The following is a 246,923-nucleotide window of genomic DNA, read 5'->3' on the forward strand; positions in this document are numbered from 1 at the left end:
ACATCAACAACCTCAGATATGCAAATGATACCACTCTAATGGCAGAAAGTGGAGGAACCAAAGAGCCTCTTGATGAGGGTGAAGGAGGAGCATGAAAGAACTGGCTTAAAACTAAATATTAAAAAAAGTAAGATCATGGCATCCAGCCCTGTTACTTCATGACAAACAGAAGGGGAAAAGGGGAAGTAGTGACAGATTAAATAAGTTAAATAAGCAGGGTGACAATATACAGCCTTGACATACTCCTTTTCCTATTTGGAACCAGTCTGTTGTTCCATGTCCAGTTCTAACTGTTGCTTCCTGACCTGCATATAGGTTTCTCAAGAGGCAGGTCAGGTGGTCTTGTATTCCCATCTCTTTCAGAAATTAAAAGATGCTTACTCCTTGGAAGGAAAGTTATGACCAACCTAGATAGCATATTGAAAAGCAGAGACATTACTTTGCCAACAAAGGTCCGTCTAGTCAAGGCTATGGTTTTTCCTGTGGTCATGTATGGATGTGAGAGTTGGACTGTGAAGAAGGCTGAGCGCCAAAGAATTGATGGTTTTGAACTGTGGAGTTGGAGAAGACTCTTGAGAGTCCCTTGGACTGCAAGGAGATCCAATCAGTCCATTCTGAAGGAGATCAGCCCTGGGATTTCTTTGAAAGGAATGATGCTAAAGCTGAAACTCCAGTACTTTGGGCACCTCATGCGAAGAGTTGACTCATTGGAAAAGACTCTGATGCTAGGAGGGATTGGGGGCAGGAGGAGAAGGGGACGACAGAGGATGAGATGGCTGGATGGCATCACTGACTCCATGGACGTGAGTCTGAGTGAACTCTGGGAGTTGGTGATGGACAGGGAGGCCTGGTGTGCTGCGATTCATGGGGTCGCAAAGAGTCGGACACGACTGAGCGACTGAACTGAGTGACAGATTTCCTCTTCTTGGGCTCTAAAATCACTGCGGATGGTGACCGCAGCCATGAAATCAGAAGACGATTGCTTCGCGGCAGGAAAGCTATGACAAACCTAGACAGTGTGTTGAAAAGCAGCAGTGTGTTGTGTCAGCATCTGCTGACAAAGGTGCATATAATCAAGGCTATGGTTTTCCCAGTGGTCATGTATGGCTGTGAGAGCTGGACCGTAAAGAAGGCAGAATGCCAAAGAATTGATGCTTTTGAACTGTGGTGCTGGAGAAGACTCCTGAAAGTCCCTTAGACAGGAAGGAGATCAAACCAGTCAATCTTAAGGGAAATCAACCCTGAATACTCATTGGAAGGGCTGAAGCTGAAGCTCCAGTATTTTGGTCATCTGATATGAACAGCCGACTCATTGGAAAAGTCCCTGATGCTGGGAGAGATTGAGGGCAAGAGGAGAAGAGGGTGTTAGAGGATGAGATGGGAAGATGGCATCACTGGGAAACAGGGAAGGACGGGGAAGCCTAGCGTGCTGCGGTCCATGGGGTCGCAAAGAGCTGGACACAACTGGGCAACTGAACAACAACAAGAAGAGGAAATTTAATTCCAGATGGATCATCCCCCACCCAGCAAAAAACGAGAGAGAGAGACAGAGAAACTATTAAACTATTAGAAGAAAACATGGAAGGTTAATAATAATCGCAGTGTGTTGAAGCATGACATTACACCTTTAATGATTTAAAAGATTAATAACTGACTACATACAAATATAGAATTCCTATACACACACACAAAAACTAGAAGGGTCAATAGATTAAGTCAGAGAAACTTTTCCAAGACATGATAGACAATACAACGATTTCCTTAATATGTAAAGAGCTTTCGGAAGTCAATGAGGACCAAAAATCCAATAAAAGAGGCAAATGATATGAACAGTTTCTGAAAAGGGAATACAAATGTCTTCTAAGCATATAAAAGGGAGTTCATTCTCATTTGTCATAAGCTAAATATAAAATAAAACTACCACAAAATACTTTAAAAAATATCTATCAGGTTGCTAATGATGAAAAAGTTTGATAATTCACCATGTTGCTGGGGTTTGGGGAAAAGAGCAGTCTCATGCACTGGGGGTGCATGTTCTAATCTCTCTGATTATATGTGTGAAATGTTCTAATCTCTCTGATAATAGCTATTAAAATGAGAAACTGCTGTATCCCTTCTGGGAATCTACCCAGGTGCCCAAGGACAGATTATAGCACAGCACACAGGCTGAGCAATTTACATGTAATCCACAAGGAATCCTGAGGCTGGTCTCACTGAGCAAAGGAGGGAAACTGAGGCCCAGAGGAGGGAGAGAATGAGGGTGCAGAATGCTGGTCGCACTGTCTCAGGCAGGGGTGGGGTGGGGCTGACTTTACCTGTGGTGCTGGTCACCACAGCCCCAGCCACCTCCCTTGTCAGGCCAGCCTCCAAGTTTCAGGCAACACACCTGTCGGTGTGCAGAACAGACCAGAGCAGAACCAGAGATGCTCAGCTTTAACATATGGAGGCCGAGCCGGCCACGCCGAGCCCTGCAAGTGCTGGGTGCCAGTTCCAATTAATTCTGACTTTCTCATTAAGCCATTAGGAAAAGCCAGGTGGCCTCAGGCGGTAGGCCCTCGGCCTTGGCCTCTGGATTAGAGGGATCATGGTTTCTGCCTCGAGACACTGTATTATCTGTCATGGGCAATTATGGGAGACCCGGGCAGGCAGTGCCAAGCCTGGTGAATCCCTGAGTTCTAGGACCTGGGCAGATCTGAATTGTGGAATCTCTGAAATCATGGACACCCAGAATCTAAGACTGCCTGGCATTCTAGATCTTCAGAATAATCTCCCCTCTTCCTGAACGTTCTAGAATCCTAGTGGGAATTCTCTGGCGGTCCAGTGGTTAGAACTCCACATTTTGTTCACTCCCAGAGCCTGGGTTCAATCTCTGGTCAGGGAACTAAGATCTCCCAAGCTGCACCATGTGGACAAAAAAATAGAATCCTAGAACCAGGATCCTGAGTGGCAATCAACACATCACTCTGCCTGTCTTGGCAGGGAGAGGAATACGTGGGCAGTCAGAGGCAGAGGCCTGAGTGTGGATGGAGGCCTGCACCCCACCAGTTCTGCAGGTAGATAGGAGGGGAGAATGCTATGCTAGCTTGCCCCAGCCTGTGACATAGTCACTGAACTTGGCATGGCCAACTTACGGAATCACAAATACTTAGCCTCTTGTGACACAGATTTCTTGGCGAAACTTTTCCCTTGGGTCAGAGGGTCTCTCAAACTGGAAGCCCAGGGGCTGAATCTGTTGTTTCTGTTGTTTCTGATGTTGTTTGGTTATTTTGGCCCACATAATGTTTACAAGAACTGGTGAATGAATTTTTTCCATATAAGAGCTCCAGTGCATACAGCGGAATACTACTCAGCCATAAAAGGAATGAAATTATGCCATTTTGCAGCAACAATGGATGGACCTAGAGATGATTATATACTAAGTGGTGATGTAAGTCAGACAAAGACAAATACCACATGGTTTCACTTATATGTGGAATCTAAACAAGTGAACATATCTACAAAATAGAAAGAGACTCACAGACACAGAACACAGATCTATGGCTGCCAAGGGGGAGAGGGGATACAGGAGGCATGGAATGGGAGTTTGGGATTCAGTTCAGTTCAGTCGCTCAGTCATGTCCGACTCTTTGCGACCCCATGAATCGCAGCACACCAGGCCTCCCTGTCCATCTCCACTCCCAGAGTTCACTCAGACTCACGTCCATGGAGTCAGTGATGCCATCCAGCCATCTCATCCTCTGTCGTCCCCTTCTCCTCCTGCCCCCAATCCCTCCTAGCATCAGAGTCTTTTCCAATGAGTCAACTCTTCGCATGAGGTGCCCAAAGTACTGGAGTTTCAGCTTTAGCATCAGTCCTTCCAAAGAAGTCCCAGGGCTGATCTCCTTTAGAATGGACTGGTTGGATCTCCTTGCAGTCCAAGGGACTCTCAAGAGTCTTCTCCAACACCACAGTTCAAAAGCATCAATTCTTCGGCGCTCAGCCTTCTTCACAGTCCAACTCTCACATCCATACATGACCACAGGAAAAACCATAGCCTTGACTAGACAGACCTTTGTTGGCAAAGTAATGTCTCTGCTTTTCAGTATGCTATCTAGGTTGGTCATAACTTTCCTTCCAAGGAGTAAGCGGCTTTTAATTTCATGGCTGCAGTCACCATCTGCAGTGATTTTGGAGCCCAGAAAAATAAAGTCTGACACTGTTTCCACTGTTTCCCCATCTATTTCCCATGAAGTGATGGGACCAGATGCCATGATCTTCGTTTTCTGAATGTTGAGCTTTAAGCCAACTTTTTCACTCTCCACTTTCACTTTCATCAAGAGGCTTTTCAGTTCTTCACTTTCTGCTATAAGGGTGGTGTCATCTGCATATCTGAGGTTATTGATCAGATGCAAGTTATTATAGAGAATGGATAAATGACAAGGCTCTACTGAATAGCACAGGGAACCATATTCAACTATGCATGAACATGCTCAGTTGCTAAGTCATGTCTGACTCTTTGGGACTCCATGGACTGTAGCCTCCCAGGCTCCTCTGTCCATGGGATTTTCCAGGCAAGAATACTGGAGTGGGTTGCCATTTCCTCCTCTAGGAGATCTTCCCACTCCAGGAAACAAACCCATGTGTCCTGCATCTCCTCGCATTGGGCAGGCAGATTCTTTACCACCGAGTCACCTGGGAAGCCCATATTCAACTATATCCTGCGATAAACCATAATGGAAAAGAATATTAAAAAGAAACATGTATAACTGAGTCACTTCGCTGTACTGCAGAAATTAACACAACTTTGTAAATCAACTATACTTTGATTAAAAATGAAAAAAAAAAACAAAAAACAAAAAAAGACACTCTAAGGACTTCCCAGGTGGTCCAGTGGCTGAGACTCCTTTCTCCCAATGCCAAGGGCTGGGGTTTGATCCCTGGTCAGGGAACTAGATCCCACATGCTGCAACAGAAGATTCCACATGATGCAACAAAGATTGAAGATCCCAAAGATCTTAATGTGCTGCAGGAAGAGTCAATGCAGCTTTATTTGAGTCTTTAAGACGACCCTCAGATCCCTAGTGGTGAGTGGAGAATTCTCAGGGGATCCCACTGACCCACAGGTTAATGGATGTGCTTGTAGATATAAGGATCAAAGAGATGGTTTCTGAAACTTACTGAGTCCTTAGGCTGTGTGCCAGGCAGGGTTCAAAGAGCTTCACAAACCGTAACTCAATCACTGGACAACAAATCTATGAGGCTGCTATCATATCAGACCCATTATACAGATGAGGAAACCGGGTCCACAGCATGAAAAGCAGCACCAAGTAAGTGCTTGGGTTTAGCAGAACCTAAAATTTGCTCAGTCGCCTCTGTGGACACCCATTCTTGTCTCTCCAGAGAGCGTTGCTTCTGGCATCCCAGGAAATTTTCCTGAATGTTTTGGTTCTCCAGTTTCTTGGGTGACTCCATGAAGAACTGCTGGGAAAGATGAGGGGAGAGGAGAGTGTGGCAAGTTTCTGGGTTCCTGGAAATATCAGACACACAGAGACACCCCCCCAGCCTCTGACACATACACATACACACACACACCACATACCTTGAGACAACATGAGACCGAGACTGGCTGGATACACACTCCCAAGATAAAACCAGACACACCCATTTCAAAACACTTGTGCACACACACACACCCAGACCAATGAAAACACACCCCGGGACAAGCAGTGCTATGCACAGGAGATATGCACAGGACCTTGGCATGGGGGTGGCAAGGTTACAGGGATTCTGGACATCCTTGATTCCTGTGAAGCCCCGCTGCAGCCTTCATCTCCATCTCCACCCTGGGGTCGGGCCTCCCGCTAACGTGCCAGTGGACCAGTAAGGGAACCGCAGGCAGAGAGAATGGGACTGGGGCTTGCCAAGAGGCCAGGTAGGGACAACCGCGGGGCAGAGTGTGGCTCTCTGGCACCATCCAGTGGCTATGTGGTGGGGGGGCAGGGGTCGCAGCAGCCCCTGAGGTTCAATATCTTTGCGTCTCCGAGTCCCTCTGCATCTGCTTTTGTCTCTGTCTGGATCTGTGTGTCTCTCTCTGCGTCTCAGTCTGTCTGTCTTCTCTGTGCATTGCTGTCTCTTTTTCCTTCTGAGTCTGTCTGTCTCTGTTTCTCTGAAGCTCTGTTCCTTCTTCATCTCTCCATCTTTTTTTCTCTCTCCCACTCTTCCCGCTCCCCCCTCCCCCAACCGCTCTTCCATGAATTAGCCGCCTCTCTCATTAGCCCGCAGCTGTGACTCAGTCCAGGTTGGGCATGAACTACCAACCTTATCAGCTCTGCTAGCCAGCGTGCTCCTACCACCTACGTTCAGGTCTTTGGAGTAGGGGTGGGCGGACCTCATGCCTGGAGTCTGCAGGAGGTTCCCCCTGCTGTTACCTTTGTCCAGATAACTTGGCCATGAGCCCACCTTGGCTTGCCCCTTCTCCAGGACTGGCTGCTGCCAGTTCCCTAGAGACAGAAAGTGCTAGTTTCCTTTCTGGGATAACAGACACCTTTATCCCTACTAGGAGCCTGAGGATCCCTTCAACTGCTAAAGCCTGCCATCCCCACCCCCAGTGCCCTCAAATTGCCTGTGTCTGCTGGCCTGATCCCTGACCCCACTGGGACCTCACAGGTCACTCTGAACCCAACTCACACACATTCCTGCTTGCTAGGTTCCTCCCAGATTGCCGCACCCATTCCTTCCCAGGGGCTCCTGCACATTCTGTTCCCTCTCCTGGGATGTCCTTCCAGTCAGCTCCTTCAGGAAGCCAGGCTCACTCCACCTCCTGCTTGAAACATTCCCCATGGGCTCCACAGAGCAAATCTGTCTCGGTCATGGTCACTGCTGTGTCCCTAGCACAGAGCCTGGCACACAGGAAATGCCCTGGAAGCCAATGCTAAACAGAAGAGCTCTCTCCGGCTTCCTTGGTGGCTCGGTGGTAAAGAATCTGACTGCCAATGCCAGGAGACCTAGGTTCCATCCCTGCGTCCAGAAGATCCCCTGGAGAAGGAAATGGCAACCCACTCCAATAATTTTGCCTAGGAAATCCCATGGACAGAGGAGCCTGGCAGGCTACAGTCCTTGGGGTTGCAGAGAGTCGGACACGAGTGAGCGACTATGTCAAGCCCAGGTCACATCTTGTGTTGCTGAGGGTGTGGGCCTTGACCTAACAGACTGCATTTCACCTTATGTCCTGTTTTCCCAGGGACAGGGGGCGAGGAGACTTTTTCTGGGCTGCCTGTGAAATTTGCCCTGCTGGGTCTCATTTCAGCCGAGTCTGTAAATATTCAGTCTGCCGGGGCCGGCAGGGGAAGCTTCAGTGTGTTTTACGAGCCTCCCCGTGGGGGCCCAGCGCAAAGTTTCTGTGGCTGGCTATGTGGGGCGCCCGGCAGTTTCACGGCTGGCTGGCACGAGGTGGGTCTGACTGTGAGATTGGAGGCAGCCGCGAGGCATCATCAGCGGCTGCTGGCACTTAACCCCTCAGCGTGCGGCTTTCAGACACCTGAACAGGGCCCCTTCTTTGAAAAACTGCTAACGCAAGGTTATAGATCACAGTTGTGGTGGGCATGGGGGCAGATCCAACCCCCTCCCCAAGACTGCAAGGAGGCAGAAGGCCCCAATTTAGACCTGTCTCTTCTAGAAGAATTGACTGCAACCACAATCACTGGCTAAGCACCCACAGATGCTGGGTCCTGTGCAAAGCACTTTATTTTTGACTGTTTAAAAAAATACTTTTATTTTAGAGACTTCCCTGGTGGTTCAGTCACTAAGACTCCATGCTCCCAATGCAGGGGGCCCGGGTTCAACCCCTGGTCAGGGAACCAGATCCCGCATGCCTCAGCTAAGAGTTTGCATATACCTACTAAGACCTGGTACAACCTAATAAAAGAAAATAATAATAATTTTATTTATTTTTGACTGTGCTGGGCCTTTGTTGGTTGATGCACAGGCTTTCTGCTAGTTGCGGCGAGTGGGGGCTACTCTTTAGTTGTGACGCACGGGCTTCTCGTTGCGGGGGCTTCTCTTGTTGTGGAGCACAGGCTCTAGAGTGCTGGCTTCTGTAGTTTCTTCTCCTGGACTCTAGAGCACGGGCTCAACAGTTGTGGCGCAAGGGCTTAGTTGCTCCGCAGCATGTGGGATCTTCCCAGGTCAAGGATCAAACCCATGTCTCCTGCACTGGCAGGCAGATTCTTTACCACTGAGCCACCAGGGAAGCCTGCAAAGCACTTTAAATGCATCAGCTCCTTGCATCCTCAGAAATCCCCTAGCCCGTTTTACAATGAGAAAACTCAGGGACTTCCCTGGAGATCCAGTAGTTAAGACTCTGTGCTCCCAATGCAGGGGGGCACAGGTTCCATCTCTGGTTGGGGAGGATCTTATATACTGCATGGCATGGCCAAAAAAAAAGACAGCAGGAAAAAACTCAGGCGTTCAAGGTAACTGGTTCCAGGTCATCCAGGTGGCAAAGGGTAGAGCTGGGATAACATTCTCCAGCCTGGCTTGGTCTCACATTAAGTCACCCAGCCTTCACGGGGGCCTCCCTGACAAGGACCATGGTGAGGAGCCCCTGGAAGCCACTTCTCAACAGTCAGTCTCCCAGGGGTCAATGGGTCAGTTGGGGCTGGGAACCTGCATTTTAAAGAAGCCCCTCCCTGGGAATTCCCTAGAGGTCCAGTGGTTAGAACTCAGTGCTTTTGCTGCCATGGCCCAGGTTCTCCCTGGTCAGGGAACTAAGATCCCACAAGCCACCATGGTGGTGTGACTAAAAAATAAATAACCCCATCCCTCCACCGCCAGGTAACTCCTACTAGAGGTGTTCCTTGGACCTTCCTCAGGAATAGCAGCAGCCTTACTACTGCACATGTCCGAACATGCCAGGTTTCCTCCCAATCTCAGTGGAGATGGTCTGCCACCTGGTGTTGACTGAAGACACTACAAGGCTTGGTGTCCCTGTCAGACATTCTAAGCTAGCATTCTGCTGGGCCCCAGAAGACCCAAAAGGCCAGACCAGGAATGAAAACACGAAGACAGAGGATTTTAAGGATTTTTTTTTAATGTAGACCATTTTTGGAGAAGGCAATGGCAATCCACTCCAGTACTCTTGCCTGGGAAATCCCATGGACGGAGGAGCCTGGTAGGCTACAGTCCATGGGGTCGCGAAGAGTCAGACATGACTGAGCGACTTCACTTTCACTTTTCACTTTCATTCACTGGAGAAGGAAATGGCAACCCACTTCTTGCCTGGAGAATCCCAGGGATGGGGGAGCCTGGTGGGCTGCCGTCTATGGGGTCACACAGAGTTGGACACGACTGACGTGACTTAGCAGCAGCAGCAGACCATTTTTAAAGTCTTTATTGAATTTGTTACAATATTGCTTTGTTTTATGTTTTGGTTTCTTGCCTGTGAGGCATGTGGGATCTCAGCTCCCTAACCAGGGATCGCACCCACATCCCCTGCATTGGAAGGCAGAGTCTTAACCACTGGACTACCAGGGAAGTCCATAAGACACAGGATTATTGTGTCCTTTCTCTCTTTCTCCTCTGCATAGATTTGATAAGAATTTACTTTGTGTCTACCATGCTGGCTCCTTGGAAGAAAAGCTATGACAAACCTAGACAGTATATTAAAAAAGAGAGACATTGCTGTGATGACAAAGATCTATATAGTCAAAGCTATGGTTTTCCCAGTAGTCACGTATGGATGTGAGAGTTCGACCATGAAGAAGGCTAAGGACCGAAGAATGAATACTTTCAAACTGTGGAGCTGGAGAAGACTCTTGAGAGTCCCTTAGACAGTAAGGAGATCAAACTAGCCAATCCTAAAGAAAATCAACCCTGATTATTCATTGGAAGGACTGATGCTGAAGCTGAATCGCCAATACTTTGACCACCTGACGTGAAGAGCTGACTCATTTGAAAGGACCCTGAAGCTGGGGAAGATTGAAGGCAGGAGGAAAAGGGGACAACAGAGAATGAGTTGGTTGAATGAGAATGAGTTGACAGAGAACGAGTCAATGGCATAATTGACTCAATGAACATGAGTTTGAGCAAACTCTGGGAGACAGTGACGGACAGGGAAGCCTGGTATGCTGCAGTCCATGGGGTCACAGAGAGTCGGACAAGACTTAGAACAACAACAACCGCGTTCTGGGTGTATTAGTTAGACATGGATGTGTTACCCATGTCTTTATTTTGTTGTTTCTGATGCTTTGACATCTGGGGCTTCAGCCCCTCCCAGGACCAGCTAATTCCCAGAGACAGCAAACAAGTCACCCTAGGGTGCCTTTCACATGCAAACCAGCCGACTCAGAGCTCACATCCCAACTGGCTCCTCTCACACTCGGCATCACTATCCCCCTGCCCTAATCACCCCAGGGTCAGTGCCAGGCAGCTTTTTCTTGCGTCTGTCATGTCCCTTTGTGACCCTAGGCCATAGCCTACCAGGCTCTTCTCTCCATGGGGTTCGCCAGGTAAGAATACTGGAGTGGGTTGCCATTTCCTCTAAACAGGAATCAAACCTGGATCTCCCACATCACTGGCAGATTCTTCACCATCTGAGTCATCAGGCCACAAGCCTGAGGCCACAGGTAGCCACTGTCTCCCTTCCTTGGTCAGTACTCATGCCTGTGAACCTCCGCCCCCAACACAGATTCCCATCCCAGTGGGACAGGCAAAATAACGCCCTCTCCCCCTACCCAAAGAAGTCCACATCAGAGATCCCTTCCTGACTGTGATCATGTACCAGGAAGGGAGGGAGACCCTACCAGGGCCCGAGAGTGGGCTCTTGTCTAACATTCAGAAGTAAATTGTCTGAGGAGACACACGGGCTGACAAAGCAAGAGACTGTTGGGAAGGGGGCGCCCGGGTGGGGGTGGAAAACAGCAAATAAAGGAACCCAGGAGAACTGCTCTGCTACGTGGCTCGAAGGCTCAGGGTTTATGGTAATGAGGTTGGTTTCTGAGTTGCCTCTGGCCAGTCATCTTGTTTGGCCCACATTTAGTCTGAGTCACCAGGCTTAGAGCTTCTCTGGTAGCTCGGTGGTAAAGAATCCACCTGCCAATTCAGGAGATGAAAGAGACTTGGGTTCGATCCCTGAATTGGGAAGATCCCCTGGAGGAGGAATTGGCATCTCACACCAGTATTCTTGCCTGGAAAATTCTCTTAACAGAGGGGCCTGGCGGGCTACAGTCCAGGGGGTCACAAAGAGTTGGACACAACTGAGTGACTGAGCACACACACACACACACACCCCTGGTTCTTCCGGGTGGTGTGTGCATCTCTTGTTCAAGATGGATTCAAGCATGAAGGATTCTGGGAGGTTGGTAGGACATATTATGGGCTGGCATCTCCTCCCTCCTTTTGGCCCCTCTCAAATTCTTCTGGTTAGTTTTCAGAGGCAGCACCACTTTGCTTTTCAGGACCTGCTGTTTCGAGGCAATTCAGGCAAGCAGGCCTGGCCAAGGCTCATGATTTCAGAAATTGTCCCCTAATAGTCAGAGGGAGATGTGACTGTGGAAAAAGGATGAAAAATATGCTGCATTCCTGGCTCTGAAGCTGGAGGAAGGGGCCAGGATGCAAGGAGTGTGGGTGGCTTGGAGAAGCTGGAAAAGGCAGGGAATCAGATCGCTCTCCTAGTGCCTTGGAAAGAAACAGCTCTGCAGGCACCTTGAATTGGAGGACTTCAGGCCTCCAGATTTTGAGGTGAGAGGTTTATGTGAATTTGTTATGACAGCCAGAGGAAACACACACCTAATTCTCTTGCAGGTATTGTGTGAAACTCTCAAATCATAAAATCAGTGCAATACTGGGAATTCCCTGGTAATGAGTGTTTAGAACTCAGCACACTCATTGCTGAGGCCCCAGGTTTGATCCCTGATCAGGGAACTAAGATTCCCACAAGCTGCATGCCAAGGCCCGCCCCCCGCAATCCCCCCCCCCAAAAAAAAAATCAGCGCAGTACTCTGGGGAGAGAAGATGCTGAGAAACTGGCATCTTGCTGAGCCAATGAGGCCTCTGGCTCATAAGGCTGGACCTGACATAGTCACCCACCAGAATCTGCCCAGCGACCTGGGGTGGAGGCATCATGCCCATTTGAGAAATGACAACTCTGAGAGCTCCAGAGAGGGTAAGTCACTTTCCCAAGGACACACAGTTGACAAAAGAAGAAGAGTCTGAGATGTGAACCCACTGGCCTCACCATCCTGTGATCTTGTGACCAACGAGGGAGGGATGGGCTAACCTCTGGAGGGTTGGGGAGGGGCAGCACTGGGAGGTCTCAGTGGAGACCCCGCCCCTCGATCTGCAAACCAGTGAAAAAGCACCATATCCCCAGGAACCAACAACTCTGTGCCTGTGTTTTTAAAAACTCAAAAGTCCTTTTTAGAGCACTGCATGTGAAAATATTTAACGAAGAGGAATGCGTGCAATTTGAGACTGGCAATCATTGTGCAGGCTGGGGAATTCCTGCAAAGTGAGAAAATTTAACCTAGGAGCTGTTTTGAAATGTAATGAAATCTTTATGAATACAGAATTTAGCGGTTGATGGAGTTGACACATTTTTGTAAATGTGGAGACATGTGATAAGGTATTCATTCTGATTCTGCAGTTTTCTCTTTGCATTTTCGGAGCTGATCATTTCTGCCCTCTTTCTCTCCGGGCCTCAGAAAACATTTTATGGGTCTCCCGGAGAACATGAGTACCTTAGGCCCTATTCCTGTAGGCCTCCCAGTGCCTGTTAACATTTATTGAGCACTTAACATTTTCTAGGAGCTTTTTACGTCTATTAACTAATTTAATCTTGGCAAAGGCCCTCTATAACAAATACTGTCCTATTCTCAGTTAACAAAGCCAAAACAGAGAGGAACTAGTAACTCCTATGGGCAGACAGGTAGGTTGGATTCCAAGTCTGTCTCCCAAGCCTAATGCCGTGGTTCTCATTCCTATGACACCCAACCGCCCCTACCCTGACCTTTAAAACATTTTTTAAAAATCGTGGCAAAATATATGTAACACAAAAATTTGCCTTTGTATGGACAGGTGCACATTGCTATATTTAAAGTGGATAACCAACAAAGACCTACTGTATAGCACAGGGAACTCTGCTCAATGTTATATGGCAGCCTGAATAGGAGGGGAATTTGGGGGAGAATGGAGGAGGGCATGGCAACCCACTCCAGTATTCTTGCCTGGAAAATCCCATGGATAGAGGAGCCTGGTGGGCAATGGTCCATAGAATCGCAGAGTCAGACACAACTGAAGTGACTTAGCACGCATGCCTGGTTACCATTAAATACATATGGCTGCGTCCTTCTGCTGTTCACCTGAAACTATCAAAAACACCATTACTCAGCTATACCCCAATAAAAAATAGACAGTTTAATTAAAAACTCTTGCCATCCTATACATGTACCTGTGTTCACAGCAACACTATTTACAGTATCTATGACACAGAATCAATCTAAAAGTCCATTGACAGAGGAATGGATAAAGATGTGGTACATATATACAATGGAATATTACTCAGCTGTAAAAAGAATGAATAATGCCAATAAAAGAATGAAATGATGCCATTTGCAGCAATATAGATTGATTATTATGGAGAAGGCAATGGCACCCCACTCCAGTACTCTTGCTTGGAAAATCCCATGGGTGGAGGAGCCTGGTGGGCTGCAGTCCATTAAGTCGCTAAGAGGCGGACACGACTGAGCGACTTCACTTTCACTTTTCACTTTCATGCATTGGAGAAGGAAATGGCAACCCACTCCGGTGTTCTTGCCTGGAGAACCCCAGGAACCGGGGACCCTGGAGGGCTGCCATCTATGGGGTCACACAGAGTCGGACACGACTGAAGCGACTTAGCAGCAGCAGCAGCAGAGATTATTATACTAAGTCAGACAAAAAATGAAAATATCATATCACTTATATATGGAATCTAAAATATGACATGCATGTATCTATATAACAGAAATAGATTCACAGACATAGAGAGCAGACTTATGGTTGCCAAGGGGGAGGGGGATGAGGGAGGGAAGGATTGGGAATCTGGCATTAGCAAACTAGCATATATATATAAGATGGATAAACTACAAGGTCCTACTCTATAGCACAGGGAACTATACTCAATATCCTGTGATAAACCACAATGGAAAAGAATATAACTGAGCGACTAAACAACAAGCAACAACAACATTCCACTGTATGGCTGGACCACAATTTGCTTATCCACACTACTAACACACTCATTGGTGGTGGTGGTCAGTCACTTCAGTTGTGTCCAACTCTTTGCTACCCACTGGACTGTAGCCTGCCAGGCTCCTCTGTCCATGGAATTCTCCAGGCAAGAATACTGGAGTGGGTTCCCATTTCCTTCTCCAGGGGATCTTCCCCACCCAGGGATCGAATTCCCGTCTTCTGTGGCTCCTGCATTGGCAGGCAGATACTTTACCACTAAAGATAAAGATACTTTACCATTAAGCCACCAAGGAAGGCCTAACACACCCAACAGAATGGCTATTATTTAAAACAAGAAACACACTCAGAAAACAAGTGGTGAAGATGGGAGACACACTCGGAACTCTCGTGCAGGGCTGGTGGGAATGTTAAGATGGGGCAGCCGCGATGGAAAACAGCCTGGCAGTTCCTCAAAAGTTAAATGTCTAGAATTACCATAGGAGCAAGGAATTTCACTCCCAGGTATACATTCAGGAGAGTAGAAAACAGGTGTGCAGAGACATCCAGGCACACTCATCTTCACAGCAGCACAAGTGACAGCAGCCAAAAGGTGGACACAGCCTAAGTGTCCCAGGTTCTTTTTTTTTTTTTGGCCACACTGCATATCATGCTGGATCTTAGTTCCCCACCCAGGGTTAGAATGTGCACCCCCTCCATTTGAAGCATGGGATCTTAACTACTGGACTGCCAGGGAAGTCCCTGCAGATTCTTTTTATAACAAGTCTTTTCTTCCACCTCCCTTTTGTCTTCAGAAATAAAAATCAGAGCTAATATGACTTGTGCGCTCCATTGCTTCAGTGGTGTCTGACTCTTTGCAACCCCATGGACTGTAGCCTGCCAGGCTCCTCTGTCCAAGGGATTTTCAAGGCAAGAATACCATGGGTCGCCATTTCCTTCTCCAGGGACTCTTCCTGACCAAGGAATCGAACCTGTGTGTCTTGCGTCTATCTCCTGCATTGGCAGGCAGGTGCTTTACCACTAGTGCCACCTGGGAAGCCCATTATGACTTAACCACATACAGTTAAAAAAACAACAAAACAGCAGCCCAACCATATGATGCTCTATCAGATATAAGCAGAAGAAATAAAAAGAAAATAATGTCTGATAAATACTAATTCAGCCTGTGAATGCTGGGCACCAGTCCTGGTTACACTGAGCACAGGATGAAGTGCTCAGACATGTGGGCCTATTGAGACAGCTCATCTGAGGCAGAAGCAGCAGGGGGGATGTTTAGACCCTGCAGGTCTGTTCACAGAAACGGTGAACAACTCTTTGTGAGGTTCTGGACTAAATGACAAGCCATTTTCCTCAATTTTCCCAGAAGTTGCGCTCCTGAAAAATCTGTGTTCTCTTTGAAAACTGTGACCTCTTTTCCCTGCCAAATTCACATGTTGATGTCCTGGCCCCTAGGACCTCAGGAAGTGACTGTACTTGAAGACAAGACCTGCACCGGGGTTGCTGTTGTTCAGTTGCTCAGTAGTGTCTGACCCCACGCACTGCAGCACGCCAGACTTTCCTGTCCTTCACTATCTCCTGGAGTTTGCTCAAATTCATGTCCACAGAAGTAATCAAGTTAAAATGAGGTCATTAGGGTGGGTGCTAATCCAACATGACTGTGAGCTTATAAAAAGGGGAATTTGGACACACAAGCACGTATACACACACACACACACACACACACACACACACAGGGAGAAGGCTGCATGAAGGACGCAGAGAGACATTTACAAGTCAAGAGATGCCAATGATTAGAAACTTCCCTGGTGGTCCAGTGGTTAAGACTTTGCCTCCCAATGCAGAGGGTGTGGGTTCCATCCCTGGTTGGGGAGCTAAGATCCCACATGCCTCTTTGGACAAAAAAATAAAACATAAAAAAAAGTATTGTTTTTTTTTTTTTCTCCCTGGCTGCTTGAAGATCAGCTGCCATCGTGAATGACACAGTAACTATCTGGACCAGGAAGTTCATGACCAACCAACTACTTTGGCAGAAACAAATGGTCATAGATGTTCTTCACCCTGGAAAGGCAACAGTACCTGAAACAGAAATTTGGGGAAAACTGGCCAAAATGTGCCAGACCACACCAGATGTCATCTTTGTATTTGGATTGTGAATCCATTTTGGTGGTGGCAAGACAACTGGCTTTGGAATGATTTATGATTCCTTGGATTATGCGAAGAGCGAGCCCAAACACAGGCTTACAAAAACATGGCCTAAATGAGAAGAAAAAGACCTCAAGAAAACAGCCAAAGGAACTCAAGAACAGAATGAAGAAAGTCAGGGGGACTACAAAGGCTGATGTTGGTGCTGGCAAAAAAAAGGAGTAAAGATTCTGCAGTGGCTGTATCTGTGGTGACTGCGCAGATTTTTCTTGAGAGAATAAACTAAGACCTTTTACAAAAAACACACAAAACAGTAATTAATTCAATAAAGACTTAGAAAAAAAAGATGCCAAAGATTGCCAGCGACCATCAAAGTCTGATGACCACCGGAGTCAGGGGGCTTCACAGCTGGCACTAATGGTAAAGAACCTGTCTGCCAATTCAGAAAATACGAGACACAGGTTTGATCCTTCAGTCAGGAAGATCCCCTAGAGAAAGGAATGGTTACCCACTCCAGTACTGCCTGGAGAATTCCAAGGACAGAGGAGGCTGGTGGGCTACAGTCGATGGGGACACTGTGTTGCCAAGACTCAGACATGACTGAGTGACTAAAGCTTTCACTTTCACTGGACTGGATTGGAGTCTGGGAAAGGGCCTGTAACAGAACCCCCTCAACAGCCTTAGAAGAAATCAGCTGCGCTGACACCTTGATTTTGGACTCCTGGTCTCTACAACTGGAAGAGAATAAATGTTTCCATCACCTATCCTGTAGTGTATCCAAGTAACATGGAGTCTGGTGTTAGGTCTGGGTAATGAGGAAGGGGCCTGTCTTTCCTCACAGGCTGTGGGGTGATACTGGCCCACACTCTCCACACTTCCTGGGGCCCCCTCGGGAGCACCAGTTCTGAACTTTAGGACTTGCTCCTACCTTTTGACAAGATCTGTGAACAGGTGACACCTCCAGGTCCCAATCCCAATCTGGCTTCTCCCGGCCAACTCTGAACCCCCTGGACCCTGGTTTCCAGACTAGTTTGTGGGGTGCAATGAAGCTCTCCGTGCAGGAGGAAATATGCCACACTGGGCCCCAGTGCAGCATGGAGATGGCATCCTGTCAACTTGTCATTGGAAAATGACTCTAAAAGCCCCCGTGGTGAGGAAGGCGTTGATTTGGGCAATTCAGACAGACAGGGACCGCCAGATGCGGGCTTCAAGGCAAGCTGGGTCGGGTTTTCAGATTGCTCTTTTAAACCCTTGCTTCACCAACCCAGCAGGAACACAGGGGACTCCAGGAGAATTGGCAATTGTTCTGGGGCCAGTGGGTGGCTGTCCTAGTTACAGAGAAAGGGGAGGGGAAGGAGGGAATCATGTTCCCAGCAGGCTGCACACAGGTTAACTCATCACTCGCCAGTCCAGACCACACAGGCCCAGGGCTGGGACTCAGGGAAGCAGCTCTCCCTCTCTCCTCCAAGCCCTGCACAGGTCCCCCAGGGTCAGCCTTATGGCCACCAGGTCATCTCATCCCTGCCTGAGAAGGGCAGGGACAGCGATCCTTCCAGAGACACGCCTCGCTGTGGTGTCACACCGCAGGGGCCCAGATGGAGCTGGGAGAAGCTCGTGAACAATCTCTTTGGCGTCAGGGGTTTTCAATGAAGGTTGCTGCTGTGAGTGTGCTAAGTCATGTCTAATTCTTTGAGACCCCATGGACTGTAGCCCGCCAGACTCCTCTGTCCATGGGATTTCCCAGGCAAGAATACTGTAGTGGGTTGCCATTTCCTTCTCCAGGGGATCTTCCCGACCCAGGGATCGAACCTGTGTCTCCTGAATTGCAGGCAGATTCTTTATCACTGCGTTGCCAGGAAAGCCCTTAATTAAGATCACTGCTATTTATAATCACAAATGAGATTTCACCAATGAACTTGCATTTCCAGGAAAACGGGTGGATCCAGTACCGCTGGGCTCATGCCAAGCAAGGGTTGCCCAACCCTGCCCCTCAGCCAGACCCACAAATCGCACAGATCCGTCAGGTAAAGTGACTGGTCCCAGGGGCCCCGGATGAACACACCCTCCCCATTGGTGAAGAACTCCTAATTCCTTCCCAGCTCTGCCACCTAAGGGCTCTAGGACTCTCGTGAGCAATGTGACCCCTGCACCCATTTCCTTCACTGTAAGATGGGGACAGGAGCTGTGAGAATTCAGGAATGTGAGCTGGCCTCTGCTTTCCGAACAGTGATGCCGCCGAGGGCTGACCCTCTTCTCTGCTCTGTAATCACCGATACATATACACGGGTGAGAACCATAAACTTTTATTAATGGAAAATGGAATGCCTCATTAACAGAAACCTTGTCTTAAAAATGGCAGAACAAGAACACATTTATTAAAAAAAAAAGTGAATTCACATTGGATTGAGCTACAACACGGTGGCAGGATTTGCTTCTGCTTCTTAAAAGATTCCACAAGTTCAAGGTAACTCCGCTAAGAGTTCAACAGTACGTCTGTCCGCCTACCAGGACGCGTGGACGGGTGGGGTCTAGTAGCTGCGGGTGAAGTGGGGGTACTGGTGGGGGTGGGGGTCTCTGTCGCCCCGGTCCTGGCCAGCCAGTCCGTCGCTGTCGAGGCCTCCGGCAGGCACCACATCACCTTGGGTGTGCCCGCTGTGTGCAAAGCCGCCTCGCCTAGGAACAAAGGCACGCATGTGTTCTCACCGTGTCACCTCGCAACAGCAGGCTCAGAGCCCCCTGGCTTTTTCCAGAGGAGAAAATTCACAACCACAGGTTGCCTTCTGGGGAGGACTGTTAGTTGCATAAGTTGTCAAGGGCTGCTATGGGAGTGTTTTCAAAACACTCAACCAGAAAGCTGATCAAGGATGCAGAAAGTGAGAGGAACTGAGGAGCGAGAAGAAATCAGCTTTATGGGCAGATAAAACTTACCCCGATATTCCACCCCGATCTGCCATGTGCCCGGGGCCCGAGGGTCCAGACAGGCCCCTCTCACCACCTGGAAGAGAAGGAAGAGTCTGCTAACACCCCCTTCTCAGAAGCCCTAGGAAAGCTGGGGGAACCCTGGCCGCCCCTGCCCAGAAGCCCTACCAGACCTGCAGGCGGGGGTCAGCCAATACCTTGCCACCGCGAGTGCTCCCGGCCCGCTGTGTCCACGTCCACTGTGCCCGGCCAGGTGCGCTCCTGATGTTCCTCCAGCCTCTGGCTGTGCTCCGACCAGTCACGGCCACCCCTTTGCCAAAACAAAAGGCAGACACACAAAGGTCCCACTATGCCTCCAGGGAGAGGTTGTGGCTGTGGCTGGGCGATTGTGCCCTCCTGTCAAGAGTTTCTGAGAGAAGTGGGCAAAGAACAGGAAGCGACACTTCCCCAGAGAAACACACGTGGCCAGTAAGCACATGAGTAGGTCTTCAGCACAGCTAACGTCACAACCACCTCACCCGTCAGGATGGCTACTATCAAAGAGACAGATGACGGTGGCAAGTGCAGGTGAGGACATACAGACACAGGGATCCTCACGCCGGGCTGCTGGCAATGTGAAACAGTGCAGCCCCATTGGAAAATAGCACAGTGGTCCCTTGAAACGTTAAATGTAGAATGGCCATGTGACCCAGCGATTCCACTCCAAGGTGTCTGAGACCGGTAAACCTGCACTTACACAAAAACTTGTACACCAACCACCCCAAAGTGGAGACCACCAAAGTGTCCATCAACTAACTCATGAACAGATACAAAAAATGTGGTCCCTCCATCAACTGGGAGATTCATCAGCCTGGAAAAGGAGAAAAGCCCAGACATTCTCTCCAACACGGATGCACCTTGAGAACATGATGCTCACTGAGAGAAGCAGACACAGACAGACAGTGTGTGATTCTACTGATGGGAAACATCTAGAACAGACCAATCCAGAGAGAGAGACAGTGGGTTAGTGGTTGCCAGGGAGATGGGGAGGGTCTGCTGATGGGGGTTTCTTTGGGGGGTGATGTAAATGCTCTGAAATGGGTTGTAGGGATGGATGCATGGCTCCATGGATCAACTGAAAGCCATCCAACTGTGCTGTCGACAACGAACTGCACAGTGCACCCTGAAACAGCTGTTTCAGACAGAAACCCTGGGAGCTGACGATCTAAACCCAGTCCCCACGTGCAGGTGCAGCCACCTGGTCCCAGGCTGTGACAGCCGCCCGGTCCCACGGTGACACGGCTCCACACAGCCTGCTGCCAGAGCACGAGCTCGCCCCTTTACACTGAAGACAGTGGCTGAACAGCCTAAGAGAACTCGGTGTTAAGCAGGTCACTATCTATCCAACTGGCACCCTAGTCTCTGATCAACATCCGAAACACCCCTAGAGATGTGGCGGAGACTTCTGGTGATTGTGACACCAGCCTGACAAGACACCTAGACAACTCTGGAGCACACGGCCGACTGAAGCTTCTCTACTATTGACAGGGGACAAGCCTTAGACGGCCTCAGGACTACCTGCTTCAGCAGCCAGGCCTGTGATAGGGACCTTCACACCTAGGGCTGACACTGTTCCAGGTGACCTGGCGGGCACATACACCTGGATCCCTTGCACAGAAGCCAAGCTGGGACCAAGTGAGGGCAGTGATGCCCCCAGGGAGGCTTGGCGTGGCCTGCCCGCTAACCTGGGTGGAGGTGGTGGCCCCCGGCCCTCGCTCATCCTCTTGTCGGAGCCGTAGCCGCCCCAGCCGTCTCGGGAGTCGCGGGCGTGGCGCTCTGGTGGTCCTCCATGGCTGTGGCGCTCGTCTGAGTAGTGCTGGAAGGCGCAAGAGGGACAGGGCGACTCCAGCCTCATGGTTCCTGGATAGGCCTGTGGCAGGCCCACCCTCTGGGTCTGGTCAACCTGCAGAACCTGCCACCCAAGAGGACCTGCCCAGGCCCCTTCTGACACTTCTTGATCCCTTCTTCACTTGAGAACCCCGAGGACCCCTAACGCTCTATCACTGATGCACATGAAGGACCAGCAGAGGTCCCCTGGCCCTGTGAGCAAGGAGAGTCCCAGGCTCTGGGTCCACCAAGGCATCACTCAGACCCGTCTTCCCTGAGACGACAAACACCTGCACCTTGCTGGTGACAGGAAGCTCCCCCTACACCACTAGGGCAGGCCAGCGCCCTCAGACCCCTAGCTCAGTACTGTGGAGGCCTGGAAGCCAGCAATGCTGCTGGGAGTGGTTCAATGCCCCTGGCCAACCAAGTCAGTGCTCTGGAAGGCAGCACATCTTGGGAGCAAGAGATGCTATGTATTCTTTCACCACCCCCTCTGCCCCCCGACCCCATTTAAACAGCCACGACTCTGACGCTGCCACCACCTTTCTCGTGGGGGTGGCATCAGCTCTCCTCTGAGCTGACACCCTAGGGCACCCGCAGGCCCTAAGACAGAGGCACCCACCCCAGTACCTGACAGGGATGCCCTAAAACACAGGCTAAATGACCCCGGCAGCCTGCTAAGCCCGTTTGGGACGTCCCACGTGTCTAGACTGGAAGGCATTCTACATAAGCAGACAATCAATCCTCTTTATTCACTTCCCATTGAATAAGATGAAAAACAAGCCCTATGTATTTAATGTCCACGTCTGCCCACTGCACAGAAGCAGCCACGCTCTCAGCCTGAGGTCTGGCTTTTACTCACCTGCCCATCTCGCTCTCCCATCACTGACCTTGAACCTTCCCTCCTGCAAAACAGAAGTATCTCATTCCAGTGGCAGCTGACGGCTCTCTCTGATACTGCTGCAGACCACATCGAAGAGTCCAACAACTGGGGTACCTTATCCTCTTTCACCACATGAGAACAGTTAATTGACTGACAGGCCTGAAAAAAGAGCTGGCTGGCAGCTCCCCGGGGGTAGGAGTGAAGTCGGAGCCCAAGAAAGTGGGGAGGAAGGTTTTACTGAACTTAAGTCCCTCACAGGGATCTCAGAAGTAGAGATCCAACCCACGAAGCCAATGCCAAATTAATCTGTGGCCTGGTGACAAACTGGGTAATAAGAAAGCCTTGGTGGTCTTAACCTCTGGTATGATCTGACCCATGTGACTAACACATTGGAAACCAAGTCCGGCCATGATTAAATAAATGAGTGGTATCTCAGCCTGTCTTCACCCCCATCTCCCTTCGCTCATGGAGGAGCTAATGAGCAGTGAAATGGCTCAAGGATATGCAGCCTGGGCGAGCACAATGAGAAACTTAAAGAGAGAATGCTTAAACTGGAAAACCAAGGGCTGCCTTTCTAATAAATGAGACAGTCTTCATTAAAGAGGCACTGGCAAAAAAAACTACACCCCCAGACCCTTAAAACACAAAGCAGGCCTGAGAGGGCCACTGCCACACCCTGCAGTCACCCCCCTTGGTGCCAGCTGGCTCAGGCCCCATGCGGGTCAGTGACCCCTGAAGATGGCTCCAGTGGGTCACGGCCTTTCTCTAAACCACTTCCTCATCCTTAAGAACAAGGAGGCGGGGCCATGGCCTCCCCTCCTCAAAGACCTGTGCTCTAGTGCAACTTCTGCCGGGGGAGGGGCAAGAAGGAAGAATGGCCACGGAGACCCCAGGGAGCTTCGCAACCCAGAGCCTGGGACCCGCCCATCGTAAGAGGACAGTGCACGAAACACACACCATGAGGCCTTCCCCATAGTCAAAGCGAAAATGCCCTAAGGGACCACCAATTCCCACATCCCGCTCAAGGTCTGTCTCTAAATTCCACATATGGCAGTCACTAGGAACCTCCAGCATGAGAAGAGATGGAGACCCACCCCTGCTGGAGAGGGATGGGGCACCGACCTGTCAGCTACATGCTCCTGGTACCGGCCCCGGTCACGGTAGTCGAAGTGGTGGAAACGGTGATCAGGCCGAGGGAAGTCCGGGCGGTACCTGTCCTCCATGGCCATGCGCTTTCCTTCTGGCCAATAGGCGTCATCTCGCCTGTTTTTCATTTTAAAAAAGATGCAAATTTCACTTATGAGAGAATGAGCAGAAAAAAAAAGAGGGTGGAGGTAGAATGCTCTCTCCAGACACAGTATCGTTTAAAATGTCCTGCAGGGCTAATCTCTAAACATTCAGTCATTATCGCTTTGACTTGATATATTAAAAACCCCAAACTACCAAAAGGCACCCTGGCATTCTCATTTGACAGTCCTGAAAGAAGAACCACTGTGAACTGATTGTATCACAAGGCTGTTAATACCTTGATCCCCACAAGAGCTCAAATGCAAGTGAAATGAAATATTTGATTCTCCAGAAACAATATTCTGAGTTACCACATTTCCAACTCGTCATCTATGGTAACCCGAACTTCCCTCCGCGCTTTTCAGAAGCAAAGGGAATTAGATCAGGTGACAGCGAACTACACACAATTTGGGATGGTCTCCAATTATCTTCTTCCTGATTTTTACTAGAAAATTAGGCTCAAAGGTGGTGGCGTGATGGGAGACAGTCAGTTAAGCAGCTCAGAGAAGGCGGAGAGAGAGAAACCTCCTTTCTTAGAGGTAAGGCAACCTACTTTTCCACAGCACCGACTCTGTGCCTCTCACTCCAGGAGGACATGTGAGCCCGAAGGAGATGGCAGGGAACACAGCCTAACACATGCCTGCCTGTATGTCTCCTCCCCACTAAACAGTGTCAAGCTCCCCCAGGAACCACAGCGCCACCGAAAGGACTGCCAAGGCAAGAGCATCACCAAGCCTCCAGCAAGTGGCAGCTCTGGAGATACTCTATTAGCTGCGGAGGCGGCAGCTACGAGCTCTGCCCAGGTGTCCATCTTCAGCACTCCCGACTCCCCACACCAAGGTGGACGCAGCCACTCCCCACTCTGGCTGCGGCCTTACCGCCCAATGTCGTAGGGCCTCCTGACCACCGACCGCCGCTCCTGCTCATAGCGTAGCTGCTCCTGCTGGTGCCGCAGCTCCTCACGCTCACGCTGGATACGTTCCTGCTCACGCCGGCGCTCCCGTTCCACGCGCTCCCGCTCCCGCTCCAGCCGTTCGCGCTCCAGGCGCTCCCGCTCCAGGCGCTGCCACTGGCGGTCAAGCTGCTCGCGTTCCCGCTCCAGCCGCGCCTTCTCCTTGCCCTCATGGAAGGCCTCCAGGCGCTGCTCCCGCTCCCGCTGCTCACGCTCTCTGCAGACACAGGAAGGCCACCCTGACTTTTCCACATGGTGGCGCCCAGTCCACATGGTGGCACTGAGGTCCTCAGAGGGAGCCTGGACACATCAAGCTCCTGGATGTGCCCTGGCTGGCCCCTCACAGGCTCCAACCTGCCCCTTGAACTGCTCTGATCGTCCAGAAACCCCAAACTCCATCCTTTCCCCTTCTCTAACTAGCAAAACCAGGGTGAGCTGGGAGGGAGGGATGATGGCGAGTGGACACAGAGCCTCAGGTCCAGACCAGTAGGACCTGCTCAAAGAGCACCAGAATGAAACCACAGGTAAACAAGGGCAGAAAAGTAAAAAAAGCAAAGGATAACCGCTACCCTGAAGTTCCTGAGCAGATAAAACCCTGGAGACACGGATGACAGCCACTCTCCCTGAGAGGCAACTCATGCTCCTTTTTGTCACCCCTTCCCTCTCCGAGGGTGTACATTTAACATGTGGCATTTTGAAAGGGACCTAAGGTGGTGTGGGGACAGGAGAAAGCCAGGCACCAGTGAAGGAATCACAGGTCTTGCCCCTTGGCCACCACACATAGGAGCTGGCGAGGGAGCTGGGTATGCCCCCCTGCTCTCCTCACTCGCTCCCAGGGTGCCAGGGAAGGCTCTACACCAAGGGCAAGCCAGCTAGAAGTGAAACATCTTCAAATGGGTCAAGAAACTCTGACTTTCTAAAGCCCACATGCAGAAGCTGAAGTCACACTATTTTAGAAAAGCAAACTGGAGAAGCTGGTGATCCAGTTTGGTGGGGAAGACGGAGGTCTCAACCCCAGAGACCCTCCTCTGTCAAAGCCACAGGTGGCCTGGGTACGCGTGCTACCTGGGCCAAGGCACAACTTCAGCCAGAGGAGATGCTGCTAAGCAGAAACAGGCTTGGATGACTGTGCTGGGACAACTACGTCGTGGGGTGGGCGGGTGCAGCACAGACAGCAGGAGGCCAGCAAGCCCAGGTGGCTGGCTTGGGAGGAAGGGCAATCCCCCTGAGAAGAGACCCCGCTCACCGCCGCCTCTCTGTCTCTCGGATCTCCCGCTCCCGCTGCCTCTGGCGCTCTCGCTCCCTCTGTTCTTTGATTTTATCAAACGACAGGATGTCTCTCTTCTCCTTGCTTTCCGACTTGCGATCCTGACTCTTTGAGCTCTGTGGACCAAAACTGGCTTATGAATGTCAGGGAACTGATGATGAGAAACATACGAGGCAAGTGAAATTAGCATGTCTGGACTAGACTGAGAACCTTGGGTCCCCTGGGGTTTACAGGGAGGCCCCAGCATGGGTTGCCTCACACTGCCTGAGTTTGGATGCTACAGCCTTGCTTTCAAATCTTGCAAAGGGCATTAATGAAAGAGAAGGGGTAGGGTAAAACCTCAGCAAGCAGCTTCTCTGGAATCGCAGAGCCAAGCTCTCTGCATTATCTACAGCAAAACTAGGCTCCCCAGAGGCACAGGGCAGGCGCACAAGCCAGGGCAGCAATCACTCTGCTCAGTGGGGTCACCCCTCGACTGCTGGTTCAGGGCTCAGGCAGGAGGCCTCCATACAGAGCAAGCCAAAGGCCTACAAGTGTAAACCAGCACTCCAGATAAAGCAGAGTACTGTGGGCACTTCTGTGCTCTTCCATTTCTGGGAGAAGGCAGGAAACACTGACAAATGACTTCCATTCTGAGGCTCTCCAAGGCTTGGGTTCCCACACTGGCCACAAGCCAGCCTCTCCTGGAGGGTTTCGTGTAACTCAGAACCCAGGGCCTCCTGTGGACCCACTGCCTCACAATTCCCAGGGAAGGAGCCTGGGACACATTTTTTAAAAAGGTCCTCAGCAGTCTTTTCTTAACTGGCTCACAGAGGGGCAAAATATCAATGAAAAACAAAGCAATCCAAAAGAAAGTCAAAGGTCATAACCAAACATTTTATTGAAGAGGGAAAAAAAAGGAGGGGACACAGAGACCTGTCCACGCTCATTACAAGGACACGTTCACAACCCCAAACACAGCAATGATCTGCACGGAGGGCAGAACTGGGAGTCTGAGCACATTCTGCAGGCTGGAGAAGGGAAGGACAGACGGCCTGCATCCTGAGGTACAGACATCATCTGCTGGGAAGGGTGGTGTGGCAGTGGCAGGGGGAGAGGTGTGTGTCTCACAATGGGTTCCCAGGTCCACAGCCTGCCCTAGTCACTTCTTAGTGGCCTGGCACATGCCAGTGTCCTCCATAACCTTTCTGAAGGGCAGTCAATGAGCATCTACCACAACAAACAATGTGTCTGCAGCTCTGGACCTGCCCTGACAAATAGTATACCCACAAATGCTGCATCCAGAGAGGACATGGAGACAGCCAGTGTCTGCCAGCAGGGGACTTGGTCAAAATGACCGCAGTATATCCACAGCTCAGTAATAAAGCTTTACGTGGAAAAGGACACCCCCCCACACACACACCTGGATGGATTTCAGGGATACTATGCTGAGGGCAAAGACCAATCTGAAGGTCATGGTTGTATGATTTCATTCACACACATTCTCAGGACACCATGCTGGTGACAAAAAACTGCTTGCAGGCTTCCAGCATTGGGGATGGACTGGTGGGGTGGGGCAACGTTAGGGGGGTGTCCAGGAGGACATCTTTGTGCTGAGGGACCAGGTATACGTGTGGACTGGAGCAGCGGGACTCAAGTCTACACTGGTGACAGTGTCCTGGTGCTGCCCCACTTCCACAGCTAACTGGGACAGAGCCACCGGGCAGGTGCTTGGGACCTCTGTACCATCTCTGACAACTTCCTAACCATCTATAATCACTTCGAAACTTGAACTTTAAAGCCGACCTTTTTGTCTCATACATAAAGCTCCACAAGACAGCACCAATGTGCACAGCACCAAGTCCCAGGAGCGCAGGCCCCATGGCGCTGTGCGTGTAGATATGCAAGTGGCGGGTGCACTGGCCGCTGAGAGGGGCCCATGCAGAGTGGAGGCTTCCACGTTGCTTACCTCATCTCTTTCTGGACTAGCTGTATTTCTCATCAAGTTTACATTTTTATTTGTTTAACATCAGAGTTATCTGGCTGGTGAGATTATTGGCCTTCCTTGGTTTTTCTCTGTATTTTATGATTCTCCTCAGGGGAACACAGCATTGGGAACTGCCGCTTTATGGACCCCAAGTGCTCATTTCAAAATTAAGCCTCAACATCATAAAGTGCTCTTGGGTGAACACTGCTAGCTCTATACTCACTAAAAGGGAACTGCTCTCCCCGCTAATGTTTTAGTTAGAACCTTCAGCTGGGAAGCAAAGGGTTCAGTTTGCCAGAGTAGAAAAAGTAAAACAAGAAGCAATAAGCTTGTCCTGTGGTGCAGGACACATAGGCAACAGAGCTCACTCTCTGATTGTGGAAGAGAGGCAGGTGGGCTCAACTTGTCTTTTTGGTTAATTTAATAAAAAACTAGAAAAACAGCTACAGAAAATGAGCAGAACCTGCCTTCCAGCCTGACAAGCCCTAGGCCTTGCCCATTCTATCCAGTTCATGAATCAGCTCTCCTGGAAGATTAGGTATAGAGCAATAGGATTGGCAAAGGGTCAACACGTTTACGGGCTACCAACGTAGTTAGGGATTGTTTCAGAGGAAGTTTCAGAACTTAATCCGTGTCTGTGCACAGTCTAGTTATTAATAGCAACATGTCTCCTAAGTACTTCAAAGAACCTTAACATTTCAAGGGTGAAACAACGCTGTTCTCCTAACACAAATTAATGTGATTGTTAAACCATCACTGGAACCGGCTGGACTCGAGAGGGCAGGGGCAATACTCACTCTCTCCTTTGACCTGCTTGTGGTTTTCACACTGATGACAGGCTCCCCTTTGGATTTATCCATCACAACAGTTCGTTCCATTCCTCTGCTTCCTTCAGGAAAAAAACACACCGTCTATGAGCGCATGTCGACACCCTCCCTCCCCGACCACAGGTGGGCCCCAGGCTGACTGGGGGCTCTGGACACACCTTCCATGGACTGCTGTTAAGCTCTGGAGCCTTGGTGCCCCCACTCGCCTCTCCGATGTGATAAAAAGCGCTGCTGACATGGCAACATTGGGTGTGAGGTGGCTAGTGTCCCCCGACTGGCCTTTACTCATCTGGGGTGATCTGTTCGAATCTTACGGCATAAATGAGGATCAAAGTGCATTCTGCAATATGGGTGCAAACATTTGCCACCTGCGGGCTTCCTTCACCCCCACACTAAACCCCAGCAGCTTCAAGGTGAACCCACTCGGACGTGTGTTCCGCCCACACATCTTGGGGAGCTCTGCACAACCCAGGGCCCCATATTCCAAGTCATATGCTGTCTGCGGGCTCATGCGCCCTGCCAGATGGGTGAGCTTCCCTCATTCATCTCCCACAATGAAGGCTTCCAAACTGATTTTCCCTCAACGACACAATTAGCAGGCTCTAACCACCCCAACAATTACTGATTTAGGGACATTTACAATACTTGAGGAACGTCTTAAAAAACATGCCTGTCTTTAAACTGCTGGCAAAGTATCCCAAACACTTGAGATGTAACTTGTAATGTGCTGTACCAAATTCCTAGGCTCCAGCTGGCTGGGTTTTATTTGTTTTAATGGGGGCGGGCGGGGGGGGAGGGTGCACACGTTGGTTTTATTTTTTCAACAAAGTGCTCTGTGGACTCATGTAAACCCGAAGGTCAGAGCACAATCAACTTTGATAAAATGACAACAGAGGTGACGTGCCCCAAGTGTGGCTGCTGCAATGGTGCAATGGATGTACATCCTCTGAGGTTTCCGTTTTCTGTTTTTTTCTTCTTTTTTTTAAAACTATATCTAGTGTTAACATAATTGCAGGAAAAACTTGATGAGAGAAGAGCAGAATCTCACGGAATCAGTCACAGGAACCCAGGACACCTGGCTCTTGCAAATCCCACACTTTATTCTGCCAGAGACTCAGGGAAAGCAAATACCCAGGTCACTGAGCCACCAATAAACACAGACCCTGACCAGGAAAGCTCTGGATCTCTGATGCTGCAAACTCCCTTCAGCCACTTCATCACCGAGGCTCTGGTGCTCTCAGCGCCTCCTGTACACAGCTCAGCTCAGCAAAGGGCACCTGCTGGGCCCTCGCTCCACACGCCTACTCGCCGCCCTTGTCATCTCTTCCCGTCCTGTCAACACATAACAGACTCATCACCTGATTTCGTGACTCTGGACCGATTTTCAGGTCCTGATTTCAGCTCGTTTTCATCTTTCTCTTCCTTTTTAATGTCTTCAGGCTCTTTTTCCTCCTTTTTCTCCATCTTCTCTTCCTTCTTAATGATGGTTCTGTGTATAAAGAAACAAAGTTACCACACCTGAGCTCCTGAGAGTCCCTCAGGGGCAGGTCATACTTCCACACACAGCAAACCTGCCCGCTGGCAGTCAAAGGGGTAGAATTATTTGAAAACCATGGGAAAGATAATACCCTCTTCAGATACAGCCCCTTCCCACTGAAGTTCCCTGCTACACCTAGAAACCTGCTGGATGACACTGAAGGCTCACAGAGTGTTTTTCCCCAAGGCTAAATGCACCAGTACATCAACAGACCCACAAGCAGACACAAGAAACATTCCAACTGTATAAAAAAGCCTGTTAAAGACTAATTTCAAATGCTTCCTTTTGTATTTGTGGAATATTATTTTTATCTTTTGTAGGAAAAAAACACTTTTCCCACTAAGTAGAGTGTAAAACCGAATGGAGGTTCAGCACAAGGATGGGTGGTGCCTGCCGCATGGAGCAGCGGCTCCCACCCAGACCACCTGCATACCACACTCTGGGGGAGGCACAATGCCATGTGATGTGCCAGCAAACATGAAAACCATTAGTGCTATTTCAGCTGAAGGCAATTTCCTGCTAAGCAGTCAAACACATCACGGCTGCCATTCAAACATGTCTCCCATATCCTCTACTAGTGTTTGTCTCAGTCCACGCTTACTGAGTGCCCGCTGCATGCTAGGGTCCAGGCTGGGAAAACCAGGCCCCATGAGGTCTGCTAACAGGCACCCCCTGCCCTCTCTTCCCACCAACCAGGCAGAGTGTGGGAGGCCCGAGGAGTTCTCTCCCAGGTGCCCCTCAGCTCACCCTTCCCTCCTCCTAAACTTCACGCATGAAGCTGTCATCTTTAATTGGAACCATTCACTCTAAATGCTTGTAATGTACAACACAAAACACTGTAGATACAGCTCAAGTCTGCACCCTGAGACAGCCACCACGGATGCCTTTACTGTCAATCACGTGGCTCCACCTCTGCTGGCTTTACTGCATGTCCCTATAACCATGATGCCCTCCAGCGATGCTCTAGGTTTCTTAAGAATGACACAGCAGGATGGTCCTTGTGCTGCTCTATCACACCTCCCAACCCATGCTCTGCCCATCAAGCTGTGTAGACACACCGCACAGATGTGGGTCTTTTCACCTGCTGCACCCCAGTCCTCTGTTATTCACCTGGTTCTCCTCTGACAGACTAGAGATTGCTTCCTAGTCACTATGTGACTGCAAGAGAAGTCCCCAGGAAGCACCTTTGACATGCTTCTTCCACTCTTGGTGTGGGAACCCTCTCCCTCCCAGCAGACCTAAAAAACATCTTGAAAGGAGATGCCTCCTACTTCTTCCAAACTCACATGCCACCTCCTAGACACAAAGGGACTTCTCAGTATCACAAAGTTAAATGATTTCTTTTCTTCTATTTTTTTTTGGTTGCGCTGTGTGTCTTGTGGGATCTTAGTTCCCCGGCCAGGGACTAAACCTGGGGCCATTGGCAGTAAAAACACAAGAGTCCTACCCACTGGACCAAGGAATTTCCTAAAAAGCAATTTCTAAAACACTAGATGCAATATACACCAAAAGTGTCAGCCCTGGGTAGTGGGATTATACTTGACATCTGAGTGTACTTTCTAAATGGCAATTTCATAAAAACTCATCCAAGACCAGCCCCCTCTTCAGGAAAAGCTTCTCTATGTCCCTTAGGCTGATTACCAAACCTAGAAATTCTCAAAACGAGAGGTCAACAAGGGTGTCCACTGAAGAAAGAGTAAGATTAAAATCAAATTATAAAATGCTCCTACATCACCTATGTGAGAGCAGTCTGGTTTCAAACAACTTAAGTTTGTCACCCAGTTAAGTGCCCCTATACAGGGGGAAGAGCCCCTGCTTGCTACAGGCCCATTCCACTCCTTTCCCAGCTGCGCCTCCTTCCACGCAGAGCACAGGCCTCACAGCATCATTCCATTGGTTGTGGAATCCACCTGACAAGGGCTCACTAAGGGGGCTTGCACTCCCTTCCTTGCCCCCGTGGCTTCCCGTGTTCTACCAGAATTGGTTTTCAGCACCAGTGACAGGATGTGTCTCTTAGGAGAAGTTGCTGATAAAATTACCATCTCACCCCTAATACAAAAAGGCTCACCTGACATGCATTTCTCCAGGGTTTATGAATTCCAATTTGGCTATTTCATTTCCAATGAAGATCAACAGAACATCTTTAAAAACTAAGTTTAACTTATGAATATAATTTTGCCCCTAAGCATGTTTACTTAACCATAAATTTTCTTAAATGAAAAAAAAAGGAGAAGAATAGAATTGCAGAAGACTGACATTCTCAGCAAAGGATTCAACTTTTAGAGTGTAAGTGGACCTAGAAATGAACATAAATTGTGCTGCCAATACAAACTCACGGCAGATACTCTACCTTCTGAGAAAGGCACCCTGTCAGGCACATCAACAGTCTACCTCCTCAAAAGACATAAACCTACTGTTTTGATAAAAGTATCAACAGGGAATGCCTGCTTTGAAAGATCTGTCCTTGTTTTCATCTTGATTAAAGATGCAGATCACCTCCTTTATAAAAATAGTACCTCAGACCTGCAGTTCCCAAACTATAGTTCAAGGTACACCAGGATGGGTCAACTCACAAGTGCCCTGGGATATTTTAAATTCTGAAGACAAATATTCGCTATATGTCAGATGCGAGGTGAACTAGGAGCTTTTGGTTACTCATCTCAATATGAAATCAGGCTATACTCCTTTGGGTAACACTGGCTTTGCAAAGCTGGGCTTCTGCAGTTACTGTGATAAAATATAAGAACTGCACAAAAATCAATGTGGATCAGGAAGGATTTCAAAGTTTGCAAGGCCGTGCAACAGCTCAGAATGTCAAGAATGAAGTAAAAATATAGCTGACTCTTGAACAATGTGGGGTTTGGGGTGCTGATCCATCACCTAGTCGAAAATCAACTTTTAACTTCATAATCAGCCCTTCCTATCCACATGGTTCCACATTTGCAGTTTCAATCAACTCTGGCCCCACAGTGCTGTCGTTATTTACTCCTGAAAAGGCTCCCCATGTAAGTGGACCCACTCAGTTCAAATTTGCCTTGCCAAAAGGTCTTTCAGTCTGTTATTTGTTTCAACAGATAACTAACTTATTTGAACATAAATCTCTATGCTGTGCTCAATTGTGTTTGACTCTTTGCAACCCCATGAACTGCATGCAGCCTGCCAGGCTCCTGCGTCCATGGGAATTTCCAAGCAAGAATACTGGAGTGGTTTGTTACTTCCTCCTCCAGGGGATCTTCCTGACCCAGGGATCAAACCCTCATCTCCTGCATTGGCAGGCGGATTTTTTATCACAGCAAATCGCTGGCTCAGTGATTTGAACATGAATATTAAGACGCAAGAACTACCTGAGATTTAAATGAGGAGCTGATGACCCTGCAGCTGCCACTTGGTGTCCTCCCAAAAGAAAGGTTTTTAAAAAGCACCTTACTTTTCAACTTTGATCTCCACTGAATGATGTTTGTCAACACTAGACAATTTTTCCTTCTTCACTTCGCACTCTTTTCTGTCAGACAGCTTTTTCCCAGAAGGTTCGTTTTTGGCCTAAAACACAACATAGATAGAAATGGCTCAGGGACCAGGTCTTCTGGCCTGTGAATCCTGCAAGTTCCAGCGGCAAGGACGGCCTTACCTTCTCAACAGAGATCATCCTTCCATGAAGCTCAGTTCTGTGGAGATGGCTGATACACTTTGTGGCCTCGTCAGATGTTGACATGGTGACAAACCCATAGCACCGGGCCCCAGGACTGCGGGCATTGGTCACCACTTTGGCTCCAACAACCTTCATGAGAAAGGGTACTCTAATTTTCTCATAAAAATAACCACACTATGTGTCAAAAATTACCTGCAATTAATTGATCATCAGAATTATTTCTACTTGTTTGCACTTTTCTGAAACTGTTGTTCCTTGCAAGGATTTATTAAAGTACTTCTAATTAATCCTGACCTATCAAAATACAATTGCTTTTGATACAAGATCAACTCTCACAGTGACAATATAAATAAGAAAAGCTAAAGACAGACATCAGTAACCACAACTTCAGTAACCTCGAGACAAATGCAACTAGAAATACAACAAGATGCAGCAAAAGAAGTTCTAAGGGAAAAGTTCATTGCAATGAATGCCCACATCAAGACACAAGAAAAAACTCTAATAATGAAAGGAATCAGAATGCAAACTAGTCACATATACCAGATACAGCTAATTAGCCATATATCATCAAAAACACGTAATGCAAAGTCAAGTATATAACACAAATACAAGCCACCCCCCCACCAAAAAAAAAAAAAAGAGGGCACAAAGCAAGATGACAGATTTAAAGCCCACTATACCAATGTGTCAAATGTAAATATTCCCAAAGGACATTCAAAATGAGGGTTGGGACACACAGAGAGCCTGAGACACGTGAGCCTGGGCTTTGGCTCTGACCTCCTCTGACTCAGCTGGTCAATGAGAACAAGTTCGCCCCTCTCTGGACCTCCTGTATCCAGCTGTAAGATGATGAGGGGACCCATGCTTCCTAGGGTCCCAGCACACCCTGACATTCATGGTTTTCCACATAGGGATAGAGAACCACTGCCCAGCCTGCAAAGGGAAGCCCGGATATGTCCAAAGCACCCCATACAGGGCCAAAAGGGAAACAGCCTTTGCTGAGAGGGACACAGATGTCAGTTCTCACATCAGAGATGAAGTTCTGCCTTCTCCCCTCTCCTCAAGGTGAGGGGCTGGGTCATTTGAGCATTCCATCCAACTAATTAGCCATGCCAAGGCATCACTTCTGATGGCAGGTAAGCCCAAGTGAGAAAAGACACCACAGAAAGCACCCAGTTCCCTGTCGGTGCCCCTTCCCCGATTCCTGCCCCCAGCCATCAAGCTTCTTGAAGATCAAGCCTCTGTCTGCACACCCAGTTCCAGGGCCCAGTTCCACTGCAGGGCCTTCCTGAGTCCTGTTGCCCTGGTCCAACGGCCAGGCACACTCAACACTCAGGTCTGGGCCTAAACATCACATCCTCAGTGATAATCACTGAGTCCACCTTCCAAGTCTAAAATAGGTCCTTCCACCATACAATGATGGCAGACGGTAATCTTCAATATACTTAAAAATACATACATATGACATGTTGCAGTAAGTTATTTTCCAGCAGATGTTAAGACCTAGAACAATGCCTTGTTATCTGTTTCAGCTTTACAATCAGTGCAAGTCGTTCAGTCATGTCTCTTTGAGACCTCATGCAATTTTCCAGGACAGAATACTGGAGTGGGTAGCCTTTCCCTTCTCCAGGGCATCTTCCCAGCACAGGGATTGAACCCAGGTCTCCCTCATTACAGATGGATTCTTTACCAGCTAAGCCACAAAGGAAGCCCAAGAACACTGGAATGGGTAGCCTATCCTTTCTCCAGTGGATCTTCCCAACCCAGGAATCAAATCAGAGTCTCCTGCATTGCAGGTGGATTCTTTACCAACTGAATCATCAAGAGAAGCCCAGTGCCTGACTGTAAATAAGTGAATAAATAGGTTTTGGCATAGTAGCATTCTACGTCCTTCCAAATGCTTCTTCAGGGTCTTGTCCGCTTCAGTCCCTAATTTCTCATCAAAGAACAAAGTCCTGAGCAAAGGAATGATGACCGGGCAGCCAGGATGGCACAGTGACCTGGAAGCCCTGCCACTTCCTGCTGCTGAGTGGTACTCTGCTGACTTCTCCCACCCACCACGGACCCCCAGGAGACCGCTTCATTAGCTAATTCCACGACAACAGAATCGTTCTTGAACGTTCCTCAGAAGTTTCTGAATTGTAATATTTTCTTCCTGCCTCCGTGACCAGGAGTTGATTTATTTTTAAGCCACCATCCTGTTCAAATTCTCCAACTATGTACTTAAGATGTTAGAAGATATATGGAAACCAACTCTTCACTTACTGTTAAGGGGGAAAAACTCAGCATGCCAGCTGCCAGTGTCTTTTTCTAGTTGCTCCACAGCACGTGGAATCTTCCCAGATCAGGGATCAAACCTGTGTCCCCTGCATTGGCAGGAAGATTCCTAACCACTAGACCACCAGGGAAGTCCCAGTTTCCAGTTTGGTATTGGCTAAAAGACAGTTTGTTCAAGAGATGCTGGAAAGCACAGCAGGGACACGGAGACTGTAGTTTTACACACCTTCTCTGAGCAGCACCTACAAGCTGTCTGCTCCGCCTGTCATCCACTCTCAACCAGGAGACAAGGTTTACTACCCACAACTGGTTAGGTTCCACTCACCTCCAAGTTTTTGTTCTTGTCTATTTCTTTTCCCCCAACTGGAAATGAGAACCTATATGCCAAGCCCAGGTGGGTGGCAGCACATTAGGGGAGCGTACCTTTCCATATTTGCTGAAGAGGTTCTTCAGATCTGTTGCCCGAGTTGTGGAAGACAGTCCACTGACCCACAGATTCCTTCCAGAGCTATTGCTGATTCGACCTGCAGGAGGGAGATGATTATGCTTGGCCTCCTGAGACTGCAGCCCTGTCTTAAACCCTAATGCAATCCAACCTTGATTCCTCTGACTCAAGAATTTAATTACTGCCAACACATGGGACAGAAAATGAAAAATCTAGATCACAAAAACTGAATTTTCTTACTCGAGGAATAATCACACCTATGTCAGTTACAAAGTGAAATGGCATTCAATGATCAGCTCATGACCAAGATAGCAGTTTCTAAAATTCTATCATTTTACAAGTAGGAAAATCCTTGTCCTATAAAAGGACTTTCACCATTCCATAAATGAGTCTCAACAAAAACATACATTCAGAAGCTCACCAACATTTAAAAATTAGTCTCTCAAGATACAATTAGCTAGCTGATTAATTCTCGTAATCCATAATAAAACCAAGTACTGGATCCAAATTGTGGATTCCTGCAGACCCCTCCCTCCCAAAATAAGAGATCCGAAGGTGACTCCCTGACATGTAAGTTGAATCATACCTTTTTCATCTTTAACGATTGGCTTTATATCTTTTTCTTCCTTAAAAGAGCTAGAGATAAAAGTTAGTATTACTCGTACAGAAAAAATAAAAGAGAACTAAATCAAAAGTATGGTATGTGCTAAGACTGAATACCTACCAGAAAATTAGTCAGAAATAAAATTTTAACAGGCACCTTTGCAAGCTTATATTGGAAATCTCACCTCCCCCCAATACAATGTCAAGATTCTTAAAAATCAATTCTATTTAGCTGACGATAACACTTAACAATTTAAGAGCACAACCATAGCAGGTTGAGGAAAACAAAAGGAATTGAAATCACCCATTAAAAATACACAAAGAGAAATCAAACATTCTTTAGAGGTAAACTACAATTGCATCAGTCTGGCTGGCCAATTGCAGAAAAACAGCTCATGTGTGTCATTAAACGACCAATGAAAAGGAGATAGCGTCTGGTCTAAAACTGAGAAAAAACAAACCTCATTTTCTGATCAGCGCCCTCACTGGCTGAGGACTCTTTAGGAGCCGGAGGGACTTCATTACAAGCTTCAAAAGCAAACTTCTTCACGTCTTCTTTGCTATCCCCGGGGTCCGGGCTTGAGGCTTCCGGGGGCGCTTCCGCGGCCTCCTCGCTACAGGCTTCCGTGTGCTCTGAGGCTTTACTACTCTGCTCAATTGGCTTCTCTAGCCCTACAGGCTCACAGTCCGTCCTCTCGTCATCGCCTGTCTGCTCCACGGGCTCCCTTTTCACTACCGCTAACAGGGTGTCTGCCTTGCTCGACTGAGCGTGTGCTGTTGACTCGTTGGCCAAATCTAAATCACCCTCCTCCGGATGGGCGCTGTCAAAAAGGTCCTCTTCCTCCGCAAGTTTTCTGTCTGGCCCCACGCTACTTGTTTCCTGTGCAAATGGCTGCTCCAGCTCGGAACCTTCTTCTTTTACTGGCTCAGATTTACAAGTTTCCCCCAAAATGTCGAGTATTTTCTCATTTTCTACGGATTTAACAGGAATAGAATGGCACAAGGTTTAATTACCAGGGAAATAAAGCAATCACAAATGCGGAACTGGCACGGCGGCCACACTAACACGAAGAGAACTGCTAGCTACACAGAGATTGGAAAACCCGCGGGTACACACACTCAACACTGGTTACACTACCTGCACTCCGACCGACTAGAGAGTAAGCCTCTACGCTACATGGGAGAGAAAAGGCCCCCACAGATTTAAACACCTACAACAGTGTGACAGCTTCTCGACAGTCTCGTTCATGTTTTTGTTCAAGTATGGGTCTTCTCCTTATTTTTCCAGTGTCCAAGGTGCTGAATTGAACGCGATCACCATTCAAGGACAGCTCGACCTTCAAATTTCTTTGAATTTCTTTTAACAGAACAGTCCAATAGGAAAACCAGAAATTTCCGCCGGAGGAGACCAATGCAGTCCAGAAGGGGACCAACACGTTGGGAATTTTCGTGGAGAAACTCTGGTTCCTCTTCTGGAATTCAGTCACTTCTCAGGCAATCAGTGCCCTGACCATCGCTTTGTCCTACCTTCACTGCATTAATCTAAACGACTGCAGGAAATAATACAAGATCTGCTTCATGTGTAGAAACACATGGAAGAATCATCGGGGAAGGTGGGGCAGGGGAAGTACTTAAATGCCACTCTACATGGTTAGAGAGATGAAAGTCATCACTACATCTCACTTAACATATCTGACCTCCAGAAACCAGAACAGCACTTCCATAGATCTGGTGATACGAATGGGTTTCCAATCTCTGATCCTTGTACGATCTGGATTGTCCACCATTAAAATAATTCATAATACCATAAAAAAGCTTAAAATATATAAACAGCTTTAAAAGGAAAGTGGGAAGACTTTCAAACCATAACTGTTGTGTTTCTCTTATCAGTACCTGGCTCCAACAGAGGTTCTTCAATATCCTATTGAGAAAAAGAAAAGACAAAACTCACAGAGCACTTTAATGTTAGCCCGTCCAATCCCCCCTTGTAGTTAGGCCTCTGCAATTGGCAACAACTTCCCAGTCCAGGCAGAGATCACACAGATGACTGCTTTAGACACCACACGAGATGTGAGAAAAATCTCTCTCCCAACATGGAACTTTATGTGTAACTGGAACGTGTCAACAAAACCATTTCTCCACCCTGCTGGACAGCTCTCCCTAACTCCACCCTGGACTGAAGACACTAGCTCTTGCGCTTTGGGAGTCCGGCCCACCTATTTCTGCAGCCCTCCACCTCGCTTCCACCTTATTTTGTCCATCCTTGCAACAGGCCCCAAAGTCTTCTTTACCCTTTCAACTGGCTAATTTGACTGGCTCACCAGACCTCAACTCTGACAGAGAAACTCCTCTGGGAAGCCCTCTAGTGTTTGTGTAACCCAATCACCTGCACTTCTCCCTTCTGGTTACATTCTCGTTGGTCATTAACACCATGCCCACTAGGCTGCAAACCCTGACCCTGACAATTTAGCTCACCCACTTATGCTAAGCATCCCGCAGGACCAAAGTGCAATGGGTTGTTTACACACACACACGCACGCTCACTCATTCTTTTTCACTGTGGAAAATTCACCACTCATGTCAGGTTTCTAGCCATGCAGAACCAGACAGTAACCTACCGGAGGCACTCTGAAGTCCAATGATGAAGCATCCAAAGTGTTCTCCAAGCCTTCGCCATCAACCTGAAAGAAAAAACACCAAGACCTCTTTGCAGAGACAGAATTATGAGTGCCAAGGCCTACACCTCACCACTTTCCAGGCCACCTACAGATCTGTTTTCTTCACAATGCCAAAAACCATCTGCAAACCCACTGCTGGATCCCAGTGGCTGCCCCTTAGCCATAGGGGATATGTCCCCAAAGTCCAGTGGCTATCTAAAACTTCAGACAGCATCATGTTTGTCCATACCAACGGACAGGGAGTACACACACCATGGATACACTGGACAAAAGCATGATTTCTGTCCGGGTGAGGATGGCGCAAGGTTTCATCATGCTATTCCAAATGGCGTGTAATTCAGAACGTAAGAATTGTTCATTTCATCTAATATTTTTAGACCCCAGTTGACCACAGGTAACTGAAACCTCAGAAAGCAAAACCATGGGTAAAGGGGGGACGATGTTACTCTGTTGATCACCTGCCTCCCTGTTTCTAGGCCCGCTCCAGGATCAGGCAGCCCCAGCATCTCTGACAATGGCTCACGGCAGCGGGCACTCTGGCAGCATCAACTGAACAAGTGAGCAGATTCATTCTCCAGGCAGTTTCCCCACACTGGTGGTCAGCATACACTACCCAGCCTCAGATTTCTGAAGCTGACTCAAAGGGAAAGTGAACTTCACATTCCTCTGATTTTACTTGGTAGCAATTATTTTAAAATAACAATAACCTGGCACTTTCGCCTAGTGTACTTTAAAACAAATATTTAACTTGTTTTCTTTTTATTATCTACTATACTAAACAAAGGGTTTCCCTGGTAGTTCAGCTGGTATAGAATCCGCCTGCAATGCAGGAGACCCTGGTTCAATTTCTGGGTCAGGAAGATAACGTGGAGAAGAGACAGGCTACCCACTCCAGTATCCTTAGGCTTCTTTGGTGGCTTAGATGATAAAGAATCCACCTGCAATGTGGGAGACCTGGGTTCGATCCCTGGGTTGGGAAGATCCCCTGGAGGAGGGCATGGCAACCTACTCCAGTATTCTTGTCTAGAGAATCTCCATGGACAGGGGAGCCTGGCGGGCTACAGTCCATGGGGTCGCAAAGATACGACTGAGTGACTAAGCACAGCACAGCATACTAAAGGAAAACTAGTATCTTAAAGGTTATTAAATTTGAAAGCTTTCTAATTTTTTAAGTGAAATACAAAAATATCCCTCCTTAAAGATTTTTTTCTTAGGTTTGAAACTTTTTGGGGGGCAGGGTGGGAAAGGCAAGTCATGCAGCATGCGGGATCTTAATTCCCCAATCACATACTGAACCCATGCCCCCTGCTCTAGGAGTACAGGGTCCTAACCAATGGACCACCAGGAAAACCCCAGGTTTGAAACTTATGACCAGGATGTTTCCATTAACCAAGAAGTCAAGTCTATGCTATGGAAATAATTAACACACAATATGATCATACAGAGAGAATAAACCAAAACTCTATGCTAACCTATGTCAAGCTGTGGCAACATGTGGAATCTGTGACTTTTGACCTTAAAGGTTTAAAGCTCAGTCCTATAAGGGTACTTCTTTTCCAGTTTAAAGCTAGAATGCCTTAAATAAAACCAAACTAAGACTGCTGGGCATGCCAAAGTGGTGAGGTTAAACCGGCAACCAGTTCCAGGAGGACCACCACGAAATTTTATGCCAAAAAGACAAAGTGAAAAGCTGGCACTATGATGTTGCTTAAGAGAATTAAAGTCTTCCCTCATACACAGGAAGTTTAACAGTGGATCCCTTTAACTGGAGGGATTCTTCTAGGCGACCAAGACTTTTCTTCACTGTATTTCACATCCTTTAATTAACAACTGTCAACTCATACATGGAATACATATTTAAACTATCAACAGGATTATCTGCATGGTGAGATTATGAACTGTTACTGTTTTCTTATCTTTCTATAGTTTTTTTAAACTTCTTTTCTTTTCAAAGAAAATACTTTTAACAACAGTGTCAGACTTTTGACTTATGCTAAGAATGTGTCCCCTACCTAATTACAGAAATATTCTCCAGCATTACAGAAAAGTTATCCATTAGTTAACATCTGATCTGTGTTGAGTTTAAATGGATGCAATTTAACGCCAAGATTTAGACACCAAATGGTGATTTAGCTGCGTGTTATTTAACCAACCATCAGCGTGTTCCGTCTTGGCTGAAGCGCACACAAACAGTGAGGAGCCCCAGGGCTGTAGCGTGTTGCACCGCAACTGCGTTACCTACAGCGTGTCCTGTGAACTGAGCCGGGAGCTCCCTCAGCTGCGTGGCCACGTAGTCTTTGCTCTCACAAAGGGATTCCAGGATGCTGTCAGTGCCATCCTCCCCGAAGTCTGGAGCAGCGCTGTTCTCAACTTCGGTTTCTTCTAACACATTAACGTCCATCATGTCAATACTCTGCAAACCCTCCAAACTTGCTTCCATATCCTCCTGTAACGAGGGACGACGAAAGGCGTCAACTACCAGGTGGACCGGGATGCAGAGCTCCTGCCGCCCCCTCTGTTGTCATGGCATCTACCTGCCCATCTCTGGAATCTTCTTCCAGGCCATTGTCTTCAGTGCCTTCCTCTTCTGCCTTTTGTTCTAATAACAGAAAAATTGTTCAGTCAGAGAGCACTTGGGTTCTGGCCTTGTAATTAGCTTCTGCAGGACGACGCAGCTCAGTCTTGGTGAGAACATGACACAAGGAAGCTGAATGTGACTGTTCGTCTATCATGTACAGTTTTGTCTCAACTGGAACATAAGATCTAGAATTTCTGTAATACCATCAAAGTATTTTGATTCTGCACAAAATAGCCAAAGCTTCAAAAGATTTCCAAACCACTTCAAACTAACACAAACATCCTCAAACAAAAATGAGCAAAGGATAAAAACAGGCATTTCCCAACGAGTAAATTAAAAAAGTCATGTCCATACAGCACCCAAAGAACTACACCCTAAGAGTGTGTGCCTGACAACAGACCTGTGAGTTCCCCTTCGCTCCACCCCATTGCATCAAGCCTCTGGCTTTCTGACATTCTTCAGCCCAGAAGCTTTTTTCCACTCAAGGCAAAAAGGCAAAGGCTACCATAAAGTCTATTTTCACCCTGGGCTCTGCGAATGCAAAAGGACTATTGAGACCGATGCCAGGTATTCCCAATGGGGCTGGAAGGGAAAGAAAGTGGAAACTCTTAGAAGGAAAGTAAAATCTTTGGGCTCCCTGTTATCAACAGCTTTAAAAATGTACATACCTATATGGCAGAAAGTGAAGAGGAACTCAAAAGCCTCTTGATGAAAGTGAAAGTGGAGAGTGAAAAAGTTGGCTTAAAGCTCAACATTCAGAAAATGAAGATCATGACATCCGGTCCCACCACTTCATGGGAAATAGATGGGGAAACAGTGGAAACAGTGTCAGACTTTATTTTTCTAGGCTCCAAAATCACTACAGATGGTAACTGCAGCCATGAAATTAAAAGACGCTTACTCCTTGGAAGGAAAGTTATGACCAACCTAGATAGCATATTCAAAAGCAGAGACATTACTTTGCCAACAAAGGTTCGTCTAGTCAAGGCTATGGTTTTTCCAGTGGTCATGTATGGATGTGAGAGTTGGACTGTGAAGAGAGCTGAGTGCCGAAGAATTGATGCTTTTGAACTGTGCTGTTGGAGAAGACTCCTGAGAGTCCCTTGGACTGCAAGGAGATCCAACCAGTCCATTCTGAAGGAGATCAGCCCTAGGATTTCATTGGAAGGAATGATGCTAAAGCTGAAACTCCAGTACTTTGGCCACCTCATGCTAAGAGTTGACTCATTGGAAAAGACTCTGATGCAGGGAGGAATTGGGGGCAGGAGGAGAAGGGGGCGACAGAGGATGAGACGGCTGGATGGCATCACTGACTCGACGGACATGAGTCTGAGTGAACTCCAGGAGTTGGTGAGGGACAGGGAGGCCTGGCGTGCTGCGATTCATGGGGTCACAAAGAGTTGGACACGACTGAGCGACTGATCTGATCTGATCTGATCTGATATTCTAGAATTCCCCTTAGGACATGCAAAACAAAGGTGACCTGTTCTAAAGGGCATATACAGACTAATATACCGAAGAAAAGCAAACCATGGCACATATGTTTACATGTGGGAGGCCAGTATGGGGGGGTCAGTGGGGATGTGGGCTGCAACAGGGTGATGCCTGGAGACATTTTTAGTGTTACGACGGGCAGTGCTACAGGCATGTAGTGGGCAGCGGCAAAGGATGCTGCCCAGCACACGGTAACACAAAGGATAGCACCCTACCACAAAGTTCAAACTATCAACATTGCTGAGTCTGCAAAATGCTGTGGCATACCACAGTTTTGCAACTTAAGAAGCCTCAGTCTTTATTTTATAGATGTTTAGTTGATTTACAATGTTGTGCTAATTTCTGCTGTAAAATAATTCAGTTATACACACACATATATTCTTTTTCACATCCTTTCCATTATGGCTTATTAAAGGATACTGAATACAGCTGCCTGCACTATACAGTATGACCTTGTTGTTGATCCAACCTATACATGGTAGTTTGCATCCGCTGATCCCAAACCACCACTCCATCGCTCTCCCTACACACCCCACCCTCCACAACCATAACTCTATGTTTGTGAGTGTGAAGAAACCTCAATCATTGATTAAAGATGCCAACTGCAATATCCTAAATATTTCATTTCCCATTATTATCAATGATTACTCAAGAAATGTGGTTTTATTACACACTCCGCTCTTCACATTATTTAATACCCCTCACAATGCTAGCAGGTTTATTGTCTGCATTTGACAGGAGAATTTGGTTCTGCTCCAAAGCTGGGACTCAAAAACTGAGCTGTCCCACCTCCCATTATATCTGAACTGGGTATATCCTTTTGAAACACACTATTTAAAATGCTTGATAACCGCACCCAATTTCTCAAGCCTCAAACAGTAGCTTGAAGTGCCCAAGAAGAAGGTAAACAGGAGAGAGGCAGACCAAAAAAACCTCACCAGAAAGCACCCTAAGTGGGAGTGACAAAGATAAACGCTGGGCACACAGGCTGCACCCCAATCCCAAGGGATGGGTCTTGACTAAAAACTGAAGGGTGGGGGAACAGAACAGGGGAATGGCACAGACTATCCAATTTTAATCCCAAATGTAACCTAATGTAGAATGATCTTTCAAAACACACCCAGTTTTCAGCAATTCTGCCCATTTAGATGAGCTGGGGAAAAGGACTCAAGTTCTGACTTGCAATGAAACTTTCAAAGTTCAGCTTCCTTTCACTTTTGAAAGGCAGTGGTTACTCACGAATTCCCAGAATCAGTCCAACTTTGTGGCGGACTCTGGAAATCCATTGGCTGAAGCCTAGTAACCTTGACGACCTAATTTTCAACCAGGACACCATGAGGACCTAGCACTTCGTATAACTAACCACATGCCCAGACCCCTCTGGAGAACACACTAGCTCTACAACCTGGGGGAGCTCTTCTCTGCCCCAGGATCTTGGGCTTTGGGGACTTCTGTGAAAAAGAAAGGTACCAGTGCCTTTCTGACCCCAACCTGTACTGGTACACTCACTTTACACCAAAAGTAATTATTATCAAGGCTTCCCTGACACAATGCTAACTCCAAGTAGCTTTGAGCTGACCTATGCTTTAACCCATTCAGACCCATTGGAAGCAGTCAACTAAGTTTTTCTAATGATTCAAAGATTCCTTATAGGAGCCAAAATCATTCTGATGAATAAGCCTAACCTCACAGTTTAAAATGAGCACCTACACACAAAAAAGTTTAAACTTTCAGCTATTCAAAACCAAACTTTCAGATATGGGTAACTTAACAGAAAAGTACAAACAGGCTATCTGTATGTTTCCTGCTGTAGACCCATCCCTCATGATTGGTTTGTTTCAACAGTCCATGTCTACTGCTGAAATACAGTTTCACGAGCACTGAAAAGATACCAGTGTTTTAAACGTAAACCCCTTTAAACGTAACCTAACTCAAAAATTTAACCTTTCAAAACACGTGCATAAGATTTAAACAGTTCACTGAGTTGTGGAAAAGTCATCCTGTTAGAAAAAGCTGTGAAAAATATAAATAGAAGTTTCGGAAAAGACAAAGTCTTTTCTTTTTACTTTCTGAGCAGCTGTATCCCACTGCCTGAAATTAGCACTTTTTTAGGTGAATGGGACATGGACAGCTGTAAAAACTTTCGTGCAGCACCCTTCAAGACAACGAGCCCATCGTATGGGAGTTGCAAATTATACCATCCTTATCACAGTAAACTCTGAAAATGAGAACCACTGTTAGTGAGGTTCCCAAGCTTTTGCTGTCAACCATAAAAAGGAAAGGAGCACTGATACATGTTATACCATGGATAAACCTTAAAAACACGATGCTCCATGAAGGATGACAGACATGAAAGGTCACATGCTGTATGATTCTACTTACATGAAATGTTTAGAATGCGCAAATCCTTAGAGACAAAACCTCAATTAGATACTGCTGGGGGCAGGGGGATGTGGGAGCTGACTGCTAATGGGGGATAGGTGATTCTTCTTGAGATGATGAAAATCTTCTAGAACTAAGAGTAGTGATGACCTCATAATCTTGTGAATATACTAAAAAGCACAGCATTATACACTTTAAACACGTGAATTTTACATGAATTATATTTAGATTTGAAAACAAAATATCACACTAGTAAAACATGCAAATGTTCCAACAACCTATTTTGGACCCTAAAGAAGTTGGGTTCTATTGGGTCTCTGCCTGCTGTCATTTTCCTTGGTTTAAGTCCTATTTTTTGAACCAGGAAGACAAGTAGGTGCATCTGGTTGCTCAGGTCAGCCGGGGCAGCTTTTAAGACTGTGCCTTACGCTATTTCTTTTTTAATCCTAGAAACGAAAGCTGTAATGTTTTCAATTGTTGTTCAGTCACGAAGACAAGTTCGACTCTTGAGATCCCATGGAATGCAGCCTGCCAGGCTCCTCTGTCCATGGGATTTTCCAGGCAAGAATACTGGAGTGGGTTGCCATTTCCCTCCGCCAAAGGATCTTCCTGAGTCAGGGGTCGAACCCACATCTCCTGCATGGGCAGGCGGGTTCTTTACCGATGAGCCACGGGTCTTTTACTTGGCACCTACAAATCCTCCTCAGCACCCTGACAGTTACACGTTAGGTGCTGGAAAAGCAACCTGTTAGATGGAGGACAGTGAGGGCCAAAGGAGCTCTTCTGACTTGAAGGGCTAGAAGAATGCTAAAAAAACAGTTCTCTATATAAGCTCTCTTGCTGTAGCTACCCCAAGCAGCAATAAGCTAAAGTGGATACCTTTCACGAATCTCTTTGTCTTCTTGCTTGTGGCTTCCAAGGCAATGCCAATTTCATCAGGATCCTGCCCTTCTTCCTTAACCGCCTGTTGGGAAGAGACAAAGTTGACAATACTGTTAAGAGCTGTGGGGCACACACTGCTCTGTCTCTGTAACAATTTCCCAGCAACAAAGGCAACCCTTCCCTGCAAAGAGCAACTCTGTTTCTGCCACCTGGGCTGCCAGGTCCCCAGGCAGTAGGTGAACCCAGTACCACTTGATTCTCTCTGGGCCCTTCACCCAAAAGAGCCTGGGGCTCACAGTCAGGGTTGATGGAGTTCCAAAATGGTCCCTAACCTCCACACTGTCTCAACTTTAAGTCAACAATGTAACAAACAGGTTACACTTGGTCTGGCAGTGGGCAAAGGGCTGAGCACTGCAAAAGGCCACCTTTGACCCAGGGCAGGGAAGAACAGAGAACATCCTGGGTAGTGGGGGAGGTTGGTGGTTCACGGCAACAGTGTCTTCTTACCCGTGCTTCGGGACTCCCTGGTGAATTCACCAGGTTCCTATCCTCAAGAGCCTGATTCCATGAGAGATGACCACCCGCCATACCCAATTCTGTGTTAAACGCTGAGAAGTGGGACAATGAACACAGGATGGTGCGATACAGGAAGTCATGGACTTGGAGCAAGTCTTCACTTGGGGGGGGGGGGGGGGCGGAGCGAGACATCTCAAGACAGACCCCAAAATGACAACAAAGCGCCAGCCAGATGGAGACCTGGGAGAGAAGCCGCCAGGTGCAGGGCACGGTGAACGCAAACGTCCTGGGGCAAAAACGGGCACATCTCCCCTTCCCGGGCAATGTCAAAGGTTCTTCAATCATCCGTTCCGTAGGGGAGAAAACTGAGGCGCTGGTAGGGAACAGCACCTGTCCAAGGTCACACAACCCTGGGGAAAATCCAGGGGCTACCCTACGACTAAGACGGGCTTTCCCAACACTGAGATGACTGAATGGAAGGAGGCGACAAGGCACAGAGAGGGGCGGTGTCGGGCCAAGGTCACACAGCCGACCCGCGGTTCCTGACAGTTCGGACCGGAGTTCGCAACGCGAGATGCAGGCCGGGGGCGCCTCGCAGTAGGGAGTCGCAGTGACAGGCCCGCGCGGGGGCGTTACTCAGTCTCTGGCGGCACCCCAGGGCCCCGGGCCGCCTCACCTTCTTGAGCCGCTCCATCAGGACGCTCTTGTTGCCGCCCGTGTCCAGGTTCCGCTTCTTCAGCTCCGCCCGCAGGTCGATCACCCGCAGGTCGCTGAGTCGCCGCGTCCCGACCTCTGAGACGCCCGAGACGACAGCGGCCGTGCCAGAACCCGAGTCGCTGGACCCTGCTAGAGTCTCCGCCATCCCGGGTGTGCTGTCCACGCCAACTACTTCCCACACCGCCGGCGGCTGTAGCGGCTCTGAGCACAAAATGGCGCCGCCAGAGAGGAAAACGCACTCGCTTCCTCCCGCCCCCTTTTCCGGCCGCGCACGCGCGCCGCCCGAATAGGCGTTCTTGGCCGCTGTCTGACGCTCGCGCATCGACCAACCGCAGGCCCTCGGCAACAGTGCGCAGGCGCTGTAACTGCTGTATGCAAGCGTCTTGGCAGTTCGCGGTGGGAGGCCGGCGAGACGTAAGGCGCCTTGTACCTCACTCACAGGGCTCTCACTGCGCATGAGCAGAAGCGGCCCCGGGCGTTGAACCCGCGCCGGGTACGCCTGCGCAGAAGAGAGGAGCGCCGTAGCCGTCGGAACGGTTCTCTTACTGGCGGCACAAGTTCGTCCTGAGAGCTGCGGTAAACCCGGCCCAGTTCTGTGTGAAGTGGTAGGCAGAGCCAGGGCCCCTAGAATGGCGGAGTCTCTGTCCGGCTTAGGCGATTCTGGTGCGGCGGGCGCAGCGGCTCTGAGCTCCGCCTCGTCGGAGACTGGGACGCGGCGCCTCACCGACCTTAGGGTGATCGATTTGCGGGCGGAGCTGAAGAAACGGAACCTGGATTCGAGCGGCAACAAGAGCGCTTTGATGGAACGGCTTAGAAAGGTAGAGCTGGGACCCTGGGGTGTGTGGGAGGTGGGCCGGGGAACCCCGGCGGCCGCGACGAGGGGCCTCCTGGCCTCAAGGTCCCGTCCCGCCCGCCCCCCCCCCCCCCGGCCCGGTCCCGTTTGCGGCCTGCCGGGGGCCTGGCGCTCCGGGCCTCTTCACGCTTCTCTCAGGCCCGAGCGGGATCGCCGAGCCCCGGCGGGCCCAAGTTCAAAGCCCAGCGCTGCATCGGAGAGAGAACAAGAAAATCTCGACGCGAACGGGGGAAGTTCGAGGTGGCGGGTGACATCGACCGAGGGCTTGTGTTATCCGCATCAGCCCCTGCTTTTTAGGGCTTCCTTCGGCTGCTTTCGTCCCGATCTCTGAGAGTGGACGCGGAACCTGAAATCCTCGCTCCGCCCGGGGAGTCAGGGAATTCGGCCAAAGTCCCTCGGCCGGGGAGGGGAGGTCGAGATTTGAACCCAGGCCGGGCGATTTTCTGAGCGTGTGCTGGTTGCGGGGGCCTCCTCTAGAGCGATAGATGCTGCTTGATCCGTTAGGGCCTAGAAGTCTAGAATAGGGGGGTACTTTACGAAGTAACCTTATTAAGAGGGTATTGGGAGCGGGGTTGAGGGAGAATGGCTCGGCGACTCAGCCTGGCAGGAAAAGTGCTGCTTGTAATAAAGACCAGAAATGAAACCTACAGTTAGACTTGAAGAAAATCTAAGGGCTCTGCCAGTCTCTTGACCCGATCTTGAGCGTGAACGACATTTATTTTAACCCTCTCTGGGTCTGTTTCTCCTTGTGTCCAAAAGAGAGAGATATTAATTCTTAATCGTTAGAGTTAAGGAAGATGGCCCAAAATGTGCTTGGCATGCTACCTATAGCATATAAACATTCAAAGTGCGATTGCTGTCACAATTAACTTTTCTCTCTGTATGCACTGTGTGGCATTTGCAATCTGGGTGTTACTGATCCCTGCCTTGGGGGTTTCTGAGGGATGCGTTGGAAAGCCGAGAGTTAGGTGTGCTTTTCTGCACTCCCTGTTCTATGTGATTCTGGTGGCTTCTTTCTTTCACTGTCTCTTGTCTTGGGACTTCTCTGTGATTTCTAACTACTCCTTGTCACCTATCCTCCCGCCCCGCCCCGCCCCGCCCCGCCCCCTACTCCCCCAAGCAGTGCAGTTTGTGACTCATTCTACCCTCTCCTGCCTCCCAAACAACAGAGGATCGGGTTTTTGTTTGTTAATTGCTGTTTAGAGGAAGTGGGGATTATTTCCTATTATCCAGATAAGGAAACTCAGGATGGAGAGTGGTGAGTTACTTGCCCTAAGTCAGTAGTGCCTTTGTAACTCGAGTGTGTGTGTCTTTCGCTATGGACGCTAACTCCCTCTAAGCAAACAGGGCAGGCAGTTCACCCGTAGAAATGTTACCTGAAGAAGATGCAAGGAGGGGAGAGTTGGCACCCAGGGACCTGTGATCCATGGTATTACTAGCCATAGGGCCTCCTGTCAGTAAAGGAAAATTGGTGGCGGGAGGGTGGTGGGAGTGGGAGGCTTTAGCCATTATTCCCCCAGATAGTCCACAAGCCTTCGATGCTGATAGGGTGGCATTGAACCTTCCTGTCAGGCTGTTGGTTGAAGCTGTTATGATCTTCCACCAGCATCTCTGAGGGGAAAAACCCATTCCTTCTTCCTCTCCTCTTCAGTTTCTTAGGGATGTGCTCAAAAATGCACAAACGCCACTGGCGTATATACCCATCTGCCATCTTACGTGAGCAAGTCTGGAAGTACTGGAGCTCTTCTCTTCTTCTTCTGCCACCTGTTGTTTTGTCCCTTCTTTGGTTTGTGTATTTATTTATTCTTTTAGGAAGAACAAAAGAGGGAAAGGTGGAGGTAACAACACACAAAGAGTAGTTTGGCCAGGCCTGTAAGGATGACTCATAGCCTGTAGTCCCCCAGGGTCCACCCTGTCAACACTGTACCTGGACGAGATGACCTGAGGGGCAGACTGGGCCACCTGTCTGAGGTAGTTGTTGCATTCTCCTGCTGGTGGTCCAGAATCTTTTGTTTCTAGAAAGAGGGTAGGGACTTTCTGTTTGAACCCTCCTTCAGGCCAGGACATAACTCCAAATCTTCTTTCTGGCTCTAACTTCAGAGAGAAGGGAGAGGTTTTTTTTTCTCTTAGTACGGTTTAGGTGTGGAGCCCCCAAGCCTCATTCTGAACATTACCAAGCTAGAATACTCCTGAGAATCTTTGAGACTTCTGAAACTATTTACAAATAGAGCTCCATTTGAAATGGATTTAAACAGAACATGGGCTCCCAGGACTATGCAGTAAAGAAAGGGTTTTCAAAAATCTGATTTTGAAGCCTGGTGTCTGGGTATATCAGCATTGACAGGCTTGGTCGGTGTTCCTTTGATTGATTGATTGATTGATTTGTGGCTTTTTTTTTTTCCCTCCTCTGAGTGCCTCCTTGGTGGCCTACACAGTGCTGAGCATAAGTGGGAGCTAGTCAAGTTAAGGACAGGCTCTTGGGATGAGAAGCGGGACTTGCCAAGAGATCCTTATAATTTTCTGTTCAATGAAGCAGGTTCCCTGGTGGTTGAGAGCAAGACCTCGGGAATCTGACAGAGAGATGAATGAGGGATGTTGTAGTCCGTGTCCCATCCCATGCCATGTCCCATATTCTGTCCAGATGGTGCTAGTGCGGGTGTTGAAAAGGGATCAGGGAGAGAGATGAACAGTACAGTGTTGAATAATGTCATAGGTAGTTTGGCCCAGGAATAGGGTCAATCAGATTGTGGTGATAATATTAAAAATAAGTCAGATGTCTGGTGAGTGCTTGCTTTATGTGACTAACAAGAATTTTCACAACAGCTTTCCAGGGTAAGAACTTTAATTAGTCCCTCATGCCAGAGTGAAAAACAAACTCGGAACAATTAAGTAAGCCTGCCTGAGACGGGGCAGCCAAAGTACGGTAGAATCTGTCTACCTCTGGGGCCCTTGCTGCAGCAGAAAGATGGAATGAATAGGTGGGGAGAGGCCCTTTCCAGATCAGTCCCGGAAGCTTCTGTGGAAGTCAAGTCTGTGTGCTGCCTTTTTGGGTGAACTTTTCTTTTCCCTTCCCTTTAGGCAATTGAAGATGAGGGAGGTAATCCTGATGAAATTGAAATTACCTCTGAAGGAAATAAGAAGACATCAAAGAGATCCAGCAAAGGTATGGAGGGTGATGCTAGGAACTTCTTTCAATCTGGCTTCCTCTGCTAATGTGCCTGTGGACTGCCCTGTGAATCTTTGATGGACCTTGAATGAAGGTGTGCATTTTCTTTCAAGATCTCTCCAGTGTATTTTTGTTTCCATGGGCTTTGGGAAGTCTCAGCATGGAAGAGGTACTGACACCTTTACTTATTTTTTCTGTAGGTTTCTCGGCAGCTGTTGCTTATCCAGAGTCTTAACCGTCTTGAGGTAGAGAGTGTTTAGGAGTACTTGAGTCTCAGACCTATTGCTCTGACTTGTGGAAAATAACTTGCCTTTTAAATACCGGCTGGCCAAAACAGAGTTGTCACTTTTACAGATGCTGCCTTCGAAACTGCCTACCTCATAAAAGCCAGATTCCACATGGCATTAATGACCCTCACCATTGCCCCAGATGGTCCCTTCCCGCTTCCGCCCCTACCACCTTCCTCTATTACATCCACCTGCAGTCAGGTCCCAGACGTGTGGTTTACTCCACCCACTCCTTTTGCCCATCTGTCTGCATTTGAGTCCTAGTTCATCAAGAGACAACTTCTGATCTCACCAGTAGCAAGTCTTCTCTCCTTAGGTCCTCTGCACTGCCCTGGCCTGAGTTTCAGGTTGTTGAGGACAGAAGCTGTGTCTTCCTTGTTTTCCTACTTAGTATTTGCTCATGAATTACTTCCTAATTGAATTCAATGACATCCAACTACTGTTTTAGGAAAGAATCAGCTAAAACTGGGCATTTGGGCTATCCTGAAAGTTCTCTAGGTAATTGGAGGTTTTGTTGCTCAGGCCCCAAAACAAAATGAAATACTTTCACCTGGCCAGTGGTGCAGACCTGGGTGTGAAATGTCTGAGAGGCAGGCACCAATGTCGACCAGGTTGTGTGGTGTATTAGCTCTGGGAGAAGAGCAGTCAGTGACCTCACTTTGAAATGAAGTCACTGTGTGGTCCACAGTTAATCGTGCATTTTTCAATTTGCCCAAGTCAATGTTTTTTCCAAAGCAGAGTACTTAAAAAATCAACAGAGAGCACAATATTGTAATTATCCTTCAATTAAAAATAAATAAATTAAGGGAAAAAAATTCAACAGATAGACTATTTTGGGGCAGAGGAGAAATAGAGCCTGTGGAGCTCCTTTTTTGCTTTCTTTTTCTCTAACAAAAAAAGAAATCCTTGTGTTAAAAGTTTTTAGGAACACAGATAAGCATTAAATAAAGGAGGCAATCCATTATTAAGATTATGGGCATATTTTCCCAGACTTCTGTGTGTCTAAAGTCACCTAAAAACAAATATAGAAGGATTTTCACACACCTGTGTACCTTTGTCTTTCCTTAAAAAACTGTTCCTACTCCCCACAGTATTCTTTACTTTTTTTACTTAGCCTGTAAAGGGCATTTTCAATAGTGCTGAAAATAAAAACCTCATTTATTTAACAGTGAATAATCATTCTTTGTATGATTGTACCACAGTTGAGCTCCTCAGTCTTATTACTAGACTATTTGTTCCAGTTTTCAGCATGGCCGTGAACCAGAATTACTTCTGCTGAAGGAATATGTTTTTGTTAACTAGAAAAGTAGAATTCTTGGCTCAAAAAATATGTGCATTTTATTTTAAAAATAGTTCTTAACAAATAGTTCTCCAACAGGCTATACTGGTTAATAACTAGCAACATCAGGGAATGGCAGAGGGTGCCTGTTTCTCTAAATTCTCACTTAATGCTGAATATTATATCTTTTTAATGTTGCCTCATATATAGAAGAAAAATATCTCATTGTATGAATTTCTCCACAGCTAAAGTTTTTATTTATATTTCTTCACAGGTTAAACAGTTTCTGATAATCGACTGCCTTTATTTTCTGAATTGCTTTTTCATGCCTGTTGCCTATTTTTCTGCTGGGTTGTTAGTCTTACTGACTTTTGATAGTGCTTTCTCTCTATAAAATGTTACAATTGTTTTTTCCCAGTTTGTTATTTGACTTAACTACTTTGTGGTGTTTTGGTCTTTAGAATTTTAATCTTTAATACATAATACAGGCAATGCAGTCAACCTATATGGTTTCTAAATTTTATGAAAGTCGCTCAGTCGTGTCTGACTCTTTGTGACTCCATACAGTCTATGGAATTCTCTAGGCCAGGATACTGGAGTGGGTAGCCTTTCCCTTCTCCAGGGCATCTTCCCAACCCAGGGATCAAACCCAGGTCTCCCTCATTGCAGGTGATTCTTTACCAGCTGAGCCACAAGGGAAGCCCAAGAATACTGGAATGGGTAGCCTATCCCTTCTCCAGTGGATCTTCCCAACCCAGGAATTGAACTGAGGTCTCCTGCATTGCAGGTGGATTCTTTACCAATTGAGCTATTGGGGAAGCCCCACAATAGAGGACAGCACGCCTGCACAGGGACTTGAACCCTGGACCCTCAGATTAAAAGTCTGATACTCTACCTACTGAGCTATCCAGGCTCCTATTTTAGGAGCTGTCCAGGCACCTAGATTTTTTCTTGTATATTGAAAGACTGTCCTTTGCTTTAAAATTGCTTTTTAAAAAGTCTGCATTATGGAGTAGTATTTACTGTTTTATTTTGAGTTCGTTTGGAATTTATTTTTGCATGTGATGTGAAGTAAGTAGGGATCAAAATATGGATTTTTAAAAATATATATATTATTTATTTATTTGGCTGTACCGGTCTTAGTTGTAGCATGTAGGATCTAGTTATCTGACCAACAATTGAACCTGCATTGGGAGCATGGCGTGTTAGCCCCTGGACCACCAGAGAAGTTTCAATATGGGATTTCTATTAAATTTCTTGTGCCCTTGCCCAATCAATCATACTACCTACCTGTCCCTCAGGGGAAAAAAAAAGTGATTACTTTGACCATAGATGATTAGTTTTGCCTGTGTTAAAACTTCATCTAGAACCATTCAATATAAAGTTGGGCAGGTGCATGCCACTTGTGGTAATCTTAGTTTCCTGACCAGGGATTGAACCCAAGCCCTCAGTAGTGAGAACATGTAATTCTAATCACAGGACTGCCAGAGAATTTTCAGTACAAACTCTTCTGTGTCTGGTGTCTTAGCTTAGAGTAATTATATTTTGCAGTTAAGATTTTAGCTGAAAATAGAGGTGTTTTTTTTGTTTTTCCTGCCCTGTTTGAATAAATTCAAAATTATTTGAAATCTGGTTGTTTTAATCAGAATCCTGGAAAGCATGAAAAGTGGAAGTGTTAGTTGATCGGTGCAACCCCATGGACTGTGGCTGGCCAGGCTTCTCTGTCCATGGGATTTCCCAGGCAAGAATACTGGAGTGGGTAGCCATTCTCTTCTCCAGGGGATCTTCCCCACCCAGGGATCAAACCCCAGTCTCCTGCACTATCAGGCAGACTAGAAAGCATACCTCAGGTAATTTCAGCATTCCTACAAAGTAGTTTTACACCAGTACTTTGTTTAGCTCTTCTAGACTCTTTTGAAATAATTAGCAACAAAGTAATTTAACTAGAAGAGCAAAGTCAACATGTTTGCTTTTTAAACTATTGCCTGATTGTGTGTTGCAAGCACGCATGCTAAGTCACTTCACTTGTGTTCGACTCTTTGTGATCCAGTGGACTGCAGCCTGCCAAGCTCCTCTGTCCATGGGATTCTGCAGGCGGGATTACTGAAGTGGGTTGCCATGCCCTCCTCCAGGGTGTCTTCCTGACTCAGGGATCAAACCCACATCTCTTACATCTCTTGCATTGCAGGTGGACTCTTTACCTCTAAGCCACTGGATTATTGGGTTGTTTTGTTTCTTTTGACATGATATCCCTTCTTTCTTTTTTAAAAATGACTATCAAATACATTTTAATTATTGGCAAAATTTTGAATAGATTCTTTACAAGAAAATATAAATGGCCAATGACCACATCAAAAATTGCTTATCATTAGTTAACAAAGAAATGAAAATTAAAGTGATTTGAAATACTAGAAAACAACTGTTTAAAAGATATAGAAAAACAAACTTCCATACCTACTTCCACCTACTCCTGTAGAATATGTAAAATGATGCAGCTATTTTGGGAGAAAAATTGGCACATACAAAACTAAAAATTCATCTAAAATGTTAATACAACCCAAATTATTCAGCTCCTGTATCATTAGCCAAAATAAATGAAAGTGTAGATCCACAAAATGATTTGAACATGAATGTACAGTATATCTTTTTTTAGGAGACATAATTTCATGCTTAGAAATGATGTAAGAATAATACAAGAAATTCTCATAAATCCTCACCCAGATTCCCCAGATGATGTCATTTTTACATTTGTTTTAACCTTTTCTTTCTCAACGGAGAGAGGGAGGACAGAATAGAGGGATGGAGGGAGGAAGAAAAGGATAAAACAAGTGCAATATATATATTTTTCCTTTTCTGCTGAACTACTTGAGAATAAGTTACAAGTACATGTGCCCCTTTGTCCCTACATTCTATAGTATTTTCTAAAAACAAGAAAATTGCATAACTATATATGTAGCTATCGAAATTAATATTGATATAATACTGTTTTCTAGTCTTATTTAGATTTAGTCATTTAGGGTCTTGCATTGTCTTCAATTATCATGTCCTCTTGATCTCCTTTAATCTGCAGCACTTCCCAAGACTTTCTTTGTGTTTGTAACAGTACTATTTTTTTTTTTTTTAAGTACAGACCACCTATTTTGAAACCTGTTTTTCAATTTGGGTTTTATTGGGGCGTTTTGTTGGGGGGGAGGTTTCCTCTCATGATTAGGTTCAAATTATATTCTTTTATCAGAAATACCACCGGAAGTGTGATTTTTCTGTTTCCCTCCTAGGGGCACATCCTGACAATTTGTGCAAGTGACTTAAGGGTATTGGTTGGGTTTCTCCACAGAAAAGTTTGTAATTGTATCTGCGGGGACGGTACCATATTCTGTGCAGTGCAGCCAAATTTTTTTTTAAAGAAACTGTAAAGAAAAATAAATTTAGCTACTTGAAAGTTTTAAAGTTTTAAGTCTTTCCTAATAAAACATACCATAAATAGATACAATTGGGAGAAAATACTGCAATGCACTAATATCTAGAAAGCATGAAATATTCCTACAAATTAATAAAGAAAATAGACAATCCAGTAGAGAAAGGACAGAGATGATGAATAGGCAGGTCACAGATGAAAGGAAAACAAACAAGGCGTATGTTCAAAAAAAATTTCCTTAAAGCAAATAAAAAGAGATAATATTTTTGCCTATTACACTGGTAAAAATTTACATAATTCTCAATATCCCACATTGACCAGGGGGTGAGGAAATGGGAAGTCACTGGAAATGGTAAATTAACAAAGCTGCTTTCGGGACAGGGGTGACTAAACTAAGGAACTCTATAGCATGAAATAAATGATGGGGCTGAATCAATGTATAAGGGCAAGACTTTTCCAAGGCCTTTATTGAGTAACAGACTATATACACAATATGATTCCATACATAGCAAGTTCATTTCCTTTTGAATGGTATATGTGTAAATCTGAAAGAAAATGGTTTCAAGGACCACCAAACTGCTGTCAATGGTTACCTCTTAGAAGTGCAATGGAGAGAAGGGAGAATAACTTTGTCATGTATTTATTTAGGAGGGTAGATCTTTTATTAGTAAACTAAAATTTACCATGAAGTGGTATGAATCTTTTAATGAGTTCAGTTGAGTTCAATAGGTCAGTTGTGTCCGACTCTTTGCGACCCCATGGACTGCAGCATGCCAGGCCTCCCTGTCCATCACCAACTCCCGGAGTTTACTCAAACTCATGTCCATTGAGTTGGTGATGCCATCCAACTGTGTCATCCTCTGTTGTCCCCTTCTCCTCCTACCTTCAGTTCTTCCCAGCATCAGGGTCTTTTCAAATGAGTCAGCTCTTTGCATCAGGTGGCCAAAGTATTGGAGTTTCAGCTTCAACATCAGTCCTGAACGTTCACACATTGAACGTTCAGGACTGATCTCCTTCAGAATGGACTGATTGGATCTCCTTGCAGTCCAAGGGACTCTCAAGAGTCTTCTCCAACACCACAGTTCAAATGCATTGATTCTTCAGCGCTCAGCTTTCTTTATCTGCCAACTCTCACATCCATACATGACTACCGGAAAAACCATAGCCTTGACTAGATGGACCTTTGTTTGCAAAGTAATGTCTCTGCTTTTTAATATGCTGTCTAGGTTAGTGATAACTTTTCTTCCAAGGAGTAAGCGTCTTTTTATTTCATGGCCGCAGTCAACATCTGCAGTGATTTTGGAGCCCAAAAAAATAAAGTCTGCCACTGTTTCCCCTGTTTCTCCATCTATTTGCCATGAAGTGATGGGACCGGATGCCATGATCTTAGATTTCTAAATGTTAAGCTTTAAGCCAACTTTTTCACTCTCCTCTTTCACTTTGATCAAGAGGCTCTTTAGTTCTTCTTCACTTTCTGCCATAAGGGTGGTGTCATCTGCATATCTGAGGTTATTGGTATTTCTCCCAGCAATCTTGATTCTGGCTTGTGCTTCCTCCAGCCCAGAGTTTCTCATGATGTACTCTGCATATAAGTTAAATAAGCAGGGTGACAATATACAGCCTTGACGTACTCCTTTTCCTATTTGCAACCAGTCTGTTGTTCCATGTCCAGTTCTAACTGTTGCTTCCTGACCTGCATACAGATTTCTCAAGAGGTAGGTCAGGTGGTCTGGTATTCCCCATCTCTTGAAGAATTTTCCACAGTTTATTGTGATCCACACAGTCAAAGGCTTTGGCATAGTCAGTAAAGCAGAAATAGATGTTTTCCTGGAATTCTCCTTCTTTTTCTGTGATCCAGCAGATGTTGGCAATTTGATCTCTGGTTCCTCTGCCTTTTCTAAAACTTGAACATCTGGAAGTTCACAGTTAACGTATTGTTGAAGCCTGGCGTGGAGAATTTTGAGCATTACTTTGCTAGCATGTGAAATGAGTGCAATTGTATGGTAGTTTGAGCCTTCTTTGGCATTGCCTTTCTTTGGAATTGGAATGAAAACTGACCTTTTCTAGTCCTGTGGCCACTGCTAAGTTGTGTGTATGAATGTATTTGTGTAATCAAACAAATTTTGAAAAATATTCACCTGCTCACATCCAGCCAGTCACACGGGGTACTGGGGGTTAATCCCAGCAGAAGAGAAGGTTGTGGGTGAGAGGTTATGGAGACAAACACCATGCAGTCCTTTGGTTTGGAGATTGCAAATGTGGGAGGCCTTTTTACTCTTTGGAGGAAGAATTTGAGGGGTGCCTTTTCTCTTAGTACCAAAAACAGTTGCTTTAGTTTGTGCCACAGTGGTATTTCTCATTCACATTAATTTTGGATTCATTGAGACACATTGTTTTTCATCTTTGAAAAGCAGGGTATCTTTGCCAAATAGTGATTGTTGGTTAGCATCCCAATGGGGGTGTGCTTTCCATAGTGAAGAGGGGATGTTCTTAGGACTGCACGTCCTCTTGGCATTGCTTGTTAGGGCATTTCTTACCTGGGAGAATTCTCCCCTGGGAGGGCTTCAGGCTGCAATGTACCTGTGTGCACTGGTTGTGGTGAGATCTGGATCTGCCTGATGAAAACCTGCTGCCTTTCTTGTGAAAGGGAGAAAGACAGTAGAAAGGGTGGCAAGTGTCTGGTAGTCTACTTAGATTTTTCCTACTAACTCAATGGAATTGGGCAAAAGCCAATGTGCATATTCTGGAATGGTACGAGTCTGTGGAAATGTTGCTGGTGTATCTTCGTAGCATATTTATAAAGACCACTGGGTTGAGTTCCAGATGTTTTTGAAAGCTTAAGGTGCGTTTTGCCATGGGAATATTATACAGTGGCACTGAGATTCCCAGCCAGCACGAGACTGTTTACACACAGTGTGTTGTATACTAGTATTAGTGCCACAATTCCTTGTGTTCCTAAATAAACTCTTTCTGAAAACCTGAGTGAAATATAGAATATGGAAAAATCAAGTACATATAGTGTAAGAAAATTCTCAAGTGTAAATTTTGGTATAAATGATTTAGGGTTGAGCTTTTTCTCTCCCTCTATCCCCCCCGCCACATTTTACACATTCTATGTACACTTAAGTTTAATCATTAAATATAGGTGGATTAATGTCTAGTACTTTTATATTACTTGAAAAGTACTTAGTGACCTTAAAAAATCGATCTTCACTTTGCGGGGAAATGATGATATCTCCATATAATGCTATGAAAGAATATAGAAACATGTTCACAAAATACTAAGTGCAAAGATTATAAAATGGCAGTACCATTTTCAAAACCAGCGTATGTGTATGTATGTAGCCCAGTATGGGAAGATACCCATCCCCCACTGTAGGACAGCTCCACTGCTCACTCTAGATGGTAAAATGCTGAAAGGCTTTTACTTTCTTTTTGCTTTTCTGTGTTTTCCTTTTATGTGATTGTCTCTGGGAAAACACATTTCACATTCCTTAACTAAAAAGCAGCACTTTGTGGTTTTGTTTTTCTCTTTGTTTTGATTTTTGTGTGTTTTTTGTTTGTTTTGGTTTTGTTTGTTTTTTGCCATGCAGCTTGTGGGATCTTAATTCCCTGACCAGGTTTTAAACCTGAGCCATAGGCAGTGAAAGCACAGAATGCTAACCACTGGAGTGCTGGGGAATTCCCCACAGCAGCACGTTTGTATGAGATACTCTTCTCCCCATAACCAAAGCCACTTAACAAGAAGGGCAGGCCTGGAAAAGGTCTGGTTGCCTTCACCTTATTAAGAAGCCTTTTCCATCTCCTCAAACTTCCAGTTGATAAGAACAGAACCACTTCTAATAGCTCCAGTGCCAGCTCTAATATTTTGGCCACCTGATGAGCTGAGCCAACTCATTGGAAATGACTGATTTGGGAAAGATTGAGGTCAAGAGGAAAAGAGGGTGGCAGAGGATGAGATGGTTAGATAGCATCACTGACTCAGTGGATGTGAGTTTGAACAGACTCCAGGAGATAGTGAAGGACAGGGGAGACTGGCATGCTGTAGTCCACGGGGTGCTAAAGAGTCAGACACGACTTAGCAACTAAACAACAACTTCTACTAGGGGTAGATTGGCCCTACCATTCCTGGATTACTGTGTTTCTAAATGGAGAAGAGCCATTTAGAAGGCCATGGAGAAGGGTGTTTTAGGTTGTCATCTTTCTTCAGTGCTTAGGGCATATAAAAATGAAAGTTGTCACTTCTGGAAAATGCATATCATTGATCTCATGCCATAAACTATTCCTTCAGGCCGCAAACCAGAAGAAGAGGGTTTGGAAGATAACGGGCTAGAGGAAAATTCTGGGGATGGACAGGTATGTGAACCTCGTCAGTGATCAGCTCCGTGCATGGACCAGCGACCATCATCTGATGCTTGTATTTTTCTTTGTCACAGGAGGATGTTGAGACCAGTTTGGAGAACTTACAGGTCATCGACATAATGGATATAAGTGTGTTGGATGAAGCAGAGATTGATAATGGGAGCATTGCAGACTGTGTGGAAGATGATGATAACCTCCAGGAGTCCCTGTCTGACAGTAGAGAGCTAGTAGAGGGGGAGATGCAAGAGCTTCCGGAGCAACTTCAAGAACATGCTGTAGGTACCTTGGCAGGGTCTCCAGGATGTATCCTAGGTGTCATAATTCCTCAAATAGCCTAACAGATGATAAGCTTTATATTTGGAATTATGTTCTTTTAATGCCATTTCAGTACATTTGACTTATCCATTCACATGTAAAAAATTAGATGAGTTTGAAAAGCACACTTTGTTTGATTGAAAAATGGTGTCTTGTGAGGAGTAATTGTATCTGCTCTCCATTTGAATAGTGTAGCATTAAGCTACATATACAATTCATACACCACATTATGTCAGACCTGTTAATTTAGTGGATTATGTTATTTGTGTGAGGATGAATGTTTCTCAGGTAGATAGAAAAGACAATGAAAAATGGAAACTAGGAGACTTCTTTGTAGGAATGTCTAGGGGTTGGTCCTAGGCAGCACCTCATTTTCATAGCTGCCTCAGTTCTTTTATGGAGTGTCTCATGAGTGCTATGGGAGAAACGAGACCATGTGCTCCGCCAGTCCATCCATCCACGTATCGGATTCCTTGAAATGTGTTTGCATTTCTTTTGGAACTGATCTCAGTACCCTTCACAGTAGCAGGTTGTTGTCTTTGAATGGCTGTGGCAGGGATGCGGTGGCGCAGGTTATTTGGACACAGATAGGGAGGGTATGCAGTTGTTTATCTTTTCATGAGTCTCAGTCACTAGCTTCCTAAGAAGGAACACCAAAAAATGAAACTGTGAAACCCTTCCTAGTGACTGCTTCTTTAAGGCTGTTTTATTCCCTGTGATTAGAAAATAATATATTCAGTAACAAAAGCCTGAAAACTCATAAATGTCTGTCAGTAAAGGTTAAATTTTAGAAAAGGCAGAGGAACCAGAGATCAAATTCCCAACATCCACTGGATCATCAAAAAAGCAAGAGAGTTCCAGAAAAACATCTATTTCTGCTTTATTGACTATGCCAAAGCCTTTGACTGTGTGGATCACAATAAACTGTGGAAAATTCTGAAAGAGATGGGAATACCAGACCACCTGACCTGCCTCTTGAGAAACCTATATACAGGTCAGGAAGCAACAGTTAGAACTGGACATGGAACAACAGACTGGTTGCAAATAGGAAAAGGAGTACGTCAAGGCTGTATATTGTCACCCTGCTTATTTAACTTATATGCAGAGTACATCATGAGAAACGCTGGGCTGGAAGAGGCACAAGCTGGAATCAAGATTGCCGGGAGAAATATCAATAACCTCAGATATGCAGATGACACCACCCTTATGGCAGAAAGTGAAGAGGAACTCAAAAACCTCTTGATGAAAGTGAAAGAAGAGAGTGAAAAAGTTGGCTTAAAGCTCAACATTCAGAAAACGAAGATCATGGCATCTGGTCCCATCACTTCATGGGAAATAGATGGGGAAACAGTGGAAACAGTGTCAGACTTTATTTTTTGGCCTCCAAAATCACTGCAGATGGTGATTGCAGCCATGAAATTAAAAGCCACTTACTCCTTGGAAGGAAGATGACCAACCTAGATAGCATATTGAAAAGCAGAGACATTACTTTGCCAACAAATGTCCGTCTAGTCAAGGCTATGGTTTTTCCTGTGGTCATGTATGGATGTGAGAGTTGGACTGTGAAGAAGGCTGAGCGCCGAAGAATTGATGCTTTTGAACCGTGGTGTTGGAGAAGACTCCTGAGAGTCCCTTGGACTGCAAGGAGATCCAACCAGTCCATTCTGAAGGAGATCAGCCCTGGGATTTCTTTGGAAGGAATGATGCTAAAGCTGAAACTCCAGTACTTTGGGCACCTCATGCGAAGAGTTGACTCATTGGAAAAGACCCTGATGTTGGGAGGGATTGGGGGCAGGAGGAGAAGGAGACGACAGAGGATGAGATGGCTGGATGGCATCACTGACTTGATAGACGTGAGTCTGAGTGAACTCTGGGAGTTGGTGATGGACAGGGAGGCCTGGCGTGCTGCGATTCATGGGGTCGCAAAGAGTTGGACACGACTGAGCGACTGAACTGAACTGAAAGGTTAAATAACTATGGTTTAGTGGAACCAGTTGTTTAAGCGGTAACAGCATTGACTAGAGGCTGGTCACTTAACTTGCTATGTGACCTTGGATAATTCACTTAATCTCTCTGAGCCTCATTTGCAAAAATAGGTTTGAGGAAGTCTAATTAGATGAATGTTTATTGCTAACTTAAAGCAGAAGTCATCAAGCTGGCCCAAGAGTTATTGGAACACAGCCACACTTATTTGTGACAGTTGTCTATGGCTGACTTCTGAGAACAGTAGCAGAGTAGAGTAGTTATGACAGAGACTGTCTGGCTTACAAAACCTAAAATATTTACTATCTGGCCCTTGACCTCGGTTTAGAGCAGTGTCTAGTGTATAGCAAACACAGTAGGGCTTTTGCTACTATTACTAAGACATTTATTATGACTTCCAGTAATACAGTGACTATTCCTATATACCATATCAGTGAACTAAGCTTCTTTGTGTGAACTAAAATGATAATCTCTAAGATGGATGCAAAAGTAAGGCAGGAACCAGAATAATGTGCTATTAATCAGGTAGACAGAAGAAGGGGAGATGGTCTTTGACACGAGTGTGTGTCCATGCCCTTAGGAGCATGCATAGAATGTCCTGAGATGATTGTGTCAGGGGAAGGAAGGAGTGGTGCAAAATCTTAGTCATGTAAAGGTAATAACAGTACATGCTCATAAAATATTTGAAAAATATCCTCCCCCCCCAAAATAAACTTAACATTCTGGACTTGATAGCAAACAGTCTAATTTATTGAGTCACACAACAATGATTTTATGAACCCCCTTTCTGTGTTGAGGAATCCCTCACCTCACTGGACAGAGCCCAGCTCATACCAGTGATTCTTCCCCTGCAGGTGGGGCAGTGATGGGTCACCTGGGGTTTGCCAGTCCTGTGCTCCTGTCCCCTACATTCAGTTTGAAAGTTGATGATGCTGGGAGGCAGGAGTCCCAGAGATGCCATTCCCATGTGGGCCATAGCCGCCCCAGGGGCAGCAGTCCCAGCAGTGGAGGCATCCTGGCTTTGGGAAGTCATGTTGGCCATGAAGTCCAAGAACACCCTCTGCAATGTGATTCTAGACATTGTTCCTGGAAGAGCAGCCCCAACCCTGGTGTTCCGTTCTATTGGGAGAACGTATGTACTACCCAGCTGTACTTTTTTGCTTGACTTAGACTTTTGTTTTTCTTTGTTTGACTTGTGTCTTGAGAACCCCCACTGATACCATTTAAGTGGGTCTCCTAGACTGTCTGCAGGTATATGTTTATGTACAACATTTCTCTCAGTTGAAGTGGAATCACAATGTAATGCTGTTTTGATTCGTGCTCTGTGTTTAGAATGTCACCTTAAGTGACTTTTCACGGCTGTAACTGTTCATTGTATAGATGTAGTTATGTTACCTTATTATTGATGTCATGAGTTTTGTTCTCCATTTGTTTTACAGGTAGAGGACAAAGAAAGTATAAACAATTTAGACACTTTATCACCTGACTTCACTGTATTACAGGTAAATTGTATGTCTCAATAATTTTAGAATCAAAGGTTAGACTACAGTTTTTGGAGACTACTTCTGATATCTTACGGCAATCCCAACTAAAAGTTACCGGAAGGTCTGTTTCCTTTTTTGGCCTCTGAAGAGGGGGCTTTGCTTTCAACTTTCCCCGAATAAAATGTGTTAGTGAAAAGGGCTTGTCATCTCGGCTCCCCCACCAGCACTGTGGACCCATGCAGCTAAGACCCAGGCCATTTGGGAGACTCTTGTTAATATGATGGCTAGGAGGACAGCCTGTGGGATCTGTCCTGGAGGGCCTCCTCTGCAGCAGAAATACTCTTAGGTGAGAAATGAGATTGCAAGGGGTGGGCACCCCCTCCCCAGGAGAGATAAATGGGGCACAGATGAGGGTGCAGGAGGGTGAGGAAGGCCTGACACTGACATCGCAGCTGGGAAAGGTGGATTCTCAGGGTTCCTGGTTCTCCATTTGGGAACTTCTCAGAAAGTACACAGATTTCTCTTGATGACTATAGCATCTTAGTTGTTTGACTGCCACCTATGTAAAAGTTAAATGTTAGATGAGAACAAATGAGATGTGCACTGACTTTCAGGTGTAGTTTGCATAAATGTGGATCTTGAGTTTCCTTTTACTTTTTCTGTCAGCCTTTGTAGGTATAAATTGTTGGAATAAACCTGAGTATCTGATTTCCAGGAGAAGGTTTTGTGAGGAAATGAAAATACAGTCAGCTTATTCCAGTCCTTGTTTTTTGTTTAAATAATGTCACCTGTGCTGATTAATTGGAAACTATCTTTCAGACAAGATCTTCATTCACTTCTTCCAGGCGGGGGCCAGGTGTGTTATTAGTGAGCCAGAAGTCAGATTCAAGGAGGGTGCAAATGTCAAGAAATCTTGGTGAAACCCAGTTGATGTCTCTCCAGAGTTGATGTCTCCTCAGGTGACACAACCTGTTCCTAACATAGGAAGGAAAGGAGGAGTGGGGCTTGTCATTTTCTTGAGTGTCTCCTCAGTTCAGAGACTCCTGTGTATATTGTCTGGTCAGGACAGTACACACAGCCGGTCTCAGAGACAATGGGAATGTATACATTTCCGTCTAGGGAAAGTTAAGAGAATCATTCTGCCTAAAATGGTTGTTTCCTTCTGTGTAGAATCTTTAATTCCCAGCATGAAATGAAAAAAAAATTTTGATTACAAATGAAACTGTTAGGAAAATGACCCGTTTCCTAGGGCCCCCAAGACTGGCAGGTCAGTGCCCGATGGACTGTGCAGACCGTTCATGTGCATGTAGCTTGTGCCGTCTCAGGCATGAGGAGAAAGCTTGGTTGCCATCCTCCCTGTGTAAACAGAGCGGTGGGTAGATACAGACTGATAGACTCAGTTCTCACACTCATTGCTCAGATCTTGGCTCTGCTGTGTGTCCTTGAGTGAATTTGTCAACCACAGTGTGCCTGTCTCCTAATCTGGGAAAAGAAGGATGATACTAATAGAACCATCCTGCTAGGGCTGTGTGATGATTGGTTAATATATGTGTATGTAAGGTGGAATTTCTGCCTGGAACCTAGACAGTGCTTAGCAATGTGTGCTAGAGTTCCAGAATATTGTCACTTATGCAGAGGGAATGTAGGTTGCAGGAACCACATTCCACACTGAGAGAAAATCCCTTCCTGTAGTTGGGCAGCCTCTCTGTGAGGAAGTGGTCCATGCACTAAATGCTTAGGCATGTCTAGGACTTGGCCTGCTTTGGAAAGAGGTTCAGATGAGCCTGTTTAGCAGGGAGGTGGAATAGGGGTAGTAAAACCAAACTCTCTTGTTGGTGAGGAGTAGCAATGGTGTGACTTCACAGGGGTTCCTGGGGGTTGTTGAGGAATTCGAGCTGGTCTGGTGGATGGGTGGTTGGAAGAGATAAGGAGGCATGTGTGATACTGTAGGGCTCTGATTGACCAAGTGGGCAGGGACGGTAAGAACACTGTGCAAAGTAAGAACAGGGGTCAAGCCACCCATGCCTTCTTTCCCTCCATCTTTTGAGTTTTTGGAAACGAATGCTATGTTAATTATGTGAAAAACAATTTCCTAATATATGTTAGGCATTCTTTTAGAAACTCAATGTAGAAAAATGAAAGCACTGATCTCCAGGCATATAAGACAGTTTAGAAGGACAGATAAGCATGTGACGGGTTCATCACCGTTAAACATGATACTGTTGCCAGGCACTGGGAACTGCAGAAGCAGACGAGAGTAATGATGGACAGCAATCCCCCTGAGATGAGCCTGGGACGTGGGGCCTGGGGCTAAGGTGGATGAAGTGGGGTGGCAGCTCTCCTGCAGGCTTTTGCCTGGTAAAAGCAGGTTCCTCCACCTGTTGCATTTGTGAGGCTCCTTGTTTGTGTTTTTAAAAATTCCCTTCTTAGTTACTACACTTTAGGGTGTGAATAAACTCTAGGTTTCATCCATCTGGCACAATTTATTTATGTTTTTTGTTTCAGGAAATCGAAGAGCCATCCATGGAGCCAGGTACTGTTAAATGAAAAACTTAGCATCGCGGGGTTTGGAGTCATTCTAATTTTCCACCTTCTCTAATTTGGAATCTTTAATTTTAAAAAGTTACCTTACTGTAGTATACATTGTTTTAAAGGTTTACGATCCAGAACATACCAGGATCATAGAGATTGGAAACCCAGCCATATCACCAGATCTGTGAAAGTGGCTGATTTCTCATTTTGTAGAACGTATTGGTGAGATGAGATTATCTCATGCCTTTTTAAAGGAACACAGCACTTAAACAGATATAGAGAGTTTGGATGCCTCTCAAAAGCCAATACCTCTTTACCCCACAAAGCAGATCTTGTGATATTAGGCAGTGTGTTAATTTTGTGGTTTTTAATTCAGGCAGTGCAGGCAGTGGTAGGGAGATACCTTTTAAAACATTAAGACATAACTGGATTCCAGAAGAAGAAAAGGTTTCTTCATGAGAATTCCAAACAAACACTATTCACTTTCTGGACTACAAATATCTCAGAGCACCGGTGGAAGAGATTCTGGTTTTCATGTCGGACTGTTCTGTTAAAAGAAATTCAAAGAAATTTGGAAATTGAGCTCTGTTCAGTGAATGGTGATACACTGAGTTAAGCAACTTGGACTTTGGAAGCTAAATTTGGAAGAGTCATATATACACGCCGACAGAATGAAGACTGTCAAGAATCAGCCAGAAGGTGTTGGGGGTTAAATAAGTCTCTGGGATGCATTCATTTCTCTTCCATGTAGCGTAGAGGCTTATTCTGTAGTCGGTCGGAGTGCAGGTAGTGTAACCAGTGTTGAGTGTGTGTACCCGCGGGTTTTCCAATCTCTGTGTAGCTAGCAGTTCTCTTCGTGTTAGTGTGGCCGCCGTGCCAGTTCCGCATTTGTGATTGCTTTATTTCCCTGGTAATTAAACCTTGTGCCATTCTATTCCTGTTAAATCCGTAGAAAATGAGAAAATACTCGACATTTTGGGGGAAACTTGTAAATCTGAGCCAGTAAAAGAAGAAGGTTCCGAGCTGGAGCAGCCATTTGCACAGGAAACAAGTAGCGTGGGGCCAGACAGAAAACTTGCGGAGGAAGAGGACCTTTTTGACAGCGCCCATCCGGAGGAGGGTGATTTAGATTTGGCCAACGAGTCAACAGCACACGCTCAGTCGAGCAAGGCAGACACCCTGTTAGCGGTAGTGAAAAGGGAGCCCGTGGAGCAGACAGGCGATGACGAGAGGACGGACTGTGAGCCTGTAGGGCTAGAGAAGCCAATTGAGCAGAGTAGTAAAGCCTCAGAGCACACGGAAGCCTGTAGCGAGGAGGCCGCGGAAGCGCCCCCGGAAGCCTCAAGCCCGGACCCCGGGGATAGCAAAGAAGACGTGAAGAAGTTTGCTTTTGAAGCTTGTAATGAAGTCCCTCCGGCTCCTAAAGAGTCCTCAGCCAGTGAGGGCGCTGATCAGAAAATGAGGTTTGTTTTTTCTCAGTTTTAGACCAGACGCTATCTCCTTTTCATTGGTCGTTTAATGACACACATGAGCTGTTTTTCTGCAATTGGCCAGCCAGACTGATGCAATTGTAGTTTACCTCTAAAGAATGTTTGATTTCTCTTTGTTTATTTTAAGCTGATTACATAATCTTTTTTCTTTTCTCAACCTATCATGGTTGTTTTCTCTAATTCTTCCTAATTATCTTTAGCCCAGCAGAATTAATTAACTCCTGTGGGTCTGAAATCTTATGGTTAGGTCAGATTTCCAATACACCTTTGTAGGGGTATCATTTTTTTCAGAACTAAATTTCGGGTAGGTATGCAACCTCAGCACATATTTTATAATTTTGAGTTAGTTTCCTCTCTGCTTCTTCCTTCTGGAGTGACATTGTCTTTTGTCTCTAGTTCTGTCGAAGATGACTCGGATACAAAAAAGCTTTCCAAAGAGGAGAAGGGTAAGTCAGCAAGGTGGCACCCCCGGGAGCGATGGTTCTAGTTGGCTCTAGCCGTCACACACCCATTTACACCTCACAGGCCTGTGAGCCTGTCTCAAAGCCTTTCTCCACTCTGGCCACCTGCTTCCTCACTGTGCGGGTTCTGGGTTGCAGGGCGGAATTGTCACTTTGATTTGATTTGGACACTTGATTTTGCCAGAGTCCTTTGAGCTCCTCCATCCTGACTTTCTGATTTGTGAACTTCTTGGACACAGTGACACACGCAGATGGAGAAAATGCTTTGAGTTTTCAGATACTGGGGTTTGGTGGGCCCCTGGTGTGGCAGATTTATCGACACCAGAGCCCTTTATTAATGTGCTGATTGAGAAATAGTTTTGCTGGCTGCTCCAGACTCATCCTTAATCGGTGTTCAAAGAAGGCCAGAAGCTGGGGAGAGGATGTATCTCAGGCTCCACAGTGACAGCTCCTGTCTTACATTCCAAAGTCACCTCACTGGGATGGGTGATGCCATCTGGTAGCTGATGGCTACACCAGCCACGGGCCCAGTGGGCCCTGACCAGTCATTAAGGGACATTGCCACTGGTTCTGTCCACCCTGTGGGCAGCCCTAGAACTCATGTCAGGACAGCAGGCTGGCCTCCAGCCCCAGCCTTCTCTGTACTGCTGGCCTCTAGAGCAAGCAGGGAGAGTGTCTGGTTGGGAATGACTCTAAGATACTTAAGACTCAGGATTTTGTCTGTATCTTGTTTTTGACCGGAACTTTCTTTTAAAATAGGTCGTAGCAGTTGTGGAAGGAATTTCTGGGTTAGTGGACTTTCTTCTACCACCAGAGCTGCAGATTTGAAGAATCTTTTCAGCAAATATGGGAAGGTAAGACCAGGGGAGGAGACTTGTGAGCTCATGCAGTATGGCCTCTATGTGGCAAATCATTGTCCCTGGCAGTGAGAGCTTGGAACACCTTGCAGTTCTTTGAACTCGCAGGTGCGTAGGCCTATGCTGGGTCCACCTCCACTCAAAGAGATGTGAGGCCAGTGGGAGTTCCCAGAGCCCACATCCACTTTGTATTTCTTTTGCTTCCCTGGCCTCCAAGCCACCAAGTCATTTGATAGTTTCCTGAGTCCGTTTCTCTGGCTTCCAGCCTTAAACCTAGGGAGGGAAGAATGTGGCGTGGGGAGTTCTGAGCAAAGGTACAGTCTGCCTTCTTCTGAGATGGTGATGATTACAGAACACCATGAAGCTGTAGAGAAATTTTACGAACAAGGCCTGTGGACCCGACCCCTATGGGCAGCCTTAGGCCCCAGCTCTGCCACATCAGGACAAGTTGCTGGTCCCATGGGAGCCTTGTTTCCGTACGTGGGGTTCACAGAGTTGCAGGAGCCCTGTCTTTGCTCCCTGTTTTCACCCCGTCCTGGATACCTCTGCCTGTGTCTATTCTGCCACACCTGCTTGTTTCGCTCTGTCCCTTGGCATGAAAAGGTGGGCATGATGCCCAGGTGGACAGCCCCCCCCAGCACACACACACACACACACACACACACACACACACACATTGAGTGCTGCCTTTCCTTCCTCCTTTTTCCACCTCCTCCTTCCAGTGCTTCTTGGACTCTTCTCCAGATAAGCTGCCGCACCCTTACTTCAATCAGTTTTTGACAAGTCAGACTTAGCACAGGCCTTGGGCCTTCATTCCCAGGATTAAAAAATGATAATGGAGAAAACCAACATCGTTTACCTTGGCTGTTTATGTTGAGGAACTAACAAGGAAAACTAAACTTGACTTAACTTAAAATTAAACTTGCTTCTCATAGACACTCATGAAACCCTGGCCTGTGTAACTCCGTAGGGCCCATCTCTTGATTCTGCAGTGGCCATTGGAGCAGACATCTGCTCCCTGCAGGGAAGTTTCCGTCTGGAACCTGCAGTGTCTTGGGTATACTGCAGGCTTATTGCAGCTTGAATAGGGCACCAGGCCCCTTGGAAGCCTTCCTTTGGGGCTAAGACTCCATGTGGCAAAATGAAGACGAATACCAGCCACTATTCCTGGCTTCAGTGGGACCTCTTCTGAGCTGTGGGCCTTCTGCCATTAAAGGGTGTCCCTAGCATCAGCTTGCTGCTGTGGTTGGGCCAGTTAACTAGCATCTAGCATGTACATCTAGCATCTAGGATGTATCTGTAGCACCTTAAACATCTCCTTAAATTTTGTTTTGTGAGTATGGTGGGCTCTGCATTCCAGAGTGCTCTTTGTAAACCTGTCCTGTGTCCCTCTCCTTCTGTAGGTGTGTCTTCCTACTTCACTGTCCGTCTGACTGACTGCATATTCAGAAACATTCCTTTCAAGGTTTACATTATTAACGGAATTCTGACAGGACACTGCCTTCAGCTTCACTCCTCTCTCCACCTTGCTGTCATCCTAGTCCTCTAGAGAAACAGTCAGAATGGAGTAGGAGCAGTCAGGCCACAGCATTACCCTCCCCAGCCTTTAAGTACCACTTGTTGTCAACCTGTTCTCAGTGTCTCTGAGGAGTGGGGTGAACTAGCATGAACCACAATTGGGGTCTGTGTGGGGTCTTCATGTCTGAGCTATACTTGTGTGTTTTCCTTCAAGGTGGTGGGCGCCAAAGTTGTGACCAATGCCCGGAGTCCTGGAGCACGCTGCTACGGCTTCGTTACCATGTCCACAGTGGAAGAGGCCACAAAATGCATCAACCACCTGCACAAAACAGAGCTCCATGGGAAGATGATCTCAGTGGAAAAAGTAAGGGGCCATTTTCTTCCCGGGATAAAAAGTAAGGGGCCATTTTCTTCCTGTGATGTGACCATGTTACAAAATCAGTTAATACTCCCAACTGATTCTTTTTCACCTGATTCTCTTTCCCAGGTGATAAATGAACCTGCTGGGAAGAAAACTTCTGAGAGAAGAGAAGGGGAGAGGAAAAAAGAGAAGTCTAGCAGTGCTGACAGGTATGAGTCTTCTCGAGGGGATTATGGCCAAGATGACCTTTCTCTTGATGTCTTGTTCCTCACTTTTCCATGGGTGGGAAAGGCTGTGAGGCTTTTACCCCCTTGCCTTCTGTGCACTTGTTGGAGGATTTTCCCTCCAGTCCTCAGAGGTGTCTCGAGTTCCTCTCCTAGGCTGCATGTTCTCCGTCCTGTGGTTGCCTCCGAGGCAGCCCCATCCTCACTCAGTGCTCATTGCAGGAGTCTTGGCTGGGTTGTTCCCTCAGTGTTTCATCTCACACATATCTGTATCTGCATGCCATTTACAGATCTGCCAACCTCAAGAGGGAAGAGAAGGCTGACAGAAAAGATGACGCTAAAAAGGGTGAAGACGGGAGTGGAGAGAAGAGTGAAGACCAGGATGATCAGAAACCTGGCTCTTCAGAGCGCTCTCGAGCCACAAAGTCAGGTAGCTGACCAGTGGGTGTGAGAGATTGCACCCTGGCTTCTGTTCCTGGCTGGTGTGGTTAATGGGCAACACAAACTACATTTGTTTTCCTTGAAGTTGAGTAGTTTTCTCTCAATACGAGGTGTCCCTTCTTACCTGACTCCTTTCTTCCTATAGGAAGCCGAGGAACTGAGCGGACAGTGGTGATGGATAAATCTAAAGGTGTGCCTGTTATCAGTGTCAAAACCTTGGGATCCAAAGAGCGAGTGAGTATTCTTTTCCTGCCTGGGTTATTTATTTCCTTTGACAGTTGTGTGTTTTAGGGGATTCTTGAGTGTAATTTGAGAAAAGCTTGTCAGTCTTCTGAAAACGGAGGGTTTTTCTGAACTTTAAAATTGAGAAGGTTTAAAGGCTTTCCTTCATAGTTTTGGTAAGAATTACTGCCCTTTAAAAAAAAAAAAAAAAACTCTTTCGAAATTCATTTATGGATGTGATTAGCTTTATTTGCCTGCATCTGGGCACAGCAGTCCACGTTCATTGCCGGCCTCAGGTTTCAGCAGCTCTCCATTGTGCGTTCGTAACCCACACTTGCCAGAGCCGGCCCTCTGGCTGCCTCTGCGCCCAATCTCCATCTTACTCATTCCGTGCATTGTCTCCGTGCAGACGCTCCATAGAGCCACAGAATCCACAGAGTCCCCATCTTAGGTTCTTACCACTTCACTCTGCCTGCTGTTTTAGGGTCACGGGCAGCTCTGGATGTTCATAATTCAATTCTTGACAGCCTTACAACTAGGATGGATGTGGGCCCAGGTCCCCAAGACTACCCACATTTCCAGAGCCATTCAGGGTCCACTGGGCTCAGCACGTAGTTGTAGTTATGCCTAAGGTTGGCTCCAGTGATGCAGGGAGGTCACACAGCCAGGCAGGTGGGGAAAGCCCCAGACAGAGTCTGGAGGGAACTCTCCTGGCTCCCTGTGGTCTCCTTCCCGAGATGGCTCCCCAAGCAGGGACAGTGCAGCAGCACAAGGGTCATGCTTCTGCCCAGGGAGCCCCGTTACAGCCTCAGTTCCCAGGCTTTTTACTGAGGCTAGTCACATACGTACCTTCTCCTGACTCCCAGAAGGAAAGCAGTTGTTCAGCATAAACCATCGTTTGCATGGTCAGGGCACAGTGAGCCATCTTTGCCAGTTAACTGTTGGCTCTTGCTGCTGCTGCTAAGTCGCTTCAGTCGTGTCCAACTCTGCGCGACCCCATAGATGGCAGCCCACCAGGCTCCCCCGTCCCTGGGATTCTCCAAGCAAGAACACTGGAGTGGGTGCCATTTCCTTCTCCAGTGCATGTAAGTGAAAAGTGAAAGTGAAGTCGCTCAGTCGTGGCCGACTCTTAGTGACCCCATGGACTGCAGCCCACCAGGCTCCTCCATCCATGGGATTTTCCAGGCAAGAGGACTGGAGTGGGGTGCCATTGCCTTCGGGTACTCTAAATACCAAGGTTCCCACCACTAGCCTCAGGCCTGCCATGTTAACCTGTGCTGGCCTGATGACCAGCCATTTAACTTAAGCTCATGAATGTTGTGGACTAGTTACAAGCTGAGAGTTCTGTTACGGCATTTCATTATTGCACTGTGTTTCTACCACTGTTTTACTGTGTCAGTGTTTTCCCCTTTGTTGTTGTTCTTTAGTTTCTAAGTCATGTCTGGCTGTTTGGGATACCATGGGTTGTAGCCCACCAGGCTCCTCTGTCCATGGGACTCTCCAGGCAAGAGTACTGGAGTGGGTTGCCATTTCCTTTCCAGGGGATCTTCCCGACCCAGGGATGGAATCTGCATCTACTGCATTGGCAGGCAGTTTACCACTGAGACCTGGGAAGCTGGATTTCCACCCAGGTCTCCTGAATTGCAGGCAAATTCTTTAACTACTTTATAGTAAATGATGTAAAATGGCAAAATAGAAATGTACATTCAAGGGCTAAGAACCACCTCAAAAATGAATGCACTCGGCAATCCTTAGACTTAACAGTAGCGGCCTCCTTAATTGGGCATCACTGCGTGTTTAATATTGAAGAATGTGTTTTGAATGGAAAAGAGAAAGTGAAAGGAAGTTTGTTTGTTTCTAATATATGGATTCTTTCTGAGAAAATCCTGTTTTGCGTGTTGACTACTGAAAGTACTCGATGGGTCCCACTTTAGAATTAAATGGTAATGAGTCTGTGACTCTGGATTTTAGTGAGCCAAGGTGAGGTTCTCTGGAGAGAAACAGTGTTAACCTGATTGTTTCATTCACTCTTCAGCTTCATTTCTGATCTTGTATGCTTAGGCCAGGACACATTTGATTTCTTCCTACCTTAACTATTCAATGCTTCTTGGTAAACCAGGTATCCAAGAGTCAGGATCGAAAATCGGGCAGCATAGAAAAGCAGTCTGTTGGTTCCTTTGATAAAGTCAAAGAATCCAAGAAGTCTAGAGAATCAGAGTCATGCAGGTGAGTCAGGATCTAGGAATGATGGCTGGTTTGGGTGTTGCCCTAGACTGGTGATAACTCTATTCTGGGAGGATTTTTTTCATGTCCCGGAGGGCGGAATGTTGCTTTAAACCTTTGCTCCTTGGCTTTATCTTCAGATGTCCTGTGTACAGGCTTTCTTCTTGTGATTTTTTTTCAAACTATCTTCTCAGGTAGATATTCTCAAGATTCTGGGAGGTAGCAATGACAAGGAGATGGAATGCCTTCCTGGAGCTAGTTAACACAACATACCAAGTTTGCTGCAGAACCCATCAATAGGGAAAAAACAGTGGCACAGACCCAGTCAGAAAACTGAGAGGTCCCACCCTTCAATAAGCCCAATACAAGATCCTCATAATTTTAAAAAACTAAACACAAATCCTGTCAATTATATTGAGCAACAGTTAATGTTTTTTGTAAAAAAAAAAAAAATTAAAACCATTAGTAAAAACTCTAGTAGAAGAGTGAGAAAGTAGAAGTGAGAAAGTAGAAGAGAGAGTAGAAAAGTGAGAATTTTCTCCTGAACAAGCAAAGGCAACAAGCAAAGAAAAAATAATGTTTTGGTAAAGAAATTGACAAATAGTTCACTAGAAATGATGTAATTGGCAAATAGATCAGTGTGCATGTGGGAACTTAACATGATAAAAGTGACATTTCCCATAGTGAGACAAGGACAATGTCTCTCCAAAATGGCTTCAGGTCATGTGGCTGGCTTACATCACTGACACAGTGTCAACATAAACTGCTGGCTGCACATAAAATTAAAAATTAAAGCTATCCTCATGATGCAAAAGTAAGTGAATTTATGAACTTGAGCTTTTGAAAGGACTGACAATTTATAATGGTGAAGTAGACTAAATTTAAATTTCACTTCAGTGCACTGAGAGACCAAAGAGAAGGTCCAGAGATGTGTGACAGATGGGAGTAAAGATGATTTGAAATAAATAAGCAAAAATTAATCTGATAGCAAGAATGACAGAAGGGGCTTTTCAGCCTTACCAGGGATCAGGAACATGCAGATGAAAAGTTCAGTGAGACTGGTTTTCCATCTGTGGGTTTGATGGGAATTACAGTAGGGGAGATGGTGCTTGTGGTGGTAGGAGAGGCGTGTTCAGGGGCAAGTCAGCCTGGAGAGTGTTCCAGACCCAGTAACACCACAGCCCCCCTACCTGAACCTGTGTGGACGATAATGGGGGTGGGGCAGCCATGTCCCTGAGGCTGGGAACAGCCAGAAGGCTGACATCTGCAAGTGGTCATGTGGACCCCCACCTCCCCACTCAACGGGCTCCTTCCCAAAAGCATAGTGCACCTGAACAGATGGTGCTGTATGGGGTTCAGGCCATGGTACCTGAAGCAAGGCAGCCACATAATAAAGAGAAGATTAGACATTCCTGCTGGTACAATTCTGTGTCTGCAAACACAAAGATGAACAGATCACCTGGCAGCTGTGCAGTCAGGAGGAGACTGTGATAGGCACCATCAGTGTCACCTGCAAAAGGCCTGTCAAGTGTCCCTCGCGTGAAGGGGGGTCCTGCACAGCCTGCCTCCACCAGCGGTTGGCCCTTGCTTGTTACCAAGTGTACCTTCAGGGCTAGGCTCCCCCCGTCCTGATCCCACTCCGGGGCGCTGCCCGCACTGCTGCAGCTCATGAGCCCTTGCAGCCTCTACTCTTCGCCTGCAGGGTGCGAGAGCTCGGTGATCGAGAGCAGTACGCACAGGCAGCGCTGGAGCGGCAGGAGCACGAGGAGCTGCTATTCGCCCGAGAGAGGCTGGCCTTCCAGAGACGCCTCCTGGAGAGGGAGCGCATGGAGCGGGAGCGGCTGGAGCGCAAGCGCATGCGCGTGGAGCTCCTGCGGCGGCGCCAGCAAGACCTACACTATGAGCAGGAGCGGAGGCCCTATGACGATGGGCGGTAAGCCACACTGCACCTCGCTGCGACCTCTTAGGTGTCCCGTGGAATTTAGAACTGTGCCTTGCTCTCCAGAGCCTTGTTAACATGGGCTTTTTATTTAAAAAGCACGAGTATTTGCTACAGCTCAACTTGATACTCTGTACTTTATTTGGAAACCTGAGATGGTTTGATGTTGATGGAGAAACGGTGAAAGTTGTGCTTATTAAATCATTAGGTTCGAGTCCCAGTACAGGCTGTCCCCCCAGCCCCCCGAGGAAGTTCAGACCCCCACAGCAGCACATAACACAGGGTGCTGGTCAGGTGATCAGGGACCAAAATGTACCTCCTGGGCACCTTCCATGCTTTGAAATCATTGTCGTTATTCGTGTTGGTTCATTCTATTAATAAGGTTTATTTTAATTCCCCAGACATACTGTTTTGACACACAAATACTAAAACACTAACCACCAGTGAAAGGCCTGTTTGAGACCTTGCTGTGAGGAGTCTGGGGCAATAATCCTAGGGCTGATCCTATGAGAGCTTTTCCACATGGATGGTGACTTGGGGGAGACTGCATGGTGTGCGTTTGTTCGTTTTAATCTGTCCCTGTGTAATGTAACATCGAGACTTCTGTAAAGGGTTTTTAAGATGTCTTAGGATTTTTGTGCATTTTACAAAATATTGATGGGAGAGTTTGTGAAGATCATAGAATGTTTTTGAACAGTTATATCTCAAGTGCTACTAGTCCTCTGCACTGGGTGTTTCCTGGGTCAAGTCTGCATGGGGCAACTGTCCTAGTAGACTGGCTGACCCTTGTGGCTGTGAGCGGTTCCCAGAGGAGATCTGACACCCACTTCTCTGATCCCCTTCTGTAAGGAGACCTAACTTCTCTGTGGGGGACTTGGGCATGTTGGGTAAGAGAATAGAGCCCTTCAGTCACATCCCATATCACCCTTCCAGGCACTCGCAACTCAAGTGGCAGAGAATGGCCTCTATGGACACAGTTAGTTCTCGTTCTGTGAAGTGATGGGGCAGTTGGACAGTTGAGGGTTTAGTTTACCAGCTTCCACAGAGGTCGTCCATTAGGAAGGGGAAATGCACGTCCTCCTTTCTTGCTTCTCCTCTAGGCGAGATGATGTTTACTGGCCAGAAGCTAAGCGGACAGCCCTGGATGAGCGCTACCATTCTGACTTCGACCACCAGGACTGCTTCCACAACTTTGATCACAGGGACCAGAGCTGCTACCCTGATCACCTAGTTGACAGGTCAGCCACTGACCCTGCCCACCTGATGCATGTCTTTGTCCTGGTTCATTCTCTCTCTTTTTTAACCTGGACCATTTTCAAAGTCTTTATTGAATTTTTACAATATTTACCTTTTGGGTTTTTTGGTATTGAGGCATGTGGGTGTTAGCTTCCCAACCAAGGAACCCCCGCCCTTCATTAGAAGGTTAAGCCTTGACTACCCGACTACAGGGACATTCCAGTCCTGGCTCATTCTTTTTTTGGTCCAAGCTCAATCTTAATGACGAAAAGCTCCAGCGGCCCTTCTGGGTTATAGGTTTCTAGGTTGCAAGCCCACTCGAACCAGCAGTTTGTTTGTGAATTACCTGGGTTCAACTCGGGAAATGTCTTCCATTCGGGAATCTGACTCCCTGTCGTTCTCCTTATGCTTCCATTTGAATTCCCTTTTTCAGGAGAGAAGGTTCAAGGTCAATCATGGAAGAAAGAGAAGAACAGGTAAGTTAGGAGCTGTGATTGTAGCCAGTACAGTCAATTCTTCAATTCTGTGTATGCCTCCTGGAAACTGAGGCGCAGGGAGGGGACGGTATCTGTCATACGGCCCTGGGAGCAGCGCTCTGAGGCCCCCCGGCTGGAGAGGGTGCAGGGCACAGCGAGGGGCGGTGTCAGTCCTGGGTCTCACAGCCCGGCCCCGCGGTCCCTGGCAGTTAGGGCCGGGGAAGTTCCTCAGCCTCTGGCGCCACCCCGGGGCCCCGGGCCGCCTCACCTTACAGCCGTTCTATCAGGACACTCTTGTTGCCGCCCTTGTCCAGGTTCCCCTCCGCCCGCAGGTCGCCAAGCCGTCGCGTCCCGATTTCCGAGACGAACGCGGCCATTCCAAAGTCGGTGGCCCCTACCAGAGTACCATCCTAGGTGTCTTGTCTCCACCAACTACTCCCCACCGCCAGCAGCTGTAGCGGCTCTAGCACAAAATGGCGCCGCCTGAGAGGAAAAGGCACTCCATTCCTCCCGCCCCGCTTTTTCCGGCCGCGCCTGCGCGACGGCCTGATCAAACTTAACAGCTCTGGCGGCAGGCCACAGCCGGCAGGCGGTGTGACCGCGGTACGCATGCGCCTCGGCCTTTCGCGGCGGGAGGCTGGCGAGTAGTAGTGCGCCGGCGTGCGTCCCTCCCAGGGCTGCCACCGCGCATGGGCAGACGCGGCCGGGAGCGTCGAACCCGCGCCGGATACGCCTGCGCAGAAGCGAGTCGCACAGGGGCGGCCGGAGCGGTTCCCTCGCAGGCGGCGCCATTTTGTGCTGAAAGCCGAGGTAAACCCGGCCGGGTTCTCTGTGAAGTAGTCGGCGGAGCCAGGGTCCCTGGAATGGCGGAGTCTCTGTCCGGCTTAGGCGATTCTGGTGCGGCGGGCGCAGCGGCTCTGAGCTCCGCCTCGTCGGAGACCGGGACGCGGCGCCTCACCGACCTTAGGGTGATCGATCTGCGGGCGGAGCTGAAAAAACGGAACCTGGATTCGAGCGGCAACAAGAGCGCTTTGATGGAACGGCTTAGAAAGGTAGAGCTGGGACCCTGCGGTGTGTGGGAGGTGGGCCGGGGAACCCCGGCGGCCGCTTCGGGGGGCCTCCTGGCCCCGGGGTCCGTTTGCGGCCTTCCCCGGGCCTGCCCCCGCTTCTCTTGAGGCCCGAGCGGGATCGCCGAGCCCCGGCGGGCCCAAGTTCAAAGCCCAGCGCTTCATCGGAGCGAGAACAGGAAAATCTCGACGCGAACGGGGGAAGTTCGAGGTGGCGGGTGACATGGGCCGAGGGCTTGTGTTATCCGCATCAGCCCCTGCTTTTTAGGGTTTCCTTCGGCTGCTTTCATCCCAATGTCTAAAAGTGAATGCGGAACCTGAAATCCTCGCTCCGCCGGGGGAGTCAGGGGACTCGGCCAAGGTCACTCGGCCGGGGAGGGGAGGTCGAGATTTGAACCCTGGCCGGGCGATTTTCTGAACGTGTGCTGGTTGCGGGGGCCTCCTCTGGGGCGAGAGATGCTGCCTAATCCGTTAGGGCCTAGAAGCCGAGAATAGGGGGGGTACTTTACGAAGTAACCGTATTAAAAGGGTATTTTATTGGGAGCGGGGTTGGGGGGAATGGCTTAGGGATTTGTCAGCACGGGCTCGGGGGCTCAGCCTGGAAGGGAAAGTGCTGTTTGTAATAAAGACCAGAAATGAAACCTACAGTTAGACTTAAGAACCTAAGGACTCTGCCAGTCTCCGTGACTCGATCTTGAGCGTGGAAGACATTTTAACTCTCTCTAGGCCTGTTTCTCCTTGTGTCCAAAAGAAAGAATTCTTTCGCGTTCGGATTAAGTAAGATGGCATAAAATGGGCTTGGCGTGCTGCCTGATACATGTGAACGCTTGAGGGGCAATCGCTGCCACAATTGACTGTTCTCTCTGTATCACTGTTTGGTGGGGGTGGTTTAGTCGGTAAATCGTGTCCGACTCTTGCGATCCCATGGACTGTGCCCGCCAGGCTCTTATGTCCATGGGATTCTCCAGGCAAGAATATTGGAGTGGGTTGCTATTTCCTTCTCCAGGGGATCTTCCCTACCCAGGAATGGAACCTGGGACTCCTGCATTGCAGGCACAGGATTTAACAACTGAGCTATGAGGAAAGCCCTAAACTCTTATAACAACTAGAGGTACCACTGTTTGGTATTTGCAAACTGGGGATTCTGACCCCTTCTTGCCAGGTGGGATTTTGAGGGATGCGTTTGAAAAGTAGGGAGTTAAGAATTTGTGCTCTTCCGCTTTCCTTGTGCTGTCTGATTCTGGTGAATTCTTTGTTTTACCGTCTCTCAACTCTTGTCCCAGGACTTCTCCTCTTGTGATCTCTAAGCCTTGTCACCTATCCTCCCCCCACCTTACTTCCCCAAGCAGTACAGTTTGTGACTCATTCCACCTTCTCTTGCCTCACAAACAGAGGATCAGGGTTTTATTTATTAATTTCTGTTTAGAGGAAGTGAGGGTAATTTTCTATTATCCGGTTGAGGAAGTTCAGGCTTGAGAGTGATGAGTTATTATGCCCCGAGTCAGTGGGGCATTTGTAACTCTAGTGTGTGTTTCTTTCACTGTGGATACTGACTCCCGTCTAACACGACAGGGCAGGCAGTTCACCACTGAAGTGTTTACCTGGAGAGTATGCAAGGAGGGGATGGTTGGCACCCAGGGACCTGTGATCCGTGTTACTAGCTTCAGGGCCTCCTGTCAACAAAGCCAAATTGGAGGGCTTTAGCCATTATTCCCCCAGATAATCCACAGGCCTTTGATGCTGATAGAGCATTGAACCTCCCTGTCAGGTTGGTGGTTGACACTGGTATGATCTCCACTAGGATCTCTGAGAGGAAAAATCCATCCCTTCTTGCTCTTCTATTAGGGATGTGCTCAAAATACACAAACACCATCAGTGTATACACCCATCTGCCACTCTGTCGGAGCAAGTCTGGAAGTAACTGGAATTCTTCTATTCTACTTCTGTCACAGAGTGTTTTGTCTCTTTTCTGGTTTATTTATTTTTGTAGAAAAGCAAAACAGGGAAAGGTGGAGACGACAGTCTTAATTTGGCAAGGCCTATAAGGATGACTCATAGCCTACGGTCCCCCTGGGGACGACCCTGTAAACAGTACACCTAGAGACCATCTGAGAGGCAGAGTGGTTCACTTTCTGTCCGAGGTAGTTGTTTTCTGCTGCTGGTGGTCCGGAATCTTTTGTCTCCAGGCAGAGGGTAAGACACTTTCTGTTTGAGCCTTTCTTCATGCCAGGGCATAACTCCAAATCTTTCTTCTGGCTCTGGCTTCAGAGAAGAGGTTTTCTTTGTTCCTGGTACAGGTTAGGTGTGGAGCCCCCAAGCTTCATTCTGAACTTAGACTTTACCAAGCTAGAATACTCCTGAGAATCTTTGAGACTTCTGAAACTACTTACAAACAAAACAGCATTTGAAACTGATTTAAAAATAGAACATGGGTTCCCAAGACTATTCAGGAGAGAAAAGGTTTCCAAAAGTTAAAATCTGAGGCCTGGTGTCTGGGGATATCAGCATTGACAGGCTCAGTACATCTTCTTTTGTTTGTTTGTTTTGTGGCGGTTGGGGGTTTTTTGTTTCTTTCCTCCTGAGTGCCTCCTTAGTGGCCTGCACGGTGCTGAGCCAGCCTGAGAGCTGCTTAACTGAGCAACACAGTCTTGGGATGGGAGGCGGCACTCACTCAAAAATCCTTAGGGTTCTGTGTCCAATGAAGCAGGTCCCCTAGTGGTTGAGAGAAAGACCTTAGGAGTCAGAGATTCGTGAGGGATGAGGTAGTGCAATGTCCCACCATTGCACATCCCATATTCTGTCCAGATGGTGCTAATTCAGGCGTGGAATTGAGAGGGGATCAGGGAGGGTCTAATAACACATTGCTGAGTGACGTCATAGGTAATTAGCGAGTTTGCTTCTCCCTTTCTGAGTTCTTTTGGACCCAGGATTAGGATTTGTCAGATTGTGGTGATAATATTAAAAATAAGTCAGATGTCTGGTGAGTGCTTGCTTTATGTGACTAACAAGAATTTTCACAACAGCTTTCCAGGGTAAGAACTTTAATTAGTTCCTCATGCCAGAGTGAAAAACAAACTCGGAACAATTAAGTAAGCCTGCCTGAGACGGGGCAGCCAAAGTACGGTAGAATCTGTCTACCTCTGGGGCCCTTGCTGCAGCAGAAAGATGGAATGAATAGGTGGGGAGAGGCCCTTTCCAGATCAGTCCCGGAAGCTTCTGTGGAAGTCAAGTCTGTGTGCTGCCTTTTTGGGTGAACTTTTCTTTTCCCTTCCCTTTAGGCAATTGAAGATGAGGGAGGTAATCCTGATGAAATTGAAATTACCTCTGAAGGAAATAAGAAGACATCAAAGAGATCCAGCAAAGGTATGGAGGGTGATGCTAGGAACTTCTTTCAATCTGGCTTCCTTTGCTAATGTGCCTGTGGGCTGCCCTGTGAATCTTGGATGGACCTTGAATGAAGGTGTGCATTTTCTTTCAAGATCTCTCCAGTGTATTTTTGTTTCCATGGGCTTTGGGAAGTCTCAGCATGGAAGAGGTACTGACACCTTTACTTATTTTTTCTGTAGGTTTCTCGGCAGCTGTTGCTTATCCAGAGTCTTAACCGTCTTGAGGTAGAGAGTGTTTAGGAGTACTTGAGTCTCAGACCTATTGCTCTGACTTGTGGAAAATAACTTGCCTTTTAAATACCGGCTGGCCAAAACAGAGTTGTCACTTTTACAGATGCTGCCTTCGAAACTGCCTACCTCATAAAAGCCAGAGTCCACATGGCATTAATGACCCTCACCATTGCCCCAGATGGTCCCTTCCCGCTTCCGCCCCTACCACCTTCCTCTATTACATCCACCTGCAGTCAGGTCCCAGACGTGTGGTTTACTCCACCCACTCCTCTTGCCCATCTGTCTGCATTTGAGTCCTAGTTCATCAAGAGACAACTTCTGATCTCACCAGTAGCAAGTCTTCTCTCCTTAGGTCCTCTGCACTGCCCTGGCCTGAGTTTCAATGCTGACATCATCCTGCCTTGTATCTTAATTAGGTTGTTGAGGACAGGGTTTGCTTCTTCATTGTCTTCTTTCCTACTAGTATTTACTCAATAAATTGAATTCCTAATTGAATTCAGTGACATTCAACTACGGTTTAAGAAAGAATCAGCTAAAACCGGGCAGTTGGGCCATCCTGAAAGTTCTCTGGGTAATTGAAAGTTTTATTCCTCAGGCCCCGAAATGAAATATTTTTACCTGGCCAGTGGTGAAGACCTGGGTGTGAAATGTCTGAGAGGCAGGCACCAATATGGACCACGCTTTGGTATATTAGTTCTGGGAGAATAGCAGTCAGTGTCATCACTTGGATGACGTCACTTGTGTGGCCCACGGTTTGTTGTACATTTTGACTTTGCCTAAGTCGATGTTTTTGCCAGGACAGAGTACTGAAAAATCAGAGAAAAACATTTATTGGGGGGGGTGGAGGGGGCGGGCGGGCAGAGGATATAGCCTGTGGAGTTTGTTTGTTTGTTTTTAAGAAAAAGAAATCCTTGTGTTAGGGTTTTTAGGAACACAAATTTGCATTAAATAAAGGAGACAATCCATTATTAAAAGTAGGCATATTTTCCCAGACTTTTCTGTTTGTCTACTGTTACCTAAAAACAAATGCGGAAAGATGTAACCAGAAACCAGTGTAGTTTTATCTTTCCATTAAAAAAAAATTCATACTACACACAACATCCTTTAATTTACTTTTTTCAATAATGCAGAAAATAAAAAGACCTCATTCTTTTAATGGTTTAAGTATTCGTCCTTTGTATTACAGTTGGGCTCCTCAGTTTTATCACTAGACTATTTGTTCCGGTTTTCAGCATGTCCATGTGCCAGTTACCTCTGCTGAAGCAATATGTTTTTGTTAAGTGAGAGAAGTAGAATTCTGGGGTCAAAAGATATGTACATTTATTTTTAAAATAGTTACTAGCAAGTGGCTTTCCAACAGGCTCTACTGGTTAATAACTACCAACATGGACAGGTACCTGTTACTTTGAATTCTTGCTTAATGCTAAATATTATTTTCCTTGTATTTGTCTGAATTTCTCCACAGGTAAAGTGTCCATTTACACTCCTTCACAGATTAGAAAATTTCTGATAATTGGCTATCTATATTTTCTCAATTGTCTCTTCATGCCCTTTGCTCATTTTGATGCTTGTCTCACTTTTGAGAGTGCTTGCTCTGTAAAATGTCAATTGTTTTTTTCCCAGTCTTTCATTTGACTTAACTAGTTTGTTTTGACTTAATTAATTTGTGATGTTTTTGTCTTTCAAGTTTTAATCTTTAATACAGGCAATGCCGTTAACCTGTTTTATTTGGTTTTAGATTTTATATTGTATTTTAAAAAGCAGTCCTTTGCTTTAAAATTACTTTTTAAAGAAATCTGCATTGCAGAGTAGTATTTATAGTTTTATTTTGAGTTCATTTGGAATTTACTTTTGTATATGATGTGAAGTTAAATAGTGATCAGAATAATGGGATTTTTAAAATATTTATTACTTATTTATTTGGATGTACCAGGTCCTTATTGCAGCATGTGGGATCTAGTTCCCTGAACAGGGATCGATCCTGGGTCCCCCGCATTGAGGGTGTGGAGTCTTAGCCACTGGACCTCCAGGGAAGTCCCAGTGTGATACATTTCTGCTAAATCCCTAGTGCTCTTGCCCAGTCATAATCCCTGCTTGTCCCTCAGGTGGGGAGCGGAGGGAGAATAGTTACTTTGACCGTAGATGATTAGTTTTGCCTGTTCTGAGACTTTATGGGAAGTAGAACCATTCAAAGCAAAAAAACTGGGCATGGGTTTTTGCACTGTGTGGCTTCTGGAATCTTAGTTCTCTGACCAGGGATTAAGCCTAGGCCCTAGGCAGTGAGCTCATAGAGTCCTAACCACTGGACTGCCAGGAATTCCCAATACAAACTCTTTTCTGTCTGGTTTCTTAGATGCTTGCAGTCATTCTATTCTGAAGTTTTACAGTACTTTTTGATATTCAATAGGACTAGTTTATAAGTTCTCTTGAATTATTTTACAACTGCCTTATTAAATTTTATTAAGATTTTTACTGAAAATAAGAGGTTTTTCTTCTGTTCAGTTTGAACAAACTCAAAATACTTTGAAATCTGATGGTTTTAATCAGAATCCTAGAAAGCTTCCAAACTAGTTTTATACCAAAACTTTGTTTAATAGATCATTTAAAGTAATTTAACTAGAAAAGCAAAGCAATGGCACCCCACTCCAGTACTCTTGCCTGGAAAATCCCATGGACAGAGGAGCCTGGTAGGCTGCAGTCCATGGGGTTGCTAAGAGTTGGACACGACTGAGTGACTTCACTTTCACTTTTCACTTTCCTGCATTGGAGAAGTAAATGGCAACCCACTCCAGTGTTCTTACCTGGAGAATCCCAGGGAAAGGGGAGCCTGGTGGGCTGCCGTCTCTGGGGTCGCACAGAGTTGGACACGACTGAAGCGACTTAGCAGTAGCAGCAGCATATTTTTAAGCAATCAGATACATTTTAATAATTGGCAAAATTTTGACTAGATGCTTCACAAGAGAATATAAGTAAATGGCCACTGACCACATCAACTGACCACATAACAAAATTGTTATGTTTAGCTATCAAGGAAATGAAAATTAAAATGATTAGAAATACTAGAAAACAACTATTAAAATGGCAAAGACATAGAAAAACAAACTTCCCATACACTGCTGTGGAATATATAAAATGATACAATTATTTTGGGAGAAAAATTGACACATAAAAGTTTTTAAAAATTCAACTAAAATATTAATACATCCTAAATTATTCCGTTCCTGTGTCTTTAGCCAAAATAAATGAAAGCATGGATCCACAAAAACTTAGAATATGAATGTACAGTGTATCTTTTTTTGGGAGACATAATTTCATGCTTAGAAAAGATACAAGAAAAATACAAGAAATTTTCATAAATTCTCACCCAGATTCCCGAAATGCTATCATTTTAATACATTTGTCTTATCCTTTTCTTTCTAGAGAGAGGGAGGGGAGGGGAGGAGGGAGAAAGAAAAGGATAAAACAAATGTAATACATATGTATTTTTTCCTTTTCCCCTGAACTGTTTCAGAATAAGTTGCAAGTATGTGCCTCTTTGCTCCTACATACTACAGTATTTTCTAAAAGCAAGGATATTACATAACTATGTACGTAGTTAACCAAAATCAAGAAATTAATATTGGAACAATGCTGTTATCTAAGCTTAGACCTTATTTAATCATTTATTCCAGTAATGTTCTTCATAACTCAGAAGAAAGAAATTCTAGGGTCTTTTGCTTTCAGTTGTCATGGCACATCTTTTTGCTGTCCTTTAATCTACAACGGTTCCCAAGCCTTTGTTTGTATTTGTGACATTACCATTTTCTGAAGAGCACAGGCCACTTATTTTGAAGCCTGTTTTTCAGTTTGGGTTTATTGCGGGGTATTTCTGGTGTTTTTTTTCCTCCCCTCATGATTAGGTTCAAATCACACACTTTTGTCAGAAATACCACTGGAAGTGTTATTTTTCCTCTGTTGTTATTTGTCCTCCTTAGAGGCACAGCCTGACAATTCGGGCAGGTACCTCGAGGTGGTATTGGTTGGGTGTTTCTCCACAGGAGAGTCTGTAATTGTATCTATAGGGAGGATATTCAGAGACTTAAAAATACCACCTTTCACCCTCCACTAGTGTCAGCATTCCACTGAGTTGTCCAGTGGTGATTTTCTAAATTCATCATTCCATCTCTAGTGCTGGATTTCTGCCATAAGAGGTAGTAGCTTGCACTTCTCCCCCACTTATCAGTGTGAACTTAGAGATTCCTATTCAGTAGGTGATAAGCCTTTGTGATTATTATTTATTTTGATGTTCAGATTCTCCCTGTGAGACTCCTGCAAGCTGGCCCCAGTATCTTCTTAACATGTTCACATCACTCTTTGAACACTTTCTGGCACAAGAGGGTGCTCAGTGTCTGTTCACTTTGCCTGCCCTGCACTGGGAATCAGCCATCTCTTCCAGGCGCCCTTCTTCGTTTTTGCAGAGTGCTAGTGTACTCTTTGCTGAAGTGAAAGTTGCTCAGTCGTGTCCAGCTTTTTGCAGTCCTATGGACTGTAGCCTGCCAGGCTCCTCCGTCCATGGAATTCTCCAGGCCAGAATACTGGTCTGGGTGGCTGTTCCCTTCTCCAGGGATCTTCCCAACCCAGGGATGGAACCCAGGTCTCCTGCGTTGCAGGCAGATTCTTTACCATCTGAGCCACCAGGGAAGCCCATAGAAGCGAGTGGGTTGCCATGCCCTCCTCCAGGGGATCTTCCCAACCCAGGGCTTGAACCCAGGTCTCCCACATTGCAGGCAGATTCTTTACCGACTGAGCCACCAGGGAACCCCAAGACTACTGGATTGGGTAACCTATCCCTTCTCCAGGGGATCTTCCCAATCCAGGAAATGAACTGGGGTCTCCTGAATTGCAGGCGAGGCTTTACCATGGAAGCCCTACTCTTTGCTGCTACTACTGCTGAGTCGTTTCAGTTGTGTCCAACTCTGTGAGACCCCATAGACGGCAGCCCACCAGGCTCCCCATCCCTGGGATTCTCCAGGCAAGAACACTGGAGTGGGTTGCCATTTCCTTCTCCAGTGCATGAAAGTGAAAGTGAAGTTGCTCAGTCGTGTCCGACTCCTAGCGATCCCATGGACTGCAGCCCACCAGGCCCCTCCGTCCATGGGATTTTCCAGGCAAGAGTACTAGAGTGGGGTGCCATTGCATTGACTTTGCTGCAGGTGTCAAATTCTTGGTCACTGCTGGGTCTCTAAGGTCCTTTAGTCTTCATGTACCTCATGAAATTAAATACTAGTGAAGCAATCCAAAATGAGCCATTGACAGCTTAAGAAATGTTGGGGGGTGGGAATGGCTAATATGAACAATGCACTTGCAAAACTTGCTAACTGGTTTTAATTGTCTGCTTTGTTTTTGATATGCCAATGAAACATCATTTTCAAGTCAAAGACTTAAGGTATTGCCACAGGACATTAAAAATAGATACAGTATTCTCAAGTAATAGGTAAAGCTACAAGGAACTATTTAAGTAGTGTGACATAACTAATTTTGAGAAAGTTTTCCTAGATATGATGACTTGATAGCATAAGGTTCTCAATTCCCCTCAAAGTAACCTAAAAGACCTTTGAGATTTGTCTGTTCTAATATTCATCAAAAAGAAAATACAGAAGAATAACTCAAATTGAAAAACTGTTGCATTCTTGCTCTCATTTTAATGGTAAAATATTAAGATTTTCTTAATGAAAGATACCATAAATAGATATAATTGGGAGAAAATTTTACAGCATATAAACATCCACAAAGCATTCAATATTCCTACGAATTAATAAGAAAATAGCCAATTGAGTTCAGAAAAGAGACCTCCCGGGTGGCTCAGACGGTAATGAATCTGCCTGCAATGCAGGAGACCTGGGTTTAGTCCCTGGGTTGGGAAGATCCCTGGAGAAGGAAATGGCAACCCACTCCAGTATTCTTTCCTGGGAAATCCCATGGACAGAGGAGCCTGGCAGTCTACAGTCCACGAGGTCACATGAGTCAGACACAACTAAGCAGCTAACACTTCCCCTTCATTTTCATGAATAAACAGGTCACAGATAAAAGAAAAAACAAGGCCTATATACAAAAAAGAAAAATTCTTGAAGGAAAGCAAATAAAAATAATAATCACAATATCATTTTTGCCAATTACACTGGTAAACAGGTACATAATTCTCAATATTCCACATTGACAAGGGTGTGAGGAAGTGAGTAGGTATTGGAAATGGTAAATTAATAAAGCTGCTTTCTGGACAGGGGTGACCAAACTGTGAAACTAACCGTGGAGGTGAGTCAACGTATAGGGCAAGACAATTTTCCAAGGCCTTTATTAACAGAAGCAAGTTACAGAATATATATATATATATACAGTGTGATTCCTTTACATAACAAGTTCATTTCCACTTGAATGGTATTTGTGTAAATCCACAAGATGTTTTCAGGGGCCACCAAGCTGACAACAATGGTTACCTCTTAGAAGTGCAACAGGGAGAAGGGAAAAGAACTTTTTACATGAAATACATGAATTTTTCATATATTTATGAGGGTGGATCTTTTACTGCTGCTGCTGCTAAGTCACTTCATTCGTGTCCGACTCGGTGCAACCCCATGGACTGCAGCCTTCCAGGCTCTCCGTCCATGGGATTTTCCAGGCAAGAGGACTGGAGTGGGGTTCCATTGCCTTCTCTGGATCTTTTACTAGTAAAGTGAAATTTACTGTGAAGTGGTGAGAATCTTCTAATGAGTATACTTGTGTGAATGTATTTGTGTAATCAAATTTTTTTAAATACCTGCCCACATGCAGCCAGCTACACTGGGTCCTGGGGGAGTTCCCAGCAGGAGTCTGCGGAGAGGTCTAACAGTTGAATTGGACATTCTCCCTGAAGTAGAAGCTTAATGGGGGAAAGAAATGGAAATCCCAGGCAAGGGGGCTGGGAGAAAGTTTCGGAGACAAGAACTGTGAGGCTGCATGGGTCTGTGGTTTGGAGATTGCAAATGTGGGAGGCCTTTTTACTCTTTGGAGGAAGAATTTGAGGGGTGCCTTTTCTCTTAGTAGTACCAAAAACAGTTGCTTTAGTTTTTGCCACAGTGGTATTTCTCATTCACATTAATTTTGGATTCATTGAGACACATTGTTTTTCATCTTTGGAAAGCAGGGTATCTTTGCCAAATAGTGATTGTTGGTTAGCATCCCGATGGGGGTGTGCTTTCCATAGTGAAGAGGGGATGTTCTTAGGACTGCACGTCCTCTTGACATTGCTTGTTAGGGCATTTCTTACCTGGGAGAATTCTCCCCTGGGAGGGCTTCAGGCTGCAGTGTACCTGTGTGTACTAGTTGAAGTGAGATCTGGATCTGCCTGATGAAAACCTGCTGCCTTTCTTGTGAAAGGGAGAAAGACAGTAGAAAGGGTGGCAAGTTTCTGGTAGTCTACTTAGATTTTTCCTACTAACTCAATGGAATTGGGCAAAAGCCAATGTGCATATTCTAGAATGGTACGAGTCTGTGGAAATGTTGCTGGTGTATCTTCGTAGCATATTTATAAAGACCACTGGGTTGAGTTCCAGACATTTTTGAAGCTCAAGGCATGTTTTGCCATAGGATACTGAGGTTCCCAGCCAACTACTAAGGCTGTTTGCAATTAAAATATTTCTGGGGGGATAAAAAATTCGGAAAACATGAGTGAAGTTAGAATATGGAAAAATCAAGTAACACATGGTATAAGAAAATTCTAAAGTCTGAATTATGGTACAAATGATTGTTGTTAATCCTTAAGTCATCCTGTTTCTTTGCAACCCCATAGAATGCACCAAGTCAGGCTTGCTTGTCCTTCACTATCTCCCAGAGTTTGGTCAAATCCTTGTCCAGTGAGTCAGTGATGCTGTCAAATGATCTCATGCTCTGCCGCCCTCTTCTCCTTTGCCCTCAGTCTTTACCAGCTTTTCCAATGAGTTGGCTCTTCACATCAGGTGGCCAAGGTATTGGAGCTTTAGCATCAGTCCTTCCAGTGATTATTCAGGCTTGATTCCCTTTAGGATTGACTGGTTTGATCTCCTTGCAGTCCAAGGACATCTCAAGAGTCTTCTCCAGCACCACAGTTCAAAAGCATCATTTTTTCGGCCCTCAGTCTGCTTTATGGTGCAACTCTCAGTTCTGTATGTACATGACTACTGGAAAAAACCATAGCTTTTACTAATTGGACCTTTGTGTGCAAAGTGATGTCTTACTAGATAAATACTTAGTACCTAAGAGATTCATCTTTAATTGGGAGAAAAATGGTGCTTCCCAGGTGGCTCAGTGGTAAAGAATCCACTTGCCAATAGACGCAGACATAGAGGGTAAAGGAGAAGAGGAAAACAGTGAGATGAAGGGAGAGAGTAGCATGGAAGCATATACACTAATGTATGTAAATAGATTGCTGCTGGGAATTTACTGTATGACTCAAGGAACTCAAACTGAGGCTCTGTAATAACCTAGATGGGAGGGGACATATGTACACCTGTGGTTAATTCATGTTAATGTATGATAGAAATCAAAATGGTAAAGCAATCATCAGTCAATTAAAAATAAATATTAAAAAAAAAAAAGAATCCACCTGCCAGTGCAGGAGATGCGGGTTCAGTCTCAGTTGGGAAGATCCCCTGAAGTAGGAAATGGCAACCCACTCAAGTATCCTTCCCTGAAGATCACATGGACAGAGAGGCTTGGTGGCCTCAGTCCATAGGTCGCACACGACTGTGGACATACTCACACAAACCATATAATGCTATGAAAGAATATAGAAAGCTATTCACAAGGTAGTAAGTGAAAGGATTATAAAATGGCAGCACAATTTTTAAAAGAGTATTTGTATGTTCGTAGCACAGTATGGAAGGATATCCCTGGCCCACTGTATGATAGCTCCAGGACTAACTTTTAGATGGTAAAATTCTGAAAGGCATTTACTTTCTTTTTGCTTTTCTGTGTTTTCCTTTTATGTAGTTGTCTCTGGGTAAAGATGTTCCACGTTCCACCAAAAAGCAGCAAATATGATCTTTTTTATTTTTTTGGTTTGTGTGGCTTTTTGTTAGTTTGGGTTTTGTTTGGTTTTTGTAATGCCAGGCTTGTGGGATCTTAGTTCACCTACCAAGTTTTGAACCTGAAACATCTGTAGTAAAACACAGATGCTAACGACTGGAATTCCAGGGAATTCCCCACAGCAGCACATTTGTATGAGATACTCTTCTCCCCATAACCAAAGCCACTTAACATGACGGGCAGGCCTGGAAAAAGTGTGGTTGCTTCCACCTTATTAAGAATCCATTTCTAGTGCCTCATACTTGCACAGCTAGTTAATAAGAACAGAACCACTTCTACTAGGGGTTGTAGGGAACTCCCTTATCCAGATTGGATATAACTATTCCTGGATTACTGTGTTCTTAAACGGAGAAGTCCCACAGGTGTTTTAGGTTGTCTTTCTGTAGTGCTTAGGGTGTATAAAAGTGAAACTTGTCACTTCGGAAAAATACATATCTTTGATCTCACACTATAAATTATTCCTCCAGGGCGCAAACCAGAAGAAGAGGGTGTGGAAGATAATGGGCTAGAGGAAAATTCTGGGGATGGACAGGTACGTGAACCTCGTCAGTGATCAGCTCCGTACGTGGACCAGGGCTTGTCATCTGATGCTTGTATTTTTCTTTATCACAGGAGGATGTTGAGACCAGTTTGGAGAACTTACAGGACATTGACATGATGGATATCAGTGTGTTGGATGAAGCAGAGATTGATAACGGGAGTGTTGCAGACTGTGTGGAAGATGATGATGCTGAAAACCTCCAGGAGTCCCTGTCTGACAGTAGAGAGCTTGTGGAGGGGGAGATGAAAGAGCTTCCAGAACAGCTTCAAGAACATGCTGTAGGTACCTCAGCACGGTCTCTAGGATATACCCTAAATGTAAAAATTCCTCAAACAGCGTAACAGATAGTAACTAAATTTAGAATTATGTTCTTTTAATGCCATTTCAGTACAATATTTGGCTCATCCATTCACATCACAGATGAGTCTGAAAAGGCACACTTTGCTTCATTGAAAAATGGTGTCTTGTGAGGAATAATTGTATCTGCTCTCCATTTGAATAGTGCGACATTAAGCATCTTGAGGACACTATTCTAGCCTTCTTGTTATAGGAGATTACTCTGTGATGTAATAGCTGTGATGTCTGAAATACCAAAACAGTTGGAAAGTTGGTCTTTTGCTGTCATTGGATTGGTACCCCCCCTAGTCAGTCTTCGAATACTGTGGCCTTGTTTTTAAAGCCTTAGCTTTTATTGTGTTAGGATGAAATCCAGGGCACAATACAATTATGATGAGTATTAGTTACTGAATTCTGTCTGCCAGACATTAGGCATTAGTTCCTTTCATCCTGTTAACCACAGATATATAGCTGCTATTTTGCCCATTTTTCATTTGGAAAAATAGGGGGGTAAAAAGGTACAGGGTAAATATCTCCAGGCAGTAGCTCATGAGAATAAGAATGAAAGCCAAGGTAATTCCAGATTCGATACACTTAACTCATACACTGCGTTTTCTCATGCCGTTAATTCAGTGGATTGTTATTTCCAAAAGGATGAATGTTTCTCAGGTAGACAGAAAAGGCGATTAAAAAATAGAAGCCCTGAAACATCTTTGAAGGCATTTCTGTTATTGTAAATTTTGTTCTCCGTTTATTTTACAGGTAGAGGATAAAGAAAGTATAAACAATTTAGATACTTCATCATCTGACTTCACTATATTACAGGTAAATTGTTGTATGGCTCAATAATTTTAAAATGAAAGGTTATACTACAGTTTCTGGAATCCACTTCTGATACAGTCCCCACTAAAAGTCACTGCAAGGTCTGTTTCCTTTTTTGGCCTACTAGAGGGAGTTGTGCTTTCAACTTTCCTGAATAGAACGTGCCTGTTGAGAACTGCTCATTGTTTCGGCTTGGGACTTTTGGGGGGCTCTTGTTAGTTTGATGAGTAACAGATCAAACCATGGGGGTCTGTCCTGGAGGGCCTCCTCTGCAGCAGAGGTACTCCTAGGTGAGACATGAGACTGCAAAGGCAGCGCCCCTTCCCCAGGACAGAAGAATGGGGCTCGGACAACGGTGCAGGAGGGTGCGGTGGGGTGGCCACAGCACTGACGTCATAGCTGGGAAAGATAGGTTCTGATTTTCCTTTTGGGAAGTTTGTCCTCAAAAAGTACACAGAGTTCTCTTGATTGTAGCATCTTGGCTATCACACACAGGTTAAACTACCACCTGTGTTAAAAGTTAAATGAGAACAAATAAGATGTGGGTAAACTTTTAGGTATAGTTTGCACTAATATGGATCTTAAGTTTCCTTTTACTTTTTCTGTCAGCCGATGTTGGTTTAAACTGTTGAAATAAACCTGACTATCTGATTTTCAGAACGGTTTTGAGGAAATGAAAAAAAGGCTTATGCCAGTCCTTGTTTTTTTTATTGTTTTAATAATGTAACTTATGCTGATTAATTGGAAACCATCTTTCAGAAACCACCTTCATTTCTTTCTGCCAGACAGGCCGGGTGTGTTATTAGTGAGCCACAAGCCAGCCTCCAGGAGGGTACAGATCGCAAGAGAACTTGGTGAAACTTGGTTCACCATTCGGATTGATGTCTCTCCAGCTGCAGAGACAAAGCCTGTTCTGACTCAGAAAGGAAAGGAGGAGCAGGCTTATTTTCTTGAGTGTCTCCTCAGGTTTAACAGTCCTGTGTACATTGTCTGGTCAGGACAGTACATACAGCCCCTTTCAGAGACAAATAGGAATGTATATGTTTTTGTCTAGGGAAAGTTAAGACAGAATCGTTCTGCCTAAAATGATTGTTTCCTTCCGTGTAGAATCTTTAATTCCCAGCATGAAATGGGGAAAAAAAAAAACTTGATTACCAGTAAATGAAATTGTTATAAAAGTGACCCATTTTCTAGGGCTCCCCAGGATGGCAGGTCACTGCCCAATGGACTGTGCCAGCCATTCATGTGCATGTAACTTACATGCTAAGCACCTGTGGTGTCTCATGCACGAGGAGAGAGGTTGATTGCCATCCTCCCTGTGTATAAACAGAACGATGGGTGGGCCTGACTGATAAAGGGACTCAAGTCACACAGCCATGGCTCAGATCTTGGCTCTGCTGTATGTCCTTGAGCAAATTTGTGAACCACAGTGTGCCTGACTCCTGATCTTTGAAAAGAAGGATGGTACTAATAGAACCAACCTGCTAGGGCTGTGTGGTGATTGGTTAATATATGTCTATGTAAAGTGCTTAAATTTCTGCCTGGAACCTAGACTGCTTATCAGAATTGTCTAGAATTCTAGAATGTTGTCCCTTAAACAAAGAGAACACAGGGGCCAGTGACCACACGTTGTAAGTCCCTTCCTTTAGTTGGGCAGGCTTTCTGTGAGCACATGGTCCCTGCACTAAATGTGTAGGACTTGGCCTGATGTGGGGTGAGGTACAGATGAGCCTGTTGCGGAGGAGGTAGGAATGGGGGTAGTAAAATCAAGCGCTGGTGTTGGTGAGGGGTAACAGTGGTATGACTTGACAACAGCTTCCTGGGAAGGGCTTGAAGGATGTTGAAGAATTAGATCTGGCTTGCTGGATTGTTGATTGGAAGAGATAAGGAAGAAGGTACATGGGATACTGTAGGGACTCGATTGACCAGGTAGGTGGGCATGTGTGTGTTGTGAGTCCACTGTGCACAGGTAGAACATGGGTCAAGTCACCCATGCCTTCTTCCCTTTGATCTTTGGAATTTTTGGAAACTAATACTGCATTAGTGAGAAATGATTATCTGGTATAATGTGTCTGGTATTCTGCTAGACAATAAAAGTATAAAACTAAAGCACAGCTATCCAGGCATTTAAGACAGTTGAAAAAGACAGCCATGTGATGGGTTCCTCACCATTAAAAGTGATAATGTTGCCAGGCGCTGGGAAATGCAGTAAAGCACAGGACTACAGTAAACACGGAAACAGTTCCCTGGGTCCGAGGTGGATGAAGTGCGGTACCAACTCCCCTGCAGGCTCTTGCCTGAAACAAGCAGGTTCCTTCGCCTGTTGCATTTGTGAGGTTCCTTGTCTGTGTTTTTAAAAATTCCCTTCTTAGTTGTTATACTTTGGGGTGTAAATAAATTCTAAGTTTCATCCATCTGGCACAATTTTATTTATGTTTTTTGTTGCAGGAAATTGAAGAACCGTCCTTGGAGCCAGGTACTGTTAAATGAAAAACTTAGCAACGGGGTTTGGAATCATTCTAGTTTTCCGCCTTCTCTGTTTGAATTCTTTAATATTAAAGTTATCTTACTATAGTATACATTGTTTTAAAGGTTTACGATCCAAAATATACCAGGATCATAGAGATTGGAAACCCAGCCATATCACCAGATCTGTGAAAGTGGCTGATTTCTCATTTTGTAAAACGTATTGGTGAGATGAGACTATCTCATGCCTTTTTAAATGAACATGGCACTTAAACAGATACAGAGAGAGTTTGGATGCCTCTCAAAAGATAATACCTCTGTACTCCACAAAACAGATCTTGTGATATTGGGCAGTGTGTTAATTTTGTGGTTTTTAATTCAGGCAGTGCAGGCCAGTGGTAGGGAGATAACATTTTAAAGCATTGAGACATAACTGGATTCCAGAAGAAGAAAAAGTTTCTTCATAAGAATTCCAAACAAATACTATTCACTTTCTGGACTACAAATATCTCAGAGCACCGGTGGAAGAGATTCTGGTTTTCATGTCGGACTGTTCTGTTAAAAGAAATTCAAAGAAATTTGGAAATTGAGCTCTGTTCAGTGAATGGTGATACACTGAGTTAAGCAACTTGGACTTTGGAAGCTAAATTTGGAAGAGTCATATATACACGCCGACAGAATGAAGACTGTCAAGAATCAGCCAGAAGGTGTTGGGGGTTAAATAAGTCTCTGGGATGCATTCATTTCTCTTCCATGTAGCGTAGAGGCTTATTCTGTAGTCGGTCGGAGTGCAGGTAGTGTAACCAGTGTTGAGTGTGTGTACCCGCGGGTTTTCCAATCTCTGTGTAGCTAGCAGTTCTCTTCGTGTTAGTGTGGCCGCCGTGCCAGTTCCGCATTTGTGATTGCTTTATTTCCCTGGTAATTAAACCTTGTGCCATTCTATTCCTGTTAAATCCGTAGAAAATGAGAAAATACTCGACATTTTGGGGGAAACTTGTAAATCTGAGCCAGTAAAAGAAGAAGGTTCCGAGCTGGAGCAGCCATTTGCACAGGAAACAAGTAGCGTGGGGCCAGACAGAAAACTTGCGGAGGAAGAGGACCTTTTTGACAGCGCCCATCCGGAGGAGGGTGATTTAGATTTGGCCAACGAGTCAACAGCACACGCTCAGTCGAGCAAGGCAGACACCCTGTTAGCGGTAGTGAAAAGGGAGCCCGTGGAGCAGACAGGCGATGACGAGAGGACGGACTGTGAGCCTGTAGGGCTAGAGAAGCCAATTGAGCAGAGTAGTAAAGCCTCAGAGCACACGGAAGCCTGTAGCGAGGAGGCCGCGGAAGCGCCCCCGGAAGCCTCAAGCCCGGACCCCGGGGATAGCAAAGAAGACGTGAAGAAGTTTGCTTTTGAAGCTTGTAATGAAGTCCCTCCGGCTCCTAAAGAGTCCTCAGCCAGTGAGGGCGCTGATCAGAAAATGAGGTTTGTTTTTTCTCAGTTTTAGACCAGACGCTATCTCCTTTTCATTGGTCGTTTAATGACACACATGAGCTGTTTTTCTGCAATTGGCCAGCCAGACTGATGCAATTGTAGTTTACCTCTAAAGAATGTTTGATTTCTCTTTGTTTATTTTAAGCTGATTACATAATCTTTTTTCTTTTCTCAACCTATCATGGTTGTTTTCTCTAATTCTTCCTAATTATCTTTAGCCCAGCAGAATTAATTAACTCCTGTGGGTCTGAAATCTTATGGTTAGGTCAGATTTCCAATACACCTTTGTAGGGGTATCATTTTTTTCAGAACTAAATTTCGGGTAGGTATGCAACCTCAGCACATATTTTATAATTTTGAGTTAGTTTCCTCTCTGCTTCTTCCTTCTGGAGTGACATTGTCTTTTGTCTCTAGTTCTGTCGAAGATGACTCGGATACAAAAAAGCTTTCCAAAGAGGAGAAGGGTAAGTCAGCAGGGTGGCACCCCCGGGAGCGATGGTTCTAGTTGGCTCTAGCCGTCACACACCCATTTACACCTCACAGGCCTGTGAGCCTGTCTCAAAGCCTTTCTCCACTCTGGCCACCTGCTTCCTCACTGTGCGGGTTCTGGGTTGCAGGGCGGGATTGTCACTGATTTGATTTGGACACTTGATTTTGCCAGAGTCCTTTGAGCTCCTCCATCCTGACTTTCTGATTTGTGAACTTCTTGGACACAGTGACACACGCAGATGGAGAAAATGCTTTGAGTTTTCAGATACTGGGGTTTGGTGGGCCCCTGGTGTGGCAGATTTATCGACACCAGAGCCCTTTATTAATGTGCTGATTGAGAAATAGTTTTGCTGGCTGCTCCAGACTCATCCTTAATCGGTGTTCAAAGAAGGCCAGAAGCTGGGGAGAGGATGTATCTCAGGCTCCACAGTGACAGCTCCTGTCTTACATTCCAAAGTCACCTCACTGGGATGGGTGATGCCATCTGGTAGCTGATGGCTACACCAGCCACGGGCCCAGTGGGCCCTGACCAGTCATTAAGGGACATTGCCACTGGTTCTGTCCACCCTGTGGGCAGCCCTAGAACTCATGTCAGGACAGCAGGCTGGCCTCCAGCCCCAGCCTTCTCTGTACTGCTGGCCTCTAGAGCAAGCAGGGAGAGTGTCTGGTTGGGAATGACTCTAAGATACTTAAGACTCAGGATTTTGTCTGTATCTTGTTTTTGACCGGAACTTTCTTTTAAAATAGGTCGTAGCAGTTGTGGAAGGAATTTCTGGGTTAGTGGACTTTCTTCTACCACCAGAGCTACAGATTTGAAGAATCTTTTCAGCAAGTACGGGAAGGTAAGAGCCAACGAAGCTGCTTGCGAGCTCATGCAATATGGCCTCTAAGTGTAGATCATTGTCTCCTGCAATGAGGACTTTAACACCATGTGGTTCTTTGAACTCGTAGGTTTGCAGGCCTATGGCCGGTCCACCCTCACTTAAAGAGATGTGAGGCCAGCGGGAGTTCCCAGAGCCCACGTCCACTTTGTATATCTTGTGCTTCCCTGGCTCCAATCCACCGTATCATTTGATAACTTAATGAGTCCATATCTGGCCTTAAACCTATCAGGGGATTGCTGTTAGGTGGGGAGGACAGGGCAGCCCATTGTTGTGAGTCATAGTGATTAGAGAAGCTGTAGATAAGTGTTGTGAACAAAAGATCTTTGAACTAGACCCTGTGAGCAGCTGTAGGCCTCAGCTCTGCAGCACAGAGTGGTGTGCCTGGGGCATGTTGCCAGACCCATGTGAGTCTTGTCTCTTACACTTGGGGCTCTCAGAGCTGTGGCAGCCCCGCCTCTGCTCCGTGTTTTCCCCGCTAGGCAGAGTAACTGTAGCCACCTCTGCCACAGCTGCCTGTCTCCCTCTCTCCCTCCTCTGCCCAGAAAAGGTGGACATGATGCCCAGGTGGGGCCCCCACACATACACATTGAGTGCTGCCTCTTCTTCCTTTCTCCCCCAGCCCCTTCCTCCCAGTGCTTCCTGGACTCACCTCCAGATAAGCTGCCATGCCCACACCTCCTTGTCTTCAGTCTGCTTTGCCAAGTAAGATTTAGCACAGGCCCTCATTCACAGTTAGGATTCAGAAATGATAACGGAGAAAACCAACATCTTTTATCTTGGCTGTTGATGTTCAGGAACTAACAAGGAAAACAAAGCTTGACATGTTCCTCACAGTAACTCAAAACTTCCTGGACATCTGCATTACGGAGTGGGACCCTTCTCTTGATTCTCCAGTGGCCCTCAGAGCAGATGTCTGCTCTGCAGGGAAGTGTCCATCTGGAGCCTACAGTGTCTTGGGTACACTGCAGGCTTAATGTGGATTGAATAGGGGCCAGACTCCTGGGAATCCGTACTTTGGGGCTCAGATTTCATGTGGCACAATAAAGATGAATATCAGTGATGGCCTCTGACACACTGGGACTTCTCCTGAGCCATGGGCCTTCTCTCGTAAATGGGCGTCCCCAGCCTCAGTTTGCTGCTGCTGTTGGGTCAGTTAACTACCATCTAGCATGTCAGGATGTATCTGTAGCATCTGAAACATACCCATGAATTTTGTTTTGTGAGTAATAGGGTGGGCTCTGCGTTCCAGAGTGCTCTTTGTAAACCCCTCCTATGTCCCTCTCCTTCTGTAGGTATGTCTTCTTACTGGCTGGCTGCATATTTAGAAACATTTCCCTTCAAGGTTTCCATAGCATTAATGGAATTCTGGCAGAATGCTGCCTTCAGCTTCACTCTCCTCTCTCCACCTCACTGTCATCCTGGTCCCCTAGAGAAACAGCCATAATGGAGTAGGAGCAGCCAGGTTGGATGTGGATTGCCCTCCACATCCTTTACCTGCCACTTGTTGTCCACCTGTTCTTGGCATCTCTTGGAAGTGGCATGAACCACAGTGTAGGGGTCTATGTGGGGGCTTCGTGTCTGAGATGTACATGTGTGTTTTCCTTCAAGGTGGTGGGCGCCAAAGTTGTGACCAATGCCCGGAGTCCTGGAGCACGCTGCTACGGCTTCGTTACCATGTCCACGGCAGAAGAGGCCACAAAATGCATCAACCACCTGCACAAAACAGAGCTCCATGGGAAGATGATCTCAGTGGAAAAAGTAAGGGGCCATTTTCCTCCTGGGATCTAGCCACGTTAGGAAATAATGTAATACTTCTATCTGATTCTCTTTTTTTAGGCGAAAAATGAACCTGCTGGGAAGAAAAGCTCTGAGAGAAGAGAAGGGGAGGGGAAAAAAGAAAAATCCAGCAATACTGACAGGTATGAGTCTTCTTGAGTGGATTATGGCCAAGATGACCTTTCTCTTGATGTCTTGTTCTTCACTTTTCCATGGGTGGGAAAGGCTGTGAGGCTTTTACCCCCTTGCCTTCTGTGCACTTGTTGGAGGATTTTCCCTCCAGTCCTCAGAGGTGTCTCGAGTTCCTCTCCTAGGCTGCATGTTCTCCGTCCTGTGGTTGCCTCCGAGGCAGCCCCATCCTCACTCAGTGCTCATTGCAGGAGTCTTGGCTGGGTTGTTCCCTCAGTGTTTCATCTCACACATATCTGTATCTGCATGCCATTTACAGATCTGCCAACCTCAAGAGGGAAGAGAAGGCTGACAGAAAAGATGACGCTAAAAAGGGTGAAGACGGGAGTGGAGAGAAGAGTGAAGACCAGGATGATCAGAAACCTGGCTCTTCAGAGCGCTCTCGAGCCACAAAGTCAGGTAGCTGACCAGTGGGTGTGAGAGATTGCACCCTGGCTTCTGTTCCTGGCTGGTGTGGTTAATGGGCAACACAAACTACATTTGTTTTCCTTGAAGTTGAGTAGTTTTCTCTCAATACGAGGTGTCCCTTCTTACCTGACTCCTTTCTTCCTATAGGAAGCCGAGGAACTGAGCGGACAGTGGTGATGGATAAATCTAAAGGTGTGCCTGTTATCAGTGTCAAAACCTTGGGATCCAAAGAGCGAGTGAGTATTCTTTTCCTGCCTGGGTTATTTATTTCCTTTGACAGTTGTGTGTTTTAGAGGGATTCTTGAGTGTAATTTGAGAAAAGCTTGTCAGTCTTCTGAAAACGGAGGGTTTTTCTGAACTTTAAAATTGAGAAGGTTTAAAGGCTTTCCTTCATAGTTTTGGTAAGAATTACTGCCCTTTAAAAAAAAAAAAAAAACTCTTTCGAAATTCATTTATGGATGTGATTAGCTTTATTTGCCTGCATCTGGGCACAGCAGTCCACGTTCATTGCCGGCCTCAGGTTTCAGCAGCTCTCCATTGTGCGTTCGTAACCCACACTTGCCAGAGCCGGCCCTCTGGCTGCCTCTGCGCCCAATCTCCATCTTACTCATTCCGTGCATTGTCTCCGTGCAGACGCTCCATAGAGCCACAGAATCCACAGAGTCCCCATCTTAGGTTCTTACCACTTCACTCTGCCTGCTGTTTTAGGGTCACGGGCAGCTCTGGATGTTCATAATTCAATTCTTGACAGCCTTACAACTAGGATGGATGTGGGCCCAGGTCCCCAAGACTACCCACATTTCCAGAGCCATTCAGGGTCCACTGGGCTCAGCACGTAGTTGTAGTTATGCCTAAGGTTGGCTCCAGTGATGCAGGGAGGTCACACAGCCAGGCAGGTGGGGAAAGCCCCAGACAGAGTCTGGAGGGAACTCTCCTGGCTCCCTGTGGTCTCCTTCCCGAGATGGCTCCCCAAGCAGGGACAGTGCAGCAGCACAAGGGTCATGCTTCTGCCCAGGGAGCCCCGTTACAGCCTCAGTTCCCAGGCTTTTTACTGAGGCTAGTCACATACGTACCTTCTCCTGACTCCCAGAAGGAAAGCAGTTGTTCAGCATAAACCATCGTTTGCATGGTCAGGGCACAGTGAGCCATCTTTGCCAGTTAACTGTTGGCGAGGGTACTGTGAATTCCAGGGTTCCCACCACTAGCCTCAGGCCTGCCATGTTAACCTGTGCTGGCCAGATGACCAGCCATTTAATTTAAGCTCAAGAATGTTGTGGACCAGTTACAAGCTGAGAGTTCTGTTATGGCATTTCATATCTGCACTGTGTTCAAATATTTTACTGTATCAGATCATTTCTCCCTTCTTTCTAACAAAAGATGTCAAATGGAAAAATCGAAATGTGGATTCAAGGGCTAAGATGAATAGATATCAAAAATTAATGCCCTCGGCACAAATAAGGAATCCTCAGACATGGCATAAGTGGCCTTGATTGGGCACCACTGGCTGTTTAATATTAAAGAATGTGTTTTGGATGCACTTGACAAAATGAAAAAAAGTTTGTGTTTTTTTTGTTTTTTGTTTTTTTTTAATCTTAAATGAAGTTTCTGAGAAAATCCTCTTTTCAATGTTGACTACTGAAGTTAGGCAATTGAATCCATTGAGTACCAAGCTCACTACTAGCTTGGTAGTGAGTCTATGAGTCTGGATTTTGGTGAGCCAAGGTGAGGTTTCTCCAGAGAGAATACAGTGTTACCTGATTATTTCATTTGCTGTTCAGCTTCATTTCTGATCTTGGATGCTTGGACCTGGACACAGTTGATTCTTCCTGGTTTAACTTGTCAATGCTTCTTGGTGAACCAGGTGTCTAAGAGCCAGGATCGCAAATCGGCCAGCAGAGAGAAGCGGTCTGTTGTGTCCTTTGATGAAGTCAAAGAGTCGAGGAAGTCGAGAGACTCGGAGTCTCGCAGGTGAGTTGGGATCCAGGGATGTTGACTGATTTGGGCGACACACATACCAGCCAGAAGTACAGTTTTGGTGAAGTAACTGGCAAATAGATGAGTGAAATCGACCCTCATGCATGTTTACTTTAACATGATAAAAATATTTATCAGACATTTCCCAGTATTGAGAGAAGGACAGGCTCTCTCCTCAGTGGCTTCAGGTCACTGGTCTGTGCCTTTGGAGCATCTTTTGAGTCTCTGGCTCCCATTACTGATGCCCATGTCAACATAAACTGCTGGCTGCACAGAAACATAAAAGTTAAATTCATCTGTATGATGCAAAAGTAAATCTATTTGAGTTTGACCTTTTGAAATGACTAAAAATTTATAAAGGAGTCAACTAAATTAAAATTTCCCTTCTCAGCACTGAAAGACCAAAGATGTGTGACAGATAGGAATAAAGGTGATTTGAAATAAATAAACAAAAATTAGCCTGATAGCAAGGTTGACAGAAGTGGCTCAGCAGGGTAATAAAACATCATTGAGTCTTACCAGGGATCAGGACCATGCAGATGAATGCACTGGAAGAGGTGATCCCGGCCTTTCCACTTCATGGACTCCTTCCCAAAAGCCTGGTGTTACTATCTTTTGGATGGGGATGCACAGGGTCCAAGACATGGTCCCTGAAGCAAGGAAATCACAGAAATGTTTGTCCTTGACACAAACAGAAAACAAGACTAGATAAGGCATTTCTGCTGGTACTATTCCCTGTCAGTAAACAGAGCAGAGAATGGACAGGAGATTGGAGGGAAGTAGATGTTGGGCATCATCAGTATCTCTGCAAAAGTTGGGCTGTCAGCTTCTCAGCCTAGTGCCGGGAGGGAGGGTGGGTCCTGTACAACCTGCTGACTCCACCATCCTCTGGCACTTGCTTGTTACTAAATTTATCTGCAGTTCAAGGCCCTCCCCCCCCAATCCCACCAGGGGGCACTGCTGCAGCTCAGGGATCCCTGCAGCCTCTACTCTTTGCTTGCAGGTTGCGTGAGCATAGCGAGCGTGAGCAGTCCATGCAGGCAGAGCTGGAGCGGCAGGAACGAAAGAAGCTGCTCATTGCCCGCGAGAGGCTGGCCTTCCACAGACACCGCCTAGAGAGGGAGCGCATGGAGCGGGAGCGGCTGGAGCGGGAGCGCCGGCGGGTGGAGCATGAGCGCCGTCGCGAGCAGGAGCGCATCCACCACGAGCGAGAGGAGCTGCGGCGCCAGCAGGAGCTGCGTTATGAGCAGGAGCGGCGGCCCGCCGTCCGCAGGCCCTATGACTATGGGCGGTAAGCCATGCCACAGCACACTGCCACCCCTAAGGTGGCCCGTGGCGTTTAGAACTCGGCCATGTTCCCCAGAACCCTGTTAATGAGTGATTTTTGTTTAAAAAGAAGCACAAGGGAAAAAAAAAAACATATGAGGATTTGCTATAGCTCAACTTGATATTCTGTACTTTATATGGAAACCTGAGGTGGTTTGAGATAGTTGGAGAAACAGTGGGTGAAAGTGGTTCTTATTAAATCATTAGGTTTGAGTACCAGCACAGATAGACACACACACACACACACACACACTTTCCAGGCTTTGAAATCATTGCAGTGATATAAATGGTTTTGAACCGGTTTGAGTACCAGCACAGATAGACAGACAGACAGACAGACAGACACACACACACACACACACACACACTCACTTTCCAGGCTTTGAAATCATTGCAGTGATATAAATGGTTTTGAACCGGTACACACACACACACACACACACACACTTTCCAGGCTTTGAAATCATTGCAGTGATATAAATGGTTTTGAACCGGTACATTGCAAGTGCTCCTAATAGTCCTCTGCACTGGGTGTCTCCTGAGTCAGATCTGCATGGGGCAGGACAGTTAGTGCACTAACTGTCCTAATAGCCTTGCCAACCCTTGTGACCATGAGCGGTTCCCAGAAGGGATCTGACATCCACTTCACTGATCCCCTCCTGTAAGGAGACCTGAGCTTTCTTTCTCTTTGGGGGATTCAGGTATGTTGGATAAGAGAATGGAGCTTTTCAGTCACATTCCACATCACCCCTCCAGGCACTCTCACCTCTAGTAGCAGAGAATAGACTCTATGGATAAAGTTAGTTCTCATTCTTTGAAGTGATGGGGCAGTTGGACTGTTGAGGGTTTAGTTTTACCAGCTTCCACAGAGATCATCCATTAAGGAGGAGAAATGTATGCCCACCTTTCTTGCTTCCCGCCCCCCTACCCCAGGCGAGATGATGTTTACTGGCCGGAAGCTAAGCGGGCAGCCCTAGATGAGCGCTACCACTCTGACTTCAACCGTCAGGACCGCTTCCACGACTTTGACCACAGGGACCGGGGCCGCTACCCTGACCACTCCGTTGACAGGTCAGCTACTCACCCTGGCCACTAAATTCATGGGGTTTTGTTGTTTGTTTTTTTTTTGCCCTGGTTCATTCTGTTCTGTGTGTGTGTGTGGACCATTTTTAAAGTCTTGAATTTGTTAAAATGGTGTATCTGTTTTATGTTTTGGTTTTATTGCTCCATGACATGTGGGATCTTAGCTCCTCAACCAAAGATGGAACCCCCATCCTCTTGATTGAAAGCCTAAGTCTTAACCACTGGACCACAGGGACATTCCCTGTCCTGTTATTGTTTTTTTTGGTCCATTCATAATGAAGATCTCAAGTGGCACTTGTAGGTCTCAAGCCCAGTTGAACCAGCAGTGTGTGTGTGTGTGTGTGTGTGTGTGTGAATTACCTGAGTTCAACTTGGGAAATGTTTTCCATTTGGGGATCTGTCCAACCTATGTTCCACCTCATGATTTCATTTGAATTGCCTTGTTCAGGAGAGAAGGTTCAAGGTCAATCATGGGAGAAAGAGAAGGACAGGTAAGGCAGAAGCTGTGATTTTAGCCTATTTTCCCTGTACAGTTGATTCTCTCTTTTTTGACATGCCTGCTTCCTCCTCCACCCAAGTTAGAGTGATGAGGAGTAAGGGAGTGTGGCACCTGCAGCCTGTGGAACAACAGCGTGAAGGAATAGCTTGTACTTTGTGCTGGCCCAGAATTCAAGCAGGTATTCTGAAGCCTCGTATAGCCTTGACCCTGAGGTTCTATACATCTTTGTGACTACATGGGTACTAAAATGCTGGAGAGCTTTGCGTGAGCCTGCCAGGGTCTGTTGGAACATTGGTGTGACCCACGGTGCTGGCCAGATGTGACGCCTCATGTGGGCTCCAGTGCACCTGGAGTGTCAGTGGTTGCCCACGCATTTTTTCTTTAGCAGAATTAACACATTACAAAACAAATGCGGTTTTTTCCTTTTTTTTTTTTTTTTCCTCTTATATTTAGCTTGAGAAACTCTCCAAAGAGCCTTGACTTTTTAGTGGGTTCCTTGGAGAATGGAAAAGATGAGGGAAGGTATGGTCAAGGCGTTACTCGGCAGACAGAGTCGCCACCCTGGGGGTTGGTGCTCTCTCTGACCACAGCATCTTGATATACTGTCCACCTCCCTCCAAGCCTGAGAACGTGGCTGGGAGTGGCCAAGCTCCTGAGGCCTTTCCTGCTGCCTCAGGAGCAGTTCATGACCCTCTCCCGATTCCTGTTTCTCTCCTCCCAGAGGTACGTCTCACACACAGCTGAATGTACCCCTGGTGTCCTGGGTTTCCTGTGATGGACACGTTGAGCAGCAACATGGTGGTTACATGTCCCTCTGGGATCCAGAGCAGGGTCACGTCCTGGTGCTCCCACTCCTCCTGAGCCTGTTTCTCCAGCTGTGTAAGGGAGCAGGGGGTGTTAAATAAAATGACTTGCGTATGTCTATCCAGTCCTGCCATGCTGCTCTTGAACATGGATGGCTTCTGTCATCTGATTAGACAGTGCCCTCCTGAAATCAAAAGGCTGTTTATCCCTGGTGACTCCATGATTATATTCTGCATGCAGGCACCTGGCACATCGTGATCATTTCCTGCTGTGGGTCAGCCACTTGACCCCTCCACCCTTTGGTCCATGGGTGCCTGAATCTCTGCCTTCTGGCTAGGGAGCACCTAATTCAGTCTTGGGCTCCACGAGCACTTCTGCCCAGGATGTGAGCAGATTTCCAGAGTGCAGCTGTGTCATGCCAGCTGAAGGCCTCTAGACCCCAGAAGATGTATACAGTGCCTGTTGGCACTGCCTCAGACCTACAGGGGCTTCTGTCTTGAGTTATCGTCCTTGTTGTTATTAACTTGTTGCCCAGAGGCCGTGGGATCCAGGGTTGTACTAAAATCTTTCATCTTGGCCCATTCACATCCAGCATTACCCTGAACGCCATGGAGGACCAGAGCGCCATGGTCGCGACTCCCGTGATGGCTGGGGCGGCTACGGCTCCGACAAGAGGATGAGCGAGGGCCGGGGGCTCCCTCCTCCACCCAGGTTTGTGACCCATGTCCCATGGTCCCCACCAGGGCCTCACATTCAGCTGGCCTAATTGATGTATCCAGCTGAGGACTCCTGGTCTTGGAGATAAGCTGTTTCCAGTCTCTCTGGACAGCCTTGGACCAAGTGCCAGTTCCATTCCCTGCAGCCCTCCATTGCTCAGAGGGCTTGGATCACAAAATGCCAAACTCAGTGTTGTTGCTGTCCTGGAAGGCCAAGGTGGGGGCAATCCAAATCAGAGGTGTCTTTCTCCAAGGGGCAGACGAGAGTGGGGGGACCACGGCCGCAGAATAGAGGAGGACCGTGCGTGGCAGGGCGCTGCTGACGGAGGCCTGATGGACAGGGACCACAGGAGGTGGCAAGGTGAGGGCCGGTTCTCAGCAGTTGCAGTGTCTGTGCAGAAGCACCAGGCAGCTAGAGGCGCCCCTGCTCCTGAGGGTGGGAGCAGCACTCTGTTTTTCCCACCTCTTTCTGCACTGGGTGGGTGGGTGGGTGGGCCTGGGGGCTCCTGAGTGGGTGGGAGGGGTGCTGTGGGTGCCATAGCGCTCTCTCTCTCTGCCTCGACTTAGCGAGGACCATGGGTATGTGTGACCCATGTGCTCACATATGCACCAGGAACCTGGGTCTTAAGACAGGGACTGGAGCCCTGAGTCTGAGCCCTGTGTCCTCTGAACTCCGTGTCCTGTGCCCCAGGGCACTGTGTGAAGAGTATTTCTTGTTTTGCAGGTGGTGAGAGGAGTATGTCTGGTCACATGATGAACCGGGGAGGCATGTCCGGGTAAGGATTGTCATCATTGGTCTCGTTTTTGCCTGTAGGCTCTGGCGGGTGTCACTGCTGCTCACAGGGTGTACCTTTGACCCTTGGTGGTGCCACCCCAGAGGGAAGAAAGCCCCAAAGAGACTGGGCACAGGGCAGAGCCCACTGAGGGAAAACAAACACAATCTGCTTTTGTTCCAGGCGCGGCAGCTTTGCCCCTGGGGGGGCCTCTCGGGGCCACGTGATCCCGCGAGGTGGCTTTGGGAGCAGACCCACCGACGCCCACTTCACTCGCCGCTATTAAGTGCTTGGGCTCCTGTGTTACGCGTCACGTGGCAACAAGAATATGTTCTGTTAAGGTTCCCTTAAACTGTGTACAATAATTTTTTTTTAATCTCCTGCCATATTGTAGCTCAATACAATGTGAAATTGTTTTTGTTTTTGTTTTTGGTTTTTTGTAATAAATGTGTTTCTGTTCCAGTACCCTTTATTTAAAGCATTGTGTGTGTTTTTTTTTTACCTCAAGTAAAATGAAATTACACTCATCGATGTTAAGCCACAGGTCTTCTTTCAGGGAAGGAGGCTGGAAGGGGGCAGCTTTCAGGGACTTGGATTTTCCAGAAGCACTTTGCCAGCAGCACACCCAACATGAGCCCAGGCCCAGAGTTCAGAGGACTGTCTGGGCTGTGCATCTCAGCCATCTGGCTCTCCTTGGGGGCCTAGTGTTTATTCCCATCGCCCGCATTCTCCCTCTATATATGAGATGCTTGCCCCATGTGGGTTTTGTGTGGTAAAAATACACATGAAATTTACTATTTTAACTATTTAAGGGTATAATTCAGTGGCATTGTGTATATTCTCTGCGTCATACATCTGTTCCCACTGTCTATCTCTAGAACTTCCTCTTCCCAAACTACAACTCTGTCCCCATCAAGCACTTATTCCCCAGCACCCTGGCTCCCACCACCTACTTTTTGTCTCTGAAATGACTCCTCTAGTGAGATTGTGTCCTACTGTGAACGACAGATGACCACATGTTCTGTGACAGGAGCAGAAGGGCTCTTGGACACCAGGTGATAAAGTAGGCCTGGGCGGGGTGGGCAGGGCCCAAGTGTAAGGGGAGTTGTCAGGATGGAGGAGTGGGGAGGGGTCTCACTCCACGCAAGGTACAAGTATGTTCAGGGATCAGGGGCTGCCTGGACTCCAGGGGTGACCAGGTTTACTGCAGAATGCAGTGTGTAATGGGGCAGTGCCACCTCCCTAGGTCAACTATGTGCCTTGTCTCCAGGGGCCCTGGGTCTGTGTGGATGGGGCTGGGGCCACCCGACTCCACTTTTCTAGGGGAATTCAGTGGTCAGAGCCCTGCTTCTTGGCTCCCTTTCTCACACTCAGGTAGGGTCTGGCCTGGCCCTCTTTGGAGGCTGAGATGTACCAACAACCAAAGCTGACTAGGCCCATTCCCCCAGGCCCACAGTCAAGGGAAGACAAACACGGGACAGGCCTTTTCACCTGTTGGCTGAATACACCTCCACCAGACCAGGCACATCCCTGTCATAATTCCTCCATATTGACTGGGCAAGAGGGACCTGGCAGACAGGACTCAGTTAAGCTTCACACAAGAGAGCACCTGGAGTCACCCAGGCGGGTCCTGTTATTGGAAGTGTCCTTACAAGGGAAATGGAGGCAGAGGGGCAAGATGGAGACATGACAGAGGAAGACAACCCTGCTGGCTGTGAGGGTGGGGTAAGGGGCAATGGCCTCTAGAAGTTGGTCAAGACAGAAAACACCCCACGCCCCACAGTCTGCCAAAGGAAGCATTATATACTTGGCTTCCAGCCTGCTAAGACCCACACTGGACTTCCAGCTACATAGGGCAATTGCGTCCCCTGAAGACAGCTGCCAACACCAGAAGACATTGGTGGGTAAGGCGCCACTGGTATTTGGGGGGTTGGAGGCAGGGACACTGCTGGACACCGTGCCTGGGGTGACCCCAACACAGATTCATCCTTCCTGGATGTCGGTGATGCCGAGTTGAGGAAATGTGCCCCGAGGCGATGGACACTGACAGGGCACTGAGAAGCACTGGAGGAAGTGGGTAGGGGAGCCTTCCTGGAGAAGGCATCTAAGCCAGGGGAGATGGCCTAGCGAGGGGCCGAACAACGGGAAAGGCAGCTGTGTTCTGGGAACTGAGGGCTTCCGGTGTGTCCCAGAAGGACAGAGGGGAGGTGGGGGAGCCACAGGTGTGAGCAAGGTCCATAATGGAATCAGACATGGTCTATGGGGAGCAGATGGAGGGAGTGGCCCCAGAGGTGGGGCCAGCAGGGAGCTGGTCACTGGCAAAAAATACAAGTCAAAGGAGAGGAATCTGGGTCTGATGACGAGGGCATAGAGAGGTTAAGAGCAGCACCAGTCTCCAGGCTGTCAGATCATGACCAGGTGGCACAGGTCATGCAGGGCTCCCCTTTCCCAAGCACAAAGTCCTCCCCACCCATTCCTGGCTGAGTGCATGAACAGACGTGCAGTTTCCTATGCTCAGGTAAGCCTAGGAGACACCCTGGCCTCTGAGCTCTGCCTCCCGCATCTGTAACACTGCTCTGCCATCCTGGCTCACAGTCCTGAGTGAGCTCCATCCCCTAGAGTGACATGAACCCAAGAACTCTTGGGGACAGACAATCCTGTGCCAGCTCAGGGCACCAGTCGTTACCCAGGCCTGCTCCCTGCTCCCAGGGTAGCTTCATAAGCCGGCAGCTGGCTCCCACCCACATCCACCTCCTACCCTGTCAGGGGCAGAGGTCTTCTCCTGCTGCCACCATGGTGGGATGCCTTCTGTGGCTGGGTGCTGGGGACCTCACAGGGAGCATCTCAAGGGTTCACCCTCCCCAGAGCTCCAGCTGGATGGGGAGACATGTGGGTCACCAGGCAGCTGATCCAGAGTAGGCATGGGGTGTCAGAGGCGGCTTCCCAGGGGAGCAGGATGTGCTCCCCAGCAATCCTCAGGTTGTGGGGAAAGGGGGGAATGGGAGTGGACACAGGGTGAGGGGCAGGGACTTGACTAGACATGCAGATCAGGGAGCTGAGCAGGGAGGAGAACCAGTAGCTGTGGGGACTGCCGGCCGTGTGGATCAGCCCTTGCCCCCAGACTGCCCCACCCTGTGCTCAGCCCTCCAGAAACCAAGGAGACCCCAGACCCAGATGGGCCCTCAGCATGTTCTGAACCCTGAGCCCAAGGGCTATTGTCTGTTCCCACTCCCCATACCAGGTCGAGGGCCCACTGGTGGGCAGGGTCCAGGTACAAAGGAGTGGACCTTGGCCTTCGATCAAGGTCAGGCCCCCAGGAGCCAGAAGCCCATTTCCCGGGGGTCGGTCCAGTACATGGATTCAGAAACACTTCCAAGTCCTTTATTGGGCCAGCAAGACCAGGAGCTGCCCAGTTGGGTCCCAGTCTGGTGTTTGTGGCGCCCCTGCCCCCCTGTTCCCGCCTGGGGCAGACAGCTTCTCTGACAGGCTACTTGGCTTGCTCCTTCAGGTATTCCCAGCCCTGCTTGGAGTACTCCCAGGCCTTGGAGGGGGCCACGGACAGGGCTGACATCATGGTGATGATGCCTGTGGGGAGGAAGGGCCAGGCACTTTGAGCAGAGACTTTTAGAGGTACCACTACCAGCTGTCAGTTCCACACAGGGAAACAAATGGAGGTCACACATTGCTCCCCACTCCCTGGAATCTCCACCCCCTTGTCTCTTTTAGCTCTTGGGGAGGGAGGTTGTACAAAGAGCAGGAAAGCTAGTGATGAAAATGAATGGCCAGGAAGGGATATAGGAGGTATCTGGGGCCCCTCCCCTGCCTGCAGATGGACCAGGGCCTACCTGAATTCCAAGAGTCGCGAATGTGAAAGTTAAACTTTGGAGGGGCTGGGAGCTGGGGAGAGAAAGGGAGAAGGGGCTGGTGAAAGAAGACCTGGCAGGCCCAGCCTCCCTCACAGGCCAGGAGAGCAGCATCCAGTGCCGAGGATGCCAAGCAGGGCTGAAGGACCCGAGATTACATCCCTCCCAGGCACAGCCTCAATACCAGCTCAGAGTACCTGTGGTAACTTCAGGCCTGTCTGCTCACACACATACTGGCTGAACTGGTACACGGCATTGGGGACCACCTCCTCGGCTTTCTGAAGGACCGCCTGACTCTTGTCACTGGACCCCAGCAGCTCCTGGTCGTACACGAGGTAGACAGCACCCCCAGCCACACTGCCCTTGATGAGGAACCTGCAGGCAAAGAAAGGAACCACAGTAGCTCAACAAACACTGCTGGCCACCTCCCAGGTCTAGGCCTGCAAGGGTGAGGGTGGGGTTAGACTCCTAGGGGAAGGGTGCCCACAGTCCAAAGAGGGACACACCTGAAGCCAGGCAGCTAATGGGGGAAGCGCGGGGCATCTTGGGAGCCCAGAGGCGGGCCTGACACACAGCACTTAATTTAGAGCGTGCAGGAATATTCAGCGCCATTTAACTGGTACACTGAAGCATGGAGAGGGACGGGGTCACTCGAGATCCTGCAGAGGCCAGGGAAAAGTTAAGGCTTAGGACGTCTGACCACCTTCTACCTTCCAGTTCCCGTGGAATGCTCCGAGAGGAACCCGCGGGAGGTTTCTAAGTGTCCATTTAACCTCGCAACAAATGCGTGCGGTACTCCCATATTACAGAGCCGGCAACTGAGACTCCGAGGGCTCTAGCATACAGAGTGCGAAGGCAAGGACTCGCTAGGAAGCAGGAAGTGGAGAAGCTCCACCCTGTCTCAACAGACACGGGAGACCTGACACAACGGGCAGCAAAGAGGCGATCGGGAGCAAACCAGATGTCGGGTGCCCACAGAAGGGAACATCTTCGGGGGCTTGAGGCCCGCCCGGTGACCCCACGAACCTCATCAGCGACCAAACTCGGGGTACCATGATCGCTCGGCTCCGCGCGCAAGGACACTCGGTTCGCCCGCCGCTTCCGGTTGCGGCACCGCAGGGGCCTCTGGGACGCGTAGTCTCTTGTCAGCCGCAAAGGCTTCCGGAAGTCGGAGTCTCGGCTCCGAGAAACCAAAGATGGGCTGCGGTCCGACTGCAAAAAACGTCTCCGCGAAGATTAGTCCTCAAGGGCCGGCCACCGCAAGGCTGTCTGGGAAAAGTAGTCGGCACTTCCCGTGAGGCGCGTCTAGCTGCCAAGCCTCCTGGGAAATGCAGTCGGGCGCAGCACGGCCCTGGTGACGTGAGGGAAATAGAAGTCAGGTGTCTTGAGTGAGGCCTGAGAGAGAGCCACAACCCAGGAGATCCACCCGCGCGAGGGACTAAGGGCTCAGGCCTAGGAAGAGAGTGTCTGCCTGCCGGTTGTCACGGCAACACGAGGGCGGAATTGCCTGATAGGCGGGGCTTTGGCCACGTGATCCGGTCGGGGTTGGGGCTTCCTTAAGGGGTGGGGTCAGGGAAAGAGCTAGGCCGGAGGCTGTTGCCTGGCAACGCCTGGAGCTGAGTTCTCCCTCGCAACACACAGTCTAGCCCCTCCCCCCGAGGAGGGCGGTTCGGAGTCACGTGACTCAGACCCTACGCAGCGGGGTGCGGTCCGAGCCCCGGAGACACGGACGTAAAGTGAGGCTGGAGGGGCGCGCGCGTGGCTCCTAAGCCCGGACCCCGGCCCCTCTGGACGTTGGGAGAAACAAACCTGAGTGAGTGAATGCGCGGTTGGGAACGTGCAAGTGGGTCGCACGCCCCCTTTGTCTAGAGGAGAAACTGAGGCCCAGCGATGTCAGGAAGCCAGTGGGTTCTGCGAGGATCTGGGTTCTCCTTTTTCTCCCCCATCACATCCTAGCTATTTCATCCACCCATTCATCCATTCACCCCCGCCTCCCGCCCACCCAGCTTGCCAGGTAACCCCTGCGGGGCTGCTGTGATCAGGGCCTGGTTAAGGAGAGGGTTGAGCTGAGGGGCTTCAAGGCTTTCCCTGGAAGTGGGGAGAGGTGGGAGAGCGTTTTTTGCTGAGAGGATGCTGGCATAACTGGGTTAAGGCGAGGAGTTCACTTCTCTGAGAATTGATAGATTTATGGATGGGAAGTGGGGGAGATGAGGATGGACAGGAAGGCAGGGGCCAGACCTGCTGGGTCTCCATTCGGGGAAGTGGTGAACCCTGGAAGGGTTTGAAGCAGCAAGAGACATGCCAAATTTTTTTGGACAGAGATCCCTATGCCCTGTAATCTTTGCCCCATGCAGTTCAGAGGATAAAAACCCCAAGATGGAATGGGCCTGTGCCCTTTTCAGGGGAAACCCATGACCACCTGAACTTTAATTAGCTGGCTTTTCTCTCTTATGCCTTCTACCTGAGATACAAGTAAATCGACTCCCACAGATGAAGTCACATCTTAACCCTGATGACATGGACACCTCCATCTCCAAGCCAGTCCTGAGTGTCCACTTCCTTCTGGGTGTCTCCAGATAGAGCTGTCTTCCTGGGCTCCCCCACTTCTCACCTCCCAGTATTCCTCATATCACTCTGGATCAGTCTATCTATTGAGCACCTGCTACAAGTCTGGCAGTTTGGGGCACTGAAGATCAAAAGTGAGCAAAACAGGGACTTCCCTAGTGGTCTAGGGTTTAAGACTCTGCGCTTCCACTGCAGGGGGCTTGGATTCTATCCCTGGTCGGGGAGCTAAAATCCCACATGTGGCATGACACGTGGCCAAAACATTAAAAAAAAAAAAAAAAAGTGAGCAAAACAGAAACAGGTTTCCTTTTCCTTTCTGCCCTCATGGAAGTGAGTCTAAGGGGAAGGAGGGAGCCTGAACAGGTAATAAATTATCAAGATCATTTCAGGGGATGACAAGTGCTGAGAAGGAGATGAATGTTGTACAGGTAAGGAACAGAGGAGGATCAGGAAGAGAGGTGCTGTAGAGAAGGAGGCCAGGCAAGCGCCCTCTGAGGAGGTGGTGGTTGCCGCGAGACTTGAAACAGAGAGCCACTGGGTTGTACTTGGGAAGAGCATCCTCGCAGAGGGAGCAGCCGGTGCAGAGGCCCTGAGGCAGGATGGTGACTGGCTGGTTCCTGTGATCAGTGACGAGGCTAGTATGGCCAAGCAGAGTGAATGAGAGGGGCTGATCCAAGCAGGGTCTTTTTGGTCACCCACCTTTTGTCCTAAGTGAAACAGGCAGGGTTTTCAGCAGGTAAGAAGATTGCTGCAGTGGCTCAGGTGAGCTGGATGATGACCTGGACCAGGTTGTGGCTATGGGGACAGAAAAAAGGGGCCAGGGCTGGGGGCGTCATCACTTGCTATTTGAACAAAGACACCATTGGGGAAATGGGTGTGACTGGGGTTTAACTCTGGGCCAGGCCTATGTGGGCTGCCCTCTCTCCCACTGCAGACCCAGGGAGGGCCATGAAGGTGCTGCTCCTTACAGGGCTGGGAGCCCTGTTCTTTGCCTATTACTGGGATGACAACTTTGACCCAGGTAAGTGCCCGGGTGTGGGGGAGGGAGGGATGGTCTGGCTATCCTGTCCATCCCCCACGCTGACCATCCCTGCTCGCCGCCAGCCAGCCTCCACGGAGCCCGTGTGCTACTGACCGGAGTCAGTGCCGGCATAGGGGAAGAGCTGGCGTATCACTACGCGCGCCTGGGCTCCCACCTCGTGCTCACTGCCCACACCGAAGCTCTGCTGCAGCAGGTGAGACACTCCATCTGAAGTAGGGGTGGGGAGTGGGGAACAGGGATTGAGTTTGAACCCCTGCAATCATCCGGGCTTCCTGTGTGACCTTGGGCAAGTCACCTAATCTCTCTGAGCCTTAGTTTCCTTATTTGCAACTCAGAGACAAGAAAAGTACCTTCTCCTGGGTTCTGGTGTGGGACTGAAGCAGTAAGATAATTGTAAAGCGAGGAGTTTTTCTCACTGAAGGAGAGTAATGATAGTGAACAAAGGCTGTGCTGACAGCTCAGGTTCTCAAGGACAAAAGTGAGGTGGGTAGACATTTCTTAGCAACAGCCCAGTATTGCTTCAGGGAAATATACATCTCCTGGGGACAAACCTTCCAAAACTTCAAGAGGCCAGCAATCTCAAGATTTATTTGAAATCTCCTGAGTTTTAAATTTTGAAGGTTGAACAAGCAAAAATGTCCCCCATTCTGGCCCGTGAGCTGCCAGATTGCTATCCCAGTGTTAAAGCTTTGGGGATGATGTTAAATGGAACCCAAGGCTCACTGAAGGGGAGGGGAGGCTTCAAGCTGGGGCCGTCATGGAGCCGACAGGTGGAGGGGGACCAGCTGGGGTGGAGGGGCCCACGGGCAGCTCTGGCCCCCCCAGGTGGTAGGGAACTGCCGGAAGCTGGGCGCTCCCAAGGTCTTCTACATCGCTGCGGACATGGCCTCCCCTGAGGTGCCCGAGCGCGTGGTGCAGTTTGCGCTGGACAAGCTGGGTGAGGGGCGGGGCCTGGAGTCTGGGACCTTGGTCTAGGCTTTAGGGTCAAGACCCAAATTGGGGCGGGGGTGTGGTAGTAACAGCCGCCTGAGGGTGGAGATTTATGGCTCCGGGGGCGTGGCTAGGGGGTGGAGCCTCATGGCATCCAGTGGGTGGAACCCATCCAGCGGGTGGAACTCTGGACCCAGCCCATTGAATGAGGGTTGAGGCCCGGTTAAGGAGTAGAACGGGTTCTCTTTGATCTTAGTTGTGGCACTACCTGGGTCAGAACTCACAGAGTCCATGCTCTAGCCGGAGCTTCGCTAGTTCAGGGGTCAGGGCTCGGGGCGGTGTCTCATAGGGCCGGGGGGTACGGAGCCTCAAGGACTAGCTCCAGGCTGACGGGCCTCTCCGGGCCAGGAGGGCTGGACTACCTGGTGCTGAACCACCTCGGCGCCGCCCCAGCAGGCACGCGGGTCCGCAGCTCCCAGTCGACACGTTGGCTCATGCAGGTACTCCGCCCCTCCGCGGTCCCTGCTCCGCCCCCTCGTGGCCCTGGCCCCGCCCTCCCGCCAGACTCCACCGTCTCCCCGTTCCCATCAGGCCCTGCCCCTCGGGGCTCCAGACCCCGCCTCCCCTGGTTCTAGGCTCCGCCCTCTTGACCTTGGCTCCGTTCCCCGGCCAATGCTCCCACACTTTCATCGGAGCGCAGTCCCAGTCCTCAAGCCCCGCCCCTACCTACCAAGGCCTTCGCCCCTTCCCCATCTGGGCTTGGATTCCTCCTCCGCCTGGTGACTCGCAGTCGCCACCTCCAGATGAACTTCCTAAGTTATGTGCAATTGACTTCTTCGGCGCTGCCAAGCCTGACTGACAGCAAGGGCTCCCTGGTGGTGGTATCCTCATTGCTCGGTGCGTGTACGTGGGGCGGGGCGTGGGGAAGCCACAAGGGCTGATGCAGGAGAGCCTGTAGCGGGCAGGAAGGCTTCAGCCGCTCAGCCACTGCCCTCCCGCGCCCCCAGGCCGGGTGCCCACTTCCTTCTCCAGCCCCTACTCGGCAGCCAAGTTCGCGCTGGACAGCTTCTTCAGTTCTCTGCGGCGGGAGCTGGACGTGCAGGAAGTGAACGTGGCCATTACCATGTGTGTTCTGGGTCTCCGAGATAGTGCCTCAGCCGCCGAAGGAGTCAGGTGAGGTCCAGGACACAAGGCGGGGCCAGGCTGGCCTGGGAAGGGCTGTGGCCGGGCTGCTCAGCCCCAGCCGCAGTCCCCATCATACCCTCCCGTCCCCAGGGGCATCACGAGGGTCAGGGCGGCTCCAGGGCCCAAGGCAGCCCTGGCCGTAATCCGCGGAGGCGCCACGCGTGCCTCCGGGGTCTTCTACCCGTGGCGCTTCCACCTGCTCTGCCTGCTCCGCAGTTGGATGCCACACTCAAGGGCCTGGTTCGTCCGCCAGGAGCTCAATATAACGACGCCCGCTGCTGCCTGAGCCTCTGGGCTTGAAGCCCCTTCATCTTCCCAGAAGACCCTCCAGCCAACCGTCATGGAGCTGGGACACACACTGAAGACACTTCTGAGCAGGTGGTCAAGGGCCAAGAGAGTCATCAAGACACAAAAAAGTAAACCCGAGAAAAACTACCAGCACTTGAAAACAAGCAGAACTCGGAGTGTACCAGGCATCTTGTCACAAAGTCGGAAGTCAATTACCTCAGTCTTCTTAGCTGTTACTGATGATACGAGAGTTGCTTCCATTTTGCAGATGGACAAACTGAGGCTCAGAGAGGTGATGTGACTTGTCCTAGAGCCCCGGCCCCATCAAACAGATCATACCACCACTGAGCCACCCTTGGAGCCCGCTCTATCTGTGACCTGAATCCACTGCCTCCCACTTTGTTCTTTCCACTCAGTCAGCCTCAGAGCATCCTCCAACCCTTTCCCCAAGCAAGGGAGCCCCTGAAGCTCTCGAGTTGCTCTTGGGGTCTGAGGAGAGGGAGGAGTAAAGGAACATGTTCTAGGCTAGGTCCAGCCTCCCATTTGATAATAATAAAATCCTTCTTCCCTTGCACATCCGCTGTTCAGGTTCCTCCAGTTTGTTTGTGGCAGGAGGTGGAGAGGGATGTCTATGATATATTTATGTCAGAACGCTCAACTTCATTTCACAGATGGAGAAATGGAGTCTTCAAGACAGGTGGACCTCATCCAAGAAGTCAGGGATGGAAGGGAAGGGAACCGCTTGTGGGCCAAAGGCGTTATTTGCAGCACTAAGCACGTGATTTATGCCCCAGTAATGATCACCTGCATCAAGCGCTATGCACTTGACATTCGTGACCTCATGGCATTTTCACAACCGGAGGTCAGTGGTATCATTATTATCATTTTATGGATGAGGAAACAGAGAGGGGAAGTTGGTGGCAGAAGCTGAGATTCCTACAACAGACTATCTCTCTTTAAGGCCATGTGTGCATCTGCCCACCACTGATATTTACATTAATACATTTAAAATGGAGACTTTCCTTAGAATGGTAAACCAGCACTGCTTGCATAGAGAAAAAGTAACTGTAAAGATTAAAACTGTAGCATGAAAACAGTGTTATAAAATGCAAGCTACTGTTGGTTCTCCAAGGCGCCAAGATCAGCGGATGTTTGAAGGGGTAAGCCCCAAACAGATCAGCCCCAAACTGATACTGACTCTTGGAGATAAACAGGATTGAAAGATAAAAACGAGGGGGGGAAAAGGTTTTGTTCCCACCATGCCTCCTATCTCTGCCCCTAAAATTACACCAGGTGGCGCCAGTGGCAAAGAACCCACCTACCAATGGAGGAGACCCGAGACGAGGGTTCGATCCCTGGGAAGATCCCCTGGAGGAGGAAATGGCAACCCACTCCAGTATTCTTGCCTAGAGAATTCCATGGACAGAGGAGCCTGGCGGGCTACAGTCCTTAGGGTCCCACAGAATCGAACACGACTGAAGCGACCTAGCACACACGCACATATCAAGTGCCACCGGGGGACTATATCACAACACTTTCCTTAGCGCTAGTCCAGAACTTGGCTTCATGTATCGTAAAACCAATTCCTCCGTTAGTGGAAGATTTATTTTGTGCCAGGTGTCATTATATCTTGCTCAGTTCGGAATAGGTACTATTTTTGTCATCCTTCTATAAATGGAGAAATTCTGGTAGTAGGAGGTGGAGTCCCTGGCGCTGGGCCAGCCGGGTGGCTGCAGAGGTAGGATTCCAACTCTCAACCCACCTGCAGAGGGAAGCACCGTCGCAATAGTCACGCCCACCCAGTCCGACTAAAGATTAAAGCTCGCTGGGGTAAATTAGCTGGCTCTGGGAGTCTATTCGCGCATGCTCAGAGAGCCCGCAGGGACTCCTCCAATCCGCCAGGGGGAGTCCGAGCCATTCTTGCCTCTCTGGCCCGCTCCGCCCGCGAGCTGGTAGATATCCCAGAGTTCCGCTCGTTGGAGGTCCTTCCGCCGCGGCAGCCATTGTAGAACAACAGGTTAGTGGACTCTCTCGCGAGTAGCATCCGTTGCCATCCGGACCCTGGGGGTCCCAGGCAACTCAAGGGATGGCTGAGTGCAGCGAGCGAGCCCGTGGGAGCCGAAGCGCGGGGTTCCAGGCGGTGGGGACCCAGCCGGAGCTCACCCACATCCCTTCTCCCCTCTTCTGTCCGCAGCCATGGCTCTGCGCTACCCCATGGCCGTGGGCCTCAACAAGGGTCACAAGGTGACCAAGAACGTGGGCAAGCCGAGGCACAGCCGCCGCCGCGGGGTGAGTACTAGGGCGCGCGGTTAGGGGGTAGGAAGCCTCCCGGACGGAGGGCAGGGCCTGGGCAGAGGCTCCCGGAGCTCCGTCGGGGTATCGAGGACCGGGGGAACCCTGGTGTTTTAAGCAGGGGAAAAAAGAATGTGCGGCTGGCCAGAGGAGAGAATGGAAATGCTGGTTACCCTCCTGTGTGTTCCCCTTTGCTGCGGATGCCCACCGGGGCCACGTAGCAGGACCCTCCCTCACGCCGTGGATTCGGAAGCTGGGGCGGGAGCGACTTGGGGGCGGGTTTTGACACATGAGCAGGAGTTTGCCGAGTAGGAAGGTGCCTGGATCCGGGTTGAAACGCGGAGGCAAAGTGGATTCCTTGGTTTTCATGTTGAGGAATCGTGGCCTCGAAGGGAGTGTGTGTGTGTGTGTATGTTTCTTGGTTAAGCGGGCCCAACTGCACCTTGCCCAGCCTTTGTGTAGGGCGAGTGTTCAGGGTGCCAGGACAGGCCGTGCAAAGGGCCGGGCGTGACGCGCCGCTTTGATGCCGATGAGATTGGGGAGGTGGAGGGGATCTGGCCTTACGTCGTCGGCAGATCCCTGAAGCCCTGGCCCTGACGCCCCTGTTTCGCGCAGCGTCTCACCAAACACACCAAGTTCGTGCGGGACATGATCCGGGAGGTGTGTGGCTTCGCCCCTTACGAGCGACGAGCCATGGAGCTGCTCAAGGTCTCCAAGGACAAGCGGGCCCTCAAGTTCATCAAGAAGAGGGTAGGTGGGATTCCCGTGCGGGGGCCCGGTCTGGGACTCGGGGCTCAGGCTCACGGCCCTCCTTGCCCGGCAGGTGGGGACACATATCCGCGCGAAGAGGAAGAGAGAAGAGCTGAGCAACGTCTTGGCCGCAATGAGGAAAGCGGCAGCCAAGAAGGACTGAGCCCTTCTTCTCTGTTCACAATCACAATAAATCTTGCCCAAAATTCGGCGTTTCTCTGCTGCCATTGGAAATTGAAGGGTAGTTCACGTTGAGAATTGGGGGGAGGGTCCCACCCCCTGGAGCATCCCGGTGAGGTGGTGGTGGGCAACAAAAGAGGCCACAAACAAGCAGTACTGGAAACGGTTTTTAATCATAATTAAATACACTGATTGAATCATAGTAGGATCGGGCTTCCAATCTTCCCCCAAGCTTCCTGGGGCTCAGGTACCCAGAGCCCCTCCCGGGGTGCAGTTCCGGCTGGGGCCAGGCCCAGCAGTACCAAGGGCTGCTGTCACCGCTCCACCGCCAGGGCCTCGGCCCTTTCCTCCGGAAAGGCGATGTCAAAGATCTCGCGGTAGTGCTCCACGAAGTGCACCTCCAGGCCCTCGGTGATGAAGGCAGCCAGGTCATAGAAGTCCTTCTTGTTCTCAGCTGGCAGGACGATGCAGGTCACCCCAGCACGCTTGGCCTGGGAGGGAGGGGGTGGCGGTCAGTGTGGAGGAAAGAGAGGGCTGGGCAGGGAGCCAGACTCCTGGTGCCCGCGTTGCCTTGCATAGGTGAGGAAACAGGCCCCAGGTACCATCGCCAGCCTCCACTCGGGCAGACTGGGGAGCAGGGCTCAGGCTTCTGCTCAGGTGCTCGCAGCCCAGAGGTTCCCATACCACAGGTGGGCCTGGAAATACATGCAGTGTGATGTACGTGGTTTCTTAGGTCAATCACCGCATCCATTGCTTTACATTTTGAGGTTTGGCACCTAAAAGTGCATAAGAGCTGAAAGTTCCCACACTACGACCTGCTCCTCAGCCTGACTGCTCCTTGGGGGATGGGGGTTCCCATATGCTGCTTTAAGGATTAGTGGCCCATGGAAGCTCCCACTCTACAGGTGAGGAAAGAAGGCCCACACACCCTGCCTAGGGTGTCTCCCTCGCCAGAGCCTCTGGGGACCAGTCTCTTTGAGATAACAGGGTGGAGCATATGAGGGCCAGAACCAGGGTGCCACAGTGAGGTGTGTGGGTGCTCAGAGACAGTGGGGCTCTGTTAGGAACCCCTCAGTCCAACCTACACACCTGGGGAAACTCCAGGCTCTGGGCTCTTGTCCATCTGCACTGCCGGAGCCCAGGTCCCTGCCACTGTCTCCTGCAGCCACATTCTTACTGCTCAGCCACTGGGCAGAGATGGAGACCCCAGTCTCAACCTCAAGGAAGGAGCTGAGATGGGCTGGATCAGCCACAGGGGGGCAAGGGGTGGGGAGTCAGGTTGTCAGCTCAATAGAGGCTCCAGGCCAGGCAACCCTGGGTCCAATCTCAAGCCCAAAGAGCCTTACTTTTCCCATCTAAACTCAGCCTGTCCCCCTGCCTTTTCCCCTGGAGGTGGCCCAGCCCTGAGGGATGGCTGTGACGGCCCTATGTTGTCCGGGTCTCTCTTGCTGAGCCGGTGCAACACTCACCGCGATGGTCTTCTCCTTGATGCCGCCCACAGGCAACACTTTGCCTGTGAGGGAGACCTCGCCCGTCATGGCCAGGTTCTGCCGCACTGGCCGGTCCAAAGCCAGGGAGAGCAGGGCCGTGACGATGGTGCAGCCGGCACTCGGGCCGTCCTTGGGGGTGGCACCCTGCGGGGAGACAGGCAGGTGAGCAGGCAGCCTGGCAGACATGTGACCCAGGGCAGGGGATCAGGGTGGGCCTCACCTCAGGCACGTGCAAGTGGATGTGCGAGGTCACCAGGAACTTGTTGGAGGAGTCGTGCTGCATCAGGAAGGCCCTGGCGAAAGTGTAGGCAATGCGGGCGCTCTCCTTCATCACCTCCCCCAGCTGGCCAGTCACCTCCAGGCTCCCATCCTTGTCCCCCTTGTCACTGTCTCTGTCCCTCGGCCGTCTCAGGGACGTCTCAACAAACAGCGTGGAGCCTCCTGGGGACCCAAGGGCAGAGCCATGAACCGGGGCAGCCCCAGACTCCAGGACAGCTGCCCCCACCACCTGCTCAGCCATTCCCAGTAAAGTTCCTTAACCAGCTCATCCTGGCCTAGAACCTCCTCACTCCTCCATGCTCACACTGTCCCTGCAGCCACCTCCTTGGGGCAGCAGGTGGAGCTGCACGAATGGACCCAGTTACACGAAAACCTGAAGACTTCTGTGCTGGGCCTCCCAGAGTACTTGCCTGCAGCACAGAGCCTGCAGGCTCAGAAGCACGGTTCTCTCAGTATAGCCCAAATCAGCAGACTCCATGCCCTCAGCCTACTTCCTCTGACACCCACCCACTGCCTGCCTGCAGACATGCATCTCAGCTACACAAGCCCCTGAGCTGCTCTCCCACCACCTTGCAGCTCCCAGACCTCAGGGCCAGTGGGCTCAGTGAGGTCACTTGGACAGGGTTCCCTGAACCCTCTACCCAGAGCTGCCTCTCCTGCAGTGAGGAGCTCTCCTTCAGGCAAACCTGAAAAACAAACTCAAAGCTCCTGGTGCTGCTGCCGCCTCAAAGTCCCTGAACCAGCCCTGCGCACTCCTACCAGCAGGGAAGGGTGTTCAGAGCACCCCATGGTGAACGTGCCCACCTCTCCTGGGGGTGCAGAGGCCACTCACCCATGGCCGTCCAGGCCAGGCCCATGACCACGCCAGGCGGCGTCACGTCGTACATGCGTTCCACTGTGAACACCGGCTTCCCCACGAAGTCCTGCAGGTTCTCGGGCGTCACCTCCACAAACTCAGCCTCACCGCTGACAATCTTGTAGGCAGACTTCCGTAACACCTGCGTGGGCACAGTGGGCTGGGGGGTGGCCAGGCCACAGGACCCTGCCGTCCCCAACCTGACCCCAGCTCACCTCCACTCACTTTTTAACTTTTTACAGTTTGTAAAGCACACATGACCTAAAACCATCTGAAGCATTTGTAAGCAGACAGCTCGGTGGCAAAAGTGCACGGGGGCTCATGTCCAACCACCCTTCCAGAACCCTCTGATCATTAAGCACTCACTCCCCGTTCCCCACCCCCAGCCCTGACCCTACCATCTGCTTCCTGTCTGTGGCTGTGACTCCTCTGGGCACCCACTGTGGCATGTGTCCCGTCTGGCTGGGCCCACTTTAGCCATCATGGGCAGCTCACCTTCTCCACCTGCTTCTGCAGGTTGCGGACACCGCTCTCCCGGCAGTACTGCTTGATGAGGAGGGTCAGCACGTCGGATGACAGCTTGGCCTTGCTCTCGTCCAGGCCACAGAGGGCACGGGCCTGAGGAACCAGGTACCGCTACAGGGAGGAGGAGAGCCGCTGTCAGGGGCCCAAGGGCCTCTCTGGGACCCCCCGCCCAGCCTTCCAAGACCCCTGGCTGTGTAGATGCGGTCACCGAGGTATACCCTGGGCCTGCCCTGAGGAGCCCCTGTCCACTGGGAGTCATCCAGCAATGACAGGGTGTCAGGGAGGCTGCTCCAGGAGGCCATGCCTAAGCCAAGACCCAAAGGGTGAGGAATCAGCGAGGCCAGGACGTGAGGTGCAGGCAGCAATCCCTGCAGGTGCCAGGATCCTGAACAGAGGGCTTGGGACCTGCAGGCACTGGCCTGCCACCTCCGCATGCTCCCAAGGCTCCAGCCTCTGCTCCTGCTGCATCCTCTGTCCAGATCTGACTCCTGCCCTCCCTCCAGGTGTCATCGTAGGTGCCTCTTCCTCCAGGAAGGCCTCCTTGATCCCCTAGACTTGCTCCTCATACAGAGACTGGTTAGTAGCTGCTGCCCAGTACAGGAAGGGATGGGGAGCAGGTCACAGGCTCCAAGGTCACTCCTGCCACACAGCAGTGGCCGGAGTCCTGAGCAGTCCTGAGCACTGACCACAGGCCTGATGCATCCCATAGTCCTCATCTTCCTCCGCCAGGGCCCTGAAGGAAGCCCTCCAACCACTCCACCAAGCCTGCCCCTCCTCTGTCCCGTCAAGTCTCCAGGCTGGGGGGGAGTCCAGCACCCCTGCCACCACCTCAGCCAAGAGCTCTTTTTCTCGCCGCCCACTCTGCCAGGGGACACAGAGACTGGGAGCCAGCTCCGGTCACACCTGCAGAAGGCTCAAGGGGACGAGTCCACTCAAGTCCATTCTAGAAAGAGAACACTCCGTGAGGAATACAGTCCTCTGGAAAGGAAGCCCAGCTTTCCTGACTGTAGGCTAGCGAAGCCGCCGCACCCCGGGCACCAGAAGGGGAAGGACCCCCACCCAGGAAAAGCTTCCTACACAGGTGCAGGCAGAGGCCCAAACCTCGGGTGAGCCTGGGACCAGGAAAAGGCCAGGCAGGCGGTCACAGAACTGGGAACCACAGCCTCCCTGTAAAGCCCACAACTGCGAGTGACTGGGCCTGGACACCAGCCACATGTGTGACATTAAAGGCGGGGGCCTCCTATCAGAGCTGAACTCAGGACCCCAAGATGGGGTGGGGCCCTGAGGCCACGGGTAGGGCTGTGCTGTGTTCAGCACTGTGCTTGCAGAGGTGTCTCCTGCTCTTGTTCTATGGCTTGCGGTGTTGGGACATGAGAATTCCCACACAAGCGCTTCCAAGACCCATGGGGCTTCCCAAGTGACAGGGACAAGAAGAGCAGCCCTTCTTATTCAGGAAAAGCCCCTTCCAGAACACTAAGAATAACAAGGTGATTATTAGCATAGCTGGCTAGGGGCCAGAAGAACCAACCGAGAGACTGGAAGGACAGTTTCTGCCCCCAGGGAGGGGAGGGCGCTGGGGTGCTAATCACACACAACCAAGGATCCGATCAATAACCCAAGAAATGGGCCCTTCCCCACACCTTGCCCCAATGTCTCTTTTTTGGCTGTTCCCTGGTTGAATCCTTTATAATAAACTGGTAACAGTGAATAAACCCATTTCCTGAATTCTGTAGGCTGTTCCAGCAAATTATCAAACCGAGGAGCAGATGGTGGGAACCCCTGACTGACACCTGGTCAGTCTGAGGTAGGAGAGGCTGGGGACTTGGGGCCTGCATCCAGGCCGGGGGCTGTGCTCTGCTCTGAGTGCTGACCCTGGGTCTCATGCTATTCCTGGATGCCGAGTCAAGACCACATTGACTCACGCCCCTCAGTGGGAACCGGCAGGTGCAGGGACCCCGACCCCAGCGCCTCAGTGTCAGAGGTGTGACTGGCAGGAACGATTCACACCAGCCTCATCTGCTTCTCGTCATCCCGCCCCATCCCATCTGTCCCTCTGGCACGAGAGCCCCTGAGCAGTACCCTGAGCTCTAGCTAAGGGCCTGGCCCCAAGGGAGCACCTGGCTATTTCCTGAGCCTAGGACCAGGCTGTGGGTGTCTCACCTCAGCAATGGCGAGCTTCTCCTGGGCCACGTAGCCTGACACATTGATCATCTCCATGCGGTCCCGCAGTGGCTCGGGGATGGTCTCGGTGATGTTGGCCGTGCAGATGAACAGCACCTGGGGGTGGGGCCGTGAGGTGTGGGGGGACAGGGTGCCCATCCCTCCCCGCTGGCCCAGCCCTGGGCGGGACACGCACCTTGGACAAGTCCACGGGCACGTCCAGGTAGTGGTCCAGGAAGTTTGCATTCTGCTCAGGGTCCAGCAGCTCAAGCAGCGCAGATGAGGGGTCGCCCTGGTAGCCCCGGCCGATCTTGTCCACCTGAAGGGGTGGAAGTGGGTGGGGGTATTGGCCCCTGTCCTGCCCGAGTGCCTGCTCACCAGACACCCCAATGGGAGGCAGACCCAGGGGTCAGGGCTGGGGAAGGCCAGAGCAGAAGGAAGAGCAGGGGGGCTGGCATGACCGTGAGGCTGTGGCAGGGACAGCACCCTCCAGGGCAGGGCAGGGGCAGTGTCAGGAGACAGCCTGGGAGCAGCAAGGCCACCCCATGACTGGCGCCATGGAAACCGCAGGGGCCATGATTTCACCTTGAACACAGATTCCATCTGCCCAGGGCCACCCGGAGCTGGGGGCCAGGAAGGCCCAGGGCCCACGTCCAGCCTCAGGAAGGGGTGTGCGCCCAGCCAGGCTCGCCCACCCAGCCCCACACACCTCGTCTATCAGGACCAGGGGGTTCTCCGTCTTTGTCTTCTTCAGACACTGGATGATCTTGCCCGGCATGGCGCCCACGTACGTCCGCCTGGGGAAGAGGGCAAGGCGGGGTGGTGGGTGCCCCAGCATCTGGGCTAACCACACCAGCGCCTGAGGCCCAGCTCCCTGGAGCTCCAGGACGCCCATGTGAGACACATGGGCCCCCTCGAGAGCTGCCCAGAGGGGAGACACACAGCGTAGGGGGCCCAGCAGAAGATAAATGCTTCTGTGCTGTGCAGGTGGGCAGAGCACTAGATCACCCCTCCCCCAGCTCAGGCAGGAAGCACAGGGAACAGGTTCACAGCCAAGTCTCACTCATTCCCCTAGATAGCAAAACCCAGCCTGCATGGCCTGACTCAGCAGAAGGAGAGAGTGGGGAGCAGCTGGGGCCTGTGGCAGCAACGTCTCCAATGCCTGGGTCCCCAGGGTCCCCAGGCCCAGGGCCCAGCTGGCACATGCTTTCAGGAGGACTGCTGCCAGGAAGACCTGCGGGTCCCAATGTCCAGTACTGTCCGTGTTTTTAGAAAAACCAGAAAAGTAATTTAGATACAGATTTAACCCTTCTTTGAACACCACCGGATAAAGGTATGCTCCAAGTTAGCTCGGAGCAGACACTCATGTATCTGTTGTGCTTGCATCTCACTGAGCCAGGCTTTTCGGAGACCCACCCTCTGCAGAGGCCAACAGGGCGGGAAGCCCTGGAACGCAACACCCTGAACGTCCCACTGAAGGGTGCCATGCACGGACCAGGTGGCTGTAAGAGCCCGCACACAGGGAACGCCAGCCCCCTCTCTGCGCCTGACAAGGGAGCAAAGAACCAAGACAGGCCCTGAGTCTTCACCTGGGAGACCTCCCACTCTAGTGCCTGGGCCTGGCCATGACACAGCTCCCGAACTTCAGCCAGTGCTGTGGGGAGCTGAGCTGGTGGGATGCAAGCTGGAGCAATGCAGCTGTCTACTGACAGCCTGGCCGAGAGGCTCTCCCAGTGACTGAGAAACCGAGATTTTGAGCTCTGTTTGAGCACCTTGATCGAGCTGGGCCTGGAGTCAGTCAGCACCTTTTCAGTTACCTACTCCTGTGTGTAGTTTGCTGCTTGTCCCCATCATGATACCAGAGCAGGAACAGACCCAGGAAAAGGCAGGCTGACAGGAGGAGGTGAGCTCTGGGGAGTGGGGGGCAGACCTACCTGTGCCCCTTGATCTCAGCCACGTCTGTCATGCCTCCAACACTGAAGCGGAAGTACTCCCGGTTCAGGGCACGGGCGATGGAGCGGGCGATGCTGGTCTTGCCCACGCCCGGGGGGCCATAGAAGCAGAGGATCTTGCCCTGGGTGGAGCCCCGGAGCTGGCTGACGGCAATGAACTCCTGCGTGCAGAGGCAACTGTATGAGACAGTGCCAGACTTTCTGAAGGGCAAGGGGCCCCACCTGGCCTGAGGCTCCCCATGGCTAGGCACCTGGGGCTGCGGGAAGGGACAGCGCCTGGCCTGGAGGAGCCAAGCTGGCCAGACTGTGATTTGTCACAGGGACGGACAGCCTGTGGCACCAACAGGACGAGCAGGCACCAGGGGACGTGGGGACTGGCTGGGGGGTGACCCCGATGCCGGGCCCACCAGCCCTCAGCCACATGCCTCTGCCCCATTTCCTCCGCTCAGGAGCACGATCTTTATCCCCCCTGGTGGATGTGGGCCCCCGGCGGCCCCTGGCACCTCTAAGCCACTCCAACACTGGTGCCTCAGGCCCCTGGTGACGCCACTCCAGCCCTGCCACGGCCAAGCCCCTCCCAGAGCCTAGACTCACAGGGGACTCCTCGAGGTCTCCCCAGCTGCACGGGGAGTCCTGGGTCCCAGCAGGAGGCCCCGGCGAGGGCGGGGCGGGGGGCGGGGCCTCACCAGGATGCGCTTCTTGACGTCCTCCATGCCGTAGTGGTCCTCCTCCAGCACAGCCTGGGCCCGCGCCAGATCTAGGTTCTCGTCGCTGTGCTTGCCCCACGGGATGGACGTCAGCCAGTCCAGGTAGTTGCGGGTGACGCTACCACGGGACAGGTGAGAGCAGATGAGCGGGCCCTGCGTGCCGCCTGCCTCCCCAGCTGCACACCCAGGTGCTAGGACCCAGGCACCCAACACTGGAACTGCACAGCCTGCGCTGGACAGGCCGCCCGCCTCACCTACGGCTCCAGGCAGGCACCGTGTGTGTCATACCAGGAAGGTCTGTACTAACCCTGCCTCAGCAGGTGATAAAGTACTTCTTAATTAAAGCATGTAACATACTTGTTTTTTTAGACAGAATGCAACTGCATACTTAAACTACAGTACGGGGTAAACATAACTTTTACATTCAACAGGGAAACCAACAAAATTCACATGACTCACTTTCCTGCCGTGAACCAAGCCTGCGGTGTCCTGAGGTCTGCCTGTGTGGGCACAGCTCCTGGCCCAGAGGCTCAGTGAGCATGGGGATGGCTCAGAGTCCCACAGCTCAGGAGGGGCCAGCGATGAGAACAACCTGACCCAGACCAAGTGGGGAAACTGAGGCCTGGAGCTGTGACCTGGGGACAGAGGAACCCCTCTCAAGGGGCCTGAGGAGCAGGCAGGAAGGGCAGTCAGAGGAGGACCCAGACAACAGAAGCAGAGGTGGGAGAGATGCTCTGAAGGAGGATGGGCTGGGAGCGAGGAATGTTTCCGAGAAGCTGGAAGAGGCTAGAAACAATTCCCCCGAGGCCTCCAGGAGGAACCCATCCTTCTCATCACACCAGAAATGAGGGTCTCTGCCTCCAGACCCGAAGAGAAGTCGATGCTGTCTGGGGCACTACGTGTGTGGTCCACCCTGATGTGAATGTGGGGAATGTACTGCTGCCCCAGGGAGAGAAGCTGGGAGTCTCTCTGGTGTACAGGCCTGCGGCATCGGGAAACCAGGGAGTCCCAGGGTCCCTGAGCAAGAGAGCAGACCCCACCAGACACCCTGATCAGACAGGGGCCTAACACAGCAGCCCGGGAAGCCAGCCCCTCTGAGAAGCTGTCCCACACAGCTGTCCCAGAGCAGCGCCCAGGCAGTCAGAAGCATCACATGGTGCCCTGACCCCTTAGCCGCTACCCTGACCCCCAGCCAGCGTGCACAGAAGGCCAGCCAGGCAAGACCAGGAAGACACTCGTTTTCTGACTCTCAAAGCTGCCAGAGAAGACCAGGGGACAGAAGGTCAGGGGAGGGGCTGGCCTTGGGGCACTGGCCCTGGGGACTCCTGGTCCTGACGGGTGGCACAGGCTTGCAGCCCAACGTCCCTGGCTTCAAATCCGTCCCCATCTACTAGCCCAGGGGCGGGGGCACTGATATAACTTCTCCAAGCCGCAATTCCTTCATCTGTGAAACAAGAGTGACAAGAGACCCAGCCCCCACAGGAACCACACGAGAGGACTGAACACGTGTGGTGACAAGAACATGCCCGAGGGCCCCCACTGTCCTGGCCTTCCAGGGTCAAATCCTGGCCCCCCACGCCAGGCCCCTCGGCACTTGCTCACTTGAACTCGGAAGAATGGTTGTCCAGCAGGCCCAGCTTGCTCAGCTCCTCGTCCACCACGTCCATGACGTGCTTGGGGACCACGAGCTCCTTGAGCCGCTCACGGAACTTCTCCTCGATGGCGTCCTTGTCATCCTTCTCCAGGCCTAGCTCCTTCTTGATGATCTTCAGCTGCTCCTGCAGCAGGTACTTGCGGTGTGTCTGCTTGATCTTCTCCTCCACCTAGGGGGCCCAGGCCACTGTCAGACCAGAGGAGGGGGCCGAGGCCTGAGTGGGCCTGCCACATCCTCGGGACCCAGGAGACAAACCTGGGACACTCAGCCTCCAATGGCCCTCACCGTCAACCTGGAGTCCCCCACACACGAGTCTCGCGATAAGTGACCCCAACTTCCAGGGGAGGAAGGGATCTGCCCTTCAATCCTGGTTACAATCAGGGAAAGCCGGACCTGATGCCAGCATGTCCCCGACACTCATCAAAGTGGTGGCACCCTCTCTCTAAAAGCTGACACAGCAGGACACAGCGCCTGCCCCAGGTCACGCTGCCTTGCACTTCTGCATATTGACAGCTGCCTCGTGGCTTTTCCAATGAAAGATGTAATACAACTTTTTTACCTAACATAGAATCAAGTGATATGATGGCCTATGTTGGAAATGAATCTAAAATAAGAGTATTTGCATAACTAATTCACTTTGGTGTATAGCAGAGACTAATATGTCACTGTAAGTCAACTATACTCCAGTAAAAATTTTTTAAAAAAACTGAACGATAAAAGTGACCTAAATCTGGCAAAGGTAAACGGACAGTCCGAGCAGCCAAGGTAGGCCTCCACCAGCCGAGTATGGGGAAAGTCACTTCAACCTTTCCCAGGCTGCATTCCAATTTCTGGGTTTCCCCCAGAGCTCCCTGGACAGTCAGGGGACCTCTCATTGCACACAACTCCTGGCCGCAGTGTGATGGTGCCATGGGTTCGCAACCTCTGCTCACCTCCCGGCCCAGGCGCTGCTGCAGCTTGCTCAGTTCAAACTCCTTCTTGAGAAGGGACAGGGCCTTATACAGCCGCTTTGGAATCTGCCGAGAAAGGGAAGATCACGTGTGCAGGCCGAGGGTTGGGGGGCAGGGGAAGCAGGGCACAAGAAGTATGAGCTCTGGCAGGTGGACAGGCCACGGCTCTCCAAATCCAAGAGGCCTGCCCCCTCGGTCCCAGGGCTCCAGCCAGGCCTGCAGGGACCAGGACGTTGGCAGGGGCACTGCTTCTAATGTTGAGTCTGGGGACAACCCAAACACGCCACTGACTGAATGATGGGCACTGCCCAGGAGGACACCGCGCGGCTACTACCAAGAACCAGGGGTCAGAGGCAGATGGAAGGAGGTGGGCTAACGTGAAACCGCCCCACAGCAGGGCCCAAGAGCAGCAGCCAGTGGGGGAGGCCCCCGGCCGCACTCACGTTGGTCTCCTCCAGGACTTCCTGCAGCTCATGGGACTCGGCCCCCGTCAGCGCTGCGCCCATGTCGCTCAGGTAGATGGGGTTGTCCACCACCCTGTGGCCGGCCTGCATCATCTGCAGCACTGACTCCCTGCAAGGGACCCAGGCACTGCACCAGGGCACCGACCAACACTGCGGCCACCCCTCCTGACACGCCCTCCCATCTGCCAACAACTGAAGCATGAAGCCACTCCCCCGACCCGGGCTGCGTCAGGAGCCCCCAAGCAGGACACGCCCGGGCCAGCCCTGGCCTCCGGGAGAGTGCACGAGACCAACCTGTAGAGTGGGTTCAAGGCGATGATGTCCCTGATGGTCTTCACGATTTCTGCAGTCAGCGCCTAGTGAGCAGGGAAGCCCCGAGCGTGGGTCACCGGACCAGAGCGGGCTGCAGCCCCCGGCCCCTCCCCTCTGCCCTGGACCCAGATCCTTCACAGCAGCTGAAGCCCTGGCCCACTTCCCACCTGCCAGCCGCTGGCTCCTCCCAGGACTCCTGGGGGAACACGGCCCTCTGCCCCCCAACACCCCTGCACTCACCTTCACCTCCTCTGTGACCTGGAAGTCCTCGTGGACCACATTCTCCACCTCCACCATGAGCACCTCGCCGGCGGGGCTGGGACCAGGCCCCACCACCACCTCCAGCGGCCGCTTGGTGGCCCCGTCCTCTTCTGCCTCTTTCTTGCCCCGCTTGGGCTTCTTGCGCAGCTTCTGCTTGTTCTCACCCTCGGGCTCCTCAGGCTCCACCTCCAGCTGTCGGTTGATGTGAACCCTGAAGACAGGAGGAGGGGGTAAAGCCACCACCAAGGTGGGGTGGGGGGATTCTGCCTGCACGCTCCTCTGCAGTGTCCATGACTGAAGGGCCCACTGGGCCCAGACCCCTGCAGCCACCAGGCCTGAGGCTCGCTGCCATCTCAGAACCCAAGAACCTCCACCCTCGGACTCCAGCCGACCCATCCATTTCAACACCTACTGCCCTCGGGGAAAGAGGAAGCCAGTGGCAGCCCACCTCCAGGGTTCATTCAGGACTCTGCCTGCCCCTCCCCCAGCCTCCAGCGCACCCCTCAGTGGCTCCTGCACACCGTTCAGGTTCAAGGGTGCCTCCACCAAGAGGCTCTCCCTGACCTCTCAACGTGAAGTCCAGCCCTACCTGCACAATCACCCAGCACCGCCCTCCATCTTTGTTTCCCCCACAAAGCACCTGCCACCATCAGAATTCAGCTTGTGACCTGTTCTCCTCACTCGGGGTGAGCTCCCCAAGTTGGGTCCCTCACCTGCTGCTCCACCCCGAGGGCCCAGCAGACAACAGCCCAGGCGTCACTGCTGTGCTGCCTCCTTTCTACCTGCAGGCTAACTGACAACAGCACCCTCTTAAAGAGCAGGCCTGAGAGGTACCAGGGGTGCGGACTTAGCGCCCAGCAGATACCCGGGGTGCGCAGAGAAAAGGCGGTGGGGATTCGGTGAGCCCTGGGGCGGCCTGGCCTCAGAGGCCAGCAGCACTCATTCTATAAGGCACCGTGCAGGTGAGCAGGGCAGTGAGGAGCTGCCCGTGTCTTTATTAATTCTGGTTGCACCTTATTCTGTTTCTCCTGAGCCATGACTCCTCCCAGGAGACAAAGGTGCAGGCTCTTTCCTAAAACAGACTCTAAGAGACTCCTAACACGAAGACGGGCACGGGAATCAGTGCAGCCACCTGGACGGCCCACAGATGCGCTGCCAGCCCAGATTGTTTCCCGGATACGCTCTGTAGGGTGACAGAGAAAAGGGCTCCATGGGACTTCCCTGGTGTCCAGCGGCTAAGACTCCGCACTCCCGATGCAGGGGGCCTGGGTTCGATCCCTGGTCAGGTAACTAGATCCCAAATGCCATGCGGCACAGTCAAGAAAAACCCTAACCAACCAACCAAAAAACCCCGCAACCTGCCAAGTTGAATGGAGCTGCAGACATGGGCGCCACAGGGATGGCAGGCCAACACCCAGACGTGGGAGACACGGCAACGTGCCAGCTTCCGTTTTGTGGTGCTTTGTGGGCTAATAAGTACGAGAGATGGCTTCTCCCTGACCACCCAAAGTACTGCTTTAAGAGAAGGGCCCTGAGATTGGGGATGGGGACCCACCCCCAGCTGTGGCCACTCCTCCCGTCCCACCCCCGCACCTCCGGTGTCCCATGACGATCATGCGCAGCTTGTCCCCCAGGTCCTGCATTTCGTGGATCTGCACGAACGTCCCCGTGTGGTAGATCTCATCCAGGTTCTCGACCACGTCGGACTCATTGCTGAGGGAGAGGGACACGGGGCACATGGGCACAGGTGTTCTGGCTCTCTCACGAACAGAGAAACACCCATCCTGGCCTTGACCACCTGGCTCCCACTGGCACTCTGGGATGCAGGGTTACTGCACACAGGCAGACAGGGCCATATGGAACCTGGCCTTTGGTTCCATACTGCCTCTTTTGGAGCTGGCCTAGAACGTGCCTTCTGACTCCGAAGTGGAACTAAATCCTACCCAGAAGTGAGGTGGACGAGTCCTGAGCCCCCACACCTGCCCACCTAGCTCTGCTCTGAAGTGGCCTTCCTCTGGTCTGACACGGGGGATCATTGAGGTTAATTTCCCCCCACCTGAACTACACACAAGGCCCAGGGCTCAGGGCGGAATCTTAGCCCCATCTAAAAAAGGATGCTCAGCTCTTGGTCTTGTCCCCTGTAGCTTTTGCTAGGTTTGTTTCAGGTCAAGGGCCAGAGGTCTAGGCTACTCTACCGATCGGGCTCTGTGGGGAGCTACACTCCAGGGTGGTCTCAACAAAAGGGTGAGGGGGAAATTACACTTACTTGTCATCTTTCTTTAGAAAGACGCCAGCATACGGCTGGGCAAGGCGGACTTTCCTTCTTAGCAGCTCAACCAGCTTCTTATTTTTAACCTAGTATGACAACAACCCCAAAGTGAAACACAGGGTAGGTTTTTCTGGCTGATACTTTGACAGCAACTCTGGCATTTTCAGTGCTACACTCTGGAGATGCACTAATCTGATCCAGGGCTAACCTACATGGTCCAAGAACTCCTGAACCAGAAAGTAAAGAGAGGACGGGTGTGGAGAATGGAGTGGGGCAGTGCTGGCGAGCCGCACTCCTTAGTTTTTTTCCCTCTTGCTAAAAGGAAAACTCAAAGAAGATGAACAGCCAGAGCCAAGAAATTGATCTCACATCCCCTTCCCAGAGCTGGTTCTGCGGGGAAATGCCTTGGCTTGAAAGTCTAAACCCTCTGCTCTTGTCAGGAGGACAACGGTAAATGTGCATAACTCAACTGTGACACACTCCACAGGCTAATTTTCATGGACAGTTATCCCAATCCCATCTATATCCCATATATTGATCATCCGACCCCGCCCCCCTCAATCACAGCACATTCTCATGTTGTTTTATTAGGAGATAGAGGGCTCATGTTTCCCAGGAAACAGCTGCTGGGGAGGAGCACAGATGTCCTTAGGGTTCAGACGATTCCCTTCAAGCCCCTGTTCATTCCCAGGCCAGACCTGAACTCAACTTAATGGCCCTCAAACTTCGGCACAAATCAGAACCACCTGGAGGGTTTTTTTTTTTTTTTTTTTTTTTTTTTTTAGAACAGACGGCTGGGCCCCAACCTCTGAAGTATCTGATCTGCTGGGGGCTGGAATGGGCCTGGGATTCTGCATTTCAAGCGAGCTCCCAGGGGATGCTGCTGTTTTCAGGGACCAGACTTTAAGAAGCAGTGCTAGCTCACTCCATGACCACATGGTATGAGGATTCCTGACACTCTAAAGGCATTCTTTCCAGGATAAAGGCCCATGACATCCATCAGGAGGGTACCTGAGCCACCCAAACTTAAGAGTCACTGGCCTACACTCAGAGGCTACTGATAAGGAGAGGCTACTGATAAGGAGACGCTAGTGGGGCAAGTTAGCCACAGACAGGGTCAACTTCAACATCAAGAGTAATCCCAACTTTGCTAACAAGTTCAGATTTACTTATTAAGTACTCTGGAAGCTCCCAATTTCTCCTCTGTTAAGAGCTGACTGCTGCATCTTTATTTTGACCACACTGCACAGGATTATCGGAGAAGGCAATGACAACCCACTCCAGTACTCTTGCCTGGGAAATCCCATGGATGGAGGAGCCTGGTAGGCTACAGTCCATGGGGTCTTGAAGAGTCGGACATGACTGAGTGACTTCACTTTCAAGCACTGGAGAAGGAAATGGCAATCCACTCCAGTGTTCTTGCCTGGAGAATCCCAGGGACGGGAGCCTGGTGGGCTGCCATCTATGGGGTCGCACAGAGTCGGACACGACTGAAGCGACTTAGCAGCAGCAGCACAGTATTATAGCTTCCTGACCAGGGATCAAACCTGTGCCCCCTGCATTGGAAGCACCTAGTCTTAACCACTGAACCACCAAGGAAGTCCCCTGACCCTTGCATCTTAACACCTGTCCCCTCCCTTTGGCAGGACTCCTTTTCCTTATTTGCAAGGTAACAGCAATAGAACTGGAAGAGAAAATGGCAACCCACTCTCAGTATTCTTGCCTGGAAAATCCCCTGGACAGAGAAGCCCAGCAGAGTACAGTCCATGGGGCAGCAGAGGGTGTGACACAACTGAGTGACTGAGTACAGCAATAAAAATACTCCATGTGCGTTCCACAAGCCAGCCTCATACCATCTGCATCAACTCCTATAACCCTCTTGGCTAGCCCTAGGTGGGCAGACAGGGTCTCTTGAAAGAATCTTATCCCTGCTTGGGCACTGGGGACAGGAGGCAGGTGCCACTTTGCAAGGCTGAGGGGACCATACCTGCCAAAGAGTCCTGGCCCCAGAGGCCTGGAGAGTAGAGGACAGCTGGCAGTGGGAGACAAGGATGAAAAAAAGACCCACAAGGGTCATCTCTGAGGTGTCAGAAGCACACCATGGAGGAAACAGCAGCCACTTCTTATGAAGGCGTATGAAGCACCATGTATGGTTCTAAGTCCCCTACATGTGACCTTATTTACCTCCCATCACAGCTCTAAGAAATGAGGGATTGCCCATTTCACGGAGGAGGCAATGGAGGCCCAGAGAACATCTTGCCCAAGGCTATCAAGCTGGGGGCAGAGGGACCAGGATATGAACCCCCAAGGTCTGGCCTTAGGGCCTGCCAGTAATCACTATTTAACATCAAAGAACACCCTTGGAAGGGCAGCTCAGACGCACGTGATCAGCAGTTCCATGGTGGGGATGTCTTTCTGTCCCCTGCTTGCTGACTGAATGCTGTCCCTCTACTTTCCAAGGGATCCCTGAAATTTATGCAGCAAAGATGGGAGTGTGAGGGGAAGAGGGTGAATGCAGACACGGCTGACTCATTGTATGACCTTGCTTAGACAGTTAACAGATAACCTCCTCCACAGACTCGTTTTCACATCATTAAAGAAAAGATGGGGGTGGGTGGGGAAGAAAGCAGGCATTCAGGTTCTTCCTACTCTAAAAACTAAAGGTCTGGACTTCCCAGATGGTCCAGTGGTTAAAAATCCACCTGCCGATGCAGAAGACACAGGTTCAATCCCTGGTCCGGGAAGATCCCACATGTGGGGCAACTAAGCCCAAGAGCAACTACTGAGCCCACACTCTAGAGCCCGTGCTGTGCAACGAGAGAAGCCACTGCAGTGAGAAGCCTTCAAAAGGCAACAAAGCGTAGCCCCTACTTGACGCAACTAGAGAAAACCCAAGTGCAGCAACGAAGACCAAGCACAGCCAAAAAATAAATCAAACAAAAAAAGCTCAAGTTCCTTGCACTCTTGCTTTCTATTACATCACCCCCGTCCACTTGCCCCACCCCCTAAGCCATGGCTCTTACTGTCTCTTTCACCAGAACATAAGTTTCTGAGGCTGAGGGCTGTGTCTAACTTGTTCTGCTGAATCCTCAGCCTGCTGCATGGTAACAAGTCAAGAACACTCTGCCTGACTGCATTGCTCAGGCATGTCCAATTCTTTAGGACCCTATGAACTATATAGCCCAACAGGCTCCTCCGTTCATGGGATTCTCCAGGCAAGAATACTGGAGTGGATCCTCCAAGGGGATCTTCCCTATCCAGAGATTCAACTCACGTCTCCACGAGTGTAGGCGAATTCTTTACCGCTCCGAGGCACCCTGGACGCCCAAAGAACACTCTACTGAATGAATAAATCCCTGACAACATTCTCCTGCCACCTTCCTCCTAAAATTCCTCTACAATCTCTCGCTCAATCATTCTCTTTACTACTAATGACCTCCCGATACAGAATTAACTTACTACTCTTATTTATGCCTCTCTAATCCCCGCTGGAACCTAAGCTCCAAAAGCATGAATGTGTGCCCGTTTTGCTCATTGCTGTATCCCTTAGACTTACAACCGCACCTGGCCCATAACCTCAATGAACATATAATGAAGGTATGAGGAAGGCGGATAGCCCTGGAGGAAGAGTGTCACAAAACAGCTACGGAGACCCGCATAAAAGTAACTGAGCGGCAAAACTGTTCTGATCCTTCCCGGCACCAAATTTCTACGACTGGGAGTCTATTGGACAATCCTAAGCTCACTGGATTCAACTTTCCTGAAGGGATCTGAAAGGGGAAGGAATCTAGCTCAAGTTCATGGAGCTAGTGCTGAGAAAACGAGTACTCGAACTCCAGGCCTCGGAGAAGCTTCGCTCCTGGAAAAAGTTGCTGGGGTATGAAGGTGGTAAATGATCCCTCGGTCCAAACCGCGGCTTGCAGACATGGGGAAACGGAGGCCTAGGGCGGGGCGCTCATTACCTCAACAATCTTGATAAAGCGCGGGAACACCGGGTTGCGAGTAACGGCGATGAGCGGCAGGTGCGGGAATACGTCCGGGATCATCATCGGCGTCAGCGCCGTTATGACAGGGCCCTCCCCGCCGCCCGCGCTGCCTCCCACGCCCGAGGCCCCGTCCTCCGCGCCGCCCTCGGATGCATCCTCGCCTCCCGAGAAGGCGCCGCCGCCGCTGCGGTTGTTCGCTTCCCAAAGTCCCCGCCAGTGGCCCGCGGCCGCGGGGCTTTGGCCCCACAGAGCCCAGGGAGGCGAGGCCTCGCAGGCCCTCCGGCCTCTGGGCAACCAAGCTCTGGCCGCAGTTGGGACCCGCCCCCCGGCGGCGGCCAGTAGCGGCCGCCGAAGTGCCCAACACCTTGCAGCTCCCCACAGCCGCACACAGCCTGTGCCCCCCGCCATGGCCCGGCCATCCTGGCGGCGCGTAAGACTTGCGTCATTTCCGCGGGCCCGGCTGGGGCGCACGTGACGACCGGCGCGTGTCTGGGTGCCCGCGGGAGGGGTGGCCGGAAACGGATGGCTTCGGGGGCGGGACATGGAAGAGTGGAGGCGGGGCCTACACGGAGCAGAGCTAGAAACTTTCAAGATACCTCGTCGCATCCACGTTTTCCGATCTTCTAGCCAGCGTGTTTGAACTGTGGTGTTGGAGAAGACTCTTGAGAGTCCCTTGGACTGCAAAGGAGATCAAACCAGTCAGTCCTAAAGGAAGTCAGTCTTGAATATTCACTGGAAGGACTGATGCTGAAGCTGAAGCTCCAATACTTTGGCCACCTGATGCGAAGAACTGACTCATTGAAAAAGACCCTGATGCTGGGAAAGACTGAAGGCAGGAGGAGAAGGGGACGACAGAAGATGAGATGGTTGGATGGCATCACTGACTCGATGGACATGAGTTTGGGCAAGCTCCGGGAGTTGATGATGGACAGGGAAGCCTGGCGTGCTGCAGTCCATGGGGACTCGCAAAGAGTCCGACACGACTGAGCGACTGAACTGACCTGAGCCAGCGTGTTCAAGGCTCCTTCGAATCGCGGGGAGGGCTGTGGACACGCATGATGGCCCCTAGAAGGAGAAAACCGTGGCTGCAAGCGCAGCTTTGGGAACGAGTGGGCAGCCCAGTCCAAACAGGTTTAGGAACTTGGGTGATATGCGCATGCTCAGACTCGGGAAGCTTCACGATTGATGGATTCGGGTTTCCCGGGAGACGCTAAGGGCGTGCAGAAAAGGTAGATTGCCTATGGGCGGCCGTGTGCGCATGCCCAAGCGTTGGTTGCGGGGGGCGGGGGGGGCTTGTTGAGAAGGTCAGCTTCGGGCTTCCTGGGGAGCAAGGTGCGCATGCCCAGACTGTGAAACGACTCCCCGCGGCAGATGAGTCTGCGTATTGGAGGCAACGGCCGGAGCGAGATGCTGGTGTTAATGTTGGTGGTGGCGACCACCTTTCGGCTCTGCCCGCTGGTCAAAGCTCGGCCGCTGTGCCGGTGGGGCTGCCCTTCCGGGCCTGGGGTACCGTCAGTGGTCGGGGAGGGGGCAGACTCATCTCTGGGCGCAAACTAGGAAAGATGCTCCGCTCCCCAACCTCATTGAGGATTCCCAGTTTACTTGATACCCACTCTTCTCTCCCACCTCATGCCTTCCAGCCCATCACCAAGTCCTCCCATTGCCACTTAAAGACTTTAGCCTGATTCCGATGCCTTCAAGCCACCTCCGCCACCACTACCCCTGGGCTGTGCCTGGCAGCCAAAGAAGTTGTTTGTAAACGAATCTGACCTCGTAATTCCCCTTCCCTGTGGCACCCAGCATAAAAACCAATTTCCTTGCGCAGCCTTCATTTCCTCGCATGGTCTGGCCCAGGGTTCCTCAACAGCGCTGCTGACATCTAAGGCCAGATCACTCTCTGGGGTGGGACCGTCCTGTACATTGTAGAATGCTGAGCAGCGTCCCTGGCCTCCATCCACTCAATGCCAATAGTACCTCGTTCCCCAGACTTGACAGTCAATCAAATGTGTCTAGGCATCACCAAGGGTCCGCAGGGGATGTGACAACCACTGATGTCGCCCCTGCCCACCCCTGAATCACTGCTCCCAGCCACTGGTCCCTTGAGGAACAGGGGAGACTCGGCGCCCGCTTCTCCCTCTGCCTGGGACGCTTTGCTTCCAGATTTTCTCGTGACGTCTTCATTCAGTCACCAACTTAAATAGTACACTGCTTTATTTAAAGACCCCCCTCTCCCCTATAGACTTCCCTGGTGGTGCAGGTGGTAAAGCATCGGCCTACAATGCGGGAGACCCGGGTTCGATCCCTGGGTCGGGAAGATCCCCTGGAGAAGGAAATGGCAACCCACTCCAGCACTCTTGCCTGTAAAATCCCATGGCCAGAGGAGCATGGTAGACTACAGTCCATGGGGTCGCAAAAAGTCAGACAGGACTGAGCGACATCACTTCACTTCTCCCCTATAGCTGCTGCTTCCTATAAATCACTAACTTCTGTTACACTTATTTTTTCTTGTTTGTTGCTGTCACTAAGATATTAACTCCATGGGGTATTGACTGTTTGTCTTATTCACTCCTTGCCCCAAATGTTTTCATTTCAGTAAATGTTAGATTAGTAAATATCATACACAAGGTGCCACAGGCACTGGACAGATGCTAAAGCCCAGTTTCAACCCTCAGGGAATGCCTGCCAGTAATAAGCTGTACATTCAGAGGGCCCTGTTTGCCAATGAAGTAGAGAATGTGTATTTCTGGTACATACTCCCATTTGATCACTGCAACAAATTTCATAGCAGAGTGATTCCTTAACCTTACTTTATAGAAGTGAAAACATACGCCATAAAATTAAAGACACACTTGCTTTTAATAGGGCAGTGGGGAGTAGGACTTTTAGGTAAAACTTGCTAGCTGGATGTGTCTCAAAGTCTGCAAAGATTGGTAGCATCCAATCCTCCCATTTCCCCACACTGGTTCTCAAAGTGCAGTCCTGATACAGTAGCATCAGTGTTACCTGGGGATTTGATAGAACTGCAGATCCTTGAATCTGCTGAGACTCAACAGTGGAGCCCAGCAGTCTACAGTTTATCAGGACCTTCATGTGCTTCTAACTCACATGCACGACAGAACCTGCTGTAGATGGCAGAATCTTTTTTTTATTTAATTTTTGGCTGTGCTCGATCTTCGTTGCTGCAAGTGGGTTTTCTCTAGTTACTGAGAGTGGGGCCTACTTTTCATTGATGTGCACAGACTCCAGAGCATGGGCTCATATATGGGCTTAGTTGCTCCCTGGCATGTGGAATCTTCCCAACCCAGTGCTCAAACCCACATCCTCTGCACTGGCAGGCAGACTTCTAACCACTGGACCACCAGGGAAGTCCCAAGAACCTGCTGTAAACTGGACCAACATTCTCCCAGCCATCAACAACCTCCCATCCCCCTAGCCAAAAACCACCCCCTCAAAATCCAGGAGTAAGTATTCCTATTCTGGAGTCAGTCTGCAAATGACCCTTGATGAGCTCTGGGGAATTACGTCTCCATTCTTGCCTATATATAAGTCTCTTTCCAGGTGAGGAAGGCTCACTGTTTCATCAGATTCTCCAGGGGCTCCCTTAATCCTACAAGCTTCAAGAACTGGTACTGCACCATTAACCCAGAGGAAACCTGGTAGGAGTCACGCTGAATACTGAATAAATACTGACAGGTATTTTCTTGTCTCACCTCTAGTATTCGTACGTTGAGGACAGGAAAGGTGTTTCCTGTCGAAGAGAAAATACAAGGGGTATGTGTCTGGCAACCCACTCCAGTATTCTTCCCTGGAGAATTCCATGGACAGAGGAGCTTGGCAGGCTACATTCCATGGGTTGCAAACAGACACGACTAAGCAACTAACACCTTATGTGGCTCCTCGGGCTTCCCAGGTGGCTAAGTGGGTAAAGAATCCTTCTGCTGTATGAACTTCCCAGGTCGTGCAGTGGTAAAGAATCCACCTGCCAATGCTGGAGACACAAGAAACTTGGGTTCGATCCCTGGGTGGGGAAGCTCCCTTGGAGGAGGGCATGGCAACCCACTCCTGTATTCTTGCCTGGAGAATCCCCATGGACAGAGGAGCCTGGTGGGCTGCAGTCCGTGCAGTTGCAAAGAGTCTAGACATGACTGAAGCAACTGACCACGAACACACATGGCTCCATAGTTAACATTCATTCTTCACTTTTATTATTGGATCAGAATGAGTATTTCCTAGTATTTCTTGGGTGTCAGTGTTGTGGGCGGCATAGAATATTACTTTATCTAATCCTTACTATTGCCTTTTGAAGTAGGCAGTAACCTCTCCCATGTCACTAAAAAGCTATTAATAATTGAGATGAAGTAGACAGAACACAGGACTGAGCAACTTTCACTTTCTTTCACTTTCAGATAGAACGAGGGCTTCCTAAGTGGCGCTAGTGGTAAAGAACCTGCCTGCAAATGCAGGAGATATAAGAGGCATTGTTCAGTCTCTAGGTCAGGAAGATCCCCTGGAGGAGGGCATGGCAACCCACTCCAGTATTCTTGCCTGGAGAATCCCATGGACAGAGAAGCTACGATCCATAGGGTGGCAAAGAGTTGGACATGGCTTAGCCATGTTGAAGTGACTTAGCACAGCAGTACAAGACAACAAAGCCAGAAGCTGGAGTTGGGTTTAAAAAGATCATCCGAGTTTTTATTCAGTATTCTATCTGATTGGAGGGTTAGTTGTGTGTGTGTTTTTTTTAATATATTTTTTTTAATCTATTTGACTGCACTAGGTCTTACTTGCAGCATGTGGAATCTTTTTTAGTTGAGGCATGAGGGATCGAGTTCCCTTCCCAGGGACTGAATCCCAGCCCCCCTGCATTGGGAGCACAGTCTTAGCCATAGACCACCTGACAGGAGGTTTTAAATGCAGACTGGCATGGTAGGCAAATTACTTTGTTTACATGATGTAAACAAAGCAGGAAACTTCCTTTCACCCACATGTGCCAAAATGCATGAAGAAAAAAATACTTTGTCAGCTCAAATGTGTTTCCCATTGACATCATGTTATCTCAGAAGTGATGTCAGCACTTGCTAAATAACCAAGTGATTATTTATTAGCAGATTTCTAACTTTTTTTGTCCTCTAACTTCTCAAATGATGAGTAATCTGTAAACAAATAGCATACATGAGGCAAAGTGATATGGATTATTGTCCTGTGAAACTTTTTAAAGTTCTAATGTTTTTTTAAAAGATTTCATTGTTGTTGTTGTGGGCCATTTTTAAAGTCTTTATTGAATTTGTTGTAATATTGCTTCTATTGTATGTTCTGGTTTTTTGGCCAAGAGGCATGTGGGAGCTTAGCTCCCCAACCTGGGATTGAACCTGCATCCCCTGCTTGGGAAGGCAGAGTCTTAACCACTGGACCTCCTTGGAAGTCCCTAAACTTTTTGTTTTTGACATAATTATAGATTCATAACAAGGTACAAAAAGTGCCGAGACATCCCAGGTCCCTTTCACCCAGCTTCTCCCATTGGTGACCTCTAACAAAATCAGATGATAATATCAAATCAAGAAAATGACATAGATGTGGTCCACATGCACAACTCAGATTCTACCTTTACAAGTTCCATGTTGCCCACTAGGGAACTGTTTTCATCAGGTGTTTATTAGGATCAATAGGGATTAAAATTTTGTGATTCTCTTTCTAGGACCGCCTGTATTTTTCATCTGGGAAAACTCACTTGATTAAGCATCCTTGTAAGAAAAACCTAGCCCTATATCTAGGGTAAGATATCGTTCCCTTTTTATCAAACCATTACATTCACCCTTGTTCTTTAATTACACAAACATTAGGAAAAAAGACAGCTCAGTTCTCTGTTGCTAGATGCTAGCCTATAGGGAGTCCACAGTTGGGGTCCAACTGGAGAGAAAGAGGTGAAAAGATAAATAATTACAGTACAGCTTGTCACAGAGGCTTGATATAAGGCAGCTATGAAGAGTGCCATTCACAGTAGAAACAGAAACTTTAAAATACATAGGAATGAACTCAGTAACTCCTCTCTGTTTAAAACCATAAAATTCTTCCAGAGGGGGGCAAGAGAAAGAGATCTGGATAAGGCAACAATATACCATGTTCATGGATGGCCTTTGGCCTCTTAAAAGTTACCTGCCTAAGGGAACATACTATTTCTTTTTTTCTGTCACATTCCTGATATGAAAGCCTTTACTTTAGTGGGATGAGCTTGAAATAAAGGACAAACCTGAAGTTCACCCTCAGCAAAACAAGCTGGGACTTAATGTACATTTTATATAATTTTATTTTTGATGCAGTCACACTTTTCAACTAATGTTATTTCTAGAAGTCAAATAGCCATGCTATAGAGGTTTACTAATGCAAAAATAAACAGATGAGCAATAGCTAAATAGACAATGATGGAAAATGATAGGTAGACAGATAGATAAATAAATCTCTGGTTCCTTGTTAAGAAAGGAATTTTATTTGAATGGAACATTTTTTAAAATGCCTGACATTGTCTTTTTTTCTTTGCGTGGGTGAATTTTTCCTAATTGAAACCTTTTACTGTTTGTTTCAGAAGACAAATTTTTCTCACAAAGGACACCTTTGAGAGTAGTCTCATTCCGTTTTCCATCCCTACGTCAATGCAGGTAGTTATGTTGTTGAACCATCTGGGAGATGCTTGAAATAGTAATACTTAGGGTTAGATATAGGGGCATCCCTGGTAACACGATGGTAAAGAATCTGCCTGCTAATGCAGGAGACACAGGTTTGATCCCTGGGTGGAAAAGATCCCCTGAAGGAGAAAATGGCACCCCACTCTAGTATTCTTGCCTGGGAAATCCCATGGACAAGAGGAGCCTGGCGGGTTTCAGTCCATGGGGTTGCCAAGAGTCCAGCACAACTGAAGTGACTGAGCAGGCGCACAGGGCTAGATATAGCTGGGAAACACCGTGTGCGTACTGCTCAGTGTTTGTTAGTTTGGGGACTTAAAGGCACTGAGGGTAATTTCTAATCTGGAAGGAGTGTTGATTCTATTCTGCCCTTACTACCAAAACAGATATTCTTTTTCCTTTAAAAAAGAATCAGATGTCTTCCAAGAGCTCTTTATAATTGGTTTTGTGATACATGACATGCACTGATTTTAGGACCTCCCCAAATTACTGTCAACCAAAACAGAAACACCTGTACCCTCTCAGTAACTATCTTGAGAAATCTGATGGTTGGCACTTATACTCCAGAGGGTTCTATCATCTGTTAAAATATTAATACCAGTTTTTCTGATAGCTAAGTGAAAGCCGCCCAGTTGTGTCCAACTCTTTGTGACCCCATGGACTGTACAGTCCACAGAATTCTCCAGGCCAGAATACTGGAGTGGGTAGCTGTTCCCTTCTCCAGGGGATCTTCCCAACCCAGGGATTGAACCCATGTCTCTACCAGCTGAGCCACCAGGGAAGCCCAAAATTACTGGAGTGGGTAGCCTATCCCTTCTCCAGCAGATCTTCCTGACCCAGAAATTGAACCAGGGTCTCCTGCATTGCAGGCAGATTCTTTACGAGCTGACCTACATGGGAAGTCCCAGTTTTTCTGATAAGTGACACATTGATCAGTTATGTTCATCATTCATTATTGATGCATTAGGCTTTATCCTCAGAAAAGGTCCTTTAAAAAATATTTATTTATGTACCATAATTTCCTGTAAGCATTCATCTGTTAATAGACATCTAGGATGCTTCCATGTCCTAGTTATTGTAAAAAGTGTTGCAACGAACATTGGGGTGCATGCGTCTCTTTCAGTTATGCTTTCCTGAGGGTATATGCCCACTAGTGGGATTGTTGGGTCATATGGTAGTTCTATTCCTAGTTTTTAAAGGAACTGCCATTGTGGTACATATATACAACAGAATAATACTCAGCTATAAAAAAAAGGAACACATTCAAGTCAGTCCTAATGAGGTAGACAACCCTAGACCCCCATTATACAAAGTGAAGTAAGTCAGAAAGAGAAAGACAAATATTGTATATTAATGCATGCTTATGGAATTTAGAAAGATAGTACTGATGAACCTATTTACAAGGCAGCAATGGAAATACAGACATAGAACAATATGTCGAGTCCTACTTGCAGCAGGTGGGATCTTTCATTGCAGCACATGGGCTTCTCTCTAGTTGCAGCAAGCAGGTTCTCTAGTTGTGGCCCACAGGCTTAGTTGCCCCATGGCATGTGGGATCTTAGCTTCCCCAACGAGGGATCAAACCTGGGTCTGCTGCATTGGAAGGCAGATTCTTCACCGCTGGACAGCAGGGAAGTCCCCTCAGAGGTTTTGATATGGGAGGAGATGGAGTGATTTGGGTATTCCCAGGGACACCCAACACTAATGCCAACCTCCCAGTTCTCCTTTCAGCTGACCCCCAGGACGCATAGTTCCCAGTATCTAGGACCCCAAACAATGCTCGCTGACCAAAACGTTCCTGGGATGCCTGTTTAAAAGTACTCCTTTCTGAAATTGATGTTTGAAAAGCTGCACGTACTGATATCGTGGTGTATATCCTATTCTTAGGTTGGCACACCGGAAGTGACGTCAGCACATTTTGCTGGTTCGGTATTGCTGTTAGTAGTGAATCAAAAAGTCTATGTTTATGATTATGAAGCCAACTTCTGGACTGCATCTACAGGTATGCGTATTTTGTAATTTTTTTAATATTTATTTAGCTGCATTGGCTCTCAGTGGCCAAACTTGGGATCTTTGTGGCAGTGCACAGGCTTCTCTGTAGTTACGGTGCACAGGCTTAGTTGCTCTGCAGCAAGTGGAATCTAGTCCCCCAATCCAGGATCAAACCCATGTCCTCTGCATTGGAAGGCAGATTCTTAACTGTGGACCACCAGGGTAGTCCCTATATTTTGTATTTTTTAAAAACCTTGTTTGCGTTTGGCCAAAATCAAAGAAAAGTTTCGGAAGTTACAGACAATGCTTCTACTTGGACATCGGTCCCTGGACATTACGCTGTCCTCTTTTTTTTTGGCCATGCTCCACAGCTTGAGGGGTCTTAGTTCCCAGAGCAGGGATTGAACTGAGCCCCAGGCAGTGAAAGTGGCCAGTGTTAACCACTGGACCGCCAAGGAATTCCCTATGTGATCCTTTGTAATTCAGTGAGAGCTGGTCTAAGCCCCCATCCCACAGGTTGGGGACTGTTTCCATTGGGGATTGTGGTGACAAGCCACAGAAATGTGCTATCACTGACTGGAACAGTAAGAGGATTCAGTGGGAGTTGTGATGGCGAGGAAATCAGGGAGGACCGGGGAAGGCAGATGATGGGTCTGAGATGCCTGAGTGGGGCGCATATGCAGTCCCACAGATGTCACCTTCAGGACAGGAAACAGTGGAGAAGCCCAGGCTTTAAGGACAGAGAAAGCGAGAACCCTGGTGGAGGAGGCAAGGAGACGGGGTCCAGTGAAGAAAAGGGAGATGGTACTTTCTAGAGAAGAGAAGCACAGACAGGGATGGCCCGTCCCTTGCGAGAAACGAGGACAGGGGCCCCCATTGGTGAGAGACGGGGCGGTACTCGGTTTCTCAGCCTCAGCCCTGCTGACACTGGGGTGCAGCACTCTCTGGGTGCTATGGGTGGGGGCAGCAGTTATGCCCCCAGCCACTGGATGCCAGGACCCCCCTCCAGCTGAGTCCTGACAACAAGCACGTCCCCAGACAGCACCCAGTATCCCCTGGGGGTTGAAATTCCCTTGGAGAACCACTGGGGTGGTATACCACCATCTTGCAATCTGTTATCCTTCTGCTCCACTTGTATTCCTGGTGGTGAAAGATTGTGGTCCCTGCTCCCTCCAACAAGATGGAGCCCTGCAGTCTGTCACCACAGCGCCTGCGGGGGAGCTTGCTAAGCTCTGGCTGGAGAGTCAATCACAGCACCCCCCTCCCTGCTGGAGGGAAAGGGAAGCACGGGAGAAGAGCCTTGCCCTGGTCTCTGGCTTACGTATCTCATCACTGTGTTCCAGGCTGTCCCTCCAGGAAGTGACTGATTGATGATGGTTAGTGATTGACGACTGGAAGGTTTCAAGCCCGGTGGCTGAGGTGCCATGCAAACACAGCATGAATGGCCCACAGAGAATGTATAACCCAAGTGAAGCCAGGCGGCCTGGGGGCCAGGCTTAGGCTCATCTCATCAGAGGGTCACATTCAGCACAAACACTCATCTCCCTCCAAGACATCAGCTGGCCTACTCTTTTTTTAAAAAAATTTATTTATTTGGCTGTACCAGGTCTTAGTTGCCACATGTGAGATCGAACCTGGGCCCCTGCACTGGGAGTGCAGAGTCTTAGCCACTGGACCACCAGGGAAGTCCTTAGGCCCGTTTTTTAAAAAATCCATTTATCTGTCAACAAACACTCAAGCTGCTTCCATGTTTTAGTTATTGTGAATAATGCTGGTTTGAACATGTATATACTGCTTTTAATTTGGGGGAAGGTATGTACCTGGAAGTGGAATTGCTGGCTCATATTTTCCCATTTTTGAGGACCCTCCACACTGGCCACACCATTTGGCATTCCCACCAGCAGTGCGCAAGGGTTCCAAGTTGTTCGCATTTGTCACGGACACGTCTTCCGATTCTGTCATGGTAGCTGTCCTAATGGGAGTGAGGTGGGGGTCTCACTGTGGTTTTGCTTTGCATTTCCCTAAGGACTGGTGATGCTGAGCATCTTTTCATACGCTTTTGGCCACATGTGTGTTTCCTTTGGAGCTGAAGCTTCTCCTTCAGAAACAAAGAATGCCTTGCTCAGAGAAAGGCGCCCTTCCTGCTATTTTGGGGGACAGTTTACCCCTCACCCCCAGATGACACTTGGCCATGTCAGGAGACATTTTTAGTTATCTAGACTGGAGGAAAGAAACTTCCCTGGTGGTCCAGTGGTTAAGACTTCAATTTCCAATGGAGGGGATGGGGATTTGATGCCTGGTTGGGAAGCTAAGATCCCACATGCTGCATGGCCAAAAAACATAAAACAGAAGAATATTGTAACAAATTCAATCAGGACTTTAAAAAATGATCCACATCAAAAAAAAAAATCTTAAAAAAAGACTAGAGGAGAGTGACACTAGTCAAATAAGGCACTATATAATGATTTAGTAAGCTAAATAAGTCAGTAGAAGTGGAGAAGGCAATGGCACCCCACTCCAGTACTCTTGCCTGGAAAATCCCATGGACGGAGGAGCCTGGTGGGCTACAGTCCATGGGGTTGCTAGAGTCAGACACGACTGAATGACTTCACTTTCACTTTTCACTTTCATGCATTGGAGAAGGAAATGGGAACCCACTCCAGTGTTCTTGCCTGGAGAATCCCAGGGACAGGAAGCCTGGTGGGCTGCCATCTATGGGGTTGCACAGAGTTGGACACGACTAAAGCGACGTAGCAGCAGCCGCAGCAGAAGCAGGCAGCTGAAGCTCCAGTACTTTGGCCACCTCATGCGAAGAGCTGACTCATTGGAAAAGACCCTGATGCTGGGAAAGATTGAAGGCAAAAGGAGAAAGGGGCAGCAGAGGATGAGATGGTTAGATAGCATCACTGACTCAATGGACATGACTTGGAGGAAACTCCAGCAAACTCCAGTGGAAGACCAAGGAGCCCAGTGTGCTGCAGTCCATGGGGTCAGATAGATTTGGACACAACTTAGCAACTGGACAACAACAACAGAAGCAGGATGCTGTGAAACCTGCCGCAGTGTCCAAGAGCCCCCTAACTGAGAAGTCTGGCCACAGATGTCAGTGGGGAAGGTGGGAAGCCCGGCTCTAACCTTCTCTCTCGGAAGCTTCAGGGAACTCAAAGACCATCTCAGTTCCCTTGTACTTTCAGGCATACAACACCGTGTGTCACATGTATCTGGGGACAACTGTTGCTACGGTGGAAATTCATTCTGCATGGTGAGCACTATATGTCGTTATCTCATTTTCTACTCTGCTGTGAGCAGAGATAAATAGGAATGGAAATAAGGACAGTGTAAGCCTTGAGGGCTGGGAGTGTGGTGGACTCAGGCTGTGTTATCTCACTGGGTTCAGAAGAGGACCTGAGAGATGGGAGGGGCTCATCTGGCTGACACACTGAATATATTCATCTTCTTTTTTTTTTAATGTGTTATTTTGAAATAATTATAGGTGTACAGGAAGTTGAAGAAATTATACAGAGTCCCATGTATCCCTCAGCTAGTTTCCCTGAGCGGTTACATCTTATATGACCAACTACAGTGATACAAACAGGAAATTGATAATCAGGGTACAACTGTGTCAAGTCAGAGAACTGCTACTGCCATCAAAATACTGAACTGGGGACTTCCTGGTGGTCCAGGGGTCAAGGCTGTGTGCTTCCACTGCAGGGGGCACAGGTTCAACCCCTGGCTGGGAAACTAAAGTGCCAAAAGCTGCACGGCACAGCCGAAAAGTAAAAACAGCAACAGTAATAATAAAATAAAATGTTGAACTGTTCCATGGCCCCAAAGCTCTCCATACCTCCCTACCCTGCCCTAGCGCCTGGCAAACACTAATGTTCTCCATCTCTCTAATTGTATCATTTCAAGAATGTTCTATAAATGAGGTCATACAATATGAAACCTTTGGAGACTAGCTTTTCTCAGCAAAATTCTCAGGAGACTCATCCAATTTGTTACATATATGTTACTAGTCTGTTCCTTTCCATTGCTGAGTAATTTTCCATGGCCTGGATGTACCAGAATTGGGTTGTTTCCACTTTTTGGCTTTTATAAATAAAATCACTAGAAACGTTCATGTAGCTTTTTGGTGTGGACACCAAGTTTCCATTTCTCTGGGAGAAATGCACAGGAATGTGATCATTGGCATCTGTCTCCCCACTCCCTTTTAATTAAAAAAAAAACTTTATTTTTCTCGCTCATCTTTTTATTTTTCTCGCTCGCAGGATCTTAGTTCCCCAACCAGGGAGCAAACCCTCACCCCCTGCAGTGGAAGAGCGGTGTCTTAACCACTGGACTGCCCAGGAAGTCCCTTTTTTTCCCCCTATTTTTTCTCTCCACCCACCCCCTTTTTAAATTGATGCAATTGACATACCACCCTGTGTAAATTTAAGGTATACAATGTGTTGATTTGCTACACTTACATATTGTGGTATGATTACCACCACATCATGTCATAAAATTATCATTTCTTTTTATGGTGGGAATAACCAAGACCTGGTTTCTTAGCAATTTTGAAGTTTCTAATCTAGTATTGTCTGTGATCACTATACTGTGCATTAAGACCTCCAGAACTTATCTACCTACTTAAAGAACATCTCCCCAGCTGCCACCCCATTCCACCTTTTATCTCCTTTTAAAGTAACTGTTTTATGTGTGTGTTCTTCCAGGATATAAGTAACTCGGTTTTTGCTTATTTGCGTGGAGATCAGGTATCTCAGGCCAACATCTATTTCTCAAACTCCCGAGGATACAGATTTCAGAAGTACGCCCAGGAAAGACGTGTATGTTCAGTGTGGTAAGAAAGCGAACAAACAGGGGCTTCCCTGGTGGCTCAGTGGTAAAGAATCCACCTGGCAACGCAGAAGGCATGGGTTCCTTGCAGTCCTAGGGACTCCCAGGAGTCTTCTCCAGCACCACAGTTCGAAAGCATCAATTCATCGGTGCTCAGCCTTCTTTACTGTCCAACTCTCACATCTATACATGACTACTGGAAAAACCATAGCTTTGACTATATGGACCTTTGTCAGCAAAGTGATGTCTCTGCTTTTTAGTATGCTGTCTAGGTTTGTCGTAGCTTTCCTTCCAAGGAGCAAGCATCTTTTAATTTCATGGTGTCTTTTCTTATCAGGGTGCTAATCCCACTCTGACCTCATCTAGATTTAATCACTACCCAAAGACCCTACCTCCAAATACTATCATTTTGGAGGTTCTTTGAATGTTTGTGTCCCCCCACTCCCCTCACCCCAGTTCATAGGTTGAATCCTAATGCCTGATGTGATCTGTATTAGAAGCCTTTGGGAGGTGCTTAGGTCGTGAGAGTGGAGCCCTCACGGATGGAATTAGTGCCCTTATGAAAGAGACTCCAGAAGGGCTTCCTGTGGTCCAGTGGTTAAGGATCCACCTTCCAGTGCAGGGAACGCAGGTTCAGTCCTTGGCTGGGGAACTAAGATCCCACATTTCATGGGGCAACTAAGCCTGTATGCTGCAACTACTGAGCCTTTGAGCTCTACAGCCAGTGCTCTGCAACTAGAGAAAGCCTGTGTGCTGGAAGGAAGACCCAGAGCAGCCAAAATATAAAAATTTTAAAAAGAGGCCCCAGAGAGCCAGCTCACCCCGTTCCTCCATATGAGGACACACCAAGAAGTCTGCAACCGAGGAAAAGGCCCTCACTTGACCATGCTGGTCCCTTGATCTTGGACTTCAAACAACAGCCTTTCTGTTGTTATAAGCCACCCAGTCTCTGATATTTTGTTGTAGCAGCCTGGACAGACTAAGACGGGGGTTGGGGTTTTAACCTATGAACTGGAGGAGGACACCATTTGGTCCATAACACTGTATATAATAGAAATACCGTCCCGCCTGCCCCACACACACACCCAAACACAACCAAGTAACAGAGGCTTAAATAAGATGGAAGTCTTTCTCTCTTACCTGAAAGATGTCCAGGGAGGGGTGGGGGAGCCAGGTGGGTTGCCATGGCAACTTGTCCCACTGACCATAGGTTGGGGTCCTTGGCCTCATGCTCCAACATGCCTGCCAGTGGGCACTTTGCTGCCCAGCCAAACATCAGGAATGAGGAACCGAGGCAGGAGTGAGGGATTTAGGCAGGCATCTCAGAGTCTGGGTCACACCACTTCCTCGAGCACCCCACACCACGCTGTCTTCATTCAAAGTTCTGCCCTAGATGCTGAAAGGTTGTTGCTGAGCCACGAAAGACGCCGGGATTCTTGGCCTCCAGGAGAGAAGAATTCAATCCGGAGCCAGAGACGAAGCTTGATTGCTCAGAGCTTTTGTGTAATAGAGTTTTATTAAAGTATAAAAGGGATAGAGAAAGCTTCTGACACAGACATCAGAAGGGGGCAGAAAGAGTACCCCCTTGCTACTGTTAGCAATGGAGTTATATACCTTTTAATTAGTTATTACAATGAATCAAAAGAATGTCTCAAGTTTGTGAAAATTTTACCAGACCCACTCCCACAATTTACATTTTAGGATAACAAGATTAGAATTTAACAATAGAAAGATCCTACCAGACCCACAGGGCTTCCCTGGTGGCTCAGAGGTTAAAGTGTCTGCCTGGAATGTGGGAGCAAGATCCCCTGGAGAAGGAAATGGCAACCCACTCCAGTACTCTTACCTGGAGAATCCCATGGAGGGAGGAGCCTGGTAGGCTACAGTCCATGGGGTCGCAAAGAGTCGGACATGACTGAGTGACTTCACTTTACCAGACCCACTCCCATGATATACATTCTAAGATATCAGGATTAGTCAGAAGGTTTTCAGGAAGGAGAAACTGTCCTCCAGCCAGATACATTACTGTTTAAACTGAATTGTGTTTAAAACAGAGTTTAAACTGAATTGTGTAATTGACTAAGACTAGCTCAGACTAGCAATCTGCCTGCAATGCGGGAAACCTGGGTTTGATCCCTGGGTCCGGAAGATCCCCTGGAGAAGGAAATGGCAACCTACTCCAGTACTCTTGCCTGGAAAATTCCATGGATGGAGGAGCCTGGTAGGCTACAGTCCATGGGATCGCAAAGAGTCGGGCACAACTGAGCAGCTTCACTGGTGGTGGACTGAAGGAATGTAGACGGACAAAAAGTTTGTCCTTTTCTGCTCCTTGAGAATTCCAGACCCCTTTCTCCTCCTTGAGGACCCTGGACTTCTTATCAATCTGCCTAGGAATTGACTTTCTCAATGCTACAGAGAGGAAACAGATCATAATTTAAAAAATCATAATAAAAAAGACTTTCCTTCCTTTTAGCTTACTAGCTAATCTAGAGTTAAGTTATATAGGAAGCACACTGATGATCTTATTTACATGCAGTATTCTGTTTGTCTCACAGGCAGAGCTAGTCGGGACCTTTGGGGGGATCTTCTCCTTTCACTCCCTGTCACAGGTTGGGCTGCTTCTTGTTGACGAACAGATGGTAAGTACCATTTGGACTGGGAAGAACCACTTTGGTGACCTTTACCCCAAAACAGGTTTTTGTCAAAACCCATACACTTAGATTATCATATCTGAAATCCATCTAGCTTTTGATTCACCTGTCCATCCATGTATCCATCCACCCAGTCATCCACCCATCTACACATCCATCCACCTTTCTACCCATTCTCCCATTTACCTATTAATCCATCCCCCTACCCATCTACCTATCTACCCACCTACTCTTCCATCCATTCATCCATCTCCATTCATCCTTCCATTTATCTATTTATCCATCCACCTACCTCCCCACCTACTCACCCACCAAAACACTTATCTGTCCCTCCATCCATCCATTAACCTGCTTATCCATCCATCCATCCACTCTCCCATTCATCCATCCACTCTCCCATTCATCCATCCACTCATCCATCCATCCATCTACTTACTCATCCATCTACCCTTCTACCCACCCACACACCACCACCCACCTTCATTATCTCATTCAGCCATGCACTCAGCAATACTTCAGTAGGAATATAAGATATGGTGCATGTGTCACTGGTGGCACCCGAGGCCATTTACATGCCTCGTGTCACCCCTTTTTTAATTGTTATTTTCACGTGGGTTCAGAAAATCGGGACATGGAAACCATGACCTCACAGGTATCATTTAGGATAAGACTAAGAAGAGGAATCAGTTCATGCAAAGTGCAGTTGAAGAAAAACTATTAAGTCCGGCAAAGATTAAAGTACAGTTGGTACCCCTGCTGCAAAATTCCTGAACAAAGTGTGCGGCTCTGAAATCTGGGGGAGGCCCAGGGATCAGGAAGCTCCCAGAGGCTGGGCTGCCGCCTGGTAGCTTAAGGGCCCTCCCTCTAATCACACGGTGGGGCCACCCCCCCATCCAGAGTCCCCTCAAGCACCTGCACACACTGCCAGGGTCCCGTCGTGAATAACAGACACTCCCCGAGTCTGGAAATCCTAAGAATGTAATGGTGGCTGAGGAATCAGGCTCTGGATACAACCTGTGGGCGGAGGGTGTTAACCACTGGATCACCAGGGGAGTATCCTTGGTGATTTCTTTTCTCGCTCAAGATTGAGTATTTTTCTTTCAGGCCATGTTCAGCTACTCTGACCATCCCTTGAACCGCAGCTTTGGGCTGCCCTTTGACTATGACAGGGCCCTTGACATCCTCATCGCCCCGGGCCAGAAAGGCATCCTTATCTTTTGGTCTGAGAAGAACCTGCTGGTTTCCCGAAACTCAGGTGAGCAAGGCCCAGCGTTGGGGCATGGCCAGTGCAAGTGGCTGTTTTTCCCTCTCCCTTGACTTTAGTGGACCATGACAAGCTGATTCTTACCTTGCCATCTTCATTGTAACCCCTGACCCCCACTTTACGCCACCTGGGACATTTAGGGCCTGTAGGCAGGTTCTGAAAGTCACCAGACCCCAAGGGCAGAGGGGCCACATCCAAGAACTGAGATCTTGTTTTGAAGCCTATGACACATGAGTCCCAGGAGAGAAGCAAAAGGCAGCCCCCTAGAAGAAGGTGCTGTCAGGGACCTCTGGGCACAACTGTGGCTGCCAGAGCACCTTCAATCACAGCATGCTTCCAAGTACCAGTTAGGCCACCTGAATATGGCTGTGTCCTTCCCATGCAAGAAAAGGGCTTAGGGCTGGCCTGGCCATGCAGGGGGCACCCACTCCAGAAAGAAAGTTCTGCCTGATTACATGTTTCCTGTACAGTAAGAGGCATCCTAAAGTTCATCTGGTATCCAGTCCATCCCTAAGAGTTCTCACATCGAGATTTAGGTGGGGTGGGGAGGTCACGTATTCGTAAACCTAATGTCTTCCATGAGATATTTTACAGTATTGCATCTCGTGGCTGCATTTTCCTTTGAGTCAAGAATCAAGGGGCTGTGTGGGTGGCAGGGGACCCTCTTGCCATCAAGTACACAGGTCTCTCTGGATTTACCCCGTTGTCTCCTAGGTCAGCTGGTCGAATCTGTCCAGGTGCGAGAAGGACAACGCATCTTGTATAATTCCATTGTCAAAGCCAACATCACCATCCACAGCGTTGCTGCCAGTATGTGCCTGACCCCCGGGTAGCTTTCTAGAAGCGCTTCAGACCTGACTTATTCACTCTTGACACACCGCCCCACCCCCACCGCCAGATCCCACCTGGCCAAAACAAACAGAACATGATTGTTACATGTTCTAGAACAACTCGGGGCAGAAACGTCTGTGCCCTTTCGCAATGAAATGGAATGTCAGTTGGATGTCGTTTGCTGGGGCTGCTCTAACAAACCTCCACAAAGTGGGTGAATTACTATGATTATTTTGGCCACTTCTCAGGGCCTGTGGGATCTTAGTTCCGAAACCAAGGATTGAACCCGAGCTCCCTGCAGTGGGAGCGCAGAGTCTTAACCGCTGTACCATCAGGGAAGTCCAAAACTGGGTGAATCAGAACAGCAGACAGGTACTGTTCCCCGGGGCTGCAGGTTCTTAGTTCGCGATCAGTGTGTTGGCAGGGCCGGGTTCTTGGGAGGCCTCTGTTCTTGGCTTGCAGGCGGCCATTTTCCCCCTCTGTCTCCTACCGTCTCCTGTGTGGTGTCTGTGTCCAAATTTCCCTTTTCTTAAAATATTTATTTATTTATTTGTGCCTCTGCTGGGTCCTCTTTGCCGTGCAGGCTTTTCTCTAGTTGTGGCAACTGGGGCTACTCTGTAGTCGTGGGGCTCAGGCTTCTCACGGCAGCGGCTTCTCTTGTGGAGCGAGGGCTCTGGATGTGTGGGCTCAGTAGTTGTGGTGCACGGGCTTAGGTGCTCCACGGCATGTGGGATCTTCCAGGCCAGGGATTGAACCCATGTCCGCTGCGTTGGCAGGTGAATTCTTAACCACTGGACAAGCAGGAAACACCCTTGTCTTTTTTAAACCGAATAAAAATACACATTGGATCTTGCTACCCTTTCTCATGAAAACTTTTAATGGGACTTTCCTTGTTCAGTGGTTAAGACTGTGCTCCCAACGCAGGGTGGGCATGGGTTTGATCCTTGGCTGGGGAGCTAAGATCCTGCATGTCACACAGTGCAACAACAACAACAAAAGCCTTTTCAGAATATCTTGTGTTCCTCTGAACTCTGTATCTGCCAAAGATCAGAAACAACCTGTGCTCATCAGTGGAGCATTGGTTACATAAAGTTATGATTCATCTAAGTAACAGAATGCCAAAGGATCAACTACACTCATGTGTACGGAAGGAAATAAACATACATTTCCACGCTACTTCAATTAAGAATAAGTACATAGAGTAAAAAATACTCAACTTGTGCTATTAAAAAAAAGAAAAAAAATACAAAGCAGCTTAAAGGCTCCCAGAATATGATCCCCAAGTATATAAAGCTACTGAAAAGCATGTTTACTAAAATGCTAACAGTGGTACCTATGTCAGGGCTCAGCATACCGTGGCCCATGACCCACCATGGGTTTTAAATAAAGTTTTATTGGCACATAGTCCTGCCTATCCATTTACAAAGTGTCCATAAGCTGCTTTCCCGGGGCCAAATGCTTGTAACAGACATCACATGACCAGCAAAGTAGAGCATTCTTACCACCTGGTCCTTTACAGAAGAAACTTGCTGACCCCTGGTCCGTATGATGGGACTTGGGGTAACTTTTTAAACTTTAATATTTAATATGTTTATACTTCTGTCCATGGAAACAACCCCTGTTTCAATTTTTATTCTGTCTTGTTGGCTTTCCCTAGATGAAAATGAACTGGCAGTTTTGACTGAAGAGAATAATTTATATTATGGCAGCCTGGGAATCCAGTCGAGTTCTCTGATCAAAGTGGGTAAAATCCCCATGTTACTCAGTTGTTAAGGACTAACAGTCTTGTTCTCAAACATCTGATCCTTTTTTTTTTTTAATCTGATCCTTTTTATAAAGAAATTGCTCTAGTTATTAAAATAGCAGTTAGTCATTTAATAGCAATAATGATAATATAACATGAATTTTAATTAATTTGACACCTGAAAAGTAGGTGTCTCAACAAAGGGTATCTAAGACTTTGCTTGGCCTTTTTGGTTTCTTGTTCAGTCGCTCAGTTGTGACTGACTCTTTGTGACCCCATGGACTGTGGCAGAGACCATGGGGTTTCTTAGAGTTTTGTTTTTGGCCTGCCTTCTGTAAATATGAATCATAAGGAAAGTTAAATCCTCAAAAAAGAATGAGAATGAGCTGATCTCAGAAGTCACTCTTCGCTTAGTTTGCAGACCAAAACATCTGGTCCCAAGAGGCGGTCCTGATGTTCACTGACGTGGGGATGCTGGAAATACTGACCCCGCTTCCTGACGTGCTCTTTCCAGCTTTCGATTTCCAGAAGTGCCGCCTGAATATCCAAGCCCTTCTCATGGATCCCCAACTCCAAGCTGGCGTCTGCAAAGTATGTGGTCGTGACTTGGGGTAGGGAGAAGGTCAGTTTCCAGAAAGATATTAGACCGTCCATTTCCAAAGGGCCTTTGGACCCACAGCAATCAGTGGAATGAGAAAAAAAAAGTGCCATTTAAAAAAATTTGTTTTTGGCTGTGCTGGGTCTTCCTAACTGCTTGGGCTTTTCTCTAGTTACGGCGAGCGGGGATGTCACTCCAGTTGCAGAGCACAGGCTCTAGGGTACTCAGGCTTCAGTAGCTGTAGCACGTGGGCTCAGCAGTTGCAGCTTCCGGGCTTTAGAGCACAGGCTCAATAATTGTGGTACACGGGCTTAGTTGCTCAGCAGCAGGTGGGATCTTCCTGGATCAGGGATCACACCCATGTTTCCTGCATTGGCAGGTAGATTCTTTACCACTGAAGCCACCAGGGAAGCCCAATCAAGCACATTTTGTCCAAAATATCCTTTTATGATGGTGCTCCTGGGGCTACTCTCCAGTTGCGCTCTCCTCACTGCGGTTGCCTGTCTTGTTGAGCACGGGCTGTGCAGCACGGGCTTCGGTAATTGTGCCACACAGTCTTAGTTGCTCCCTCAGGAGGTGGGATCTTCCTGAACCAGGGATAGAACACATGTTCCCTGCAGTTGGCAGGTGGATTCTTTACCACTGGACCACCAGGGAAGTCATTGATTCACTTTTAAAGAACAGAGTCTGGATGGTGAGACAGCCACTCAGTGCTGGAGGAACCTCCACCCTCACCACCACCACCCTCACCAGGAGACCAGGATGCACATGGGCAGCGATGAGTCCTGTTGCCAGGAAAGAACATTTCAGTTAACTGTGTCATCCCTTAACCCCAGGTCTGGAACCAGAAGCAACTTGTTGGTTCTCTTCCTAGGACACCAGGCAGCCTACACACGATCTCAAAAACCAGGTTAAAAAAAGACAAGATGCAATTTCTCCACTTCTCCTCCACACCTTCTCCTGAGTCAGCAAATAGCACAGGGAAAGGGTCTCCTCATAACATTATTCTGGTGAATATATGAAAACAAAATGATAGAATATTGCCCTGCGCTGATGCTCAGTGTTGGAAGAGACAGCCAGCCATGCCACCAACAGAAGATGGATCACCCACTGGCTCTCCCATCTCAATTCTGCCCTAATCTGATGGATCCAGCTGCCAATCTGCCAGAAAAGGCAGAGCATGGAGGAACAGGTGTTGAACCTCACCAGGGAAAATCCAGACGATGGGAAATCTACAGGTTCAATGGCATAGAGGGACTTTCATGGTGGTCCTGTGGCTAAGACCCCACCCTCCCAATGCAGGGGCTCTGGGTTCAATCCCTGGTCAGGGAACTAGATCCCACATGCAACAACTAAAGATCCCCTGTGCAGCAAGTTAGATTGAAGATCACATGTGCCACAACTAAGACCTGGCGCTGCTAGATACATTTTTTCCCCTTTTTTTAAAGATGCCTAGGAAAGAAACGAAAAAGAAAGGAAGGGAGGGAAAACTGTAGGTTGAAGAGACTGAAAAAGACAATGTTTACAAACAGAAAAACTAAGTTACATCATCTGGGAATGCATTGTGCTATGCTGTGGTGTCCGACTCTTTGTGACCGCCTAAACTGTAGCCCACCAGGCTCTTCTGGCCATGGGATTCTCCAGGCAAGAACACTGGAGCTGGTTGCCATTCCCTACTTACTCCACGGGATCTTCCCAACCTGGGATCGAACCCGAGTCTCATGTCTCCTGTATTAGCAGGTGGCTTCTTTACCACTGAGGACCTAGGGAAGCCCTAGGGATGTGCACTCGGCAATCATTCTAGGAAATGGGGAGGGAGGTTGGAAGGAGGTTCAGGATGGAGGGGACACATGTATACTTCTGTATACACATGTATACCTATCGGCATCGGTATGCCGTTACATACTGATGTATGGCAAAACCCATCACAATATTGTAAAGTAATTATTCTCCAGTTAAAATAAATAAAGACATAAAAATCATTCTAGGAAGAAACGCAAGTAAGCAATTACTGCAGAAGTCAGGCGGGGAGCAGGGCAGGCTACTTCAGGAGAGAAAAAGGGCTGTGACTAGGGAGACCTCCAGGGTCTTCCAGGGGTGCAGGGTCTAGTGGGGAGTGGCTTGAGTGACAGCCCAGGCTGCTGCACCTACCAGACTGAAAGGGTCCATCCCTAGGGACCCCCCACCTGCCACTGGTCACTTGCTCTGTATTTTGGGGAACAGAGGCTTGATTTAATTGATCCAAAGATTGATGGATTATTGTTTTTTCTTTTTAAACATAATTTATTTCTAACTAGGTGGAGCTTCTGCAAGGGGAATTTGAAAACAAAATGTACACCATTGACATGAACAGCCAGTTGGAGTTGACGGCCCTAATGATACCCCGGCCAGGCACGTTACCTGTCCCACTAGTAAGGATACTTTATCTGTTTGACAAGTGTCTCAACATCTTCCATCCTTGGCCTCATGTCTCGTGCCCACAGTTCCCAGGCTCTGGAAATTCCCTAGCATCCTCCCAGAGAGACACTGGCTCACGAAGCCCCCCGAGACTTCTCTTCCTCCAGACACCAGCATCCAGGTGTCTGGCCGTGGCTGTCCCTCTGCCCACCCTGCCTCCTTTCTCTGTACCTCTATGCTGGTCCTCCAACCCCCTTCGGAGCTGCCCCAGACCCTTTCCAAAAATGCCTTTTCCTCCCAGCTCAGTCAGCGTTGGCTTTCCCGCCTTCAGGGTATGCCTGAGAAAAAGAGGGCATCCCTGGACCTGAAACCCAGGTGTCCAAACCTGGACCCTTGGGTGCAAGCAATCAAGCTGAAAACGGGGGAGTGGTCCAGTGTAAGATTCCAGGGGATGTCCAGTCAGCTGGGACCAGGGCCCGAGAGAGGAGCCGGCCTGGCTGCCGGATCTTGCCCTGCGCTCTCACCCGTACCCCTCAAGCCCCCTCCCTGCACAGGACGAGCCTCTCCGGGCACGAGGGACCAGTCTGGGTCTTGCGGCACTTCAGCCCCAGGCTGTCCTCACAGAGGGCCTCAGAGCCACAGTTAGGGGGTGTGTATGACAAGGGGGGCATATCTGGGGATGGAACCTGCAGTAGTATTTGCGGAGCAAGCTGGGTCTTCAGTCCGAAGGGGCACTGGGGTCACTGGTGGTTGTGCCCCCAAGCGGCGCCCTTCTGCTCCTGCCAGCGCCCGTACAGCGCATGTGTTTCCCTTCCCGTTTCCGAACCCCCCAGGTAACGGTCAGCAACCCCCACTCCCTGGGGCTGCAAGCGGTCATCTGTGAGGACGGCTACACCTACGATGGCAACACCAAGCACAGACTGGTGAACTCGTTGTCCCGCACCCACCCCGCGTACCCTTCCCCCAACCCCCACCAAACCCTCGGGCTGAGGGGCTCGGCCTTGACCTGCAGATGTCAAGGGTCACCTGATGATGTCCCTCAAGGTCTGACCTCCATCCGTCATCCCTCCCTTACAAACACTCAGATAAGGTGCTGCAGAGTATGAAGAAGCCCCTGCCTCTTCCCCACCTAGGCAGGTGACAGTCCCCCAGAAGAGGGATGGGAGGAGGCATCAGGAGGCAAAACGGGCTGCAGGGAGGGGCTTGACTTAAATATGGGTCTGGGTGACCTTCAGGCCACAGCCAGGGTCACACCAGGAAGTCTGGACTTGACCCCAGACCACAACAAACTCTTTGCACCAGACCTTGTCACATCATAGTTAAATAGGAGGGGAAACTGATTCACACCCCACTGTGGGTCCCCAGGACAGAGGCAGCAAGGGAATGAAGGAGCTTGGGAAGAAGGGCCATTTCCATGAGCTTCTAGAAGGAAATGAGAACCAGAGATGGGCTGGATGGCTCCCAAGCTCCTCCTCCCAACTCCCCTACACCCCTCCATCCCCACCACCCACCCACACCTGGTCCTGCCCTCCTCCTGAACCCCACTTCAGGACTACCCTGGGGCTGCCCCACAGTGGTAGCTGCATTTTGCATTTTCTCTCTTGGTTCCACAGAACATTTCCCTGAAGCAACAGCACCACCGGGGCAGGGCTGACCCCAACTTCACCTCCAGGTATGTCACCACCTGGGTGGTAGTGGCAGGTAGCCCCAGGGTCTCTGTAGGGTTCCCTTAGCAGGAGCTGGGGAAAACAGGACCAAGATCCAGGCTCCCCTAGTCCAAGGGCAGTAAAGCAAGAATGATTGAAAACTCTTTAGAGAAAGACAAATAGCATATGATGTGACTGACTTGTGGAAGTCTGAAATACGACACAGATGAACCTATCTACAAAACAGGAACAGACTCACAGACACAGAGGACAGACTTGCTGCTGAGTGGGGGAGGGTGGTCGGGAAGGAGGGATGGATCAGGAGTTTGGGGTTTAAAAGAAAGTTTGGATACAGAAGCTGTTAAAAGAATGATGTTAAAACATTATATGCAGCAAGGTGATAATACATTTGGGGCTCAGGTGTTCTTTTCAATAAGCTATTGTATATCAACTAAAAAAACTGACTCAAGAAGAGGTAGAAACTAGAGGGAGGGTGGTGCCACCATGTCTGAGCCCATGGTTCTTGGTCAATATTCTGGACTGAATGGAGAAAAGATGAATGAATGAATGGAACAATGAATGGATGGATGGGTGAGTGGGTGGGTGGGTGGATAGACAAATGGGTGGACAGATGGATAGATGAATGAATAGAAAAATGAATGGATGGGTCAGTGATGCTTTTTACAGTTACACACACTCCCATTGCCTTGTAGCATAAAGAGACCCACAATATCTACCATCACTCTGGACATCGCCAACAAAGAAATTTCATGTGTGGACCTCAAGCCACTGGTATGACCCAAACTTCTGCCATCTCATATTCTTTGTCTTTCGTGTTCAGACTAACGGCAGCAGGCCTTCACTAGCTTTCCCCAAGGGGCTGGCTGAGCTCACACTCAGGATCTGGAAATGGATGCCGTCCTGTCCCGGATGCCAAGGTGGCTGCCCCTCCCCTTCATCTTCCCCAGGGCTGTGCCTTAGGACTCACCATCCTCAGAGCAGGTGTACCAGCTGGGAGTTATCACATGGGGGATCTTCGTGGCACCCCATACCTGGTGCAGGTTTTTAGGGAATGACTCCGTGAGTCCCAGGCACCTGGTCACCGCATCTCCATCCAAGCTCAGGGTCTCCAGTTCCTGTTGGGTTGAGTGTGACCCCTCGTGGGCTTTCACCGGGGCCAGGCTATGGGCGTCCTCACTGACTTGGTTCAGTATCCCCATTTACCCCCTTCCTCTCCCCTGCCCCGTGTCTCCCCACCTGCAGACAGCACTCATCTCAGTGGGGTGCGACCTGGAGAAGAAGATCGTCATTCAGAAGTGAGTGTGTTGGGAGGGTGGAAGTGAGGGGTGGGGAGAGGAAAGTGGGGCTTGGGGACGGTATGAGACAGTCACCATTGCTTCACAGTTGCTAAAGGTGGGTGACACCGCTGTCTACTTTTGTGTATGTTTAACATTTCCTTAAGGAACAGCTCAATAAGGAATCCTAACAGATTAACTTTGAGTTTCCTGCAGGTGGCTGCCCCTCCCCGCCATGGACTTGGGTGATATTCAGCTGTTCTTTCTGTTCCTTCAGCCTCTGCTCATTCTCTTTCTCCCTTTTAATCCGTGAGTTCTTCATTTTGATTACAATTGCTGAGTTTTTGTGTTTAATAACCTGCTGAACATTTGGGGGAACTTTGCCTCCGGTTACCGCAGGGAATGCAGCCAAGGAAAGTATTAATGCTTTTATGTATTTCAGAAAGTTCACATGTTAAATGGAAATTGTTTTAACTGTGTAAGTATTTGAGTTTATGTAAGGACGTACACACTGTGCTAAAAGTCACATATGTCCCAGTTTGTGTGTAATATTAATATGCAACTTTGGGGTTAAAGTTTTTTCTTAAAAAATTAGTGGTTTACATTTTTAAAAAAAAGAACAATCACCAGCATGAAATTGCCACAAAAAAAAATGAAGAAAAGGGAACTTCTGTGGTGGCTAAGTGGTAAAGAATCCTCCTGCCAGTGCAGGAAACACAGGTTCGATCCCTGATCCAGGAACATCCCACATGCCAAGGAGCAACTAACCCCGTGCACCTCAGCTACTGAGCCCGTGATCTAGAGCCCGGGAGCCACAGCTACTGAAGCCTGCAAGTTCTAGCAGCCCCACTCTGCAACAAGAGAGGCCACCGTGATGACAAGCCCATGCATTGTAACTAGAGGGTAGTCCCTGCTCACCACAACTAGAGAAAGTCCACGCGCAGCTAGGAATAGGAAAATCCAGTGCAGCCAAAAATAAATAATTAAAATTAGTGGCTTACATTTTAAAAAATAAAAATCACCAGCATGAAATTTTAAAAAGAAAGAAAGAACGAACCCTGAAGATTGGTCAGATCACCATAGTTTTCCCTTCAGGCGGTGGTGTGCTGGTCAATGGGCAACAGCGAGTTCTGGGTAGGTGGGACGCCTGGTTTGGTAGCTTTTGCAATTCTTATAGTATAAACGCTCCCACTGAGCCCATTGATCGCTACTGACATGTCTCTACTGCCCCACAAAATTCCTGAGGATTTTATGGCTAGCAAGAGCCAGCCTCAGCGCTTCACTGCAAAAGGGCACTAATAAACTCAAGGGATGATTTTACCACATTTTTCCCCCAAAATGGAAACGCTTTATTGAATCAGTCAATGATGTATTTAGAATATATTGCAGGACAGCATTTTCAAACAATCTTTTCAAAGCTTCTGCCCTAAAGAGGGTCGGAACATTATTTGCCACATGTGTAATGAACAAAAGACTTGTATCCAGGATTTATAAAGAATTCCTATGAATCAAAAAAAGAAAAAAGAAATGACAAACGAAGAGAAAAATATGGGCAAAAGGCTTGAGCAGGCACTCCCAAAAAAAGGGTGGGGGAAAAGGCTGATCAATACATAAAAAGTGCAAGAAAGGTTGTCCACCTCAGTAAGAAAAGGAAAACGAAAGTGATACACATTAGAGAGGGTTATTCACCAGCACAGCGACAAAGCCTGGACAGTAGCAGTAGAACTTGAGGGTGGGAACCCCCTGGCAGCTTCGGGAACTTCCAGACATAGCTGGTGGTGTTTTTTCAGCTGCTTTAGAATGTATATCTTTCCACCAGCAATTCCACTCATGCACATTTGCACTGACCCAGGTTCCAGAATGTTCTCAGCAGCATTATTCTTAATAGCTCCAAGCTGGAAGCAAGCCAACTCAAATGGCCATTAACAGGAGGATGGATAAATCAAGTGCAAAAGTTCTGATCCAACAGAATGTCACAGCAGTGAAAAGGCACGAGACAAGGTTACTTGTATGGATCACACAGGCATGGAATCAGGAGGCGATGGCGCCCACTCCAGTGCTCTCGCCTGGAGAACCATGGACGGGGGAGCCTGGTGGGCTGCAGCCCATGGGGCGGCGAAGAGTCGGACACGACTGCGCGACTTCCCTTTCACTGTTCACTTTCATGCGTTGGAGAAGGCGATGGCACCCACTCCAGTGCTCTCGCCTGGAAAACCATGGACGGAGGAGCCTGGTGGGCTGCAGCCTATGGGGCGGCGAAGAGTCGGACACGACTGCGCGACTTCCCTTTCACTTTTCACTTTCATGCATTGGAGAAGGAAATGGCAACCCACTCCAGGGTTCTTGCCTGGAGAATCCCAGGGATGGCGGAGCCTGGTGGGCTGCTGTCTATGGGATCACACAGAGTCGGACACGACTGAAGAGACTCAGCAAAAGACAGAAAAGAACACATAGCATGATTCTATTCTTTAAAAAAAAAAAAAATCCAGAATCGGGGATTCCCTGGTGGTCCTGTGGTTAGGACTCTGCACCACTGTGGAGAACAAGGGTTCGATCCCTGGTTGGGGAACTAAGATCCCACAAGGCACGCAACATGGAAAAAAGAAAAAAAAATCTGGCAAAAATAGACGACAGTCGACCCCTGTATCTGTGGGTCCCTCATCCGCAGATTTAACCAACCGTGGATGGATTGTGTTTACCTTCTAGGTTAACTGAATCTTCAGCTGTGGAACAGGCAGATGTAAAACTCTCACATACAGAGGCCCCCACTACGGGACTTGAGCACCCGGGGATTTTGTTATTTGTGGCAGATCCTAGAACCAATCCCCCTGCTGATACCATATTGCTTAAGGATATATGCGCAGATGGTAATGGTACAAAGATAAAAAGGGAAAGCATCATCTCAAAAGTCAGGAAACCCAGCTCCCAGATTTCCAAGTGTAACATCGTTCTCCAACCCAAGGAATTAGGGCTCCTTGGCGAAATGGCTGAGCCTAGGCCAGGCAGGGAAGATGCTAGATGAGCCTGGAGCATCTTAGAGAGCCCCATCCAACCAATGGGGGCGATCCGTGTGTCAAAGGGAACGATTTCTCGGTCTTGCACGGTGTCAGGCAGCGTCTCACCATCTTCTGTTGCCCACAGTGACCTTTCAGCATGTTACCACGGAGTCCTCGACCCTGTGGCCCTTCAGGACAACTACAGCTACATCATTGAGAGGTGAGCCCCGCCCCCCAACACACAGTCACACGCGTGCGCTCACACCCGTGACCGTTTGGTGTGCATGTGCCAAAGGCCAATTAATTTTTTTTAATTAATTAAATTTTTGGCCATTTGGAGCAGCATGCAGGATCTTAGTTCCCCGATCAAGGATCAAATCTGTGCCCCTGCAGTGGAAGCTCAGAGTCTTTATCTCTGGACCACCAAGGAAGTCCCAAGAATCATTCTTAAATCATAATGGAAAAGAAAAAAAAAATTTAAAGAAAAGGGAAAAAGAATCATTTAAAACTGATACCATGCCAATTGATATCTGGCCAGCAAGGAATCCGAGGGGGTGAGGAGACAGGCCAGGGGATGGGGCCGGGTCTGCGGGGGAACCAGTGTGATGTGTGGGGGTCCCTGGCCCAGGTCTGCCCAGGCTCTGCCGCCTGCTGAGCCAGCCTCAGACCCCTCCCCAGCCTGCCACCAGCTCGTGGAGCCCAGCCACTTGCTCGCCCCAACTAGTGGAGTTGGTCAGACAGTTAGCCAAGGCGGGGAATGGGGGTGGCTGGCCATGGTGAACCCTCTATGCAGGGTGGCACACAGAGCCGATTCCACACTAGTGCACACCGCCCATCCCCCTGGCATAGGAGGATACTGGTGTGTCTTATATGACCTGGCTCTCCCCACTGCAATACAAGCCAAGAGTCCATCCCCCATCCAAAGTCTCAAAGCTGAAGTCAAAACTGGTGCTGCCAGGGCTTCCCTTGTTGCTCAGTGTTAAAGAAACTGCCTGCTAATGTAGGAGACACAGATTTGATCCCTGATCCCAGAAGATCCCACATGCCTCGGAGCAACTAAGCCCATGCACCACAGCTGCTGAGCCTGTGCTCTGGAGTCCAGGAACCACAACTACTGAGCCCACGTGCCAGAAGTCCTGAAGCCTGTGTGCCAGAGCCTGTGCTTCACAATAAGAGAATTCTCACCGCAGTGAGAAGCCCGTGCACCGCAACTAGAGAGTAGCCCCCGCTCGCTGCATCTAGAGGAGCCCAAGCAGCAACAAAGACCCAGCACAGTCAAAAATAATAATAATAATCAAACCGCCCCCCCACACACACACACACACAAAAGCTATTAACAAACTGATGTTCCTCTGCTTACTGACCAATGAGGCTGCAGCCAGACCTCCTGGGGGCACGAGAGTGTATGAATCAAGGTCTCCAGAGAGAGAGAAGCCACAGGATGTGTGTGTGAGATAGACACACAGAGCAAGATAGAGACACACACAGAGTGACCGCCAGAGATTCACTTTAAGATTCACTCCTGACTATGGAGGTTCGGGGGAGGCTGAGGGGCTGGCAGCTCTGGCACAAGTTGCCGTTCTAGTTCAAGGCCATCTGCAGGCAGACTTCCTCCTCACTGGGGGAGGCCCTTTGTTCCACTCAGGCCCTCCGGCTGCACCCATGTTAGGGCAAGCACTGCTTTCTCAGCCCCAGAGAACAAGCTCACAGAAACATCCCGAAATGCATCTGCCCACAATCAAGTGCCACAGCAGAGCTCAGAGGACCTAGAAGGTCAACCACCACTCACGGGGGCATCCCAGGGGTCATGTTGACAATGGCTGTGAGTCCCCTGCTCAGACACCCCTCCACGGCTGTGGCCGGCCCCATCTGCAGAGAGGAAGCAGGGCGGTGGGTGGCTGGACATCTGGGCGCCTGGGGAAGCTCACCCATGTCTCTGTCCTTCCCACAGGGAAGCCTATGACCCCAACTTCCAGGGGCAGCAGGCCAAGGAAGACCTGGAGGTGCATTACCCCTATGAGAAGCTGGGCTGCCCCCTCCTCGCCTACTATGACATCCCGTGGAAGCCGGTGGTGGAGCTGTGAGACCCCCCCAGACCCCCCCAATCCCCCACCATCCTCCCCACCCCTCTGCCCAGGCTGCATCCTCACCCTTTTTTCCTCCACAGCTCCCAGCTTCGATACCTTTCCCCTTCCCTGTCTTAACTCGGTGGCTTTAACAAAACACACCAGGGACTGGACTGGTTTGTGGGCGTGGTAGTGGGGGCACACACGGGCACTGACTTTCTCACAGTCCTAGAGGCTGGAAGTCCAAGATCAAGGTGTCTTGCGGTGTCTCAACCTCTTCCCATGGCACCAGGGCCTACCCTTAGGACTTGCTCCATCTCGATCACCTCATTAAAGCTTCCAATTCCAAATATAGTCACATTTTGGGGGGTTAGGACTTCACATAGGAATTTGCGGGGGCACCTTTTAGGTGCACTCACTCTGGCCCCTTCCATGGATTCTGTCTTCTTTGATCTGATCCCACCCCCAACCTGCCCCCAACCTGCCCCCACTGAGGATCATTGAACTAAATTGTTGACAACTGAATGATGGAAGTTGGTGATGGACAGGAAGGCCTGGCATGCTGCGGTTCATGGGGTCGCAGAGAGTCGGACACGACTGAGCGACTGAACTGAACTGAATGATGGTGGGGCCCTCAAACATGTGGAAACATTTAGGTTCATTAAAGCATCTCCAGAGGGACTTCTTTGGTGGTCCAGAGGTTAAGACGCCATACTTCCAGCACTTTCACTGCACAGGCTCGGGTTTGATCCCTGGGTCCGGAAGATCTCCTGGAGGAGGGCATGGCAACCCACTCCAGGATTCTTGCCTGGAGAATTCCATGGATAGAGGAGCCTGGCGGGCTACAGTACATAGGTTCGCAAAAAGTCGGACATGACTGAGGCAATTAACACTCAACTTTCCCATCAGAGGAGGGTGTAAGCCCCAGCCTGGCAGGAGACAAATGTGCATTCAAAAATAAGAATTGGGGGGCACGGGGGCATGGGGTTTGGCTGCACAGCTTGCAGGATCTTAGTTCCCCAACCAGGACTCAACCCTGGGTCCCCAGCAGTGGAAGCTCAGAGCCCTGACCACTGGACCATCAGGGAATTCCCTCAAAATTAAGGATTTAGAACAACTCTAATTCATCACCCTAGAATACCTGCAGGTGCCAGAATTAAATCAACACCTGCTCTCCCACCTTATCCTCACCCGGTCAGTGCCCGCTGTCCCTACCTGCCACTGGGAATCAGGGTTGAATGTCCCAGAGGCGTCAGCTTGGGGGTGGTGGTGGGAGAAGGCGTCCGCCCCCAGACGAGATGGTTTCACCAGCCCGGCATAGCTGGGCCCCCTGGCCTCCCACAGCCTCGCCTGTACGTGCCTTGTCCCAGGTGGCGCGAAGGCAAGTTCCAGGAGGTGGTGGAGGCCGAGTATGTCCTGCTGGAGATGAACGGGCTGTTCACCTACACGTACTCCCTGACGGCCGGCACGGCAGGCTGCAGTGCCCAGCCGCAGAACTGGACCACCATCACCCAGACGGCTGGCGACACAGCGCCCTTCTCCTGGGACCGTGAGGTAAGGCCTGTGCTCTTGAGTAGTCCCAGGGCAGGCGACTTCCGGTCATGCGCAGTGTGTGCTGGGAGCCGGCTCGACCTGTTCAGGCTGCTGCTAACCGAACACCAGAGACCCCAGGGGCTTTTAACAGCAGCATGGGTTTCTCACGGGTCTTGGAGGCTGAAGTTCAACATCAAGGTGCCAGCAGATTTGGGGTCTGGTTCATGGGTGACGCCTCCTGTGTCCTCACAGAGCAGAAGGGGTGGGGGAGCTCTTCCAGATGCCTTTGCGCCCAGGTATGTGTTCAGTCCTGTCCAACTCTGCAACCACGTGGACTGTGGCCCCGCTGCCGCCCGCCCCGCCCCCCTCTCCCCCCAGGGCTCCTCTGGGCCTGGGATTCTCCGGGAAAGAATACTGGAGTGGGTTGCCATTTCCTGCTCCAGGCCCAGGTCCCTTTATAAGGACACAGAACAACTGACTGGTTCAAAATTGGGAAAGGAGTACAACAAGGCTGTATATTGTCACCCCACCTATTTAACTTAAATGCAGAGTACATCATACGAAATGTCAGGCTGGATGAATCACAAGCTGGAACCAAAATTGCTGGGAGAAATATCAACAACATCAGATAGGCAGATGATACCACTCTGATGGCAGAAAGTGAAGAGAAACTAAAGAGCCTGTTGATGAGGGTGAGAGAGGAGAGTGAAAAAGCTGGCTTGAAACTCAACATTCAAAACACTAAGATCATGGCATCCGGTCCCATCACTTCATGGCAAATAGAAGGGGAAGAAGTGAAAGCAGTGACAGATCTTATTTTCTTGGGCTCCAAAATCACTAAGACAGTGATTGCAGCGGTGAAATTAAAAAGACACTTGCTCCCTGGAAGTAAAGCTGTGACAAACTTAGCGTATTAAAATGCAGAGACATAACTTTGCCGACAAAGGTCGGTATAGTCAAAGCTATGGTCTTTCCAGTAGTCATGTACAAACGTGACCGTTGGACCATATGGAAGGCTGAGGGCCAAAGAATTAGTGCTTTCGAACTGTGGTGTTGAAGACTTTTGAGAGTCCCTTGGACAGCAAGGAGATCAAACCAGTCAATCCCAAAGGAAATGAACCTTGAATATTCATCGGAAGGACTGTTGCTGAAGCTCCAATCCTTTGGCCACCTGATGCGAAGAGCCAACTCATTGGAAAAGACCCTGATGCTGGGAAAGATTGAAGGCAAAAGGAGAAGGAGGTGACAGAGGCTGAGATGGTTAGACAGCATCACCACTCAACGGACATGCATTTGAGCAATGTCCGGAAGATAATGAAGGACAGAGGAACCTGGCTTGCTGCAGTCCATGGGGTTCCAAAGAATGGGACACGACTTAGTGACTGAACGACAAAATCTCCTTCAGGAGTACTCCACCACTATGACCTGCTGCCTCCCAAAGGCCCCGCCTCCTAATTCATCACCTTTGGGAGTAGGTACAGTTCAACAGATGACTTCTAGTTGGTTGACACAAACATTTAGTCCCGAATAGCTGGGGTGTTGGATGCTGGTAATGTAAGATGCACAAACCCTTTGGGAACCTCTACCACGGGAATGACCAGACGATCAGAGATGTCAGGACCAAGGCGTTCATGGGGCACACTGCTGATGACGTGCAAAACTCTGAAACCATCCAAATGCCCATTATGTAAGGGGCTGATTATATTTACGGTTCTGCTCAGCGATTGTTTCTATTACGCGCGTTGGTACACGACTAACAAAGAGGGGTCTGGTGATAGTGAAAGGAACACGTCGATTTGGTCCTGGTGCGGAAGGGGAGCTTGTGGTGCGCAGTAGTTTCCAGCGCCATCCGCCTCTCAACACCAAGAGCGCGAACACAGTGCAATGCTGCCACGTCACCAGCAGGGCGCGCGCGCTACCCGCATCCGAAGCCGGTTCTCACGCCGACTCCGGGCTCCTTAAATTTGTATTTGTTTTCAGAGCCAGCAGCCTCACCCTTCCTCACTCCCCATTCCATCCAGTGAGTTTGAGAATTTATTTGGTTGGTGACATTGGGTGTTTTTTTTTTTTTAATCTTTCACATAACCTATAATGAATTTTTTTTTTTAATGTAAAAAGTACAACTCACAACTTGGGCGTTTTGTGCCTTCCAGATGTTACCCAAGCACCACCTCTCTGACCATTTCTTTAAAAAGTACAAGCCACACACATGTAACTTTATGTTTTCTGACTGTGCTGGTGTTTGCATTTTTTATTAGCCGTCTCATTCAAAGTGGCACACATTCCTTTAAGAGACTGTCCAGTTGCTTTTTTCCCATCAGCCCTGGTGGGCGATTTTGTAGAACCCCTAGGGTTTTTCTATCAAGATATAGTGGCAATGCCGCATTTCCAGCATGATCATTAGATGGGCAGTTATGTAGCTACTTAGCCAAACCATGGGGTGCAGCTGGCTATAAAAAATAATAATAATAATGAGTCTTTAGGCTAAGCAGCTGTCCCCCTTATTAAATTTCACATAGTTTTTATGTGATCCAGCTTTTTTTTTTTCCCCTTTTACTCTCAAAAGATTTTTTAAATTTTTTCTTAATTGTTAGGCACTTCCCTGGTGGTCCAGTGGTTAAGATTACAAGCTCCCAATGCAGGGGGCTGGGGTTCAATCCCTGGTCATGTCACCAGATCCTTCATACCTTAGTGGAGTGGGTTGCCATGCCGTCCTGCAGGCGATCTTCCCCACCCAGGGATCAACCCGTGTTTCTAGCGTCTCCTGCATTGGCAGCTGGGTTCTTTACCACTAGTGCCACCTGGGAAGCCCCAACTAACAGCTGCTGCTGCTGCTGCTGCTGCTGCTGCTAAGTCGATTCAGTTGTGTCCGACTCTGTGCAACCCCATAGACGGCAGCCTGCCAGGCTCCCCATCCCTGGGATTCTCCAGGTAAGAACACTGGAGTGGGTTGCCATTTCCTTCTCCAATGCATGAAAGTGAAACATGAAAGTGAAGTCACTCAGTCGTGTCCGACTCTTAGCGACCCCATGGACTGCAGCCCACCAGGCTCCTCTGTCCATGGGATTTTCCAGGCAAGAGTACTGGAGTCGGGTGCCATCGCCTTCTCCGCCACCTAACAGCAGGCACAGCCAAATAAATTTTTAAAATAATTTAAAAAATTTGTTTTAACTGTGGTCAAACATACATGGACAGAGGAGCCAGGTGGGCTGCAGTCCATGGAGTTGCAAAGAGTCGGATACGACTGAGCGACTAACACTTACACATAACATAAAACTGACCATTTTAAATATTTTTAAGTGCACAGCTCAGTGGCATTAAGCGCATTCACATTGTCCTGCAACCATCCCCACCATCATCTCCAGAACTTTCTCTTCTTCCCAAACTGAAACTCTGTCCCCATGAAACACTGACTCCTGTCCCCTCCCCCTGGCACCTGACCCTCACTATCTACTTCCTGTCTCTAAGGATCTGACTCCTCTAGGGGGTCTCACATGGGTGGGATCAGATGGTATTTGACCTTGTGTGTCTGGCTTATTTCACTGAGCATCATGTCCTCATAGTTCATCCATGTTGTAGAGGGTGTCAGAAACTCCTACAATACTCTATTAGTGTGTATGAACCGCACTTTGTTTATCCGTCATCTGTCCATGGACATTTGGTTTGCTTCCACCTTTTGGCTGTTGTGAATGGTGCTGCTGTGAACTCAGAAGTGCAAGTATCTCTTTGAGACCTTGCTTTAGTTCTCTGGTGTCAATTCTTATGAAAGAAATAATCCCTTTATAGGGGCCTTACCCTCAGGACCTCATCAAATCTCTTTCCAATGCCCCACCTATGCCACTAGGGGATGTTGCATCAACATAATGAATGGGGTTGGGGATTCACACATTCAGCGCGTGGGCTTCTCATCACAGTGGCGTCTTTTGTTACAGAACATGGGTTCTAGGGCACATGGACTTCAGTGGTTGCCATGTGCGGGTTTAGTTCCTCTGCCCATGCATGCCACGGCTACTAAACCTGTGCTCTAAAGCCCAGGAGCTGCAACTACTGAGCCCACGAGCTAGACCTACTGAAGCCTGTGTGCTCTAGAGCCCAAGTTTCACAAGAGAGGCCGCTGCAATGAGAAGCCCTTGTACCACAATTAAAGAGTAGCCCCTGCTCTCTGAAACTAGAGAAAAGCCCAAGGGGCAACGAAGACCCAGCATAGCCAAAAATTAATAGATAAATAAATTAATTTTTTAAAAGACCTCATCTCCAAATAAGGACACTGCCCAAGGCCCTGAGGGTTAGGACTTCCCCATATGATTTGGGGAGGAATTCAACCCAGCTCATAACAAACACCAAGAGCACATGTATCAGACTCACCCCCAGACTCAGAGCTGCAAGGGACCCTGGGAAGAGGAGTTACTATGCCTGCAGCCCACCTCAAGCTTGGGCAGACCAGGAAGAAGGAGGGCAGGAAGACGGATCCACACTCACAAATTGGCTGGCCTGCCCAGCGGGCACCTGGCCCTAGACTCACAGCCACAGATGCTGGCGGATGGCGGTGTGCCATGGGGTGTGTCGGAGGGCTCCCACAGTCCTCCCCAACCCCCAGGGCCAGCGAGCACACCTTTGTCCTCCTCCCCAGAATTACATGAGCTGCCATGACCCCAACTACCATGAACCCTTGAGATGGCCTGACGTCCCATATCAGATCTTGGGAGGCCAAACAGAGAACAAGGTTGTTTTCGACCAAAGAAACGGCATCTACATCTTCTTCATTTCTATCGTGGATCCATCCTACAGGTGAGTGGATGAGGGGAGTCGCTGTGCACCAGGGGCCTCTGGGGAGACAGCTGGCGCTTCCAGGGCAGGTCCCACACGTGTGTGGGGCCCACTTTCTGCCACCCTTAGGCAGGTCCTGGATAAACCTGAATCCCCCAACAGCTCAGACCATCCCCGGGAAGAGTGATACTGTAAGTCGTGGATGGCATTTGTTCACTGGCTACGTAAATCTTTATTCAGAGACCACGGCAGGCCCTAAGGGGAATAACAATGCCCAGCAGCACCCCTATCCCTACCCTGGGGAATCAGAGTTACCCCCATGGCTATGTCTCATTGGTGGGCACAGACAGGCTCCCAAGCACTAACCCTCAGATATTCAGGGAGTCTGCAAGCCGGCGGACTTCCCACTGGTAACTTGAAATCAGCACCGGCCAGAGTATTAACGCCACGGAAACTGACACAGGTTATGGGCCTGGCCTCCCAGGCACCCCACCTCTGCCCTAAGAGCTGGGTATTATTAATATTCGCCACTGTGCTGGATCAAATCGTGAGCATCTCCCACTGGGAGGGGGAATGTGGGCGGCATTCTTTACCCCATCACGTTTCCCCTCCAGATGGACACAAAAGCCACCCTCAAAAGCTTGGGGGGACCCTGCCTTCCCTAGGGGCCCCAGACCAGACCACCTCTGGGACGTCAGGGGTGGAAGGCTGGGGAGACCCTGGGGGCACCCAGTGAGGGGAAGGGGCCTGCCTGGGAGCCTCAGCCCCTCCCCTCCCCCCACCTGCCTCCTGCAGTTTCCCTGGCTACTTGCCCCCTGGGTCCCCTTTCCTGGGTGCCCTTCCCTCCATCCTGCTACCCCCACTTCAGGGATGCTGTGGCCCCCATCACACCCCCACTGTGTGATGAACAGTTTCTTGGCCTCTTCTGCCCCACCCCCAAGATAGCCTGGGCATGGAGGGGAGACCCCTTGTCCCCAGAGCAGGGGACCCCAGGGGCCCTGGGGAAAAATGTGACCTCTGCAAAATACAAAGAGGATGACAGATCAGAGGAGAGAGAAGTGGGTATGAATGGAACTCAGTGTCCAGAGTCACCATTCCAGGCCTAGCTGTCATTCCTGTGGGTTTTAAAATGTTTGCTGGGGAATTCCCTGGCAGTCCAGTGGTTAGGGTTCCTTGCTTTCACGGCCGAGGGCCCGGGTTCAATCCCTGGTTGGAGAATTAAGATCCCACGGGCTGAGCAGAGCTGCCAAAACAAAAAAGCTTGCTGGGGTGAAGGGCGGGGCCCCTGAAGGCGGTGCCCCACAGACTCCGCCCACCCACCCCTCGCAGCTACTGTCGCCTGAAGACCACCTTCAGCGTCTACGTCTACGGGGCCTTCCCACTGTCCATCTTCCCGCCGGAGATCACCATTGTCCTGCTCACCGCGGCCACCTTGCTGTCCGTGTGGCTGGCTTACATGATCCCCCAGCTGCTGCACACCGAGCAGGGCCTCGAGGTCAACGGCTTCTGGGTCAGACTGTACCAAAGATGCAGGAAGTCTTGTGCATGTCTCTGGGGCAGGTGCTGAGCACCCGTGGAGGGTGGGAATGCCAGGGAGAGGGCAGAGTTGTTGTAAAGGGTTTGTGAAAATAGCCAGTGGCAGCATGTATCACTCGCGTTTTGTGGTTTTTCTACACCCATCAGCCTCCCTGGACATCCTGGCATCAGAGTCCCTCTTAACTATAGCACCTACATGTGTAAGGATATAAGGATAAGGGGGACAGCCCAAGTCCTAATGAACAGGAGCTTGGTGGGGACTTCCTGCTGGTCCAGTGGTTGGGACTTCACGCTGCAGGGGTTTGATCCCTGGTTTGGGAACTAAGATCCTGCAAGCCATTCAGCATGGCCAAAAAAAAAAAAAAAACTAGTGAACAGGAGCTTGGAGAAATGAGCTCACCCAGGCATGTGGTGCGCTCATCTGCAAGCCCCTGAGATACATCAGACACATGATAAGTTCTGTTAGAGAAGGATGAGACCCGAGGGTCCATCTCTGTTGATAAACCCTGACGTATATACAAATGAACACATGTAGACTTGTGGGATGTCCATGAATAAGATTTGGAAGCATAGTACATATTTTATATGTACATGGGTTAGGCATACATATAGATACAGATGGTGTGCATATATATATGCAGAGAGATGTACACACATGTATATAGCATGGGTAAGGCATACACATCAGAGAAGGCAATGGCACCCCACTCCAGTACTCTTGCCTGGAAAATCCCATGGACGAAGGAGTCTGGTAGGCTGCAGTCCATGGGGTCGCAAAGAGTCAGACACGACTGAGTGACTTCACTTTCACTTTTCACTTCTATGCATTGGAGAAGGAAATGGCAACCCACTCCAGTGTTCTTGCCTGGAGAATCCCAGGGACGGGGGAGCCTGGTTGGCTGCTGTCTATGGGGTCGCACAGAGTCAGACACGACTGAACGACTTAGCAGCAGCAAGGCATTCACATACATGTGTGTAGATAATGTGCATGTGTGTGCATGCATATTGTATATGTGTGGATATTGTGTGAATATTGCACACGTGTGTGATGTATATCTGCAATATACATACATGTGTGTACATGTCACACACATTCATGTAAGCACATGCATATATGTGGGTGATATGTCACACAAGTGTATAATACACACACACGTACATGTATGGATAAATACATGTGTACATAGATGTAAATAACACACACACCTATCTACAAGTACACACATACAAGCATATAAATGTGCACACGTGGATACATATATGGTCATGTATACATGTATATATGCACTGTACACATAGATGTATATGTATGTTGGATCAGTCTGTCCCTCCGTTCAGCGGGCTTCCCTCTCCCACACATCCTTCAAATTCCAGATGGTGCGGGACACCGTCTCATTCTACTGAAAATTTTCTCGGTAACTTTTTTGATCACTCTTAGGTTAAAAGAACACATCCCATGGTCATTTACTTGCTTTCTGTTTGTTTTGGGCCATGGCTGGAGGCATGTGGGATCTTATTAACAGTTCCCTGTGGTGTGTGCGGTGCTAGTTGGTCAGTCATGTGTGACTCTTTGCCACCTCATAGGCTATAGCCCGCCAGGCTCCTCTGTCCTGGATTCTCCAAGCAAGAATACTGGAGTGGGTTGCCATGCCCTCCTCCAGGGGATCTTCTCAACCCAGGGGTCGACCCCAGGTCTCCCACATTGCAGGCAGATTCTTTACTGTCTGAACCACCAGGAAAGCCCATGAATACTGGAGTGGGTAGCCTATTCTTTCTCCAGGTCATTTTCCTGACCCAGGAATCGAACTGGGATCTCCTGCATTGCAGGTGGATTCCTTACCAGCTGACCTACCAGGGAAGCCCTAATAGTCACCTGACCAGGGATCAAACCCATGCCCCCTGCAGTGGAAGCTTGGAGTCTTTTTTTTTTTATCTGAGCTCAGATCAAGTGTAGAAACCTTCATAGTTATATAAAGTTCTGCAGTAAAATCTTTTCATCATTGCTCAGAACTGATCAGCCTTTCATACAAGCACACCCACAACCAACTCTCACTTACCCACCAATAAGCCCCTTAATTATCCAGTCACCTACACACACACACACACACACACACACACCCCTTCATACCCCTTATTTTAAATTATTCTTTTGCTTCTCAGAACTACAGAGATCATGCATCAGATACACTGGGTGGTCTTCTGATGCTCAGATTTGGCTACTTTCATCACTGATCCACTTCAGTAAGAGCAGATCTCAGAGAAGAAGCTTGGAGTCTTAACCACTCCCAGGGAAGCACCCCCTCCATGCCATGGTCATTTAAATTGCCTAATACGGGGACTTCCCTTGCAGTCCAGTGGTTAGGACTCGGTAGTTTCACTGACATGGGCCCAGGTTCAGGCCAGTCATTTTGTCCCACCATCAGAGGCTGAGTTACTCTGCCCCATCCACCCTCCAGGCCTGATGGGGGGGGGGGTCACGAGATGGGATGCCGTGCTTCACAATCCTCAGTCCACATTAATCTTACAGAAAACCAAGCACCTCCCCTCGCATCCACCTTGTTTGCCAGGGGCTCCCCGTCACTGGGGGCACTTCATGTGTGTCTCAAAAACACCCGTTAATACGGCTGCAGGGAGGAGGGCTCCAAGGGAGGTGAGGGAAGTGAGCTCCTGGCTGCTCTCGGCCCATGTCCCATTCAGAGAAGAGTCAGGTAAGTGCAGGTGCAGACTTAGGGCTGCCCCCACCTCCCTGAGCCTTGGAACAGGCTTCAGGGACACGAGTCCTGTAGGCTTGAGATGTGGTGCCACCACATGGCATCCCCCACCCCGGACATCTCCTGGATCCCAGTCAAGCCCCCCAGCTTCCCAGCAGAGTCCAAGAGTGAAAGCCCCTGAGACGCAGCCCTGAACCTGGGCCCTTACTCCTGCAGGGGAGGGAAGCAGGCGGGGCTGGCCCACTCCAGAGGTGTGCTCCATCTCTCCTTATTTGTTTTCTTGCTAAGTCGTGTCTGACTCTTTTGGAACCCCATGGACTGTAGCCTGCCACCCTCCTCTGTCCATGGGATTCTCCAGACAAGAATACAGGAGTGGGTTGCCATTTCCGTCTCTAGGGGATCTTGCCGACCCAGGGTCAAATGCTTGTTTTCTGCATTGACGTAGATTCTTTACCACTGAGCCACTAGGGAAGCCCTCAACTCTCCTTACCTCCTTGCACATCACCCCCTTCAGGGTCACCTTGAGTATTTCAGGGGAGGGTATGGACAGCAGCTGCTCCAGACTCTCCAGTGGGAAGGGCTGAAGAGAGCCTGGCCTGGGACCCACAGGGGTGGGAGCCATGTAGATGCAGCGGGAGGAGCCCAGGCAGGAGGGAACAGGTGTGAGAACTGAAATCCCAGGCTCCCCATGCCTGCCACGCGCAGCTGGGTCCAATGAGGGGACGCAGCCCCTTGCCCATCTTGGAACAGGCACGCCCACCCAGGCCTCGGGCCTCACCTGGGCTGCAGGTGCACTCTGCATGCCCCATCACATGCGGGCCTGTTCTCAGCCACCCGTGTACCAGGTGGGCACCATCTCCTGCATCCCTGCCCGGCCCCCACCCTCAGGCCTCAGGTGCCGCTCCTCCAACCAGCACCTACCTCCACACCCCAGCTGTCTGCATGAACATGGGTGGGGGCCCGCCCCTTCACCATTGGCGACACCTGCCCTGCCAGGTGGGTGGAGGCTGACCCCAGCCCGCAGGCCTCTCTAAGGCCTTCCCCCCTCCCACTCATAGTGCTTCAGAGGGATGGTTGGGGATATGCAGGCCACTCCCTAACTCCCGCATTTGCTGTGTCTCCAGGCCAGTCCCTGCTCATCTCTGGGCAGCCCTGACTTTCCCAAACACAGAAGTGAAATTCTTGCAGTTCCCACCTCTCCAAAGTGCCGGCTGACGTGGATTCTCTGTGGCTAGATTTAGAATCCCAAATCTGAATCTAGGGCTCCCCCACTCTGCTCTGTAAGTCCAGCACCCTCGGGGTTCTGCAGGGCCTCACCCCATGGTCTGGGCCCACTGTACAACAGGGAGGATGTGGGGACAGCCCTGATGCCACTGGGCGGATACAGCACTGAGAGGTCAAATCCGCTTTAATGGGGGGTGGCTCCCAGGTCCTGCCGGGGCCCTGAGGAGGCAGCAGTCGTGGGACCCGTGGCCTGCTTGCCCTTGCTGCCCTGCTGCCCCTTCTTGGTGGTGGAACTGCCTGCCTTCCTCTTGCCAGGGGGCTCGGCCCTGGGGGCAGAGGCTGTGGCGTTGGTGGCAGGGGGCCCCGGACGGGGCAGCGGCTCCTCGTCCAGTGCCTTAAAGTTGAAGAAGTAGTCCACGTTGGAGACAGTGTCCAGGATCTCGGGCACGCTGTAGTCGAAGGACAGCAGCTCATCCGGCAGGTGCAGCGAGCAGATGTCACCAGAGGAGTCGTCACCGCCGCCCCCGCTGTCGGGCAGGGCTGGCCCAGGCCCCAGGGGCTTGCGTGGGGCCCCTTCGGGCTCAGCACTGCCCGGCAGGCAGTCGAAGAGCTTCATTGCATCCTCCAGCAGCACCTTCTCGGGCAGCGCGAAGGCCTGGGCCACCTCGGGGGTCCTGGCCTCGCCCGCCCCCAGTGGGGCCACCTCGGCATTGGCTGCCTTGGGTTCAGCGGGGACGGGTGGGTACAGCGGGCTGGGGGGCGGCTCCTTGACTGGGAAGGTCAAGGGCTCCCCAGGCCCGTGCAGTTGGCTCAGGCGGCCCTTGAGGTGGCTGTAGGTGCCTGGGGGCAGTGCGGTCTCGGCGGGCAGCGTGATGAGCAGCGGGGGCAGCTTGCTCTCCTTGGGGGGTGGTGGTGGCGCCAGGCCCTCCTTGATCAAGGGCCGGGGCAGCTCCACAAAGCTGGGCGGCCCCCCGTCCCCCATGAAGCCCACGGTCTCGGGCCCCGGCCCCTCAGGCGGGAAGTACGGCAGGAGGTACTGGGGGCCCCCAGGGGGTGGTGGCTGGTAGTGGGGGTATGGTGGGGGCGGTGGGGGCGGCACCGGGGCCTTGAGGTAGTGCTGGGGCTCCAGGAGGTAAGTGCCTGGTGAGGTGGGGGCCCCAGCTGGCCCCCCATCGCCCACGGCCACCAGCTTGTACAGGGATGACTGGCCGAAGTCGGTGGCGGCCCACTCGATTCGGTAGATGCGGGGGTCAAAGAAGCACCCACAGGGCGCCATCTGGAAACCTGTGGCCAGGAGGGTGGCCCTCAGAGGGGCGGTCCTGGGACCTGCCTGGGGGGCACATCAGGGGGACACAGGACACGACCAACCCTGGGGTCCATTTGGGGGATGATGATATAGGCTTTGCCTCTGGGGGTTTATCTACCAGTCTGGGGACCCAGGATGTGCTTTGGGGGCTCATCGGGGGGGGATGGGGGACTGGAGACACAGACCTGGCTTTGGGGACTGACTGAGGGACAAGAGTCATAGGGCTGCCTTACTGTCAAGGCCCCCTCGAGGGGATGAGGGACACTGGCCTTGCTTTGGAGTGAGAAGCCATCTAGAGTTAGGGGTGGGGATGGGATGGCCCCGCCCACTCCCCAGTCCTCAAGGGTTGGCCCGAGGCCAGTACCTGCTGGAGGGGTTGGGAACACCTCCTTCTCCGGGGTTGGGGGGTGGTACAGGTTGGAGGAACCTGTGGACAAAAGCAGGCAGGCAGGTGGGGTCCTGAGGCTGGCGGACAGAGCCCCAGTCCCTGCCCCCATGGCCGCGCCCCCCGCCACCGACTCATACCCACAGCGGACAGAGGCTCTGTGCAGGCAGGAGTGGGCTGGCTGTCCAGCCCATCAGTGGCATCCAGGCCCCGGGGACTGAAGCCTTCTTGGGGAGCTGTGGGTGCGTAGAAGGGTTTGGGGTGCTGCATAGGGAGGCGGGGGCCTGACCCAGGCGGGCCAGGAGGGCAGCAGGTGGGGAGCACAGGTGGCCCACCCAGAGAACAGGCTCAGAGTCCTGTGGAGTTCTGTTTGTCCGGTTACTCCGGGCAGCGGGTTCCAGGCTGTGGCCCGCCCACCAGTCGGGGTTCCGGGTAATGGCGAAATGGGGAGTGGGCAGGGGTGGACCAGGAAACCAAGGGAGCCAGAGACGGGCATCACAGAGGGTATGGTGGACCTTGGGTGAGGTCTGCTGCCTTCCACCTCTGCCAGCATGGCTTGCCCGTCAGCTCTGAGGCCCCTTCCTCCAGGCAGCCCACCCTGATCCACACTCAGGTAGGATGAGGCCCCATCTCATGGGCTCTGATAGCTTCTTTGTTGTCAAGGCCTTTTGGGAACCAGCAGTGGCCAGCACAGGGCTGGTGAATGAGTAAAGGGGTGAGGCGGGGCTGGGGGTGGGGATGGCAGGGGGCCAAGGGCAGCATCAGGGTCACAGAAAGGCCTGAGTTTTAGAAGAATAAAATTTATTGTCTTCTCATGCTTTAGGGGGCTCTCTGGGTACTCAGATGCCCCTCTGGCCCCTGTGGCTACTTGTAGGCATTGGCCTTGTGCTTGGGCAGGAAGACGAAGTTGGGCGGGACAGGTCCCAGCAGCATCTCACTGTGGGAGGGAGGCAGGCAGCCGGGGTCAGGCCTGGCGTGGGGCAGCCCCCAGTCCAGCTCACCCCAGACCCACCAGGTCGTCTATCCCCCTGCCCCCCAGGGCCTCAGTTCCTGGGCACCTGATGCGAATCCAGTCGGCTGCCTTCTGGCTGGCCATGAGCGTTTCCAGGTAGTCGCGGCCCAGGTAGTAGGGCGGCCGCTCGTTGATCCGCTGCGGGAGCCGCTCCAGCAGGCCCACAGGCACGTACCTGTGGGCGGGGGTGGCGGGAATGAGGTTGGGCTGGGGCTCCCCACACACTGCGCCTGGCCCACCCCACCGCCCCGCCGCCCCATCCCACCTGCACAGGAAGGAGAGCCACTCAAGGAGGAAGCGGCGCGTCTTCTCCACGCCCTGCGTGTCCGAGCCCCAGTGCTCCAGGCCGTAATGCGTGAAGTCCCGCAGGATGTCCAGGCGCTCGGACGACGAGATGTCCCAGTGCCTCTGCTCCTTGATCTCCGTGAACAGCCACGGCTTGAGCAGGGCGCCACTGGAGGCGGGCGGCAGGTGGAGGTCAGTGGGCCGCTGGGGAAACCCCGGCCCCCAACACCACGGTCCCCGGCCTCCCAGCTACACTCTCACACAACACTCAAAGCCAGAAAATTTGGGACTTTGCTGGTGGTCCAGTGGCTAAGACTCCATGCTCCCAATGCAGGGGATCTGGGTTTCATCCCTAGTCAGGGAACTACACCCGACATGCTCCAACTAAAAATCCCACATCCTATAATAAAGATCAAAGGTCCCACATGCTGCAACTAAGACCCGAAACAGCCAAATTAAAAAAAAAAAAAAGCCCGAGAGTTCCACGCTATGACACTAAGGCCACAGCTGCAGCCCGAGGCACACGCACCGCGCGATCATGACCCCTGCAACACCAGTCTGCAGGGCCCGGCTGGCATCTTCGTAGGACAAGATGTCTCCATTCCCTGAGGGACAGAGGCCGGGGTCTCAGGGAGCCACGTCGGGCAGGGGTGCCAGGGCATGAGGAGTTCTCGCCAGCTGGGAGCCCCCCATCGGGGCAGGGAGGGGCCCAGGTGAGGGGTGGGCCTGGGTGTGTGACCTGTGGGGACCCACCGAAAAGGGGCATGGGGCGGGCTGCTGCCACGCACTGCTCGATGTACTGCCAGTCGGCCAGCTTGGTGTAGCGCTGCTCCCGCGAGCGGCCATGGAGCTGGAGGAGAGGCGGCCGTGTGGGGAGGGAAGGAGGGGCCGGGGAAGCAGAGGACCAGAGAGAGAGAGAGAGAGACCCAGAGAACCCGGGAGAGACGGACTGAGAGAGAGAGAGACAGAGAGATGGACAGACGGAGACAAGAGATGGAGGGCAAGCCAGAGACCAGGAGAGAGGAGACAGGAGGGAGGGATAGTTAGAAAGGGAAGTGCCTCGGGGCCCCGACGCCCACTGCGCCCCAAGACCCACCGTGACCAGAGCTGCCCCCCAGTCCCGCAGATCGGGCAACAGCCGGTGAGCCAGATTCACACGCTCCTGGACGCCCGTGCGCAGCTTCACGGTCAGCGGTACGTCCAGCACCTGTGGGAACGGGAGTGGTCAGCAGCAGGGCCTGGGGTCGGTCGGTGAGGGCTCTGGGTGGTCCTCTTGAGCAGTACCTGGTTCATACCACGGACGATCTGCTGGAACTTGGCCAAGCGGTTCATGAGGGCACAGCCCCCGCCCTGGGAGAGACAGGTGGCTGGAGCTCGGGAAGGCCGGACCCAGGCTGGGCCTGATGCCAGCTCCCACCCTACCGCTGCCTTCCTTGTCCGGATGCAGAAAGCAAGGCACAGAGGCCCCCACAGATTCCGAGCAACTCCACCCTCACCCACTCAGCTGAATGTTGGGTACCTTCTTGAACACGAGATCAATGGGGCAGCCGACATTGATGTCCACGAAATCCACCTCGATGGTGTGGTTCAGCAGCTCGGCACATTTGGTCATGGTGTCAGGAAAGGCGCCCTCAAGCTGTGGCCGGGTGGGCAGGCAGGGAGTGAGGGGCCGTCCTGCCTGGCCCCGTGCCGAGGCTATCAGCTCCTCCAGGTGCGTCAGGCTGGCACATGGCCAGTAGCTGAGGCAGGGGGTCTGGGAGGTGATCCAGGAGAGCCTGACCCTGCACCTGACACGTGGCAGCCAAGAGCCCCTCCTCCTTCCCTTCCTCGGGGCGCCACCAACCTGGACACCAAAGATATCCTCGCAGGGGTGGCGTTTGAGCAGGGCCCACTCAGATGTCTGGCCCTGCAGCAGGTTGGTGCACACAGCCATCTCCCCGCAGGTCACGTCCGCCCCGAAGCGTTTACAGATCCGGCGGAAGGGCAGGTTGCCACACTGGGGACAGTGGAATGCACACATAAGGGCATGGCAGGCTAGGACCCCAGACATGGACCCAAGCCCCCAGGGCAGGGGGAGCAGTGGGTACTGCTGTGATGAGCACATTGCCAGCACCTGCCCACCCCGCTGTGGGCCCTACCGTGGTGAGTGGGGCCAGGTACAGCTTGCCACTGATGTCCAGCTGAAAGGGAAAAAAAGCACATTGAATTTCCACCTATGAATCTGACTTTCAAGGCCTCTCAAGCCTCAAGCCTTCCCATAGGCTTTGTCCTGCCCCAGTGAGCCTGGTTCCTTTTCACCTCCACACCTCTGCACAGGTCACCTAATCCCTCCAAGAGGAAAGTTCTTTTCTCCATGCTTTTCTCTGCTAGAGAGCTTCTACTCAACCATCAAAGCCCCAGTGCCAATGCCCTCCCTTCTAGGAAGCCTTTTCCACTGCCCCCCTCTGTTAGAGCCCGGACCCTCTGGAGCTGGGAGTGAGTGTCCAGCTCTGTCTGCCCCCGACGCTGCTAGTGTCCTCAGAGGGGTCCCATGACACATACCCGCCGCTTCTCATGGGGCCTCAACCTGACTACATCCTCATCTGTCAGGGGTCCGCAGGTCCTTAAAGGGCCACTGGGAGGGCCAACGGTGTCCGGTTCCTGGGGGGCCAGCTGGCTGTCAGAGTTGTCCTGCCCTGGGGCACCCTCGGCCTCCCTGCCCTCGGGGACAGTGGCTTCAGGGGTGGGGCCTGGCAGCGGGCCCCTGCTCAGCTGGCGCAGAGCCTGCTCTGCACGCTTGAAGTGGATCTTCCTTTTTCGCAGCTGCTGCTGCAGGGCCTTGTCCAGGCCGTTGCGGACGGGCGGGGCCTGGACCAACCCCTCCCTCACCAGATTCTGGCCCTCAGGCCCCAGATGCGCCCCGGCAAAGCGGCAGGTCACACCATAGGGGCACCTGCCGAAGGTTTCGAAGAGCACACAGCTGGGGCCAAGGTCAGCAGGCTTGGTCTCGAGGTAGTGGCCCACATCATGCAGGAAGCGGCAGCGGTCTCCATAGAAACACCTAGCAGCTGATTCCTGCAAGGAAACAGAGAGGCAATGAGGGAGGACAGGGAGACCTTGATGAAGGCAGTCAGGCAGCCTAGGTCTGAAACTCAGATCCCTCCCCTCCTGGCTGTGTGTCCTCAGACAAGGCAGAAACCTCACCAAGCCTCAGTTTCTTCACCTGGAAGATGGGAACAATAACGATACATCATAACGTCATGAAGACTGAACAGGGGGGCAGACAGGCTCACACTCAAGGCATCTGGGACGTTCGGTAACAGTGACGCACACCTGGACCAGAGAGGGGCAGAGCTTGTTCTTATCATAGTGGGTGGGCTTCACGTGAGGCCGGCACTTGTTCTGGCCCCGGGCCCTCTTCTGAGCCTGAAGCTGCTCCCCAGGTTCAGCTGCCTCCTCTGCCTGGCCGTCCTCTGTCTGCCCGTCCTCCAGTCGGATCCGCTTGGCCTCAGGCTCAGCCAGGTCATTGCCAGCAGGGTCTACAGCCTCGGATTCCTGGCTGGGCTTCTCCTGCCCTTTGGCTTCCAAGAATTCGTGGAACTGCTCCTTGGTGGTGAGGTATCTGCCAGCAGAGAGGCAGGAGAAAGGAGGGCTTGTAAAAGAAGTATCCTGCCTTGAGCTCAGATTCATGAACGCTAGAGAAAGGGGCTGAGAACACTTGCCCCTGTTTACATGCCTCTGTTGATGGGGTACTCCCTACTTAGAACTAGCCAGCTGCCAGCCGAGGAACACTTCAAGGCCGCAGGGAGGATCAGTTTTGTTCCTGGGTCCCCAGTGCCCAGACTGGAGCACTGAATGAAGTACAAATATCAGATGTGAACATCCCTGGCGACCTTAGGCTACAAGAAACTACAAGTCCCAGCGTGCTCTGCAACGGGTCCGCGGCCACCACATTTCCCAGCATGCCTTTCAGCCAACCCCCCCACCCCCCCACCCCCCCCACCCCCCCACCCCCCCCACCCCCCCACCCCCCCCCACCCCCCCACCCCCCCCACCCCCCCACCCCCCCCACCCGACCCCAAGACCCAGCATGCCCCGCGGCACTCGCTTCAGACACAAGTCCCTACCTGTAAGTGCGGCTGGCCAACAGTGCACTTGCGCCATTCCCGCCATACGCTAGGCCTACAGTCCCCAGCATGCACTGCGGCCTCCGCCCCAGACCCCGCCCACCCCAGCATGCACCGTGGTCTCCCTTCGTGCATGTGACAGTTCCCAACGTGCGTGATCTCAGGTGCTCGCTGACCCTGCGAGCGGACGGAAGGCCGAAACAGAAGAGCCGGCGAGCTTCCAATGCTGGGCCGCTGCCCCAGCTCCCGGCAAGCACTGCTCGGGCCGCGCCTGACCCAGCGACTCACTGAGGTTTGATGGGCGCCACTCCCCGTTCCGGCTCGACGGCTCCTAGGTCGCCACCACAATCACTCTCTGCTGAAACTACTGCCGCTCCTTCCGCCATCGGCCCCCCTCACGCCCGCTTTGGAGTGCCGCGGAAAGGCCTTCCGGGTCGCGTGTGTGTCTTCCCCGGTCTTGCTGGTGAAGTGCGCGTGCCCAGGTCGCTCCAAGTGACGCAATTGTACGCGCGTCGACGTAATGGGGCGGAACCTAGGAGGGGCTGGGGGCTCGGGTCCCTTTTCTACCTCTGATCCCTTTGCGGGAAACGGAAATGTTCAATGAGTCTCTTGGGGCTCTCAAACTGGCTTCCCGCGGGCCACAGTCGGCTTACAGAACTATTTTGTTTTCCTGATGGAATTTTAAAACACTACTACTTTTATTTGGGGTGTTCTTTAAACGAGTAACTCGTTGAATGCCTATGTGTTACATGCTATCCTAGGCGCCAGCGAAGTGAAGTGAAGTGAAGTCGCTCAGTCGTGTCCAACTCTGCGACCCCATGGACTGTAGCCTACCAGGCTCCTCTGTCCATGGGATTTTCCAGGCAAAAGTACTGGAGTGGATTGCCATTTCTTTCTCCAGGGGATCTTCCCAACCCAGGGATTGAACCCGGGTCTCCCGCATTGTAGACAGACGCTTTACCATCTGAGCCACCAAAGAAGTAAGCAAAACAGGAATGAACAAAACAGACCAAAAAATCCTTATGCTTAGGAGCTTAGATAGAAGTGGTGAAGACAGTCAACATAATACATAAGTAAGGTATACTGTATATTGGACGGTAATGAAGCAGGGAAGAGGAAGTGGAAAAACCATTTCTGGTGGTTGCGGTTCTTAATAGAATGGTCAGGAAAAGCTTTTTCACTGAGGGGACATTTTAGTGATTTTGCAAGAGATGAGTGAGACAGACAGGAATATCAGAAGGAAAAGTGCTCCAAGTTGAGGGAACAGCCAGTACAAAGGCCCTGAGGCAAAACCCTGCCTGGTGTGTTAGACAAACAGTGAGCTCTCTGTAGTTGGAGCTGCGTGAGCAAGGGAGAGAGAGGGAGGAGGTGAGAACCGGGGGGTGAAGATCATGCAGGGCCCTCTAGGCTTTGGGGAGGACTTGGGGATTTTATCCCAGGGAAGAGGGAGAACAAACAGCCCAAGGAGAGCAGAATCTAGTCCCCATTTTCCACAGTCCCCACCATTGCCTGTTGCACTCTCCTAAAGCTCCCTGTTCCTGGAAGAGCCTTGGTGCAGCACAAGCACCTCTGGGCTGTGGACTCAGCCTGCCAGTTTGGAATCCCAGCACTTCTGCTGACCAACTGGGAACATTGTCCTTAACTTTGTGCCTCAGTCTCCTCATCAGAAAAATGGGGCTGATAAAAATAGCAGTTTTAGAAATTATAGACTCAATAAATAACAGTTATTAAAGAGTACTATTGCTGCTACTGTGTGCTACTTCAGTTGTGTCCAGTGCTTTGCGACCCTATGGACAGTAGCCTGCCAGGCTCCTGTGTCCATGGGATTCTCCAGGCAAGAATACTGGAGTGGGTTGCCATGTCCTCCTCCAGGGGATCTTCCTGACTCAGGGATCCAACGTTGCTATTTCTTTATCACTATTATTTGCCTCGAATTATGTGAACACAGTGCAGGATGTCAATAACCAATTTCTTGGCCGCCCGTGCATTTTACCGCTAACCTTGACAAAAGCTTTCCTTGAACAGGGAAATGAGACAGAGACTGTATTCCTTGAGTGACAGAGGGACAAACTGAGGCCAGAGGAGGGAAAGGATTTGCCTGAGGCCGCAACAGGCTCAACACCAGCTTTTCTAAGACCTGGGAGAAAATGGAATGGAGGCGGGGGAGCAGCTTGTCTTCCATCTCTGGCCTCTGCCGCCCTCTATAGGACAAACTGGAAATAAAACTTGGAATCAGGGACTCTGGAAGAAACCACAGCAGTCCTTGGGAGACTCTGTCCCACTTACCCACCTCCAGGGACAGGAACTCACTTCTTATTGAGGTGCCTGCCCCATTACCCTCTGAGGTTCTACCATCGTCTCCCGGGACATCATCCCACAGGCGTCCAGATCTCTCTGGGGAAACAGTTGTTCAGGTGGAGAACTGAGGCCCACAGGGGGTGACCTCAGGAATGGGACTCCCCTCTCTGGGCCTCAGCCTTCAAGAAGACCCTTCTTAGGGCTTCCTGGCTTTGCCCTGTGACAACAAGCCTTCTCTGTGTAAGGCGATCCAGAAAGCCTTCCTGTAGGGAGAGAAAGGGAGATTGTGGACTGGCAATTAATAACAATGTGCTGTGCTCTGCGTAGTCACTCAGTTATGTCCAACTCTTTGCGACCGCATGAACTGTAGCCTGCCAGGCACCCCTGTTCATGGGGATTCTCCAGGCAAGAATACTGAACTGGGTTGCCATTTCCTTCTCCAGGGGATCTTCCTGACCCAGGGATCAAACCTGGGTCTCCCGCATTGCAGGTGAATTCTTTACTGTCTGATCCACTAGGGAAGCCCAAGAATACTGGGGTGGGTAGCCTATCCCTATCTTCCTGACCCAGGAATTGAACCAGGGTCTCCTGCATCGCAGGCGGATTCTTTACCAGCTGAGCTGCCAGGGAATCCGTAATAACCATGATATGGGTATTAAAATAAGTGACACACTATTAATTGCTTGTTATTATTTTGTTATAATATTGCACTATTTTAATGGCATAGTACTAATCATTTACCAGTAGCTGCACAATTATTGAGCACTTACTGTATATTGGGCTCTGTTCTAAGCTCTTTTCATGTATTAGCTCCTTTATTCCTGTCTCTGACCTTGTGTGGAGGAAACAGACATTCATCCCAACTCTACCTGAATCAATGGCTTGCAGAGGTCCCAGGTCTGGGGACTGCCACATTGCCTAGCCAGAGACCTGGGCATCAGCCTCTCCTCCCACCACAGCCTGTCAGTCCCCATGTCCAATCTGCTTTCTCTCCAGAGTCTCTTTCTAGCCTGCCCCCTTTCCCGGCAACTCCCCTTCCAGGCCTCAATCTCCCAACCTACCCCCAATAGCCCAGCCTCCCACAGCTCTTTCTAAAACCCAGATCTGACCATGACCCTCCCCTGCTCCCAATCCTGCCTTGGCTCCCTACTTCCCTAGTCCTAGACTATAGCCCCAAAGTTTCTGCATAGTCCATCCCCTGCTACCTTCCCCAGCTTCATGCCTCTTCACCTCCTTACTCCCTGAACTCAAGTACCAAGTTAATGCCAGAACTCCCGTGAACTGGTCTTACCTCCCAGGCTTCCGATATGCGGTTCCCTCTCCCAGTAACAGTTTCCTGCACCCAGTCACCTTGGGTACCCCACTCACTCTTCTCTTCTCAGCGTCATCTTCTCTAGAAAAGGGAGGCATTGAGGATCTTCCCCTCATTAAACTAAGTCCAGAACTGGTGGGCATCAGTTCGGCTTCGGCTCCTCTGTGTCTTCAGCATGCATGTACTAGGCCTGGCACACAGTAGGGGTTCCCTGAACACTTGCTGAGTGATTGTATCTTGTCATTGCTAGGGAAACTGAGGCACTGGGGGCATACCTCCTCTGGCCCGGTGGGGTGTCCCACCCTCACTGAGGCTGTGACAAGGAGCTGAGGACTTCCCAGGTGCCAGCCTGGAGAGTGTGGGGACACCGAGAAAGATGTTCCCACAACACTGAACTGGGCCTGAGTCATACAAATGCCTGACCTTGGTTGATCTGAGGAAGCAGGAGGGAGGCAGGTTGCCCTGGGGCCCCCGAGCAGGTGGGGAGACTGAGGCAATCCGGAGGGGGTGGAGCTGGGCCTGGGAAGGTGCCGCTGGCACTCTGCCCAGGCACTGGGGCTCCCCCTGCCTCTGTCCCTTCCTTTTATTCTTCCTGTTTCTGGCTTAGCCTTTTTTGCTTCTCTTTCTGTATTTCCTTCTCTCGGTGTGTCTATCTCATACCTTTCTCTGCCTCGCTCTTTTCCCCACATATTGGCTCTCCATCTCTCCCTCTCTTCATCTTTCACTGCATCTGTCTCCATCTCTCTGCTGTTGTTGCCAGCCCCCATGATTGCCCTGCCTCCACTCTGTCTCTCTCTCCCTCCACTGTCTCTCCTGCCCTCTCTCTGTCCCTCTTGGCTGGTCGGATGGGGGAGGAAGCGCAGGGCAGGTGTGGCCCGGGCTCTTTGCCCGCTGCCGCCGGGCCGCCCCGGATTTGCGGCTTTCGCCTCCTTTATCTGGGGCTGCAGCTGCCCCTTATCTTCTGGCTTCAGGACACGAGACCAGGATTAGGGCAGCCTGGGCCAAGGACGCAAGGAGGCAGGGCCAGACTGGCGGGTGGCGAGGGCCAGGGTGCTGGGAGGTGTGTGCTGTGGGGTGCCTGTGAGCCTTAGCATCTGGGGCTGCCGTGCACATCTGAGTGTGTGTGTGTGCATTAGTGAGTGTGTACATACATCTGCAGAGCGTGACTGACTTTGGGGGGGTGTCTGTGTTTTGATGTGCATATTTATGAATCTGTGAGCGTGTGTATCTATTGTACGTGTGTGTGTGTGGATACACACTCAATGTCCACACATTTGTGGCTTTTTTGTGTGTGTGTGTGGGTTGTCTGTGATCTGCCATAAGGTTCTTGGCCCTGGCTCCACCTCTTAGGTGTCCCCCAACCCCAGGCCCAGGCCCCTTTGCCTCCCCAGCCCTCTGCCCCGCCCCCCAGCCTGATGGCTTTCCTGCATTGCCGACCTGGGACCCCCAGGGACAGGGCCTTCGACCTGTGACCTGGGGCTGCAAATGGCCCTGCGGGGACAGCTGGCGGCCCTGCTTTTTCCATCATCCTCTCCTGGAATCAGCCTGCTCCTTCCTGCCGCCCACAGGCCTCATGGGTCCCCATCCTGGCCAGTCCGGCCGGCTCCTTCCCTGGTCCCTGGGGCCCTTGCTCTGACCCCTGGCCAAGAGTGGGTGTCCAGCTGTGTTCTCGGTAGGAGCCGAGGCCTCTCTCTGCCCTCAGCATTGTCCAGCTCAGGGTGAGGGTAACTTTGATGAATCCAGAGCCCCAAAGCCTGGTTTCAGGGAGCTTCTTGGCTGGGCATCAGCAACCCTGTGCCGAAGAAACACGGGAACCATTTCACAAATGGGAAAACTGAGGCACAGCGAGCTCAGCCACCAGCATATTGGGGGAGATGGAGTAACACTCAGTGTGTGAGGATGCTCTGACTGGAGGGGTGGCTGGAGGGACAGAGAACACAGAAGGCACCAGGCCACCTCACTCACCATGGGCTGGTCCCTGGAGGGGTCCCCGAAATGCAGCCATGGGGCTGCAGGGCCTGGACCAGCTCCTGGAGTTAAGATGGAAATTTCTCTACCAGCCAAGTCTCTGCATCTTGGCCAACGGCCACCAGCCTAACCCTCTGCCTCAGCCTCTATCCAGGAACAGAACACTCCCCTGGGAAGCAGTGACCATCGGGTGGGGGTGGGGGGTGCAGAGGGCCCTCTGACCAGAAGGGACAGGGTTGGAGGAGCAGTGGGGGACAGTGGGTACATGTTTGGTAGTCATCCAGCCCCAGAGTTGAGCTGCTGTCTTACTGTGTGACCTGGGGCTGATGTCTTGACCTCTCTGATTCTCAGGTTTCACAACTGCCCCATGGGCTTACAGCACGCTGGGGAAGGGAAGGCCTCACCTGGAGCTACTTGGCGGAGATGTGCTGTGGAGGAGTCAGTAAAGGAGCGGAACTAATTTCCCAGTAAGCATGGGAGAGGAGGTGGCAATGGGCAGGTGTCTGGGCCTGGCTGCCCCTGCCTCAGCCTTGACCTTGGTGCCAGCCAGCTCAAATCAGTCACAGAGGTCACATGCCTTTGAGTGCCCCCTGCTCTTCACTGAGCTTCACCACCCTCCCAATCCGTGCACTGAAAGACCACAGTCCTTAGCCACGGGCTGACTTTTAGCGTGGGAGGTTCAAGGCTGGGTTCCACCCACCCCGCCCCACAGTAGCCCAGTCTGGAACAAGCAAGGTTTAAAAATAAAGCATTGTAAATATCCATGTTTCCTGCAAATAGAACCAACCCCTGAATCCCCTTGGCCTCACAGGCTGCCCGGCTCAGACAGCTCCCTTGACAGAGGTGGGGGGGCGTGTCATGTGTGCACCAGTTCCCGCTGCTGTGTGAGTCAGCCAGTGTGACAGGGTGTCTGTCACCACCTGTCCAGGGGGTGACAAAGCCTGTGGTTGGCGACAGAGAGTGGCCAGCGTGCTGGGTTGTATGAGGTGACATGCATTGATGTCAGAGGGGGTCACACCTGTGTCTGGTGCGATCACGTGGGGCCGGCCTTGAGGAGGGTCGGGGCTCTGGGGGCCTGAGTGTGACAGGGGCTGCCTCCTCCGTGTGTGTTTGGGTCAATGTGTGTGTCCCTGAGTGTGCAGGGGTCTCCTTCCAAGTGGGGAGCGTGACCGAGTCTCCCCACGGTGGTGGAAGGTGGGCATGAGTCCTACACCCCGGGGGCCCCGCCCTCAGCCCCGCCCCTCGACCCCGCCCCTGTCCCCCTGCCCACCCCAGAGGAAGAACCTGGTCTTTCAAGTCGCTGTTACCAGGGCAACCATTTTACGAGCGTCCACATGGTGGGCACATGTGTATGTCCTGCACCCCATGTGTCTGTACGCCCCTGCCCCTATGGCTCCCAGCCCAGGCTGGGAGGGAGGGAGTCCAGGCGGTGTGCGGTGAGCGGAGGCGGCCAAGGGGCCGCTGGTAACAGCTTAATGATGGCTGGCGGGGTGGGGGTGGGCTCCTGGTCTGGATACGGGTATGCAGATGGGCTGTACTTCCCGGACCGGCACGGTGTGTGCGTGTGCGCCTGAGTACGCATGACAACAGGGTCTCCTCGACTCCTGTGCGTTCATGGCTGTGGAGTGGGCACACGATGCTCGGCCTTGCGTGTGACTGTCAGAGGGTTAGGGCGTGTGTGTATGTGTAACAATCCACCAAGTGGACACGTGTGTGCAGGAGCAACCCTACTCCGTGCCGTGGAGTCCCGCTGGGGTTGCTCTGAGGGCCAGTGGGCTGCTAAGCACGTGAATAGCACGTGTGTCTGTGTCTCTACAGGGAACTCTGTGTGTGTGTGTGTGTGTGTGTGTGTGTGTAGGGATGGCGCTGTTCTAGAAGGGTGTGCGGGTATGCGTGAGAACAAACATGGCGCTGAGTGTGACCCTGCCTGGAATAAGGTTTGGGGGTCAGTGCCTCACCCTTCCTTCCCGGCCAGGGTGTGTGTGTGTGTGTCGCTGAGAGTGAGTCCTTAACGACACCAGTAGTGGCAGACGCGTGGACACTGCTCAGCAAGTGGCATGGTTACTTATACTTACCAATTCAATCCTTACTGCAACCCTTGCAGGATCTACTGCTAACATCCCGTGTTACAGACGGGGAAACCGAGGCACGGAGAGGCAAGCACAGATCCCTGTTCTTTGCATCCTGGACTGGAATCGGGCAGCTGCGGGGCTCCGGCTCTGACGCACACTCACCCTTTTTCCTTCCCCGACAAATTCAGAATCCAGGGGGCACCCAGCTCGCCCGTCCAGTGCTCCCCACACCCCCATGGCTGGGGTGCCTGTGTGGTGGGGGTGGGGGTGGGGGTCTCAAGACCTAATAGCCATACAAACACCAGGCAGCTGGAATCAGGGGAATGCAGACGGCCTGAGTCAGAGTGAGGAGGTACCAAGAAATCAGGCCGCGGGAGGCCGCGGGAGTGAGAACCAGAACCCTGCTGCAGGAACGCAGGCGGCGGCGAGGACCCAGAGGGCAGGAGCAGAGCGCTGGGGCAGGGGGCGGGACTCTGGGGCGGGTGTTTCACCGTAACTAGGCCGGGGTGGGGCGGGGCCATGGCGGATCAGCCCCCGCCCACCCTCCCAGCCCCGCCCCCTGAGCCCTTTGGAGCCGCTAGGGGGCGCATTGGGAACGCGGAGCCGTCGGGGAGGGTGCCGGGTGGGTTTGGGCTCGTTGGGCCGCGCTGGGCCTTGGTGCCCAGGGGAGCGCCGCAGGGAGCCAGGGGTGGGAAGATATCCCCCCGCGGGATCTGGCTCGGAGGCCAGACTAAGGAGAACTGCCACTTGATGAGAGGCTTTGTGGACAGCGGGTACCGTCCGACGTCGGTCTTAGGGTCTCATTTGCTATCTTCGGGGAAACTAGGTCCCAGGGGGGACCTTTAGCTTTCTGGAATGAGGACCTGGGAAGGGGCTGGGGGCCCCGCAATACCCAGTGAGGTGAGGAGGAAAATTGTGGGTCATGATTACCGTGTCGGGGGAGTGCTGTGGCTCTTAATTCCACGGAGGCGGATCTTAGGGGGGTCTGGAGAAGTCTCGGATTTATGGAAGATGCGCCGTTGGGGTTCTTGAAGTGGGAGTGGGATATAGCTAACCTGGAGGGACGCTGTCCCGGGGGAAATACCCCGAGGGGCTCCCTTGGCGAGAAGACTTCTTGGGGCCTTGCGTTCCTGAAGGGGACCGAGCAGGACGTGGGAGGTGGGGGTGGGGGAGGGGTCTGGCAGTAAGACCGGTTCTCTGTGGAGTGGGGAACGCTAAGGTCGAGGGACTGGCATGGGGGGCACTGTGGCTCTTATCTCAGCAAGAGGCCCTTGGAGAGGGGCTTTACAAAGGTGCGCCGCCCGAGCCTCTGGGGCCAGCTGATATCGCCGTCCAGGGGGCTGCTGCTGTCCTTGCACCCTTGCCACCTGAGTTGTTCAGGTCCCCCTCTGGCTGGGCTGAACTGGGCGGGGGCGTCTCCCAGTCCCGGGAAATCCGAGCCACCGCCCCTGGCCCCGCCCCCGGCCCCGCCCCCCGGCCCCAAGCCGGCCGAGCCGTCCGCGGCGGGAGCGGCGGAGGCGGCGGGAGAGCGCGCCGTGGAGCCGCTCGGAGCGCCTGGGCCCCTCGCGCCGCCGCCTCGGACCCCAGCGCCGCGCACTGAGGCCGCCCGCGCCGTCCGTGCGCCCCTGCGCCCCGCGCCCTCCGAGCCGCAGGCCGTCCAGGGCACCCCCTCAGCCCCAGCCTCCGCCGGGCCGGGATGGCCGCAGCCCGCGGCTGAGCGAGCCCGGGGGGGCCCCATGGGCCGGCCCGCGCCGCGACCCCCCCGCGGCCGCCCCCTCCGGCCCGGGCCCCCCCGGGCGCCGCGGGCCCAGGCGGCCCGGATGGCGGTCGCGGCGGCAGGGGCAGGGGCTGGGGCCGGCGCGGGCGGCAGGCGCGGCCGCCACTGACGGCTATTAGGGCGCCCGGAGCAGGTAAGCAAGGGCAGAAGGGGGGCCCGCAGAGGACTGGCGCGGGGGAAGGACTGGCCCCCATGGACGGAGGTTGCGGGGGTATCCAGGGACTCCCGGCAGACCAGTAGCTTCCCGCCTTGAGCCAAGAACAAGCGTGTGTATGAGGGTGGGGTCAAGAGGCGACAGGTCCGCGCGTGGTAGGGGGTCGGGAGGGCGATGTAAGTGCCTCTCTAAGCTAGCGTCTGGCCAGGGGAGGGGGTGGTCCCTGTCCGACGGGGCGGGCGCGCTTCTGCCTCCTCGGACCCCCTTGTATGCTTCTGGAGAGGGGGTGGAAACAGGAGCAGCCGGACACCCTTCCCCAGCCTTTAGGTGGGCGAGACCCAGACACCCCTTCGGTCTTGTGGTCTACAAGGGGCCGCGGGGGACAACCGGATCCCACGGACCCTGAGTGGGGGGCTGCCATCGCGGCCCAGCTGCACGCAGAAGTAAACATCTGTCAGTGGCGCGTTCCAGCCGCGTTCCCTGCGCGCCGCCGCCGCTGCCGCCGGGGACACGGTGTCCTCCGGTAAGGGCCCAGCTCTCTAGGCTCCTGGAGCCTTATGCAGCCGCAAGAGGGCGCGAAACCATTTTTTTGGGGGGGGTCCCTTAAGGGCAAAGACCAAATTTGAAGAAAGGGCGGTCTTCCTTCCTCTTTTTACTAAAGACATCTCTTACTCAGGATGGTCCCAAAATTCTCCCAGAAAGTGTGGTTTGTCAGTTCACAGTCTTTAAGCGGAGGAGGCTGCAGACAGTGGGCAGATACGGGCTGGGACCAGAGACAGAAGTGGCTTCTCTCCTGGGGTGGGTGTCACCACAGTCCCCTCCCCAGGAAGCACCAGCATACATGTATCATGGTGCCACTGGCCTGGCTCAGTGGGTCTGTGGTTACCTGCAAGGCTGAGGCCAGCAGCCCAGATCTGGGGAGTAGAACTAGGGCCTATGTGGGGGGCATGAAACGCCAGACCCCTGATTTTCCTCACTTGTGCCTGCCCACCCTGTCCAACATCCTTTTCTGTCTGTTGCATGACATTCTTTGTCTGTCTTTAAAAAAGCCCCAGGCTGAGGAAGCCCTAAAAGGGCATGACTGGTCTAGGCGGATGTCAGCTGGGGGACACTTTCAGTTTTGCCAGCTTTTCCCCGCCCCCAGCCCCTTGCTTTGGGCCTTTTGGACACCCCTCCCCACACCCTTCATTCTAGGACTGCTGAGGTTTGAGGTTCCACAGCCACTCTCAGGCCTTACAGCCCACTCCCAGAGAGCTGCGAAGAGCTAGTTCCAAAGGTGCAGGGAAGAAACCAAATCACGCCTCCCTACAGCTGGGCACAGTGTCTGAAGTTCTACCATCACTGCTTGTCTCTCAGGTGATAGGCCTGTTTTCAGGGGGTGAGAAATGGATACAGCTTTCAAGAGTCTGGGACAAGAGAGGGAACCAAACAGTTTGCAGCCAGGCAAAGAACACAACCAAGAGATCACTTCCACCAACGTGTACTGCCATGGTGTAGCTGACTCTGTTTGGGGTCAGGCTCCTGGGCTTTGTCCTTCCAGGAAGACAAACTTGAATCCAAGGTGGAGGCCAGAGTGGGGAGCAAAGGCACTACCTCCGGGTAGGAGGGTCAGGGGAGACTTCCTAGAGGAGAGCCATTGGGGTTGGGGCTATGCAGGATGAGTAGGAGTTTTCTAAGTGGGACAGGTAAAAGCATCCAGCTAGTAGAAACTGCATATGCAAAGATCTGGAGGCAGGAAAGTGCATGGGTGGTTTTGGAAAATCCAGGGGCCTGAGTGTGGGAGGGAGAGATCGTTCTGAAAGGTTGAAAGAGAACTGGGCTGGGGCCTTCAAGGACAGATTCCTGGAGATGGGAGCTGGAGACACAGAGAGAGGAACAGGTCCTTTAATGCATCTGGCATCATCGGGTGCAGCCATCTTTGCTGAGAGGTTCTGGGATTCTTCTGCAGATGCAGCTTTCCTGGTCCCCCAAGGTGGGATAGGGGAGTCAAGGCCCATGAAGGGAGACAGGATCTTCCCTCTGCCCAGTGAATCAACTGAGCAGGCACAGTGGGAGGCTGGTTCTCCCCATTTCACATCTGAGAAAACTGAGGCTGGGCAAGCTGGAGGGATCTTTCCTTATGTGCCATGTAATTAATTCCTGAGCCCTAAGCTACTGTGTGCCAAGCTGTGCACCAGGACGAAGCAGAAAATAAGACAGGCCCGGTGCCTGCTGCACTCATGAGGGGGAGGGTGGGGGGCAAGCCTGAGGCTCTCAAAACAGCCAGCCAGCCTCCTGGACTTTCAGGATGTGTAACGGCCACCAAGGAAGCCTGAATAGGGCCTGGGACACTTTGGCATCAGTGTTCAGGAGCAGAAAGATCTTAACTTCCAATGCCAGAGGACTCAGGCTTTGTCTGGCCTTGGAAGAAATCCAGCAGGTGGCCCTCACTTCCCAGTGGGGGAAAGAAAGCCCAGAGCAAGGGCCCCACCATCCGTGCCTAAAGAGCTCAGTATGTCAGGACCCCAAGGCAGAATTTGAACTTGGGGACATGGAAAAGGTGACTCGGGTCCCCTGCTTCCCAGGACACCTGTGTTAGAGTTTGAGACATGTCAGAGGTCTGTGCCTTGGTTTCCCTTTCTGTAACAAGACTAGGTTTGTATGGAGTCCTCCTGGAGGACCCACGTCTCTCGCGCCACCCACTGGGCCCCATGCCAGCTGCTCAGCCGTGCCAGGCCTCATTAGGTTGATCCTGTTATTCTCCCCCGGGGAGGTTCCCCCCCCAACGCCCGCCCCAGATGCCTGTAAGGCCTGTCCCAGGCCAGCTTGGCTAAGCCAGACCAGCCTGGTATGGTCGAGGTGGGAATTTTATGGGCCAGCCACAGAGGGCCAGGCCAGAAACAGTGGGTCGGAAAAGCAGGCAGCCCACCACATACACGCTCCCCGGCCCAGCCTCCCCAAGAACACGCCTGCACAGTGGCCAGTATAGGAAGTGGGCACTGGGCACTGGTGGGGAATAGGAGCCCCCCATCTCTCCTCATCTCCCCGTGCTGTTCCCTGGCTAAGTTTGCTCTGGTCACCCCGGTCCCTTTGAAAAGCTATCATCCTGTGTCTGAGCCTTTGCTCATGCGGTTCTCTCTGCCTAGAACACTGTTCCTAGATCTTCACATGGGCTCAGCACAAATCCTGCCTCCTCTGAGAAGCCCTCCTTGACCACTCAACCTAAAAGCAACCCTGGTCACTATTGCTTCACCTGGTTTTATTTGGGGGCTGTTGTTGCACTGACAAGCTCTAAATTACCCTTTCTTTTTTATTGGGCTCTAATTTTATTTTTTTCTTTTATTTTTTAACTGGAGTATAATTGCTTTACGATGTTGTGTTAGTTTCTACTGCTTTCTTCCTTCTCTCTCCCTTCTTTCCTCCCTCCCTCCCTCCTTTCTCTCTTACTTTTCTAGCCACACAGCTTGTGACATCTTGGTTCCCCAACCAGGGATCAAACCTGGGGCCCCAGCAGTGAAAGTGCAAAGTCCTAACCCCTGGACTGCCAGGGAATTCCCTAAAATCTTTCTTTTTTATTATCCATCTCCCTTAATGGATGGTCTGAGCTTGGCCAGGGCAGAGTCCCAGGTTGGCCTTGGCCATCCCGTGTTCCCTGGCCGGCCCAGCACCTAGTAGGCACTCCATATGTGTTGAGTGAATGAGTTGGGGGCAGAACAGTGGGTCTTCTGTTTACTTGCTAGTTCTGCTCTGCTCTGTGTCTTTGAGAAAATACTCTCCTTCCCTGGACCTCAGTCCCTCCTAAACAGCAAGACCTTGCTTCTCTCCCACCTCCCCCAGCATTACCCTTGTTACAGGGGGTTGTGGAGACATTAAGAGAACAAGTTTAGAGTCAGACCCCAGTTCAACTGCAGCTCAGCCACTTAATTTCTGTGTGATCTTGAGCAAGTCACTTTACCTCTCCAAGCCTCAGTTTCCATGTGGTAAATGGGGCTAATAATAAGAACATCTTTTCCAGGGACTGTGCGGGGTGGGGCGGGGGGAAATAAACTTGTGGAAAGCACACAGCAGAGGTCTCGGCACTAAATAAACGGAACGGCCAGCACCGCCAGGTGTTAATGTTATTATTCCTGTTCTGGTTGTACGAGGAAGGCCATGTGGCACAGTGTTCACGAATGTGGAACAGAGGGCACTGAGGCTGGAGCTTTGAAGGATGAGTAGGAGTTTGCCCAGCCACCTGAGTTCAAATTCTAGCTTGGCCATTCATGCTCTGTTTGACCCTGAGGAAGACACTTCAGTCTTTTGGACCTCAGTTTTTCTGTCTACACAATGGGGATAAAATGGTCCACACCTTTCTACGAAGGCAGTAAAAGATGTAAGCGCTTAGAACAGCAGCAATGGTGTTGTTCACTAGTGTTAGTATTAGCTATTTTTCTTTAATACTATTATCACAAAGCAACCAACACAGAAGTCCTCCCCAGAAGTCGACTCCTCAGCCTCACTTTGGCGAAGACAGACCCAGAGCCCCTTAGGATAAGCTCAGGATCCGAGACTTGATTCTCAGAGTAGCAGGGAGCCAGCGATGGTTCTAGCAATCGGCCAGCAGGCAGCTTCTGGGTTGGAGGAAAAAGAGGAGAGGCTGGGGTCCCACCTCTAGCCAGGCCTGGAAGGTTCTGCAGGGGGCATCTGTGCCTGCACCCTCCCATGAGGCCACCCCACAGGCTGGCCCCTGGCCCCTGGCCCCCGCAGACGCGACATCAGAACCAGCTGTGCTAGCCAGATGTTCCTGGTTTATCCGCAGATGTGCGACGCTGGCTTCCGCCTGCCCCGGCCTCCCCATCCCCACCACAGGGTGGGGCTGGGCCCTGGGGCCCTCCGAGGGAGGGGGCACATTTTTGTGGGCTGTGGAATTTGTTTCTCGTTTTGCAGAACCATTGAATCTTGTCTGGAGAGAGGCCCAAGTCCCACCCGTTTCCCCATCATGAAATGGGGCCTCAGTTTCCCCATCAGTGGATCCCTAGGGAACTCCCAGGGGCCATCTGGGGTAAACAAAATGAGCAAGGCTGCCCGGGGGATGGGCCCAGCTGCCAGCCCCAGAGCTGGAAGACTGATGGAGGAAGCAGAGAAGGGTGTGCAAGCACATGCATCTGACACCCGGGCCCCGCTGCTGCCATAGGCCAGGCCTGCAGAGCTTCACAGAACAAAAATGGCCCTCCAGATGAGGACGTGTCCTGGGCAGCCCATTGTACAGATGGGAAACTGGGGCTCAGAGAAGGGGAGGAGCTTGCCATGTGGTCCAGCCAGGAAGAGGCAGAACATGGATGTGAGTTCAGCTGTCTGGACCCCAGGTGCCGCAGCATCCAGAAATACCCTTCTCCAGGGGCAGCCACTCCCACTACTGCCCACGTGGCTTCCCAGCCTGGCTTGTTCTGCCCGTGGGTGGCAATGACAGCCCCACATGCAACCCGGTCATTCCTATAGTGTGGGGCGGACCCCCTCGGACCCTTTCTGAAGTTGGGGAAACAGAGATACAGGAAGACCAGAGACAGATCTGGGGGTGAGGTGCAAGGGGAGAACAGTGCTAGTGGAGGGAGGCTCCACACGGGCAAAAGCCTGGTGACTGTGGATGGAATTCTCAATGTCCATCTTTGCCTTGAGGGGACCCAGCCCAGGCTGTCCCTCCAGAAGCTCCTCCTGTCCAGCAAAGACAGATATGGACCCACATACTATGTTGGCAGAGCTGGGCAAGGGGGAGGGACCTGCAGCTGTCGGGGGATGGTCAAGATAGGGAGCAGGCATGGCTTTCGGGAGGAGGGGCTATAGGAGCTGGGACTTTGAAGGATGAGTAGGAGTTTGCCTGATGGAGACAGGCATGCCTCCCCCAGACTAGAGAGATGAATGTGTGGGCGGAGGGTTCCCCTCCCCTCCAACCTCTCCCTGGGAACAAGCATGAATCAGGTTCCTCCCTGAGGCCAGTGGTTCCGCAGGCTAAAGGCTGGTGACCCTGGGAACAGGTATGCCTAGTGGGTGTTCCCTGGGAAGCTCTGTGGAAAGGTGGAACCTTGGAGCATTGCCGGGACATCAAGATAACGAGCAGTGTTTCCTGGCACCATCAAAGAAGCTGCCAGGAACACCCTCACACCCTCACCCTAATTGTCTGCTCCTTGGATAATTAGAAAGATCCAGCTGGCTGTGTATCTACAGGCTCTTCATCACCCCTCTCTGAGCCTCCGTTTCCCCTCCCTCCCAGCCCTGGGGACTCTGTGGCCTCCAGCTAGAAGTTGAGGTCATTCCAGGACCCTCTTGCTGCAGTTCAGGCTGACCTGACCCCCATGAAGGGAGATGCCCCCTTCCTTAAGCAATGAGGATTCTCCAGGGTCTGGACATTGTTGGCTTGAGAGGGGACCCCTGACCAGGTCCTGTCTGGCAGATGGGTGGCACTTGAAAGGCCAGCAGGCGTGGGCAGAGCAGGCCTTTTCCTCTGGGTCATTCTGCCTCCCACACTCCCCTCTCCCCCCTCGCAACCTGCTGTGCCTCCACTGCCCTGTGTCGCCTGGAATCTTGGCAGCCAAGGGCCCCAGCACTGGCAGGATGTGTGTGTCTGCATGCCTGCTTGCACGAGCGTGGCTGGAATATAGGATGCAGGTGATAACAGGCATGCCTGTGCACGCACAAGTTCAAGTGCTCAAGGGGTGGCTTGGAGGCGGCACGTGTGTGGCGTGCCCATTCTCTGTGTCAGCGTGCAAGAGACAATATGTCTGAGTGTGAAGGTGCTTGATTTGTGTGGGAGTGTGAGTCTCAAGGCTGTGCGAGAGCTCCCATGGGCATGAGAGAGTGTAAGGGGTGTGATCAGGGGAGCTCCCAAGGGCAAATCAGGATGTGTGTGCACATGTGTGGTAGTGAGTGGTAGTGCTTGAATGCTATGTTTGTGAGTAAAATGCCCACATGTGAGAGTATGAAACACACTAGCAGGTGAGTGCAGTGATGTTCAGGTGTGATAACGTTCGAGTGCATGGTCATGTTCTAGGTGGGAGAACACCGGAGTGTGTGATTGTGTTCAAGCATGTGAGTGGAATTCTGTTTGAGGGTGTGTGAGACCACTGAGTGTGTAAGCAGGATGGCATCTGAGCATGTCAGAATGTGTGAGCTGGGCAGTGTCTGAAAGTGTGCATGCAACAGTGATTGGGCACACGTGAGAGAGAGAGTGTGTGTGCGCATGCGCGCACGTGCATGTGTGCTGAGCGAGTCAGTGTGTGTGTGTCTGGGGAGGCTGGGTGTGAACATGAGCCTCCAAGTGTGCTGTGTGAGTGCCCACCTTCCCCATGACACAAGCCCACAGCTCATGCACACCTGGTCTCCCCCTCCATGCCCTCCGCCACACCCACTCCCCATCAGGTCCACGCCAGAGACAAACCAGTTGGGTGACCCCCATACAGAAAGGCCCATTGTTGCAGACGCTTATCAGCTGTGCCTGCCAGGTCCCCTCCACCAGCGGTCCCCTGCTTTCCCATCCCCCTCAAAGCTCCAGGAGGTCTGCAGCTCCAAGGCCACCATGGGCTCCTGTGGCTGGGCCATCTCGGGACTGGAGACCCATTTATCCTTTCAGCCCCCTGTTTTACACTGGTGCTGTACAGGGACCTTGTTCCAATCTAACAGGGAAACTGAGGCACGCCACTCCAAGACTTGGGTGTGATGACCAGAGGTCTTGCACCTGGGGGGGGGGGTTTCCCTGTCTCCCCCTGCCAGGGTGGGTGAGGCCACCAGAGTTCTCGTCTTAGCTCTGTGACCCTGGCAGGTCACTTTGCCACTTGGGGCCTCTGTTTTTCCATCTGTAAAATGGGAATAAGGACTCTTGTGAAGTTAAAATGACTTAATAACATGCATTAAGTTTGTACAATGGGATCTGGCATCAAGTAGGGGCTCATTAAGAGTAAAGGCAGTGGGTTTGGGCACTTGACAAATGCCAAGACTGACCTGTTTGCTGCACAACCTTGAGAATGAAGTCCTCCTCCCAACCCACAGGGCTGCATGACCTGCACAACCTGTCCTCGTCACTGCCCTGCCTTCACCTCCTCTTGCTCACTTTGCTCCAGCGACATGGGGTTGCCTTGATGATTCCTTCAACCAGCCAAGCATGGCCCTGCCCTAGGGCCTTTGCACATGTCCTCAGCACTCCAGGCTGGCCCAGGGTTTGTTTACATGGCCCCACGTTGGGGCCCTCATGATCCATCACCCTACTGACAGTAATAATATTATCACCACAGTAATAATAACAGCAGTATCAAATACCACCACGGACTTCCCTAGGAGAACAGTGGTTAAGACTCTGCGCTCCCAATGCAGGGGGTACCTGTTCCATCATCACCTGGCTGGAGAAGATCCTGCATGCCTCATGGCCAAAAAAAAAAAAATCCAATACCACCAACAGTGGCAGGTCCTCAGAATGACTCCAGAGCATTTGCTCCACCCACGTGGTGTGCATTGTGTCAAAGAATCAGGGTGTGAGTCTCTAGATCCTTTCCTAGCTGTGCCCTTGACCAAGCCATTCTGTTTCCCGCCTCAATTTCTCCAGTTATAAAATGGAGGTTACAATGCCTCCTTCCTGGGCTCAGCACGGGTTCTGGTACACAACAGGGGGTTAATAAGCGTCCTCCGTTACTTACTGTCTGGTGTAGGTCCTGTGCGGGTGCATCCTTGGGGCGAGGGGAGAGGTGGTTCCAAACTTACTGCTCTTAGCCACGCCCCGCCCCCCTCCGCCGACACAGGCACATCGCACGCAAATGAAATGCAAATAGCACGCAATTAACTGCTCTGGGCAGCGCGCAGGTCAGCCTGTGCGGCCTGAGGCGCCCAGCACCCCGCGGCCGAGCAGGGGCGCTGACCGTCGTCCAGCCCGGCTTTCATCGCTCAGTGTAAATGTTTACATCGGGCCGGCCGCCAGGCCCCGCGCCGGGCGGCCGGCAGAGTAATGTAAACGCGGGCTGGAGGCCGCTCAGTGGCGGGGAGCTTCTCAGACAGGGTGGGGGTGTCGGGGTACGCAGGAGTTATTAAACATCTACTGTGAGCATGATGCGACTAGGCAACCACAACACTGAGTAATCGCTGCCCCAGTAGGGGAAGCTTAGACATTATGGGGACCCAGAGAGTGCCCTTGCACGGGCCTGGGGCTGGGGAGGAGGCGCAATCAGGGAAAGCTTCCTGGGGCAGGTACCCTCTAAGCTAAGACTGAAAGTGGAAGGAGTGGGCGGCAGTGGAGGAGAGAATGTTCTGGACGGAAGGACTCACTTGTACAAAGGCCTGGAGGTGGGTTGAGGGCAGCTTTGGTCCATTGCTGCCCACTTCTGGGCATCTATTTGTCTGGTGGTGGTGGGGGGGGGGGGGCAGGGAACCTAGGGCCAGAGCAGGGTGGAAAGTCACTTCCAGGGACATTAATATGGCTCAATCCCAGGGCTCCAGCCTCCCAGACTGTACCTATTCTAAGCACCACCTCTCCTCACCACCCTTGTCCCACAGTGCCCCCTGCTGGGGATGTCTTCACCTTCCACTCTTCCCCAGACTCCCTGGATTCCAGCCACTGCAGCCTCCTGGCTGGATTGGCCACTGCAGGTCACGCCTCAGGACCTTTGCACCGGCTGTTGCCCCTGCCTGAGATGCCATTCTCTTCTGCCTGGCTAGCTCCTACCTTTGTTCAAGTCTCAGCTTTCTTCAATCCTCAGGAAAGCACTCTGGGACGCCCAGATGGGGGCGGTTCCCAGGCTACCCCTGGCACAGTGCCCACCTCCTCCTTGGCAGCATTTACCACAACCTTGTTCAGTGGTTCCTAGATGAATCACTTCTATATTATTATTGGTCATTAAGCAGGAGTGGTTCAAATTCAGGGGCCCCACTGTATCCCCACTAGCTGGTCCAGCACCCTGTGCCCGTTCGTTTGTTGCCTGACAGACAGACAACGGAGGCCGTGTGGCTGACCATCCTGTGGACGCAGGCTGAGGATGCAGCGCTGGAAGGCGGCGGCCCTGGCCTCGGTGCTCTGCAGCTCCGTGCTCTCCATCTGGATGTGTCGGGAGGGACTGCTCCTCGGCCACCGCCTCGGACCTGCGCTGGCCCCGTTGCGCCGGCCGCCTCGCACCCTGGACGCCCGAATTGCCCGTCTGGCCCAGTGTAAGCCCTCCCCCGCCCCGTCTTGAGTCAGATACCCCCAACATCGCAGAGACCATAATGGTGGAATGTTGTACGCAGTGGAGCGGGGCCACAAAGGCTTATTTTAGATGGGGTGGAGGGAGGGTGCAAATCCCCTCAACGGCCTGGCAGGGGTGTCAGAGGGGATGGATGCTGGGAACTGGGGTCCCTCGGCTCAGCTGTCACAAGGAATTAGGCTCTAGCCCTGAGGGGCCCGGGGGCCAGATGGAGATTAGACCTGGGCATTTGGCCCAGGTGGCCCCTGCAGCGCAGCGGGGTGTGGAGGAAGAGTGAGGCTGGACCGGAGGCCCTAGTGACCTGCCCGGGGGGTGACGGGGGAGGCAGAGAGAGACCGAGAAATAGGATGAGTCCTAGAAATGAGGAGAAAGACAGACATAGAGGAACAGAAGATGAGCAAGAACGATGTGGGAAAAGGCCAGGAGGTAGAAAAGTGGAAATGTCAGCCCTGGGGGGTGTGGCTGCATGGTCCAGCTCCCCACTAGCCCCTGATGCCTGCCCCCTGCAGGTTCTGTGGGGCCAGAGCAGTGCGTGGGCCCTGACTTCGTGGGTGCACGGGTGTGTCCACACGTGCATCCCCGCGGGTGGATGGGGATTAGGAGTAGGCGGGGGAGTGTGCGTGGGCCCCCATGGGTAGGGGGTGCGTGCACGCCTGTGTGCAAGTCCGCACGCGCCCTGCCGGCCCACACAATCCTTCTTTCTTGTCTTCACAATGGACAAGGGTGGCCTCCGGCGCAAGCTCCACTTCCGCCCCCGCCGCTCCCCCACTTCAGGCTGCTAAGTCCTTCCCAGAGACCCGGGCTCCCCAAAGCTAGTGCTCCAGGCCCTGGGGCAAAGGCCCAGTGGAATTTCAGGCATCGGGGAGGATCTCGGCCCACCGTCGGGTCCTGGCTGCCCCACATCCTGTCCCTGGATCTAGCCCTACTGGAGGAAGGACATAGATTTCCATACCCCAGAGTCCGTGTTCTAGATTCTGGGATTAATGCACTGATGGAGGAATCTCAGGCTTGGGCCAGGGAGATGTGGGCATTATCTCCTTGTATTCCAGACCCTGTGCACGTGGCCAGGCCTGCTGGAAGAACAGATATACTAGAAGATTATTGTTTATCTGAAATTCACACTGAACCGGGGATCTGTATCTTAACCTGGCAATCCCATGAATTAACTCTAGACACACATCTTTGAGGTGGGCACACTGGTGGAATTTTAGGCATCGTTAGTGAGCTAGGCTCACCCTGATCCCAGAGCAAGCAGTGCTTGTCACCCTACTCCCACCCATCTCCCAGAAGATGCTGTTGGGTGGCCCCTGATTTCCACCCTCCCAGCCCCAGCCAACGTAGGGACTCTGCAAATCTCGCTGAGCAAACAATGAAAGTAGGGTACAGCAGGGTACAGCGGGTGCAACGAAAGTAGGGCTGTCATCTGCCTGAAACTACAAGGCTCAGAGTGGGCAGAGCAAGGCTCAGAACCGGGGCTTGTCTGCTCTTGAGACCCCCTATGGGAACAGACAGCTCCCAGGCTGACAGACAGCCCTCCCCGCTTGGGCCTCCCAGGAAGCTATTTCTTTTGACAGCCAGGTGCGCCAGCCTTGGCGGCAGGTGGGAGCTTAAACTCGGGATTTCCTCTCTCAACCACAAGAGTGACTGCCACCTGCTCAGGGGCTGGAAGCCCCCTGTCTGCAGACCCAATGTCAGTTCAGCGCTGCCTGCCATTCCGATGTCTACACTTCTCTCCTGGGGCTGAGGAGCACTGGGGCAGGACCAGCTGCTTGGGAAATAAATTTAGGCCATGGAGTTCTGGGAATCTATGGCTCAGGGCACCTCCAGGCAGTTGGTGAGAGAAGAGGGTTGGACTTGCACCAAACTTGGGCACGGGATGGAGGTGGGAAGATTGTTTGGTGTTCTCTCTCTCTGCCACCTGCCAGCGGTGTGGTCTTAGGCGCCTCTTTTCCCCTCTGGATGCTGGTTTCCTCACCTGTAACATGGGGGGAGCCCCTGACAGCTGCCACCCCATGTGGTGGGGCCAACACACAGGTCTCAGTGTCTGCGGCTCCTCTGTGCATTTTGAGAAGCTCACACACCCTGATTTGGTGTTGTGAAAGGGGAAACTTGAGTACTGCTACACGGTGGAGCAGGAGGGATGGGGGCAGGGGGAGGCGTTGTGAACAGGCCAGAGGTTCAGGGAAGATGCGGAGGTCTGGGTGGGGATCCCAGAGAGGGAGTGAGAGACCCATGACAGCTCAACCAGAGTGGGGGGTTGGGGTGTGGGAAGCAGGCCCCCAACACTGCTCAGAGAGGATGTGCCAGTTTCCTGGGGCAACCAGCATGGGGTGGGGACAGCTGGGGCCCAGGAGGGACAGGGATTTGGTTCACTACACTGCTTGCTGAGCGCCACCCCTCCTTTTTTTTTTTCTCCAGTGAGGTGAGAGCAGCTCAGTGAAAAAGGGAAGAATTTCCAGTGCTGCCCTGCATAGGGATGGGGTCCACAGAGAGTGGTGGAGGGGTGTGCCCACAGGGAGACAGACACCGGGTCGGCTCAGCTCAAGTTGGGGCAGACTGGTATGTGGTACAGGAAATGGTTCTGGCAGTCCATCTTAGGTTTAGGCTCCAGAGAAGAGTGCTGGTAGTCTTGGGGACCCAGCCTGGGGGCCTGGATATGCAACCCTCCCCTTACACACACACCGCCCAGAAAGGGTGCATGAGCGGGAATCAGGGAGCAAGATAAGATATGGTCGGGAGAGGGTGCACCAGCCCTTGAGTCACCCCAAGGTCCCTTTTCGCAGAGGAACAGCGTAGATATGGCGCTCCTTCCCACGCATCCACCCACTGACCCCCCGGCCCTTCTCCATCCCCTCGCAGACCGTGCACTGCTGCAGGGCGCCCCGGACGCGGTGGAACTTCGAGAACTGACGCCCTGGGCCGGGCGGTCCCCTGGTCCGCGCCGTCGGGCGGGGCTCCGGCGGCGGCGCGCGCGTGCGCGGTCGGGGACACGGCCGTGCGGGCTGCGCGAGCTCGAGGTGCGCGTGAGCGAGCTGGGCCTGGGCTACGCGTCGGAAGAGACAGTGCTGTTCCGCTACTGCGCAGGCGCATGCGAGGCGGCCGCGCGCGTCTACGACCTGGGGCTGCGACGCCTGCGCCAGCGGCGGCGAGTGCGGCGAGAGCGGGTGCGCGCTCAGCCCTGCTGCCGCCCGACGGCCTACGAGGACGAAGTGTCCTTTCTGGACACGCACAGTCGCTACCACACGGTCCACGAGCTGTCGGCGCGCGAGTGCGCCTGCGTGTGACCCTACCTCAGCCGGCCCGGAGACACGGCGGCCACGGCCCCCGCCCCGACGGCACCCACGGTCCCGCCTGGCAAGCCCCGCGACAGACTGCCCACCAGCAGAAGATGCCGTCCAGGGCTCAGGACTCTCGCGTTAACTGTACCAAAATAAAGTGTGGAAAATCCAGCCAGGGTTGTGATTCCGCGCTGAAGGCCTACGGGGAGGAGACGCCATCTCCATTGGGAAGAGGGGGACGGGGTACCGCCTGCACTATGGTGGCAGGATCCCGTTTGCTTTGGGCTCGGGGGAAAGAAAGACCGTTTTGTTTAGGCGTGCAGGAAGGAAAGAGGGGCTGAATGGGGGGATGCCCACAGGGACCTTCCTTCGCTTCTCTCTACAGGCTCTCTTGCCCCTCCCAGGTGTGTCCTAGCCTACTCCCTGGCAAGGTGTCCTTCTGGGTAGGAAAGATTGAGCCACAGTGCAGATGGAAAAACTGAGGTCCAAGTGGTGCAAATCTCCCTCACCCAACAGACGTCTTCGGGCCTGGTCAGCTCCCACCAGGGTGAACTCGGAGCCACTATCTCCTTTCACTAGCTAAAAATACCCGTGTTGCCCATCTCCCTGCGGGGATAGGTCTGGGGCGGGCGCCAACCCCATCTAGCCCAAAACTGGCGCCTGCTGGGGCACAGCTGGGTCCCCAGGGACCTAGGTCCTGGGGCCGTAAAGGCTCTGGCCAGAGCTCAAGGGAGAATTTTCCAGGAGCCCCCGTGGAGGATGGAAAAAGCGTGATGCGGTGTTTAGATTTGCCCACGGTGTCACCTTGATGCTTGGCACGCCCAGAACGGGCACAGGGTGTTGGGTTCCTAGTAGGCAGAGAGGGGTCTGCTGGTCAATGGTCTGAGGAGGGCGGGTAAGACAGTGGCCGCTGCAAGCCCAGGACTGGCTCACGGGGGACCAGATGGATGGACTCCTACCCTTCTTCCCCTCAGACTGGGTGGCAGGGGAATGTCTCCAAGGCATAATTGCCCCTTTGCCCAGTTTGTCTAAGGGCATAGTCCCTTCTCTTCCATCCTCCCACACTAGTCTGGGATTCTCAAAAGAAGAGCCCCACCCTTTCCTTTACTGTTGTGTCTCCTAGACTGGCCTCCTTTCTGCTGTGCTAAGGACCACCTTTTAGAACCTACTAAACATGGTGTCCTTCGCAGACCCAATCCCGATCCTGATGCTGGGAGACTCAGATCAGATGCTCCACCCAGGGAGGCTCACCTGGCTGGGCAGGAACATCCCCAGCTCCCTGCTTTCCAGTCTTCTTTTTTGCCATTGCGGCAGCGGGACCCACTGGAGTCAGCTAATAGGCAGGACTTCCAGGGAGACCCAAGAGCAGCACTTGGAGGCCAGGCCCCAGACTGGGTGGTCAGCTTGGAAGGCAGTTTCAGAGCATGCTGGCTGGCTGGGGTCCCCACCCACCCCCACAGTCTTTTGACTGAGGTTTGGGGTGGTGGATTCCTATACCATTCGGGCTGACTCAGCCCGGTGGCCGTGGCAGAGAGGCCAGAATTCCCAGAAGCCGAGGAAGCTGAGCCTCAGTTTCCCCATCCTAGAAGGCCCTGAGCCTCAGAGAGGGAAGTTGCTCAGCCCAGGACACACAGCAGGAAAATCAACTTTGGTGCTTGGGCCTGTGGTCCCTGAAGTGCCTTGGGTGTGTGTGTGTGTGTGTGTGTGTGTGTGTTTGTGTGTGTGTGGCCTCCTGGGACCACAGCCTCCCTGTCTCCCACCTGGATCCAACCACAAGGTGCTGGCCCAGCCCACCAGAGAACTGGAACATAAGAGCTGCCTTCGCAGAACCCAGGGCTGGGGGTTCTCAGCAGTGCATGCCATACACACACACACACACACACACTCACAGGACACAGAGACTGCCACTCACATGGGGCTTAGAACCATGCGCAAACCTCCTTTGGGGGCATGCCCTGCCCCTCCCGTATCCTTGCAGTGGGTATAGAAGATTCACTTGTCTCAACCTTGCCCTACGGGACCTCCCAGATAGCCCCACCCCCACACTCACCTGCTCCGGGCCTCGGTCTTCCCACCCTGCTTGAGGGTTTTTTCCTACCTCTGAACACTTGGGGCCAGTCCGTTCTCCCAAGTTCAGGGCCATTCTGGGCGCCATAGACTTTTGGGCAGGATGTCTGGCTCCCCATCCACTGGATGCTATCAGCCCACCCGATTTGTGACAAGCACAGATGTCGCCAGACCCTGTGAGTAACCCCTGGGAGCAGAATTGCCCTGGGGGGAGAGTGCTGGTGTGGAATAAGGGAGGACAAGCCAGTTTTCCTCAGAGCATTCCCATCTGGAAAATAGTATCAGTATTGCCAACCTTAATACCCCAGAGACAGTTCATCAACAGCAGCAGTAATCACAAACCAGTCCACCAGAGCCATCACCAGTGGTCAGGACGCCAAGGCAAGTTCCCCAGGGGCAGCCATAGCCCCTGGCAACTCACCCCTGCCCCCACCAGGTAAAGTTCCTAGCAAGCGAGCTCCCAGGGAGGAAAGACTCCTGGAAGCAGAGGTGCCCAGTAGGTGAAGCCCCAGGTAAGGGAGAGCTCCAGCCACCAAGGTCCCCAGATACTCAGCAGTGCAGGTGCCAGGCTGGCCAGCTCACTGGAACCAAGATGCGATACTGGGCACCGTCTGGTACCTGGGCTCCTGCTGCAGCTTCCAGCAGGCCTTACAGAACATCAGGGCCCAAGAGAAGGACCGAGGCCGCAGTGTCTCCCGCCAGCGGAAGTAGTTCAGGTAGCTGGCGTAGTCCTTGTCCAGTGCTAGCAAGTACTGTGCCAGGTCCTTGGGGCTCTGGAAGTCTTCGACGTGGATGAAGGCTTTAGGTGGCAGGAACTGTTCATAGTTGACCCGGCTGGGGCCCAGGACCACTGGCACGGCCCATGCCTGCAGGGCGTTCTTCCACAGCTTCTCTGTGATGTAGTCGGGGTGCAGGGAGTTCTCAAAAGCCAGGTAGAACTTGTACTGGGACAGCTGCTTGGCCATGAGTGCGTGGGGCAGTGGCGTGTGGAAGCGTCCGTACACGTCCACTTGGAGGTGTGGCTTCAGCAGCTTGTAGTATTGCACCCTGATAGAGTCTTTATTCCAGTTGGACACCACCCAGGCCACCAGCTTGGTCTTGGCTGAGATGTTGAGCAGCGTCTCCACGGGCTGGCCGGGCCATGGCTCGAGCCAGCCGTAGGGCATGAAGATATCTGAGTCCCGGCGGTAGGACATGGTGAGGTTGAAGTAGCCATCTAGGTCCTTCAGTTTCAAGCAGTTGCTGGGCGATTCCATGCTGAACCAAACCCAGCGCTGGCCAGGGGGCCGCGGGGATGGCGGGAGCTGCACCTGGGGCCGGTTGCTGACCTCCCGGTGGTGCACGAGGACCGCGTCCGCCTGAGGGTACTCGCTTCGGTTGACGGTCAGCTGGCAGTCAGCTGTGCCAGGCCACAACTCCGAGCAGCGGGACAGAGCCACTGGCTGGTTGAATGGCCACGTCCACAGCAGGACACGCAGAGGCAGGTGGGCGGAGGACCCCTCAGTGGCCTGGGAAGGGGCCCCCAGTTCAGAGACCCACGTGGGCTTGGGCTTGTCTTGAGACATACGCAGATAAGAGAAGAAGCACAGAGCCAGAAGCAGCTGCAGCAACAGCCCGGGAAGACAGTGGTGCCAGGAACACTTCACCTTGGCGCAACCGGGTGGATACATGATTTGGAGCAGCTGGGAGGAGGGGAGAGTGAATAGGGCATCTTTGACAAGAAGGATAACACATGCCTAGTGACTTCCACCTCATGTGAAGAGTTGACTCATCGGAAAAGACCCTGATGCTGGGAGGGATTGGGGGCAGGAGGAGAAGGGGACGGCAGAGGATGAGATGGCTGGATGGCATCACTGACTCGATGGATGTGAGTCTGGTTGAACTCCGGGAGTTGGTGATGGACAGGGAGGCCTGGCATGCTGGGATTCATGGGGTCGCAAAGAGTCGGACACGACTGAGCGACTGAACTAAGGGACTTCCCTGGTGGTCCAGTGGCTAAGATACTGAGGTCCCAATGCAGGGGTCTGGGGTTTGATCCCTGATCAGGGAACTAGATCCCGCATGCCACAACTAAAGATCCTTGCATGCTGCAATAAAGACTGACGATGCTTTGTGTCACAACTAAGACCTGGTACGGCCAAATAAATAAATATTGAAAAAAAAAAACCAATAACACACATGCCTAGCAGGCAGATGTGGGTTATTTCTATTTTACAGATGAGAAAACTGAGGCTAAGGGACTCAGTGAGAAAACAGCAGAGCCGGCCCCGGAGTCCACGCTCTCCTACCCACCAGGTCACGCAACCTCTTGACCAAGGATAGGTTCTAATGGTTCTCAGGTCCCACCTTGACCTTGACTTTGCCCTTGCCCTTGCCCTTTCTTAGCTTCCCCAGAGTCTTCCCCAGCCTAGGGAGAAGACAGGGCTGGTTACTGGGTGCTCCCCAGGGCCCTGGAGTTGAGGCTTGAGCCAAGACTCCGTCTGGGAGGAGTACAATGGAATTATGTTAGAGGGCTCACCAGGCAGTATACGAGTTGGGGGAAAGGACACTCCTGGTGGACAGAACAGCCAATGCTGAGGCCCGGAGGTGACAGAGAACCTGAACAGTTTGCGGGGAGAGGACAGGAAGAGCTCAGGGAATAAGCACTCAAGACACCTCCCACCCCTGGTCATGCACTAGGGGATCCTGGGTGTCTCTTGGTCCACTCCCTGGTCCTTTCTGTTCCTGCAAGTGGTCACAAAGCCCTCCCAGACTCCAGATCCCAACCACGGGAACAGAAATCTAGGACCTTAGCCCTGTGCCCCTCCACTTCCTGTGGCCATGGAGCCACTCTTTTTACAGATGAGAAAACAGAGGTTCGAGCAATAGGTATGTCTCTTGCCCCAAAACACAAAGCTGGAGCACTTATGATCCAGAATCCGAACTCTCCTCTTTTAATGTAATTGCAAACTCCTCTCCCATGTTCAGATTGGCTAGTTGTCCGTGACTGTAGTTTCAGTCTGTCTGCCCCCTGATCCCCTCTCTCAGTGCCTACCGTCTTACCTGGGTTTCTCTTACTTTGGATGTGGGGTCTCTCTTCAAGGCTGCTCCAGCAAAGCGCAGCCACCGCTCCTTACCTTGGGCACAGGGTAGCTCCTCTTGGCACCTGCGCTGTGTGCCTTCGTAGCCACCGGGCTCAAATTCTGAAAGAGATGGGCATACCAGACCACCTGACCTGCCTCTTGAGAAACCTGTATGCAGGTCAGGAAACAACAGTTAGAACTGGACATGGAACAACATACTGGTTCCAAATAGGAAAAAGAGTACGTCAAGGCTGTATATTGTCACCCTGCTTATTTAACTTATATGCAGAGTACATCATGAGAAACACTGGGCTGGAGGAAGCACAAGCTGGAATCAAGATTGCCGGGAGAAATATCAATAATCTCAGATATGCAGATGACACCACCCTTATGGCAGAAAGTGAAGAAGAACTAAAGAGCCTCTTGTTGAAAGTGAAAGAGGAGAGTGAAAAAGTTGGCTTAAAGCTCAACATTCAGAAAACTAAGATCATGGCATCTGGTCCCATCACTTCATGGCAGATAGATGGGGAAACAGTGGAAACAGTGGCTGACTTTATTTTTCTGGGCTCCAAAATCACTGCAGGTGGTGATTGCAGCCATGAAATTAAAAGACGCTTACTCCTTTGAAGGAAAGTTATGACCAACCTAGACAGCATATTCAAAAGCAGAGACATTACTTTGCCAACAAAGGTCCGTCTAGTCAAGGCTATGGTTTTTTCAGTGGTCATGTATGGATGTGAGAGTTGGACTATAAAGAAAGCTGAGCACCAAAGAATGGATGCTTTTGAACTGTGGTGTTGGAGAAGACTCCTGAGAGTCCCTTGGACTGCAAGGAGATCCACCCAGTCCATCCTAAAGAAGATCAGTCCTGGGTGTTCGTTGGAAGGACTGATGTTGAAGCTGAAACTCCAATACTTTGGCCACCTGATGCGAAGAGCTGACTCACTGGAAAAGACCCTGATGCTGGGAAAGATTGAGGGCAGGAGGAGAAGGGGACGACAGAGGATGAGATGGTTGGATGGCATCATCAACTCGATGGACACGGGTTTGGGTGGACTCCGGGAGTTGGTGATGGACAGGGAGACCTGGTGTGCTGTGGTTCATGGGGTCGCAAAGAGATGGACATGACTGATCGACTGAACTGAACTGAACTGAACTCCTGTGTTGCACATGGAGCTCCAGTCTACAGCCTGAGGCTGTCTACAAGTTCTGCTATCATGGAAATGTTATTTGTCTGCCCCATAGGGTGCACCCCTCCGGCTCTCAAGCCCTTGAAATATAGCAGTTGTGTTGGACGAACTGTTAGCATTAAGCTAAATTAAATTAAGAAAAGCTTCTCTATTCTGTACATTGAAGACAATTTCAAGATAAAAAGTAAAAACACTGGAGGGTCCAGTGGTTTAAGACTCTGCACTTCCACTGCAGGGGGCATGGGTTCAAACCCTGGTCAGAAAACTAGATCCCACATGCCCAAGATGAGGCCCCCCCCCCAAAAAAAAAAACCAAACCCAAACGTCTACCCCCACCCCCGGCCCGCAACAAAACCCCACCAAAATCAGTGTCTGATAGCCAGTTCAACAACTGGAAATCCTGACAGAATATTTGGGACACCTTGGAGGGGCAAATCTGCTCCTACAGGACATTTTTACAAAGTCTGATTAAAGATCAAGGATCTACAGTGAAAACCGAGTGTCCGGATTGGGTGTGCTATTGATGTAAGACACACCCAGTTTCTAAGACTTGGGCTTCCCCAGTGGCTCAGCGGTAAAGAATCTGCCTACAGTGCAGGAGACACAGGAGACACAGGTCAGGAAGATCCCCTGGAGGAGGAAATGGCAATGCACTCCAGTATTCTTACCAGAAAAACCCCACAGCCTGGTGGGCTACAGTCCATAGGGCTGCAAAAAGTTGGACACAACTGAGTGACTGAGCACACATTCCAAGACTTGGGATGCAAATGAAACTAAAATTATTATCTCAATACTTCTGTTGATTTCACATTGGATTAATACTAGTTTGGAACTTCCCTGGTGGTCCAGAGGTTAGTACTCTGCACTCTCACTGCTGAGGGCAAGGGTTCGATCCCTGGTCGGGGAACTAAGACACCACATGCTGTGCAGGGCAGCCAAAAAAATTAAAGAAGACTCTGATGGCTGGTGGGCTACTTCTGTTGGGCCTAGCCGGCATAAGCCTCCAAGCGCAGAATGGAGGAGCTGGCAGGTGGCCTCGGGTGATGAAAGGGGAGTGGGATTTAGAATTACATGTTCATGCCAGAATTTCTGGAAACAGACCCAAAAGACAAAACCTTTGAGGAGGTTCAGGAGGCTGAACTCTGACCATAACCTACTTTGTGCAGCTGGGGTTTGGGGCCACGCACAGAAGGTTAGTGTGTGGAAATGCACTTAAAATGAATATAGTTTTTTTGTCCTGGGTTAATAGCAGCTCCTCCTAGGAGGCACTGAGGCCCTTGGCAGGGAGGAGGAGCCTGGATCCGGGGATGGGGTTTGGGGAGGTCAGGGCTGAGATTCCACCCAAGTGGAACCTGAGATTTTTTTTTTCCCAGAAAGGAATTGAAAAATGCCATGATGCCGGGGAGCCATAAAGATCAGATAAACAGAACAAAGTCCACCCCCTTCTCCCCACACCTCAGGTCCTCTCCCCACGGAATGGGGTGGGAAAGAGGAAGGGCTCTGGGGTGCTAATGGGGGCCAAGAAGCAGTGGGGGTTCTAAGCCAGAGCTTTGCCAGAGACAGATCGACAGAAATGGAGAGAAACGCAGGTCCTCCTGGTTTGGCAAATCAATCAGAACTGCCCACACCTGCTCCACCTCTGGTGCACCTGGTACCCAGAAAGACCCCTGGGAAGAACTTCCCTGGTGGTCCAGTGCCAAGGATAGGAATCTCCCTGCCAGTGCAAGGGGCACAGGTTCAATCAAGATCCCATGTGAGGCAACTAAGCTGGGGTACCACAACTACAGAGCCCGAGCTCTAGAGCCCTCGAGCGGCGACTGCTGAAGCCGTGTGCCTAGAGCCCATGTTCTACAAAAAACACCACAATGAGAAGCCCGCACACGACATCTAGCGAGGAGACCCTGCTCGACGCAACTAGAGAAAGCCCATGCACAGCACCGAAGACCCAGCACAGCCAAAACACCAAAAACGTCTGGGAGTACAGCCTGCAAGCCCTTCCCAGGGGGCATCAGTGCCTCCAGGGAGAGGGGACGTGTTCCCCAGGAGGCCTTACCTGGAGGGGCAGCGTGCAGGGCAGACAGCAGCCGACCAGGAGGCTTCGGGCGGAGGAACAGTTGGTCACGCTGGGAGGGGATATGGCGACTCCAGGAAGAAGGAAGTGGACAAATCAGTCCAGCTCCACCACACCTGCAGTCAGATGATACAGGGTATGCTGACACGCAAGCCAGGCCAATGTTCAATAGCAAAGGTGGGACTTGGCTAATCTCGCCCATATGGCCTGATAAGGGAGGGGTGGAGGGAACTGGGGACTAGTCACTGCCCTGACCTCCCGTGTGGCCTCCAGGCTTTCATGGCGTTGGGCATAGAGTTGACCCATCCATAAAGGGAAAGGGCTGACCCAAACCACTGGCTCTCAAAGTGGTTTCTGTGGCGGGGGAGGGGGCACCAGGGGTTCCTTGGAGTGGGGGAGGGGCAGGTGAGGAGAATTTCAAGCCTCCTACCCTCCCTTCCCACAGATCCCACCTCTTCATTCCATGTCAGCCAGGAAATGTTTCTTGAGCACCTGCTGTGTCAGGCCCCAAGAATATGGCAGGAAGCAAGTGGGTGAAAGAGATAACCAGTAAGAAAACTTGTAAAAAAAAATTACAGATTGCAAGAACTTTCTTGGTGGTTCAGTACTTAAGAATCCACCTTGCAATGCAGGGGAAGTAGTTCAAGCCCTGGTTGGGGAACTAAGATTCCACATGCTGTGGAGCAAATAAGCCCTTGTGCCAGACTACTGAGCCTGTGAGCCACAACTAGAGAGTCAAGGAATCACAACAAAAGGTCCTGCATGACGCAACAGAGCTCCTGTGTGCCCCAACTAAGACCCAACACAGCCGAATAAATAAATACTCTTCTAAAAATGTCTATTGGATCAATACTAAAATTAAATACATTGCAAAAAAAGAGGTTGCAGCCTGGTCTGGACTTCTCCCGGATGTGTGAGCTGGGGGTTAAAGCCCCATTAGAATTCTCTAAGTAGGGCTTCCCTGGTGGCTCAGTGGTAAAGAATCTGCCTACCACTGTAGGAGACATGATCCATTCCTGGTCCAGGAAGATCCCACATGCAATGGAGCAAGTAAGTCTGTGCGTCACAACTGCCGAGCCCGTGCTCTAGAGCCTGGGAGCCACAACTACTGAAGCCCATGCACCCTGGAGCCCGTGCTTCACAACAGAAGCCGCTGTGATGAGAAGCCAGTATACCGCAACTAGAGAGTAGCTGCCGCTTGCCACAACTAGGGAAAAGCTTGCACAGCAAGGAAGACCCAGCACAGCCCAAAACAAACAAATAAATTAAAAAAAATTTTTTTAAGAATTTTCTAACTAAAAAGCAGTATGAGAGAGCTTTCCAGGCAGAAGGGACAGCCTGCGCAAAGGCCCTGAGACAGCAAGGAGTGGCAGCATTGGAGGGGATCCAGGAAGCCTGGGTGTTCAGGAGCAGGAAGTGAGGTCGGCCACCTTGAGCTGCATCTGGCTGTGGTCAGAAATGAACATTTAACACGGGGCGACAGTGGGGCCATGAGGAGCTTCCCGTGGAGCTGTCGCCGCCACAGGCTCCTGTTTGAGATGCTCTTTCAGGCTGTCGTGTTGGGGACACACGACTGGGAGGGGAGGGAAGCAGGGCAGAGGCAGGGAGGCTGGGAGGAGGAGGCTGTGGCGGGTGGGTAAAAGCACGAGGGACGGCTCCCATGTACTACAACTCCTCTGTTCACAGATGAGAAATCGTGTCCATGAGGCTGCTTCATGCTGCCTGGACATCCACCATCCGAGTGTCCAGTTAGTTCCAGGCTGACGGAGGCGCCAGGAGGCTGGGTATCCACCAGGGCAGGGCATTTGTAATAGGGAAGCGTAAGTCTTTATTTTTTTTTTGGCTGCACCATGTGCTTTGTGGGATCTTGGTTCCTACACTGCAGATCAAACCTGCATCCCCTGCAGCGGAAATGGGAAGTCTTAACCACTGGACCATAAAGGAAGTCCTGGGAAGAACAAATCTGACTCTGTATTAAGGCATAAACTTCCTAGACTTCAGACAATATTACAAAGCTACAGTAATCAAAATAGCATGGTTCTGGCACAGAAATAGACATATGGATCAACGGAACAGAATAGTGAGCCCAGAAATAGGCCCACACACCTATGGTCCATCAATCTTCAACAAAAAAGGCAAAAATATACAATGGGAAAAGATAGTCTCTTCAGTAAGTGGTGCTGGGAAAGTTGGACAGCCACACGTAAATCAATGAAGTTAGAACATTCCCTAACACCATATACAAAAATAAACTAAAAATGGCTTAAAGACCTAAATATAAGACATGACATCATAAAACTCCTAGAAGAGAGCACAGACAAAACATTCTCTGACATAAGTTGTACCAGTGTTTTCTTAGGTCAGGCTCCCAAGGCAATAGAAATAAAAAACAAAAATAAACAAATGGGACCTAATCAAATGTACAAGCTTTTGCACAGCAAAGGAAACCATAAACAAAATGAAAAGACAACTTACAGAATGGGAGAAAATATTTGCAAATGATGCAACTGACATGGACCCAATCTCCAAAATATACAAAAAGCTCATACAGCTCAACAACAAAAATACAACCCAATCAAAAAATGGGCAGAGACCTAACTAAACATTTCTCCAAAGAAGAAATACAGATGGTCAGCAGGCACACGAAAAGATGCTCAACATCGCCAGTCATTAGAGAAATGCAAATCAAAATTACCATGAGGTGCCACCTCACACTGGTCAGAATGTTACCAAAAATGGAAGTCTGTGTGCCCGACACACAGTGAGGTCCATCAATTCTAAAACATTGGAGTCTGGAACAGAGAAAGGTTTATTATAGGGCCATGGAAGGAGACGGCCATGCCCTAAGAACCCCCAAAGTTACTGAAAGCTTTCAGCTCCTGCTGCTGCTGCTAAGTCGCTTCAGTCGTGTCCGACTCTGTGCGACCCCATAGACGGCAGCCCACCAGGCTCCCCCGTCCCTGGGATTTTCTAGGCAAGAAGAGTGGAGTGGGTTGCCATTTCCTTCTCCAATGCATAAAAGTGGAAAGTGAAAGTGAAGTTGCTCAGTCGTGTCCGACTCTCAGCGACCCCATGGACTGCAGCCCACCAGGTTCCTCCGTCCATGGGACTGTCCAGGCAAGAGTACTGGAGTGGGGTGCCAAAGCCCCTTTAAAGCAAAATGTGAGGGAGGGGTGTGGTGAGTTGTTGCAAACTTCTTGGTATCAGATCCTTTGTTCTTGAAGTCAGGTCATGGTCAGGTAATGATGGTCCTGTAAATCTCTACCAAACGAATGTCATTCTCCATCCTAACAAAAAAGGGCCAGGTCCCAAGACAACTGACACCTTCCAAGGTCCCCGTCCGGGCTAAGAGGAGGCAGAACTCAGCTGGCAGCTCCCTCAGGGCCAAGTCCCCAGACCCTGCCCAGCTGTCATCGCTGAGGGAGCCGGGCGCCCAACCCAGCTGGCCCTCAGGCTCCTCAGGTCTCCAGACAGGGAGAGCACGTCCCACAGACTGTGACCCAGGCAGACGGTCACTGCTCTTAGCTTGAAGGGACAGGGATGGAGGAGAGGTTCACTGCTGCCTCAAAGCCTGTGGGTGGGCCTTGCTGAGGGCTCCGGAGCCCTGCAGGACACAGGCCCCAGGCTGATCCCTGGGACCCCCCAGCTTACCTGCTGGCCCAAGGCCGGGTGAGCTGGAGGGCCTCGAGGAGAAGGCTGGGATCTGCCTCTTACCTCATTCTCCTCCTCAGAACCACCACTCCACGCTGTCTGAATCCGTTCACTGTCAATTCTTGATGGTTGGTTGCTTGTGGGCAGGGTCCTCTGAGGCATCGGCCAGCGGCTGAGCAGCATCCGTTGTCTGGTACAGGGTACAGAGAAATGATGCACAGAAATGACTGTTTGCATCCAGTACTGGATGTGCTCAGTGGCTCTGTTACAATTCCCCCCCTTTCCTTTGATACTCCTCAGTCTTGAAGATAACACGGGAGTATGTTTAAACTCGGCAGAGGAACTTGGTTTTAGAGGCACTCAGTTTCAACCTCCAATTCCATTTCATCCTTCCCCATGTCTTTCAGGGAATGGGGTGATGAGCGCTCTAGCTACCTCCTGCCAAAATGGGGCACAGTCCTACCCTGGTTTGGGGAACGGCTACCAAGTTGAAAATACCCCTGAGTTCCAAGTCCTGGATATGACTCTTGTGTAGAAAGATCTTGTATACATTCAGGAGAATAAGCCTGAAAACCAGTCTGAACCTGGCAGTCTGGGGGAGGCTTGTTGTGAAGTAGCCCAAGTCGTAGAAGTATAGTTTGACAAATTGCTCGAAGTCATGAGTAACTTGAAAGGAAGGGCTTCCTTATATCTCCAGATATCTCCAGACATAGGGAAGAGAAAAAACAGAGATAAAAAATCAGTAATATTCCAGACAGAATCCATAAACATTATAACCATATATAATAGTTTAATCAGTAACCAATCCTTTTGTTACCCTTATCAAAACGATAAGGTGCCAGAACATGGACAAGAACAACGCGTCAGAAAGGCCCTGTAAGAAGTGCTATTTGGTAATGGAGGGCTGTCCCTTTTTGCTCTAAGAGTCATAGCTTGCCCCTCAGTTGCTTACTCTTTCCCCCTTGATCTTCCAGCTGCCAAGGGATTGTCTCAATAGAGCTGTGTTATTTCAGGGGGCAAAGTAAGCAATACTGAATTCAGGCTTTCATTATGCTTTTGTGAAAACCAAATTTTTCCAAAGCCAGTACTTCACGTCTACAGTAGTAACATTTACCCATACAGTAAATCCTCAAAAGCTTACCACTCCTTTGACAATACTTCCCATGTAATTCAACATACCAAATAAAACTCATTAAGTACTCCTCCTTGAGATGCCTTACAGGTCCCCTGCTGCTGCTGCTGCTGCTGCTAAGTCGCTTCAGTCGTGTCTGACTCTGTGCGATCCCATAGACGGCAGCCCACCAGGCTCTCCTGTCCCTGGGATTCTCCAAGCAAGAACACTGGAGTGGGTTGCCATTTCCTTCTCCAATGCATGAAAGTGAAAAGTGAAAGTGAAGTCACTCAGTCGTGTCCAACTCTTAGCGACCCCATGGACTGCAGCCTACCAGGTTCCTCTGTCCATGGGATTTTCCAGGCAAGAGTACTGGAGTGGGGTGCCATTGCCTTCTCCAACGGCCCCCCTAATGAACCTCAAAGTTACCTAGAGGTCAAAAGAAATTTAATTAAAATTTGATATTTTGGAAGTTTGTCAAAGTTCCAAAACACTTGGTTAAATAAGATCATTGGTCACTGTGAGACAATACAAATATAAAGATTACATAAATTATGGCACAAAGTCTGGTACTCAATAAATACTTATTAAATGCATGCATGCATGCTAAGTAACTTCAGTCATGTCCGAGTCTTTGTGACCCTATGGACTGTAGCCTGCCAGCTTCCTCTGTCCATGGGATTCTCCAGGCAAGAATAATATAATCTCAGTTGACCATGCATAAAACTCCTTTTTAACTCAAAACATATATCCTACTTAATACTGAAATTTTTTCCTTTAATTAATTTTAGTAGCTTCAATTTTATATTTATATTAGAATCCCCAACTCTTAAACACCTTAATTTTTAGTGAGAACCAACAGGTAATTGTAAACTGTTATACCAGCATTTTCTGACTGGAAACTTATGCTATAGTTTTCCTCTCCTAAGAAGGCAAAGGTTGGTAAACTTAGATTCGCCCAGCAACCAATGACCCAGATAGTCAATGAATTCTTGCCATTTAACTTAGTTCAGTTTCAAGTCACCAAAATCTGGAGAGGCTATTTTAGACAGACTTATCATTTCATCATATCAAGTTATTGATATTTTCTTTGCTGACTAATTTGTAACAGATATAAGGTCTTATTTGATCTCTAACAAACCTAGGTACAACGAAGTGTTATACGTAACAAACCAACAAGCTTAAGCTAACTTCAGCACCAGATATCAATTCAGTACTGAGTATTTCTCAGATCACGAGTACTTGAACTACATTTTGGCCAATTTTCTAAATATTATGAAGTATTTGATTTGTAAGCACTTACTTTTGGGAAAAGCTGTATATTGTCACCCTGCTTACTTAACTTATATGCAGAGTACATCATGCATAATGTCAAGCAGGATGAGTCACAAGCTAGCTAGAATTGAATCACAAGATTGCCAGGAGAAATATCAACAACCTCAGATATGCAGATGACCACTCTAATGGCAGAAAGTGAAGAGGAACTCTTCTTGCTGCTGCTGCTAAGCCGCTTCAGTCGTGTCCGACTCTGTGCAACCCCATGGACTACAGCCTACCACGTTCCTCCATCCATGGGATTTTCCAGGCAAGAGTACTGGAGTGGGGTGCCATTGCCTTCTCTGAGAGGAACCCTTAGTTCCTCATTAAGCCTCTTGATGAGGGTGAAAGAGGAGAGTGAAAAAGCTGGCTTAAACTCAACATTCAGTAATCTAAGATTATGGCATCTGGTTCCATCAGTTCAGTTCAATTCAGTTCACTCAGTTGTGTTCAACTCTTTGCAACCCCATGAATTGCAGCACGCCAGGCCTCCCTGTCCATCACCAACTCCCGGAGTTCACTCAGACTCATGTCCATTGAGTCGGTGATGCCATCTAGCCATCTCATCCTCTGTTGTCCCCTTCTCCTCCTGCCCGCAATCCCTCCCAGCATCAGAGTCTTTTCCAATGAGTCAACTCTTCACATGAGGTGGCCAAAGTACTGGAGTTTCAGCTTCAGCATCATTCCCTCCAAAGAAATCCCAGGGCTGATCTTCAGAATGGACTGGTTGCATCTCCTTGCAGTCCAAGGGACTCTCAAGAGTCTTCTCCAACACCACCCTTCAAAAGCATCAATTCTTCAACGCTCAGCTTTCTTCACAGTCCAACTCTCACATCCATACATGACCACTGGAAAAATCATAGCCTTGACTAGATGGACCTTTGTTGGCAAAGTAATGTCTCTGCTTTTTAATATGCTGTCTAGGTTGGTCATAACTTTTCTTCCAAGGAGTAAGCCTCTTTTAATTTCATGGCTGCAGTCACCATCTGCAGTGATTTTGGAGCCCCCAAAAATAAAGTCTGACACTGTTTCCACTGTTTCCCCATCTATTTCCCATAAAGTGATGGGACCAGATGCCATGATCTTCGTTTTCTGAATGTTGAGCCTTAAGCCAACTTTTTCACTCTCTTCTTTCACCTTCAAGAGGCTTTTTAGTTCCTCTTTGCTTTCTGCCATAAGGGTGATGTCATCTGCATATCTGAGGTTATTGATATTTCTCCCGGCAATCTTGATTCCAGCTTGTGCTTCTTCCAGCCCAGTGTTTCTCATATAAGTTAAATAGGCAGGGTGACAATACTTGACATACTCCTTTTCATTGACATACAGCCCTGACATAACTCCTTTTCCTCTTTGGAACCAGTCTGTTGTTCTGTGTCCAGTTCTAACTGTTGTTTCCTGACCTGCATACAGGTTTCTCAAGAGGCAGTTCAGGTGGCCTGGTATTCCCATCTCTTTCAGAATTTTCCACAGCTTATTGTGATCCACACAGTCAAAGGCTTTGGCATAGTCAATAAAGCAGAAATAGATGTTTTCCTGGAACTCTCTTGCTTTTTCTATGATCCAGCGGATGTTGGCAATTTGATCTCTGGTTCCTCTGCCTTTTCTAAAACCAGCTTGAACATCTGGAAGTTCACGGTTCACATATTGCTGAAGCCTGGCTTGGAGAATTTTGAGCATTACTTTACTAGCGTGTGAGATGAGTGCAATTGTGCGGTAGTTTGAGCATTCTTTGGCATTGCCTTTCTTTGGGATTGGAATGAAAACTGATCTTTTTCAGTCCTGTGGCCACTGCTGAGTTTTCCAGATTTGCTGGCATATTGAGTGCAGCACTTTCACAGCATCATCTTCCAGGATTTGAAATAGCTCAACTGGAATTCCTTCACTTCATGGCAAATAGATGGGGAAAAAGTGAAAGCAGTGACAGATTTTATTTTCTTGGGCTCCAAAACGGTGCCCAAGAAAGTAACCGTAGCCATGAAATTAAAAGACGCCTACTCCTTGGAAGGAAAGCTATGACAAATGTAAACAGCGTATTAAAAAGCAGAGAAATTACTTTGCTGACAAAGGTCCATATAGTCAAAGGTACAGTTTTACTAGTAGTCATGTGGGGATGTGAGAGTTGGACCATAAAGAAGGCTGAGTGCCAAAGAATTGATGCTTTCAAATTGTGGTGCTGGAGAAGACTCTTGAGAGTCCCTTCGATAGCAAAGAGATCAAACCAGTCAATCCTAAAGGAAATCAACCCCGAATATCCATTGTAAGGACTGATACTGAAGCTTCAATACTTTGGCCACCTGATGTGAAGAGCTAACTCACTGGAAAAGACCCTGATGCTGAGAAAGATTGAGGGCAGGAGGAGAAGGGGACGGCAAAGGATGAGATGGTTGGATGGCATCACCAACTGAATGGGCATGAATTCGAGCAAACTCCGGAAGATACTGAAGGACAGGGAAGCCTGGCGTGCTGCAGTTCATGGGGTTGCAAGGAGTTGGACACAACAGCCACTGAACAGCAACTTTTGAGTCAAATAGAGCTCATTTAGAAGTTAACTCAGAAGTATTATAACCAAAAATGGTCTAGTTTTGAAGAATTCATCTCAAGGGGCTGCATTTGGGAAACAAATTTGAGTTTCCCATAGCCGGCACATTTATACTCAAAACAAATATGAACACACACAAAGAACAAAATCTAATTCCTGCATGAAAAAACAAGGGTGAAGTTCCATAGTTTCTTCAGGTTTTTCAAACAAAGATTCCTCTTTTTAATCACAAACAACGTGCAAATGGAAAGATAGTGAATCGTGACCACAAGTGTCGTGGCAATTCACCTGGCAAACAAAATGAAAAATAGCAGTCGGAATAAGTCAAATTTACTTAGTTAATGGCATGTTTTTTCCTAGAAATATTTTTATTTTCTCAGGGTCAGAATTCTGAAAAAAAAAAAAAAAAAAAAAAAAAGGATTTCATCAAGCCAGCTTTCTCTAAGTGCATATGCAAAACGAACCAGTTTTGGAATTTCAAAAGTTTGATCTCAATCAATTTTTCCCCCCTCCAGAGTCTAAAGAATATAGTGGCTATGCAGCGTTAAAAAATCTTCTTTCTTATACCCTAGCGGGACTATAAGATGGAATAAAGCTCTGATTATCACAGCAGGTGTTGTCAAATAACAAACAATCCAATGCAAAATGGTCTCTCAGGATCATAGTTCCCTGATGCTGCTGCTAAGTCACTTCAGTTGTGGCCGAATCAGTGCGACCCCATAGACGGCAGCCCACCAGGCTCCCCCGTCCCTGGGATTCTCCAGGCAAGAACACTGGAGTGGGTTGCCATTTCCTTCTCCAATGCATGAAAGTAAGTGAAAGTGAAGTCGCTCAGTCGTGCCTGACTCTTATCGACCCCATGGACTGCAGCCTACCAGACTCCTCCGTCCATGGGATTTTCCAGGCAAGAGCACTGGAGTGGGTTGCCATTGCCTTCTCTACAGTTCCCTAGCGCCAAAAAAAAAAAAAAAAAAAAGAAGATTCTCACTCATTGCAAAAGGAAAATCCCAACCAATGTTCCACCATGGCAAAATCCAACTCAATAGGAAGCCAAACCTGGTGTTATCACGTGCTCGCTCCATTATTCAAAGATGTCTCAACCAACCAGAGCAAGCACTGAATCACACACATACAACATACAAATAGCAAATGTGGCCCCACAAACAAAAGTACAAACTGGGGACTTCCCTGGCGATCCAGCGGCTAAGACTCCACACTCCCAGTGCAGGAGGCCCAGGTTCGATCCCTGGTCAGGGAACTGGATCCCACATGCTGCAGCTAAGAATTTACCTGCTGCAACTGAGTTCGCATGCTGCAACTAAGACCCAGCACAGCCAAATAAATAAATCTATATATTTTTTTTAAAAGTACAAACCGGAGTGGCTCACCCCAAAATGACACACACAAAAACATAAACAACATATAAGCTACAGTCACACAGACAGAAAATCAGAGGCGGTGTAGTCTAAAATTCCACTTCCACTCTCAGACAGAAGTCTCCAAACAGAGTGGCCCAGCTCTCAAAAGAGAATGGACCCCTAGTGGCTCAGTTCCTGCAAGGGCAGCAACGCAGATGGAGTGGACAGAATTCCCAGCCTGCACAAGCTAGAGCGAGTTACCCCAGGTGACGCCAAATGTGAACCATGGCTCTAGACGTTTCTCTGCTCCAGACAGCCTCATACCTTGGGGCGGCTGTGTCTGTCAGGGAGAGTCCTTCTCAGTTCCCTGGAGCAAAATGAACTCCAGCACCTGCTGGGAATTTGGGAGGAGGCTGGCCCTGGCCGGGGTTGACCTGCCACGGGCACGACCTCCTGGCTGGCTCACCATGAATTGTTACTGAAAATGGCAAGTCCATGTGCCCAAAGCATTGTGAGGCCCATCAATACTAAAACATTGGAGTTTGGAACAGAGAAAGGTTTATTACAGGGTCATGCAAGGAGACAGCCATGCCCTAAGAACCCCCAAAGTCACCGAAGTCTTCCAGCAAAGCCCCTTTAAAGCAAAATGTGAGGGAGGGACGTGGTGAGTTGTTGCAAACTTCTTGGTGGTCAGAGCCTTTTCTGTTGAGGTCAGGTCATGGTCAGGCAACCATGTTCCTGTAAGTCTCTACCAAACGAATGTTATTCTCTGCCCTGACAAGAAAGGGCCAGGTTCCGAGGCAAAACTGTCACTCTCCAAGGTCCCCATCCTGGCTAAGAGGAGGCAGATCTCACCTTGCAGCTCCCTCAGGGCCAAGTCCCCAGACCCTGCCCAGTTGTCATTGCTGAGGGAGCCAAGTGCCCAACCCAACTGGCCCTCAGGCTCCTTAGGCCGCCCAAAGTGGAGAGACCAGGTCCCATAGACGGCGACCCAGGCAGATGGTCGCAGAGACAGGGATGGATGGGGGAAAGATTCACCGCTGCCTCAAAGCCTGGGCCCAGCCAGTGGGGACGGCCTTGCTGAGGGCTCCAGGGCCCTGCAGGACACAGGCCCCCAGCCTGTTCTCGGGACCCCCTAGCTCACCTGCTGGCCCCAGAGCAGGTGAGCTGGAGGGCCTTGGGGAGAAGGCCAGGATCCACCTCTTACCTCACGCTCCTCAGAACCACCACTCCTCTGTTGTCTGCAGCCTCTCCCTAACTGTGGTTTCCTGATGGTTGTTTGCACTAAGGCGTCGACCAGCTTCTGAGCAGGACCCACTGCCTGGTAACAGGGTGGGGAGTAGTGACTACGCAGCAATGGCTTCCAGCTATTGGTTGCACTCACTGTACTCGGTTACGAGAACGGCCACAATCAAAAAGTCTACAGATAACAAATGCTGGAGAGGGTGAGGAGAAAAGGGCACACATCCACACTGTTGGTGGGAATGTAAGTTGATGCCACTGTGGAATGTAAGCCACTGTGGAAAACAGTATGGAGGTTCCTCAAAAAAAAAAAAAAACAAAAAAAAAAAAACCAGAATTACCATACGATCTAGCAATCTTGCTCCTGGGCATACATCTGGACAGCACTCCCAGAAGATACAGGCACCTCTATGTCCATAGCAGCGCTATTCACAATAGCCAAGACGTGGGAACCATCTAAATGTCCATCAGCAGGTGAATGGATGAAGAAAGCTCAGTCGTGTCCGACTGTTGGCGACCCCATGGACTGTAGCCTATCGGGCTCCTCCGTCCATGGGGTTTTCCAAGAGTGCTGGAGTGGATTGCCATTTCCTTCTCCAGGGGATCTTCCCGACCCAGGAATCGAGCCCGGGTCTCCCACATTGCAGGCAGACACTTTACCGTCTGAGCCACCAGGAAGATCCAATGGAATACTACTCAGCCATAAAGAGTGTCACGACACAGCGATGTGGATGCAACTAGCGATGACCGTACTACACGGTATCGCTTATATGTGGAATCTAAAATATGATGCAGATGAACCTGTCTGTGAACTAGAAATAGAATCCAAGACAGGACAGACTGGTGGTTGCTAAGGGGAGGGGGGTGGGGGAGGAATGGAGTGAGAGGTTGGGGTTTGCAGGTGTGAGCTTTTATATATAGCATGGAAAAATAATAAGGTCCTACCACAGAGCACAGGGAACTACTTTCGATATTCTATGATAAGCCATAATGGAAAAGAATTATGTCTCCTTGCCTGGCCCTGCAATAAACCTTTCTCTGCTCCGGTCTCCATTTCGGTATTGTTTGGCCTCACTGTGCGTCGGGTGCATGGACTTGCGTTGTAAGAGGAGCTTTATTCCAAGCTGCTCATGGCTCACTCCTGACAGGCAGAATTATCTGGTGACTTATTAAAATATAACTCAAGGAGGTCACTGTGTCCTCAGCCCGAGGCCAAACCTCGATGGGCAAGTCTTCAGCCTCCCCACAGCCACCCTGCCAATATGGACACTGAGACCTAGGCAGGGGTCACTCAGAATCTCAAGGGCACAGAGGGGTCTCCAGCTACAAAAGCTGCTCTCCCAGGAACATTCTTTGCCCCTCGCTGCCCTGTTAATCCCTAGTCAGCCCATAGAGCTCAGTGCAGACACCTCCTCCAGGGAGCCTCCCCAGATTCCTCCCCCATCCCCTCAGCTGGATCAGGTCCCTTCTCTGGCCCCCACAGCTGTCTGCTTGTCCCCCTCAGTTTTGGCCACTCGGTGTCATTTCCTCTGCTGGGCTGACAGCCCCGTGAGGACAGAAAAGCTGGGGAGAGCATGAGAGTGAGGACGAGAGAGGAAGAAATTGAGCTTTAAATTTCTTAAGGATTTAAAACTCCAAAGCAGAAACTTCCCTGGTGGTCCAATGACTAAGAATCCACACTCCCAGTGCAGGGGGCCCAGGTTTGATCCCTGGTCAGGGAACTAGATCCCACATGCCGCAACTAAGAGTTTGCATACTGCAGTTAAGACCCGGCACAGCCAAATTAATGAATAAATGAAAATAAAGATGAAAAAAAAAGAAGAAAACCCCCACAAACCTCAAAGCAGGTCTCTTATGGAGGGCTGAGGAGAGGGCAGAGCCATTTCCACAATTTGTCATCAAGTTCCGCTGGCTGTGTCTGCAAGTGTGTTGGGTGGGGACCCTGGTCCTGCCTTTTACCCCTGAGGGGCCTGAGGAGGGGGCTGCCTCTCTGGGAGCCTCCGCTTCCCCTCTCTATAACACAGGGCCTGTGCTAGCCCTGCAAATGCTCCCTTACTCTCTCTAGAGGGAATGCGCTCCCCGTCAAGGGGTGGATCCAAGCAGGGAGGTTCTGGTGGGAAAGAGTTGCTGTTCAACACCACTTTGAGATCCCCCCAGAAGAGCTGAGGAGGGCTTTATCTGCCCCTGGGCCAGGCTGGGAAGGTTCCAGGAGGCCTCTCTGTGACAGATCCTGATGGGCTGGACCTGTAACCAGAGGGAGGCCTGGGTGCTCCTCTCCCACCTGCTTCCGGACTCTGTGCTTCACACCCACTGGTCACTGTGCAGCAAATACATGGGTGGTGGAGGTGCTGCTATTCCAGTGGGTCCCCACACACATCTGGACTCAGGACTCTGAGACCCCCTACATCCCGGGGAGTTGTAGCCATCTGTCATCAGGTCATGGGTGGGGTGGGGACTGGGGCAGATGAAGCCAGGGTGGAGGCATGAGTAGCAATTTTTCTGTACCCAGCCTGCCTGAGCCTCCCAGAGGCCCGTCGCAGCCTGAACACGGTCCCACAGGGCAGCAGGAAGCTGGAAGACAGGGCCACCATCCGGGGATGGTGCTCCTGGGATAAGCAACAACAATCTTCCCAGGTGGCTCAGTGGTAAAGAATCCACCTGCCAAATAGAGGCAGGTTCAATCCCTGGTTGGGGAAGATCCCCTGGGTAGGAAATGGCAACCCACTCCAGTGGAGCCTGGTGGGCTGCAGTCCATGGGGTTGCAAAGAATCAGGCACAATTGAGCACACAGGCATGCAAACTGTGGCCAGGCAGAGCCCCGACCCTGGCAGAGCCCCAGTCCCAGCGGAGCCCTGATCCTGAGCTGCAGAGAAGGGAACGTTGGAGACTGGGGTTCATGGGAGGCATGTAGGGTTCCTGATCACCGACGCTCTGCCCATCCACACCCTCCAGCAAGTCCTGACACTTTAAAGGGCCTGGAGACGAAACCTGTGTGTGTAACTGGAACACAGGTTACCTCTTGCGCATCCAATCCCCCACTGGACCCTCCTAGTGAGTTCCTGCACCGCCCAGATGTCACCCCTTTCCCAGTTTGGCCAAGGGACACACCTGACCCCATCCTCACCCATTGATCCCCTCCCTCCCCACTCCCGACATCCTTCTCAGAGGCCTCCTTTCATGGTCTCTCCCATCATTTAGTTTTATAGCCTTAAATCCGCCTAGTCTGCCTACAATTTCAGATTTTATTGCCATTTTTGCCTGCTTGGCACAGCTGGGAAGTGGAGCGTGGGGTGGGGTGGAGGGGGTTGCAACAGATTTGAACTGAGGTCTCCTTGCCTCCGGATGTGTAGCTGGACCAATCACCAGGCCCTGGGGTTCAGAATTTAGGGGGCAGAGAGGAACCTCCTGCCCAAAGCCAGAGAGAACAAACGAAGTATTTCCTGACCCTCTCTGGGGGTGGCTTGCATGGCCGATGCCAGCCAGGTAGGGCCTCTATGGAAAGGGGTTGGTCCCAGGCCAAGTGTGGGGGACCTTCAGGCTTGAATGAGCTGGGGCCAGCCACCGTGTGGGGTGAGTTAGGGCTATCTGTGCCCCCAGCCCTGCTCTTCGCCTGCATCAGACCCGCAGCACCTTGGGTGAGTGATAGAGCTGGTAGATCACTGAAAAGTGCAGATCCCTGAGGCATTGGGCTGTAAGCCAAAGGGCGGCTGCCAGCTCAGGAGGAGGGCACACCCCCCCAAGTCTGGGATGGGTGAGAAATGAGCCACATGTGTGATGTGAGGGGCACAGGAAGGTGACGGGGTGCGAGGATGGTGCTTGGGTGTGAGGAGTGCTGGTGTCTCCTGATGTTGACCCACATGGCCGGCGCTCAAGGCGGCTTCCCATTCTCCTCTGAGCCTCAGAGAAACTTCCGGAAAGAGGGAGAGAGAAGGAGCAACAATGAGGTGTTCAGCTGTCAGTTTAGTTGGAGGCGGTGACCACTCTATACTCCTCAGCCCTGGGGGGCCAGTCCTGCCCCAGCCTGCAAGGAAACCCTGGCCTGGCCCTCCAAGGGCCCCGTCTGCCTCCCAAGACCCTGGCCTACAGCCAGCCCATGGGGAGGCCCCAGGTGTGTGGTGTGGGTGGCAGGTGAGTGATGGGCCTGGCAAGCCTGGCTCAGGCCTGCGGTCACTGGCGGGCTTGGCAGAGGCCCTCTAGGCCTCTCTCCTGCCATCCACCAGTGCCCCCCTCTCCCATCCTGGGTCCTGGCCCAAGTCAAAGGCATCACAAAGATCCCCGCTGTGCAGACAGGGACACCACCGAGGCTCAGAGAGGGCCTGGAATTCTTCTCCGCCCCCAACTCCATCTCCCTTGGCATTGTCCAGACAGAAGCATTTTCCCCCAGCACCAGGAAGTTCTGGAATGTTCAGGAAGTCCTCATTTAATGTCAGAATCCACCTGCAGCCCCTAAGTGATGCATCTGGGCTGGTACCTGTCTATCTGACTAGAGTTCTTGAACCTAAGAGCTTCGGAGCTTATCTGGCCGGCAGCTGTGTGGCCTCAGGTGAGTGGCATAGCCTCTCTGGGCTTCAGTTGTGCCATCTGCAAAACAGAGCCCATGCTGGGACCCTCTTCAGGCGGTTGTCCTCCCACACCTTCTCTGCAGGGTGGGATTGTGTGCAGGGGCTGGAAATCCACAGGCCTCAGTCTCCCCTCCAATGGTATGTTAACCTGTGAGGCCTCTCCTTGCCTGGTGTTACGGTGTTGGGGCTGCCACCTGGAGAGGGAGTGGGGGAACTCAGGTGACAGAAACCTGTTATCCCTATGCTGCCCACTCCTGGCCTCTCTTCACCCAGGGCCCCGTGGCACGTACGGGTCTGCCTGCCTCTGGCACCCCAGCCCTGCCGGCTTCATGGGGCTTAAATTTCAGCCCACAGTGGGTGAGGAAGGGGATTGCCGGACACGCTTCATTTTCCAATTTCTGGAAATAAAAGCTGTGGGGCCACCTATTGTTGAGTGGAAAAAAGCTGGTTGCAAAACCAGGTAAGAAAAAAAAAAACACAACAATAGCGTCTAGGTGCGTTGCTGCTGCGAGAGACAGAACATTCCAGGGACTCTGCGGGGCCCCAGGGAACAAAGGGCCCTTTCTCTCCCCTTGGAAAGGTCTGGTGGAGTGTGTGTGGCAGTTTCAGGGTCGGAAAAGCCAGGGAAGGTATTTTGCAAGAAAGAAAATGGTTCGGAGAAGATCTGTCAGGACAAGGAGACAGAAGAGCGTAGATTTTGTTGTTTTGTTTTCAGAGGATGTTGTCCAATTTTCTAAGACACCTGTCCGTCCACTGGCAAAACACAGAGCCAAGAGTGCTGGAAGCTGGGCTCCGGGCCCAGCCCTGCAGGGAGCGCATGGAGATGCCACGTGGGGAAGAAGTGCTCACAATTGCCCCCTACCCTGCCAACTCCACTCCCATCATCACTGGCAATCTCCAGGGAGCAGCAATTTCCCCCCCACGCAGGCTCTCCAAATGTTCCGGAAGTCCTCACTTAGGGTTAGAATCCACCTGCAGCCACTTGGGTCTCCAGCCCAGCTGCAGCCTCTGGCCCGGTCCCTTGGCCTGAAGGGTGACAATTCTGGAGATGTACCTCAGAACGAGGGGAGAGCCAGGCAGGAGCGTTTCAGGCCACCTCGGGCTCATCCTCTGCTTAAGATCCTCCCATGGCCCCTACAATCCCAAAGGCTGAGCACACAGGTTCTGTGGCATTGCCCCAGCAGTTGAGCCCCAGGACCTTTGCACGTGCTGTTCCTGCTGCCTGGAACTTCCTCCACCCTGACAGCCCTCTGGTTCCCTCAGATATCTCCCTCTCAAATCACTTCCTGCTTTATTCTCTGTACAAATGACTACCATTTCACTGGACCATGTATTAGACTTACTGGCATGATTAACTGTCTCATGCCTCTCTCTACCATCAAAATGTCATCTCCATGAGGGATCTTGGCCTTCTTTGTGCTCTGCTGTGCTCCGAGCAGCCTGAACAGTGCCTGACACACGGGATGGCCTTGATAAACACGCCTCGAATGAATGAATGAACAAATGAATGAACAGTATTAAGCGCGGTTGAAAAGTCTCCTGTTTCCCGGCTTGTCATCACTTTTCCCCAAGACTGGGAGCTCCGAGGGGCAGGGTCTGGGGCTCCAGCAGGACTTGGCACTCAGTAAACAGGTGGGGAATAAATTAAGGCATCTGAGAGTCCACACAGACAGAAGCTTGGAGTGTTATTCGGGGAACTGTAAACGGAGACTCTGGGGGACGCCAGAGCCTGGGGCAGGAATGACTATCACCCACCCTTTTCCCTGCCCCTACCTCCGACAGTGCCGGGTCTCGGGCTGTCTCCAAGGTGCCTACAGGTGAGGTGGTCCTGACCCGGGGTGGGTGACCCCCACTCGGATGGAGCCGGATGGCAGGCACAGGCAGGCAGGCAGGCGAGGAATGCTCTGGCCAGCAGGAATGAATAAACAGGCTCCTTGGATGTCAGAGGTTGGGGGGTGGGGGCCGCCTTGAACCTCATGCTTGGCCGAGGATGTTTGGACAAGGCAGGCAGCCAGGAGGTGTCATCAGGGCTAAAATTAGCCTCTGATTCCCGCTCAACCCCTCCCTCCTGGGCCAGGAGGCTGGGACAGGCCATCGCTTCGGTGAGCGCTAACTTTGTGCCAGGCCAAGCTCCTCCAAGCCACGAATGCATTTAATCCTTGCAATGACCCGACCCTCAGTACTATTCTTAGCAGTGTTATCATTCATCCCCATTTTACAGGTGAGGAGACTGAGGCACTGACAGAACCCTGGGTGTTCTTACCACTTGCAAGGGATGGGGCTAGGATTTGAACCTGGCTTTCGGGTTGATATAGTCACCATCGGGGCCTTGCTGAAGGCTGTGGGAGACAACAGAGCCCCTACGCAGTGAAGACTTGGGGGCAGTGGGCTGACCGCCCATCCTTTCCTCTCCCCCAGGGATAATTTCAGCATCGAAATTCAAATACGTCCACTGCGGTTGGCTGCTAGATGAGGCCTCAGCTGCCCCCATCCACACCTGGGCCCCAATCCCAGGCCCCAGGTCCAGTGCCTGAGAGGAAGACCCACCGCACAGGGAGGCCCCCAGGGTCCCGTGGGGCCGCGTCCCTCTGATTGGTCAGTGTGGATCTGTATCTGAATATCTGTTCACAATGCAGGGAGGCCCACCGTGGCCCATTGTCCACCCAGGCAAGATTAGGGGCAGGCTGCTGGAGAGTCAGGCTGAGTCTGAACTTCAGGTGAAAACTGTAACTATGTCCCACGTAGGACATGGCTCATTGCTTAAAGGAAGTTCAAACTTCACTGGCCATCTGTATTTTTATTTGCTTAATCTGACAATTTGAGGTGTCCCCCTCCACCCAGTGCAGGCAGTGAGGAGGAGGGTAGGTAAGCCATGGGAGGCGCTGGATGGGTGAGGGGACTCTGGTCCAGTTCCCCCCTGGGACTGGAGTTGGGGGGAGGACTGGTCCAGGAGGAGGTGGGGGAGGGGGGCGGGGCCTCTCTTCCCTAGCCCCCTCCCCTCCAGGTCATGCCTGCTGGGCCCATTATTTATGATTCATTTTTAATGCAGAGAGTGGGCAGGGAACAGCTGGACCTGATGCTCCTACAGCGCTAGAGGGTGAGTGGGGGCTGGCCTGGGGCAGGGAGTGTCCAATCTGGGGCAGGGACGGGAAGCCAACTCCCACCACAATGGGCCGTTTCCTTTGAGCTGAGACTGGTGACCAGAAGCTGCAATTCTGGATGCTTTTACGTTATTCCACCAACCCCCGGGCAGATCCTCCTGCACCCCCAAGTCCCAGATCCAGGAGCTGGGGGTCGCGGGGTGGGGGCCTGCTCTTGCCCTTCAGGTTTTCTCCTACCCTCTGTCTCCCGGGTGCCTGCTGCGCCCAGCGTGGTGCCTACAGAGGTCACTGAATCCTCACAGCCAAAGTGAGGCCACTGAGCCGTCACTGAGGCCCAAAGAAAGGGCTGATTGGCTACCAGTGGGCAGAGCGGGGACTGGAACCAGGATCTTGTTCCTGCCACAGCCAGCGCTCTTGACCACTCCCACTTTCTCTCTTGGTCACGCCTCTTTCCCTCGTGCCTCTGAGCCATCTTCCATGCTGTTCATCTGGGCTGGTTCGCTCTCTCCCCTTCTGGAAATCTCCTACACATGCTTCAGCACCCTATTATCCCTGGACAACCCAGGCCCGGTCAGGTGCCTGCCCCCCGCCCTGTATATGCTGCAGCCACATTACAGACCTGGTTAGCCCAGGCTGTAACTGCTCACGTGTTTCTCTCACTCATTGGACTGTGAGCCCTGGGAGGATAAACTGGGTCTGTCTTGTTCATCACTGCGTCCCTTAGTGGCCAACACAGGGCCTGGGACACTGCAGGTGGAAATACTTGGGAGTCTATCACAAGGCCTTGGTTGTACCCCATCTGCTGGGCAAACAACTATCCTTCTCTGAGCCTTGGTTTCCCCATTTGCAAAATGGGGTACTAGCACCTCCGTCCTAGCCTGAATCATACAAGAGACATAAGGAACCAAGCTTGGCTCCCAACAGGAGACTCAACAAAGCTTTATCTCATATTTAAGCAAATTGAAACCACAACAAGTTGCAACTATACACCCACTGAAATGCCCCGGATCCAGAACACAGGCAACATCAAAGGCCAGCGAGGATGTGGAGCAACAGAACTCAGGTTCATTGCTGCTGGGGATGCAAACGGGCCAGCCACTCTGGGAGGCAGCTCGTTCTCGAAAAATGAAACATACTCTGACCAGGGCCCAGCATTCACACTCCGCGGAATTCGCCTCAAGGAGTTGGAAACTGATGTCCACACAAAAACCTGCACGTGAATGCTTATGGAAGCTTTGTTCATAATTGTCAAAACTTGGAAGCAACTCAGACATCCTTCAGCAGGTAAAAAGAAACAAAAGTGTGGAACATTCAAACAATGGAATGTGATTTGGTGCTAAAAAGAAATGAGCTACCCGGCCATGATGAGACGTGGAGGGGCTTAAATGCACGTGGCTAAGTGAAAGTTTAGTGTTCTTGCCTGGAGAATCCCAGGGACGGGGGAGCCTGGTGGGCTGCCGTCTATGGGGTCGCACAGAGTCGGACACGACTGAAGCGACTTAGCAGCAGCAGCAGCAGCAGCAGCAGCAGCAAGTGAAAGTAGCTGATCTGAAAAAGGCTACAGACTGTGATCCCAACTATAGGACACTCTGGAAAAGGCGAAGGTGGAAATGGCAGGCCTTCCCAGATTGTGATAAAGAACCCACCTGCCAATGCTGGAGACATAAGAGATACAGGTTTGATCCCTGGGTTGGGACGATCCCCTGGAGGAGGGCATGGCAACCCACGCCAGTATTCTTGCCTGAAGAATCCCATGGGCAGAGGAACCTGGTGGGCTACAGTCCATGGGGTTGCAAAGAGTCAGACACGACTGAAGTGAGCCAGGGGTGGAGCCCCAGTGGAAGGCTGAATGGCTGGAGTGCAGAGGATTTTCAGGGCTGTGAAATCACTCTTCACGATACTATTGGGTTGGCCAAAAAGTTTGCTTAGGTTTTTCTGTAAGATGTGATAGAAAAACCCAAACAAACTTTTTGCCCAACCCAAAACAATGGTGAATGCTTATCATTTTACATTTGTCCAAACCCATAGAATGTACAACACCAACAGTGAACCCTCGTCCAATGCACACTGTTGTACTATCTACAACAGTGCACTTCTGTGCTGTTTACAATAGCCAAAACACAGAAGCAACCTTAATGTTCGTTGAAAGATGATGGATAAAGAAGACATAGGATATACATATGCAGTGGAATGCTACTCAGCCACAAAAAGAATGAAATCATACCATTTGCAGCAACATGGATGGATCTAGAGATTCTCATAGTAAGTGAAGTAAGTCAGACAGAGAAAGACAAGTATCATGATACCACTTGTACATGGGTTCTAAAAAATGATATAAGTATCAGTTCAGTTCAGTTGCTCAGTCGTGTCCGACCCTTTGCAACCCCATGAATCGCAGCACGCCAGGTCTCCCTGTCCATCACCAACTCCCGGAGTTCACCCAGACTCATGTCCATCGAGTCGGTGATGCCATCCAGCCATCTCATCCTCTGTCGTCCCCTTCTCCTCCTACCTCCAATCCCTCCCAGCATCAGAGTCTTTTCCAATGAGTCAAGTCTTTGCACGAGGTGGCCAAAGTACTGGAGTTTCAGCTTTAGCATCAGTCCTTCCAAAGAACACCCAGGACTGATCTCCTTTAGAATGGACTGGTTGGAACTCCTTGCAGTCCAAGGGACTCTCAAGAGTCTTCTCCAACACCACAGTTCAAAACCATCAATTCTTCGGTGCTCAGCTTTCTTTTACAGTCCAACTTTCACATCTATACATGACCACTGGAAAAACCATAGCCTTGACTAGACGGACCTTTGTTGGCCAAGTAATGTCTCTGCTTTTGAATATGCTGTCTAGTTTGGTCATAACTTTCCTTCCAAGGAGTAAGCATCTTTTAATTTCATGGCTGCAGTCACCATCTGCAGTGATTTTGGAGCCCCTAAAAATAAAGTCTGAAACTGTTTCCACTGTTTCCCCATCTATATTCCCATGAAGTGGTGGGACCAGATGCCATGATCTTCATTTTCTGAATGTTGAGCTTTAAGCCAACTTTTTCACTCTCTTCTTTCACTTTCATCAAGAGGCTTTTTAGTTCCTCTTCACTTTCTGCCATAAGGGTGGTGTCATCTGCATATCTGAAGTTATTGATATTTCTCCCGGCAATCTTGATTCCAGCTTGTGCTTCTTCCAGCCCAGCGTTTCTCATGATGTATTCTGCATAGAAGTTAAATAAGCAGGGTGACAATATACAGCCTTGACGTACTCTTTTTCCTATTTGGAACCAGTCTGTTGTTCCATGTCCAGTTCTAACTGTTGCTTCCTGACCGGCATAGAGGTTTCTCAAGAGGCAGGTCAGGTGGTCTGGTATTCCTATCTCTTTCAGAATTTTCCACAGTTTATTGTGATACACACAGTCAAAGGCTTTGGCATAGCCAGTAAAGCAGAAATAGATGTTTTTCTGGAACTCTCTTCCTTTTTCCATGATCCAGAGGATGTTGGCAATTTGGTCTCTGGTTCCTCTGCCTTTTCTAAAACCAGTTTGCATATCTGGAAGTTCATGGTTCACATATTGCTGAAGCCTGGCTTGGAGAATTTTGAGGATTACTTTACTAGCGTGTGAAATGAGTGCAATTGTGCAGTAGTTTGAGCATTCTTTGGCATTGCCTTTCTTTGGATTGGAATGAAAACTGACTTTTTCCAGTCCTGTGGCCACTGCTGAGTTTTCCAGATTTGCTGGCATATTAAGTGCAGCACTTTCACAGCATCATCTTTCAGGATTTGAAATAGCTCAACTGGAATTCCATCACCTCTACCAGCTTTGTTCATAGTGATGCTTTCTAAGGCCCACTTGACTTCACATTCCAGGATATCTGGCTCTAGGTGAGTGATCACACCATTGTGATTATCTGGGTCGTGAAGATCTTTTTTGTACAGTTCTTCTGTGTATTCTTGCCACCTCTTCTTAATACCTTCTGCTTCTGTTAGTTCCATAAAATTTCTGTCCTTTATCGAGCCCATCTTTGCATGAAATGTTCCCTTGGTATCTCTAAGTTTCTTGAAGAGATCTCTAGTCTTTCCCATTCTGTTGTTTTCCTCTATTTCTTTGCATTGAAGTATACTTCTTTACAAAAGAGAAGTGGATTCACAGACAAGAAAATAAACTTATGATTACCAAAGGGGAATGGGGAGGGATAAATTACCAGTTTGGGATTAACAGATACACACTACTGTAAATAAAAAGACAAACAAAGGGTTCTACTGTATAGCACAGGGAACTATACTCTGCTGCTGCTGCTGCTAAGTCGCTTCAGTCATGTCCGACTCTGTGTGACCCCATAGATGGCAGCCCCCCAGGCTCCCCCGTCCCTGGGATTCTCCAGGCAAGAACACTGGACTGGGTTGCCATTTCCTTCTCCAATGCATGAAAGCGAAAAGTGAAAGTGAAGACGCTCAGTCGTGTCTGACTCTTAGTGACCCCGTGGACTGCAGCCTACCAGGCTCCTCTGTCCATGGGATTTTCCAGGCAAGAGTACTGGAGTGGGGTGCCATTGCCTTCTCTGGAACTATACTCAGTATCTTGTAATAACTTATAAAGGAAAAGGATATGAAAAATATATACATGTATGTATAACTAGCGATGAAGAATTGATGTTTTTGAACTGTGGTGTTGGAGAAGACTCTTGAGAGTCAGTCCCTTGGACTGCAAGGAGATTAAACCAGTCCATCCTAAAGGAAATCAACCCTGAATATTCAGTGAAAGGACTGCTGCTGAAGCTGAAGCTCCAATACTTTGGCAAAGAACTGGCTCACTGGAAAAGACCCCGATGCTGGGAAAGATTGAAAGCAGGAGGAGAAGGGATCGACAGAGGATGATATAGTTGGAGGGCATCACCTACTCGATGGATATGAGTTTGAGCAAGCTCTGTGAGTTGGTGATGGACAAGGAAGCCTGGCGTGCTGCATTCCCTGGGCTCGAAAAGAGTCGGACACGACTGAGCAACTGAGCTGAACTGTCACTTGGCTGTACGTGTGAAATTAACACAACAGTGTAAATCAACTACCCTTCAATAAAAAAAGAAAAAAAAATCCTATTTTTAGAACAGTGCGGGGTGGGGGGGTTGGGGGTCGGGAGGGGGAAGAAGAAGGAACCCTGATGCTGATTATGGACTTTAGTTTACAATAATGTATCAGTGTTAGTTCATCAAATGTAACAAATAAAATGCACTAATACAAGATGTTGTCCATAGGGGAGGGACTTCCCTGGTCCAGTGGTTAAGACGCCGCCCTCTCAATGCAGGGGCTCGTGTTCCATCCCTGATCAGGGAACTAAGATCCCATATGCTGTGTGTTTCAGCCAAGAGATTTTTTTAAAAAGCAGGTGGTTGAGGGAGGAATTGTGTGTGTGCACTAGGGGAGTAAGGTACTGTATGAGAACTCTGCACTTTCTGCTCAATTTTCCTATAAGTCTAAAATGGCTCTAAAAATATCAAGTTTATTTATTTATTTTAAAATGTTTATTTATTTTATTTGGCTGTGTGGGATCTCAGTCTCGGCATGCGGGATCTTCAGTTGCAGCGTGTGAGATCCAGTTCCCTGACCAGGGATGGGGCCTGGACTCCGTACACTGGGAGCGCAGAGTCTTAGGACCACTGGACCACCAGGCAAGCCCTGAATATCAAGTTTATCAATGAAAAACAACTTCAGGGACTTACCTGGCAGTCCAGTGGTTAAGACTCAGGTTCCACTTCAAGGCATGCAGGTTTGATCCTTGGTTGGGGAAGTTCTGCACACCATGGGGTGCGGCCAAAAGAGAAAAAAATTTTAGGAAGGGTGCCAGTATATTGACCCACAAGAACAGTGACATTGTTACATTTTTTTTTCTTTAATTTACCCTGACTTCTTTTTTTAAAGACAATTTTATTTGTTTATTATTTATTTTTGGTTGTGCTGGGTCTTTGTTGCTGGGAGGGCTTTTCTCCAGCCGCAGCGACTGGGGGCTACACTCTAGGTGTGGCCCCCATGGACTCTCCTGTTGTGGGGCACAGGCTCTAGGGCACGTGGGCTTCAGTAGCTACAGCTCCCGGGCCCCAGAGCACAAGCTCAATTGTTGTGATACCTGAGCCATGTTGCTCTGTGGCACGTGGGATCTTCGCAGACCAGGGGGTCAAACTGGTATCTCCTGCACTGGCGGTGGATTCTTTACCACTGAACCACCAGGGAAGCCCCGCTGCAGGATTTTATGGATTCACCATCTAAACCAGCAAAATGCTGGGACCCAAAGCATATGCTTTC

The 246,923-nt window shown here is 50.4% G+C and overlaps 11 protein-coding genes, 3 long non-coding RNA genes and 3 other non-coding genes across 60 annotated transcripts; 5 read left to right on the forward strand and 12 right to left on the reverse strand.

Moving 5' to 3' along the window:
* Window positions 1-18,625: 18,625 nt before the first annotated feature.
* On the reverse strand, window positions 18,626-48,310 carry SAFB2 (scaffold attachment factor B2). Of its 3 annotated transcripts, XM_045166648.1 has the most exons (21): window positions 48,029-48,310; window positions 46,834-46,918; window positions 42,035-42,099; window positions 41,743-41,946; window positions 39,441-39,503; window positions 38,716-38,743; window positions 37,284-37,794; window positions 36,806-36,855; window positions 36,198-36,298; window positions 33,477-33,626; window positions 33,276-33,388; window positions 29,670-29,800; window positions 28,282-28,373; window positions 25,498-25,634; window positions 24,178-24,468; window positions 23,135-23,275; window positions 21,992-22,034; window positions 20,988-21,118; window positions 19,461-19,573; window positions 19,273-19,339; window positions 18,626-19,017 (listed from the first exon to the last, which is right to left on the reverse strand). In XM_045166648.1, exons 1-21 carry the CDS (start codon window positions 48,212-48,214, stop codon window positions 18,873-18,875), a joined length of 2,847 nt encoding a protein of 948 aa, XP_045022583.1. In that variant the 5' UTR covers window positions 48,215-48,310; the 3' UTR covers window positions 18,626-18,872. The 3 variants fall into 3 exon arrangements, 2 of the variants coding, with proteins under 2 accessions (XP_045022583.1, XP_045022584.1); XM_045166649.1 differs by lacking the exons at window positions 20,988-21,118; window positions 21,992-22,034; XR_006641429.1 differs by lacking the exons at window positions 18,626-19,017; window positions 20,988-21,118.
* Window positions 48,311-48,546: 236 nt separating this feature from the next.
* On the forward strand, window positions 48,547-109,993 carry SAFB (scaffold attachment factor B). Of its 6 annotated transcripts, none has more exons than XM_045166644.1 (37): window positions 48,549-48,887; window positions 52,001-52,085; window positions 61,361-61,425; window positions 61,506-61,706; window positions 65,169-65,231; window positions 67,719-67,746; window positions 68,698-69,208; window positions 69,632-69,681; window positions 70,456-70,550; window positions 72,286-72,435; window positions 72,559-72,641; window positions 72,947-73,086; window positions 73,243-73,331; window positions 75,439-75,545; window positions 77,245-77,475; window positions 78,582-78,719; window positions 79,151-79,193; window positions 83,539-83,623; window positions 93,423-93,487; window positions 93,568-93,774; window positions 94,595-94,657; window positions 97,103-97,130; window positions 98,081-98,591; window positions 99,015-99,064; window positions 99,837-99,931; window positions 101,582-101,731; window positions 101,810-101,892; window positions 102,198-102,337; window positions 102,494-102,582; window positions 104,208-104,314; window positions 105,324-105,611; window positions 106,580-106,717; window positions 107,178-107,220; window positions 108,625-108,743; window positions 109,009-109,109; window positions 109,473-109,524; window positions 109,705-109,993. In XM_045166644.1, the coding sequence occupies exons 1-37, from the start codon at window positions 48,699-48,701 to the stop codon at window positions 109,805-109,807; spliced, it is 4,785 nt and encodes a 1,594-aa protein (XP_045022579.1). In that variant the 5' UTR covers window positions 48,549-48,698; the 3' UTR covers window positions 109,808-109,993. The 6 variants fall into 6 exon arrangements, 5 of the variants coding, with proteins under 5 accessions (XP_045022579.1, XP_045022578.1, XP_045022580.1 ...); XM_045166643.1 differs by having other exon boundaries at window positions 48,550-48,887; window positions 109,003-109,109; XR_006641428.1 differs by lacking the exons at window positions 109,009-109,109; window positions 109,473-109,524; window positions 109,705-109,993 and adding an exon at window positions 107,308-107,406 and having other exon boundaries at window positions 48,547-48,887; window positions 108,625-108,642.
* Window positions 54,495-54,567, reverse strand: TRNAK-UUU. Its single transcript has one exon. It is a non-coding gene; the product is annotated as a tRNA-Lys (tRNA).
* LOC123466175 lies at window positions 75,099-79,764 on the reverse strand. Its single transcript, XR_006641430.1, has 2 exons — window positions 79,462-79,764; window positions 75,099-79,141 (listed from the first exon to the last, which is right to left on the reverse strand). It is a non-coding gene; the product is annotated as an uncharacterized LOC123466175 (long non-coding RNA).
* Window positions 103,912-105,326, reverse strand: LOC112586966. The gene is made up of 2 exons (XR_003111498.3): window positions 104,840-105,326; window positions 103,912-104,587 (listed from the first exon to the last, which is right to left on the reverse strand). It is a non-coding gene; the product is annotated as an uncharacterized LOC112586966 (long non-coding RNA).
* A 2,887-nt stretch (window positions 109,994-112,880) lies between the features above and the next one.
* On the reverse strand, window positions 112,881-114,856 carry MICOS13 (mitochondrial contact site and cristae organizing system subunit 13). Of its 2 annotated transcripts, none has more exons than XM_006067155.3 (4): window positions 114,411-114,856; window positions 113,582-113,759; window positions 113,367-113,418; window positions 112,881-113,106 (listed from the first exon to the last, which is right to left on the reverse strand). In XM_006067155.3, the coding sequence occupies exons 1-4, from the start codon at window positions 114,437-114,439 to the stop codon at window positions 113,009-113,011; spliced, it is 357 nt and encodes a 118-aa protein (XP_006067217.1). In that variant the 5' UTR covers window positions 114,440-114,856; the 3' UTR covers window positions 112,881-113,008. The 2 variants fall into 2 exon arrangements, with proteins under 2 accessions (XP_006067217.1, XP_025149070.1); XM_025293285.2 differs by lacking the exon at window positions 114,411-114,856 and adding an exon at window positions 114,095-114,235.
* A 177-nt stretch (window positions 114,857-115,033) lies between these two features.
* Window positions 115,034-121,110, forward strand: HSD11B1L (hydroxysteroid 11-beta dehydrogenase 1 like). Of its 13 annotated transcripts, none has more exons than XM_045166650.1 (8): window positions 115,034-115,197; window positions 116,852-116,970; window positions 117,054-117,184; window positions 117,817-117,928; window positions 118,330-118,421; window positions 118,656-118,818; window positions 118,929-119,094; window positions 119,197-119,968. In XM_045166650.1, exons 2-8 carry the CDS (start codon window positions 116,856-116,858, stop codon window positions 119,390-119,392), a joined length of 975 nt encoding a protein of 324 aa, XP_045022585.1. In that variant the 5' UTR covers window positions 115,034-115,197; window positions 116,852-116,855; the 3' UTR covers window positions 119,393-119,968. The 13 variants fall into 13 exon arrangements, with proteins under 13 accessions (XP_045022585.1, XP_045022586.1, XP_025149065.3 ...); XM_045166651.1 differs by having other exon boundaries at window positions 116,884-116,970; XM_045166652.1 differs by lacking the exon at window positions 115,034-115,197 and adding an exon at window positions 115,204-116,083 and having other exon boundaries at window positions 116,884-116,970.
* Window positions 121,111-121,271: 161 nt separating this feature from the next.
* On the forward strand, window positions 121,272-122,647 carry RPL36 (ribosomal protein L36). The gene is made up of 4 exons (XM_006067163.4): window positions 121,272-121,411; window positions 121,589-121,683; window positions 122,302-122,436; window positions 122,510-122,647. Exons 2-4 carry the CDS (start codon window positions 121,591-121,593, stop codon window positions 122,597-122,599), a joined length of 318 nt encoding a protein of 105 aa, XP_006067225.1. The 5' UTR covers window positions 121,272-121,411; window positions 121,589-121,590; the 3' UTR covers window positions 122,600-122,647.
* Window positions 122,648-122,770: 123 nt separating this feature from the next.
* On the reverse strand, window positions 122,771-141,010 carry LONP1 (lon peptidase 1, mitochondrial). Of its 2 annotated transcripts, XR_006553499.2 has the most exons (19): window positions 140,458-141,010; window positions 136,493-136,581; window positions 135,820-135,939; window positions 134,206-134,437; window positions 133,948-134,009; window positions 133,633-133,762; window positions 133,172-133,255; window positions 132,188-132,408; window positions 130,565-130,703; window positions 129,861-130,039; window positions 128,636-128,723; window positions 128,123-128,245; window positions 127,927-128,043; window positions 125,737-125,877; window positions 125,218-125,383; window positions 124,327-124,547; window positions 124,086-124,250; window positions 123,219-123,311; window positions 122,966-123,107 (listed from the first exon to the last, which is right to left on the reverse strand). XR_006553499.2 is itself a non-coding variant. In XM_006067164.4 (18 exons), the coding sequence occupies exons 1-18, from the start codon at window positions 140,887-140,889 to the stop codon at window positions 122,931-122,933; spliced, it is 2,886 nt and encodes a 961-aa protein (XP_006067226.2). In that variant the 5' UTR covers window positions 140,890-141,007; the 3' UTR covers window positions 122,771-122,930. The 2 variants fall into 2 exon arrangements, 1 of the variants encoding a protein (XP_006067226.2); XM_006067164.4 differs by lacking the exon at window positions 123,219-123,311 and having other exon boundaries at window positions 122,771-123,107; window positions 140,458-141,007.
* A 65-nt stretch (window positions 141,011-141,075) lies between these two features.
* LOC123335142 lies at window positions 141,076-141,622 on the reverse strand. The gene is made up of 2 exons (XR_006553500.2): window positions 141,483-141,622; window positions 141,076-141,159 (listed from the first exon to the last, which is right to left on the reverse strand). It is a non-coding gene; the product is annotated as an uncharacterized LOC123335142 (long non-coding RNA).
* On the forward strand, window positions 141,556-179,422 carry CATSPERD (cation channel sperm associated auxiliary subunit delta). Of its 9 annotated transcripts, XM_044947988.2 has the most exons (23): window positions 141,556-141,710; window positions 144,040-144,174; window positions 146,177-146,253; window positions 147,062-147,134; window positions 149,046-149,160; window positions 152,345-152,412; window positions 153,863-153,976; window positions 156,542-156,625; window positions 157,742-157,892; window positions 158,616-158,711; window positions 160,390-160,472; window positions 160,891-161,067; window positions 163,372-163,485; window positions 164,305-164,394; window positions 165,085-165,143; window positions 165,831-165,909; window positions 166,381-166,433; window positions 166,629-166,721; window positions 169,554-169,628; window positions 171,360-171,488; window positions 172,845-173,028; window positions 177,638-177,795; window positions 179,104-179,422. In XM_044947988.2, the coding sequence occupies exons 4-23, from the start codon at window positions 147,129-147,131 to the stop codon at window positions 179,339-179,341; spliced, it is 2,166 nt and encodes a 721-aa protein (XP_044803923.2). In that variant the 5' UTR covers window positions 141,556-141,710; window positions 144,040-144,174; window positions 146,177-146,253; window positions 147,062-147,128; the 3' UTR covers window positions 179,342-179,422. The 9 variants fall into 9 exon arrangements, with proteins under 9 accessions (XP_044803923.2, XP_006067228.3, XP_044803922.2 ...); XM_006067166.4 differs by lacking the exons at window positions 144,040-144,174; window positions 166,629-166,721 and adding an exon at window positions 144,198-144,252 and having other exon boundaries at window positions 141,556-141,962; XM_044947987.2 differs by lacking the exons at window positions 144,040-144,174; window positions 166,629-166,721 and adding an exon at window positions 144,198-144,252.
* A 1,822-nt stretch (window positions 179,423-181,244) lies between these two features.
* On the reverse strand, window positions 181,245-181,316 carry LOC112587172. Its single transcript, XR_003111699.1, has one exon. It is a non-coding gene; the product is annotated as a small nucleolar RNA U2-30 (small nucleolar RNA).
* On the reverse strand, window positions 181,245-185,577 carry PRR22 (proline rich 22). Of its 3 annotated transcripts, none has more exons than XM_006067172.4 (3): window positions 185,077-185,577; window positions 184,916-184,978; window positions 181,245-184,529 (listed from the first exon to the last, which is right to left on the reverse strand). In XM_006067172.4, exons 1-3 carry the CDS (start codon window positions 185,204-185,206, stop codon window positions 183,430-183,432), a joined length of 1,293 nt encoding a protein of 430 aa, XP_006067234.2. In that variant the 5' UTR covers window positions 185,207-185,577; the 3' UTR covers window positions 181,245-183,429. The 3 variants fall into 3 exon arrangements, with proteins under 3 accessions (XP_006067234.2, XP_025149074.2, XP_006067235.2); XM_025293289.3 differs by having other exon boundaries at window positions 185,081-185,214; XM_006067173.4 differs by having other exon boundaries at window positions 181,245-184,978; window positions 185,081-185,214.
* LOC112587173 lies at window positions 181,465-181,544 on the reverse strand. Its single transcript, XR_003111700.1, has one exon. It is a non-coding gene; the product is annotated as a small nucleolar RNA U2-19 (small nucleolar RNA).
* A 139-nt stretch (window positions 185,578-185,716) lies between the features above and the next one.
* DUS3L (dihydrouridine synthase 3 like) lies at window positions 185,717-190,767 on the reverse strand. Of its 3 annotated transcripts, XM_044948010.2 has the most exons (14): window positions 190,628-190,767; window positions 189,544-189,834; window positions 189,170-189,287; window positions 188,775-188,873; window positions 188,372-188,413; window positions 188,077-188,229; window positions 187,753-187,869; window positions 187,518-187,583; window positions 187,330-187,440; window positions 186,987-187,182; window positions 186,763-186,838; window positions 186,214-186,402; window positions 185,995-186,123; window positions 185,717-185,873 (listed from the first exon to the last, which is right to left on the reverse strand). In XM_044948010.2, the coding sequence occupies exons 1-14, from the start codon at window positions 190,723-190,725 to the stop codon at window positions 185,801-185,803; spliced, it is 1,758 nt and encodes a 585-aa protein (XP_044803945.1). In that variant the 5' UTR covers window positions 190,726-190,767; the 3' UTR covers window positions 185,717-185,800. The 3 variants fall into 3 exon arrangements, with proteins under 3 accessions (XP_044803945.1, XP_006067231.2, XP_006067230.2); XM_006067169.4 differs by having other exon boundaries at window positions 186,987-187,083; window positions 188,775-189,287; window positions 189,546-189,834; XM_006067168.4 differs by having other exon boundaries at window positions 188,775-189,287; window positions 189,546-189,834.
* On the forward strand, window positions 190,715-213,541 carry NRTN (neurturin). 4 transcript variants are annotated; one of them, XM_025293294.2, is made up of 4 exons: window positions 190,715-190,842; window positions 196,269-196,384; window positions 209,839-210,057; window positions 212,952-213,541. In XM_025293294.2, exons 3-4 carry the CDS (start codon window positions 209,889-209,891, stop codon window positions 213,374-213,376), a joined length of 594 nt encoding a protein of 197 aa, XP_025149079.1. In that variant the 5' UTR covers window positions 190,715-190,842; window positions 196,269-196,384; window positions 209,839-209,888; the 3' UTR covers window positions 213,377-213,541. The 4 variants fall into 4 exon arrangements, with proteins under 4 accessions (XP_025149079.1, XP_006067236.1, XP_006067237.1 ...); XM_006067174.2 differs by lacking the exons at window positions 190,715-190,842; window positions 196,269-196,384 and adding an exon at window positions 199,767-199,899; XM_006067175.3 differs by lacking the exons at window positions 190,715-190,842; window positions 196,269-196,384 and adding an exon at window positions 200,241-200,443.
* Window positions 213,542-215,684: 2,143 nt separating this feature from the next.
* LOC102389267 (3-galactosyl-N-acetylglucosaminide 4-alpha-L-fucosyltransferase FUT3) lies at window positions 215,685-239,464 on the reverse strand. 8 transcript variants are annotated; one of them, XM_044948011.2, is made up of 6 exons: window positions 239,314-239,464; window positions 225,996-226,112; window positions 225,475-225,601; window positions 221,743-221,876; window positions 218,480-218,619; window positions 215,685-217,119 (listed from the first exon to the last, which is right to left on the reverse strand). In XM_044948011.2, exons 2-6 carry the CDS (start codon window positions 226,069-226,071, stop codon window positions 216,016-216,018), a joined length of 1,581 nt encoding a protein of 526 aa, XP_044803946.1. In that variant the 5' UTR covers window positions 226,072-226,112; window positions 239,314-239,464; the 3' UTR covers window positions 215,685-216,015. The 8 variants fall into 8 exon arrangements, with proteins under 8 accessions (XP_044803946.1, XP_044803948.1, XP_044803949.1 ...); XM_044948013.2 differs by lacking the exon at window positions 239,314-239,464 and adding an exon at window positions 232,944-233,139; XM_044948014.2 differs by lacking the exon at window positions 239,314-239,464 and adding an exon at window positions 226,591-226,731.
* Between the last annotated feature and the right edge of the window lie 7,459 nt (window positions 239,465-246,923).

The sequence above is a fragment of the Bubalus bubalis genome, chromosome 9 (genome assembly GCF_019923935.1).
Source record: "Bubalus bubalis isolate 160015118507 breed Murrah chromosome 9, NDDB_SH_1, whole genome shotgun sequence".
Lineage (NCBI taxonomy): Eukaryota > Metazoa > Chordata > Mammalia > Artiodactyla > Bovidae > Bubalus > Bubalus bubalis.

Excerpts from the sequence above, each read along its gene's own strand:
- LOC102389267 (XM_044948012.2), bottom strand. The coding sequence starts at position 226,191 with ATGGTTATAATGTTTATGGATTCTGTCTGGAATATTACTGATTTTTTA. Across the intron at positions 221,877-225,474 it reads GTTCTGAGGAGGAGAATGAG|GTGTGGTGGAGCTGGACTGA; the intron begins GTAAGAGGCAGA and ends ATCTGACTGCAG. Across the intron at positions 217,120-218,479 it reads CCAAAGTAAGAGAAACCCAG|CTGCTCCAAATCATGTATCC; the intron begins GTAAGACGGTAG and ends CCCTCCTCCCAG.
- MICOS13 (XM_025293285.2), bottom strand. The coding sequence starts at position 114,186 with ATGGGAGTACCGCACGCATTTGTTGCGAGGTTAAATGGACACTTAGAA. Across the intron at positions 113,760-114,094 it reads CATTCCACGGGAACTGGAAG|GTTCCTCATCAAGGGCAGTG; the intron begins GTAGAAGGTGGT and ends CTTTGCCTGCAG. Across the intron at positions 113,107-113,366 it reads TCGCGACTCTTGGAATTCAG|GCATCATCACCATGATGTCA; the intron begins GTAGGCCCTGGT and ends TCCTCCCCACAG.
- PRR22 (XM_006067172.4), bottom strand. The coding sequence starts at position 185,206 with ATGCAGCACCCCAAACCCTTCTACGCACCCACAGCTCCCCAAGAAGGC. Across the intron at positions 184,979-185,076 it reads AGAGCCTCTGTCCGCTGTGG|GTTCCTCCAACCTGTACCAC; the intron begins GTATGAGTCGGT and ends TTTTGTCCACAG. Across the intron at positions 184,530-184,915 it reads GTTCCCAACCCCTCCAGCAG|GTTTCCAGATGGCGCCCTGT; the intron begins GTACTGGCCTCG and ends TCCTGGCCACAG.
- NRTN (XM_025293294.2), top strand. The coding sequence starts at position 209,889 with ATGCAGCGCTGGAAGGCGGCGGCCCTGGCCTCGGTGCTCTGCAGCTCC. Across the intron at positions 210,058-212,951 it reads AATTGCCCGTCTGGCCCAGT|ACCGTGCACTGCTGCAGGGC; the intron begins GTAAGCCCTCCC and ends ATCCCCTCGCAG.
- SAFB (XM_045166643.1), top strand. The coding sequence starts at position 48,699 with ATGGCGGAGTCTCTGTCCGGCTTAGGCGATTCTGGTGCGGCGGGCGCA. Across the intron at positions 83,624-93,422 it reads ATCAAAGAGATCCAGCAAAG|GGCGCAAACCAGAAGAAGAG; the intron begins GTATGGAGGGTG and ends TTATTCCTCCAG. Across the intron at positions 109,110-109,472 it reads GGACCACAGGAGGTGGCAAG|GTGGTGAGAGGAGTATGTCT; the intron begins GTGAGGGCCGGT and ends CTTGTTTTGCAG.
- DUS3L (XM_006067168.4), bottom strand. The coding sequence starts at position 190,725 with ATGGCGGAAGGAGCGGCAGTAGTTTCAGCAGAGAGTGATTGTGGTGGC. Across the intron at positions 188,230-188,371 it reads ACCTGGCCCCACTCACCACG|TGTGGCAACCTGCCCTTCCG; the intron begins GTAGGGCCCACA and ends CACTGTCCCCAG. Across the intron at positions 187,183-187,329 it reads GGGGGGCAGCTCTGGTCACG|TCCGTCTCTCCCGGGTTCTC; the intron begins GTGGGTCTTGGG and ends TCTCTCTCTCAG.
- SAFB2 (XM_045166648.1), bottom strand. The coding sequence starts at position 48,214 with ATGGCGGAGACTCTAGCAGGGTCCAGCGACTCGGGTTCTGGCACGGCC. Across the intron at positions 38,744-39,440 it reads TGGACTTCAGAGTGCCTCCG|GATATTGAAGAACCTCTGTT; the intron begins GTAGGTTACTGT and ends TTTTCTCAATAG. Across the intron at positions 33,389-33,476 it reads GGATGATCTCTGTTGAGAAG|GCCAAAAACGAACCTTCTGG; the intron begins GTAAGGCCGTCC and ends GTTGTGTTTTAG.
- RPL36 (XM_006067163.4), top strand. The coding sequence starts at position 121,591 with ATGGCTCTGCGCTACCCCATGGCCGTGGGCCTCAACAAGGGTCACAAG. Across the intron at positions 121,684-122,301 it reads GGCACAGCCGCCGCCGCGGG|CGTCTCACCAAACACACCAA; the intron begins GTGAGTACTAGG and ends TGTTTCGCGCAG. Across the intron at positions 122,437-122,509 it reads TCAAGTTCATCAAGAAGAGG|GTGGGGACACATATCCGCGC; the intron begins GTAGGTGGGATT and ends CTTGCCCGGCAG.
- CATSPERD (XM_006067166.4), top strand. The coding sequence starts at position 141,853 with ATGAGTCTGCGTATTGGAGGCAACGGCCGGAGCGAGATGCTGGTGTTA. Across the intron at positions 141,963-144,197 it reads AAAGCTCGGCCGCTGTGCCG|TATTCGTACGTTGAGGACAG; the intron begins GTGGGGCTGCCC and ends TCTCACCTCTAG. Across the intron at positions 165,144-165,830 it reads GACCCCAACTTCACCTCCAG|CATAAAGAGACCCACAATAT; the intron begins GTATGTCACCAC and ends ATTGCCTTGTAG.
- HSD11B1L (XM_045166650.1), top strand. The coding sequence starts at position 116,856 with ATGTGGGCTGCCCTCTCTCCCACTGCAGACCCAGGGAGGGCCATGAAG. Across the intron at positions 117,929-118,329 it reads GTTTGCGCTGGACAAGCTGG|GAGGGCTGGACTACCTGGTG; the intron begins GTGAGGGGCGGG and ends TCTCCGGGCCAG. Across the intron at positions 118,422-118,655 it reads CGACACGTTGGCTCATGCAG|GCCTTCGCCCCTTCCCCATC; the intron begins GTACTCCGCCCC and ends CTACCTACCAAG.
- LONP1 (XM_006067164.4), bottom strand. The coding sequence starts at position 140,889 with ATGGCGGGGGGCACAGGCTGTGTGCGGCTGTGGGGAGCTGCAAGGTGT. Across the intron at positions 134,438-135,819 it reads ATCGTCATGGGACACCGGAG|GGTTCACATCAACCGACAGC; the intron begins GTGCGGGGGTGG and ends TCCTGTCTTCAG. Across the intron at positions 123,108-124,085 it reads TCAAGGAGAAGACCATCGCG|GCCAAGCGTGCTGGGGTGAC; the intron begins GTGAGTGTTGCA and ends CCTCCCTCCCAG.